At 41.3% G+C, this 288,358-nt stretch overlaps 6 protein-coding genes and 1 long non-coding RNA gene across 9 annotated transcripts in view; 5 read left to right on the forward strand and 2 right to left on the reverse strand.

The window, feature by feature from the left end:
• The first annotated feature begins 17,001 nt into the window (after nt 1-17,001).
• Nucleotides 17,002-65,096, forward strand: ZMYND8 (zinc finger MYND-type containing 8). 2 transcript variants are annotated; one of them, XM_030463017.1, is made up of 24 exons: nt 17,002-17,074; nt 26,412-26,482; nt 30,746-30,802; nt 32,502-32,650; nt 36,383-36,601; nt 37,122-37,229; nt 37,458-37,571; nt 39,225-39,317; nt 40,238-40,325; nt 40,587-40,642; nt 41,727-41,804; nt 42,119-42,234; nt 43,335-43,816; nt 45,993-46,133; nt 48,795-48,947; nt 49,803-50,306; nt 51,953-52,327; nt 54,350-54,540; nt 55,538-55,618; nt 56,528-56,606; nt 58,388-58,627; nt 58,785-58,942; nt 60,342-60,431; nt 63,569-65,096. In XM_030463017.1, the coding sequence occupies exons 1-24, from the start codon at nt 17,061-17,063 to the stop codon at nt 63,668-63,670; spliced, it is 3,759 nt and encodes a 1,252-aa protein (XP_030318877.1). In that variant the 5' UTR covers nt 17,002-17,060; the 3' UTR covers nt 63,671-65,096. The 2 variants fall into 2 exon arrangements, with proteins under 2 accessions (XP_030318877.1, XP_030318878.1); XM_030463018.1 differs by lacking the exons at nt 30,746-30,802; nt 37,122-37,229 and having other exon boundaries at nt 36,458-36,601; nt 59,229-65,096.
• Nucleotides 65,097-69,550: 4,454 nt separating this feature from the next.
• EYA2 (EYA transcriptional coactivator and phosphatase 2) lies at nt 69,551-149,732 on the reverse strand. Its single transcript, XM_030462992.1, has 17 exons — nt 149,669-149,732; nt 115,341-115,459; nt 113,480-113,524; nt 112,356-112,404; nt 111,622-111,764; nt 108,700-108,816; nt 97,305-97,372; nt 95,230-95,407; nt 93,475-93,599; nt 92,891-92,974; nt 82,788-82,877; nt 77,217-77,275; nt 76,569-76,729; nt 75,733-75,847; nt 74,990-75,111; nt 74,093-74,193; nt 69,551-70,048 (listed from the first exon to the last, which is right to left on the reverse strand). The coding sequence occupies exons 2-17, from the start codon at nt 115,447-115,449 to the stop codon at nt 69,968-69,970; spliced, it is 1,647 nt and encodes a 548-aa protein (XP_030318852.1). The 5' UTR covers nt 115,450-115,459; nt 149,669-149,732; the 3' UTR covers nt 69,551-69,967.
• A 75,179-nt stretch (nt 149,733-224,911) lies between these two features.
• Nucleotides 224,912-232,353, forward strand: LOC115599448. Its single transcript, XR_003988434.1, has 3 exons — nt 224,912-225,012; nt 229,741-230,062; nt 232,289-232,353. It is a non-coding gene; the product is annotated as an uncharacterized LOC115599448 (long non-coding RNA).
• Nucleotides 232,354-237,681: 5,328 nt separating this feature from the next.
• On the reverse strand, nt 237,682-244,196 carry SLC2A10 (solute carrier family 2 member 10). The gene is made up of 5 exons (XM_030463248.1): nt 244,127-244,196; nt 240,751-242,127; nt 239,358-239,480; nt 238,660-238,795; nt 237,682-238,076 (listed from the first exon to the last, which is right to left on the reverse strand). The coding sequence occupies exons 1-5, from the start codon at nt 244,128-244,130 to the stop codon at nt 237,980-237,982; spliced, it is 1,737 nt and encodes a 578-aa protein (XP_030319108.1). The 5' UTR covers nt 244,131-244,196; the 3' UTR covers nt 237,682-237,979.
• A 4,355-nt stretch (nt 244,197-248,551) lies between these two features.
• TP53RK (TP53 regulating kinase) lies at nt 248,552-250,093 on the forward strand. Its single transcript, XM_030463090.1, has 2 exons — nt 248,552-248,907; nt 249,478-250,093. Exons 1-2 carry the CDS (start codon nt 248,556-248,558, stop codon nt 249,954-249,956), a joined length of 831 nt encoding a protein of 276 aa, XP_030318950.1. The 5' UTR covers nt 248,552-248,555; the 3' UTR covers nt 249,957-250,093.
• A 6,043-nt stretch (nt 250,094-256,136) lies between these two features.
• Nucleotides 256,137-281,050, forward strand: SLC13A3 (solute carrier family 13 member 3). 2 transcript variants are annotated; one of them, XM_008497876.2, is made up of 14 exons: nt 256,137-256,247; nt 265,232-265,497; nt 265,855-266,018; nt 270,754-270,820; nt 271,494-271,503; nt 271,569-271,738; nt 272,468-272,593; nt 274,881-274,976; nt 276,678-276,782; nt 277,773-277,870; nt 279,119-279,231; nt 279,572-279,733; nt 280,124-280,261; nt 280,856-281,050. In XM_008497876.2, the coding sequence occupies exons 1-14, from the start codon at nt 256,137-256,139 to the stop codon at nt 281,039-281,041; spliced, it is 1,812 nt and encodes a 603-aa protein (XP_008496098.2). In that variant the 3' UTR covers nt 281,042-281,050. The 2 variants fall into 2 exon arrangements, with proteins under 2 accessions (XP_008496098.2, XP_008496097.2); XM_008497875.2 differs by lacking the exon at nt 271,494-271,503 and having other exon boundaries at nt 271,553-271,738.
• Nucleotides 281,051-287,457: 6,407 nt separating this feature from the next.
• OCSTAMP (osteoclast stimulatory transmembrane protein) overlaps nt 287,458-288,358 on the forward strand; it is a 3,221-nt gene continuing 2,320 nt past the window's right edge. Inside the window, exon 1 of the mRNA XM_030463249.1 lies at nt 287,458-287,501. Coding sequence (XP_030319109.1) covers nt 287,458-287,501 — 44 coding nt within the window. The remainder of the gene's footprint in view (nt 287,502-288,358) is intronic.

Here is a 288,358-nt window from a genome sequence, read left to right on the forward strand (position 1 = left end):
ACAAGCTCCACCTTAGATTTACTTTGCTTTTATACAAAAACTTCCCAATTATACATTCTTGAACCCAAATTTAACCAACTAGTAGAGACAGATCCCCTGTCATGTCATCAGAGCTGTTCATGATGTTACAGTACCTTAAGAGAAATGAGGTCCTGGTGAATTTCTTGAAACCATGAAGCCTGCTGTTTAACAATTCCACTCCTTCCATTCCAGGTGAGCCTTATCTGCAGTTTGTTCTCTTCCCCTATGAATGATAACAGAGCATTTATCAGGTAAAAACCCAAGCAGCTGTGCAAGGAGGAACAAGTTAATGAGAGGCAGTAACTTTGTAGTTCAATTGTGTTCAGGTTTTCTTATTTGGCCCAACTGCAAGTTATAAATAATTTTTTCCATTTAAGACCATAAGGTCTTTCAATTATACTTATATTGCATCTATTGACACCTTAGATTCCAGACCAATACAGAACTTCCAGTGCCAACAGAGGACAGTGTATCTTTTTTTTTCACTTTTAACCTTTGTTTTCTTTTATAGCAATTGTAAACAAGTAACTTCAAAGTTAGCTCTGACTTTATAGAATGATGGATACAGTGATAAAGTGTTTTCAGTTTTCATTGATATTACAAAAATTAATAAAACATCCCAATTTTTCATACTTTTCTTCAAAGCTGATCGTAGTAAATACAGATGTAGATAAAAATGTTAAGTGTTACAGTTCTATTTGCTCCACCTGCTGGTGCATATGCCTTTTAAAGCAGTCTTTAGAAGCCTAAGCATATTAAAAATTTGAATAAAGATGTCCACAAGAGACATACGTGACTTTAAGCTGAATTTATTTAAGGTACTAATTAAACCCGATATGATCCCAACATTTTTACAGTGGAAAATAGCCAATAGAAGCACAGAGTTGGGGAAACTTGAGAATTAATAGTTGATGACCTATGTCTCTCATCTTGTGATTAACATATCAGAACAAATTTTAAATGTGCCAGTTTTTTCTAGCCAGGAAACAGACAAACAAAATAAATTTAAATAGCATAAAAGGAGTTTTAAAAAGTAATTGCAGAGATGAGCTCAGAACAACCTAAGTCTTGTAAATATAAAAACTAAGAATTTGTTTAAAATATATCTAAGCAAGTACTCCTGTGAATTCATCATTTTCACCCTAGTTCTACTCCTCGTTCCCATTCAAAACATTATCTTGTGAGCAGTAGGGTGAGGAATGGGAGGGCTACGAATGGGAGCTTACGGTGCTAGGAATGAAAATTAGGCGAGAAAAGAGCAGCAACCTGACAGAGAAGGAAAAGTGAGAACGGGAGCTGGACACGCCAGCGCAGTAGAGAAGCACTTGGGGAGTATGTGAGCCGGGATAGGACAAAGCAAAAGTTGCTGCACTCAGAAAACAGCCCAGGAACGGAGTGGAGGGCGTCTTAGAGGAGGGTGTCACGGAGTTAGGCCTTGGGGAAGAGAAGAAACAGGGATATGACGCTACAGGGAAGGAGGGAAAGGGCAGATGGAGCCCTAGGGCTTGCAGCAGAGCTGCTCTGCAGTGACACTGAAGTGAACGCGAGGGATGCGCTGGGGACATCCAGAGCGGGAAGCCCAGAGAAACGCGGCTGCACCACAAAAGGCGAGCCGGCGACCACCGGCCTCCTCAGCCCCCCCCCTCAAACACACAGTACCTCAAAAGGAGACCCATCCCCAGGCACGATGCGATATCTGCACGGTTCTGAATTACTAACTCAGACTCAGCACCGCCGGGCTCTTGATTTTCCTACAGAGCCCCATGGGGGTGAGAGCACCCAAACATCGGCAGCCCCGCTGAGGGGAGCGGCACTCGCCCCTGACCCTCAAATCACCTCACACACCGTAAACGCCGCCGGCCCCAAAGACCCACCCCTTTGCAAGTTCTGACCAGTCACGCTCAAGAGCGCTTATGATTGGCAGTAGCGGCAACTAATCGTTAAGCGTCTAGTGAGGCGGGGCAGTTGGGCGGGAGATAGGGTCCGACATGAGTGACGGCGAGCTCTGCCAATCCGCTGTGGGAGTGGGTGGGACCGGGTTGGGCTCGTGCCGAAGGCGGGCTGGGCGCTGAGGGGGCGCGTGCGCCGCCTGGGGCTTGTGCGTGTCGAACCGGGTCTGAGTCAGTGGCTTTGCCTCGGTTCTGATCCGGGTTGTCTCTGAGGGAGGCTGTGCTCGTTTGAGGTGGCCGTCAGGTAGCTGTGTTCTCCTAAAGGCCTCCGAGGCACGTTGGTCGGTCCGCTACCCTCATGAGTTCCAGGACTGCGGCCCGCCTTGAGGGGGGGGGGGGGGAAGCGGCTCCTCATCCGCCCTCTCAGAGTTGGGTCGCGCTCCCTTACCTCAGGCTAGGCGAAAGGGGAGAAGCTGCTGAGAAATTCCCTTTTATTTTTTTCCCCTGTTAAAACTGAGAGAAAAGGGATTCCAGAGTGCTTTGAAGCCTTAAGAATGAGGACATTTGGCAATTTGCTGTCTTTATCCGAAAATCATGAGGAAAACCATACCAATTCATTAAAAAAAAAAAATAAAAAAATAAAAAAAACAGTGAAGGAAAGTGAGAGGGCCAGAGGGTGGCAGGGCAACTCAAAGAACAAGGGTTGGAAGAGAAATTAAAATTAAATTGTAAAATTATGTTCCACCTGGCAATCCGGTGTCTCCCCTGCTGTGCTGAGGGTGCCTCAGCTGAGTCCAATGAGGAGAGGATCTACCTGGGCCAATAGGACCCGAAATTCACTTCAGCTGTAGTTTTGCTACCTGTTGATTATTAAATTCTTAACTGTCACTGGAGCTATTTTTTAGTGTGTCTGAAGCTGCTTTGTGAAAGGTTCGTAGTTGTTGCATTTGGTTGTTGCTCGTATGCACTCTCCTACCCTTATTTTGAATATTGGACTACCACATTCAGAACCTGCTTCATATTTGAAATTAAGAATTGCTACAGAACACAGGTGCTCTCTGGGACTTCCACTTGGGAAGCAACTGCCATGCATGTTCATTTTTCTCATCTGAAAAGAGGAATTCAAAATACAAGCCTCTAGTAAGTTGCTTACAAATACCTTCATAATTGTTCGGCATAATTGCTGTTTTTCTTGTCTTTGCTAGAAAAAGTATTCTGTCTGAGAAGTAGCAGTGATCAAAACCAGTTTCATTTCTTTCTAGAAAGCAGCAGAGAAGGGAGTAAATAATGGTGAGCAGGAGCCTAGAAACAGAAATGTGAATGTAATTTTGTAACCCGGAATATCTGATACAACTTATATCATTCTTTTTGTACAATATCAGGGCGAGCAAGCTAGTTTAGTTTCTTGTTGACTGGAAATAGGGTTTTCCAGAAGATCCCTAGTGTAGTGCTTTAGGAATTTTTCTATATTTGTATGGCTTCTACATTTAAAATTTTGTAGATAACTTTACTTTCACCATAAGTTTCAGCTCATGTACTTGCCTTGGTTCCCGACTAGGAACACTGAGTTTTTATTTTGAAGCAGAACTAAAGAAATTGAGGAGCAGATAAATTCCACAGTTTGTTACTCACTTTATGTAGGTGAATGCTTTCTTTAGGACAAAGTAAGGTTAAATACCTTACTCATAACAAATCTAGTAATTACACTATCTTAAGAAAATGAATCTTGAGACAGATCTGGATTGTTCCATGAGGTAAAATGACACAATCAAATATGATAATTTATAGTAACATTAAACTAGTGTTCAAGTGCATGTTTCAAAAAATATGCAGTGCCTTCTGCTCTTCTATACACTTAAATTTTTGATATTGGCATATGCTGTGTGCTCAGAGGAGACCACTGTTGTCTAAACTGATTATTTTGATTGACAAAAGGCTTGAACCTATTTTTGCACTAAAGCATTGTGTTTAGGAAGCAAGGGGAAAATAAAAGATGTGCTACAGACTACAATTTTGCTTTTTAGAATCCTGTGGTCAGCTTCTGGTTTTCCTCCTCTGGCAGCTTATGACAGCATCATGTTAAGGTAGTGAAGTGTCCCCTTTTAATGACTGTATATGATATATTTTTTTTCATAAATCTCTAGTGTGCTGAACTTTGGAAGGTAACATCTCTTTTTTAAAGCAGCATTCATATGTGTAAAAAAGAGACCCTTGAAACCCCATATTTCTATCACTTATACTTCAGAATTGAAATTATTTGGAAATTGAGATAACTGTATGCACTTAAATAAGGACAACCCACTTATTTTTCTGGCCACCTACTTTCCTGCCCTTTTTATAATCCTATGTCTATGATGCTTAAGATTTTCTATGTTATTTAAACTCTAAATCCCAGGTTTGAAGACCCAAGTGTTTTTTCTCTTCAGTTCCACGTTTTCTATATTTTATATGGGTTAATTTCACATACAATATCACCCTATGCTTTAAGCAAAAAACCTTTTTTTATTTTCATCGTTTTTTCTCTTTTTCTGGAAAAAGGAGAAAAATTTGATTTGATCTGGAAAAATCAAACAAGCAAACAAAACAGCCTCCTCTTTTCATTTTAAGTATTTAGGAAAGAAGTTAAACAGAAAATGAGAAAGTTATGTCCCATCAGCCACTTAGGTTAAAAACAACCACATAGGATTTAATGTTTATTCTGCTATTAATTTTTGTTAATTTTATGTTCTACTATCTAGAAAGCAAAATGAAGTTAATGTGTTTTGCAGAGTTGTAGAAATCAACTGGATGACATGGAAGCAACTGACTCTTTTATTTTGTATTTCAGCTAAACAAGATGAGCTAATTATAGTATGAGTAAATTCAGAAAAGGAAGGAAATCCAGTCGTTGTCATGGGGTAAGTAAGCACAGCTTTAAAATCATAAGGCAAATCCATTCAGACTGGCTATGTCTCTTGCTTTTATGTGTTAAATGTTCATCCAAGCTTGGGATTCTCTATTGCTGGAGAAAACTCTTCCAGTTCCTGTCAATATTTCTGTCTATTTAACATGTCTATTGCCTGTTACCATTCACAGCTTAATGGACACAGGAAGGGCTTAGATACATTAATAATTCGCCTAGAAAATATTTTATTGTCATTGAAAAACTATAATTTCCATGCATTTAATAAACAGATGAATGTCCTGGGTGAAACTCTGGACTCACTGGAGATAACAGGGACTGGATTTAATCCTCGAGTTTTATCTATTAAGCTATTAAAGTGACACTTAAAAAGATGACCCTGTGATGCTAAGACTAATATTTCATTCATGCACTAACGTATTAAGTAGTATGTCAAGGAAAAACTAATGACTAGGAGTAATTGAATCTTTTAATAAACCTTTCTTTTATTATTATGATGTTTCTTATCTTTTATCGGGGTTGATAAAGTCCCTTAGCTTTTTTAGCATTCTAAGGCTTGTATCACCAAAGTCAATGTTTAAAAATGAATTGTGTCCTTAAATATAGCTTGTATAACCTAAACCCACAAAGAAAACATGGACAAATACAGAGGAATCTATGTTGCTTTCTTTTCTGTCCAAAACCAGATCTCTTGCCACTGTAACAATACCAAAGAGCAAGAATGAACTGTTTAAACTTAATATTTCTGGTTTGTTTCTTTCTTTTTTTCCTCACAAAATCTGTTATCAAATAATCTTCTCCCATCTTAATCTCTTACTCTGTCAAACAACTGGTGAGGTATTAATGTTGGGAAGAAATTTTTCCTAATTACAAAATAATGAGAGGTGCCTACAATATTTTAGTGTCTGGAATAATACAAGATATATTAGAATTGTAAGAGGAGAGACTATTGTATGTACTGCTAAGTGACTTTATTTTATTTCTCTGCAATTTAGTGATGTGTATATTTTAAATGTATTTGTGAAGTATGGTTCAAGATATATTCATTGTTACTTACATATTTTAGAATTTTGTAAGGAATTTTCTAATGGTTTTAGTTACAGAGAAATCATAGAATCATAGAATTGGCTGGATTGGAAGGGACCTCAGAGATCATCGAGTCCAACCCTTGAACCACCGTTGCAGTTGCTAGACCATGGCACTGAGTGCCACATCCAGTCTCTTTTTAAATATCTCCAGAGACGGAGAATCCACCACTTCAGTGGGCAGTCCATTCCAATGCCGGATCACTCTCTCCGTAAAGAAATTCTTTCTAATATCTAACCTAAACTTCCCCTGGCACAACTTAAGACCATGCCCTCTTGTCTTGTTGAAAGTCATTTGGCAAAAGAGATCAACCCTCCCCTGGCTACACCTTCCTTTCAGGTAGTTGTAGAGAGCGATGAGGTCTCCCCTGAGCCGCCTCTTAGGCTGAACAGCCCCAGCTCCCTCAGCCTCTCCTCATAGGGTCTGTGCTCGAGTCCCTTCACCAGCCTGGTTGCCCTCCTTTGGACCTGCTCCAGGACCTCGATATTCTTCCTGAACTGAGGGGCCCAGAACTGGACACAGTACTTGAGGTGTGGCCTCATCAGAGCTGAGTACAGGGGCAGAATCACTTCCTTGGACCTGCTGGCCACGCTGTTCTGGATACAGGCCAGGATGCCATTCGTCTTATAGAATCATAGATGTTCTGCATCTGCTTTATCTTTCTGCCTTATGCTAATAAGTTTACTCTGTTCTGAAAAAAATAGTGTTCTTTCCTGTTATATGATAACCATATGAAACTATTTTGCTAATGAGTTTAATGAGGCACCAATAAAGACATCTTTCTGCAAATAGCAGCCCCATTGGATGGGGCTTTGAGCAACCTGCTCTGGCAGAAGGTGTCACCACCTGTAGCAGGGGTGTTTGAACTTGATGATCTCTAAGGTCCCTTCCAACCCAAACTGTTCTATGATTCTGTGAATTATTCTGTTGACACTGGGTGTTTTTGGAGGTAACAGGACTAAATGAAGTCCTTTGACTTTATTTTAAAACTGAGCAGCTCTCTCATGCTGCTGCAGAATGGAGAGGTTTGCTTCCAAAGCACTGCACCTTCTTCCTAGAAAGGCTGATTGAAACTGTATACAGCTGTTTTTCTATGGGTTTAGCTGGGAAAGCAGTGTAATCATGCCATCCAGAGGAGGATGAATTCTACCTTTTGTTTACATATTCAGTGTTGGCAAGGTGAGGTAGTTCTCTCCCAACATCAGGGGAAAAAAAAGATATCTTAAAAACATGTCAAGAAGACCAACCAGAGGTAAAGAAAAATGTGTTTGTGACTACATATTATCCCACCTCTAAGTTCAAGGCACAATATGCATGGCATTTTCAGGCAAATTAGACCTCAAAGTCCATTAGGTTACTGCAGAGAACACTGATATTCTGAGCTAAGCCGTTATGTTCTCTCTTAATTAAACCTGTAAAACTGCAATAGTGTGATTGTTATACCACTTGAAAGAAATTATTTCTTTTCCATTTTCTAGGATATATGGGAATACATTCAGTTATAAAACATTCTGGTTGCAGCTGCTCACTTTTGTGCAAATAAAAATGTATCTCCAAAAGCTCAAATGCACCTACCTGATTTTTAGTTAGCTTTATAGCAAAACTGAATTTAAATCTGACAATCAGATGTATTAGAGCTCAAAAAATCACACATGCTTTGTGCAAGACAAATTCAGGATGTACATCACAGAACTTTAAAGATATTTGTTAATAATTTACAATTAAATTAGAGGTGTATTTTGAGGGCCCACAGGTCTTTTCTTCTGAAAGTGCTGTCATGACTCTGTTGAGCTCTTTTGAATGTGTTTCTTTTGGGGTTATGTGAGTGGGATTGCCTTATGCATTCTAGTAGAGGAGTCCCAGTTGCCCCAGTATTTTCTCTGCTGCTGCACTATACAAGAACTGGTTTGCTTCTAAGTTTTGTCTTTTTATCCATGTTTACTAAGATTTGTCTACATGGTACATGATCTATAACTGTATGGCAAAAATATGTCTGGACTGAGATTTAGCAATGACTTCAAATGCTTTGCATGGTACATGGTTTTCAACCTGCTCTTTGATTGCTTCTCTTGATGCTGCTGTGGTAGAGAGATACCAGTGCTCCCAGAGGAATAAGTCACCCTCAGGCTTTTTTATGGTTATCAGGCAGATCGGTGAAGTCTCTCTGCTAAAATCTTGACATGAAAATGAATACTGAATCCTATGACAAAAATTGTTCTTAATAGCATTTGCTAGAAGTTATTTGATTATTTGCTTATTTTCCATAAGTGAGCACTAGGGGATGCTGCACTTCTATCGAAGTTAGTGAACTATGAAGGGAAAAAAACCTGCCAAATCTGGGAAATTATTATTTTTATTCATTTCCACACAAATAATAAAGAAAACAGCTTTTGGTAATTTGATTTAATAGGGATATTTTATTGTATTTATTATTTATCTGGCCAAGTAGAATTAGATAACTTTTTAATTCTTTAGTAAAATACTAAATTTAATTTTCAAGTATTTATTCTATAGAAACAGCCAAATCAAGATCATGGTCTGATTTAAATAGATTACATGCAAAAGTATGTGAAGAAAAGGTCAGATATGCTACAGTTTTTGAGAGCTGATTCTAATCTTCAAAATTGTCCTAATACAGCAAATATGGAACAGCTTGAGGTCTGAAATTTGTTACAGGACAAGCCTGGTTGTTTCATGATAGAACTTGTTTTACCTTTAAATAATTTACATTGTTTCCAAGGGCTTTAAAAAAGCTATACAAACCAGAAAGATTTAAATGTTGGACAAACATGTAACTTTCATCATACTTTAACATGAAGAACAAAATAATGTATGAATGCATGTAAATTAATTTTTTAATTAAAAAAATAAAAAACAAGAAAACTAAGAACAAACAGGGATAACAACCTTGCCTTTCAAGTAAATTGCTATTTAGAAAATGCCTGCTACACCCTTTGCTTCACAAATATTTGCAAATAGAAGCAGTGTTGAAGAGAATTTTTGAATTATTATACATGAGTTATATATGACCAGGTTTTTATATTTTAAATTATAAAGCCTTTTTTTTTTTTTTTTTTCAAATTTTCTGCTGATAGCTCTGTCTTATAGAGCAATGCTGCTCAGTCTTTAAAAAAGGGGCACAGTATTGGTTTATCATACAGTCCTTCACTTCTTCTGGTTGTCAAATAAAAAAAGTCAAGAACATATTTTGGGTGAAAGCTGAAATGCCAGTAGTATTCTGTGCTCTCCGTCCAGCAAGATCTAAGTTTTTCTAAACTAATGCAAACACATGTAAATAAACACAAGTGTTTGCTACAAAAATATATGCATTTTGTGTTACAGGGTTTTGTTTATGGTTGCAATATAGATGTTCACAAAGAAAAGACCAAGTGGTAAAAGGTTCGTTTTGCTCACAGGAATGCGAAGAGTTAATCTTACCAGAAACACTGTACATATGTGAGAAGCCTTGAGAAGTCAAAACACAGAAAGTCCCGAGAAGTGGCCAATATTTGTGTGATATTCTTTTTGTGGCAGGGACTTTGGGGAAAAGCAGGATGTACAGACAACTTGAATTTATCTAACTGCTCCTAGTTGTTGAAAGCTGCAATCTCTCCCCCCTCCACTACTTGTTTAAGTAGTTTAACCCTAGCATTGCATCTGTTTTTCTACTGATTGAGCTAGCTGACCTGACCTGACTGACTGCAGAGCTGTACAAATAATAAATCCAGTGCAATGGAGAGAGGGGGAGTGTCTGGGAATGGGATTGGTAATAATGGTGCCCTTTTCAGTGGCAATACAGCTTTATATATAATTTAAATGTCTTGCTTAATTAAATTTTAAGGCCTTGTTTAGGAACTGAACATGAACTATATGTGCAGAGATATCTGGTTTGCAGTATAGACAGCATATTCTTCATCTTTCTGAATTAGTATTAATCTTTATGTCAGGTTTACAAACCTGGGATTACAATAGCAGTAAAGGAGTCGATAATTTGTATCCACTTTAGATTATGTTGGTGGGGTGAGTTGCAAGCACCTCTTTTGCCAAGCTTTACTTAGATAATGAAAATTATTTTGATTCATATTCAAAAATTAAACTTGTTTTTACTTTTGTGTTATGAGTATTTTTCTGTCATCATATAAAACTCAAGAAAAATGCACTGTCAATCAGAAATATAGCAATTTAGGATTTTTTTTTTCTGAATCATCCTTTTCCACGGTGTTAAAATACTCGCCCAGTTAGAGTATTCAAGACTGGATATTTTCCCAAAACTTTCTTACATTCCTTGAAAGAGCAAGCAGTTATTTGAATGCTCACAGGAGATTAAAAACGTGCACCTTGCAGGAGTGGAAGCTGAGTGATTTTAAGAGAAATACAACAGAGAGATTGAGAGAAAGACAGCAAAGCAAAAGTCATGGCAGCACTTTTATCCCCTGCCTGTGAATGGATGTTGCATAAAGTTGTTAAAGAAATATCTGTGGAATTCTTTCTCTTCTTCTGCAAAATGCCTTGGTATTTCCTGAATTGCTAATGATGCTCTGAAAGGCAGAGAAACATCACAGTTTGTTTCTGGTATGCATTGTAATGCCTGGAATGTTATCTTGCAACATATCTTTAACAGCTAGGATGAATGCAGGACTATTAGACAAGAAGTCAGAATGACGCTTTATAAACTGCGAATTAGCATTTGTGCTTGAGGAGTTCTTGGTCCTGTAGTAACAACAAAGAAAATTCCCCCACGTGTTTCCTCTGTTGCTCCTTATGTGGTTGAAATGCTGCACACAACTTCACCTTGAAATCCCCTAAGCTCTGACATCTGTCCTCTGTAGTGTCATATGAGGATATTGTGGCTTTTTTAAAAAAAAAAAAAAGTATTGAAATCAATTGAACAAAACAGCTGGCCAACTTGACTTTTTTTGTTTACCTACTTGACACACACTTGGATTTTATTATATTATTGGCAAGTAGAATAAATACAGCATGACTTCTGTGTTTTCAGAATTATATTTTTTGATGCAAGTATAGATTTCTTTACACTAAGCCTCTCTTTTGGAAATAACTTTACAGTGTCATTAGTTCAGGAGTGTTTTCATTTCTGGCACCCGACAAGAAGAGCTTAGTAAATATTGTCTGTAAACCCAACAGTGCAATAAAAATAGTAATCTGCAAAGGTGCTACAATGAATTCAACAGTTAATGTAGATGTTGGTTAATGTGAGTGAAATATGTGCTAATTATGGGCGTATCTTTCACCTGGCTTCAGAAGCCACAGCTGAAAATTGTTGCTGCTTCTCAGAGACAAGATTGTATGTCCAAGGTTTTCTTTCTTTCTGCCCTTTCATGAAGCTGAAGAGAGAAGGACAAGTCTACGTCATCACTTGGGCATGAAGAAAACAGATAATATTTCAGGTCTACTTAAAATATGGATGCTTGATCATTAAGTTAAAAAGAAAAAAAAAATTATTGGTAGTAATTGAGTAAATTATCTCAAGCTCTTCTGTCCTGCCCTCTCAGTCATTGGTATGACACCAGTGTTGTGAACTCTTCTGAACATGTGCCTGCTACAAGTGACTGAGCTGAGTGCTGTGACTGGAAGGAATGGTGAGGTTTTTAAGCTAACACATGATTTAAAAACAAAATCAAAACGAAAAAAAAAAAACAAACAAAAAAACCCCAAACAAAAACCCCTCAAAAAAATTATTGAAACTATGGGTTAAACCTTTGTGAAAGTGACTTTATTGCACATTGGTGGTGGGAAAATAGATTAAGTCTTTAGCTAAATGAGAAAAACCATAAAAATTAGATTCATACAGCAAATGAAACAGGAGATACGGAGGAGTAAGGTGTGAATATGCAGAACCTTAAAGCTGAAGCCAAACTGCACATTTGTGGAGGGGCAACAAACAGATTAAAAGTGAAATGAGTTAGTCTAAATTTGCAGTGGGTTGTGTTAAGATGCAAGCCTAGCAAAGTGGAAAAATTACTGTAATAACAGTATGTTTGTAGTTCCATTGCTTTACATATTAGCTGTGAGCTTTAGCTGCTGGAGTCTTTTGTGAGATAAGTAGCTCCTATTAAAAAACAAAGCAACAAAACCCCCAAAAAACCCAACCAACCAAAAAAAACATCAACCAAAACCCAAAACAAAATAACAAAGTCATTCATTTCATTACTCTTAGCCATGTGAGAAAATAAGGAGAGAAAATGAAACCATAATACTAGGACTAGAGTTTGGAAGTAACTAGATCTGGTCCTAAAAAGTTAATTGCAAACAGTAGTAACTTCCTGTTTTCTTGGGAGAGGACTTAGATGTCAGAGTAAGTGCTATGTGAAGGATTGTCTCTCTCCTGGGCAGTAGAATCCCTTGGTAAAACACAGACTTCTTTAAAGATTTTGCACCTATTTCTCGAGTAAAGTATCTACATAACCATAGTCACAGTCTCTGCATGTGCAGTGAGTTGGATTCATTACTGTGTTATCCCAAACCAGGCATGATAAATACACTTGCTACAGCTGCAGTGCAACTGCATGGTGGATATGGTTTTGGTCTGACATAAAATATATATGCTTATATCTCACAGCTGCTTGCCAGGTATCTGAAAAGATATTTATATGTATAGGAAGTAAATCATAAATGTTAGGCTTTTAATATAGAGCATATAATTTAGATATAAATTAATTAAAATTCTGTTTTATACAAGGTAGCCAACAGCCCAGTTCCCAGCTATTAAATCTTGAAAGTACTGGTTCAAACGGAGGATGACAGGAATAAAATATATGGGTTTATGCCTCAAGATGCTGTATGTAGGCTGCAGCATCTTTCAAAAAGCTACTACTGCTAAAGGAAAGGTCTCATGGATGCTGTTTTTTTTCTTTCTTTCTTTTTTTTCTTTCCTCCACGTTTTTTTGGCAGATTGAACGTGAATGGAGATTTCCTTTAGGATGAAATGTATGTGAGAGAGTTTCATAACATACTAAAAAAGCCTTTCAAGAGAAACTTTCATAATGCTCCAGACATTTCTTGTATATTGCAACCAAATCAGCTTTTTTAATCTGGAGACAATGAGTGACCATTGTGATCCAGAAAGAGTAATGTAAACCAAAAGTATTCATTTCTTGGAAGGACAAAATAATGCATGCGTCTGGCCATAAGCTTTTAGGCTTCTGGGCAAATCAGCTACCTACTTGGCATAAGCCTATTTTCCAGTGGTTTCAGATAATTTACAAAATTACCAACCTACTTAGGCAGGTCACGAATTTAAGCTTCCAGCCCACTTAAAAAAATTCCAAGACTGCCTTTATAGACATATACTGTTGGATTTTGTATCTGGATGGCAGCTTTACGTTCTGGTAACCAAGCAGTTACTGATACTTCCAGAGATTCAGGATAAAGAGGAAAAGGCAGAAAACTACTCTTAAAAGGAAAGAGTGAATTACAGTATTTCATGTTTTTGTTCTAGAAATTAAAGTTGTCAATTACTTGGAAATGCTGGACTAAGCTACAACCCCTAATACAACTTCTTTCATATGTTTTGGCTTCTTTTGCTTCTTTTGTTTTATCATCATCCTTTGGAAAGGCAGCATTCACACTTGCCTTTTGTGTATCTGTTCAAAGTGTTATTTTTAAATCTCCATCTTTTGTCTGTCACCCTCTGTTCCCTCTCTCAGTGATGATTCACTCCCTATTGGGGTACCTATCAAGTTCCTTTCGGTATACAGATAAATCTCTTTCTTACTGACACTTAATTTTGAGGCTTTTAGTATATAGTTATTAGTGTAGACACAACACTGTGGTGCTTGATGTGCCTGCTTTTGCAGATTCTGCACAGTGTGCAGGGTTCTTTTTTGTAAAGACTGTTAAATACAGCAGGTTGCACTTCTAACACTGTTTTCTTTTAATTTTATTTGGACTGAATTTGCGCTTCCCGTGTTTCCTTTGGTTTATCTCTTTAGCATTTTTATTTCCCTGCCACACAACCCTTAAAATCTCCAAAGCACTGAAAAGAACCAATACTAATCTCTGACCTCTTTTCAGCTTTAACAAAGCTTAAATTTAGCTTCCTCTCTCTTCTTTGTTTCCTTTAACTTTTTTTTTCCCACCCCCACCCCAAGTATTTATGACTCCTGTTTAAAAGAATTGGTCAAACTGCAGTAGGGCATGCAACCACTGTGACTTAAAATCTTCTGAATTTTCCAGATGAATCCGTGTCCTTGTATAAGACTTATGCCTCCTGTTGCAAAATATGTGTAACAATGAAATATATGTTTCAAGTTTTCCCTTTCTGATTCCTGCCACAAATCTTTTGCCTATTTTAGCAGAGTAGCCTACTGGATGAATGCCAATGTTATATTCTATCTGTGATATACTGTCTGCATATCTCTATACTTCTGACTGAAGTTTTGTAATTTTTTCTTTTGCATTTGGGCCGCCATTTCCTTTAATCAAGAGGACATTAGGCCTTTTCTAAGGCTGCTTCTGCTTCTATCTGTCTGCTGCATGCAGATTCTCCCTGGCTGGTCCAAGTTTGTCAGTTTGGCAGTGTTCCCAGTCACCATCAGCATTCCTGCATTCCCAGAGCTGAACGTTGGTTGGCACAAAGCACTGACAAATACAGTGTATTTAGTTTGCTCCCTTGCTATACTTCATAAGGATTAGAATTTTATAATGTTCTTTTTAATAGAATAATATGAGAGTAGAGAAGTCAAACAATGAGTATAAATGTTAACGACTGTCAATCCTTATACTTACTGCAAGGAGAATCAAAATTTGGATGTTTGTATGTTGGGGGATGACACCTCTGAATGGCACAGGCCAATTGAAAAGCAATTTATCTTGAATGGCTTGAACTGTGAAAACTGATGCAAGCATGCACTGCATTTCCAGTGTGTTCTTGCTGCTGTACTGGGCTGTACTATTCCCTTTATAGCTTTACTCTGTCTAGTTTCTGCTACATTCCTGAAACAACAAACTGCCAGTGTAATCCATGAGTCTTCCTGCTCCCTGCCCTGGTAAACGTTGCCAAAACGAAAAAGGGAAAATGCTTCCAGCAGTGGCTCCAGAATTACTTATGAGATGAGGATTTATACTCTAGGGTTTTAATCCGCTGTTGCAGCCTAAAATGCAAGAACACAAGAAATGTAAGCACAGTGCTAGGATGGGTTTGGCACTTTTCCTGTGACAGTGATATTTCAAGAAATAATCTGAATGCAGTATGGGGTAATACTGAGCAGGAGTATTAATTTTACTGAGTTGCATGGCTATGAGTCATGACGGCTCTCAAGCAGAGGTTTGCGTGGTAAGGCAGTTATATCATGCAAGGTGCTGGTTGGAGCTAGGGGAGGGCATTAGTTTGATTTGTGGCGATTGTTTCTGGGATCATTAGTACTTGAGTAAAGGTAGAGTGAAATGCATATTCTGTTTGCACCTGGCCTTGATTTGTGGGAGAGGGTTTTCTGTTTTTCGGTTTTAGATCTTGCATGCTGTATTGGAAGAATGTTTATTTTGCTTTGGCTATTTTAGCACATTAATGATTATTGTTTTAGTATTAAATTTTTCCCTCTACAACTCCATAGGTTTTGTTTGTTGTGGTATTTGTTGCTGGTTTTTTTTTTTTAATTTTAATAAATAATCCTTTGATAACATGGGGAATGCTTCAGAATCACCTTTTCATCTACATTTTTCATTATAATTTGTTAATGTCTAGAGAATTATAATGCTGAGCTGCATTCAGATGCGGTATTTTGAACACAAATGTAAGGGATTGTTGGGGCCTTTGTAAATATTTGATCTTTAAATCTTCATCTATAGTTAAGACTTTCTTCCTTCCTGGTACAGCGATAAATCCTCCCACTTTCCCTGCATTAGAGAAGAGAACTGAATCACATTTTTGAAGCAAATGCTTGGGAATTGGCCCAAGATCAAACTGGCTGCTTATGTGCCGTTTTCTCATTTTGTGTAATTTGCACAATTTTAGTAAAAGAGAAAAGATAAAGCAAAAACATCTGAAAAGCTACATTACTGTGTTTGGTTTTTGGTTTGCTGTTTTGTGTTGGGTTTTGTGGGATTTTTTTGTTTGTTTGTTTGTTTCGGGTTTTTTTGTGAAAGCAGACAGCTTGCCACGTAGAGAAATCTAGGTCTTTTTAGGGCCTGCATTGTATCTTAAAAAGTCCCAAGTCCGACAGGGTTAATAGACAGGAAACTGCAGCTGCGGCCGACTAATACGGAAGTCAGATTTTTGTGTAACAGACTGAGCAGGCCGAAAGGTGGGGGCGGAGGGGGGGGTGGGGATGGGGGGAAGGAGGGGGGGAACTGGAAAGTACAGTCTCCGGGGTGATACTGATATTTTTGGTTAAGCTCTGCAGCATTTGTATTAACAGGGAGGGCATGCACTGAGTGACAGCAACCCTCTATGATAATGCATTTTCAATTGTATAATAGTTTTTGTGAAAACGAGACACTAAGTTTTTCCTATTTAAGGCTTGGCTTCTCATAGGATCTAGAGAAATCACATTGTCAGTATATGGCTGCTGTGGTAGGTATATTTAAATTATGAATTAGGAGAATTCTCTCAGAATTTTCAGTTATTAATTTTAGTCCCCCTCTGTGCATGTTCACTTTCAGAATGTTTTGCTCTCTCTCCGTAGCCTTACTTTCTTCATGCAACAAATCACCGAGTACCAGTGAAATGAATTTAGAATTTAGCTGTTTGTGTATAAAGAACTGCTTTTGTGACCTGGGCTAACTCTTCCTCCTTCAGGCTTAAAATACCCAAATGCGTTCAGTATTGGCATGTTGAGACACATTTGCTGTGTCAGGCAGCTTGCGATCACTTCCCTCTGCTTGAAAATCTGTGTATTTTACACGGAGAGTGCACATTTCAGGTTTGTTTTCGAGTTTCTTTTGCTGAAACGGGCCTAGCTTAGCCTGTCTTCTCTGTGCACAGGATGGCTCCTGCTCGCCAGAGCTGCACAAAGATAATCGCTCAGGAAGTGTTTCAGCCAATCCCCTGAAGCTTTACATTCAGATTTACCGAAGTAACCAATCCGGGATTAGCTTTTATTAGGAAGACAGATCATCAAGCTGAAGTGCCAAGCCCTTTCTGCCTGAGTACTGAGAGCCTGTCCTCCATGTTTTATAAGTATTGACATAACACTGTGTTAACAATGCATCCACAGAGGTAAGCCTTACTTTTTACATTTTTTTTTCTCTAAGACCTATGAGTTGTGGGTTAAGAGTGTGGTTCTCTGTGATTTGTTGTGCAAAACTCACACCACAGCACTTTATTAAGTTGGAACTGTTTAAATTTGCTTTCTTGGGTCACATGGTTAGTAGCCATTAGCCACAGCTTTATTTTGCAGACTGGCAAAACCTTGGCATACCTAATTCTTCACAGGAGGATGGTGTTTTTAGTGTTTATCAAGATCCTGGTATTCCAAAGAAGCTTTCTGTCTCTGAGCAGTTTGCCAGCACTATTGTCTGTTGTGTCACATGCCTGCTGAAGAGAAAATGGAAGCTAGGGAGCAGATGCATTTAACTGCCCTACAGGGAGTCAAGCAGGGATAATGGCAGACAGAAGAACAGGCAAGTTTACCTTTCTAAACAGTGAATGGACCAGCGAAGATAAGTTATCTCTGAGAAAATATGGGATTTTTAAAAACCTAGACATCAGCAAAAAGTGCTAATGGCAGATTGTAGATATTGGGCCTAGGTGGTGGTGTGCTGTTGCATCATGTTTTTTATGCAGCTTATCTTAACTTAAAATTATTATTGAACCTTTTTTTCATTTTTCAGGGTAATTAATACAATGTGTTTCTCTTTCTGAGGGACAGTGTATGGTTAATATTTTGTTCTTCTAAAAGGGAGGTTTTATGCTGCAGATTTTGGAAATGGATTGCTGCTCAGTAAAATGCAGCAGTACATCTGTTTACAAATCTGATTCTTTGTGGGAAATGTTTTTAAACTGTTAGTTTTCTTGTTTTAAGTAGTTCAAATAAAATAATGTACCTTTTATCTGTGCCTTTTTGTTTCATACTCTATCATCCACAGTTCTGTGTTGTGCAGTCCAGAGGATATAAAATCATGTGTGGTTCATGACAGTAGTACATGTTGTTCGTTCTGGGGTTTTTCCGTTTTTCTTTTCTTTTTGTTTTTCTTTTCTTTTTTTCTTTTTTAAGTTAGTGGGTTTTATGGTGTTTTTTTAAAAAAACTTTTGGTTTAATGCTACGTAATTATTTCAAGAAATTCCTTTTTGATCAATTCCCAAATCTGCCAGCCTGTTGTATCTTCTTAAATGGAAAAATGAGATGAGTGCTTGAACTGTTGGTAAGTAAGCAGCATGCTACTCTCTGAACATTTTTAATAGTTTTCCAAACATTTTATTTTTACTGGGCTGGTTAGCCTAGTAGATGAAGTAATGCTAGTGGTTAGTCATTTAAAAAATCGGACTTGCTTAGCGTCCATTTTAAAGGGATTTGTACATGTAACTGTTCCAATTTGAATGCACTGTCTTTTTGATAATTTGCCTTAAAGTTTGAAGCTTTTACTTCCTGTTTACCTCATGCCGAGGGAAAGTATTATATGTGCTGTTTGTTTATAGCTCATTAATTGCCATATTTGCAGGCTAAAACGCATTTTCGTTCTTCCTTAGGCTTTTGAGGTGTGATGAAAGTGCTAGTACTCAGCAGTGAAGAGACCTTATGAAGTAAAGCAAATAATGCTTAATGAGCATATGTTTCTGATACTATACAAAGTCTCATCTCAGGCAAACTTGCTTGATATATTAATAATTTAGAACATTTTGTGCCCTTTTTAAAGATTTTAATTGTGGCTCTTGCATGCTTGTTTTAACAAGATGTTTTACAATGATCACTAGTATTGTTACATAAGCAGAGGAAGGATGCTCTTTTTTGCTTTTAATGTAATTTTTGCACTTGTTTTAACAATCCACACTCATTCATGATTGTAGGATCTAACTTGGAGCTAAATCATCTTTGCAAATGACTGCACAGAGGCACAGTTACATGCTAACTTTTATAGAAGGTTGCCATGTATTCGATAACATTCTGTAACAGCAATTTACCTCTGGTTACTTGTTTGCCAGTACGAGTATCTTTGAATATCTCTCTTTGCTTAAACAACTCTCCCCCCCTTTTCTCTTTCCCTCCCCCCTCTCCCCCTACTTCCCCTCCCCTCCGGATTAGATTATAAGAATGTCTAGTTAAATTTGCAACCTGAAACACTTCTGAGTTGTACCACCGAGTTGCATGCGATAACATTCTTGAATGCAATATTTAGTGCATTTTTCAGCTTACATGTAAGCGCTAACACAAGCAAAGAAGTTATTCTGGTTTTTGTCCTTCAGTTGCTAAAAACAGAAATTTCATTTAGACATAATTTTCCTAGCTGTAGTTTATAGACATCAGCAGTTTACTTTCATTCCTAAATAGTGCACAACATAATATTTGTTTAATATGAGGAAGCAGGAGTGATCTGCAATCAGAAAGCTTGTATTAAAATGGCTCCCACAGGTTTTGTTAAGCTAGATCTGTTTCAAATCTGCACCTCCAGACAGTCTGCTGACAGTGAAGCATATTTGTGTAAGCTGCCCTTGTGCATGTAATGAAACATAGCATCGTGAGTCTGTTAAAGTTCACTATTCTTAATCACTCAAATATAATTCTTTTATAGTTCACAAAAAATAAATGTCTGCATTGCAGCAAGATGTCTGAGGTAAGGTAGAGACAGCAGTGTTGTTTTACAGATCAGCCCAATCGCGCTGCTCCATGGAGTACTTGAGCCAATAGAAGCAGAGGGTAGGTTAAAGATTGACAATTGCTGTGGCAAGACTGAGAAAGGCCTTCTGGAAATTTCTACCATCTTTGTTCCATCTAAGCAAAGCAAATTCAGCCAAGCTGAAGAATTTCATATATTTTTGGTGCTTGTTGTCAACGTATGGTGCTATCACTTACTTTCATAGGTTGCATAATAAGAAGCAATCTGCTGGTTTTAATACTGTTCAGAACAGATGGGATATGGGGTTTTGTTTAAGTGATGGACACAGAGAAAAAGCACGTATTATTTCTACCCAAGATTTTACAGGGCTGGATCTTGTTAATATCACAATTAGACAGGACACGTATGAAGCAGTATAGCTGAGGTTTATTCACCTTGTAACAAATGGCTTTTATTCTAATGTAACTACTAGTTAATCATATAATTGGACATTTAAGTTTTCTGGATACTAAAGAGTAATTGGAGTTGCCCGGGATGAATATGATTGGCCATTACTATTTAGTACTAACAACCAGTTACTTTTGTAATTAGCTGGACAAAGAATGCAGTAGAGGAAAAACAAAGGAATGATCTGGATTATCAATTATGATATAAACAGCTTTTTAAAAGCTCTATGCCTCTTTCATTCTTTAAAAGCAAACTGGTGGAAGCTAAAGTGCTAGGTATTAATTTAAATAAATGACACTACTTAACATACTGAGAATGAAAAAAAAGCAGAGTACAATCCACTCCAGTTGTGACATTTCACCCCCCCTCCCCAGGCAGGAGTATTGAAATGGAGGGGAAAACCTACATTGCTACTAAGAAAGCAAGTAATAAATGGAACCTCATCCTCAAAAATCATAAATAGGCAGATTAAATTACAATTTTAGCAGTTTTATATCAGTGTCCACAAACTTTGATTGGGTCATCTTTCTGAGCTGTTTTCCATTTTGTGATATCATGTTTCCTTTTTTTTTTTTCTTTTTTTTTTTTTTTTTTTTTCCTTCCCTCTGTTTTTTTGCTTCTTTTCAAGAGTATTGGTCATGTGGATCTAGTATCTGAAAAGTGATAAAGATCATGGTCAGTTTTCCATAGTAATGGTGCCATTCTATAGCATAATTGGTTAAAGGGTGCTAAATCTCAGCAAAAGATCTCTTCCTTGTTCTTTGTGTGGGTTTCAGGATATTAATTTGAATCTTCTAAATATCTTGGAGGTTGATTGTAACCTTTGCCCATGTAGCATATATATAGTAGATAGCAATTTTCAAATTTTCTTATTTGTGGACCCCTAATATTTTTCCCACTGGCACAAGAATCCTGTTATAGTGATTTTAAGCCTGTTAGACTAGGTTTGATATACTTGGGTATTGTGTGCAAACCCCTTAGTAGTGGTACACTGGCTCTGAGGGTTCTGTAAACCAGTCACTGAAAACTGTTCTAGTACACTGTCAAGCTTGGCCCTTTAAATTGTATTTAGAAAGTACTTTAAATAAATTTCTTAATAAAAATGTATTGTACTCAGGGATTAAAGCCTAATTTAAAAATAGCTACATAGGAACTGAGTTTTATTTATTTGATAGAAGCTGTCATTCGTATGTTGTTAACCCTTTATTGCCAATTGCCATAGCATCTGTTTTTCAGTCTGAGATTAAACGCACACTATAGCAGGATGTTAACATCCCTAATTTAGCCAGTATAAACCTTTACTTTCAAAGGTGATTGTTCTTAAATTATGTGTTTACATGCAAGATATATAGCTATTGTACTTACCTTGCTTGGGCCTCAGCTCTATAGTTTATAGTCTTAAAGAAGACAGTATGATATCCCGCCTTTCTCTGATTTACTCTTTTGTGGAGCTATTTTGAATTCAGACTGAATAAGAACATTTTGAAAAGAGCCTAAATGGTCTTTAAATTAAATATTTATATTTACTTCGCTGGTTATCAGAGGTAGCTAGGTTAAACATTGCTGTTATGTAGATATCTGAGCAAGCTTTTTGCACATGTTAATTGCTCAATACAAATGGAGCATTTTTCAGGGAATTCTGCAGAAGGAAATGTAAAATATGAGGTGCTCAAACTGGAGAGTGAATCTAAAATTGAGTGATTTCCTTAGTAACCTGTGACTTCACAAAACTCCTATCTTGTGCTTTCTTAGTTAAACATTTGGATGTCAGGTGTCCTTTTGTCCTACTCTACCATTTCTGATATTTAGATGCTTGCTTGCTTCAAATATAGCACTGCTGTTTAAACAAGAGATACTGTTATTGAACAAACTGCTACCATTTTAGCTACAGTGCAGGAATGAGGCAGTGCAGTGCTGTGAGACGCCATTTTAAGAATCCTGCATAAATAGCATAGCTACCGATGAGTAAGAGACTGTTATAGGTGAGTGCTTATACAAAGCTGCTATTTATTCAGCAATGGCATGCAAATGTGTTTTTCAATTTTTTATTGAATGCAGTTTTTGGAAATCATTATTTAGAATTGCTACTCACAAATATGATATGAGAGGCAGGAATTTTAAGGGTGCAATTCAGTTTTAGTGCTTCTAATCTTAAATCAGAGGGTTTTGTTTTGCTTCCTATTAGTTAAAAGGAAAAAAGAATTCCATAAATATATAGTTCTTGATTTTAAATTTATGTCTGTTCCCTAATGTAGATACAGGTTCTGTATGTGGGCATTAGCTGTTTTGAGTGGTTTTCCCTATCTGTCAGTTTTTCTTGGTTAAATGTCAAGGTGCACTAGTTCATCTGCAACTTTTAATTGCTCTTTGTAGTTAATATGGGTTAGAGGAGCTTTAACTACTTCTCTATATGAACATTTTTCAGGTAAGTAGTATTACTGGTAGAGGAATGATTTATCCTGGACAGAAAAATCAGCATTGTATTTACTGGTTTGAAATTTGAAAAACTGCATGTCATGTATAAAAACCCACCTTCTCTTAGTTTAGAAGAGAACATATATTAAAATCAGGCGGCTAAGTTCTTTTTGGTTTTACCTGATTATCAATAAATCTTGTATGTTTGCAATCTTTTTTTTTTTTTTTCTTTCTGTCTTCAACTATTCCAAAAGGAATAACCCTTTCTCCCCTCATTCAGACATGTTTGTTTCATACAAATTAGATAACCATTTTAGAAAACGGGTCTTTTTGTGTGTGTATGAATTTTGTGACTATGAGCAGAGATGTTTTAAATGATTAATTGGTGTTCTTGTCGATTGACAGTGAAACTGGCAATTTCAATTGAGTTCTTAAAATATATTCCTCTGTGCTCAATCATTTCAATGAGGAAAGGAAAGTAGCTTTCAGAATACACAAGGTATTTATTGTATTCATCTAGTTACTTAATTGAGTATGTACCAGTGTGATTTCTGATCTGCAGCCTCAGAGCATCACATTGATAGTATGCATGCATGGTGGTAATGCATACTAGCTGAAATAACAGCCCTAGGACCTGCAAAAATGAATTCTTAAAATCAAGCTCTCTAGAACAGTTTACTTGATCACACAGTCATAGTTTCCATAGAACTAGATGTTTGTCTATAGTTATTTTGCTGCTGGTTTTATTTTTATTATGGATAATAAGGTACCAGTCCTTAGGAACCTGTTTTTCTTGAATTATTTAATTTGAAATCTTTTGCTAATTGAATTTTTGCATTTGAAAGTTTGTTCTTTATAAAACATTTCAGAATAATGCTTATATTTATGGAAGGTACAAAGGTGGAAATAGCTGTCAGCTTTAGAAAAGTTACTGTAAACTTGCTGTGAATTGCTAGCATGTATTCACAAACTTGTGTCTTAAAGATTACCACTGCAATCATCACTGCCACCAAACAATGTCATGTTTTGCAAGCTGCATAATACATTCTAGCAAATGAAACAATGGGAGATGCTTCTGAAGAGCTGTGAATTTTAAATATCTTATTGCTATGTCTAGTACTCTTATTTAACTGCCCTCCCTCAACATATTTTTTTCTTCAGAACAATCTCAGTGAATTTCTTGCATACTTAAATGTTTTTGCCCTTGAAAGACTGAGTGAAATTAATTATGGTAGAGAATATGGAGAGGCAATCTGTTTCTCTGAGGCTCAGTATTCATGGACAGTTACTGAATCTTGTTTTAGTTGTGGGTGACGCACAGTGTGTATAGGACATGTGCATCTCCAATGCTAAGAAAAAGGAAGCACCTTTGTGTCTACTGGTAATTTTTGACTGTACATTTATACTTCAAAACTTTGGGAAAATTGTCTTCAGCCATCTTTTATGTGATGTATCAGACACGTTAAGTCTGAACACTTTGTTCATCTTGGAAATGCTTATGAAGAATGTTTTTCTTGTCTGTATAGATCTATTGACAGAACACTGAAAAAGGTAATGGAGGAAATTGGCTGAATTTCCTAAATTTAACTCATTAGATGGAGAACTGAGGAAACCTCATATGCTATAATTAATATGTAGGAGTCCTGGCCTGTAATGTCTTGCAGTGCCAGGTTTGGGTCCACAGACACAGAGCACCTACAGTCAGCTCTTAACTTCCCCTACTACTTTGCTCAGACATATAGGAACAGTTCCTGCTGCTGTGTTGCTGTATTGATCTGTTACACCCATTTCTGCACTCTGCCTCTCTTAATACTGTGTGTAGCAACCACTGTGTCTTGTATTCTGTTCTGAGATAGTGATTTGAACAAAATGGCACCTGATAGACATGGGTGAGTCAGGAATGTGACAATTGCTTTAATGCAACTTAAATGTGAGCCACTGCTTAAAGGATATTACTCTTGGCCCTCCTCCCCCACATGTGGTACACTCCCATTTCCTCTTTCCTGCACATCCAGCTGCTCAGAGAGGTCACAGAACTGATACAGTTAAAATGACCAGCATTTCTGGAACATGAGGTTAAGGACTGGGGAAACCATTCCTTTTATTAGCAACTAGTGTGAAATGATTTTAAGACTTCAGCCTGAGTCTCGTAGACTTGTATGTCCTAGTCTGGGGCTGAAAGTGGATTTGTATTTTAAAACCAGGTGTATTATTATTACATATTTGCCTGGGTACATTATTCACCACATATTCGCACATGATGTTTTTTAAAAATGGGGTTTGTTATAGTTTGGTTATATTAAAATAGGATTTTATTAGGGGGGTACAAAAAAAAACTGTAGCATGGGAAGAGAACAATGAAACCACCCTATGAGCCTGTCCCTTCCCATTGCTTAGGAAAGTGAATGGACCAGAGGCAAGTGGTGCATGAAATGTTTTGGTGTCTGCAAACACACTGCCAGCTCCTCTTTGCTGGAGGCCCTCTGGGAAGGGGTGTAACAAATGTGCAGTTTAATTGATCTGCCCATGCATAGTAAATTCTTGAGCACTGTAGTATGGTCAGCTATGTTACGCATTTAATCTGCTCATACAAAATAAATCTGAGAAGCATTGTGCTACAGGCAACTGTGCTACACATTTACCATAATTCTGGTCGCATGGGTTCCTTTCCTTGCTACTGAAGTTACAACATAGTCTACAAAATGAGAGATTGGATGCTTTTAGAATAGTATTTCTCTTCAGTGTTTTATGATTTTAAAGAGTTTAATTTGTAAATTATTGCTGTATACAAATAACAAGTAAAAAATAATGATTTTTTAAGTTAATGGATCTTCACAGCTTTGGGTATTCCAAACACTAAGCTTGGTTGTTTTATATTTAAATTTTTTTCTGACATAACAGTTCTGTTTAGAAGTGTGAAAGTAATTGCAATCAAATCCCCTGGTAGCTAATAATTGATTAGAAGTATATTTGACAAATACTATACTAAAAATTTCAGCTGCTAAGTTTTACTTTTTTATACCACTACAAAACTCCTGCTAATATAAACTGTTTGTCAGGCTGAAGGGTTTCTCTGTAAATGTAACCAAGTCCTCGGTGTTGATTCCAAGCTCTGATCCTCCCTCTCAGGCAGATTTAGCCACAGTGGCTAAAGTAAGGAAAGCCATCCTCTTGCTCTATCTTGCTCTCTAGCTATCCTCTTGGCCTAGAGCTGGGGTGGCTGCCTAGAATCTCAGTCCACTACATAGTGTCAGTAGCTCACAGTCTGTTGTAACAGTGTTAACTGGTGTCAGCAACAACTTGCATTAACAGACTAGACAGTAAATTACAGAAGAAAAGATTTATATCCTGCTTGGCTGATGTGTGGTGCCAATAAATAATAAATCTTTTGGGTTTTGCTATATAGTCTGGTTTCAAAATACTTGAAATTGTTAAGTAATTTAAAAAAACCCTGCATTTTATCTCCTAATTTTGCAAGCTGTTCTGTGTTGCTAAATCTGTTATTTCAGCTAATCTTTTCACTGATGCTGGTGAGTGTTCAGATGTTAGCAGGCATCTGTCCACAGAGTTTCCAGAGGCCTTAAATTAGGACCTACATGGAACAGAATTCCTGTTTTCCTGTCACATACCATTTATACATACAGTGACATGATCTTCAGTACATGTTACAAGACTGTCATTAATATGAAAATGTTACCTTTGTAAGTGGTAACATGCACCATATGTGTATGTGTACCTGGATTGTTTCTCTGCATAGCTAATGGTCAGCCTATACTCTGGTAAACAGCAGACCTCTCATTTAACCAGAAATGTTGATATAGTTGTATTTGACAATGTTATGGTGAATTTCTATGCATGAGATTAGACACAGGGGTAATACAGTTTATTACTATTCTAATTCACCTCTTTGAATCTTGCAGCTTGGCTGAAGAGGAAATAAAGGCAGAGCAGGAGGTGGTGGAGGGGATGGATATCTCCACTCGATCCAAAGGTAAGAAGGAATATTTCATCTGTATTCTGCAGCACTCGTATTTGTAAACCATGATAATGAACCTTTGTAATCTGCTATGAAGCTGCTCTTGAATGATGACTCAAGACTCATGTTTTACAGAGTGACTATTTTATGCTAGAAAGGGTTTTAATTTTTGCTTGGCTTCCCAACCCAACCCATGAATGTGTAGTTTTTGTGTAGAAAGTTAAGGTGTCATAGGCATCATCTGCCAAGGTCTGGCCATATAATAAGCCTGCTAAAATTAATCTTTGCACTTCTACACTTTAGATTGAGACAACTTTCTCTTTTAGTTGAGTGCAGTGTTTCTGAAGCAGAGAAGTCTCAAATCAGAAATAAAAAACTAGTTTAAACTGATGTGATAGTGATATAATGTTTCCTCTTACACCATTAATCTTGTTCAGAATTTTACTTTGTGTTTCAGAAAGGATATAGATGAGGAAGTAGACCCTATATAGGCAAACCCGTAAGGGAAGCATACAGCTCTTCCTGGTTTGTTTGGGTTTTTTGATGACCTGAGAAGCCTGTGCAGATCAGTTAGTGGTATAGCTTAACTTCACACTTGTCCTGTATAAGCTGATAGGCTTCAAGATTGTAACCTAACTTACTCTGCTACAGTTTGTGCAGCTCATGTGAGACCATGTCTAAAGAAAATTGTAGGAAAATAAATGAAATTGCTTTAAAAACCATTTGCCTGATCCATGCCACTTCATGAACATTTTTTTGGTATACACAGTTTAATTGCTTTAAATCAATTCCAGTTTAGTTTAAGCTAAACTGAACCATGCATTGTTTAATCTGTAACAATAATGCAAACATAGCTTTTGAATTGGTTTATGTAAGGTGGTGGTTCCAAAGCAGACTTTGCTGGTCAAACTGCTTGGTGCAGCAGTTTTATCCACTTCCTCCCATACCTAAGTTGGCAGGAAACTAACTGAACCATAAGACAGTTTTCATGAACAGTTTTCAACTAGCTTAGTATGCTCAAATGCCTTGGTAGATTGCCAGAAATGGTGTGAGAGGGTGGGAATATACCATTTGAGTGCAGGAGGTATAGAGCTTTGTTATTAAGCATAATGGTGAGAATTCTGACTTTTACAGCTTTTGCATTGCTTCAGGTTTATGTTGAAGTCCTAGGAATTTTGCTCTTAGGAACTGCTCTCAGTGGTATAACATGATATAATGAATACAAATGCAAATTGGCTAGTGAAATGGAATTTCCAGAATATATTGTATATTTTCTAACTGTTTCATAATAATACATAATTTATTAACTTTCTTTGCAGTGATACTAAGTAGTTAATCATATAGAGATTCGATTCTCTAATGTGAAACGTAATTTGAGAATCCTCAAGTGATTAGTAGTGCAGCCTGAGGCTTTTATCTCTAGTGCTGAGCCCCTGTTACTTGGTAATTAATCAACAGGGAGTCTTCAGGACTACATTGAGGCAGCAAGTCCACCTACAGCCAGACTATAGATTATAAACAGGTTGAATCTCATTTATTGCATGTTTTTGGGAAGTGTTTGTCTTCCAAATTTCTTTAATAAGGAAAAAATCAATGTCATCTTGTGTAAAATTATAATGTAGTAGGAGTTCATCGGGATTTACACAACCATGGCCAACTTCTGTTATTTATTACATTAAGCAATTGGATTGGGTTAATTGCATCAGTTAAGTCTTCTGGAATGTAAACAGGGCTTTAGTGGCTGATTGCAACTGCATCGTATTTCAAAATTCTGGCATAAGATTAAAATGTCTTTGAGTTGAGTGTAAGTTCTAACAAATTTATCCCTTATTTTGTTATGTTTTGAAGATGGTTAAGCTTGATGTTATAGGTAATGGACTGACTCAAAAAAATCAAAACTATTAGCGACCATTCAGGATAATAAATATAACTGGGGTGCTTCACAGTCCTGGAATAAGTATGAATTATTAATTAAAGCCTGTTCTATCTAAGTGGACCGTATGCTGCTGCCAGTGGAGTTAGTGTTGGCCCTTTTTTTCCCCTCAGAATTGTTCGTTGATTTCAATCAGCACATTTTAAAGTACATGCACTCAGACCTTTAGAGGAGGAAATAAGAGGGAAGCAGTGGCCTAGGTGGAAGTCAGTTTTTTGGTAGCTTTCTTGTTCCTTCTAAAGGCAAAGGTGCAGATCTCTGTGGGGTAATGACAGCCTAAACTACCCTGGATGTTTCAGCCATCAAATAAATTCTTCATTAGACTGCTTCAGTGAAATTCTTGTTCTTTTGTTCTCTATGTATCATCTAACTAAATTCCTTAATCTGCTTCACCAAATGTTGGCAGAACTATTTGTGTAATAATAACAAGGATAACATGGGATTGGGAATTAATGTTAACTGAAGTAGCCTTGGGCTGGCTCTAAGTAACACTTCTGCCCAGTGTCTGACTTCTGTAGAACAACTGACTAAGTTTCTAATTGGAAACATTATTCATTTGCATATTTGACTCACTTACATCGAGGTATCACAAACCTACTTACAGATTTCATTTAGCTTAAGCAAACTTTTAAATTAAAAAAGACCTATGTGGAAAGGAAGGCTGAAGGAAGTATAGGATATCACTGGCTTTGGTACATTTTATGCTATGTTCTTACAGTAAGGCATGTTGATGTTACTTGTTTTCAGGAAGAATTACATTTGGGTATCATGGGAAAAGCAATTTCATTGAGATAAATGAGACTTTTCAACTAGCTGTCAAGGATCATTGCTATTGAATGCCAACAGTGCAGCCCTTTGCATTATATAAAACAGAAGATACAATTGTTGTCTATGCTTCATATGCTGCAGCAAGATAAGATCCCTCATACAGCATAATAACAGATTTTGTTTTTATAGTTCTTTTTCTAAGATAAACTGTATTAAATCACTGTAATAGTTTATGTGCTTAAAAACTGCATTGCCAGCATATAACATTGGACTTCTCAAATACTCATGAAGTGTGAAATTAAGTTGCTTTAGGGTTTAAATATGCTTTAGTCTGTCTTCTGGGAGCAGTAGTTAATAATCCTTTAGTCACATGATGACATACTGGAACAAAGATTTTAAACTTTAGGTGAAGCTCAGAGCTTGCTCTTCTCCAATGGATGGTTTTGCAAGAGCACTCACAGGTACTTAAGTAAACTTTGGCAACATTACTACAATAACCTACTGATGTAAAAACAGGTAACTTTTAATGAGAGTTTAAAAAGTTTTTTCAGAAGTCTATTTTTTCTCTTGCTCTGGAAGCATGTGATTTTAAAATAATAGAAGAAAACCAAATGACACATGTAAAAATCAAGAAGTAAGAGGAATAAGGTTGCTTGGCAAACTAATTCAATATTCCAATAAAGTGATCAATTAATTTATTATTTTATTTCAACGGCCTTCATTTAGTACACAGAACATGTAATTTCTTATTAAACTTAGTGCCGTGTAACTGCAAAAAATCTAAGTCTTTTCAGTTAGAAAAAGTGGGTGTGCAAATTGATGCCTATCTGAAAAGTTTTAGTTTGGCTTCTCAGTGTGTGGCAGTTTTGAACAAGCTGCAAGGATATGACAAACAGGCATGGTGAGATACTCTCCAAAGCGAGATGATTCTTGCTTATTAAACATCCTTTTAAAAATATTTGCTTGATATAAAAGAGATCACAAATTTTTGCTATTCCTTTTTTGAGCAGAAATATGGTTCCACCTCCTAAGTAACAGTTCTAGTCAACAAGCTATTGCATAGTTTAAATTTGATCTTTGTTATTCTTTTCTCTTGTATTTGTTTCACTTTGTTCAAGTAATAAATATGAAGTTAAACTGCATAGGTGAAGTGATCCAGGTTAAAAATTAACTTTGCTCCTGACAGGTTATTTTTAACAGGGATACATATCTTGATCTGGTTCACAGCTTAGCTACACAAGCTCTGCTAACACAGGTGGAAGAGCCAAAGAGGAAGAAGGGGCAGTGTGAACTAAAAGGCCACTGCACTTTCAGCTGCTGTTAAAAGAAAGTTACACAACATGCAATTTGAACACTTTTAATCTTAATTAGAATTGGAAACTGTACCTCAAGCAATTTAAGTAGGTTCTTATTTGAAATAAATAAAAAGACTGCTCATATTGTTAGGTCCCTCACAGATTGGTTAATTGGCAACATGTGTTCATAAATAAAGACATTAGCCTGTTCAGTAGTACAACTAAATCTGACAGAAATACCTATGCATTGCTGTTTTCCTTCCTATTTCTGATTTTTTCCAGTTACGTCTTACATTGTCCCGAGAAAATCTGTTCTTCTCAATAACTGGCCAGCTGGAGGTAAAAAAAAAAACCAAAAAACCCCCCCCCAAAAAGTATTTCAGATCAGTTTTTGTTTGTTGTCTGGGAGATAACACTTGCTTATTTGAAAATCCCTACTATGCCCAGAGTTGGACCACAGAAGAGAATTACACTTCTCTGAAGTTTTAGAAAGTGCTTAACCAAGCATAATTGTCTGTGTGATCTTTTGGTTTAATTGGTATTGAATCAAGCTGCCAAAAACTTGTCTGACAAAAAAACCCAAAACAACCCAACCTTTTAATGTAGCATTAATACCAAAGGCAGCATTTCTCCTTCTTGCTACTTGTTCCTCCCTTCCAGTGTAACCACCTCCTTGTATGCATTATAAGCACTTGTGTGTAGAGAATGAGATCATGGGGAAAAAATTACTTAGAAAAAGCTATTTTTTAAACAGGTTTTGTTCCTGAATTGTTTAGTGTTCAGCCACAAAACACTTGCACTAGCACATGTGTAAATATGTGGGGATTGAAAATATGGGAATGACTTTGGGGTGGGTTCAGATGTTTCTCTGTTATTGATAGCTTCTGACCCCTATGGATTTATCTAAAATTTGTTTTTCTTGTGTGAATTAAAAGCTTAAAGAAATGAACTATTTTAAACCAACTGCTGACCTTGACTAGCATTTTTTTCAAGATTGTTGCCTGTTACAACTGATGGCATATTTATTTATTTTGAAAAAATGTCAGTAAGTTCCTTGTAATAGAGCTGGCTGTTCCATAGTAATTAGGAAGCATTTAAATTTTGTTCTTAAAAAATGAAATTGCAAATGCTCTTTTCTTCCCCTAGAATATTTCTGAAGAGCAGTGATTTAGTTTTGGGTTTGTTTTTTTTTTTTTTTTTCTATTTTTTTTAAAGTGTGTTAACACTATTAAGGCTGTTAATGATTCTCTCTGAATATTCTAGTGAAAACAGAACTTCCATCAAGTGAAAAGCCATAGCACAATTGGAGGAGCACATGAGATACAGGCACATGGTCCCTCCTGCCAGCTTTGTTACTTGGGACAATAGCTCCAGGCATAGTTGAAATCTGTGACTTACTAACTGCTCTTGTTATTTGCTTTGAATGTGAGAGACACTGAAAAGTTATGTAATTTTCTACTTGTTCCCCTGTCTTGCTGTCAGAAGTTGCTGCTTGACTGGGAGTCTTGCCTTAATTTTATCTTTTTACAATCCAATTTAGCAGGAACTACAAATGATTAAGTATTTGGATTAGCATATTTTCTGGCTGTAGGACAATTTCATTTTTTCTATTGACATTTCAGTAAGTTTATATATGAGAAATTATTTTTCATCTTACTGTGTTTTAATTTCTTTTATGTTCCTACATTACATGAACAAAGCTGTCAGGAAGTGTTAATACTGTTTCTCTGCTTTTAAAGTGTGACATAAAATAGCATAACAGTTTACTAAATTACAGAAGATAACAGTTGATATATTGCAAAATATATTAAAATTTGAGTTGAATGGAAAAAATGCTGTTGGGGAAAAAAATTGATGTTAATCTAAATTACTATATTGAGAATTCAGTTTAGGGGCATTGCTTAGCAAGTCTGTGCTTCCAGTTTTGTCAGTGACAGGATGAAAGAGAATTGAGGAGTGTTAGTGGCAAAGCACAACCTTGTTTGAATGTTTTTCATTGATATGCACTCTTCAACCATACTGTTTGTATCTCTTATAGATCCTGGCTCTGCTGAACGTGCAGCACAAAAAAGGAAGTTTCCCAGCCCTCCACATTCCTCTAATGGCCACTCTCCACAAGATGCATCAACAAGTCCTATAAAAAAGAAAAAGAAACCTGGTCTATTGAACAGTAACAATAAAGAGCAGGTAAGAGAAGTTGTGATCTTGTTATTCTAGAATATAAAACAATGAAGGATGTAGAGACAGCTGAATAGGACCTCTCTCTTCAGAAAACTCTGGTTTTGTACTGTAAGAAGTAGACATGAACTTTTGAATGCAGTGGGTGTAGGAGTTGGCATTCTAAATTGGATTTGGGTGTTGGTTTTTTTTTTTACATCTGTGTGGCAGATAACACCTCTGTCCTGTTTTTTTATTTCATAAAGCTAATAAGATGTATAGCAAATAAATTCAATTTTGAACAAAATCATTTTAGTAGTAACAACAAGAATATCTGTTATTCATGAAAGCTATTAAAAGGAAATGTTTAGGAACATATTTTGTATTAAGATGTCAATGTCAGTGGAAATCTGTCCTATTGCCAGCTGTTAACAGAAGTCCAACTCCTTCCTAAGTACTCTGCAGATTTTCACCCATTCCTCGAAATTTCTGATCAGTGTACAATAAATTTTTATTAATGCATTTAAAAATACATGTGAAAACACAACTGCAGTTGTTGAACTTGACACGTTCCCCATAGGAAATCACCCTGTTTTCCAGGTATCTCAGACCTGGTATATTACAGGATAAAGTTGAATAGCTAATGAAGCAAAGCAACCAGACTTATTTTACTGTGTTTTATTACAAATTAGCAACACAATGTCTTCTGATTAATTTTTTTTAGCTTTTACAAGTTGTTTTGAATTTAAAACTGTATTGCATGTCAAATTTGAAATGGGCATTCCTGAAGATGCCTGTGTCTAAAATAGGTGTAGAACTCTGCATTATGTGGTAGCAAGAGTGGTTAAAGAGTCTTTTACTGCTGAACAGATGTGAGCTAAGCACACAGTTACTTGTTTTGCTCTCAGGTTAAATTTCAAGTATAGTCTAGCTGATAGCTGTAGTTGTGTTTGGCTGATAAATCCATTTTGAGGTATGACATCACTGGAAACCTCTGTCTTGATGTTCTACATTACAAAATGTTTTGTAATATTTGGGTGTTTCAAGAAACTGTTACTAAAGTTATAGATGTAAGAAACTGTATTACATGTTCTGGATACAGTTAAGAGATCTTCAGAATGGTGGCAACAAGTGTTTAAAGTACAGAAGACAAGCAAAGAATTATGGAACTGTAGGATGTAGCTAACACAGGTTTAAAATCACAAATCTCTGACACTTAATTGTTCAGTTATAATGTAACTGAAGTTGTCGGCTTGTTCATGGCTAGCTTCAATTTTAATGTAAACTGGATATAAATAGTGATATTTTTCTCCCTTAGACAGCACTTCAATACTGTTGTTTTTCTTCAGTTTTCTGTGTCATTCCACAGGTCTTAATAACTTTATTAAAGACTTCAAAACAGGCCAACATCTATTCTAATTTAAATTCATTAGTTGTGAAACAGTTGAGAAAACCTCATGACTATTAAAATTTAAACTCTTTAAAACATTTTTCTTTGATTAGACCAAGTGAAAAGGTCTTTTGATGCAATGGAATAATTCATTTGCAATCCTTTAATAATGAGTCTAGGTTATTTTTGAGTCTCAAACTCTTAAGCTTTGGTTCTTAAACTTGGCTTAGACAAAATTAGGGGAAAGATGTCTAAAAGATACAAATATCCTTGAATAGAAAATTAATTCCTCTCATGCTCTAGCAAAAATGGACTTCTGTTTGGTTTGGATTTTACAAGCTGATTTCCATGGAATAATTTCAGAGGTCTAAAGCAGTATCTTTGTTTCTTAGGAAGCTAATATGGATATGCTGCTTACACCCACTTCAGAGTCAGAATATGTATTAAATTCTTGTCTTTGGCAGTTAAGGATATGATCCACAGCAGGATCTCCATGCATACTGGATTGAGATTTTGGTCTCACAGCTGTGGTGCATACAGCTACAAAGAAAACATGTTTCTGCACTGTAAATTGCAACTTCCCTGGGTTTGCATATGCCTTTGTGTCTGCTTGAAAGATTACAGTAGTAATTAATTTGAAATGCAGTTAAAGCCTTATGCTGTCCCTCTTATTCCACAGGATCTGATAGAACCTTCTTCTAAAAGCCTTGTCATGTTGACACATAGAATCATAGAATACCAGTTTGGGAGGGACCTCAAAGGTCATCTGTTCCAAACTTGATGAGTAAATATAAACACAGAGGAAGTACACAGCGTAACACTTAGCCCATTTCCCTGGTGGGGAAAAAAGTACCACCAGCTGTATCATCTATAGAACAGAAAGTAGAAAGCACCAAGACTGATAGAAATTTGAGAGAAATTTTAGGTAGTGGAATGCTTTGGGAAAGTTTGTGTTTAACATCCTTTCTTTGTCTGAAATATTATACAGTGTTAGATAATGGCAGATGATATATCTTCCAGTGTATCTTTTGGGATAAAATGTCCTCTGTTGGCTTATCACTTCTGCATCATCTGATTTGAGCTTTAAGGACTGCAAATAATTAGACCTTGTCCTTTGCAACTTTAGAAAACATAGAAATATCATGATCCAAGCTGGTATGCTGGTGCTTTCTGGTGACATTAATATGTGCCCTCTGTGATTAATTTTTTACAGGATGCTGCAAAGGTATGGAACATGCATATGCTTGCAGTGTTCTATGAGTCACATGGGCATGTGACAGGAGTCTTAAGAACTTGCAGATGTGTAAATTATGTGAGGCACATGCAAAATTACCTGAGAACTAAACAAAAGGTTCTGCAGACTACAAACATTTGGTTACAAGTACTGTCATGAGCAAATGGTTTTACATCAAACAATTCACAGTAAAAAACTGCGTAAAACTGAATGCTGTTTCCTGTTGTGTCCTCCTCAGCAACCACTCCTATAATTATACTGCACAGAAAACTTCAGTTCCCTTGTCATTATTAAAGAGAATGTAGTTTTCCAATAAATGTTAGCATTTCTTCAAAGCTGATCTAAGAAGAATTCAGTTATCTGGGGACCCATTTTAGCCATTCCACCCTTTTAGCTTCTTGTATTTTGGCATCGACTGTGTCATCTTTGAGCTATCTGGGGCTCAAGTGGAAGACTAGTTCATGCAGCTTATGAAGTCAACACTGTTTTCCAGTGCAGGCAAACCAGTGGAGTTTGTGAGCCTAAAATTCTGGTACACATTTAAATGATGGATTAAATCTCCCAGTGTTCCTGCTCGGGTAGCAGAAGTGGTTCTTCAGGAAGTGAATTTGCTTATTTGTTATCCTACTCTGCAGTTTGCCTTATTAATCAAAATCTGTTCTGGCTTGCTTCATTGTGCAAAGTTGTGAACTGCTGCAATTTAGGACAGATTTGCATGGTGTTCAACTTCTTGTTTCAGGACTAACTTTATTAGTTGTCCCAGGTTTAGCCACCACTAAATATCTCAGTATTTAGTTTGCACAGCTGCATGGAATTCTGGATTTAGAGGACCTAATAGCTTCTATGGAACACTTTCTTGAAGATAAAAGTGTTTATGGACTTGGATTGCATGTCTTGCCCTTGATGCCCTCACTTAAGACAAAAAACAGTTTTCAGTCCTGAGTGTAAGCTGGCATTTGACACCTGAATAAGAAGTAAATCTCTTTGTGAATGATTCTGTGCAATGAATAAGATATTGTGCTTGCATATATGCTAATCAAACTCTGTAAACTGCTGTTTGCTTATGTTTTAGAAGTACTATTTGAAAAAATGCAAATTTGTTTTGAAACCAAACCTGTTTTTCTTGCCTACATTTCAGTCAGAACTAAGACATGGTCCGTTTTACTATATGAAGCAGCCACTCACCACAGACCCTGTTGATGTTGTACCACAGGATGGACGGAATGATTTCTATTGCTGGGTTTGTCATCGGGAAGGCCAAGTCCTCTGCTGTGAGCTCTGTCCTCGGGTTTATCATGCTAAGTGTCTGAAACTGACGGCGGAACCAGAGGGGGATTGGTTTTGCCCAGAATGTGAGGTTAGTTTGACATAAGGAGTGGATGTTTTTCTTGTTTGTGAGATATAAGCAGCTTTTTTTGCGTTCTGAAATGCTTTTGGTTTATGCCCACATTACCACTTGGTAAACATACCTGAAAAATTGTACTAAAGCCAAGGCATCCCTTGCTGCTTCACTTCTTTTTCTGTGTGTACACCTAAATTGTGTCTTACCTTGAGTCTTCAACTTCCTTTGTGTCTCCATCTCTAGATAAGGCACCATTTCAAAGAATGATTTCTTCATCAGCCACCCCTAGTTCTGAAAACATTCTGCAGTTCTGATTAGTTTAACTTGTGCTTCTTCAGTGCAGAAAAAAATAGCACTGTTGAGTCTACCTAAACAAGTGGGTACTTTATTTTTTTTCTGCAGAGCTGAGGAAGATTGTAGTCATTCCTCTCCAGTGATTCCTGGGGAGAGAATACTTAGCATCAAAGTATCCTTAATGAAAGTATATTAGTTAATCACATGTTTTTCTTTGATCACTTATTGTATTACACTCCAGGTGACTACCTTACTCGTTCAGGTTGCTGTGAACCCACAATGCATTTGGGAATTTTATGTATTCACACAGTCACTTTCCATGATCTTGAAGATGACAGATAATTTTCTGGTATTTTCCCTTTTGCTTGTTTGGTTTTGGTTTGTTTCCTTTTGCTATCATACCCAGGAAAAAATCTGATTGAAACAAGCATCTGAAGTATTTACACGGCATCATCAGAAATGTTTTGTTTTGTATAGGATAGTTACTATCTTCCATTTGAACGTTAGAATGTTTTAGTGGAGAAGAATTTACCTAGAAATGTTTGCTGACAAAATATTTTTTAATCTGAAATTCTAGAAAATCACAGTCGCAGAATGCATAGAAACACAGAGTAAAGCTATGACAATGCTCACCATTGAACAGCTATCATATTTACTGAAGTTTGCACTACAAAAAATGAAACAGCCAGGGGTAAGTAATTTTTTTTTTTTTTAAATAATGCTTGGATCATATGTTTGTCACAATCCTGAGTTTTGCTGTCTCTTGTGGATTATGAACCTAGTTTATTTTATGTGACAGCTTCTGTGCTGTCTGCCACCTGTCTAGTACAGATATGAGTTTAAGCTGAAAGCACTGTTTCGGAGTGCATTCAAAACATAGTTTCTTAATGTAACTTTCAGTAGGTGTAATGAAAATATAATGTGGTTTACCAGTGGGACATGGTGGCTTCTCACTCACTGAATGTGGACAATGCTGTCTCTGAGATACCATGGAAAGGAGAAGACATTGATTTCTTACCCCTGTAAATTATATAGGCAGGAACCTTAGGGATGGACAGTTACCTGGTTACCTGATTGATTAAGCCTGTTGAAAACATATGCTTTTTCTGTTGGTAGAAATTGTTCTTGCTACAAAATTTAGTTGTATCCTTCTAAAAAGCTGAAGAAATTTTCCTCAGTGTGGTGAAAACTGTGCCATTAGCTGCTATAATAGGAATTTTTATAATGGAGGTAAAATTGGTTTTCCTCCAACTTGTACCTATCTCCACATTTCTGTCTTTAACTCACTTCTCAAAATCCCCATGCATGAAAGCATCAGCTGTTATAGACATTCTTGCTTTCAGCAGTTCTGGCCATTTGTTCTTCACCATGCAATCATTGTCTAGTTTTCATGTGTGGAGAAAACCTGTTAATCAGAATATGTTGTGATGAATTACTGATGGTTGTCTTGACTCCTGTTGCCTTCTTGTTCCTACACCTAAGTTAGAGGAGTGGGGAAAGTGTCTCTATGCCTCTATTGTTATACTAAAATATGTTGGGGAAATCAGATGTGCAGAATCATGGTCTGCAACTCTCTGTCATAAGTATTTTATCAGAACAATAGTGGCAGTATTTAGAAAGGTTACTCTTAAATACTGACAGATTTTGGCCTTGGAACTTTATTACTCTGGAGTAGTAAATAATATCCTATTAGAGCCATTAGAAGCTTTAAGTGATGTTTTTCAGAAGCAAAGTGTCAGTGTTTGTTTATATGGAATTCACAAAGTGTTTTGAAAATGTGGTTAGAAAACAAATATTTAATAAATGCTGTTGAGATGTTTTGCCCTTCAGGCATTTTCCTAATAGCTGCATGGTTTGGTACCTGAGCACTTCAATTGGATGTACTGGAAGAATTGCAGTCCCTCTGCATTAGCAGATGTGGAGTCCCACTGATAAAAGTTTGAATATGCATTATCAAGCCACCTCTGTCTTTAAAGTTACAATTTTAGTGAGAGTCTCAAAAAAGTATTTGTGAGCCTAGTGAATCAGAAATTTGGTGTCTTTATTCAAACACTCAAAATGTGTCGAGCCTAATCTGATACTCCTCATAAGGAAACCCTGCTGTATATAGCAGCATACTTTTTAAACCCCCTAACTTTTGTAATTCATTGCTTCCAACTTACAAAAAATCAGTTAAATGAGACTTTTTGGTTCCACTTGTTCTGCCAATGCTTTGTTACTTTGCAAAATTTTATCTTTAAGGAATTTTCTCTGTCATTGCAGTTGGAAATAGCATCATCGTTGTTGATGAAACTGCTCAGTATTAACAGGCACTGGGATTTTTTTTTTTTCCCCCCCCTAACAGACAGAGCCATTTCAAAAGCCAGTCTCACTGGATCAACACCCAGATTATGCAGAATATATCTTTCATCCAATGGACCTTTGTACATTAGAGAAGGTTTGTATGAAGCTAAGGGAGGAAGATTCCTCAAGTTAGATTGCTATCATTAAGATTTCTGGTACTTCATGGGAAGAGGAAAGATGTTACTTAAAATTATTTTGTGTGTGTGTGTGTGTGTGGTTTTTTTTCTTATTATAAATGCCAGTTCAGTTACAGCATAAAACCAATGATATTCCAGCTGATCAAGTCCATTGTTTTGTCTTAGCCAGTAACAAGTGCTCAGGAAAAACAGTATGAAAAAGACATAACTTTCTCCTGTATAAATTCATGTGATTTTAGGAATGATCCTGTGGCAAGCCATAATTAACCAGAATTTGCATTTGATCATTATGTTTGCAAGCTGTTAAAAGGTCCATTAATTTGGGACCACTCGAGTGTATATCCAGGGGTCACTCCAGACTCATTTTACTGATCATTCAACAAATACTGTAATCTACAGTGAACCTGAGGCATGGAAAAAAAAAGAAATAGTCAGGGAGTGGATAATGGAACATTAATTCTCAGTTCAATAATAATTTAAGAGTGTCAAATAATGAAGAAGTTCTCCATTTACATGACTCATGCATCTTCTAAAGATTAAAAAATAAAAAATGCTGTTAGGTGGTAGTATGTCAGTAGAGGAAAAGAAGTTTTCTGAAGTGACATTGAATGGAACACTCAGGAAATGAACGGGGTTTTTTTGAATACTGAAGATGCTGATCTAAATAATTAATTATTTAGAGCTGATTTAGACCATACATTTCAGGGCAGTCAGAAGACACTCTGAATTTGACAGGCTTTTAAGTCTTTAGAATGGCAAGTGTTACAGTAAATCAGATTTATTAATTGTATGAATGATGGAAAACACTGTTCAGGAAGAAGCTGTTGTTTTCTACTAATTTCTATGTCCTGATACAGTCTTCATTTTTTCTTTTCAGAATGTTAAGAAGAAAATGTATGGTTGCACTGAAGCATTTTTGGCTGATGCCAAATGGATTTTGCACAACTGCATTATTTACAATGGGGGTGAGCATTAATATATACTTATGTCCTAAAATGAAACCTTGAAACAGGGAAAAGTTGTAGAACAACTGTAGACCTCTAGCTGGCAATTGTTGAACATATCTTCCTGTTAATGACCATAGTGTCCAAACACAACAGATTTATTTTTGTTAACACCTGTTTTCTTCAGTCTGTAATGTTAACTTTTAAATCTAAAACTTGTTGTTTTTGTAATAATTGTAATACAACAACTCTAATGGTTAAAGTATTGTATTTTTTCCTCAGGAAATCACAAATTGACACAAACAGCAAAAGTCATCATTAAAATCTGTGAGCATGAGGTATGAGTGCCCCAAGTCACTTAATTATTCTGTTCTATTTCATATATTTGTGAGTCAAATAATGTGTTTTTAAAATGTGTTTATTGCATAATTATAATTTTTGTAGGGTTTCTTATGTTTAGATGTGGGTATCCATGGCCTACAGAATGATTTTTAGCAAGGACATTGCTAATGTTTCTTCAACTAGGATATTCACTATCTATAATTAAGACTTGGGTGGGGATGGGACAGGGAGGGAAAGAAGGCAGTGGACATAAGGATTCTGCACAATAATACCTATCTTCTGAATGAATATTTGGAGCTGGAAAAAGAGACACATTGTTTGATGCATAGGTGCATTTTCGTGGTGGTTCTTTTACTGTAGCAATATGAAATTACTCTGAATAAATGTAAAAATGACTGCATGCATTCTTAACTGATCATTTGCACTGATTTTATTTCAGTGGCAATTAATACAAAAATTTGCTGGTTTAAATGCAATATATTTGAATAGTATTTCATTGATATAAATTATCTGATGATCTGACCCCTGATATTTATGGGTCCATCCCTGGGCTGATTCAGTGATATCCACAATTCACATAGAGTCTGAGAATTTTTCATTTCTTAGTACAACAAAACACTTGTGTAACCTGAGACTGATACTTGAACTAGTTTATATAATCTGACCATAGGGAATCAAATATTTTAGTTCTATTTCTGCGTAAATCATGAAATTAGAAGTGCAGTTGAGGTTATATTTTTGCCACTGAAAGAAATTACAGTAAATAATTATCACTGGAATAAATACATTATCAAACAAAGGATGTTATTTTTTCCTGACTGGAGTAAATGACAGCAGTATACAATCTGGAGAGGGATGTAAAAATGTGAGTGATTTATTAACTGGAATGCATACATTACAGTGGTAAAAAAAGGCAGGTATTTGTCAAAACAGTCTTGATTTTACAGCAAGTAAATGTTGATTTATGACCATAAATTTGTGGGGAAATTATGCTAGCAAACTACAAAGGCTGGTATAAGACTTATCACGCTTTGGACTCTAATGAAGCTCTCCAATAACTATTTACTTTTTTCTTTTCAGATGAATGAAATTGAAGTATGTCCGGAATGTTATTTAGCTGCTTGCCAAAAAAGAGATAATTGGTTTTGTGAGCCTTGTGTAAGTTAAGGATCTTGGTAATCTAGTAATACATTAAACAAGCATTTCTCATTTGACTGTTGCTCGTTATTCTCCCCATTGTTTTAAACCATGTGGTGGTCACTAAGATTGCATGCTTTCACAAAAGAACTGGTTCAGTCAGAAATAATTGTAATGTGTGCCAGCAACAAGTTCACAACTTTTCTGTCCTCCAGTATAAGGTATCTGCTCCAGGGTTATCTACGCTTGCTGAGGAAAAAAAATCTTGTTGTTTATCAGATTTGAAGGAAATACTACATATATTTTCTTACTGTGTATTTTGCCTCTTCCTCTAGAGCAATCCCCATCCTTTGGTCTGGGCTAAACTCAAAGGCTTTCCATTCTGGCCTGCTAAAGCACTGAGGGATAAAGATGGGCAAGTTGATGCCCGTTTCTTTGGCCAACATGACAGGTGGGAATTCAACCTAAGGATATCTTTTAGCTGTATTTACAAAATTCTTGTACTTTTGTGCTTTTAGAGTTTTTGGATCTTGTCTTTAGAGTCTTGATCATAATAATCTGTACAAACTGTAGCATATAGTATTTTAATTTCTTAAATTGTCTGTAGAATGCAAGTCATGTTTATAAGATTAAAACATGTAATCTCAGTGAGTGTGCAAGTTAATTCCTTTTGCTTTGCAGAGAACTGTAGTTCTTAAGGGTGGAAGAGGCCAATAAAATTGTTAATGTTGTCCAAATGCTATGGGAATATGTAGCTTTGTACAGTACATTTATACAGCTATATATATATAATGTACATTTATACAGCTGTAGATTTTTTTAAAATAGAACATATAATCTGAGGTGAAAATGCCAGTTTTGCTCTAAGGGAAGTTGTTTTCTGTACTTGAGAACTCTGCTTAGAGAAGGCCAGGATCAATATAAGTTGATTGGTAATAAACTGGGAATATAAATCTATACAGTTAGAAAAAGATGTACTCTAAAAGAAAACCTGTACAGGACTATGAAATAATTAAGTTCCTAGCATTTTAATATTTTGCAGGACACAATTTTAGAGTATGCCTCATTTAATGCTAATTTAGAGCTATCCAATACTTGCTCATAGAACTTTTCCTGGCATTAAAGGGTTTGATCACCCTGATATGGGGTGTGAAATAGCATATTAAGTTTTTAAGAAAGTGTTTTCCAATCTTTTTTTACCTGACCTGCTTTTTATGTGTTTCTGCTAACTGTGGCAGATAGAGTGGCTGTTTAGTAATGCTCATCTTACAGGTACATAGACTATTCTATCATATTTGACTGGTGTTATTCATGTTTTTATGTGTTACTGGCTAGAGTGAAATAAGCTAGTGATCATCTAAGACATGCAATTTACATAACCTAGGCACTGAACTATTAAAAGAAGAAGACGGAGATGGTCTTTTGGAATTCTCTGAGGTTTATATCTCTCTGATCAGCCTAAAATAAATCAGTGTGTATGCAAAAGTTGCTAATCAATCCACAGTGTAAAATGTAGTTACATTATTTCTTATGTTCCTCTTTTATATATAGGGCCTGGGTTCCAATAAATAATTGCTACCTCATGTCTAAAGAAATTCCTTTTTCTGTGAAAAAGACTAAAAGCATCTTCAATAGTGCAATGCAAGAAATGGAGGTTTATGTTGATAACATTCGTAGAAAATTCGGAGTATTTAATTATGCACCTTTCCGGACACCATATACTCCCAACAATCAGTACCAAATGTTACTGGACCCTGCAAACCCAACTGCTGGAACTGCAAAGACAGACAAACAAGAGAAAATCAAACTGAACTTTGACATGACAGCATCACCCAAGATTCTAATGAGCAAGTCTATGCTGAGCAGTAGTACTGGTCGTAGGATTTCGTTGACAGATATGCCACGGTCACCAATGAGTACAAACTCATCAGTTCACACTGGATCTGATGTCGAACAGGACGCAGAGAAAAAAGCAACTTCCAGTCATTTTAGTGCCAGTGAAGAATCCATGGATTTTATTGAGAAAAATACAGGTAAAGAAAAAAGGGGGAGTGGGAGAGGCATGGGTGCAGTACAGGAGTTTGTATTTGTTTAATGAAGTAGCTTTATTCCATGTACTTTTTAAAGACAGACTGTGTTATGACTTGTTTTATTGTAGAAAAAAAGATGGGTTTAACTTTCAGTATAGCAGATAAGTAGTAACAGTCCAATCTGTTGCATAGAGAAGGAATCTTGAAAAGTGATGAAAACCCTTCAGTTTAAGTGGCAGGAAATAGCTGTAACTATCAAAGTTAATGGAGAGTAGAAACTTTTTTTTTTTTTTAATTATCATGATTAGGAAATATTCTATTTAAAATTTAATAGCTCTCTTTCAAGGCGGTGAGTTGAATTTACAAGTGTTTCCAATTGAATAGCTAAAATATGATAAAACTGCAATTTCACAAGCAGGGGCAATAAAGAGAAAAAGGAGTGCAGAATATGGAATGTGGGCTTCTCAGGCTTAGAATGTAGCCCAAGTCCAAATGCTGGCTAATATTGTGGCACTCAGGCAAACCATTTTAGTAGTTTTTCATCCGTAAAGAAAGTTCATCCCTATCTGAAAAAAAAATATGCAGTATATTAAGTACCATGAGTGTTTGAAGACTTTGTTTTTGTGAAAGGATGTGTTTTGTGTAGAAAAATAAATCAATAAATCACATTGCAGTTTTTAGAGAAAATGTTGTCATTTATTTATATACTGTAATGGTACTCTTTCTACCCAGTAAAGGCTAGGATGTGAAGCTATATCTGAGTACAAAAATGTCTTGTGATATGATCCTGTCCATCTTAAAGTGATGACAAAGCAACTCTATGAGTTTAAATATATAAAAATACTAGTTTTCAGTAAAACAAAATGTCAAAATCAATAATGAATTTTATACATAAATAATTGTGTATATGTATGTACAGCTTTTATACATAAGGTGTAGCTAACAGGTAGACAACTGCTTTGTGTATTAAAATACAATGTTTTTATTATACCATGTTATTTTTTCTATATAGTAGTGGAGATATTAATGGAAAGTCACAGTAAAGCTATTTTGTCAGGCAAAGATAAAAGAAGATGACAGACTATGTCCTCTTACTCTGGTTGCTTGATTATCATGGCAATTTTGTGAAAGTTTTCTATCTTTTCTTCCTCTGTCTTAAGGCACTGAAATGCTGAATTGGACATAACAGCTGTTAAACTAGAATATTCACTTTCCCAACTGGCATTTCTTCCTGTAAATTGTTACAAATGTGAACTTTTGTAATATTTACTTTATGTATAAACTTAGCTGTCCCATTACTGGAATCTTGTGTTTCAATTCAAAGGTAAATGAAACCACTTTGCTGTGAAAAAGTATTCATGTAGCATGACTGCATTATCCTTACACAAGGCTATTTTTATTTGGGTGCTTCTGTTGTGTATTTTGATTGATGTGTGTGGAAAATAACTTAAAAAGTTACTGAAAGAGCAGATACTGCTGCCAGTTAGGGATCTGAAAATATATAGACAATCCTGGATGTGCTGCAGAAGCGTCCAGTAGTGAGTTTAGTATGGCATTTTCAGAGCATTAAGTAGATTTAATAGAGAGAAATTAGTCTGTCAAAATAGAGTCCTTTCTTCCCTAGACTGTTTGGGTCTTTCCATAAGTATGTTTCTGAGATACTATTTAATGGAGATTTCTGAGGCTCAGAGCGTCGGATTTTGCTTAAACCAGAATTAGAATTCTGGTGCCTTATTGTAGACTTTTGGTCACTGATCTCCAGCTGTACTGATGAAATTTACTAAATTTAATTCTCTGTTAGTGGTAGCTAGAAAATATTGTAAATGGATTTTCTGTGTTTACGTGGATTAAAATGGTTAGCAATTCAGTCAAAATTTGTTAACTAATTTGGTAAAATAACCAGATCCTGTAAGCTAGAAACTTTGTCACTGCAAACAGTGGTTTTGAGGGTAGGCACACATTTGGCCCAACTATATGGCTGTGATAAAATTATTTTTATTATAGTTTATTTTTTATCATTAGTAAATAGTTTTAACTTACAGCAGAGGTATAACAACGTGGAAATTAAACAAAAATCCTTTCCCTGCTTGTGTAGACTTGTTCACTGTTTTCTCCCAGTGAATATGGCTTTATTGTGATTATTTTTAAATCTGTCTTTACTAATTTTTTACTTTTTCAGCTTCTCCAGCACCAACAAGAACAGGTCAAGCAGGGAGCTTATCAGGCAGCCCCAAACCTTTCTCTCCTCAAGCATCAACACCTATTTCTGCTAAGCAAGAAAGAACTTCCACTCCAGGAAGCATTCTGAATCTTAATCTTGGTTAGTCTTGACCTTTTGAAATCTAATAATGTTACAGCTTAATAAATTAGTGTTGTCAGTGCAATATAATATGAACTAACTTGCTTATATGGCTTTAAATGAATGTAGGGCTTTAAATGAGGCATGTGTGAAGTTACTGTTTCATCCAATGTGGTTTTCTTTTTTTTATTATTATATAAATGAAAATTCCTGTTACTGTTTCTTCTTGTTACTGAAAGGAATTTTTTTTTCTGTACTGTACAAACATATGTTTCTAAACAGTAGGCAAGTTTCTAAAGGTTTTAATTACATAAACATTGTTGCTCTTCACCCTCAGTCTCTCAGTTCAATTGCTTGCAAGGTTTTCTTATGGTCGGTAGGATTTAGGATGTGCTAGGGCTTCTTTCTTGCTGACTTCATATCACCTCCTCATTGACCATCCCTCTCTAGGGAGATAGATGGATGAAAGGAATTAGCAGATGTCTTGAAACTCCCTAGAAGTAATTTTTGGGATTCTGGAATTTTGAAAGATGGAGTAGGTAAGTACTAAGTTGGTGAAATAGTTCTGAAACGGATATAAATCCGTTTCCTCAGTCGTGCTTTGTTCCTGTGAGTATTCAAGATTCAGTTCTCCCTACTTTTTTTACCTCCACTTGACATACTTGAAGAAACAGGATTCTGTCCCTTGGTGGCAAAAACTCAGGAAGGCTTGAACTCAACTAGTGAATTAATGCTTTCAGTGAGTTATGTATGTTCTCATTCTGGATACAACTAGATTAACTATGTGTGTTAATCTATCCATGTGGATATAAACGTATAGTTAATGTCTTCTTTTGCATTGCAGCTCTTATCTGAGGTGACAATGTATTTGGTAAAACATTAGGAAAAATGTAGTGCTGCAGTAGTTTGAGTCACAGATGGGTGACATCAGCCAGAGCATTGAGTATTTTGAATAAATAATATGAGCTGGAAAAATCCAATGCTATGGTCTGTGAGCAATACTATAAAAGATCAGCCGGTATGCTTTCAAGTAGAATATATGTGGGTTTTTTCCCCCCCACTTTAGAATTGTTTCCTTTGCTAAATGTACTCTTTTAAGTGCTAGGAATGGAAATGGCAATCCTTCTCAGTTAAAACTGTTGGATGCCAGACAGATTCACCTTTGAATCCTGTGGTTTTCAGATACAACTTACTATGTCTGACTGTTACACATAATGGGAACAAGATTTCTCTCTGAAACAAAAACTAAAGGGAAAGTTTAGTTAACATTTATGTACCTGAACAGAGTAGTAGATGGATGCTGTGATCATCTCTGATTCAGCAGTAAGGAAGGAAAACTAATGAAAATGAGTCATCTGTTGCTGCTGCTAGGCAGACTGAAATAGAAAAATAGAAAAATGGAGGCGTGAATGACTAAGTTATACACAGATTACTTGGAAAAAAATAGGTTTTTCAATTAGTATAGGATGTGTCCTTGTATACCAGGCAGAAAAGGTAGAACAAGGCTGAACCAGTAAGGACTGAAAATTACCAGAGCTGTAATGAGAAAAAAACAAAGACTTTGGAGATGAACACTTGAAGATTTCTCTGCAGTCAGCCTGTCTGCCCTTTGGCTCTGTTTTCTTTTTACTAATGCTTTGGCATTAATGAGACAAATCAGAAATCCGATCTTCTCAGTGAGGCCTCCTTGTAGGTTAGATACAGAATTTGGATTGGGAGACTGCTTTTATATATCAAGATGTAGAGTCCCCTGGGGAAGTAATATAGTGTCTTCATCTTCCTCCATTCTCTATTTTTCCTTGTTTGAATCCTGCCATGTACTTCACCAAGGCTATGAAGGCCTTGAATCAGTTAATTGCTCTGAAACTGAACTTTACACAAAGCACAAATGCACATTGTGCCAGTGTTGCTGTTTGCCCCCTCCGTAGTGTCTGGCCTTTTCCAGCATATGGTAATGGCTCTTTTGATCCTGCCATGAGCCAGATCAAGGACCTAGACTGGTAAAATCTAATTCTTCTCTTCATTCCTTCCCCTTTCTTCATGTCCTCTTCCTTTACCACCAGTGAAACAACAAACTCCAAACTGGTTTAGTGCCCTGAGCACCAATGGAGTGTCACCACTGTAGGCAAAGAGCAAAGGGTAGGACTGTGGAACAGAAATAAATAACCTCTGAATTTGAAAAATTGAAATGAAAATGTGAAACTTAGTTTCTAAGACAGTTTTAGCTTTAGCACAGTAGTGCTACAGACTGATGTGGATGTTTCAGAGTGAAAATTCTCTACGTATACAGGATATTTCACTGACATTTATGAAAAAAAAATTATTTTAGATTTACTCTAAATCCACAGTTATTTTATTCTTATTACTTCTGAGTTTTAAACAGTAACTACAAGGAGCATTATTTCTACTTAATTCTCTCTGTAAAAAATTTTACTACAGGTAGTAAATACCAGAGGTAACAGATAAAATGTCTGCTTGATGGACATGTTTTGCATGTGAAATATGTAGTATCAGAGGAGGAATCCATTGTTTATTGTGAAGTCATTTTAGAATTATCATTTAGCCCATAATTAGAAAATAAATATGTTTCAGATGCATTGTTACTGCATTGTTACTCAGCAAAATTTGTCTTATGACCTCATTTTGAAAAGTATTTTTCTTAGTTCCTTTTTCTTTTTCTAGATCGTAGCAAAGCTGAGATGGATCTGAAAGAGCTGAGTGAGTCCGTCCAGCAGCAGACCACTCCTGTGCAGCTCATTTCACCAAAACGACAGATACGGAGTCGGTTCCAGCTTAATCTTGACAAGACCATAGAGAGTTGTAAAGCACAACTTGGTAAGTGTATCTTAAGTGTGTTGTAAGAATACACTGGACATCTGAAGGATACACTTGAGGAAATATTGGAGTTTAAAGGTTTTTGAATACTAAAACCTTAAATATTTTATGCATTAAATAAGAGTAGAATATATTTGAACTCTTTGAAACAAGCAGAATGCACTGAACTAGTTTAATTTTAAATAGTCAGATCTGGTGCTTCAAATTTTTCTCTAAAAGCCTTAATATTTTAATCTGTTTTTTGTACCATTCTGGTGTAGACTATGACAGAATTCCAGTCTTACAATTTTCTGTGAATTGAAAAATTTAAGACCTTATATCAGTCACACAAATTGATACATCCACTTACACAGGAGCTGGATGACATGAGAAACAATAGTGTTGTCCAGCATTTAATTAAAGATTTTCTAGGCAGTAAAAAAAATAAATCAGAGATTCTCTTTGCAAAATTTAAACAGTCTAAAACTGATTCATGCATGCAAGTAACCTTAATCAGTGAATAGTGTTATAGATTTTAAAGTGGTTTCTTGTGGATAAAAAGTTCTCTTTATTTGCCAGCACTGGTCCTCAGTTGAATTTGCAGGTAGTGGGACCAAAAAAAAAATGAAAGAAGGGCTATTGAATGAAATAAAAATGTGAATTAGAATATGTGGAAGGTAACTGTTATCCACGCGAGTACTGAGATAGGGCACCAAGGGAAGGGTTTATAGCTTAAGGACTTGCTGTTAATATAATGGTTTGTGTACACTATTCCAGTATACAGAGTATGGTCTGTTTTGGTTTTGGTTTTTTTTTTTTTGGTAATGTCAGTCAGTTGGATATCAGCATGAAATGTACTTTCCTTCCCACAACTAGGAATAAATGAAATATCTGAAGCTGTTTATACTGCAGTAGAACACAGTGACTCTGAAGATTCTGAAAAATCTGACACCAGTGACAGTGAATATAGTGATGAGGATCAGAAATCAAAGAATGATCAAGAAGATGGAGAAGACAAGGAAGGTACAAGAAGTGACAAAGAATCATTGAGCTTGAAAAAAAAACCTAAGCCCCCAGCACAGAATGAAGACAAAGAGGAACTTAAAAGCACAAGTCCAGAAGTGGAGAAAATAGATGACTCGGTAAAAGAAAAAGCAATTGCAGACACTGAAAAAGAATTTTCTGAAAAGGGAAAAGGTTTACAGCATCCTGTAAAAGAGAAATTGAAAGGTAAAGATGAAACAGACTCTCCAACCGTGCACCTAGGACTGGACTCTGATTCTGAGAGTGAGCTTGTCATTGATCTAGGAGATGATCATTGCAGCCGTGAAGGAAGGAAAACTAAGAAAGAATCTAAAGAACCTCCTCCTAAACAAGATGGTAGGATGAAATAATCTTTTTTTTGTTTTGTTTTGTTTTGTTTTTGGTTTTTTTTTGTGTCCTGTACTATAGGCCTTTAAGTATATTTTACAAGTCATTGCTTTTGAATTTGAATCTAAAAATGGAATTTAATGGGTGCTGTTGTAATATAAAAATATATAAACTAAAAGAGAATTGAAATTTTGGGAAGGTTTATAGTGGGGTGAGTCTTGCTTTATTTACAATTTTATTAAACAAAGCAGCTCTCACAGTTCGAGTAGGAGGAACTAAAAAAGACTTTCACACTCTTGAGGGGCGGCACACAAAGGGGTCTGTTCCCTCCCATTTCCTGCCCATCCTCTGTAAAAGTCATGCGGCCCGGCAGCCCCTCCTCTCTTTCTGTTGCTACTCCCTTGGCTGCTGTTCCCCTGCGCTCCTTTACCGCAGCTCGCCACGTGCTCTGCAGAGTCCGCATCCATCGAGTGCCGGGGAGAGCCGGGGAATCCCCTCCTGGGTCGGCCCTTGGGGAAGGGGCCCTCAGGCACGTATCTCTGCCAGTGTCGAGATCGGGTTGTGTATATATTTGTATTCATTTGTATTTTTGTTCTTTATCCTGTGTGTTAGTGCCTTTCCCCTGTTCTAGAAAATCTGTTTCCTTTTTTTTTTTGTTAATTTTCTGACTGGAGTCTCTGACCCTTATTCCCCTCTTATGTTCTCTTTTGTAGGGTGGAGGGGTGGATAATAGAAAATAATTCTGTCCTCTGGTTTTTGGTCAGCCCAAACTGTTAAACTGTGACAAGAGCTTCATGAAATGCAAAACCACTGACATATATTGAGTGGCCTAAATCGGTGATGGTTGAAAGAAAAAGCAGTCCCAAAATTTTACTTTGATATAGAGGCAAAAGAACAATACATAAACTGAGTGAAAATAAAAGTAGATTTATGTATTCATATATGTAGACCTATATGAGTATATTCTAGACATATTGTATGTCCTATCTGTAATTTTAAGGTCCTTTATTTGTAACTACCAGATATTAAAATTCCTTTTTCCATAAGAGAGACTTGATTCATGCAAAATGAAGGTCTTTGCCCCCTTTCCAGAAGGCCACCAATGCAGCAGCCCTCCCCTTCAGTTCCTAAATTGATCTGATATATGGGACAGTCAATGATAACCTCTGTAAAGTTTTAGAGTAAGCATATATATCTTAAATATAGTTCACCTTTCCTTAGGAAGTTCTTAGTGTGTTTTTCCTTCAGTTATTGCTCAGTCTTGTTCGTTTTGAATATACTTTTTTTCCTGAAATTAACGGAGATGACAGGAGTAACTGGTGACCAGAAACATCTTCAGAAATGCTGACCTCTCAGACATCTTCTGAAGGAGGGCTAGGCTGGTTTTCTGGGGTCTGGCTTTTGTTTTGTTTTGCTTAATGGCTATTATTTCTGAATTGCTACTAACTTCAGCTACACTGAACTGGTTTTACTTGTAGAATATCAAAATAACTTCATTTGTAGAATAGCAAAATGAGCTTACTTCTAGAATATGATACCTTTGAGGAAAATAATTCAACGTAGACTGGAAGGTGCATACAAATCTTCTAAAAATTAGATTAAAAATCTGAGTCAGATATGCTGGTGAAAAGCTGATACTACATTTTGTTGTTTAGTTGTAGGTAAAACACCACCTTCCTCCAGTGCAAGCACCCAACCTCTACCAGAAACTCCAGTACTTACCCGCTCTGCAGCCCAGACTCCACCAGCTGGTGTGACAGCAACTACCAGTGCTTCTTCTACTGTTAGTGCTCCATCTGCAGCCACTGGAAGTCCTGTGAAAAAGCAGAGGCCTCTGCTACCTAAGGAAACTGCCCCTGCTGTGCAGCGTGTAGTGTGGAATTCTTCAAATAAGTTTCAGACATCTTCTCAGAAATGGCACATGCAGAAGGTGCAGAGACAGCAGCAACAGCAGCAGAGTCAGCAGTCTCAGTCACAGCAACCTCAGTCCTCTCAAGGGACAAGATACCAGACAAGACAAGCAGTTAAAGGTACTCGCTTTCTAACTCACTGTGCCTGTGATGCCATAATTCCCCAGTAGTGATCTCAGTGCTCCAAGGCTGCCTAACCAGGAATTCTTCCATATAAACCAAATCTCAAAGTGTGGTTCTACTCTGATAAGTGACTTTTAAAAATACAGCAACTTACTCACCATACCTGCTCTTTCTGGTGTGTATTTAGAGTCATGCCTCCTTATTTTAATGAAAAAAGTTTGTGTGTGTATCTGTATAAATATTTTTGCCATTCTTAGCCATCACAGATTTGGGAGAGTGAACTGAGTATTTTCTGGATTGTATGATAAAACCATTAACTATTCCACTTGGATGATTACCACTGTCACCTCAGTATCTGCAAACTGGATCCAGTTTTATCTGACAAGAAGCTGATCCGTATGTTTTTTTTCATAGAGTATAATTTGACAAAAATGAAATTACCCAGGCTACGTTTGTCTTTGAAATGCCTGTTGCTTAATTCTTGACAAGACTTTGATGTTACTTTACTGAGCAAACAGCCACAGCATTTCAGATTGTTTTCAGAACTGTTCACAGCTTACTGTCCCTTCGCTTGTTTTACTGGTAGAAGGCACACTGTAACAAAAGCCCATGCTTCTGTTACTTCACCTCACAGAACAGCAACTTTATGTAAATCTAGCTTAATTTGTTATTTCAAGTTAATAAACTGAACTGTTTACTGGTGTGCCTGATTAGATTTCTCCATTCTGCTACCACTGCAGGCAAGCCAGTGATTTCACGTAGCAGAGAGGTTTAGGTAATGGGGCACATTTCTTGGGTCCAAAACTGCTAAGTGTTGAAGAAGCAGTATCTTTTTACTTGCAGACTGCACAAATTTAATACAGAAATAGTCAGTGAGAAAAATAAATGTGAAACTTGGTGAGGTCTTATTTTTAACAGAGTCATACTAAGAGCTTAATAATGTGGGCTGAACTTTAAATGTTCAGCCCATGAGTTTTTTTTAACAATATTTTTACTATTGAGCACGTCATAGCAATGTTCCATCTTAAATATTAAAATCTATAAATCTATACATTTACTAGATTTTGATACAGATTTCTTACATGCTGAATTGGCATAAACAAAAATACAGTATCCAGAGATAAACTGAATAATTTCTATTTCAATAATTCCTGTTTCAAGGAGATTGGCAATAATGGCGTCCTTTGTAATATGAAATGTTAAAAGTAGATTTTAAAGTATTGTCCTTAAAAAAAAAAAAGGATTGTGGTGGTTGTTTTTTAATATTTAAGGGAGAATAGTCATTAGGGATGAAAAGGGTGTGGGGGTCTTTGGGTTTTGATTTGTACTCATTTTTTAATTACCCTGTTTAATACACTGTTTAAGATTATTCGAACTGGATAATTGACTGGAGATGAGAACTATCCTTATTTATGAAAAACTTAATTCAGTGTTGCATTCCTTGCTCTGCAGCCAACCAAAGGCTGATATAGATATGTGGATATTAAACATGTTGCAACACTAATAATAATTAGTGGCATTAACAATAAAAGAATGGCAATAACATCAGGAAGTATTACTAAAAGTAGGCTTCTTCAACTTTGTTTTTGAAGCAAAAAGAAAAGGATTTTCAGTATATTTCAAAATTATGGCAAATGAAAATGTCAAAGTCTAACATATGTTCATGTGTGTGGTATTAGTTGGGAGTTTTCCAAATTCAGAGGTTATTGGGAATGAACTCTTTGGAAGTCAAATGGAAAAGTCCCAAAATGGGAGTAATAAAGATCTGAGGGAAACTTTTGCCAGTCTAAAATAGTAAGTTGGAAAGATATATTTGCTTCATTACCTTTAAGCCTTACAATTGGGTACAAGTTCAGTGGCTGGGTGCTGTATAATTAATAGTATAAATGGCAGCATTGTATAAATAATGTATTTGAAAAAGTTAGATGCAGACATTTAAGTTAGACATTAAAGCTAGAAGTTTGCCTTTTTATTGCCCTGTTTATGTGATTTGTCTGATGTATGTTCTGTCTTCTTTAGCTGTGCAGCAAAAAGAGATCACCCAGAGCACCTCCACATCCACTATCACCTTGGTCACAAGTACTCAGCCTATTTCTATGGTTACCAGCTCTGGATCCACAAGTACACTTTCTTCTTCAGTTAATACAGACTTGCCAATTGCAACAGCCTCAGCTGATGTGGCTGCTGATATTGCTAAATACACTAGCAAAGTAAGTTCTTGAGCCAAGGTTGTCTCAATTTTATTTTGAACTGAACTTTCACATTTTTGGCATTTGGATTCTGGAAATAACTTTATTTTCAGGTTGACCTATGTTGCTGATTCATTCTGTTTACTATGTAGGAACAAGTAGATTTTGATCGAAGAGCTGGCTAATGCTACCTTCCCAAGCCAGAATGTATATATACAGTATATATGCAGGCTTCAGATGCTCAGACACTTTAGACCCTTTTCTTCTTACTTATACAGGGTTTTTTTGTTTTGGATCATTTTCTGCGTGTTCTCCTAAAAGTGTGTAGGTTTCCCCTTGTATTGTATTTACATTAAAATTAATATTTTGTCACCTTTGTCTAGTAATACATACAGAAAAATGTCTGGTTTTAAAACAGTCTAGCTTCATCAAGTAACTTGTTAAGAGTATGTATTCATGTGTTTCATGTGCTAAAACAGAAAAGTTGTTATATATACTGGTATAATGTTATAAATACTGGTGTAACAGTGACAGTGAGGGATGGGAAATTAGCTCTTCATATACTCTCTTAGATCTTGAAATTGAAAAATCAAGGGGAATACTATATAAAGAAATCAATTTGAGGACCCAGGCATTAAAAGCACCAGAATTAAACTTAACTGTCAACTTTCAGGGCTCTCACTCAACCACATGGTCTCAGTGAGGTTATCAGTCTTCAGCAATTTCACTAAATGTCGTTATTGTTTGTTCAAAAGTTATATCAGTGGCAATTTCTTGGAGGAGTAGAAGGTAAAGCAGTTCACCAGTTCAGAACACTTTAAAAATCAGAGTCCTGATCAAAAGTGTTGTATTTTACCTTCTAATTAGTCCTCTAAAAGTAGGTCCAGATAAATACATAGAAAGATTGTGGCATTGTTGATAATAATGTAAATTCTGATTAGAGTGGTTGAAAGGAATTGAAAGTGGGTATCTGTTAAAAATATGTATCAAAGCATTTTTTTCCAATTTTATCTTTCAGATGATGGATGCCATCAAAGGAACAATGACTGAAATATATAATGATCTTTCAAAAAATACTACTGGAAGTACAATAGCTGAGGTTAGTGCAAGAGTTGCAAAGTAGTATTTTTATAAACAAAAATATCACATAACTTTACCTAAGAAATATTATAAATTGAGACTGTTTACAGAACCTAATTTCTGTCCTGTTTTAGAAGTAAAGATTAGAGTGGTAGGGAAAAACAGAGAAGAAATCTCAAATGGCCTCGATAGGATGAGCAGCAAGAACATTAAGCCAACAAGCCCAGATCCTTAAAGCTTCTGTTGAGTATTTAATTTTCTGTTGGTTTGTTTAAAATCAGAAATGAGGGAGGCTTTGTATTTTAATAAAATGGTGTACATTGCTTTTATTTGTCTCTATTACTTAGCATTGTTTGAGTGTTTTCTTTAAAATTGGAAAAAGCACACTCAGCAGTGTAAACTAAGTACCAGTGTGAATAAAGCTCAGGAGTTAAGTGTGATTTTTCTTTTCCTTGTTTTAACTAAAACAAGGGAGTCATCATTTCTGAGCAGTGATATTTGTATTTTCAATCTATACTGAATTAAAAACTTCTTTCCTGAATCTCATATAGTTAAAAAAAAAAAAATCATGGTAATAAAAGCAAGTAAAATTGAGGAATAAGCTTTTTTTTATTCCAGTCAGGGAAATTAAAAACTTGATCAATTTTTAAGGAAGCAAGAGCAGGTTTAGTAGAAATGGTTTTTTTGTTTTTTTTTTTCAAGAAGTCACATACTTTTTATGGTAGGAGGATCTAGCAAAGGAATATTTAGGCTACTTCAGACTTTGGAGTAGGGCTTACTATGGTCTTGTCCTCATGGAATTATAAGGGAGCCTTGATGTAAGTAATGATTAGGCCCTTTGCTTTGGATATGGTTTTTTGTACAATAATTATGCATTATGCAGTGCACCCTGTTTATTATTACTAATGATAAAATTTTTAACATTTAGATTCGGCGTTTGAGGATTGAGATAGAAAAACTTCAGTGGTTACATCAACAGGAGCTCTCTGAAATGAAGCATAACCTAGGTATGAAAATGGCAGACTAACACAATGTGTCAGTCTAAATGCTTGCAGTTTGTGGTGTGTATTACTGTCATAGCACAAATTGTGAAGTGAAGGATACAACAGTGTATATAAAGTACTGTGCTGATTTAATTAACAGGTTTTGAGTATGTACTCCAAGTTACTTCTGTCTGTGCATAGCAAACAACAGGTGTTCAGCCCTCTGAGACAAATTCAGGCTAAAGAGAGCTTTTGATAGGAAAGAATAACTATTTTATGCATCACTGGATAATCCCTCTTCATGTGATATTTTATGCTGATTGCTTCATAGAATCATAGAATTGGCTGGGTTGGAAGGGACCTCAGAGATCATCAAGTCCAACCCTTGAACCACCGTTGCGGTTGCTAGACCATGGCACTGAGGTTCTGTTACTACAGCCACTGGGGTGACTGCTTCCTCTGGTATCCCTTTGGAGATTGTAGCTGACATTTTGGTTCAGATCAGATGTTGGTGTATATTTTTATTTAAACTGAATATTCAGCCTCCACTTAATCATAATGCCAGTCTGGCAGTGAAATAAACAGATAACAGAACATTCCTCGTAGGAGGGGAATGGTCATCTCTACATTCACTCAACCAAATGAAACTATGGTTAAAATGTGATTCCTCTCAAATTATTCTTATTTAATGCACTGACTGTGGGAAAGAAATTGCAATCCAGTGATCAAGCTGCATGGAGTCCAAATAGCCTTAGGACTGTGTAATATTGTCCTTATCCACTTTTTGACTCTTTTTGCAGAATGTATCTGGAATTGGAAGTAAATTAAGGGCTCAATAACGCCATATTTAGACTCTTTGGTTTGTTAGTAATATTATGCTCTTTCCAATGAGAGTAGTTTTCCTACTGCTTCACAGTCAAGTTACAGCAGTCTTCAGAATTACATGGGTTTGGCAACAAATTACCTGCAGTTCCCTGACCTTAACCTCGAGGTGTGGTCAGAAATAGAAGGAAAATTCCTTAGGCCTTTTGTCACCAGTCTTAACCTACTGATTTAAATACACACTTTTAATAGTGTTTTAAAAGTATGTCAACTTTCAGAAGACTCACAATATTCATCCTGAGTCAAAATGGCTGGAACTGAAATACTTTGTATTAGCCTACTTTCCTGAAAATTCTGTCAAGCTCACATTCACTGGTTAGTCACTCATAGTGACTGAGGTATCAAGTCACATCTGTTTCATACCAGGTGGCTCCTGGCAATCCTGAAGTAAGGCTCAAATTTACAGATTTATTCAGGTACCACTGAGTTTTTCCAAGTTTGTCAATGTTACTCTTGGAAATTTCACTTCTTTTCTTTGTAAAGAAACCAAGATGCAATGAACAATTGATTCACTGTTATTAATGGGAAAAGAGAAGAAAGTTTTATTTTCTGACCATTGGAGGCAGAACAAAATGTTGGGTTTGTAAAGACAACGTGTAATAGCAGCAGCCACATACAGCCTTCTGGTGTTTATGCTGCATGTTGTGCACTTGGATTCTAATCCTTTGTGGGACATCTTGAACTAAAGCACTAAAAGGAATGTAATGATTAAGGGTAAAAAATCATAGTGCTAGAATGAGACAAGAAGATGGAAAGCTTTCATTTGTTGACTGGATATAAAACTGAGGTACCTAAACTCAGGGAATATTTTCATTCTTAGTTTTACTTTCATCTTGTCTTTAAACTCATGAAAATTCTTGTTTTGCACCTAGCTGTTGGGGGGTGCAGAATACAAAACTCATCTTCCTTTGCATTTTGAGTAGAACTGACAATGGCTGAAATGCGTCAGAGTCTAGAACAAGAACGAGATCGTTTGATTGCTGAGGTGAAGAAACAGCTGGAATTAGAAAAGCAGCAAGCAGTGGATGAAACTAAAAAGAAGCAGTGGTGTGCTAACTGCAAGAAAGAGGCCATTTTTTATTGCTGTTGGAATACTAGCTATTGTGACTATCCCTGCCAACAAGCTCACTGGCCTGAGCATATGAAATCTTGCACACAGTCAGGTAATCTTGTGTTGGGCTGCTTGAGGGGGCTTGGGGTGGGTTCAGTATGCAAGTGACTCTGTTCATCCTTTGCATGGATGCAGACAGGCCTGTGAAGAATGACTGATGTTTGGTACACAGAAGTAGCACCTACTTTGTCATTTTTCCTTTATTTTAGCTACTGCAACACAGCAAGAAACAGATACAGAAATTAGCACAGAAACATTAAATAAATCATCCCAGCCCAGTTCAAGTGTGCAGCCTACACCCACAGAAACAGCCAGCACCCCTAAGGAAAAAGAAGGTTCAGCTGATAAAAGCAAAGAGAGTGTTACAGTGAGTATCACTTTAACAACAATAATATGTAAGATTTCTCTGAAACCTACCCCTAAAGGCTTCCCTGAATCAGCCAGGAGTTTATTTGCATATTTCAAAGAGTGTGATTTGGGGAGTGAGACAGGGAGTTGTGTGGGTTTGGTTTTTTTCCTTCATCTTGGCAAAAAAATCTTCTGTGCTCTGGGAACACCCTTTCCCCTTCACTCATTCCCAATAAAACCTTGTGTTGCCTTGACTCATCCTTCCAGCCAAAGGGGACTGGACCTCTTTCTCTCTCTCTCTCCAGGACCCATCAGTGTAGCCTCTGGTCTGGATCTTTCGATACAAGTTGCCTTCTGATAAGCAATACTGACTGCAGCACTTCCAAGCCCTTCTTGCCTGGGGGTTCAGAGGCCAAGCTCAAGACCTGCATTCAAATCAACTTCCTTATCACAACAGACTGCCACTAGGGTACCACAATGTTCCATAACACTGATACAACACTTCACCTGGATCTACAGTTAACGGAGCAATGTGCAGTTACGAATTCCTCTGTAGCATCTACTCTGATAGTATTCAGTAGGCAAGGATGAGCAAATGCTCTAATAAAAGGGACTTAACATTGCATATATAGAATATGTTTATAGAGAAGATTCTGCTTATAGGTAGGGCTTGACTATTAGCAATTTCAGCATCGTTTTTCTTCTGCCCTTTACGAGATTTATTAAATGAAAAATTTTATGGGGGGGGGGCTTATCCTTCAAACCCTTACACATGATCCCCACATTGGTAGGAGCCTTGTTGTATTTTAAAATATTAAAAGCAAACTAATTTTGTAGTATTGTGATTCCAGCATGATGTCTCATTGAGATAGTCCTATAGAATTTGGAAGCATAGTAACTAGAGAGCTGTGTTCATTTCTTGACACTTTTGCTACTGTCTGGTGTTAGATCTCTGGGCTTGATATGTCAACTAAGGAAACTTGGGAAACAGATTTGAAGAGGGGAAAAAGGATGTGCTGTTCTACCTGAATGCTTTAGGGAACTTATTTAAACTCTGGCTCAGTCGATGTTCACATGCATTATTTGTGGCAGCACAACCTTTGTATTATGGGGGAAATAAGGGAGGGGAGAAAAATCAATTATCTAAAACTTTTGCCAGGGAATACTCCAGTTACACAAATCTGGAATTCCTTTCATATAGATGTCCTACTTGAAACATCATGCTGTATACATTGATCATGTTCATAATGGAAATTGTTTTATTTACAAAGAAATAACCTGTGAATTCATTAAGATGCAAATTTTTAACACAAGCAAAACATCCAACTTAAATTTCATATTATTATATTGGTAACAACTAGGTGGAATTTATAGAAAAGCTGAGACTTCTACTGAGGTTGCCTGTGCTGTCTCTGCAGATAGCAACAGGTGAGGCAAGCAACCAGCCTATAAAACTGGTCCAGGTACCGCAGACCACCACCTATATTCCAACAACTCAGCCCACAATTGTAAGTACAAAATCACAATTTAAAGTCTGCAGTAGTACTGTTCCTGGCATTAAAATTGCTCAGTATTTCTGGGGGGTTGTCTCCATCTGCTGTTCTGTTGAGATATGAATTCACTGGTATAGTCTCAACTTGCAGTGCAAAATGTCTTGTTTTGCTATGCAACATTCCACCCTTTCATGTCATCATTCATTATTACAAGGATTCAGAAATTGTCATGAAGTATAGCAGAGGCACTGAGGACAGTCAGATTTCCATTTTTCATTATTATGTTAAGTACTTGTCCATTTCCTGTATATACTTGACCACAATGTCAATGTAAATATATAGAATTCATTTTAAATATCTTTTAAATATCTTTTTGTCTATGGTATCCTAAAGAGATTTAATTAATTCTGAGCTATACTTGATATTCTCGTGACATCTCAGTAACTATGAAAGAAAATATGCATTCATCAGTAGCTTATCTCCCATGCAGTCTTGCACATTCATGTTATGAAATCATGAGAAATAGCATTGCAATCAGACCTGTTTTTTCCATCAAAGACTTGATCAAGGACACTTGCATTCCCTGGTGTCAGTCACAGGTTATAGGACAGAAGTGAGTTCAATTTTTGTATTTTATGCACCACTGTATCCCATTCTTTCAACGGACTCTGTTCTGCAGTGCTCACTTCAGAGTCACCATGGCATCTGAGCTGACGTTCTTCTTGCTAAAAGGAAATAATGCTGATGCTGCACTGGTCACTGAGCAGCACACTCTGCCACAGTGCTGGGTTCAACAGAGAAGCCCATGCATGGAGAACTGGTTTATTTTCTGACTGGTTAGAGGGTTGATAATGGCTGTGTACCAATTTAACAGTGTTGTGGGGCTGAACTCTGTCTTTCTCTCTCCTTATGCACACACATTTGACCCCCAGCCTCAGCTGCAGGATACACGTGTGTGTGTCTATGAATGCACACACACACACACACACACACACAGAGTATGTCACAGCCATTATATTCCACACAGATGTTACTGCTCTTGGTGGGGATCATGACTTTTCACATTCCTAGTGGCATTTTAATGCAACTCATTTTGTCTCAACTGAGAGCACTGTGCACCTTTGCAGCACTGGTCCTAAATTGCTTGGACTGAATTACCATAACAAGGTTTTTTATAGGTTTTAAAATCAACTAGCAAGCATCAAAGACGTTAGGCTCTTCTGTGAATAGCTGAGAGGTTGTAAGATCTTAAGGTGGTTTTGTGTAATATTCAGAAAGATGGTGGTTACTTTCATCGGTTTTCTGTAACACAAAGTGTTTTGAGTTATGTAAAGCATAATTGGAATGTCTGAAAGGTTTCAACCTTTATTTGTGCATGCTTAAAACTTTGTACACATTTGCATTAGTCTTGCACAGCTACAAACACCTCTGTATTCTAATGACTGCACGTGCAATTTGAATAATTTTAAACCTTAGTGCATGTTTAATATGTATGCAAAATGTACATATGTGTAAAACTGGCAGAGGTGGAAAATTTACCTCTCAGGGAATGATCTTAACACATTTAAGGAGTCTTGCACATTCCATATCCCAATCGCTGGAAGAACTGAAACTTAATTTTTTTGTTTGTGTGTGTATATTTAAAAGGCAACTCTGGCAACCTAAATTTCCCCACCTGTAGTACTACCTGAGGCTTACAGAATGGCTTTCTTAGGGTTCAATTGTGGACTTCGTTTCCCACTCTGAATTTCTTCCTCTGAACAACTTAGTGTATCTTTTGGATACAATTTCCACTGAACTCTTTATGCACATCTGAAATCATTGCAGGATGGCACCAACCATGAATTTATTTAGCAAGTTGGTTCCATGTTTGTTTTTTTATTCTTTCTGCAGTTAAAAAAATGTGAAAATATCAGTTCCTGGTCTTTGCATTCCAGGGAATGGAATAAGTAGGCTCCTGGAAGGCATAGACTTTGTTGCAAAGAAACTGATATACACTCTAGGCTGTAATCCATCTCAGTAGGGGTACTCACCATCCATACTGAACACCATTAAGACACTAATGTGATTTCTTAGAACAGTGTGGGGAAACATTGGGCTTCAGTGAACTTGTATCTCTTCTTCCATGTTCTCTTTGGAATGGCACTGTCCCACCGGTGGGAAGGTCTGTGCATCCCTTTCAGATTCCTCAAAATCTCTTCCAATTTCTTCCACAAAATACTGAGAACTGAAATGGATGCATTTGTTTGATCACCAGTTATGCATCACTGGAACTGTATGAAAACATACTTGCAGTTTGTATGGCACAGACACTTCAAGACTTTCTCACATTTTTTGAGAAAGCTTAAGAGACAGACTTAAGATTCAATAAATCATTTTCCAGATCTTCCAGAATGATGTGACCATGACCAGATTGTTTAACATTCTTGTGCCTTTGTCTCTGCATCTGTAGAATCAATTACCACCTATAGAGATGTCCTGAAACTTCATTTGTCAAGATTTATAAATCATGATCTGTATGATGGAAGTGAAAAGTTTATTCTATATTAATATTTTTACAGGGTGTATAAGGCAGTTCCCAGTAATGCTTATGTTTTTGTTACTGATTGGTGCAAAAGCTAACTTAATTTTTTGTTCAAGTAGTTGTTCTTTGTTCTCTTCTGTGTAGACTGAATGCATGGGAGAGTTCTTTTCTGGGGAAAAAGATTTAAGTAATGTGTAACAAGACTATACTTAAAAACAAGGGTATTTTTGTACTCCAGTTTGATTTGTCAAAACTTTCAAGTGACAAAGGATTTTCTTAGTCCTTTTTCTTCTTCCCATGTATTAGTTTGGGGAAAATACATAACTGGAAGTAGTAACTCTGAAAACTTTATTCTCCAAGCACAGACAGAGTGTGTATAGTACCTACAGGACCACCTATCCCTGTAATTATATAGCAGTAATAATAATTTTAAAACCCTCTTGGCTATAGGAAAGTAAAGCACTACTTTCTGCCCTGGAATGAGGTAATACTGCAGTAATAAAGGTATTAATTCTTGTACAAAATTGGAACTTGTTCTGGGTTTTCCCTGGAAAATAAATCTATTTCTGTGGTCATGTTTATGTGACCTTTAACATAACAATATGTTTCTCTTGGTTTTAATCCACAGACCATTCCTGTGGTGGTAAGTCCTTCTGCTGGGACAGTGGCAATGAGAACTGGAGTTCAGTATGTTCAGACCACAATGCCAGTCCAAGTACGAAGAGTCTAACTGCTAACAAGAAGTCCATACAATTGTTGGAATAAAAATATCCAATAGAAATGTGAAAAATACACACAGTTCTTTGCATTAACCTCAAAGGTTCAGACTTAAGCTTTGTATATGTGTACAAAGCATTAACTACACTACATTAATGTAAAGCATTAGCGCTGGCTTAGAAAAGCTGAGGAGAGGTAAGATCCATATTAAATCTATGCTTCTTTTGTAAATAGTGTACAATTTGTGGATGTCATTAGAGTACCATCTCCTTTTTATATTTGTATTAACTTATAAAGAGTGTTTGAAATTGGAAAAGGAAGGTTTAAAACAGCCTTACCACAAGCTAACACTGAAAGCTGGTCTTGGGAAACTGCAGTAACGTATCAGATAAAATCTAAGAATCTGAACAACTTGATTTGCATTTGGATTGAAAAAAATTCTGCACTTTGAAACTCTTGTAGAATTTCTTTGAGCAACCAAGTGATGAAGGGTATCTTTTTTCCATTTAATTGTATTAGGCAAGCAAATTATGACATTTCCAATCTGCAGACCTGAAATGCCTAAGATTTATATTATTTTTTTTTCCACAATGACCAGACTGTTAACATTTACATTGTTTACAGGTTAAAATTAAGTTAGAACTTCATTCAGTCTAATATCAAAAAAGTTTGAAAGTGTAATACCAGCTGGTTGTAGCATGGTTTCTGATCAGTGGTATCAAAGATTGAGAAAAGTAAAGTTTGTTCCTATGCTTCACAGTTTTGTTTTCTTAAAAAATCCTCCAAAAGGACTTTGAACAAGTAGGTATGGAAAAAAAACATGGATCAGGAAACATGAGCAAAGGACTTTTGATGCTGGGCCAGAGCATGTATTATTTATATGATGGAGTTTATGTTTTTATGTAAGCATGAAACAGTACAGTATGAGAGAAAGTAACCCCTGAAAATGCTGTCTGTTACACTTATACTGTAGTACCATTTTGTATGTTGTGTAAAACGAAAGCATTGAACAAAGCAAAGGTGATGTATGTATATGAGAAAATTAATTGTATGATATCATTCCAGTACATTCTGTTGTACATTTCAGTCATGTTGATTTCTCCCATTGTTTATAAAAATGCGGTTTGTACAGTCTCCAGCTAGTACCCATATTAGAGGGATAAGAATATTAGGAAAAAAAAAAGCAAGAACAGAATATTCGTGAATTGCAGTTGTGTCAAAAATAGCCTAGCTGGCCTTATTTGTGGAGCATAATTGCTTTTAGCATATGGAAGTATTTTTTCACATTTTCTTTGTATAAAATTTGTATTAAACTTAAATATCTTTTTTGACAATTGTGTTTCTTTGTGACTAAAACAGGTGACACACACAATATGCTTTGGGTTTCTCCAGTTTTCCAAGGAACTTCACAATTTTTTAATTAAACTGTTTTAGAAAAATGTTCTGTGTTCCTGGATTTCCAGTTCTGCTTCAGCCTGGATGAATGTTCATTTCTGCTTAGTCTCAAAACAATGAAATTTCTGTTTTCCTTCCTCTTTTAAAAACTCATTGTTACAAAGCACCATCCTCAGGTACTGCTACGATTGCCTGATCTGTTCAGTTGTGCTAAATGCTGAGAATTTGGTTTTGTGTCCCTAGTGTTCACTGGGTGTCAAGGCTGCAACTCCAGGGTTGTGGCACAGCCCTGACAAGCTGCAGTTTTGTGGGGCAGCTGCCTGGGGGGGAAGGAGGTGTTGGGCATTTGGGGTCTGTGGGGCTGGGCAGCCAGGAGAGCTGCAGAAAAAACTCCTGGGAGGAGCCAGGTGAAACAGTGCAATTATAACATGGTTTTTCTACCCCCAAGGATGCCGTGTAGTTTTGCAAGTATTTTCTTTGCTGTTTCTCTGGTTACTTGACCAAATGCTGTGTTCTGTTGTTGAACTTGAACTGGTGAAAGGTGGGCAAGGCCCAAGTGTGATTTCAGTCAAAACTCTTTTCAGAAAAGGTCCAGATCTGGTTTAACAGGTTTTTGACTAGAAATGTGAAGACCCAAGCAGATGCTTTCTTTTGGTGTGTGTTATATCAATGGTTTTTTTTTGTGTGTATATTTACTTTGCTACAACTTGCTAGAAGTGCCAGTGAGAGCTGATGGGTGGAGAGACCTCAGGGATAAGGTTTATGAAGGGCAAAAAGAAAGTTGACTGAAAAGTCCTTCATCTGAAGTGTGGAGAGGGGAAAGTAGGGGGTGGGAGAAGAATGTGTGGTGTGGATCAGTCCCTGCAAAACTCAAGAGTTGGGCTTTTGCAAAGGAATGTGTTATGTGAAGTGTTGCAAAGCACACTGTACAGGCATCCCAGGATGAGCATCCTGGTCATCAGGCAAAGCATTCTGAGCTGGGAAATGTACCTGAGCTTTAAACCAGGCCAAAGCCCAGGAAGAACTGAAATATGATAATCTGAGCAAAAAAAGGAGAGGCAATAGCAACTCCATTGAATTCCTCTTTGAAGCAGTGCTTGTAGGGCTAAGAGGTCACAGGTACAGCAACCTTGGCCAGAGAGGCTGTTTCTGATCCTTGTCTGCTGGAGGATTTCTTCCACTCTTATTTCCTGCTGACAGTACAGATCATGAACCTGTCCTGCTCTCTGAATGACCTTTGTTGTGGGTGCACATTTTCCAGTGTGTTGCTTCTTTTGCTACTTCTCATTTTAAGTGTTCAGTATGTTCCCTGTTCTCAGGACTTCCCATTCCTCTTAGCTCATTTTTCCAAAAACATAGATGAAACTTGGGATATGGTAAAGAATCTTCAGGTTTTGTTCTACTCCCATTTTACATTTTGAAATCTATAGTATGTTTTAAATCAAATTTTGTCTTTTAAATGTCTTTTAAAATCAAATATTATCTTCTCATTTAGAATCCTGGCGTGCAAGAAAGCCTTATGGTGAAAAGTAGAAGAGAAAGGATACTGTGAATTCTTATGATGAATTTTTGCACAGGACCTTGCAATTCTGTTGAGAATTATTAGATATGAAGTTCTGGTCAAGCTGCAGCTAATTAAAACTTCAGGGATAAAACCTGATGAACCCTACAGTCTGTTACTTAAGAACAACTGCAGTAAGTGGAGAATGTCCTTACCTGACAGAAAAGAGATGATGGAGAAACATCAGAAAAAAAGGTAACACAGAAATGTTAAACACTGAGGAAAAGTGGGAGGAATTGCTCTGGCACTCAGATCCCACTTCCTGGGGTGCCAGGCCACAGCACACATGCATTTTAAACCCTGTATTTTTTGGAAATCAAATATGAATATCTGGGGCCCACGTGGTGGCAAAGCCTCTTTACAAAAGATTATGAAACCTGTTAAGATTATGTCCTAGAGAGGATCTGACCATGAAATGATGGGAACATTAGCAACCAGTAACTAGTAGTTTATAAAAGCTGATTTCTTTTACTCTGCAGCACTATTGTCACGTGAGTTATCTGTAAGGAAATGGTAGAGCAAAAGATACTTTGGGAAATGTGATGAATGTCACATCAGTGGGCATCTGGTATTGGCTTCTTTTTCATTTTTGGAGAAGTATTTTTGTCCTTGAAGTGCTAAAAGAAGCTGTGATAGCAGCTACTGCACCCTTCTGCTTACAGTCCCATTTAAAACTTCAACCCCTGTTACCACACTATATGTCTTCTTCACATCTCCCTTTCTATTTAAGATACAAAATGTATTAAGAGGTTCAGGCATGTACTAACATACTAAACATTTTTTGACAGAACAGATTCGGACATCTGCTGTACATTTGAACCATGGTACTAATGTGGCTTGCTTGGTTTGTTCACCTCAGATTCAGCTACACTGCAACTTACTTGGTGACCTTGCCACATCATTGTCCTCCAGTCTGGTCAGTGGTGCAACTAAGCAAGGATGTACAAATAGATAAAAACACAGGTGAGAGAGCTGAGCAAGGGCTGTAGGTGTTTGTGCCTGTGTGCTTCTGTATGCTCATGAGTAAAGAGTTATCAATGCCCTCTTCTAGCCATCACAGATTCCTTTAATAGCAAATCCTGATACTCTTGCTGTAGTGAGAGGGGAAAAGGGGCCACAGTGGCTGTCACTGCCTGACTGACAAACAAGTGCTCCTAATGCTGGTCTACAAGACCCTCCTCAGCTCTGTCACCTGTGGGTTAGCAAAAGTTATTGGCTGAGAGGAACATGGAGAAATCTCTTATAGACATGGTACATGGAACACAGGCACTAACAGAACAGGCCCAAAGCTCTCCCAAGAACTTTAGAGACAGAAACAAGAGAGCTGCAGAATCTTTTGGGTAGACTCAGAAAGCAAAATCTTCTAAGAGGCTTTAGGAAAAAAAAAAATCAGTATTTATATAATTGATTCAGTTAAGGCAGGTGTTAAATCTGGAATTTCAAGGAAGAGCAATTAGCTATTGACAGGGTGTTAAAAGCTAAAGTTGTGCTTTCCTAGGAGTCTGCCATTCCTGGCATGTGTGCTTTCAAAGGTTTTATTTACAGGTGTGCTTATCTTGCAAGCATCTGCCAGTTCTCCACTGAGTTTGATTCCTTGAGTTGTGACAGAACTTCCTATTTGTGCAAGTCTCAGAGCTAGAAAACCTTGAGGGAAAAATTCTGCCACACTTGCTTCTGAGGAGGCCCCGAGACAAGCAAAACCTCTGCTGAAAACATCACATTTTATTTTGTGTTGTACTCACCCCAGAGAGCACCTCTTTTGTCTCCAAAGCACGTACTGAAAGGATGTTTGACAAGTACAGCAAGCATGTTTTACAGCTGCTGCACGGCTGCTACCTCTTGAGCCAAAGACTCAGATCAGGTTATTTTGAGATCAGATTTTCTGTCCAAGTCCAGCAGAAAATCCTCTCTCAGCTCTAGCAATGAATCTGTTTCCCAGGGTGAATGTTTTTAGATGTTAACAATGTCATTCAGGCTTGTGGAGCTCAGGTCACACTTCTAACTCGTGCTGCCTTTACTTGTTTGAGCTTGATTCACACATCATAGGCAAGGGAATTGTGTTACTTGCTGCATGTCTCTCTCTTAACACCTTGTTCCAGTGAGGCTCTGATCCTTCTGAGGTTATTTGGTGCCACAGCAAGAATGAGCAGTTTTGAAAATGAATTAGGGATTCATCCAAGCCCAGATAATTGAATTATTTTGACAGCAAGAATTAACAGCCCAGCTCAGCAGAAGTCCTAAAACTGAAGCTTACTTGTAGATGCATTTATTTACATAAAAATAAATATGAACAGCTGCAGTATTTTCTTGCCTTTTATCTTCCTCTGGAGGACAAGTTAGATTTGCTGAATGCCCATGTTCTCTCCCAGCAGACACAGTCACTGACAGTCTTCAGTCTTGGCCTCACCACCAGACAGAATAACTGGTTACAGACTCATTTTTGCACCCCAGGGCTCTGTTCAAAGTCCTTCTAGTCCAACCTCACCTTGAAACAGGGACCTTGAATTCTGCATAAACCTCTAGATTTCCAAGAGTGGCTGGAGAGAAGAGAAGGCAGGTAATCTATTCCCCAAAATGTAAACACGTTTTTATTTAATGCCTTTCACTCATCACAAGGTACTTTTTCCCCACCCCCAGCCCCCAAAACCAAGATGGCAGCATAAGGCACCGTGTAGACACATGCACAGTCCACATACCATCTATGCAAGATTTAAGAACACAGCTATAGTTCTTCCCAACAGTACCATGTGTCCATATTATTAATGTACACAATATGATTTTCCCCAGAGCTTGTTCTGAAGAAATGAACAATTAATTTAGAACAGTAAGACTTCCCCACCCACCCATCCCAACAATCCAGATTAAAAACACAGGTACAGAGCTTAATAGCAGAGTAATGAGATTAGTTCATAAATTAAAAAAATACAAAAAAAAAAAAAAAAATCAACAGTTTCACTCTTATTTTCAGAAGGTCCCATGTGATGTGATGTACTGTGCAGAGACTCCTTACTATGTCTTCTTCCCCTTTCAAAAGCAAGAAACCTGACAAGTAGATTGTTTGCCACTGATGACAAAAAGGCAGTAACAGCTCTATGCATCCGTCCCAGCCATGAATAGCTGCAGGATCCCCAATGAGTTATCTGAAGGCTTTTCCTCTGTCCAAAGGAAGAAGGACTTGATACAATGTTCTTTGGCTGCAAGTTCTTAAAGGCTTCCACTGAAAGGGGTCTCCTTCAAAAAAAAGAAAAACTGCAGTTGCTGTGGGATTTTTTTACTAAGAAAATGTTGAGGAGTAGGTGGAACCGATGTAAAAGTTTGAGTGAAGCCCTCACAGTGCTAAGATGTTGGGGTCTGCTACAAATATTCAAGTTCCAAGGCGTGCCGAAGAGCTTCCAGGTCAGCGTGACAAGAGATTCTCCAGAAGGGCATGTTGTGCTAGAGTGAAACCAAAAGAGGGCATTTTTTGGTTTTTATTTAATACTGTGATCAAAACAACGTTCTCAGCGTGCACCCTGAGGAACAGAGCTTTGGGCTTGGGCCACCGCGATGTCACAGTGTCAGAGGTAAGGAGGCTGATCTTAGGAAGGAAGGGTGTGGGGGCTTTCTGTTTGCTGATACTTTGCTTCTATGCAGAGAGGAAGACAGATCCTCCATGATTTGGGAGTGCTCTGTTTCAGAGGTGGCATAGGATGTGGGCTGGCTTTCTGAATGTACTGGCCTCTGAACTATACTTTACTTTTTTTCATGGATTGCTTAGGAATGTTTCCAGAATTGCATTTTTTCCAGAAACACTTTTCTTGCCACTTAGTGATGTTGCCCTACTGTAACAAGTTATACAAGAATCTCAGACTCTCTGGAAAGCATCATAATCCTGTCCTGCAACACCAATTTCAAAGTTGTCTTACCTACTGCTATGAATGCTGTTGCCAGTGCTTCACATGCAAGTAAACAACATATGTATAAAGGAGCTATTAAAATTTACAAAATTGTAAACAGAAGAAAATAATACCACACACAGTCAAAATGCTTTTTAACAATTCCCTTCCAATTAACTAATGCAGCAGGTCATACTGCATTTTCTGGAATTGTAGGAACTGGAGTCATTGCTCAGATCAGGTATACATTTAATGTAACACTGCTGCCTCAAAGAAAGGCTTGTATGACAGCTTGTCCTCAAGAAACTTCCCTAATTCCCATTTTTAAGAAACTCTCTTACAGTCTTCTCATGCCTTCCAGCTCTTCAATTCATATTTACTGTGATAAATCTAAAGTCAGGTATACAAATGTACAAGTCCTAAGCAGTGAGTTTTGGCAAAGATGTCTAAAGTCAACTGTGACCTACAGGTCATCTTGACTCATCTCTTCAAAACTGTGAATATCCTATAGGGCTACCAGACTTGCATCTGAAACAGGATGAAGTACCAACTTCTTTTAAAGTGATGTGAAGCAAATGCAGTTCAAATGTGCAGGGGACCTGAGATGGCAACTGTAATCTGGTAAAGTACAAACAGTGCTCTGAAAGCATCACTGTAGTAACAGTTCTGCAATCATCAGCAATAGCTACAATGCCTGTGGGGGATTGCAAAGAGATAACCTTAAAATAATTAGAACTTGCTATTAGACGTGAGATACAGCTTTTTGTGGTATGTTCTGGTGACCCTGGAGTTTAAACTGGATTTGTTATTTATTGAAAACAGATAAAGCAGTTTTATTCTGATCAGAGACACAGCTCATTTCTGCACCTAAGATGTTATAAAAATATTTCAGGTTTTGATTTTCTTAGCTTCCTCTCAAAATTCTGGTCTCTGTACAGTCAGCCATATGTATTGCAGTAACAAACATACAGAACGCCTGAAGTGACAGAGCTTGCTCCCTTCCAATGTGTTAATAAAATTTCTGAGGATTTTATCACTGTAAATTATTCAACCATGAACATACTGCTTCTGTTTAAGAAGTACAGACAAAGCTTTAGATAACATATACTTCCTCGACAGATGATTCTGATGAAGGGAGGTGTTCCTCTTTCAAGTGTACCTACCTGTGTTAAAAAAAAAAAAACAACTTCTGACTTTCCAGATGTTTATTTTACAGAGTGTCTGTTTACACTCCTCTGATGTTTAAATACAGCTCAAGCTTCCCTCTGGTATGTTGCCTATCAGTAAACAAATGTTTCCTTCAAGCTATTTATCAGTGTGTGTAGAGACAGCAAGCAAACACAGACCTCTGAGGTGACTAGAATCCATTGGTCTGCAGTTTCACTTTAAGGGGAAAAGTTATTTCCTTCTCCCTCCCCCTCCCCTGGCTGTTATTAATCCCCTTCCATTAAATTATCTAGTTTTCTTTCTTAAATGAGAAGAAAACTTGGCCTCCCTACCACTCCTGTTGTTCAGCATTTACAGAACTATCACTCATCAGACAGGTGAAGAAAAATGACCCACTAAAATGGAGATATTATCAGTGCTGTCGGCAAAACAGTGAAAGGCTCCCTGCCTGCCCCCCTCCCCTTTTTTTTTTTTTTTTCTTTTCTTTTGTATAAAGCTCAGGTGTGTAGGAGCCTTGACTAATGATTGTCATCAATCAAAGGAGGCGACAGCCCAGTAAAGAATGTGCTCTACTAATGGGAGAACTGCTTAGGCCAGGAGACACAACCAAGAGGGCTCTTGAAATCCTGTCTATAAAAGACTGTTGAACCTTCCCACCTCTTCATACAGCCAGGGAGCCCTTGCAGCCTTTGATGCAGTCATGTTCACTGACCCACTGCCTTTGAAGTATGGCACTGGGCAGTCAAAAGCAGGAGGCTGTTATCACTTCATTCCCACTCATGCATTTTGGACTCTTCTCTGACAACTCCTTAACCCTTCCTTAACTACAGGACCTGCATATTTGGCTAGTTTTCCCCTATGGAGATGTGTATGTTGCAGTTTCCATTGGCATGGTGAAATACATTACTAAATGAAGGTTTCTGCTGCTTTGATGAGGACTTGAGATACAATTCTGGGAACAGAACACATGCCAATCACATTATTTGCTGGGATCCCTTTGTTCTTGGACTTCTGCACCAAACCATCTCAAATATCCTTACAAAGTCTTTTCACAATCTTTATTCAGAAAGAGATGTCAGGTGCTCCAGCATGAGGCTCAGCTGTATAGATGAGTTCCTGTGATACAGTATTTTGTACTTCACCTACATTACAACAGTTATCTGTGTGCTTATTAAAAATTAACCAGTTTGCTGAAGATGGGATTCATGCAGTCAGTTCCTGCATCCCAAGTCATGTGCAATGCTTTGAAAGCAAAGCCAGCTCAGCTGATTTTCTGCAGTCACAGCAAGGAGCACAAGACCCAGGATGTGCAAAAGCATCTTGCAAATAATGTGTGCCCTGAACAAGTTGTATTTCTGTCCCTGTAAAGCTAAATAAAGGGAGAATCCAGGCAAGTTTCTGCTCTAAAGATTAGGAAATAAAAACTTTTAGCTGTTGAATTCTCATGTTGTACAATTTACTTGAGGTAACTGACTGCTTTCCTTTTAGGTCTTCAGTTGTTCTTCATGTTCCTACCACTCCTGACTTCTCTAATACACCAGTATCTCTTGTATGCAGCAGAAGGTATCCCTTGGTGGATCTCTTAAATCTTCCCTCATCCCTGACTAAATCACTGGAAGCAGAAGTTGGGCTTTGCTCTTCTCATATTTTGCTGCTATCTCTTCCAGGGTCTTTCCTCTTACAGTAACCCAGAACCAAAGAAGATTCAACTGGTCCCTGAAACTCCAGTTCTCATTTCCCAGTGACTGAACTGTGTGCACCAATGACTGGAGGACTAATTGGATGCACAGGTTAGTCCACTTAATTACAGTGGTACCTATGCCAGTGGGCCCCATCAATGCAGTGAGCATTTAACCTTACCAAGGGCTTTTGCAGTTTCTGTTCTACTTTGTATTCAGTACACCTTCCCAACATCATTTTGCTTGTGAAATTAATCACATTGTTCCATAAATCATTCATAAAGGCAGCAACAGAATGCCAGTCCTTTGGGATTCACTGTAATGACATCACACCCTGTACTCTCCATCAGTCATAAACACATGTATGTCTCGATGCATAATCTAATGAGTAATTCAAAACTAATTCCAATAATTTGAAATTTGCAAAAGCAACGTGTAGATCAGAAATTCACCCTGCTTGTTCATCTGAGATAACACAGTGGAGTTTTCCTTTCATGTGTTTAAATCTATCTTTATTAAGCAAAAATGATTCCTGGAACATGTGACACAGTGACGACCTGAAAAGTTGCAGTAGCTGCCAAAGTGGGGGGATTTACAGTAGGAAATTTTTCACAAGGTTTTTGAGTATTTTGGGTATTAAGAAATGAGACCAGTGTAAACTATTTCAAGTGGAGGGAGCTTCATTAAGTGTTTAAGTAAAGAAAGGGCCACTGAAATGAAACCTTGGAAGAGTTCAGCATGGCATTCAGAAACTGTACCTTTTTTGCTCCCTGTTCCTCTTCAACACCATCTCCTATTACAATGTACACGGCTTTCCTTCCAAACCTTTGCATTATTCTTTCAAAACAGCTCTCTTTCCCTAAGCAACACAAGAAAAGACATATTTTTCATTAATCTTGATACATACAGCAAGTGGGGCTGGCATTCAGGCACTGGAAGTGGAACCTAACTGAACTTGTGGCTTTGAAATTAGAACATAACCTAATTTTCATCTGTGATGGATTCACTCCATCTCATGACAGCTCCTACCATTTCCCTTATCAACCAATGACTTCCAAATCCTGTCAGTTTTCCACAAGCTTTGTGACTTTGATGCACTGCTTAGGCTGGCAATTGCTGGACTGATGTGATACTCGTGGTAATCAGTTTTCAAGCCACCTTGTGTTCATTCAGGTTGCAGTGAAAACATGAAAATACAAAAATTAGAGATTCAAATGCTTAGACCACAAAGGGCAGAACACACACCAAAAAAGCCTCAAACCAACTCTACCAGTGTGTATTACTCACACAGCTTCATAAAGCTCATTTAGTGACTCTGCAAGGATAGCAGGATCCAAACAGTGTTTCTGTATATAAGAGGTCCAACTAGACTGTCCTCTTCCTGGCTGGGTGAACATCCCACATGCCGTGGATGCTCCACAGGGTGGGTATTTTTCAAGCTCACTCCCCCATGGAGACACTTGGGAAGAGTAGGATTATTTTCTTTTTCCCTGTTCTAGTTTAAGTATGGGCAGTGAGGATGAGAATTAGAGATGTGTAAATGTGGAGCTAAAAATAAAGCTCACACATTGCTTGCTGCAATCAGGTTGGAGGATATGCCTTAGGGACAAAACTTCCATCTGTCTGTGGTGGGGCCTAGGTTAGTTTGCTCTTACCTGTTTTTGTTGCACTGTAAATGTTTTCAATGGGGAAGACAGTGCCCAGTCCATAGAGAAGCACTTTAGCAAGAGCTGGTATAAGCTGAGTTGTGGTGACCAATACATTCACACAGTTAGGCCTAGAAAACAGAAGTTAGCAGAAGTGGCAGTTTGTGTTTGTCTCTTTTACTCTAGACTGCAAGAAGACAGGAAGGAAACCTTCCTTGCAACTGGAAGTTCCCCAGCCCCTGGGAGCTTATGCAGCTAGAGGCAGGTAATGTGAGTACTGGTAACATCTCTGTCACCTCAGTAGAATGAACAGAACCCACAGAACAAATGAGCAGCAGTGATGCAGCCTTTCTGCACGCATGCCAGGGTCTATATTGTGGGTATTCAAACACCCTTTAGCAATCTTCACACTGGGTTCTTTGAGCGAACATATTCAGGGACAGAAGGGCCCTTTTCTCTCTTTCCTACTCTTGTAAATCTGAATACATGAAAAGTGTGCCACAGAAGAGGTAGCCAAGGAAAGGCAAGAAAGAAGACTCCTTTTTTTTTTTTTTTCCCCTCACTCAGTTCATCATCTCAGGCTCACCCCAACCCTTGACAAGATAAGTCTGGCAAACATGTGCAGACTGGCCTCCCACAGGTTTGGCCAGCAAAGTCCTACAAATGTGTCTCGATTTGTTAGAGGGGGAAGAAAAGGGAAGCAAAGGAGATCCTGGATCAAGCCTGTAGGCAATTCTTTGAGCCATTCTTACCGGGAATGTATCAAATTCAGTGCCTTCAGAGCATGTGTGAGCCAGAGATCAGTCAGCGCTTCAAGTTCTGCTCTTAACTGCAGCCAGGTTTCCCTCTTAGGAGCTCCTATTAAACCTGTAAGCAGGGAAAACATCTTTGCAGAAGCACAGAAAGGGACTTGCACAGCTTTGTATGAAGAATGCCAAGGGGCTCCTGTGTTCTGAAACCTTGTCCACTGCCCTTCTCTTGCTGCCATCTTACTCCAAGGCTCTGCCTCAAGGTTTGTGAGGCCTGACCGCAGCACACCCTGCAGCTCAGCTTCCTTCCTCTGAAAAAAAATATTCTGAGTTTTGCTTCTTCCTCTTTTCTCTCAGAGACCTGGCACTGATGTTATAGAAAAGAAGCAGTGCTGCCTATTGCAAGAAGTGTCTGGAACTAGTTTAAGTGAATGTACCCAGAGCATCCTGATACCTGGTGGTGGTTTTTGGGGGACTTAAAAACAAGTAATTATGATACAAGACTGCCTTCAGACAGAGAACAGCCATGTGTTCTGTGGGAAAAAAAGGTATCTAGTTTTGAACTGTTTGCTTCTGGACAAGCATTTTGGAAAACTGGAGAAGGTTGTTTTCCTGCCAAAGAAATGATAAAATAAAGCCCCTTACTCAGACCTGAGTCATTCTCCAACCACCAGATTACGTATTTTAGTTTTTCTCCTACAATTTTGGTACAGAACCTTATTTAAGGATGACTGCTGGAACACTCACTCACTATACCTCCTCCATAGCATGTTCCTAGCAGGGTCAGAAGTATTTGGGAAGATGAAATGCACACTTCTTGTTTGGCTGTAGACACTTACCCCCTACGTTGTTTTTGTAGGTGTTGTACATCTCTTTCACCCGCCGGTAGCGAAATGCTAATTTCCTCATCCAGTCAACTCCCCCATGAACACCTGAGCCCAGACACAGATTTGCACTGGCAGTTGAACTGTGAAAGCCATCTGCTGAGAAGTTATATGTGCTGGGAAAGTGAGGAGGGAAGGGTCAGTATCATTACAGTCTGTACAGTACCAAATAATAGTGTTTGGTGCAGTTTTGGTACATGTTTGTACCAGTGACAAGGCTCTGGCACAGCAGGTCCACAATCCTCACTGCTAAGCCAAAGCATTACAGATTGGGCAGTGGGAAACCTTTCAATATGGTTTTGAAGTGGTTTGGCCACACCTGTGCCAGCTGGCTGGCCAAGTCATATCAGAAACCAGTTTGACTGGTGTGCAACCTGATTTTAGATACATTTCCCAGAATGGTTCCAAACTCAGTAGAGTCAGGGCTTGACAGTAGGCCCAGGAATATTAATATGAGAAAGGGGACTCTGTGCTTAATAAATGCAGACAGCATGGAGCCAGGGAGAGGAGAGGGCCCATGGCTGAGAAGTTTATTTCACATCACTGACCAGGACACAGCTGGGTACTACCTGACCTGCAGCTTCCAGCCTGGAGATCCCATACCTTAGATCTTGGCCATTATCATCTGATGATACATCATCTATGTGGATCTGGTCACAGTCCTGAGAAATGCAAGAAAAAAAAATACAGCAGTAAGTAAATGCTTTCAAAAATTTTGAAAGACTGCAATGAAAAACTACTTCAAGAGTTATATTAAGGAGATAAAATCTTACAGTATTGATAATATTGTCTGGCTTAGTCTGTCCAGTTAATTTTTAGAAACAGGTATCACATAGCACTGACACAAAATATGAATAGACAGAGAGTGTGTGTGATCTGCTGTTATCTAAGGGAAGAACAGCTTTTGAATTATAAAGTAACTGAAACCCCTTTCTCTGCAGACAGGAGGCTGAGAGATGCTTGTGTTTCAGCCAGGAAAACTGTTTTTAAACTTGGTGTGCATGATAAGGCAGAGATTTGGCAGCCACTCATGCCATGAGAATACTGCTTTGGACAGGAGGTGTATGCCCACATATTTTAAGGAGAGATGATCTGTTCCAAAGAAACTTCCAGAGATGCCTCTCCTGGTGGTGTTTTCCCAGTTTGTTTTGAGAGGGCTGAGCTTCCTTTGATGTGCAGGGAAGCTGGGTTGCAGTGCTGAAAGCAAGCACCCCTTCACAGCCCCAGCCACAGAGTTAAGGGAAAATGTGTGTCAGTAATGAGGAAATCTGCACACAGGAAATTTAAACAGAATATATACCTGGAACTCAGCCCACGTGAAGTATGTACTCTAGATCTTATCTTCCAAAATTCTTTATTGTTTGAGTGGTGGAGGCCCTGCCTCAAAAATTTGAGAAATGTTATTTCTTTTATTTCTTTCCTAGTCTAAGATTAGAAAGAGAAAAATCAGGAAGCTTCTCCCAGCACCTTACATCTCCTGTCTCCATATCCCTTGCGGGAAGAACAAACCAGAAAACCTTCAGGCAGATGAATGCTATCTTCTGTTGATTTTTCAGTAGAGGTAGAAGTACTTGGTACAAGAGGACTCACAAGTCAGAACAACTGCAGCTAATCAATGTACAGTTATTTTTCACTTCAGTATTCTGTTAACCACAAAATTTGTCTTACCTTCCTTACAGAATTATGAATTTTGTGAATTATTTGAAACTATCTCCTTTAAAGAAATAGAAAAAAAAATCTCCAAACAAGTAATCAAACTTGCTGTCACTGGCAAAATGTCACAGATAGTTCTTGCCCATAACCACGAGAATTTCTGCAGCAGTTAGATAATTCTCAAAATACACAATTTTTTATCTTGTTCTTGTCTCATCAGTCCTGTTATCAACCTATCACTGGGCTGTGTATTTCTGCATATAATTGGAGCCAAGTGGCTGAACAGCAGAACTCTGCTGGCTCCTCTCTCTCCTCCACCCCCATCATTTTTTAAGCCCTGTTGCAACAGCAGTTGTGAGCCATGAGGGATAATATTGATGCAGCCCACTCCAGTTCAGTTGTACGATGCAGGCCATTAAGTCAGGGGAAAGGTATTTGTGGAGGGATCTGTTTTTCTCATTTGTGAATGAATTGTTCTGTACACTGAAGTGTGACAACAGTAGCTATCACATTTCTAACTTAATAAAACTACCATGACACTTGGTGAGACGCTACCTCATAGTCCGCCGGCTGAGCCTATCATGTTACTGGGTGAAACACAGGGAAGCTGCTTAAAGCAAGAATGTGGACCATGTTTTACTACTTGGTTACAAGACTGATTTTTCATTCTTGCAGAATTTCCTTGAAATCTCTGAGTCAATCAAGGCAGGATATTCAGGCTGCTGAAAAAGAAAGGTCCAGATTGTTCAAATGGAAGTCTGCAATGGGGCTATATCCCAGTTTTCACATCTGCTGACTTTTTAGAATGATACTCCAGGATCTCTGAGGCACAAACATGTGGCACAAACAGCCCAAAACTGAGTCAAACATGTAAGACCTCAGTCAACCTTCACAGCTCTAGGAACTGAACTGCTTGTACTGCTGCAGTATCTCGAGGTCAGTCTGTACTACACAACCTGCCTCCAGGTGGGACCAGACCCTTGTACCTATAGGTAAAGGAGCTTGAGCTAACACAGCTTTGAAATGGTACTGCAGGCTTGGAGAAAACCTCTGTTGCCTCCTTGTGAAATACAAGCTGTTTCTGAGGATGATGCCTGGAGAAGCTCATTCAGTTATAACTTATGCTCCCTCTGAATACTCTCAAGGTGTCTCATGGACATATGAAACCAACTTGTGAATGCACAGGTTGTCTCTGTGTATCAGGACTGTGTTAGAGATTTTTAAATATCTCATAGATTCATGGATCAGTCACACTTGCATCCATCCTTAGGGCAGGGGGTGTTTTTAACAGCTCCCAGAACACAAAACCTCCAGGGATGGCTCTGAAAGGCAGTAACTTGTAAACACACTAATCCTCTTGTTTGTTAATTCCTCATCCCCCTGTCAGTCCTCCTGTCTTTAATACCTGTTTTCCAGAGTGCCAGACAATAATATCTCCAAAGGGACTGGGGGTGGAAGGTACTATTCTTTAGCCAGCATTAAGCCATGAACAAAAGATATTTAGGATAAAAAGAAAAACCCCAGAAAACTCAGAGTTCATCTTTTAACTTCACAGTGAAATTGCACCTTGGGCAACTCCTTTTCTCCACGGTTTTCCAAAAGGGGAAGAGAGTGATAATACCTCCTTTCAAGCAAATATTTGCTGACATATTCTGCAGTGTGATCAGAGCCCTTTGTACACACCACCTTCTGTGGCCAATACTTGCAGCCTGGAGGGATTTAATCTGTCCATACTGTTGTACCTGCAAGCAGCAATGAGCACTGTAGCTGATAGGCTCCTAATTGCTACATGAGTGGATGAATTAGACAAATGCATCCAGGAACCAGTTACCTGAATCCCTTCTGAGTAAACCCTGAAGACACAAACAGCCCTGACTAATGACAGAGGCTCTGAATATTTTATTTTTCTTTTTTTACAGAAAAAAAAGGAGTATCCCAGTTCAGACTCCTCATTCAGCCTTTGAAGCCATTTTTTTTGCTACAATGTGAAGCCACTTCCTCACCAGACTAAGAAGAATCACACAAATGCTGTTAAGGGCTGTGCACACCTTACTGTATCTATGGACAGTATTTCCATCATTCCATCATGTCCTCATCAGTCACTTTCTGGGAGTTCTTCAAAAAGTCTGTACATGCTGACACCACCTTCTACTCTGCACAGCACTGCAAACTGCAGCCAGCAAAACAAACCATTCCCACGTGCTAAAGCAAGGTAGTAACTCACTTCCTTGTCCAGCCTGCCCCTCAGGTGAGTTTGGGTGACATTTCCTCCACTTGTCCCTCCACTGCCTCCACCTGCTGGGACCAAGGCTCAGCCGTGGTTTGATTGATTGAGACTGCTGAGCCCCCCAAAATGCCAAAACTTGGCTATGGACTTGTGCCAGAGAAATGTTTTGTTATGTTTAGCATTATCTAGTAAAAGTATTCTTGCTTTGGGTCTCAAATGGGACAACTACCTTACAGCTTTCTCAGCTGCAGCTTCTTTCACCTTGCCCCACCACAGACAATGGTCAGAAATGGTTTCAACTCTGTGTGTCTTCAGTTTATTTTGTCTTGTACAGGCTAGTCTTATACCACATGATGGTGCTAATGTATATGGCAATGTTTGTGGGTCTAGATTTCAATCAGCTCCTGTGCTTGTTCTTTATCAATTTCTTTTTTTTTTAAGATTATAATTCACTGCATTTTTAAAGCCTGACACTTGCTCATATGTGATCTCTAAGTATCATCTTGTGAATACTCAAACCTGATTTTCATTTATCATCCTAAATGAAGGAGTAGAGAGTTAACAAACAGAGATGGATGACTATGTTGTCCCAGAATGAAATGGCTTTTTTTCATAAGGTGAAATTTTGTAAAGAACATTTACTTCTCTTGAATTCTCCTTTATCCATAATTTTTTTCATTGAAAAGGCTTAGCTAAAACCAAACAGCTGGTTTGGTTTTAGTTTGAAAGAAACTTTGGTTTGTTTCACTTATCAAGCATGTGTGAAAGATAAGAAGTAGAAAATGCTCTTCTTTTTTCAGACATCATTGCTTCAAATGCTTAGTGCTGGACCTAAGATAAAATTGTCTCACAATGTTGAAGAAGAACTTGAGAGGACATGTGAAACAAAACTGATATAAGGACTTTATTTCCAGCAGCCAAGCTGTAACTGTGCAGGATTTGACTGAGACAAGAAAATTTGCTGCTTCATTTCATGTTCTAGAGTGGTAAGTGAAGCAAGGAGAAAACTTATTTTAAAATTATTTGCCAATGTATATTATTGCAAAGGTCTAGTTAGGCAGAGGGTTTCTGGAGGGTGGCTTTGTGCAGGACATGGAGCTTGGTTGCACCACATGTTGAGATCTGATGGGTGGAAAGTGTTGGTTGCACATTAAGTATTATTAATACTAATATAATACCCTGACTTCCAAACAACAGTTTTTTATTTTTTTCCCCTGAAGAGAAGGATTTTATTCACTTTACACTTTCTGTACCCTATCACCAACCCCTACTTTAAAAAAAGCTGAAAGAAGAAAAATCTCTCAGTTCAGGTGCTTCCCACCACTTGGCTTTGAAAGGAAATTAAAATTCTCAGCAAGTGAAACCTCAGACTGCAAGGAGGCAGGAAAGGATGTACCTCCTGTAATGCAGAGGACCACAGTGCAATTAAGCACTGAAGGAACCAGAGGTTCTCATGGAACTCATCAGGCACAGAAAAATTTCTCTCATTTCATTTGGCACAGAAACAAACGATTCACTTGAAAAAGGAAAAAGACCATAGGAGTGTGCCCAGGGATGCCCATTTTTTTCCTTCCAAACATCTCCAAGCACTATGCTGACCCCAAGGTGCCCGCAGCACGTGCCCCATCTCACTCCCTTTGTATGTGGCTCATTCAGACTATTTCTACCAATTGCAAATGCAAACAAATTTTCACCACTTGCAGTTTCTCAGCTGGTGGCAGAATTCTGCTAGCATCACTTAGCTTGAATTTTACCAAATATTCAAAAGGTTTTTTGCTCTGTATAAAGTACAGTCAGATCTAACCATGCTACAAAGAGGACAGATTCTTTCCTTTGGTTTTTTTAGTAGAAACTTGCCAAGTTTCATCCTGCAGCATGCCTGAGCTTGAGCAAATCTGCTTTGTCTGTGTGTGCAACAGAGCTTCTTCAAGAACAGAGACCATTTTTAAAACCTCTGCATTGGCTCACAGTTAACTGTTACCTGCCCCATAGGAGCTATGCTAATTCAGTGTAATAAAATTATTCAATAGCAAAATTGCAGAATAAGCAGCAATGTCCTCGTTATTAGATTTAGTAAATCTGCCAAAAGCCATCATCATTACTGTGAATTTAGAAAAAAAACTTCTTAACAGAACAAAGATGTCGAAGGGACACTGTGAAGCATGCATCCAATAAGCCACCTAAGGCCCATTTCTTTGGGGTCAAAAATTGAAGTTTCTTCACCAGAAAACCAAGTTTGTAGACCAGTGAATGATTGGAGAGAGAGATGTTAAATAAAATAAGTAGCTACATACCTCCAGGTCATTAAAGAACAGATGTGTATCTGCAAGGTTGAAGATCATTTCTTCCATCATAAGACCTATCCGCACAGACGTCGTGGTGTCCTGTTAGAGGAAAATCCAGGTTTTTTTGTGTTCACTTTGATTTTCTTCTCTTTTGGGGGGTGGGAGATCTTAGAGCAAACATAGGATCTACACATTCCTGTTTCTGAAGGTAATCAAGGTCTGTTCTATGCAAGATGTCTTATGCCTGGCCTTAACCGATAATATCCTATGCACTTCAGATGATATAACAACAACCTTTAAGCATATGAGACTATATAAGAACTGCTTCAATAGTGTAGGCTACTGCAGTAGGCTAAAGGATGCTTGCAGAGCCAGATCTGTAGCCATAAGGGCAGTTACACCCAAATAAATACTTTGATTAAAAAAAAAAGAAAAAAAAAAAAGAAAAAAAAGATAAATGCTGGATGGGTTCATCTGTCATTCTGGCTTAGTGTTAGAAATAGCAACGTGCACCCAATGCTCTGGGCTGGCTGACTGATGGTTTGCTCATCGTGCTATTGCCTTGTACCAGCAGCCTCTGCTTGGTCAGGTGTGGGGCTGACTTGGTCCTTCCTCAGCAGGGTCTCAAGCTCCTTCCTACAGGGGAAGGACATGAAGCAGCAGCTCTGGATGCCTGCAGCATTTTTAAGCCACTTTTTTAATGATTAAGAGAATGTAAAAGTGCACTTCCCAGCAGCTCTGAAACAGCTTCTACACATTTTTAAGTGTAGACCGAGACACCACAGCTGCCTGTGAGAGGGTTGTCACTTCATTTCCTCACCAAGTCAGGAAGTACAGGCTTAAATCAGCCCAAGGTGACAAGCTCTGGTCTGACTTGGCTTGACCATAGAAGCCACCTGCAGACAGTCCTGCCTGGCAGCAGTGCCTGACTCTTTAAGCTGGGCCATTTCCCTTTCTCCTGATTTGGAAGGCTACTTAAACAGCTGAATGTGTGTGCACAGCACATATATTTGGTTCCCCAAGCTGTCCCTTAGATGGGGGATGGCAGCTGCAGGACTCCTACAGCTCTTGGCCTGCTGCTTCAAAGCTGCCTAATGAGCACTGGGCACAGCCTCTGCCAGTCTGTGACTGAAACACAATCAAGTGACCTGCTGCACCCAGCCTGGTGCACTGCAGTATTAAATGAGTCTAAGTCACTTTTTCATGTCTCTTACAGATAAAGCCACCCTCCTCTCTCCCCCCTCCAAACAACTGACCTTGTTCTTAAACCTACAGCATAACCAGAAATGCACTGATGAAAACACGGTTGCCAGCAGAACATTTACTTGTTCATTACATACTTCAAAAACAAAAGCAAAAGTAATCAGTGGTTAATTTGATAAACACTCAGCTCAAAAGCATTGTGCCTGTTCAAACTAAACAACAACAGATAACTCGGAAAAAAAATCATCATTCCCAGAACAGGCTATTATTTGCAATTCATCCTCATTAGGACAGGGATCTCTCATCCTTGTGTTTATGTGGGTGTTTTTCCTTCACCAGAGTTACAAACCATACTAAACCAGGGCAGATTCACATGTAGTCTTTGCTCTAATTTACTGCAGATTTCTGTGGAGTCCTGTTATTCATGACAGGACAGTAATGAATTAGCTGAGGAGCTGTAACAGGGAGCACAATGTTTGGAGGATGAGTACATTTCAGTCAACCTTTGTGGCAGATGCTGCTGACATGAATGGTGTATTACACACTAACCTAATTATTATGCATTCTTGGTGTCATTCTCTTTAACGAGAGCAGAATGGCTGTGGTTTCAGCCATGTGTGTGACTCAGAAGCATTGTGCCCATCTAAAGAAAAGCTCTGTCACTCATGTTTAAACATGCTTGTTGCTGTTCCAGAAAAAAGGGCACTTTCTTCTCTGGGCAAAAAATTCAACTTCAATGGATTTTCCTGGAACATGTCTCTGATTTTAAGCTCCAATGCTGCTCCCCTGACAAGGCACAGAGACACAGGCATAATCAGGGCATCTGACTGTGGCCACATGTGAACAGCTCTGAATCAAATTTTACTACCCAGGTGTACTTACATGGGGGAACTGTTTTTAAGAAAATATGCTGCTAGGAAGAAATTATTTTGTAAAATAGTTTTTAATGAAGCAATTAATTTTTATACATTTCAAGGATCATTAGCCTTTAAAACTCTTTCAGGAAATCTCATTGGTTGGTAGCTGTCATTTATCCTCTAACTTTTGTCTTTAGCTTTACTGGTATTAATCACTAATGGGAAGTAGGAAACATTTCCACAGTGTATGAAATTACCTTCTCTTAAACTAAACAATATGGAAATTAAACTGTAGATGAGAGGAAAAAAAAAATCTTTCTCTTGAGATAGAGAATATGATGGAATGAAAATAAAACAGAAAAATGTACTTTACCACACAGAGGGGAAGTCATTTAGGGAAATTATTTGGCATTACTGCCTTCACAGTATGGACATTTCCTCTATAGCAAGGCATGCTTCCAAGTCTTAAAGAGGCTGATAAAGTTAAAAGGCAAATCAGCACTCCCAGTACCATGTAGGTGTCTAGAGGCACTAGGCCAGGGTTCCACTGACAGTTATTTATTTGCCTTACTGTAGCATCTAGAGGCACTGTTGCTAGACTTGAACCCCACTGTGCTAGAGGTTGAACCCACAGAGAGGACACAGTCTAAAACCTCAATCCTGAGTCCTAGCAGAGGAAAACATGGCAATGGAAGCCTGTAGAACGTGCTGCTGAGGAAGACAAACCCGTCCACTCACCAAAGGGAAAATTTCATTTTGGGTCTCAATGGCATAAGCTGACACATTTGCTCTAACTGTTGAATTTAGGTTGGCTAGATGCAGGCTGATCCTAATATTTAAACTAGTTCCATACATTTGAATTGAATTGCATTTTTAAATTAAAATTTGAGTTCAATTATGTCCTCCAAGTTAATAACACTGCCTAAAATTAATTCTTGCTTCTCTTCTTGTTTTGTCCCTGCATTTTGAATAATAGGATGACAGAAGATAGCTAAAAGGAGTTTGCTGAACAGCCTTCCATCTGTCTTTGCTCAAAGAACATTTCCACAGAAACTGGAGGTGAGCAAAGAACAAATATTTCCATATTACAGCAGTGGGTTAAAGTGGAAAGCTAAGTATGCTCGCTCCATGTGAAACTGATTAGTCTTTATTTTAGCAAAGCAAAGGGAGTGCAGAATGTATAGGCATATCCAAATCAGCTTTAAGCTACTAAGTGTGGGTACAGATAGCTGAAAGTACATTGCAGGATGTATTATCTAGACCCTTTTTCAGGAGCTAACCTGCACAGCAGCCTGCATTGCCCTGTCTTCACTATTAAAGGTCCTGGTACCACCTCCACAACAGCTGCATTGATTGCAGCCACACTTCAAACTGCACCAGCAGCATCCTCCCAAATGGCTCAGTACAAAAACCTCCTCACCACTGCTCTCCTGAAACTCAGACTGATTTTCATAAACTGCTTATATTTGCCCTAGAGTGTACATTAAAAAGACATGTATTTGTTAATACCTGAAGCTACTCCTAATCCAGTTGGCTGGATGTCCACAGCCAGCTCTCCCCTCTTGTACACTGTAGTTTTGAAAGGAAGAGAGGAACAGACTTATCTCTGGCAATCTCTCAAGTGCAAGTCACTCTTGCCTCTGAACCTGGCTCCAAAAGCCCATTGCAAGCCTCTGCCTTACAGGTACCCTGTTCAGACTTGCAGGCCATTAGCAAAGGGGCAAAGCCGGCTCCTTTGAGACAGATAACAAATCAGCTTGTTGTCTGACTCTGCTTCTATTTAGCAATGTGTCAATTAACCTGACATTCAAAATGTTAGGACAAAGTCATTCTGAGCATGGATCTTGGATTCAGACCTCCTCCTGCTTAAAAAAAAAACACAACAAAACCAAACAAAAAGCCCCTAGTATTTAATCAGTCTCTTTAAATCCCTGCCAAATACCTGTTTATGCTGTGAGCAAATAATTACTTTTCTACAAGGAACAAAGTATTAATTAAGAGTATTCATCAGACTCCTATTCTATAGGATTTATTTGCCACAGGTGTCAGCCAGAGGTGAGAGAGGGATTAGTATACAATCAAGGGCTTTCTAAGTTAAGTCTTCTCCTTGTGGTTAGCTGTTAATAACAAAGTTGTCACCAAAAGAAAGAATTTAATAGTTTTAATTGGGTTTAATTACTTGGAAACTCCTGAAAAATGGGACAGCTTGGCTGTAGTATAAAAATTACAGTAATAATAATAATAATAATTTAAAAAGCAGATACAAATCTCTGGACCACATGTTTGAACAAAAAGAATCTGTGAGAATAATCATTCTTTGGTTGTAATATTTATACCATAATCAGAATTTGAGACATGAACAAGGTTTATTAACCTTGAAAACTGACCATGTGCATCAGTTCTAGTTCAAGTAAGTCTGCATCTTTTTGGAAAAGGAGAACACATTTAGCTCTTTCACTATACCTAAGTAGCTTAGCTTGCACTTTTATCTTTTTAATAGATGCAGGCTACAGCTAGACCTAGCTTCTCAAAGCTTTTTAAGTAAGAAAATGTGTATTTGTGAGAAAAGTGGTTTTAAGTAACCAAAGTAGCTCAGGAGCCTGCAACCCAGTGAATTTATGGAAGACTTTACACCTCAGATTTTTTTTAAAATTATTGTCCTTTTCCAAATAGAATCACCCATCTTTTTAGGCTTTAAGCTTTCTTTCCCCCCAAATGAAGACATCTTGTTTTACCTAAACATTGATCCATCCAGGTTTATTTGACAATCTACCAAACTCAGATGGATAGCATCTACAGTCACCATCAGGTGACCTTACAAAAAGTCCACCCTAGACCTAGAGCACATACAATTTAATCTCGTTTCTTCAGATACCTTTTCATATTCACCCTTATTGTGATTTGAGAGGTACTTCTAAGGTCTTGCTTATTATTTACTGAAGAACTTTCTTTTTACTCACATGTATCTGTTCAGAAATGCTTGGGAACCACATCCTGGAAATCACTCCAATAAAAAAAGGGCACAGTGCTCACTTAAATTCTTACACTGAAGAGCACACAGGGGTTGAAAAGATTCTCCTCTCTCTCTGAATGAACTATTCTTAGAAACAAGCAGCAATGACTACATTAATTTATTCAGTGTCTGAAATGGATTCCAGTCCTGTGGGAGTACTGTACTTAAATACAGGTTAAAAGCTGGGCCATGATTCCTGAGAACAAATGGAAATTATTTTTACTTAGCAATACAAAGGGTTCATCATTAAAAAATCTACAACTAATTTCTTTTTACTATACACACATAAATGTCAAAAGAAGGTGTGGAATTTAACCCAATATGTCTTCATTCCCTTCCCTTCAACACAGGAAATTCACTATATTTCTGTATGTATATCCTTGATAGCTCTGTGAAAAATACAAACTATTTGAAAGCTTGGTGGCAACACATCACAGTGTGATGCAGCACAACTGCTTATTTTGCACATGCAACTTCCCAGTGTGAGTTATGTCCCTTTGGTTTTTAAACTTACTTTCACCTCAAAATCAAGTCATGATTCTGTGACACTGGAAAGCAGGTGCCCTTTACTCACGCTTGTTTTACAGTCCAGCATTGTTTCTGATATGGATGCTATGTAAAAAATAATCCTTTAATAGTTCCAAATGCCACGTGCACTTTGCTTAGAAACCTCTCTGTTCACCTAAGCTGTGCTACAAGAGGTTACATCTACACAAGCTGAGAGCATCTCCTCTACCCACCATCTAAGCTGTTGAGGAGCTGCTTTTCCTATTTCTGCTGCTGCTTCTCATCAGCCAGTAAGATGATAAACACAGATGTTTGCACCCGAAATACACATTTGAAATAATGAAATGGCTGGAATTATTTACTCCCTTCTCTCCAATAATGAAGTAATAATTGATATAGCAGCATGTCTAAAGTAACAGACTTTTTTATTACCTGCAGTGATTGAATGCTTTTTTAATTTAACTTAAAAAGGCATTAAATACAAGGTTTAGCCTCCAGTGGGTAAAAAAAATCTCCAACTTCCTCAGAAAATCCTTTCCAAATTGTATTCATCTTGACTTAATCCATGATCTACCGAGTGAATTAGGCTCTATTTGTTTTGAAAATCTATTTTATGGAGTTCCAAGGACTGTGTTTTCCTTAGGAAGGGCTTATTCTGCCTTTCTGATGAGGATGCCTGCTAGCAGCCCTCAGCATAGGCCTCTGCAGGTTTTTAACGTCCCAAGGTGCCCCACACATATAACTAACAAAATGTAAATAAACACAGCTGAGCCAGTAAGAAATTGGAAGGTTTTCTCATTAAAGAAATAAAATAAACAGATGTCCTTAAGCACTTTGGCTCATGTTTGTCAAAGGAATGGAAAACTCTCAGATGTTTGAACAGCAGTAGTGATATAAGGCCACATCTCAAGCGAGAGAAGAAAAAAAGGGAGGCTGTGGCACTTAGAGTTAACAAATAGTCCTCAAGGGAAGGCACTTTTGATTTGAACCTTAGCAACTTCTACAAATAGTTTTTAACAGCTGAGCAATAAAATGGGGTTTTATTCCTTCTCAGTTTGTAAAGTAGTAAAGGACAGATTCAGCCATTAGAAGCATGAATCACCATCAGATTTGATTAAATCCCTGTGGTGTTTCAATAAGGTCCTGGATTTCGGGTCCTACAAGAGAATGAAGCAGGGGAAGGCACAAGCTACTTCAAGCATTCAATGAAAGCAGGAAGAGCAAATAAACAAACAAATGGTATCCCTTGGATTGTACAAATATCTTGTGTAGAGCCAAGCAAGAACTTTTCAATGACTTTGGTTTGTAATTGGAAATTATAATTTGTTTCAAGGAAAACTTTTTGTAAGAACATACAGCTGCTAGTGAAACTTTTGAGGAAGAAGGTTTCTTAGATCCACATCATAATTCCTGGTGAGAACAAGACAGTACTGTTCACAGACAGCCAGCACACAGCAGCTATAACATTTCCTTGAAATGCTAGAAAATCATGTTTATATCCTGCCTCAAGTGGGCCAAGAAGCAATTTTAGCTACTCTGTCCAAATGGTCTTCAGGCTTTCTGTCACTGGAGGACTCATTTCCTTTTAGTCCTTCGCATACCTGTGCCACTGCAAGTCCTACATCAGAGAGGCACAGACTGCAAACCTGAGTGCATGCCCTGTCTCTATCTCGTGATACCTACCCGCTTACAACTTGGATAAATCTTGTGTTGCTAATTCTGAAATGCATAAGCAAAGGAAATATGGCTCTCATGAAAAAAAGCCTCTACATCAATCCAGCAGCTGTGAGGAAACCTACAAGTCCCCAATGAAACTGCCAGAGTGGCCACTTGAGGCACAGTAACCACATAGCCCAGGCTCACAGGGACACAGCACAGACAGGCAGCCTGAACACCTTTCAGCTAAGGTTAACTGAAATCTAGAGCATGACTCTGCATGATTGTGATTTAAAACTCTGACATAATGTGCATTATTATTCTTGCAGTACATTTTTCTTAATTTGAGCCAATCGCTGAATCTATCTATGGTTGATGTTCCTCCTATCTCCAGAAAAATCACCTCAGAAAGAGGTATTCTTCTTTAGCTTGATCAACTCTATAGGCTAATTCTTTAAGGGGCTGCACAGCAGCTCTACCAGTGCAACAGACTTAGGATACTAATGTTGGTCAGGGGAATGGCCAAGGTCATGTAAACAGCCATTTTTTCTGGAGGAAGACATAGAGAACCAAGACTTTCATGTGTGAAATTTAATTCAAAGCACATGCATGTCTAATTACAGGTACATGAATCTTCTATGATCAACTATGGACAAAAATAAGAACTGTAGGCCTGGATATTTAATTTATTTTGAGATTAACACTTCCTACACTATTCAAGTAAGAGATTCTGAACCTTTATTAGCCTATGGCTCACTGCTTCACTTGTACTGGATAGTTCAGCTCACTTAAATATTTTTGAATTGTATTACTATTTAATGGCTCCCAGGACAGCCTGAGTGTGCTGTATTTCCCTCTTGGTTTAAGGTCTGTTCCAAAGCCCACCAAAGCCCCTGCTTGTCTTTGGATCAAGCTGTTAGTCCATAATACTTTCATAATACAACCATTTTCCTTATAGGGAAGCCCTGAGGAATTTAATACTGATGAATCAAATGAAGAACTAAGAAAAAAAATCCTTCCAGAGAAGTTTCTCAAAAGAGCTCGTTGTAACTTAATAGGAAAGATGATTCATTCATTAAAAAAAAAATAAATCCTGTTTTTATCATTCTTTACATTTGTATAAAGGAAAAAGCCAACAGAATCTTGTCGCTTTGTACCCTTTAAAGCCTTCCAAAACAGACAGTCCCTCCAGTTACCTCTTCCTGTTTTCCTCTCTCCCTAGTTCCTTTTGCAGGCTGCTGTTCATCAGTGCTGTGTCTTGGCCTAACTCTTCTCTCATGGACAGTGGGCACAGCTTGGCTACTGGTAAGTGCTTTTGATAAACCCCTTATGGCTCCACTCCCTTGCCCCACTTCAATTTCACACCAGGTGCTCTGGAGATGACAGTTTCTGCCTTTGTGGCAGCCCATCAGGAAGATCTCACAGGGACTGCTGTGGCTCAGCTTTGCACGTCCCTGAGTCCACCTCATTCCTCAGCCCACCACCACCTGCCCCCATGTGCAGTAGATCCCAACCCCACAGCCTCTAAACTTGGCAGGAGGCAGCAGGTGAAGGCATTTGCTTCAGAGGTTTTATGCAGGACAAAGTCAGCCCATTAAGGGAATTCTCCATATGCACACTGCAGCCCCTACCCAATGCTAAGCATGAGCACATAGCAGATCTACACAGTTTATGTTTCCTGATCCTGCCTAATTCTTTCTATTTTTTGCAGTACATTTGAGCTTACACATGTATACCCCAGACTGCCTCCTTCATTACGTTCCCTGGGAAAAGTAACCAGTTCAATTACCTTGTACAACATGGGGCTGAATAAATCCCTGCTTGGAAACACGTGCTTGGTTTTGAGAGGGTGCTGCTAGAAGTGTTAGCAGCATTCCAAGTGCTGCAGTAGACTTCCACACCACAAACACCATTTTATATCCTTTACAACTGTGCACATCTAATAGCAAACAATAAATCTATCTTACTAATTACACATTCAGCTTGTTATAACCATCGTAAAACAAGTACAGCTGGTAAAGCCATGAAATGATGTCAAATCATATTTCTGCTTTCTAGAGAGAAGCAGGGATATTTTCCAGTCTCATGATGAAGGTGACTGTTCAAAGCCATATGTGGAAACAGCTGCCAACTAGGTCATCCACCTTTAATTAGGTAATGATATTGTCTTTTTTCCTACCCCTTTAAAAGAGTCTGACATTCTGTAATTCAAAGTGACTTAAGTGTTTATCATAAAAACAGCCTTAGGAAGAAATTGAAGCACATGGTATTAAATCCAAGAGCTAGGGTTTTCTCCTTAGCAGCCACCTTTGATCTGTTCAGCCACAGAGTTACCAAAAAAAATGGAAATTGCCTGCATCTCAAAGGGGTATCCATATTTTTATGGATATCTTAAGATATGGTTCCTAAAACCCCTTAAAAATGTGAGCTTCAGCAGCCATGTGGGAAAGAAGAGCCAGTATTCTTCACAGCAAACCAGACTGACCAACACAAAATCTCAAATATTGTCTGAGATCCATAAGAAAACACTGGTCTAACAAAAAATGTGTTACCTCATTGAGGCTAGAGTTAATGCTGCCTGGCTACTTGGTAGGCTTTTTCTTGCAGAAGACAGACACTGAAAGAACATCCTGGTGCCCTATATAGCAGCAGCTGAACAACCTAAGTTTTCAAAAAACAAAGGGCTACTTGCAACATGGAAGGGAGGTAAATTAAATTTTCACATGTTAGAGGGAAATACCACAGGACATATTTATACAAATATGTCTGAATAAAATCAGCAGCATCTGCTCAAAAAGCTGTCTCATTAGCTGCCCCCACAGTTCCCGATGCAATTTGGCTGGACAAGCAGTAATGTTAAAAAAATTAAATTTTACCTTCCCATATCTGGATGCAAAGGTTCCCGTGAGTAAGGAGTGAAAAATAATTATCGTTTCATCCAAATCCCACACAAACACACGCTGTGATGACAGACGGGGTGGAGAAAAGAAATACAGTTACATATTAAGACATTGCAAAAATTTGTTCAGTCAGAAAATACATCCTGTTGGACTAGAGCTTTTTAAGATCTCAGACTCATTTGGGGCACTGACAGTAGGTGATTTGTGAAAGTGGGCAAAATCAAACATCAGAAATTTTGGAACTATGTGTGTGCTGGTCATCCTGAGTCTCCTCATGACCACCACAAAAATCCCCCATTGCATTTCAAATCAGGGAAACTAAACAGCAGACTTATAAAAAGCCCAAAGGAAAAAAAGAAGTATATATGAAGGACAGTTTGAGATGCTGATTATACAGAAACCAAGCAACTATTTTGACTACTTATGTCTGTAGGCTCCACTTATATTACTGATTTCATTCTGACTCTTACAACTTACCAGTCTGATGGTGAGATTTGCTAACAGATGTAACTATTTATCTTCACTGGATTTACAAAGGCAATATAAATTAAAGTTATTACCTCAATCTCACTGTCAGCAGTAGGGGAAGGATCGTTGCTTCTTTTTGACCGGGCTCGTACCTTGCCATCCGACCCTCTGTGATGTCTGTCTGTTTCTACATCTTTTGCTGGTGTTGAATATTCCCCTATTAGCAAAAAAAAAAAATCCACTGTAAACTTAAATTTTGCACTGTATCATTACAATTAAAGCATGGAGCCTTTTAATGGAGAGCACCAAAAACATTGTGGAAACACCATCAGAAAATTGTACCCATCTCATGTCAAGAGCTGATGTTGTTAGTTAACTATTTGTTAAATTAAATTGCTAAATTAATTTTCAAGTCCTAAGATTTTTTACAATTTCAAAAATCACCAAGACTGCATATATAACATTTTAAAATGAACACATCACTTCAAAAACTTTATCACATTTTTCACTGAAAAACATAGCTTTTTGAACTTTACTTCCCCCCTGCTTTTCAAGAGATAAATTTAGAAAGGCAATGGAAAAGGAAACCAAGACCAATTCAACTTCTGAAAAAGAGATGTTTTTTCTTTAAGCACTTTGATGAATGATCATGATTAAAAATACTTTCAACATCAACTTTCATTTAGAAATAGTGTATAGCCATATTCCATTTCACAGAGGACAGTAATTATTTAGGAATAACTGAGAAGAGACAGTCAAAAGTGAACTTCCTTGCATACAGTATCTGTTTTGATTGGCTTGAATTTCATAAACTTGTCCAGATTTCACTTACCTTCCATTACAAATCTGTTTCAACCCTATTTTTCTTTTCACCTTGCTAAGTTGTGGCCTCTCCACCTTCCTAGAATAAGCATATTCTTCTTCAGAGAAGCATAGTTTGCACCTCACAAGCCTTTTGAAATCACCCTTTCTCAAAAAGCCTGAGATAAAATCTAAGGAACAGAAAATCCTCCAACTGCTCTTAGAGTAATCCATTACCACTTATTTTAAAACCAATATTAGTTTATTTTTCTTTAAGAGCAAGCACAGATGTTCAGATGTGCTTTGTAAGTCAGGAGACCTACAATGGGTGTATTCTGTGATCATCCACAAATTATCTGGTATTCTTGCACGCCAGTGAAAACTTTAGCAGGGAAGTGATATCTGATGATTGTACTTGCACATTAGAGATTCATAATCTGTCAGTAATTCTGTAAACCATCTAAACTTTGAGACTTTAAAAATTAGGGCCACAAAGAGAGGCCACAAATTTTGAAGTCTGTGTGGGATTCTACTTGAACTTTCAACTTACACAGTTTGTCTTGATTTTTTGAAGAGGGACTTTCTCTTGACATCCTTATTTATGAATGCATTTATCACATGTTGTTGTAAGAGATGAATATAAACCTTGATAAAGACATGGGCTAAAAAGGCATCAGACAGTCAGGATACTCTGGGACTTTCAGCCACAGAGTGTAGTTGTTCATCTTGAACTCATTGCTGCCCATGGTAGCCCTCAGAACTGATCTGGGTTTTGTGTGTAATTATTTTACCTTACTGTACTGTCTTTAGAGGAGATCAAATCTTGTATCCTCATGAAAATGACACAGGATGGTTTTATAGAGACTAAATATTCTAATCTCTTTCCAAAAGCCTGTGTTGCATCGTGTAAGCAGAACCATTAAGTGGTAGGAAAATTGATTTATCCATGTAAATACATGTATGTTTAAAAATTCCAACAAGATTATGGTGTTTATGGCTACAGGTGACTGAGACTGCCAAACTGAAAACACAAGAGATGCACCTACCAGACAGTGATTCTGTGCTCTGACTGGTGATATTGTGAGAAGACTCCTGCAGAGAGTAAGTGGAGGTTGGGATGGCTGAGGGGCTGATGCTGTTTGCAGACACATATGGAGAGTTGTAGGAGGAGCTGTAATATTGTGAGTACTGGCTTTGAGGAAAGCTTGGATATGATGAATATTCCTGTGAGGAAAAAAGAAACATCTAACTTCCATGTATCTGGTTTGGTCTTACAAATGAGCAAGGCACCAGAAAGGCAGTGCTATGTACACATGCAGCAAGTCATGGCTCAGGAATATTTCTCTAAACAACTGTGTTTCAATCAATTAGGAAATAACATTTCTTCTTCTCCAGAATATACTATTTCATTACAATCAACAACTATATGAACAAGAGGTTTGAAATCAGGAGAGTTCTGCTTTTTGTATAGGATTTTAACTGTCAACACTGACACATTATATATTGCAGAGTTCAACAATTTTATATAGGAGTGAAGTAGGGCAGCTTTGTAAAAAGGGCTCTGATGGAATACATAGTCTCTCTCTAAACAACAAAATACCTAAGAGAATGAATGATTGGGTGAGAGAAGGAGAAAAACAGGCTGAATTTTCCCCTGATCAGCAACATTTTCTGATCAGCTGTTAGAATAGGTCACAAAAATGAAGAAATGCAGAAATGTTCACAGAGATGATCTAACTATCTCAGCAATAACTAAATGCCTGAGTGATCTTCCCTACCTACAGACAAAAGAACAAAAAATACAAGGTGGAAATAACCTTGGGAACTTGAGGTATCACAAAACCCTGTGTCTGTCTTGATTTTAAGTCTCCCAAGCAAACTTCATACCGTTATTGTTGTATGTTTTGGTTTTGATTTTTTTTTTCTGAGAAGCAGGACAGTGGAACAGATTAGAAAAATTTTCTCTGGACAATTAGCATAGAAGGTTTAATTTGTTTCTTCTCATTTTAATTGCAGCTCCTGCTCTTTTCCACCTATTTCTTTTTTTTCAGATAGAGAACTTTACTCATGCTCTGGGGACTGCCTTTCAGCAAAAGGTTTTTATTTAATCAGAAATGCTAAATACCCTCTGGTATAAATAGAATTTAATAATAAATAGTCTTTAGAAAGATAAAAAACCACTTTCCTCCTTAGCTTATATCTTTATCTGTGACACAGATATTTCATTAACATTCAGTCACCAGGGAGCTCTCAAGAACAAAGACTTGAGTTGTCATTACAAAAAAGTGGAAAAAAAATGAGATAATTTAATTGTTTTATCTTAATGAGTATCACAAAATAATGAAAATGTCTCTATTATTCTCCCTCTTTTTAGGTAACCTCCATACTTCAGTCAAACACACTACTATCAGCAAATGTTTTTAGCCAAAACTGAAGTAATAAAGAAATTGCCCACTGTTGTCATTAAAACTTCAGGTCCACCTTACAAGTTAGGAATGGAGATAATTAGCCAACCAAAACACATTTTCTGGGATTCTGTACTCATTTATTTGGTCCAATCAAGAAGAGCCATTTGCTACTGAAAAATATCTGTCTAATGTATATATGCCTGCTGTTTATTTATACACACACGTTTATCATGGTATCTGAAGCATGAAGCCCACAGACAGGTGTATCCTCAAAGTAGGAAGCACACAGGCAGCTCAGATGGCTCAATATTCACCAGAGCCTGCCAACACCTCTTTCAAATTGTTCCTATTTATTACATAGTGCCAAGCCAGCAGATGACAGGATCCTGTCTGCAGAGGATGGAAAACATATCTGAAAGTTGCAGGATGGCAGAGGAATGATGAAACTCTTGGCCCTCGTACAGCAGAGACTGCCAGGGCATCCTCCTCTTTCAAGGACTGCACTCTGTGCAAGCATGTGTATTGATACACACATCTTAAAATTAATCAAGATACTCAGATATCAGGGAAACAGGCTACAGCCAGTGGAGCAAAACACATGATAGTACCTTCCTTAAATATATGTAAGCACTAGAATAAACTCTCTGACCTACCAGTCTTCCAGGTGCTTAAAGTAAATGGCAAAGCTGCCGGCAACAACGGCTGAACCATACCTGATGCACAGCACTGAATCCTGCAGAATTTGTCAGGCCATTGGCTCCTTGGTAAATCCCTGTTGTGCCTAGGGGAAAGAATATCAGAGTAATAAAACCCATCAGCAATCACAGTAACAGGACATATTAATACAAATAGTTTCAGGCTGGAAGTAAAGTACTGGTTCACTAGGAAAAAAGTGTATCACAGATCTTGACAAATACAGACTGTAAAGACTTAAGGCTGATACTGAGGTCTGCTTATTCAAAGGCAACCACTACATAAACTAAAACAAACACTTATGGAGCTGGAAAACAAGAAGTCAACTCAAATTTAAAACTTACTTATTTTTTCAATAAATAATGGAAGAATACTTTTTATCACCTTCTCCTGTAGGAAAACCCCTCAGATTATCTACAGAGCCTCAAACACACACATTCATGCATAGGTATGCCCTGGAATCTTTTCTAATGAACCAGGTACCTGTGAATTTTTAGAGAGACTTTGAAAATTTATTCTCTGGTTTTGAGCAAAAGTCTGACTGGTGGAGAAGTAAAGGTTCAGAAAAGACAGAGAGTCCTCCTTTGCCTCCCACCAGGGAAGTGGTAGGAGAGCTACAAGCTTCCTGGATCCTACACCTCTGGTAAGTTCTAGCTTTGATTTAACTCCAGTCTATGCTGGTTTCTATTTCAACATTTTCCATTTCACATGGGTGGGAACTTCCACTTCAAACTGCCTTTTGAAGAGAAACTATACTAAAATTTTTCCAGTATTTTTCAACAGTGCTTGTTCCAAGAGCTTGCTGCTCATATACAGGAGGCAAAAGCTGGACTCTCATGTGCCATCCTAATGAAAGGTGATGGGCTCCAAAGAGCATTCAGATCCACTACTTTCACAGAGAAAGAGGTATGATTTTGTTGCTGGGTGGCAGCAGTGGGCTCTTGTCTGAGCTTCATTTTGTGACCTCAGGGTGGCTTCAGACTGAGCCCTACTCAGGCACTTTTTTTCTTATCAGCCTTTTTTCTTACCTAGTTTCTTACCATGTCAATGACATTGAGTAGTGCTGCTTTAAGCATATGGCTCTCTATGTGTCTTCATGGGGCAACCTTTATCCAAAGATCCACTTGCTTGTTTTTATTTTAAGACACCAGATTAGCTAGGGAATGGACAGCTGAACAAACTCCACTTTGCCAAGTGCAGCTACAAAGCACATGCACTGAGAAATAAATCTCAGACCAGAAAGAAATAAGGAGGACTCTGCCCTCCAGAACTATTTTGCTGCCACATATAATCTTTAAAAAGTAAAAGGCAGAGAGGGGGGAAAAGAAGGTGCAGATGACTGTCAGGTCTCTGGACGCCAGTGTCTCCCCAAGCCCCCTTCATTTGCTGTCTGGGGAGCTGAGCCAGAGCAGGTGGGTTCAGGTGATGCTTCCTCCATGGATTTATCCATCAGAGGTGGATCTCTGAGTGGATCAGTATTCAATCCCTCCTCCTCCCCACAATCTATACAGGAGACTACCCAGAGCAGTGTCGTCAGGATGACAGTGCTTTCAGATATTGGCAGTTCTCCACCTCCTGCCCACTCCAGGCTTTGTGTTTCTGCAGAGTTTTTCAAAAAGTCACAAGTATGCAGCTGGAGGAATATATTCCTGTGGTAACTCTGCATTTCTCACCACTGTGAAGGGGAGTAACAGAGCCCCAGTGCTTACAGGCAAAAACAACTTTCACAGAACACAAAACAGCTCTTGTTTTGTGCTCAAAACAATACAGGGGGGAATTTTTTATCTTCCTAAACTGTCATTTAGAAACAATCCATCATCCTTTATTAAAGATGTCAAGAGGGGGATGAGTTACCTCGAGGGACTCATGCTTTATGTGTAAATTGTGATGAGAACATGTTTATTGCTGTGCTACCTGCACATGATACCATAGCTTCCTGTTTTCCAAACAATCAGAGAGAATTATAAAAAGGAGAGATCTGTACTAACGGAGTGAATTTACTCTGAACTTTGTACCACCTGTGCAAAGTGAGTGTTTCTGTACACACACACTGGGTGGGTATGTGAGCACGCAGAAGAGGGTAGGAACTAGGGGCAAGAAGATGGGGAACCCTCCTCCACAGCTTGCCACACTGGGACTAGACACTGTGGTGGATTTTACACTGTGGGTTTTGTAGAATGTATTGCTGTCATTTAGTTGAGCTACCCATGTCCCAGTTCAGGTACCCCCACAGCCTGCTGTAGTCTTGCTCCCTCTACCTTGGAATTTTTTTCCTGACCTCTGAAGACAGTGCACTGTCTCAAACTGCAACTTATTTTATATTTGCAGTACTGTAGATGTGCAAGCAAGTGCTTTGTTTCCATTTATCTTGGTAGCTCAATGTCAAGTAATCTCAAACTCCTACTTGCAAATCAGAAACAAGCCCAGGATCTCTGCCTTTGGATCTTCTCCATATGGAATATGGTTCACATCTGTGTTCAATCAAACCAGTTGCTAAATGTCACAATGCCCTCATTCACAGGTAGCTTAAGGAACAGTTAGCTGGTAATAAAACAATCTGGACTCCAGAGAAGGATAGTTCTTCACATGTATGGTACTGTAAATGTTCCTGTAAAGTATGTATATCACAAACACATTTGCATGAAGGCACCCCATAAAAGGAGTGCATATGCCATACACATTCAGTGCCACCACTTTTCCTTGACAAGTAGGCAGGGCCCTTCTTGATACAAGTGTCCAAGGGCAACAGATATAGAGAAACTCTCTGTGAGCTGATTGATGGTATATTCCTGCTCTCATACAGCTGGATTTCATTTGGTGTTTTACTCTCATTCCCTTTTTATTCCAAGTAATTTAAAATTGATGTCATGGTCAATGATAATTTCAATATTGTGCGATCTGTACTTTTGCTCCTGCAAAAACTTTCATGTCAGCTTTTCCTTCCTCTCAGTTTCTCCCTTTCTGTCTTTCAGACACTGCAATAACAGGCTGCATTTCTTCCCCTCCTTTCCAGGTAAGAGCAAGTAAAGAAAAAAAGGGAATATTCATGGTTATACTGAGTATCTTCTGAGCTAAGCTCTGGCATTGCTAAACACCAATCCTTTCGGTGTAGGAATACACAGTACAACACAGGAACATTGGTGTCTTGCAGAGCTGAGATTACAGAGACAGGACCAGTTTGTGGTATGCTTCAGCACCTCAATATCACAGCAAGCTCAGAAAATTATGTTTGTGTCCTTGTACTTCAGAGATCAGAGGGGCCCTAGCATCAGGAATGTGTTCTCCAAGTCTCCTGTGCTGCTCAAAAGAGAATAAACTGTTGTATTTAAAAGAAAATATGTTTTTTACTTCTAACATTCAATGGAATCCTCAACAATCAGAGGAGATAGCCAGGTTCAACACAGGCAGAGAGCAGGGCATTAATCACAGCTCTCTATCCAGACAGCAGTAATTTTAGGTCCATAAATATCAGATGGAGCACTAGACTGAGATGAGGGCGTTCAGAGGATGGCTACTACAGGCACTTCTGGATATGCTTGAAATAGAAAAATGATCTAACTTGTAGATGAATCGCACAGCAGTTCCAGGGAGAGTTCTCCCTAAGGATTATTTAACAAAATCATCGAATCTTTTTGGTTGGAAAAGGCCTTTAAGATCATCAAGTCCAACCATTAACCTAAGACTGCCAAGATTTGATCACTTAGCACTAATAAAACGAATGCCTAAAGGGTTCAGCTGAATTACATAGTATTTCACAAGCTTGCATATAATGGCTTGTGTATTCTTACATCAGCAAGCTGTTTTCCTACAGGAAACAATGTTGACTGTGAGTGATGCAAGGAAGGGCCTTAGTCTAACTCCCAGCAGTGTGCATTACTCTGTCCTACAAAGAACATCTGGCTGAAGACTTGGATGGTCATTCAGAAAGGTTCTTAGCTGTGCTTTAGCCCTCTGACAAGCTAATGTTTCCTGCAGTAAATATTGCCCTCTTCAAGCTGCTACTTTTTCAGTGAGAGGTTAAGCACTCATCAAAATTACCTCCCACCAGCTATACTCCAGTGCCTTGTAAGGTTCCAAATCCTACAACATCTGCCTGCATTTACTGGGCAAGAAAACTCATAAAATGTTGCATGGCTGTCAGCTGTGGAGGTATTTCAAGACTATCTGACCTGTTAAAGGAGAAGAAAAACTCAACCCATATGTACTTTGCAGCATATTGCTCAACTGTTTGCCATTAGACATAATGAACCTTTCCCCAGAAATGGTCTTGTATTTCTGTCTGGTAGGGCTCAGACAGTATAGAGAACACACTATATTAACCTAGATAAAAAGCATGATTCTACAATGTTGTAACACTTGACATCAGCACTATCTATTAAAGGACATTGCTCCCAGAAGCACATGAACACCTCCTGCAGATAATACTTCCCAACATGCAACCCATTTACAAGATTTCCATTTCTCTCCCACTACAACCCCCTTCAGTCCTGCTGGCCTGACCAGGTGGTTTGAGGGCACTCTAAATAGTGATATAAACCACATTTTACAGTACAACTTTTCTGACTCAAAGCTCTACCCCTGCTGCCTGCTTCTGGGAGTACTCAATCCACAGAGCCTCAAAAGAGCTTTAACAAGTGATGACCAGAGCAGTTCCAAGGGCCTGGCTTTTACCACTCTTTTGAGCCTGGTCACCCATATAGCTCAATCCAGCTCAACAATGTGTTGAAAGTGCCAGGATTTGAATCATGGGAAAGCAGTTAAATTTTATTGTATTTTGAGGAAGTGTTCCTTTTAACCACTCCTATCAATTGATGTTGTAGCTGTAGAAATCTGGATTACCTTCAAAAAGAAATCACAAGGAAATACTTTGGGCCAAAAATTTAACACCCTTATAACAACAATATAGACTATTTCTGTGCAATCCCTCAGTGAAAAAAAGAAATCCAGTAAAATTGACTTTATCTGGATGACTCCATAGTCAACAAAGATTAAAGATTCCTCTAGCTACAGTTTCACCCTCAACACAATCCTCCACTGGCAGATAACAAGACATGATAAAGGATTTACCTCCTCCTGTACTGTTTAGTGGCTACAAGATTCCAGTTACCAGGTCAGAAAAAAAAAAAAATTGCAATTAGTCCTATAACATCTGCTGTCCTGCAACTGGGGATAAAAATCTGGCCTGTAAGCACAGCTGCATGTTTAGAAATCCCCTTCCCCTTGAGCAAGGTGAAACTCTAAACACCAGTGGAAAAGAGGCATGCTGAGCTGGGCAGCATTTCTCCACCCTGACCCAGCACTTACTCATGGGAACTCTACTGAACACCAGAGGCAGGCATTGCCCCAAAGCTTTTTCAGCACCTCTATGCTTCAGAACTGCAGTGCTCCCAGGGGAAAAAAACCAAACAAACTGTGGCCAACAGTTGATGCTTAGAAAAAAGGATAAGAAACAGGAAAAAAGCAGAGTGATTTTTGCCCTAGTGTTTCCTCGTCAGCTTCAATAAATCTGCCAGCTACAGACTTTCTAAGCCATGTTTATAACCTTTTTATCTCTAATAGCTATCAATGGTCTCTTCTTCAGACAGTGCAGGTATTCTTGTAGTGCTAGAGGTCACAGTATTGCAGTGCATAAGTTTCAATGTTTAAACCCTGATCTTATAAATAGAAAGTGCATCCAAATTACATATAAAAAGCCCTCATGCAACAGCATTATCCAACCCCAGCACAGCAGAGCCTGTGCTAACTGAAGCAGGGTCAGACCCTCTTTGTCCAAAAACATCATCACAGTCTTTGACTGTATGACTGCATTCTATTTTTTTCCACCAGAGCATTATCTCAACTCAGTGCCTGTGAGATATGCCAGAAAGCAGTACCAATGTTGTACCAGCATCATGAATCTGATGTTTTCTAACTTTCAAGTGCTTGAAATATGTGGGTGTAATGTTTCCTGATGTAGATTTTTATATGTAATTTTACACTAGCTCTTCTATTGCCTTCTGGATATTTTCAAGGAACATTATTAGGTATACTGAATCAATTATTCAGTCAAGTTTCTATAACATTTTAGCATATTCTGTGCCAACTGCACTATAAGTTGAATAATCAAGGACACACATGATTTCCTGAGTTATTACCCTCCTATCCTTTTTTTATTACATCTTACAAAACTGGTGAAAATATAATCCACAACCAGAATTCTCTGTGACATCCAAACACCTCTATAACTGTTTTCTATGCTGATTTTGCTCATCAACCCATGTTTTGGGTATTCTACCTGACCTCTAGAAGAGGAGATGGTCCCAAGATGGACAAGCAATAGGTTAGGGAACTGTCACTCCTTTCTTCTATATTGGCTCCCACCTTCTCATCATACCTCACACAAACTCTGCTTTCTTTATCCATTGACAATAAACCCCTGATGAACCCAGACAGAGCAGAAGTTACAGATTATTTGTCAGCCCATTTCTCTCTTGCAAACACACATTTGCTCTCCTAGCTTCAAGACCATCCACCCTGGTGCTTACTCTTTCCTATAGCACATCCTGTTCCCAACTCTGTCCTTGTTTAATAATGACCAGGGAATGAGTTCTGAAGGGAATCTTGAAAAAAGCAGTAAATGGGAGAAGTTAGAGCACAGCTTTCTCCTTGGGTAGCAGTAGCACAGATCCTTGCAGCTTACAGTGAATCACTGTCAACACCTTTGCCTCTCCCCTTGACTTTCCTCTCCTGTAAGAGGGCTCATTTTAAAACAAAGTAAATGTAGCATGGTCAGCCCTTAGTGTTTAAAAATCTTTGAAAAGGAGACTGTGCTGTTATTCTGAGGAACCTTGTATTTACACTGTAAAAAGTGAGGTCTGACCCCTCCTGAAGAGAGGCCTCTCCCTCCTGAACTCACCACAGAGTGGAGCACAGCTTGGCTGCCACAGTTTGAGACTGCAACTAATGCAAACCAGCTGTGAAGCAGAAGCTTTTGAAAGAGACTGCTCATTTTCTACTGAGGTTTTAATTTTATGAATCTAAGGCATCTGAATGACAATTTGCTGAGAACACACTCTTGCTCTCCTTTATTTTCTGGGACTTCAGATGGATTTGCTATCTGTGTGCCAAAGCATGATCTACATTTCTCAAGTGTAGATTGAAATTTCCCCTTCTCTCACATTTCATCACTAAGTACTTAAAGAATCAAACTTAAAATTAAACATGCCACTTCCTTTGCAAAATTCATGCATGCAGAGCTAAATATGCCAAACAGGTATTTATAGGCTCCTATGAAATATGTAAAACAAAAACTGGCACACAATTGCAAGAAACTCAGGCATCTCTCAGAAAAAAGAAATGTTTCCAGCATATAAAGACATTGACTAACATTTAGATTTCACATGGTCTCAAGCCAGGAGAACAATTCATAAGCAATTCATTCCACAACCATAAGCAAGATGTATAATTAGTCCGTTTCAAATCAACATTGCACAAAAGAAATAATGTTTTCTAATAATTCATTATTTGACAGCTGATCAGAACAGACTCTACAAAGGAAACAAATGCTCAGCAGTAGCAAAGAATTTCACTGCATAGGTCTTTGGCCCCAAATTTATGTCTGTCTCAATACTGCTTTGCAGTTCCTTGGCAAAGGAAAGCTATTCCTGTCACATAACTTAATTTTCCTTTGTAATGTATAAACTATTTCATGGGTAGATATATTAAAAAGAAAAAAAAAATTGGTTAAATCTCTTCCTGCCCAACGACAGTATCTGCAGTGGTCTTTGGCCACAGCTTTAACTGTTGTGCAACTTCATAGTTTGTTTCATACCAGCTGTCATTTTAGCAATAATATCCAAAGAGCAAGGCATTGTCTCAGAATTAATGACAAGCTGAGAAGAGATGGCCTGATATGCAATGAAGGGGTAACACATGCTCAGGCAACCACAGGAAAGGCTCTCCAAGCTGGCTGCTATTGCTCTCTCTGTATAGCTGATGCTTTTCTATGTTGGCTCATGTGCTGGCACAGTTTTCTCTTTGTATTTCACATTGCTTATTAAATTCTAAGTTTCTTATATTCCAAAGATTTCTCCCCTCTCCTCAGCAACAAGAGGCAGTTTCCTCAACTGCCAGTTTAGAGGGTGATAACTTTAGGGCAAAATTTGAATATAATTTATTACTTATGTTCAATTTCTGTTACTGAATAACAGTTTCACCAACAGTCTGAGCAAATCACTGAACTGCTAAACTGTCAAAAAAAGCAAATTTAGAAAAATTTGTGCTGAAAACCACAACATAATTCTAGTATCTAGCCTACGATGTTGTTTGGACATTTGGTGCTGTAATAATACACTTAGGTGAAGACTGATTAAGAAACACTGAAGACGTGGAAAAGATACTTCTTTAATCAGCATTAAAAATTTAACACCTTAGAGACTGAAATCTGACATCAGCTGTTGCCTCCTCTTCTGATTTATGAGTCTACCTATGAGTGGTATCCCCAGATTGGTCACTCTGTTACATGTAATTAAAATCATTATTTCAATCTATAGCACCTTTGTGATATAATTTTATGCAATTTTTATGAGCTATGGAACTTGACAATCTTATCTTTTACATTTATGTATGTGTGTGACATACTGTGTTAGCTATCTGGATTCTAAACCCTTACACATCTAATTTATTTTCATACCAGGGAAGCACGAAAATAGATTTCCCCTTCTGGCTGGCTGTAAAAGAGGGGTTTTTTTCTTTACATTCTTAGTAACCAAAGAATGTTCTACCCTCATTCCTGCTTTTTAGTGGATTCTGGTTTTGCTCAAGAACCAGGATACAGTTGATAACTGGAATTAAAGATGAAAAGCTGAATGGTACCTCATTATATCTGCATTGTCTGTGTTTGTAATGAAAATGACCAGACTTATGAGAGTGAAATTTGGCTTCCAAAGTACCAAGTTACTGACAGCAGCCAGCAGGGAGGTGAGGCTGCAACCCAGCACGTGTATCCCAGCCAGAGGTAGTGCTGGTACCAAAGAAACATGAGAGCATACAAACCAGCACCAATTATGCTGGGACTTACTGAAGGAGAATATTTGTCCTGGAGCCCTGTGAGACAAAGCATTTGTCAGTCAAGAGGTCATTTATTCCGTGGTGAGTGATATAACACACCTACAATGTGTGTGTTAGATCCATGTAACTCATAGAGGGGGCAGTGAGGGGGAATCACATGGCCTGTACAACATGCTCAAGATTCAGTCCAGCCACCCATGCCTGACTTTACTACGTTGCCCTGAGAGCTTGTTCCCAAAGGAGGCAACCAATACAAAAGTTATTTCACTGATGTACTTGAGCTGTTACTATCTTATAATACTTGCAGAGCTTAGCATAAGAAAATATTCTTTTCCTCACACTTCAGAATACAAAACTGAGCAGCACATGTTTTAGAGATAGCTCTCCTTGCTGATCCCCTGTAAATTACCTTCCTCAAGGTCTTTCTTTCAACGTGATGCAATAAACATTTTGTCCCTGAAGTGGGTGTCACTCTTAAAAGTCTCCCTAACATTTGATTTTATAGAAATATGTTTTTCATTGTTTTTTTTTTTCAGCTGGTTCAGCCCATCACCTAGAGTCCCTTTCTGTGTCGGCAAGGAGATGAAGCACTCACCTCCCCACCCACAAATGCTGTGGCATGGGAAACACTGAGCACACATTCCTCAGTAGCACTCAGCACAGGAAGGCTTCTGGCTTCTCACCCAAACCTTTCACTACCACTCAGCAAGGTAAATAAACTGCATGGTTGGGGGGGCTTCAGGCTGTTCCTCTCATGAGCAAGGAGAAGGGTGGAATTATTTGTTTACATCAGGAAGACACATTTACCCCTGCTCCCTTTTCCTTGGAGTAAGCACCTGCCACATGCAGATACTATTCCTCTCTGTGTTTTTTTGCATTAAAGGCTTGGTGTGTTGTCTGAAATTATCTTCCTGGCATAAAAACCTGAAAAGAAGTGATTTCACCTAATACCACAGTATCACCCTAGGGAGCATTATTTGAAAGCGCTTTGGGCACATTCCTGCTTATACACATGCATGAAGTTCCTCCCAGACTGTTTTGGTCTGTGTCACTGTTATTTTCATGTGTAACATTTTCAAGTGCTGATGCACAAAATTTGCTTGTCTAAACCTCCTGATTGAACAAAGTGGCCATCTTAAAAACCTCAATCCAAAGTGAGTCAAGATTCTGCCTTCTCAAACAGCTCAAATTCTTCTAAGCTAACACAAAGCACATGTGGAAGCTGCATTCTAGGGAAACAAAAACCAACAGAAACCTAGAGAGGAATACAGTGATCTTCCAAGGCAGCAAAAGAAAATGCCAATATTTATCAATAGTGGTGTTACAGCCATCAGTATCTAACCATATAACAGTCAGGAGGCAGCATTGCTGCTATTACTCAGGGAGAGCACAGACCTGGCATTTAAGCCTGTTAATGAAACTGTGACACTCCAGCACTAACAACTTTACATTTCTTGGCAATTCAGATTTAAACCCTTTCGTTACTTTCTTGGAGCTGGCAAGTCAGCATTAAATCTCCTGAAAGCTGGTGCTTCATACAGCTTCTAAAATGGAATTACCAGGAAAGAACTTTAATTTTTAGAAATAAAAGTTTATTTTGACCTTCCTGGTTGTACAATAAAACTAAGTGTTATAAAGCTACAAACACAAGGCATTCTCTTTGAAGCTTTAAGGGAATTGAACCGATGATTTTATACCAATTATTATTCTGACAACAATAAAAGTTATTCTAAACTTACTAAATCATAGCTCAGCAACATTGAGGGGGAAAAAAAGCTACTTTCAGCTCTCCTCTCCTGAACCTTACCTCAGTAGTACCTATGTAATGAATGATGTTGGTACTTCAGGAGTTACAATGGAAGGATATATTGTAGCAGTTACTAGTTACGTTTTAACAGAGAAAAATGCCTTTTAGTACCAAGGTACCATCCTAAAAAAATACTGAATATGCAGCAGTTTAACCAGAGTTCAGGTCAGCACAGGGCAGTAGCATAATACTGACGTTACTTCCCACATGAAGTGTAAAACCACCTTTGTTTTGCCTCCACTCAGAACACAGGAATGCACACTAAAATAACAATCCCACGTATGCAGTCACAAAATTAATTTTAAAAAAAAATGCAAAGCTTATATTGATCACATGTGAAGTTTTGCTAGGGTATCCTAGTGTTAAATCGAGTAAATCAGCCAGAAATTAATTCCTTGATGAATAAAACAGATCTATGAAGACTTACCTGCTTCCCTATCCTGACTGCCTATATCTAAGCTTTTTCTTATAATTGCAAAAGAAGAATAATTGATCTAATAGTGTGGGTACAGGATTCTGAGTGTTCATGGCACACTCTGCCAGGCCCAGGCTGTACTCACCATGCATCTGGTAGGTGTAGGGTGCTTGTCCAGCAGTTGGGGCACTGAAGCTGGATCCATAGCTAAGAAACCCACTCTGTCCTGGGGAATGGCTCAGGCTGTCCTCTGTTTTGATGCCTTTGGGACATATTGTGGGAATCAAGAGCAGAACATGAGTGTTTGTCATATAAAGGTGTAAAAACCCACGAATGTATGAATTTACAATTTTTCAGCTAGATTTTTAACCTAATGAACTTCTTTGCCCCTAAACTTCCTTTCATTTTTCTAAAAATTACCTGCATTACCCAAAGAGTTCTCTTAAATAATAAAAGTAACTTCATCACATATTATTTGAGGCAGCTGCATCTTGTATTCACACCCAAATAAACTTTTTTCTAAGATGGGGAAAAAAAACCATGAATTATATTGTTTTCAGAAACAATTTCTGAACAAATAGGTTTTTTTTAGAATTAAATGGACTCATTGACTCATGAACTTTCTGAGTGGCTGTCAGATGCAGGCAATGATTAACAAAGCAACAGTATCTTCAGTGAAATAACCTCAAGGCTTTTGTTCTCAACAGTTATCTTTTACTTGCATTGTATTTTCAGCTTTGATAGCAAAATATTTATTGGCAAGTCATACAGGAGGGTTATCACCTATCCAATTAGATGTAGCACACAGTTCAGGAACAATAGGTAAGCCCTGAAGCCACAAAAATCTTCTCATTAGTAAAATCAGCAATTAAAATGCCACTTTGCAGGGGGAACAGAAATAACTGAATTAAAAATTGCATGATTAAACTTTCCCTAGAAGTGAAGAGAGTTTATATTTTATTCTGAGATTGTACAGCTGTATTATTAAAATAAACAGCTGAAAGGTGCCTCTTATTATGAACCCTTTGGCCTTGATCCTTCCCTCCTTTGCATGCCTATTTACACAAAACAAAAAATAGTCATTGGACACACCCTGAGTGCTGGGACTAAACAAAGACCCTGTTGATGTTCTGGCCTCATTTATACACTTCCCAGGCTGTTGTCATCTTTTAGCACTTGCAGGCAATCTTGCCAAAAGACAAGTCAAGTTCATGTGCCTTTCACCAAACCTGGTGTTTTCTAGTTTAATGACTCTTCAAAGCAAGAAGTCTGCATATGCTCAGGTTGAGAATAAATTCTCCCATATAATGTTTTCTCTAATAAAAATAACATCTTTTAGCTTTAGGTGAGAATAGCTGCAATGCAATTTGAGCACAAATTAGCAACAAGATGACAATGCTGCATTGTGCACAGCAGGAAGTTTATTTAGACAATAAATAAACGTGTTGGTGCAAGGGTCCTGCTCCATTACTGCTAGGGAAGAGAAGGAATTTGCAAGTGTGCACAGAGAAGCCGTTTTCATAACATCCCAAGTTTTTCAATTACAGCAGCACTCCACATACAAGCACTCAAGCTACCCCAGCTACAATTAATCTTCTGCCAATGGGCCTTTTTGGAAGTCTAAAAATTGTTATAAGACAGCAAAATAACTTAGCACCAAATTAATTTCCACACAAAGTTCTGTTTTGTCTAGAATCTGGCTGAGTTTTATTTTTATGCCTAAAAACAATACTGCTTCATTGTTCTTGGTTGTCAGCCAGGTGGAGTTTTTCACATGCTATGTTGAGTATCTTACAGAGGGGTATATGGGCTGGGGAAGGGGAAATCACTATTCAAGGATGCTAAGAGGTCATCTGCAGGATTTATAAGCAGCATATGGGCCTGACACATGTATGCCCTAAAGACTCTAGGCAGTAGCAAATGGCTCCACTTTCACCTGCTCTAGTAGGACAACTGTTGAGAGTTTGCCTTGGAAATCAGCCAGCTGATGCAAACACACAAGTAGCTCCAGGAAAGGGTCTCAAAATATTCTTCTCATCATCTTGGTAGAGCTTTTGCTCAGCCAAGCCCATTTCCCTGGTCTTTCAGACCACTGCATTGAACTTCCCTTTAGTAAAACCCTTGTCAAAGGCTGTATGAAATCTTTATGTTGGGAAGGGTTACTCTATTTGCCAAGCAAAAAGAGGTGGTTAAGAGCACAAGAGAAAACAGGAGCAGAAACAGAACTACAAGGTTGCAAGACTCAATGCTCACAGCTTGGAGTAAGGAGCCCAAAGCTTTCTGTTGAAGAGCTATACCTAAGCAAAAGCATCCTCTTTGGTCTTAAGGAGTGTAAAGAACTTCCTACCTTCCTCAAGACCTAGGTATTTCCATGCAGAACTTGAGGACACTCTTAACACTTGGTTTACCAGGCATTCCTCTGTCAGGAGTGCTGGTTTAGGCAGGACCCTGCCTGAACATCCCAGCTGCTTCTGCCAAGCAGTCACCCTGCAGCTGCTGGTGAGGCTGTACAGGAAATGAGGGAACAAAACTGACTGGGGTGAGAAACATTTACTGCACCTACAACTAACAACTGTCCATTTATACGTGAACAGGCTTCCAAACCATCATTTCACCCATGCCTTACCCAGCTGTGTCTTTATATATAAAAAGTTTTTCCTAAAAGGAGCTTGAATCCTTGAAATTCCAGGGAGAATCAAGAAAGGAAAGCGTTGTTTACCTAAATACCATCTTTACTGCAAGAGACTTTGTCTTGGCAGTAAGTCATGGGAACACCCATTAGCTACTACTCCTAAGTGGCACATCCTACAAAACCTGAGTTTCTCATATCCTGCTACTGACTGGTTCCAAACTTACCTACTTAGTAAGATCATAACTTGGCATATCAAGAACTGATAGACAGTTCAAAGTAATCATAACATTTTTAAACAAGTCAGATTTCTTCTAAGCCTGAGAACGCTGCCAATATAGAAATGACCTTTCATTCTAAAGCTTGAGACTTCAAACATATTTTTCCAGGAGAAAGAGGAAGTTGTCCTCAAAGGTAACAGGATGTCAGAGTACTCACTGTAGGAGGGTATGCCATAGGGCTGCCCTGGAGGAGGGTAGGCAGTGTAGGCAGCAGCCTGCTGGATTCCTGCACTGTACTGAGTCTGTCCATATGTTGCCATTGTTGGGAAAGATGGGACTGTCACTATGTGGGGATAATGTCTATTCAGGAAAAGAAAACAGAAGGTCTAAGGTTACTTTACATGATCTTCTAGAGCATATCTAGAACACTTCAGACATTTTGATAAAATAACATCTGAAGTATGGCGAATATTCTGGGAAATCAGAGTAGGCTGGGGCAAAAGTTTGTTTCACTCTACAGCTCCTCATATAAGCTGTTCAGATTAAGCTATGTAAATAGAAGACACAAAGACTTTAAGACTGTGCAAAGTAGGTACAAGTTAAAGCAAATTAAATCAACATTGATATCAATGTTTCATTTTGAGTTTGCCGAGCAGGCAAGTGGCATGGGAAACCTCTGACTGACAATGTGCTCCTCTGTGGTCACTCATGAACACAACAATATTGGTTGGTTTGGGTTCCCAGGGTTATGAAAGTGCTCAGTACCCCAAACCTCCTTTCACTCCCTATCTAACAAGATTAAGAACCAGTTATTTCATTGGGCTAGAGACATGCAGGGGAACAGGTGGATGGGCTTAAGGCAAATGCTTTTTAAGGTGACAGAAGTCTGCACAAAATGGCTGTTGAACATAACAGGGTTTTTAAATTACAGGACTTGGCATGAGCACTCACTTTGTGGAGTACAGATGGAGAGGACACTGCGGTGCTGCTTTACTGCTGCCTGGAAAACAAAATTAAAGTCTTAGATTTTCATCAAATTCTGTTCTGTGGCCAAGCTGATACCACTGTTTTTACCACTGCTCGTTTGAGAAAAAAAATATTCAGGAATCGGAAGACTTTGCTTTTAGTGAATCTCCACAAACTGAAGTAGGTAAGAAAGTTATTCTCCACTTACAAACAACTACAGATTTAGTTTTTAAGTGTGATGCTGATTGATTGAACTACCAATTTCATCTTCTCATGGGACTGGTTCAATTACATACCTGGACTTCAGTGGTCTGACTCTTATGCTAAGTAATGCAACTCCTATGATGACTGAAATGATTTAAGCTGCACTTTTTCTCTCACTGCACTTTTTTCTCTTTTGATTTTTCTGGTACTCTTCTAGACTATGACCCACTTTCCCTAATGTCCATTAAATATATTTTAAAAAATTAAAAATACAACACTGTCAATCTCTATACTCTTGAATTTTTGAGTTAACTATAACATACCTTAGTAACCTGCCAGAAATCAAAATAAACCAGTAGAAAATGTATCACAGGTTATATGTGCAGCATCCCCTCTGATGCAGCAAACAGCTGTGTATTGCAACACTACTGAAGAAAACCACACCACAGTCTTTATTCAGAGATAAATTTAGCAAACAAAATCTAAATAAAAATCTGCAAGTTGTACCAAAAACATCATACCTAAATGTCACCAGGAGTGCTATGCACATTGCCTCCATAATGCCATCCAAATCTTGCTTCCCAGTTTGTGGTTGTAGCTCTGAGATGTCATTACAGTACTGTAAATGCTGGGACATCTTTACAGTCATATATAACATTAGGCACAAAAAATTCAGCCTCTCTTAGGAAATTAAAACCCACCAGCAACACTGCTCTAGTTCCTCTACCTACAAATTATGGGTAACACCAACCTGTTTCTCAAGCAACAGGCAGGGAGGTTTAGTTTAGAAAAAAAATAAAAATTAAAATTGACAAAGGATTGTGTTGTACAAATGTACATACTCATTTACAAAGATATACAGATACAGAAAAAAGGATTGGTTTTAAATCCAAAGCTGGGCTTACCTGAATCACCTTCAAAATCACTATGAAAAATTTGATTTGACTTACCTGAAACAAAACAGTTTAGAAAATTAGATTTCTACATTGTGTAAACAATAACCGTGTAATTTCTGTCACATTGTCATTACCAAACAGAACTACATTGAAGAAATTTACTTTTTTAGTTTTCATTAATTTAATTCACAATGCCTTTTATATTTGAAAAACAGTAGGGCAGCTTGAACATAGGCTTAATTTCTTTTCTATTTGAAAAATATTACCTCTTCAAATCTTGTATTTTTCAAAGAGGTAAGTAGTAAATATCCCAGTTAAGAATGTCAAGTGGGGATTTACTGGTTGTGAATATGCATTATACTGTTGTCATTGCCAAAAAAAGGCCAGTTAAAGCTACATGTTTCTACCCTAAAGTTCAGAAATACAAGTAAAATGTGCATTCAAAAATCATATTGATATAATTGCATGTCTCAAGATAAGCACCCATGAAAATATCAGGCCAGACATCTATGTGGACACCTACATAAGCATTGTGACTAGAATTGGTATAAAGAAAATTATATGCTTAAAACAGAGCACACATTTGTGTGCATTTATTGCATTAAAAGCTCTGGCAGTCTGAGACTTGACAAACACATAAGTATTTTCCTGTTCTTCATATTACAAGAAGTATTTTCAAAGGAAAGGGAATAATCTTAGTAGCAGAAGGGATCAAAATAATCATAATATTTCTGTAAGAAAGATACCAACACGAGCTGTCCCTAGCAAATTGATGTCCAACAGTACAAGTGCTGTGTTGGCTTTTACTTCTATAGCATAATAACATGTAGTTCCTGCACTAAGAAGTTTACAAAATTATGTATTTAAAAATCATTTCTAACTAATCTTTTCTGCAAACACATACATTTAAAAGGCTGTTTCCTTTAGACTGTTATCCCTTCAACTGCTTTTGTAAACAGGCAGTCACAGTGTACCTGATTTAATCACGCAATTTCTAATGCCTCTGCAAACATGCAAGCAAAACATCTCTTTGGCTTCTGAGAGCCTCTAAGGGAAGGGTTAAACATTCTACTAAAACCTAATATCCAGTGCCTTTTGCTAACTCCTCTCCAACAGGAAGGCTGACAGATCCTGACCACAGCAAACAATAGCTGGGATTGTACTAGCAAGAACTAGTTCAGCTGCATCACTTGCCAATAATTTTTTTAGCAGATTTAACATTCTTCTGTTTCCTTCACTTGAACAGTATGATGGAGGGGGAAGGAGCAGAAGAAGAGCAGATACATTTCCATCAGTCTTAACCACCAAAAGAATTTGTCCTTGGTACCTGCTAAATGGGAAATTTCAGACCAGAGGTGAGCAGGGCTAACCATTTGGAGATGATAGCAACAATCTCAGAGTGATCCAAACGGGCATGGGACTGCCTTGGCAACAAGTTTTCTGGCTGCACAATATGGTGCTTGGCCTGGGAGCCCCACACTCACCACAACAGCAGCAGCAGCACTGCTACTGAAGCACAGGGCTCACATTCATGCCATCACTGGGGCTCTAGTGGGGTCCTAACAAAAACTACCAGTTCTATATAAAGTATGTTTTATACCTGCAATTATTCCAGTGGAGCACTATATATCTATATCCATCTACATAAAACATTTCAATTCCATTTGCATTCAAACCAGTGCTGAACTAAATGATTCAGCCACAAGTGGAGCATCTCCAAAAAATACTAAAAGATCTCTGTTGCTCATTGTGCTGCAGAACTGTCAGAAGCAGAGGCCTTACATGGGGTCATCTCCCATTGGTTACATATACATATATACAAACACATCATGTTAAAGCCAGGAAACAGCAAGCAAAAGATGCAACCTACCTTCTATGTCATCTGGAGCCGTGGCATAAATGTTGGAAAGGTTAAGCTTCAGTCTGTCAGGGCACTCTCTATTTACAGTCAGGCTGGGTGGTATCACTAGATCTAGCATTTCCTTATACCTGAAGGAAAACAAAGGAAAAATATAATTTATTCATTAATTATGCATGCTCACTAATGATTCATTTTTTTCCCTAAGAGTATAAATATTAAAGTTGATTACCTAAACCCAGGCTTCATATAAATTCTACATAATAACATCCACTAAAGTTTTCATCAAAGGGAAATGCTGAATTAAAATTAAGTACTTGATCCCTTGGAGATTACACCCATCTGATTAACGATTTCCCTTCCTCCTGGATTTTGACATAGGAAAACTAAAGTTCCTTATCTCTTCTATGCCATCAGAGTGAGAATGTACACACCTGTGTACAGTGAGGCTCCAAAACAGACTATAAAGGGCTTAAAATTGAGGTTGAGGGCAGTTACCAGCTTTATTTAGTCTTACAAGATAATGAGGTTCACACAAGTGATAGGATCACTTCTCCAGGAGACATCTAAACCAGGCATCTAACTACATTGTCCTGACCATTAGGTGGCAGTGATACAAGGACCGTCCCCTTAACACAAGTAACCACCTGATTTAACAAAAAACTTCAAATTAACAATATACAGGAGACGAGTATCCAAAGAAAAACAATTGTTTTTGTGCACACACAGCTTACTACCTTAACAAAAGCTTAGAAACTATGCATTACACAAGCAGTTCAGAAAAGAGAATGGCTAAATCAGTATTTCAGACCCCATGCACAACACAAAATCAGAGTGGTTTGGGCTAGATTTGCTTAACCTAACTGGTGCAGCCCACCTGCTGAAGAGAAAGGGTTAGGAAACCTTCTGTGGTGATTACTTCTCAGTGGGGAAGAACGAGGTCTCTCCTACAATCAACTATGGCTCCTAAGGTTCTCTTAAAAGCAACAGGCTAGGCAGGGGCTCTTTTCCCAGAGGAATTACTTCATTCAAATTAAGTGGCACCAAACTAAAACCCTTAAAAGGCAGGGTTCAGTTTTATACCAGGTTTTCCTTTCCGCTGTAGGCAATATCCAAAATTTTCCCCCCTTGTTTCCTTAATGCCACACCTGAACTGAGGAAAAGCACTGCTGTCCCAGATCCTGTCAATCTGGGGTATTCTACATTGTTTCTCAGATAACACATGCCCTTCAGCACAATCCAAAACCCCATCATTCATGACACTGCCCAGATTGTTGCCAAGTGAATGGGAGCAGATGTTTAAAGGGAAATGATCTTTTATAATGATTAATGCACTTTAATTACATAATTGTTCAGAGATTTCATTAGCTACTCTCTGACTGATGATTTTTCTGTTGTTTTTTTTCTCTTCGCTTTTGTATTCACAGTCACATAACACTTCCTTGTATTTGTTCTATTACTTTTTCCTGGGGTTTTTTTTTTCAGCTTCCTTTTTTCTTTGGAGTATGTATTAGTTGCACGTACAAACAGGTAACTTTTCACAGAAATGCCTGGCTGGTTGTGCATGTCACGCATGTGTTTGTGATGTTAGTGGCTTTTGCACGCACCATTTGCCAATTTGGTCATTTGTGAAGAAGTGTATAAGCAAGAAATACATGAGTTTCTGAAATTCCAGTTTTAACAATACAATCTGCAGAAAATCTTCAGAGAAATAATGGAACCAGGATGGTGTTTAATGCAGTAAATGACATGCTGGAGCACAACTGATGAAAATGTCAGGTCTTAGCTTGCTTTTTAGTACAAAAACATTTTCTGGCCTAAGTAAGGTACAGCGAATCAGTAATAAAGTTCTCTGAACATGAGCTTTTATTAAAACCAGTGATGGCAGCATCTAGCATGTTGGGCTGACAGACATCTGGAAGAGCTTTTGGCTTCTATAATTAAGAAGAACGTTGCGTCAATTTGGTGCTGAGCTTTTTCATTAGAGTCCCCTACTCAAACCCCAATAATTTGCCCTGCAAGTTGGCCCACTAAATCTCTGCCAAGAACAGAAATGTTTCTCTTTACTAATGTTCAGGAAGGAAAAAAGAAAAATCAAAGTATTTTTGGCTAGGAGTGCCAAATTAAACATTTTAAGGTTTCATATTTTTGATTGGGGTGTTGTGGTAACCTACAAAACCCCATTTTCTTTTACAATGATATTTTGAAGGCAGCGATTCCAGAATCCAACTCAAAACATTCAAACGTGCTGAAGATCAAACTACTGAGCAGTCCCATCACTCTCCTGTGAAATACTCAAAGATAGGCATTAATGCAATATCAAAGCAGGACCAAGTGTGCAGACTGAGTCAGCAAGGTGCTCTGGATACTGACGGTGATGAGAACTTGATGGATAATATTTTGAAAGGATGAAACAGGAAACCACCGTGGCATTGTGGGCAGATGCAACCACACCACAGTTCTGCTCAGCACAGCTGAAAGGCCAGAAGGCACCAGCAAGAGATGAAGGAGACTCCTTCCAAAGCTGCTCAGGCATAATTTAAAGCATCTCCCAGGCTGCTCTAACTTGCTTTTAACATCCTCCCCACAACACACTAAAGGCATTTCCATCTTCACTATGGAGGCAGTGGACTTGGTCCTGGTAGTCTGCATATTTCACTCCTCTCATTTCTGGGGTGAGAAGACAGTGTTCTGGCTCCAGTGCACAAAGGCATCAAGTGGAACAAATCTACAAAAGAGCACTTCCAGGGCATTTTTAGTAAATAAGACACTTAGGTAGTGAGTAGTACCAAGGTAAACTCAATGGCCAAGGGATGAAGAGATTTCAGAGGGAACATATGCACGGAAAAGCATTTGCCCCATAATGAGAGCAGTCTGCAGGAGACTGTTTAAGCAACAGGAGGTTGATGGTGAAGTTCAGAAAGGATATACCAGGAGTAAAAGTCAGTATGGGGGAAAAAAGCTGGCATGGTTGCAGAAAAAATAAGGGGAATGAGCTCCGCATCTGCCATCAGTGGAAGAATTGATGAGTTTGAAGCCTCACAGAATGAAGCAGGTGGGAAATCAAAAACAGAACTCCTGCCCTTGAGAAAAACCTGCCAGAGTCTACAATGGGAGAGACAGAATACTTTAAGGGAGTAAAAAACTGCAAGGCAAGTTTGTCCACGAAGGGAGAGGCAAATCTAGAAATTATTCTCCCTTCAAGAACTCCATGCAATGATCTTCTCAAGAATTCTTACTTATCTGGCTAGAGGCCAAATACAAGCTTAAACCACTAGGTCTTCCTAAACATATGCATATGCCAACACAGAGCCCTAGGCAGGAGTGGTACAAGCCAAATCATCTGCTTTTAGCTTTGCTGGGAAGGGGAGGAGTAGTGAGAGAGAATGCAGCCAAATTGTAAAGAGTAACATTTCTGTCTTGCTTCCATGTCTTTATCTGCTTTTAATTACTTAATAAATTGCCTTTACCTTTATTCTTCTCAAAAAAAATGGAGCAGATTAATAAGCAATTCTGCAACTTTATGACTCCAGGTGTGCTCTAAATAAAAAAGGCAACAATCTGATCCCCCAGTTCATTTCAGAAGTGAGTTACTAAAAGGTAACTGCAAAAAAAGTGTGAAGGTGGTTTTCTCAATCTCTGATTCAAACAAAACCCCAATCCTAAAATGTTTGTCTTTCCTTCAATCCTAAAAAAGGCAAGATTTGTTGCAATTTTTTTTTCACATGGGTACAATTTTCAAAAGCACCTGCTATATCTCATTAATTTTCATTGGGCATTAAGAGTTCTACTGCTTTAACTATTTGGGAAGCGTGGCAGCTTAACCAGCTTTACTGGGATTAACTGGCTGCAAAATTACATCACCCTCCATCCTCCCATTTTACTCCACTATTGGAAAAGAAAAGGAATCATTCATAAGCAGGGAAAATGCTATTATCTTGCATCTGCCTTCCATGTGGCATAATAATAGGGAATCTCCCATTCTGAAAATTTCGGCTGCTCCTATCCACACATTTCAAAAGCAGAGAAAAGTAATTTCATTTCCTCTGTCAGTACATTCTTCCTCACACTGTCAGGACATTTTCTCTCCATCTATAATACATCCTTTGTTCCTTCCATTTCAGGAATTAAAAAATGCTTCAGCAGGTGAGAACCACAGCATTATTTTCTCTCTTATAGCTCATTCACAAGTACATCTGATAGATGTATGCAGAAATGGCCTGAACAGGCATAAAATTAAACCTGAGCTGGCATAAATGCTCATGCACAAAACTCTCAGTGCAGCCACGATGACAAGATATCCTTTCAAGGTGACCTGCAGGGAACTGTGCCTCAGGCTGTTTATATTCCTGAAAGCTGCCTTTCCCTGATGTAATTGGACAATAAAAGCAGCAGTTCTTGTCTGGATTTATCATTGCCCAGCCTGTTCCAGACACAAAAATAAGAGGACTCATAGATGTATGGCTTGTAGCACAGCTTCTGGGGGTGGTTGTACAAAGTTGCATCATTCTCCAGCACATCATATCTCATATCTCTAAGCAAACCAACAGGAAGAAGTCCAGTACTGGAATAGCTGGCCATAGGGCTATGTTAAAAAAACCACTATCACTCTAACAAAATAAAAGATACTCATACAGTACTTCACTTTAAACAAACAGAAAAACCCCAACACAAAACCAAAGAAGAGCACAAGCACCCAAGTAAGACCTGGATCACAGATAGGTTTGCTAATTAGTAGTCAAAGGGAAAACTTTTCACAAAGAGAAACAGCCCTGCCTTTTCCCTACTAATTCCATGTACATCTAAAATTATTAATTTCACATAAGAAAGTAAATTGTTTTGGGTTTATATTAAGATTTTCAGATTCCTGTTTATTTTTTAAATGCTTTAATTCTAAACAATTATAAGAAAAATAACAGCTTTAAAATCCTTCCCCATGTTTTGTTTAAGTGAGACAGTGTTTTTGACTTTCCCTGGAAGTTTTCTGTCTTGTTTAAACCCATAGACCAGACAGTAAAAAACAGATGAAGAATTCTGTCCCATTAATTTTTGGAGCCAACTTCAGGAAATCCTGCCTGAAGATTTTTGGAGTGTTTGGGACTGGCAAAAATAATTTCTTGCCTTGTTTCCCTGGAAGTTCTCTATTTCCAAAAGTACTGACTTGCTTCACCAGCCTTCATCACCCGCTACTCTTCACTGCCTTTCAATGATTTTTTTTTCTTCTAACTACACCATTTCTTTCTTGCCTCATATCTGTTGATTTAAAAGGGCAGGTTGCCTTAATATAAATAAATGTTCTTCCTACTCATAACAAGGATTCACCACTTTATTCTCCAGGTGCTCTTTCCCTGATTCCCACGTCCAAGCACAGCAATACTGAGAAGAAAGACGGGGGCCAGGCTGGCTTGTGACCCCCTGCACTTCCTGCAATTAACTCGGGAAGAGATTGGAGGAAGATAGACCAGAAGAAGCATCAGCATTTTCTGGCTGAGTGGTCTAAGGTAAAAGGGATTCAGTGCACATTAAAACAAACAAGCCCAGCTACCTTCACTGTTTGGTATGAAGGCACAGTCTGAAAGACAGACTGAAAATTCGGAGTGAGCTAATGATGGGGCTCCTGTCACAGCCTTGCAATCTGGCAGCCCAACCAGGAAACACAATGTACAATTGCTTTGAGTCACTGGATTTTTTAAAAATTATGTTCAACCCCAGCCTTTCACTTAGAATAAGTCAAAATTAGAAAGATTAATATTTCAGAGTGTCTGCTTTTGTCTATTGAGCATGTTTGCTAAATAGAACAACATTAGCATAAGATCTTACTTGCCAAAACCCAAAATTACTCAACTGTCTTACTTACTGTGGACACTCAAGTACCACACAGATTAAGTTGCTAAGGAAACAATATGTAGTGTAGTGTAGTGTACTGTAGGCTTTTAGCCTACTACCATTTGAAAAATACAGCTGCATGTGTATACATATGTATATATGCATACACACAAACATAAATGTATAATCTCTTTTAGTTACCACCTTTTCTTTGATGTTTACAAACCTTTAAAATCCATTACTTCTCTTTCTGTTCAGATCCCCCAAGCACAGCAGGACTGAATGTGACTGCAGAAAACCACTCTGTCAGTTCCACTGCAGAATCATGGTCCATAACACAAAACAATTGCCTCTAAAGGTTGGGCTTCACAAACCAGGTACTCTACAATCCAGCTCATGAGAGTTATTTGTCACTCCAAAGAACTATGCTCTTTATCCTTTCTCTTTAGAATCACAAGGGCTAAAAACTCACTAAAATACAATTTAAGAAAAACAGCAAGATTTGGAATGAGGAAAAAACCAGCTGATAGCTCTGATATTGATGTGGAAATCATCTGGTTTCTGTTACAAGGCTGTGCAAGACTGTGTTTTGTCTTGTGGACTACTTGTTATCTTTAATTCAACTCACTGATTTAATCTAGCTTTGAAAGTTATAGGAAAAGGAGCTCTAAGAAGCTAAGTCATTCACAATTCTAGAATAGCCTCCACAGAGAAAATAAAAACCAAAACAACAACAAAAAACCCCAAGGAAAACAAATAAAAAACTCCTTCCACAAGTTCTGCAGTTCTCAGAATCAGCTGAGTTGTGGGGTTTGTGGGATGGAACCACAGAAAGGATGGATGATGGATGCAGGCAGAAGCATGCTCCCCAACTCCTTGCAAGGCAGCATCAAAGCAGTTACTCTGCTGCTACTGCAGGAGTTATCTATGTGCAATTGCAGAAAAACTATAGATTTAACTGCACTAAAAGCAGCATAATTCTGACAAAGAGTGGGGAAAAAACTTTCTAACATACCTTTTCACTGAGATAAATATATATCTTGCAGGGCTTTTAGCTGGCACATGGCTAATTCATAGGGAGAAGCAAAACAAAAGGGAAACCTGAATAGGTCGCAGCCAGAATAGCAACTTCTGTCAAATCTGTAATAATATATAAGAATGTTTTCAACAATGCTGGTCATTAAGTGAGAGAAATGTTGAAGTCTTCATACTTGTTTCTGACAAAGTCAAATTTTTCCATCCAGGAAGCTGCCTCTTGAAAGATGGCCATGAAAGATTGTTTCCATTGCCCACAGCCCTCCTCTGAGCACACTTCCTCACCTCCCTGCTAATGGGTCACATCCACATTTGCCACCATGGGACTGAGGTGGGTACCTTTATGTTGTTTATTCTCCATTGGGCTTTTTGTTTGTTTGTTTTTGTTGTTGGTTTGTTGGCTTTTTTCTTGGTTCCCCCCTTGGTTTTCTGCTTCATACATGCCACAGCAAGGAAGGAGCAGCATCTACATTTGGACATGAAACTTTGGTCTTATCATCAGAAAATTTGTTCTCAGGAGTGAATGTTGGTGTGCATGTTTGCAGAGCTGGGACCTTATTTTGCAAAACATTTCTCTTAATATAACATAAAGCAATTACACCAGCCAAATTAAGCAGTATGAAACTACTTCAGCTCTACCAAAGCAAGATGGAGACATTAAAGCCTTAAACAACATCAAATATTCAAATGCAGCAAGTAATAACTACCGTAAAGCTATATCAAATGCAGCAGTACAAGACAGAAGCCATCACAAGGGCTCAGGAGAGAAAACATTGTGCAAACAGCACACAAAACCCATCACCAGACAGGGCTGGAGCAGCAGAGAGCAGTTATGACTGCTGACTAAACATAGATCTATGTTATAGGGCAACATTCTCTATCACCACAAACACAACCTGTTTTGAGCCATCTGTCCCACTCAGGAGCCTTTAACTTGTTTCAGTTTGAGCTAAACATTAGTAGCAACTTTATTTTTCCTTCTGCTACTCCAAAGTTAAGGGAAGGCAAGGAGGAGCTGGATAATTTAATACCAAGAGAAACAAAGATGGTTTCATGCAAAGAAAAGTTGGCCATTAGCTGGAACAAGTGCTAAAGGGAAACATTTTCCATGAGGTTTAATGCCGGACAGCTTCACCTTGGGGAGAGGAGTGCTGGCTGCAGGGATTGATGGCAGCTGTCTCCCTGCTGATGGATGGCTTCACATTTTGTGGATTTAAATCTGCATGGTTACCCATAAACATTTATACCAGGCAGATCCTATAGAGTAACTCCTCATTCAAAGGGTAGCAATGCATCATTCATGAAGTTTCCACAGAAAAATGAATTGTGCATGAAAAAAAACTGGCATGTGAATACCAGGGGCTGGCAGCTGCCTTTACAAACAGCAACACTTGTGCAGTAGAAAGGTGCCACAAGGGTGGGTCTGGCACCAGCTGGGGAGAAGTGTGTGTAGTTGTTGAAGGAGACAACTGAGATAACTGCAGTTCTAGTTTTGCTCCCAACCTCCATCACTTAACTAACAGATTAGGCAAGTTTCTCAGGACTACATTAGGGCCCCTGTAAAACTGGGAAATACTGCCAATTAAGCTCTTTTTAGGGATGGAAAGTGCTCTGAAAACTTCAGGTGAAATGTTACACCATTGCAGGACCAATATCTGTGCTCATGAATAATGGCAATCCTGAACATGAGACAGCCAAGAAGGAGGCAAGGCACGAGAGCTGTCCTTCAGGGCATGTTCCCTCACTCATTTTTGGTCCAAAAGCTCTCCATTCCCAGACTATGAGAATTTCTTCACCCTTTTGATTTACTTCTTAAACCTGTCAGAGTCCTGCAATGGCTCCAACAACCCAGTGAGAAAGGTAAGGCTGCCCCTTTATAACAGGTCTGTGTCAGCACCTCCATTCTCAGCCTGTAAAGGACTGGCATTCAGGGAATAATAATTCAAAAAGAGCTATGGGAAAAGAAGTATGAAATGTAAGTTAGTAAAAGGACCTTGGATGTGAGAGGAAAGTCTAGCATAACAGAATAAGTGAGGCTGGAGTGAGAATGATGTACCCCCTCCCTGGGTACATCCCCAGGTCAGACTTTCTCTGACCAGAGAAAACAGCAAAGAGGAAGGGCTGTTGTACATGTAGAAGGTTGAAAGCATCTTTCGTTGACTGGAACTCCCTTCTCTCTCCCCTCCCATCCCCAGTGAAGGAAGGGAAGACTGTCTGTCTGCAGGAATAAACCGCAAGAAGATCATTCACAAGGATTCAGATGCCACAAATACCTCCTGGTTTATATCTTTAGTACACTGTTTCATCTAGTTAGAAAGTATCTTGATGAGGGAAAACAAAATGTCAGCCTCATCATCCTAAATGTAATCGATGCCCTAAATACCAGTAGGAAACACAACAAAGTTTGTGGTCTCTCTAAAACTGAAGACACTTGCTTAAGAAACTGAAAGTATAATTTAATTTAACAATGTGTCTGAAAACTCTGCACTGCTTTGGCTTGGTCTCATACTCTGGGCTTCATGCAGTCTTCTGAGCATCCCTCAGTTCCTCAGATTAAAAATTAAATTAAAATAAAATCTTTGTTATAGTTACTTAATACATGAGAGAGAACTACAACAACAACAACAATCTAACACCACCCCCCCCCAAAAAAAGGTTGACTTTCCTAGTGGCTTTTCTTTGACTGACAGATATTTGGGTTAGAGTTTTCAAGGTAGAGGGAAGGAGGAGGTTCTTTTTCATTCTGGATTTTCCTTGCTGTGATTTGAGTTAAAGCATCACTAAATTAGTTGGGAACCACAATTGCTGATTGAACATGACTCTGAAGGCAGTGGCATGCAAGCCCTGCTACCTGGTTTGAGGGCAGTTTGCCTGCCAAGGTGATGGATTCACACTGAAGCTCAACACTGTGCTGGTGGGAAGGACTTTCTTGTCCCACTTCTGCACTTCTTAATATCAAAGTCAAGAGGCTCTCACGAGGGAAAGGCACCCTTCAACCTTCCTGCTGTGCCCTCCTTATTGATAAAATAGGAAGTGTGGTGATAAGCCTATGAAATTTCTGAATTAAACTCCTCTATTAGTGCTAAGTGTATTTATGAAAATACAGATTCAAAGTTTGACCATTCTGTGGTTCAGCAGAGAATTTCTGCTTGGATCATCTTCAGACACGTTGAGCCAAACTAGTTGAGTCTAATAACATAAAAAAAGCTACTTCCCTCCTTTTGATCCCACTTGACACACTCTTCTTTGTAAACGCTGTAGGCAAAACTTGAACAAGCACTAATGCAGTTGCTATGAATGCAGGTGCTTGTTCACTGCCACTTAACCCTGAAGCTGCTTTCCAAGTGCACAGACTCAGCATAAAGCTGTTATGCTCCTGAATTATGAAATCCAACTGGACTCTGATATACTTTCCCTGACTTGATTTCAAGTAAGTCAGGTTACCAATCTGGGTTTACTAAATATTGTAGTTAAATAAATCAAATTTATAAATTTCTAACATTCACTTAGTCACAATCCTTTCTCTTAGTTTGAAAAGAGCCAAGGGTGGTCTTGGAAGAAAGGCTATCACTCAGCTAAACTTCAAGAAGTTATCGTTTCCCTCTTCTTGTTCACTGATACAATTAAAAACATCTTTTACTCCTCTTTTGACTCTCAATAAAATAAAAATCAAACATCATTTTTATAGTTACTGATATCAAATAATTTATCTGAAGAAGGAAATGTTTTCCAGAGGTTACAGCCAGGAAGCCAAAGGTTTTCATTCCCGGCTCTGATACTAATTCACTGGCCATACATAGAACATCCCCTTTGGGGTGTTGGGAAAAAACAAAAAAGACAACTAATCAAAAGCAATGCTTGAGTAATAACTGCACTTCAATTTGTTACTTGTGCCAATTAATAGTGTAGAAACAGCCAAGGAAAAAAGGTATTTACTCAGAGCAAATGTTCACATAGTGTTTTCCTTGATGTTTATTCCATTGATATATTTTTTTCTGTAGATATCTGAAAGTCAGGCTAAAATAACAACATAAAAATAACAAGTGGGATAGTTTGATTTACTTTGTGGGTTGGGATAGGCTAAAGTCTGATTTCCCAGCAGTCTAGGTGTGACAACAGGTTGAAGCTTTTTCTTTAAGCCCAGGTGAAAGCTAGACCGGGACCAAGATCCCAAAGCTGTTAGCATCAGATTTATTTTCAAGACAGAGGGAAGGAATTTTTACAGACATGATCAGGGGATATTCTAAAACAAAGAAGAGTGTGAAGATTACAGAGATCCTGCCAGCCAGTCACTGATATAGCATAGGGCAGCATGGAAGTGAAAATATCAAATGACAAATGCAGCAGCCCTATGTCATTCACACAAACATCCTTGTTTTCCTTTGCAAAGTCTGATCTGATAAAGAAAAACACTTCCTGAAAGTGCCATTTTATGGCATTAAATAGGACTCAGATGACTTACTGAAGCACAGAGGGACAATGGCATTTGGACTGCAGGAGTTTTGTTTTCTGACATGTTTTTCCCCCTTGTGACTATTGCATTTGAATAACTGGAGTTTTTAAAATCCCTTTTCCTCCTTTCACCATGATGTAATACAACTGTTGCACAAGACCAACACTGTAGAGCTACTGCTGCTGGAGCCAAATTTGGCACCAAGTGAGATTAGGGTTGGCACCAAACACCATGATCTTTAAAATAAATTTGGCAGACATGCTGAAAAGGTTTGCCATTGCTGCCATAAACAGCATGCAGAGCAGTAAATGGAAAAGTGCTGAAACAGACTGTGGTTTTGTTACTGGAACAAAAATGCTGATTAGCTAAGCACTTAATCTGGCACCTACTTATATATGAAAACTAAATTTTACAGCCGCACGTCAAAAGTAAGGGCAGTAGCAGGGACAGAAGTGTAACATAACAGTGCCTTTTATATGTCCATCATACCAAACTGAGACTACAAAACCCACCAGTTAGCTACCTGTTACCCAGGCGAATCTCGATGCACAACTGCAAGCTCCACTAGATTATTCAAAGAAAAATACTTGATCTGTACAAAAACACATCTGTCTCAACAGATTTCTCTTTCCAGTACTTTTCAGTTATGCTTTCCTGAGACAGAATTTGCTCCTACTCAGTAATGCTGGAGCAGTGCTCTGGAAAGATATCCATATGTGTATTTTTCTTTTTTAAATGGAGATGGCATGGAGAAGAGAACTGCAAGTTTTTTTCACTGTATCCCTCTCTCTTCTCTATATAAGGTCTGATGATTTGTGATGTGGGTATCTTCAACCGGACAGATGCCAACAACTTTTTTTTTCTCAAATCCCCAAAATCAAAATGAAATAAAAGGGATCTGATTACTACGACCTAACTTTTTCCTCTGATGTCTTAAATTCTTTTAAAAAACTGTCAAATCTGAAAACTGAGGACAACTTTAAATGACCACAAACCATGGTATCTTTTACTGGAATATGTTTACAGCTTCAGTGACAAAACTAGCATCTTAGTGTCCGATTTGTTTCACTAAAGAGTAGTTTCCTCCTATCATATCACATACCACTTACCCCTGGGATCACTGGTCCAACTCTCAAGGAGCTGCTCTGCAATGCAGCTCATCACCTCTGAGGCTGCCTGTCAACAGCAATCGTTCAAGCACAAAGCCAAATCAGAGGATTGCTGTAAACACAAGAGTGCTGGGATTCAGAACAACACCAGAGATGAGGACTTCATTTTGCCTTGAGCAAGGCAGCTCAAGAACATTTTTTGCAGGTACAGAAAATGGTAGCTTTTAGAGTTCATTCAAATAATCTAAGAAATGAGTTCTATCATCTGTAGAGATTAGGAAATCCAGCTGCAAGCAAAAGCCAACTTTATTTCGTCAGATATTTGAGAACAAGCTTACACGTTCCATTAAGAAGGTGACTGCCTTAGACTTAAAACTCAGATTTAATCTGCAATATCCCTAGCTTAAAGGCAAATTTTTCTCATGAGCATGGGACTTCAAAAGCCCTCACCCTTTCAGAGGCCAGAAGAGTAGCATGACAGCCTGGTTCAACATCTTGTGCATTTCCTGACACTGGATTAACTTCAGCTCATTGTCTTCAGCACAGTTTCTCTCTGACACTTTTATGGAATGATTCCTACAACAGACAAAAGATTCAAAATAATTTCCTCCCTCCAGCTACTACAGGATGGCACAGACAGGACCAATTCATTCATTAGCAGCTTGCAAAGGTGCTCTTGCTGATCCCACTGCATCAATGAGCTTCTTAAAAAAAACAACCACTAACCAACCCAAAATATCTGAATGCATTGCTTGGCTTCTAAAGGAAATATAGCAGCTCACCTCTTTTCCCTCTTCCTAGAAAAGTAGTCCTGGTAGTGCTAGTAAAGAACAATGAAAAAGGAGAGCTTGTCTAATTTCTTGGGTTTTTTTACTAGTGGACATATAGGTGTAAATAGCCAGAGTACTACACTGATTTCCCTGAACTGTCACTTAGAGAGCCACCTTAAAATACTGACACCAATCTAACTAGAGTTATGAAAAAAAGTACTTTTTTCTCAAGTGAGATTGTCAGAAACCTGCTTGCCTCTATCTCTCTTAAGCAGGGATTACTGCATTTTTCCATGTCTGAACATGCTGAGCTCAAAACCATGAAGATAATGTGCTGCACTCAGGTAAGCCAGCACAAGGGTGTGAGAGAGAAAACTACAAAGCAACCCTATACCTGCAAAAAATGTCACAAAACTTGCATACTTCTGACTTTTCCTAGCTACAATCTTTCTCTGCTTTTCTCCCAATGCAGAGTATACACTGCCTGCAGCTGTCAATACAGAAGTCTCACATTCCTGTTTTCTCCTAGACTACATCTTTCTCCCTTACTTCACCCAATTTAAACAAGGCTAAATTCTCCCTTTATTTCACATTTGGCTGCATAACTCTTCTATCCCAGTCATTCTACTCCAGTTGGTCTGTTTCTACCCTTAAGCAATAGGTGCTAGGTATGTCGTGCATCTTGTGTTAGCACATGTCCTGCCATGGTTCCCATTAAGCAGAACCAATCTGCTAACCCCTGGACAGCTGCTGGTTTTACAGGCTGTCATCACAAAGACAGCCTGTGTGCCTGCTGGTGGGATTTTAATTCTTTAGGAGTCCAGCAACTGAACCCGTTCAGTTCAGCTGCAAATTTAAGAATGGAATTGAAATGCCACAATTGAGAGAATCAGCTTTGCTTAGATTAGCTTCTCTTCAAAAACTAGCATTGGGGCTTATTTAACATCTTAAAATCCTGCATCTTTCACTTCTAGCATAGTTCCTGAAGGTTAGTAAGGTGCATTTTCAGCAGCACATATTGCAGATTAATAGGTGCAAAGATCCCAAACTCCAAGCTTTCATGAGAGAGGACAGCCTGTACCTGAAATTCTCCCTCCAAAACTAGTCTAAGAACTTAGTATGCATACTTAGTATGCATATGTCAATAGAATGGAAGGTGAGACACAAAAAAAATCATGAAGGAAACATAACAAAATCGTAAGAATGTGTGACATAAAAAACAAAAAAGCTCTTGGGACACTGGCCTCAAAAAAGCCTTTCAAAATGTTATGGAGTACTACTTAAATGCACAGTCTCTGTTCCTTTCTGTGTACTGGAGAAAACAAAAACAAAAACCCAAAGCAAAAACCACAAAAACATTCAGTACCATTTGAAATAAACAAAACAAGTTTCTACTAGAATTACACTCCGTCTATTTCCCTCTATCATGGGATTATCCACAAGAACTCAAGTTTCTGTCTTGCTGAGGAAAAGGTTAACAACACCTAATCAAAAAAGGCAGCTACTTCTCATATCACATACCACTTTGCCAGTAAATATATGAACAAATACTTTGAAAAAGCACATACACACACCTTAAACAAAAATCCAAGTTTTAAAAGCAGTAGCCTGACACTTGAGAGCTGTAAGAGTTAAGGTTTTACTCAAAGCTAAGCATACATTTTTCCATACAAGAAAATGAATCATGGATATTTTAAAGGGCACTTTATCAAGCACAATATAGCATATCTTCCACTCAGTTCTATAAAATGTGTCTAATGCTGTACAAAGCATTAAAAAGCATTTAAATTTGGAACTTGCTGGCATCCACTGGCACAGTAAAAGAATTGAGAGAAATAATCCAGCAGCTGTCTTGAAACACAGCAGATTTATACCGTGGGTTTAGTCATTAACTCTAGTTATGTGATATACCAGAAAACAAAAGGAGTAGTTGTGGTCCCTGGACTAATGTAATATATGGCAACACCTGAAATACACCCGCATGATTCCAGGTGCTGAAGTTAGTTGCATTGTCTCTTAGTAGAAGCATTCTATTTTGGTTAACACAAAAGTCTAGACAAAAAAAGAGAAATACCCAGAAATGGTTTGTTGGTTTTCTGCATTACTGTAGCACAGAATTTGCACACAACTCCCAGCAACTGGCATGATTTAATAGATTAACACTATTTTTTTTTTCAATTAATGTATTTATTTATTAAAGAGAAGAGGAGACAACATTAAAGAAGGAATGGTATAAATATTATCCCTAGCTGTATGGAAATTTAAACCTAAGTATATATTCAAGAGTGCAGTACATGAGAAATACTACTAATTGGCTCTAGATTTTGAAATTGAAGCTCACTGAATTCAAGGGAAAAACAGAGTTACATCAATACCACACGAGTCTAAAAATAGCTGTGTTTAAAAGATTTTCTAGGAAGGCTAGAGAAGTTACCCTCAGTTATACCAAACCTTTGGGTTCATGCCAAGAAAAGCTCTATTGTTTCTAACAGGAGTACTCAGGTGGGCAAAACTTTAGGTTTAGTTCTCCCTCCAAAATGGTGTTTTCTTGTGACCTCTAAAAGAATACTGCAACTCCCAGCATCTTTTTTCTTCCTTGCATTGAGCAGCCTGAGGAGCATTCCCACTTTAAGGCTGGAGAATGGAAGAGAATGGAAGAGATGGTACAAACTTGGAAGGCAGTAAACAAACTTTTGTGAATGATTCCTGTGAGGACAGAAACTGACAATGTCAGAACCAGAAATTGCTCCTTCCTCATATTCTGCCAATAGCATAAGTCAAGCTTCTAAGAAGCTTTTCACTGTGATTTTTAAAACATATTTTTAAAAAATGCTATCAAGGACAACACTGAGGTAATGTGAAAGCTGAGCCTGGCTTCTCCTCTCTACCTCCTATCCTCCAGGCCACTCTCTGCAGTTTATTTGGCAGAAAGGCACTACACAGTGTCTCTCATCCAGCACTGCAACAGGAGTGTTCCTGAATATGATTAATTTGCTAATTACACAAACCTCCAAACAGCACGTTTGTACAGATGATGATTTATGAAATGTCAGAGATCATTCTCTCACCAGTGATAAGCTCTTTCAATCTGGTGGTTTTGTATGAAATCCCTTGCAATTCCGAAGACCATTCCTGTCCCTGCATCGCCCCCAGACAGCGTAGAGGCAGAGAGCTGCAGCAAGGATTTCTTTAATGAATTGCAGGTTATGTATACACACAAATAATAGAGGGTCAGATTATAAATTCTTGCATACTTTCATATGCAAAAAGCCCAGAGTTTGCTTTGGAACACAGACAAGCCTCACTAGGCAAATGCTCTGCTTGGTTTGCTCTCCTCCCAGGATGCAAGTGCACACCAGCAATTGCAAAACTAGGGAACATGTTTCTTTTCTCAACTGTTCATAATATTGCCCTTGGCACCCCAGTGGCCCAAGATACATGAGTAGAGATTCCAAAAATAGTCTCAGAAACATCAGTAGTTTTTCACATTTCTTGGGCAGATACTCCTTATGCTGTAGAATGAACACGAAATCCATAGCAGAAGCTCCATGGGTTATCCTAGTCCCAGCATCCTCTTGATCAGAAAACACTTCATATCAAACTGACCTCAGTTAAGATTTGATGACTTTGATCAATGATACACAGCATATTTTTTTCTTCTTCAAGCAACATTTGCAGTCTGGTTGTGGTTCCCTTGTGTTTATTCAAACGTATGCAACCCATCACTTCTTTTTACCTATGTGGAATAATCACAGCCAGCTGAAAATATTTAAGATGTGAGACCTTCACTATGACCAGTCAAGAATCTTATGGCTGCTTCTTCTGTTCTGACAAGTTAGCCCTTGCTTACCAAAACCAGTTTAAACTGTAATAGCAGGAATTCATGGGACAGTTTTGGAACTTTTCATTATTCATATAGATTGGCATTACCTATTAATTCCCACAAAACTGCAGTTTGTTTTTTAAGTTAATGTAATTTTGGTTGCATTTAATAGCCAGAAGAAAGAGACAACTTCACTTGTTTAAATGTACTTCTGTGCTCAGACAAGCCTCAGAGGCTTGGTAGTTTCAACTCTACAGTTCTGTCCACAAGCTGGTAAAGCCATTATTGCCACAGAAACCTCACAGGAGCAATAAACCCACCCCCCCTAAAACAAAAACAACCTATCTTCCTCTGAAGGCAAAAAGTCTTACTGAAAAATATGCATGCAATCAAGCTACAATCAGCTCTTAATGCTAACAGCAATGTATGATGCCACAGATCACCTGCAAGTTAGGCCACTAATGTTTAGGTTTTAAACAAACCAAACATTTCTTTCAACTCCAAATGACCTCCACACATATACTTTGCTTCCACTGAAATGAACTGCAACTTCAGTCACAGAAGTAAAGCTCTAGGACCAACACTGCTGCACTCCTAGAAGCAGAAATGTTTGAGCAAAGGTGAGGAGGTCAGACAAGGGCAAAGTCCAAAGTAATTTTAAGTGGTTCAACCAAGTAGGGAAGGCAAATGGGAAATCATTTTAATTTATTACAGTCATCCCTAGTGAATAAAAGGACAACATTTTTCTTCAGCAGCCTGATTACAACGCAGTAAATCCCTCTCTGTACATAAAAGACATACAAACAGTATAGATCAAATGTCAAAAAAGAGTTTGGACTATATGATGTATACAGAAGAAAATATTAACATTAAGAACAGTTTTAAATATTCAATCATTCTAATTTTTAAGTATTTCCAACATTTATTATCTATCTAGGAACAGACATGTACATAATTCTGCCATCCCCATCTACAAAGCCAAAAAGCAATGACCTCTGTGAAAATATTTTTGGACCTTCCCTTCCCCCCCAAAAAACAAATACAAACCACAAAAAAACTAAGAAACATGTTCTTGAACATAGAAACATGTAATCTTTATCTTTTCCCCTACACCAGTTTTTTACTTTTGCTGGCAACAAAAATTTATGCTGCTTCAAGTAGTGGCTCCAATCTCTACTTTATAGACCCTGGGCAGCAGTGAACAAGTAAACAAAGCACAGCTCAAGGTGACAGGGCACTTCAACAGCATAAACATCTTCAATTATACCAGAAAAGGATTTTCTCCAATTGCTGACAGGGCTTTTGTTCGTTGTATCAATTCCTTTTTTCCTGAACAATTGCCAGTTCTGATAGACCCATAGGCCTGCACACAACAAACAATTTTTTCACTTCACTGGTCTAAGATGAGATTGGAAAATATTTACAACAGTGAAAGCTGCAGCTTCTCAGCCCAAGGTTCTTCCTTTAAAAAAAATTGTTTTAGTCAGAAGAAGAATTTCTAGACTTATAAATAGAGCATTTCAGCCATTAGGAATCACTGAGTTTTCCCAAAGCTGTCTAATTCAGGGACAAAAAACACTATTTTGTTGACTTTATATCAAAATAATTAACTGGTCATAACAATTTGTATCTTGTGTCCAGGGTGGTTTTCCACATATTTTCTCTGGTCATAATAAATAAATACCCTGAAACTAGAAGCACTTCAGTTATACCTAAATAGAGAGTGGGGTTGGGATCTCTGCCTGCTGCTGTAACACAGCAGCCACCAAATACTGGCTGAACCACAAAACACCTTTTTGTAACTTCAGTAGGACTTGAAGGGCAGTTTTGCCAGCTGAAACTCTTGAGAAGCTTTCTTGTATTGGGCTGGGCTTGTGATGAGGAACATCAAACACTTCCACTGCTGGCACCTCTACTGAGTAATGCATTCTTGCTTCATCAGTCATATCAACCCCTCTCAACTTCACTGTCTTCATACAATACCAGTAGTTACATCCTCAACCAGGTTATGGAAAGATGAGTGCTGGCTTCAATGAACTCTTCTATACAAAATTGTATGCCACAGGCATTTTTTTAAGATGCTGAATTTTTAACTTTCAATCCATTTATCACCAATAAAGAACTTTATAGCAGTTAAAACAGGTTAGTACTGACTCTTGGACAAAGCAGGCCCTAGTGTTTGTGTTCCGTCTGCCCACACCACTTCCTGTCATTTCTACTGACTAAAATGTTCTTTTCTGTGGTTTTGCAAAGTGTCCCTCCCTGCTGTGGACTATACAACAGTTGGGTTTCATCTCATATATGGCTCTTTTGAGCTCATGGGGAGCAACGGGAAGGAGTGAGAACAACGGGGGGTGGGACCCAAAGCTAAATAAATCAATGTTTCTTTGATCCTTTGGGATCAGGATGCTGTAAAAACACATGGTTATTAGAACTGTGAATTTATTGGTAAAGGAGTTGGCTACTGGTACTGTATTTCAGCATGAACTTACATTATGGTACTTAGTACAAAGCATTCATTCTGTTTGTGGCTATGGAATTAATCTCTTCCATGTGCAGAGAGGCTGTGTGATAATTTCACCAAGATTCCTGTTGGTAGTCCGGGTGAGCACTCATCAGCTGCAGAGCTTTCAACAGTACACAAGCAACAGTTCCAAGAGCAAATGATGTAACTAACATAGCTCTGAATGCTACCAACCAGGTCTAGAGTGGTCTGCTCATTACAGGATTTTCATCCAAATGGGTTGTCAAAAACCTGAAACTAAAAGGTGAGTTTCTCCCAAAACACTTCAAATGCTTAACTTTGGACAGGATTCAATAACTAATGGGCTTTGAATGAAATTGTATGTTTCTAATATCTTGCATTTGCCTCAATAATAAGAAAAGGTCTGATCCTGATTATCAAAAACGAAAAAGTAATTTGAAATGTTTATGTGGATGGCAGCTTTATATGCAGGATAGAAATGCTCCAACTGCCATTTCGATCCAGCTGGAACAAAGTTTTCATTTTTCTTTTTTTGTAAAATTTCATTTATTATGAGTACTATGTCTTAGTAAGGCAGCTGTTGGCAGCAAGCTGTGAAATTAAAGTTGAGCTGGCTAGCACTAAGAGCCAAGATATAATATGCTTTTGTCAGAGAAGTTTTTCTTATATATATGTGATCTACATTCAGTAATTAAAATAGCTAGTCAGTCAGTCCTACCAACCCCACTTGACAGGAGAGTTAATGCTACTTTAAAATACAGTTTCCAAATTGTAGAAATTGCAACCAAAGAATTGGGATTGCTGTAGCTCATTTCGGTGAGGTCTTTAAGTAGCCAATGCACCAATGACTACAGAAGCCCAGAAATTAAGGATTCCTGATTCTCATCATGTCCTATGAATATGATGCTAAATTTTGGGCAAGTCACTTGACAAGGTGCCAAATGGGAATGAAATCAGGATCATTGTTACTGTTATCCCCTGAGGATGTTAGACACAGCCTGTGCATGATGGAAATCATCCTGGGCTCCCTGTATCTGGGGCAAGTGCTCAATACACAACCATGACTTGCCTCAAGCTTCTTTGACTGTCTTAAAAGAAAGCAGCAATACATCATTGCTGAACCTCCTCTGGAATGGGCTTAAGATGCACTTTTCCAAAATAACTACTCAAAAGTGCCCTTGGGAACCAGGTGAAGAAGGATCAGGACAGGACTTTGCACATGCTGTTGGAAGTCCATGCCAGGTAAGAGTTGGAATTTTACATAATAAATGCATAAATAAAAGAGGAAACATGAAAAAATGCCTAAACTAAAACAAGAAGCTGATTAATCCTCAACAATGTCTACTACACCTTGTAAATTTACTTCTTTCTCAAGTTCTTGCCTGGAAGTTCATTTATCAAGGGTAATAGCAAAACTGTATCATCATCTAGCTCAGGATTTAACTAGCTTCAAACGATTATAAAAATTTTAAAACTTTACTTCTGACTAAAAATACAACCTTGTCCTCTCCCCAGCCTAGACAAACTCCTGCAGCTGCTTAAGTTTAATTTTTTTTTCTAGATTTTGTCTCAACTGGATCAGCAAGTTGATCCAGTTTGTGGCGTGTCTGATAGCACCAACACAAAGGAGACAAAACCCTGTAGCTAGGCGGAGGAGGCCACTTCTTTCTATGTTAACACAGCTCTCAGCAGCATACCTGCAATCTATGGACACATTTGCTCACAGGGAGACTGTAGCCAGTAAGACCCTACTCCACTGAGTAGGTGACAGCTATCTGTACTTCCCCGTGAACACTGGATTACAATTAAATACTCCAATACAGTTGAAATTGCCACTGCTTTTACAATTTTAATGTTAACTGACAAACATTAATTTAACATGTCTTTCAGGACTATGGCTCCCTATTTATTATGTCCATAAAGGATGAGAGCTGGTGGCTATCACTCTGCAAGTATTGCTTTGAAATACAAACTCACATATTCACAGCAGTATAAAAATACAAAGATGGCAAGAAAATGGAATGAAAATAAAACTCATATGAATAATGTATATAAATCATTAAACATGAAAATTGACTTTACACTCACCTTCAGCATTGTAAGTTAACATTCAGCAGAACAAATTCGAGCAGTGTATTTTGGACATTTACAATCTGGGAGAAATATTTCTTTCAAACTCATGTCAGGATAACACAGCTTCCTTTCCAAGGACTGATTATTTCAGGTCTTCCAAGCTGAAGTGAAAAATGCTTAAGACTGAACACAAGCCTTGGTTGACAGCACTTAAATGAGCCTGGAAATCTTCACATTTACAGTACTGGGAACTGCTGCGTAATTTCTAGTCTAAGACTTCAGGGTAAAGCATATCTACATTCAGTCAACTTGCAAGTTAAATTAGTCAGATTTTGGCAACTAAACCCTGGCTTCCCCTTTTGCATATAAATTCTCCAACTTCTAAGCACTTCAGTGTTCACTGTCAGGAGATCATCTGAAAAATGCTTCCACAAGTCACATCCCAGATATTTCTTTTCTAACATTTGATTTGTGGATTGCAATCCAAACTGCACTTCCAAAGGTCACAAGGGTATATCAACCATTTGAGGCACTATAAAAATAACCTTTACACAACTCAGACCTTGATTTTCAGTGACTCTGAAAAAAGCCCAGTATTCACTAACCTCTAAGAAGATATGCCAAGAATAATTACAGATTTTTAAGTTCCAGTGACCACAAGATTGCAGGTTCTGTACTATTTCTTCTGGTGATGGTATCTGCATTAACACAGCATGCATTTGAAGAAGGACAGAGACCATCATGTTGGCACAAAAAACCCACATAAAAATTAAGGGGACATTAATAGTAGGTCTGCTGGGGGAGGCAGCACCTCACTAGATTAGGTTTCAGACCAAGTTCTGCATGATATTCAGCAAACGAGAATTAGCTGCAAGCAGGACAACACAGTTCTGGTGGGTTTTGTTTACTGTATATTTAAAAGATTGCTGAATTATTAATCAAAGACTGGCAGTTTCTTACTAGAGTGGCAGGCGTTATTTTGGGGCAAGACTCAGGCATGTCAGGTTAATCATAAAAAAGGCTTACATAAAGCTCTCTCCTGAACTGACTGACATTCAAGTAACTTCTCTAAATTGTTTTCCAGGACAAAAGCATAAATATAAGGTTCTCTTGAGAAGAAGAAAGCAACCTAACAAAATACATTTGACAACAGAGCATGTGGTACATAAATGTGTGTGGTAACACTGGCACCCTGCAGTCATCTTGCCAAATCTTTTGCAAGATCCCTCTCCAGGTAAAACCACTTTCTCTGAGAACCTTTGCCCTCCTCAGCCAGATTCTGCCCTGCACACTCCAGGCTCTTCCTAGGCACAGAGCCACCATCTCACCTGTTTCTATACTCTTGATATGAATGTTAAAAGAACACAAGCAAAAAAACCCCAAAGGTATGAAAAGATTTGGCTGCTGGATAGATAGGGAGGATATGTCCCCTATGGTAAACTTTCCTGTCTTCAGAGCAGTTACAAAATCTCTAGCAACTTAAAACAAATTAAATAAAAAAAAAAAAACCAAACCAAAACAAAAAACCAACAAACTCACAAGATGACAGATCTAAAATATATAAAGTCCTGAACTAGGCAAAAATGTGTCTTTAGTTCAGGAAGCCACTTAGAAGATGACAACCAATTTCCACAGACAGCACATTACTAGAGAAGTGTGATTAAATTATTTTTTAAAAAATAAAATATCCTTAAACATAAGTAAAGCACAAGTTCAGTTTTCCTTACAGGATCACAAATGCCCAAACAGCCATTTGACATCAACTTAGAGACTTTTGAAGAGGTGGATCTCATTTTAGCTTTCAGCAACTGCTCCTCAGTATCAGACTTGCCTCTTACCTCAGATGAGATGCTGGATATGCAAGGATGACCTTCTGTGTCACCAGATGCTCTCTTTTCCTCTGGTAAAATGCTCTAAAAATGGCAGCAGTTCCCGACAGATGGGATGTACGATTGCTCCAGCTCCAAGATGAATTAGAAAAGTGCTGCTTGTGTCATACTGTATCAGGTGTCTGTGGGCAGGCACCGGCAGGAGGGTGCGGGAGCCTCTGTGAGGAGAGGTGAGGGGCTGTCCTGTGCCAGTGCCAGCCAGTCCCAGCCGGCTCCTCTAGTGACCCACAGCACGACTCAGATGAGCCCATCACAGAAGCCAGTGACACCTCTGTGAAAACTCATTTCAGAAAGTGTGAAACCCGGAATGACGGAAAGAAACCCTTGAGAGAAACAGCCCTGTGAGGGCTGCACCGAGGGCTGAGAGAAAAGGCGGGAAAGGAGGCGCTGCAGGCACCAGAGCGGAGCCCCCTGCAGCCCCTGGAGAGAGAGGGACGGAGCTGCTTCCCCTGACAGACACTGCAGCCCACAGAGAGCCCCACAGCTGAGTTCGGGAGAAGTATGAGGAGGAAGAAGTGGTATAAAGGAAATGTTAGATATTGACTGCAATCCCCCATTCCCTAATGCCATCCTGGTTGGGGAAGTGGAGGAATTGGGAATTAAAGGAGGAAAGTTGAGCCTGGGAAAACGAATGGGCAGGTATGTTCTTCCCTTTGTTTTTCACCATCAAATCCTGTTTTATTGTCAATACATAAACTTTCCCCCAGCCAAGACAGTTTTGCCTGTGGTCGTAATTGGTGAAAAGCAATCTCTCTGTCTTTATCTTGACCCAAGAGCTTATTTTCTCCCCTTGACCTGCTGAAGATGGGGAGCAAGACAGAAGCTGGTTGGGTGCCTGGCCACCAGCCACCACACATACAAAAATGTTTCTTATTCACCTCAGACTGAAGAATACTTTAAAACTGAAAGAAGCATAGCAAACCCACATCATTTATTTCCAATAATGTGCTTCTAACTGAACGTTTCTTCTTTTTTTCCCAACTACCTGTAGAATGGCTGAGATTAAATCTTTCTATTGCAAGAAAACAGAGAACTGCGTTAATACAGACTAGAGTCTGCAGGACATGCCAGGGCTTCCCCTGCTGCATAAACTTTTACCACAAAATTGTCATGCATGTGGTTTTTAACATGTACATTGGTGCAGTACTAACTCCTCCTTCCCAAACCTCTTAACATTGCTGCAGGCCTGCTATCAAAACATCACTTCTGTCATAGATACCTACTCCTAACATGCTTCCTGAATGACTTTTTGGGTTCCACTAAAAAGCAGAGGAAGAAAACCAGAAAGCCCTCAAGAAGCTACATTGCTGCAGGAACACAGAATAGTTAATACCTGCTCCATCCAACAGCATCCATCCCTGCAGTGGAAACCAGACCAGTGGAAGCCATACCTGTGATTCTTGCACCAGTGAAATGGTCAAGTCTGCTTACAGATATTCTTCTGCTACAGGACAACTCCACTGCCATTGCCAGTTGCCTGCTTTCAATTTCTGAAGCTGGTTGTAAGCAGATGTCTTCTACCCAACATGCATGTTCACTTATTGTGTCTTACTTGAACATGACATGAGCGCTGAATTAGCTTCTTAGGGGAGGGAAACCAAAATCCTCATTCCACTCTCTCCTGGTATTGTGATGGCTCTTGCCATCCCTCCTTTTACAGAGCTGTTGTGAAACTGCAGTACTGAAAGGGCGGAAGCAGATCTACACTTTTGTTATTGCAGCAAAAGATGAAACCTGATGACACTATGCAAGTGCCTGGGCACTGGAATAGTTATTGGTTGGGAAAAATGCCTTGTCAAGACCATTGCTGTGGCAGAGACTGTGATCTTTGTTAGACTTGAGCTGCTAGTAGCTGGAGATATTCTCTACCAGCATTTTCATCTGAGCTATAAGTTGTGGAGCCAATTCTTTTAACATTGTGATAAAGTATAAAAGCCACCAGTAACCAGAGTGTAACTTTTTAAACAATACAGTTCCATCTCAAACAATTACCAGGATGCAGTATGTGCAGTTTTGAAGAGAACTAAGCATCAGCCTGGGTATTACTGCATGTCAGAGCTCCTCCTCTGGAGTGATATCAAATGACTTTCCTCCTGGAAGATGTCCTAATGAATTCCACTGAAGCCTGCAGGTAAAATCTTTCTCCAACCATTTCTCCTTATTGATAGCTTTAGAGCCTTCCTTCACACTGCTTCAGCTGCTTTCCAGACTTTTTTTTTGCCCTTTTTTAAGTCTGCAACAGGAAGTTGCACTCAGTTTTTTTATTGTACTTCTCCTAAAACTGACATTTTTGTATTGTAATGAAGGAACCCATGGGTATTAGTGACAAATTAGTCACCAGCTAAAGAATATTTTCTTTTCTACACCAGGTGGAAGATATCAAAATCTCTAGAGGAATTTTGCCTGCTCTGATACAGTAAGTCATCATGTAATTTTATTTTAAAGTGACATAATTTTACTACCTTTAAAACTTTACCATAAACAAGGAACCCCCTTAACTGTGTTAAGATAAAAATAGTGTCATTAACTTGATTGGTGATCATAAAGAACATGCATTTAATTCTATTTTGTAAATTAATATAATTTTATTTTTACATTTAAAATGTTATTTTAAAATAAGGAATATAAATGATTAATATGATTAAAATCAGTTTATAATTAATGCTAAATACTACACAAGTGGCTTACAGCTTATGATTAAATAGCTTTACATACAAGTATGTACTTTTAATCATCAATTACGTCAAGTTTCCATGTTATAATAGGCCCATTAAAGTAACCCAGACAGTCAAAGAGTTCATTTTACAACTGAAAGAAACACTGGGACCAAGACAGATCTTTAAGAGTCCTCTCCCATTATCAGACAGGGAAGCAGGAGGGTGTTAAGCCATAAATACAGTACATGGAGTCTACATGCAATTGTTTCTTCCTCTATTTGCCAAGGGGAAAATGAGGAGCAGTAGATCAATTAGAAAGCAGAAATGTAAAACCAAAGTGTTAAACATGACTAGATACTTAAGATCCCACCGTGTTGCTTAGAAGCTTAGTGCATCACTCCCTCACTTCTCTCGGGGGAGTTCCCACTCCAATAATTACTTTCGGTCTGCTCACAAAGTTCAAGTTCAAAACAATACTCATTTTCCACTTCCTGTCCTAAACCAAGACACAATGCTTCTGTGCACCATTAAGCAACCATCCCACTCCACCACAGATACAGCTAAACCACTGCTGAGATTGAATAATCCTGATTTGTGGCAGGGAGCACCCGAGGAAGGAGAAGCACTGAAAAGAAAGCACCATGCCCCAGCTTCAATGCATCTGACTTCTGGCACCAGCATCCTTTATTACTTTCAATTCCATTTCTATTCCAAATCAAGCATTTGTCTTAACCCCCCACCCCTACTTTGCAGGGGGGCATACATAAGTGGTGTTTCACAACTAATCTAGCCCAGAAGTTTTGCTGCATCTTGAATATTTCACAGAGGACTCAGCTAGCTTCCCAAGTCCCTCTCCCCATTTGTCTATCTTCCCCAAATTATATTAATCTGCTGTAGTGAACAGGAAGGAGCGGTGCCAAACAAACAAAATTGAATCACACCTAATAGGCAGAATATGCCTTCTTTCAAACCACAACTTAACATTTTCAGGTGCAGAGATACTGAAGAGGGCAAAGTCATTTTAAGGAAAGGCTGCAAAAGCCTGTCAAAGTTTTCATTCAGGAGATATTTTACATTGCCTTGTACAGGGTTACACACATTTACAGCATTGCTGAATGATTACGTATTTTAGGTCAGTAACCTAAGATTGCTTCTTATTCAGTTCAGAGAAAACTGAATTTTTTAAAAGACAAGATTCCTCTACAGTACATATCTACACAACAGGCTAACAAGGCTAAACAGAACAAGGATCCTATTATTTTTACTTCAATAAATAAAAAGGTGATTGGTGTTTGCCTTAATTTCCTACTGCACACATAACTCCATGAACACAAATTATTAGGTCAGGAGCTGTTACACCAGGTACTACACTGCAAAGGCCTTTCAGTGCAGGAGGTTCCATGCAGTGTTACTGTAGGGGCTGTACTGGCTTCCCAACCAGTTTGGATTTGTCAGCTTTTGCCAACTTCTGCTGAAGACCTTTGCCAAGTTACAAATAAAGCCTATGAGTGTGGCCAGCACCAAGACAAGAAATTCTCACTCATGTTTTCAAGGCTCGGATACTGAAGAAGTCAATTGGACTTGCACTGATTGCTGTTTACTCACAGGTAAACACAAGGAAGGAGAAAATTTACCTCTTTTGCTACAAGCATCAATGCAGACTTACTCCTAACTTTTCTATCCCAGTGGAGAGGAACAGTGTCAGTGCAGCACTTACAAAACCCCAGGCTTTTATGAAAATAAAAATAAATTTACCCTATTAAAAAAATCAAAAATTTGGACACAGTCAACATAGCATTCATATGTTTTACTTATAAAAGTGTCATGTTTCATTAAAAAATGGTGCTTTTTATTTTGCTAAAGGGTGGAAAAAAAATCTTTCAAATAAAAAGCATCACTCAATTCTAAACAAGATTGAGTTTTTTCAGCCACAGAAATGGGAAAAAACCCCCTCAATTTACAGAGCAATACTTAAGTTTACTAATCTGAAGTTGACACAACTGGAGAACATACTGCCAGCGTATACTGGAAGTATTTTGTACATAATCAGATCATCAATTAGTTACAATTAAACTCTAAAGATGGCAATTTAGCATAGAAGAGTGGGTACAAAGTTATTTCAGAGAAGCTGTAGGACAATTACCTGGCAAAAGGCTAAATCAAACTTGTAATCAAAAGAAGTAATTTTCAGGAGAGGCAAAATTTGCCTTTACGGCAGCTGATGAGCCTCTCTGCATGGTGCACAAACCAAGCTGTAAATAACTGGGGCCCCCAGACTGCTTTGCTTACTCAACCTATTTAAAAAACAAAAAAATTTCAGATGCCTGCCCCACTTTCCCCTCACTGTTTCTTGTGGGTGCTTGAGTAATCCTAGAGGCATTTCCAGTTTTTAAGGCATTTGCTGAGTTTAAGAAATTTTCCCCACGTTCCCTTGTCTGTGTTGGGAAGTACCAGGCTTTTCTACTCCAGTTGAGTTTCTCTGTGAAGCTTGCCCTTTCCAGCATACACCAACGCAGCAATACTTTGTGGGTTAACTAGTTACTATCTGGGCAGACTAGCAATAAACTATTCTTTTTATTTGGGATTTCTATTTATTTATTTATTTACCTGGGTTGTTTTCCTTCTCAAAAGCAGGATGGTCAGTGAGAATTTCTGCACCACAGGCTCATATGCCTGGAGTTAGGCACCAAACAGCATAAAATTACCAATTTTTTTAAACTTTTTTACACATCTAAGGAAAGGCAATTAAATATGGACCTTCTTTAATTACCGCAATCCAGAAAAGTAGGAGGCTTCTGCCAGGAAGGGGCAGCAGATGGAAAACTTGTCTACAAAGTAACTTGGCTCTGGCCATCCCTACAGTCTGTAGCACTGGTTTACTTAAAAACAGTCGCAAAGAAGTCTTTTATTGTTGAAATAATTCAAGACTTCAATTTCCCTGAATTATTAAGTGGTGTTGCAGCAAAAGCAAGTTGAGGTTCTACCATACATCAATTTCCTCTCCAAAAAGCAGAGGGGAGATGAATGACACCAGCATTTCATGTAGCACTCATGCAAAGACACAGACGTGAAGAAATCTCAGGTCCGTAACCAAATACTTTAAACCTTCATTTCCTTAAGAGGAAACCAGCTGGGAATAAGTTTGAAATGGGCTATCATCAAGGAAGTTTCTAACATCTGAAAAACAAACTTCAATCAATTTCTACCAGTCTCTGTCCATCAATAACAAACCCTTCACCTGCTTTTCAAATTGCCAAGGCCCAAATCACATCCAGGCTCTTCGGGCCTCAATCCCATTTTCACTCTTTGTATTTAAACCTGGCAGCAGCAACAAAAAGAAAAAACAAACCCCAGCAGTCTTTCAAATAACAAAATCCCACACCCCAACGAAACACGCACTCTGCTTCTTAAAAAAAAATGTCAGTCAACAAATAGGCACAAATTTCACAATGGCTGAGGTCATTCCCTTTAAGTCATTAGGGTTTGTGGGTGAGTTTTCCTGGTGGTTTTAGCATTGGTTTCTGTGATTGCAGTTATGCTTATTTATGCATTTAAGGCATATGATCTAATACACTTAGGTTTAACTACTTCATTCTTTTGACATTCTTTCCAAATTATAAAAAGGATTCTTGGTGTTTTCACTGACTTGGTAAAGAAACAAAATTGCTGTCCACATAATTCTTAAAAATACAGAATAGCGTAAGTACTTGTTGAAAATAATTCTAACAAAAAGAACACCAAACAACCCTGTACCAGACAACCCCCCCACCAGTATAACACCTAACACTTTTCTTCTCTCTCTGCCCTTCTGGGGGAACCTACTATTTTTTAGAAATAGCTGTTTTGCTTTTTAAAAATAATATTCAGGCTTTCAGCATACTTCAGTTACAAATTATAATCAACACAGAAATTTGGTTGTTTTTTTTAAAAAATCCCTTCTATTTTTACTGTTTAGCTTTTAAAAAAACTGCTAAAACCAGCTAAAATAGAAATTGTGTGTATAAGCACGTGTGCACATTTGTCTCTCAGTACTGTGAGCAGTGCATGGCTTTGCAGGAGACAGAAGGGCCCATCCCTGCTCCATCCCCTGTAGACAGAGCTGCCACCTCTCCTTGTAGCTCTCTGTTCAGCATCTCTGTACAGCTGTTTTGAGGCTGACTGTGGCCCAGCCGCACTGACTGTGACAAAACATTACTCACTGATACACAAAATGCTCTAAACTTCCTAAGCCACCAGACCCCCATCTCCCCAGTCTATAAAATACCACGATTTACAGCCATGGTCTTGTTTTGTGGGCATCTCAGCACCGTCCTGGGCTCCCCTCTCCCCTGCTGCTCCTTCCCATTCCAAGCTCCTTTTTCTAATCGAACCCCAACTAAAACAATCCTCCACAAATTACAACAAACCTTCTCTAAAATTCCCCATAAACCTTACCACAACCCTGCAGCAGACTTCTGGCATTCCACAGAGCCTCTGTACAAAAACGGGAGGGAAAATACCTTAACACAGCACTAATGAAGTATTTCCTGAAGACAGCAGAGGTGACAAACAGAATGAGACCAAAGCTAAGATGCCATCTCGACTTCAGGCAAACAACCTCTTTTGACCTCTGGAAGCTCCCACACACTATTAAACAAAAAGTATTCTCCCCATGTTAATGAACCATGTACAATCCAACAGATAACGCTGATGTTAAATAAACATGTTTGTATATGACTTCTAATGCCAAGACTTAAGGAACTGCAGACAAACAATTTCAAATGGGAAGGATATGCCCATGTAATCTTTCTCCTCTCATTTTACACACCTTTGAAAGAATTCAAATACATAATTAAAGGCCAAGGAGAAAGAACAAGTGAAAAGAGGTTTGACTATTTTTAATTAAATATTCTCTCTGTGACACACTCAGTGGGATCCTCTATCTGTGCAGTGACCACTATTTTAGATCAAATTTCTTTCTCACACCTCCTGCAGCTGTGAATCAAAAGCAGCTCAACAGCTTGCTGGAGAACTGGATCTGATTTTGTATGCTGTGATCAGAAAATATTTTGCAAGATGACTACATAGTCCTAAATCCTTACTGCTTTCTCCTGCTTCAATACTCTGGTAGCTCCAAATCTACCTGGAAACTGCAACACCTCCAGGCCCCAAATGGCCCAACTGAGATGAGCAATTATTTGCATCCTAATTGAGGGGCTTATCCTCACCTGATTAAAACAAGATGTTTGTTAAACATCATTACTTGAGTTAAGATCTGCAAATAAAGATGAAGCATTGTTTGCAGAATTAGACTGCCATGAAGAATTGTTTTCTGAGGAGACCTCTTAAACAATCCCGACCAGGATGGTCAGTAGAAAAGGGATGGAAAGAGATTTGCCGTTGTTCTACTTCTTCATAGCAAAGTGAATATTATGCTAGGAGGTTTGAGTAGTTATATTCTTTTTTTTTTTTTAATTAAAAAAAGAGTAGATACACACTTCAAAAAAAATTTTAATTATACTTTTTACAAAAAAGAGGAATGTCTCCAAAGTATGGCTTTACTTATTGTATATGCCATTGTTTATAGCTTGAACATATATTTTTTTTCCCTTCTTGGTATAACTTTTTCTGTCCCGTGTAGTAGAATGTTGTGAAATTTAATGAAAACAATTGTTAAAAGATTGTTAGTACACCATGTACTAATCAAGTTTATATTGCTACTGCTGAGAATAATACACATGCATACGATAACTCTCCATTGGAAACAGCACTAAAATATTTCCCTACTTGATCTCCCAAATGAGACCCCCCCAAACCTCATGGGATATAGTTAAAATCTTTCTTTTAAAACTACAGTATTCCATGATTTATGAAAAGGATTTGAATTTGCAACTTCATTTAACAGTTCGTCCCTAATAAAAAGTTACTCCAGTCAGGCAAAAATAACTAAAAAATATTTTCTCAGCATTCTAAGAACTTAGGCTAGTTTTCACACAATTTTAAAAGCATTTTTCACTGCACAAGTAATCTTAATAATTTCCACAGATTAAGTCTAACAACCTGTGAATTTATTAGAAAAGGAATTTACTGCAAGGAATAATTAGTCTTCGGCACTGTTCTTGCTTGTTCTCCAGTTGAAGACACCTTAAAACCATCTGGTTACTGCAAAATTTGGCACAGCAGAAACAAATCTTACTGACTAGAATTATAGCTGATTCCAGAATAGCTGTTTTACTACTACACATAACAAATAACAGTTGGGAAGACAGCAGAAAATTACTAACTTCTTTAATTGTTTTCTTTGTCAGCAGTGTGTACATATACACACTGACATACAAATACAGCCACGCTGACTTCAGAAGGATGCCTTTTAGGCTTAAAATTAACCATGCAACTAATTTTTTCAGGATTAATAGTTAAATTATTACATTTTAAGAAAACTTTAGCACATTAACCAGCTAAGCACAATATGAACTGCTACACATGATTATTTAAGCAATATTCTGGGCTCCAGTTCTTCATATGAATACCTGAGTTTAAATCCTTTGTATAATCAAGGCGTATCTGCATGCATTGTGTTGCTTAATATGTGTTGCTTACTGTTGGAGGGGGAATTATCAACAACATTTTTATTCCTCCTAATGAAGCTTTTCTAATGAAATTTAAGACTGCCAGGGTTGAGAGATATTTGAAATGGGAGCCCATTTCAAACATTTCAACCAAATAATGGTGATAAGATTAGTGAGTCATGGGAATCAAGTCTCTATGTAGTTTTTTAAAAGAAAATGAGATGAGGAGAGCAGGCTAAACAAAGCAAAGCAAAACAAATCGATGAGCCTAAAACCAAAAGAGTGCACTGCTTGTTAGTTAGCCAAATGTTTTGTCCTGTTGGTAGGGGAATAGAAGCACAAAAATTGTCTGGACAGTCTGACTCAGTAACTTCACAAGTTAAAAAAACAATAATCTTAATGTGAGATGTGAAATTAAGAGATGAAATTAGAAGAATTGAATCAAGTTATCAACTGCTATGCCATTTCAAGGGAATTTTCAACATATGCTTTAAAAGTTTCTGGAATGTTTCCAAAGCTGCAAACACTGATTATTTTCAAGGCATTTGTACAGTACATCAGACGACACATGATGCCTTAAATTTCTAAGTAGAAATAAAAATTCAGCATTGTTTAAGATTAGAAATAGTTTATTCATGTCAAAAAGGACAGAGAAACGATTTCTCCTATATGTAGCAACATGGAACAAAACAATGTAACACTAAACGGATGAAAGGATCTAAGAAACATTAGTTTACACTTAGAATAACTTGTTTTAATACATCCTGTATTTTGGGGACCAAATGCACACAGATATAGAGATGCAGAAAAACTTAAGACAGGCTTTCTCAACATACTGGGGGGAAACTACCCTACAGAAGAAATTCTCAGTAAACTAGTAAAGTCCATAAGAAAAATTAAACAAGAAACCATTCTTGCCATTGCCTTTAACATCGCTAAGGGATGGATGTGAGAATATGATATCGTGCAGAACAAAATTCCTAATAAATTTCACGTAGACCAGTAAACTATTAGTTAACCATATGTATTTTAACAATTGCAATTTTATACAACAGAATATATAATTATTTGAAATGTCTGAAAAACAGTAGTCGTATACCATAAATAATTTCCTTTAGAGGCCATTCACTGGGCTCAAGCATTATATAACACTCAAGAAGTTTACTTAAACTGCATAAATCACACTATAAGTTTTCCTCATGTAAGCAACCGCGAAAAAAAACATCAACTCATTTTATTTAAACGCACGTTTCAGATTTTAAAATAATTACTAAGACGAAGCCAACTTTTAGAGGAAAGCCAAACACTGCGCTGCACGCATATGAACTACCTCGGGTAATTCTTGGTCAAAACTCCGCAAGGACTTTAACTCTCTTCACTGCGCTCACAGCCGCTCCGCACCCGCGGAGAACAGCTGACCGGGCTCCCCAGGCGCCGCCTTCACCCGACGGGTTCGGGGCGATCGCATCTCCCCGCGGCAGCGCCCTGCGCCGTGCCCCCCCCGCCCTGCTGCGCGCCGCTCCGCGCACCGCGTGTTACGCGCCGGGGGTTTCACACTTGGGGACTGGCCGCGGGCCAAGCCCCATTCCGAGGCTCGCTGCCGACGGTCCCCTCCGCGGGCGCGGGAAACGGTGCGCGGGGAGAAGCGGCCGTACCCCCTGCCCGTACTCACCGTAGGTGCAGCGCGGAGCCGCAGCGCTGCGGAGTGTGCGCGCCCGCTGCGGGCGCAGTGAGCATGTGCGAGGCAGGCGCGCATGCCCGCGGAAGGGAGCGGAGCGGGGCGGCGGCTCCGCACCCCGCGGTGCGCCCCAGGCGCGCCCGCCTCCCTCCCTCCCTCCCCCTCCCCGCTGCGCCGCCCGCGGGACGCGGAGCGATGCGGAGCCGTGCGCCGCACCGGTCCACCCACCCCGCAGCTCGGAGATTTTTAATGGGTTCGTCTGACCTGTTGCTTCCCCGGTAGCGAGGCCGGAACCCCCGGCCCCTCCGCCCCCCACGGCAGCCTGTCACCGGGACCGCCGGCCCCTACCAGCACTTACCGCAGGCGTGGGGCCGTGGCGTGTCGCAGCCTGCACCCCCGGAGGTGTCCCCGCGGCGGAGGAGGAGCCTCCAGCCGCTCCCGCACGCCGCGGAGCCCGTCCGGAGCGCGGGGACGCCCTGGCAGCCCCTCTGCTATTGTCACAAACGTGCCCCGTGCGACCCGCCGGCGGTCTCTGGGTTGGAGGGAGAGCTGTCCCCGCCGCTTCCCCCGCCTTCTCCAACAGAAGCCGGTCAGTATTCCTACTGATGGCAGGTACTCTCCTGCTTTTTTTTTTTTTTTTTTTTTTTTGCTTTCGGAGCTACAGTTTTGTCTTTGTTGGTGCTACCAATGTACATTTAGATGTAAGTTTTACAGGATATTCGTGGTTTATAACTTGGACACTTGAATACCACTTTGTCAGTAGGCTCTGCTTCTGTGAAAAGAATTATTCTCACTACAGTCCTTGCGTTACTGATCTCTAGTGACAATTTTAGAATACCAATTTGAAAAGAAGGGCTTTTGTGGATGCCTATTTTTCTTATGCACAGTGTGCCACAGAGCCGTAGCTCCTGCAGACCTGCAGAAATAACTTCACTGGGGCGAGCCATCCCTCTACACTCAGGAACACAGAGCATCGCACAGCTCCTGGCTCCCCAGAGGCTGAAAGCCCCCCCTCCCTGTCTCCCAGGGTGATCTTGCTATGATCTCCTCAAGGGAACCAGAATGGATTTATGGCCGGATAGAGGTGCTGCCCCATCTTCCATGTCAGCACGAAATCAGAAGCAATCTGCACCTCAAGAAGGGCTTCTGCTCCTCCCTGGTAACAGGCACCTAGATCAGGTGCATCATCTGCTTCTCCATATGTCCAAGAGAGGGGCAACAGGAACCTTCAGAGGACTCACACCAGGGAGATGGGGATGGGGCCTCCCACCACATGCACCCTCCACGTGTCCTTGTGCTGTACACCATGCACACAGCCCCTGACAATCTTGTCCCCCAACACGGCACAGGTACCACACAGCTGCCCCTTCCCACTGGCATACCTGCTCACTGGGAATGCAGTCTGGTCACAGCAGCATTGGGGTGTCCCGTTTCCACACCCCACTCTTCCTCTCTGTTCCCCCCCTTCTCACCAGCCTGAGGCAGACTGCAGCTCTCCAGCTCTGTCTCTCCAGCACTGGGGAGGCATCAGAGGAGACCTGCAAGTTCTCACCTCGACGGCTTTTATTACCCCTAGTCCTTTCCTCAGGAAGGGGATATCCCATGAACCGCAAGTAGAAAAGCCAAAGGAGCACAAAGGGTGTTGAGTTCAGGGTTTGAACAATCTGCAGCCCACTCATGGATTTAACTCAAAATTTTGACAATGGAACAAAAACATCATTGCAATGAGACAGCTGTTTTTACTATCAAAATCTCTCAGATCAGTTCGACTGCAAAGTGTGTTCCTACAATCCAAAGGAGACAAAGCTCCCAGCATCAGTTTGGAGCTGGCAGGCTTCCTAGCATGAGCTACCTCCTGCCGGCCTAAAAAAACCCAAAGCTCTTTCAGTTGTTATTACCCATCAGTTCTCAGCACTAGCCCCCTGATTTCCCCATGGATTATCTGCAGTTCTGAGTTTACACCACTCTCACGTTAAACTCAGAGAGATTACTGGTTTGGGGGACTTCCTTGCTGCCTTTTTTGCATGCAATTGTGGTTCTGGTAAAGAGTCTCAGAAGTACAAGACAACCTTAAGACCTGTCTTGAATTTTATTTTTTTCACTTCCCCCCCTGCCCTGCCCCCAAAGAACCTGATTGCCACATTAGCTTCTTTTGAAGCTGGTCTTAACAGGTAGGTTCATAAATACTAATCATCTAAAAATGCTTTGCATGCAAAATTCACTTGACCCCTGATTTCACAACATATTTGAATATATGCTTAGTTTTATGCATGTGAATAGTCCTACAACAATCAATACAATTATTTACTTAAGTTCTTAAAGCCAGGCAGGTATTTAAGAATTAGTATTGTTTGTGGTAATGCCACAGCAAGCCAGTCAGAGACCAGGACCTCATTGTTTATATAGCACCCTGCACACAAAAAGACACTCCTTGTCCCTTTCAATGTAAGTAATTTTTGTAACTTGTGAATTGGTGCCAGAAACACCTTTCTTGAGCTGGGGAGTAAACATTATTTGTCTACTCTAATATCCTTTCTATTTACTAAAAACATTGTATGCAATATTTAGAAAAGTAGATAAGGACACAGTGGGAAAAGGGTGCAAAGAGGAGGATAAAGGATATTTTTCAACTTGGAATTTTAAGTATTTTCATCATTGTTACTATCCAGCAAAATACCTGTAGATCTTAAAAGGAGGTTAGAAAGGGAAGGGAACAAAATGGTTTCTGCCCCTTAGATGAGACCATGGGTGGGGTGCACAGGTCATACAGTTGCATGTAATAACAGGCTGCAAGACAAGAGAAAGTAGGAGCAAGTTCCTAGTAGCAGGCTCTATAAAAGTGTGCATTTCATTAAGATGGGTCATTGTCAGCCATGTAATGCCAGGGATTTCTCATAGCAGTAGTATTTTTTTGGTTAAAGACCAAGGCAGTTTTAGAAGGGGGTTTGCTGGACTTCTTACCCTGTGCTTATTCCCATATACTGTAAAGTTAAAGAATAAATGAAAACTGAGAAAGCTTCCTGTAGTCACCAAATGGAAATGCTTCCTGTTACCTGTCTGGAAGGCAGTGTCCTGAACAGATTAAGGAGCTAATGGTCCTCTCTGGGCACCCCGGGTGACCTGAGCAGCCAACCCATACCCTATCCCTAGGGCATCTGGGGAATACCTTTGTCAGAGCCTGGGATCTGGAGAGCTTACCCCATAGCTCAGGAGAGCCCACACCTACATCTCAGCCTCTTAAATCATCTCAGCTAGATCCCAAAATTTAGTTACTATGGAAAGTGTGTTTCCTTGGAGGAAATATTTCCAGTTTCTGCTGTCCACCTCATTATCAAAATGAATGGAGTTACACCAGCACAAACATCCAGTTCCATTTTTTAAAAACAAAAAATGAGCTAATATTTAGCTTTAGCATCCTCTAACAATTGGATGTATTTCCACTCTCTGGTACAAACCAAGGTGAGAAACCCTCAAAAAGGGTATAAAGGATTAATCAGGGTACTGAATATGGTTAACTCGTAAGCATAGAAACAACCCAAATCAAACTGGATGTCATGAAATCATTTTACAAAGTGTAAAATTTTAAAAGCAATCTATTTTGGGCTCTTACTAATTGTTCTCTGGCCCTTGGGTTCATGTTTCTAATTTCTCATTGCAACCACAATGCTGAGTAACTTGTCTTCTAAAATTAAAACTGAGAATCTCATATTTTCATGTTTTCAGATGATGCCAAAGCTCAAACATTGTTAAAAAAACAACAAAACCCAAAACACCCAACCCTCACATTTTAGAAGACTTATGACAAAATTACGAAAGTTTGCAACCATAATATTTCCTAACAAATTATTTTGTGGACTGCAGTGAAATTTCATTCTCCAGGCTAATGGTTGCTTCCTCTCTAGTAAATGCCCAGAATTGCTGCTGCTCTTGTTGTTTGAACATCATTAATTTATTCAGTACTTTAAAGACAGAGGAGAGGTACTCTGTCCTCAAGTAATTAGAGGACATAACACAAGCTACAGATTATTTTGATGTTCTTTATCCTACAGCAAAACAGAATTACTTTTTAAAAAGAGCTATTTTATGTTTTAGTGTTCAGTCCTGGAAGGTACTAAGGATCTGATTCTGGGAGGACTTTAAACATATATTTAATGTTAATACTGCCAGCCTAGCCTTGGTGCATTTACCATGGGACCAACTATTTAACAATGCTGTCTAAGAGGACTTCACAGTGCTGTAGTTAGTTGCACTTCTGATGCCAAAAGGTTCAGCACCTAGTAGGATGGATTCTTCCAGGGATGACAAGAGCTGTGTCAGGATCCCAGTGCTAGCACCTCACGTTTAGCATTAGAAGCAGAGTGATCAATTATTAAGATTATTCTTATTTCTAAGCAATGCTTGTTTGCAGTGCTGCATGCCACAACGTCAAACAAACTGTTGGTTCTTTAGGACTAATGATAAAGCAGTATGTGTTGTTTAGCTTGCTTCATCAAAATTCAGAACATTTGTAACTGATAAACAAAGTGCATGTTAGCTATTAAAGCTCAAAATTAGGCAGGCAGTAAAAAGTAATCTGAGAGGAGGACTGTAGCTACTGATACTATTGAAGCTGGTCTTAAAACATATGGTTTCCAATCGTTGACACAATGCACAAAAATAAAACCCTGCAACTGAGGAGTGCCTGGTCTTTTCACCACTAAATGATCAAATATGCCCGTTTGTTTTTTAGTTTTATGTCCCCTTCCTCTATCTGGTTTTTAAAAGTAGAAGGTTGGTATTTGGTATTAACTGAAGATTTGGCCCTCTGTACTGGCTACAGACGGGCTTCATTAATCAATTTCCACTACTGGCTTGAAATGAAAAAAAAAAAGTAATTTTTTAGCTTTTTTTTTTTTTTTTAAATCCTTCCCCTATTTTGCTTGGAATTTCTCCTATAGAAACAAACAAAAAAAATCCCTATAGTCTATATCCTCCCTTTCCTTGTGCTTTAGCTGCAAAGTGATTTGTACTATGAAGACAATGAAATTCCATAAATAATACGTCCATGGAGAAAAAAATTATTTTTTTGCAGAGTGGGATACTGCTGCTGTTTACTGCAGACAGCCATCTCCATTGCAGGATACAACCAATATCACCTGTGGGCACAAGCACAATTTCATAACAGTTAATTTGCACAGAAATGTATTCTAATGGAAAATAAGTTTTGTGATAATTTTGATTTTTTTTTTTTCCCCAGGAGTTAAAAGAGTTATTTGAATAACTTAATGTGAGAGCAAAAATTGTGTGGTGTGTTGCTTTCTTAGCTTGGATGGAGCATTCATGCAAACACACCCTTCCTACCCTTCCTGCTGACTCACTTCAGTACATGCAGGTATGAAACCTGTCCTGAACACGGGAAATGGCCATGGCTCTGCTAGTGGAAGGAATGATGTTGTGCAGGAGATACTTGAAAACCTGACCTGCAACAGAGCTAGAGATAGATTTTAAAGTAAAGGAAAAACTGAATGTTATTTCAATTACCAGTAATAAAAAAGGGTAGGAAGAATTTGGAGCAGAACTAGAAAATGTCCACTTATCAATTCTAATTAATATGTGGATTAAGAAAGCTTGTATTAATTTTTGCTAAAACAACAGTGTATTTGAAATTAGGGTGACTTATTGTCCAAAATGAAGACACATTGTCCACTCATGTGGCTGTGAAAGAAAACAGAAAGTATTTTTGCATTTGTTTTATTACGTATTGCAAGCTTATTTTCTTTTTTTACACTTAAAGTGAAGCATTTTGTAGATATCATCTTCCTCCTGCAGGAAGACTTAGGAATTCCACAGACTGGCAAACGAGGGCATAAGTTACAACTCTTGGCTCTGTTTCTTTATGACTAGAGCAGCATGCATGAGGCAAAATATAGTTCAGAATATCACTGAGGTTACTTCTGACCCATTTAATGTCACACCTGCCTCCAGGCAGACATCGGAGTAAGCCAAAAAAAGCTGAATTCAGGCTGGCTCTGTATTAGATGCTGGTTACCTTTTGATGCAAGAGCATCAAAGTCCCTCAGCTGCTGCTGTGACTGGCAGTTCAGCACTGCTGGTACAGAGTGGCTGATTATTCTTCCAAAAATCTTCCATTTAATTTATCTTGTAGAACTGGCAAATATTTGGGAACTCCATTCACACATGAATCAAAAGCCAGCCTTCCTCCCACTTTACATCAGATTCTGACTGCAAGCAGGATTTTCATTTTAGGAATCTGAATGCAAGTACTCTGGTAGTTTTTTCTAATTTGCCCATGGGAATAAAGTCTCATTATTATGTACATTAAAATTGATAAGCAAAGACAAATACCTCAGTGCATTATTTTAAACTTGGAAAATATTTACTTAAATTCTATCTACTTTTGTTCAAGAAATCTCATCTGGTTTTCCAAACTGTACTCTTGCTTTAGTGAGCTTTTCTTTGTCACATTTTACTTGATGGAAAAAGTGGGGACAAAATCAGTTGTACATTCAATGTAATTTAACTACACCATAGAAACAGCCTTTCAAACCTTTCATCGAGCTGATTTACGAGCGGAACTAAGGTTTGCTTAGTACAACATTTTCACAGTAAGGGTTACATTCCCACAAAAGGGAATGCTGTCAGGTAGAATGACCATGAGTCAATTCTGCCAAACTAATTGCTCTGTTCAGATGAGTCAATCTGGCTGCCTGAAAACTTTGATTAGAAAATTTCTCATAGTATTTGAAAAATTGCTTCACAACGTGGCTGTTAAATAATGTAAAACCAACTGAAAATACAATAGGTGCATAAGAGCATTTTGCTATTTTCCCATCATTAGTATTCACTGAACTTTTAAATTTGTTTTACAAACTAATGAAAGGGCAGAATGTTATAGACTGGAAAACTGTAAATTACTAAAGGAGATATACTTCCAGGGTTCAATTTATGCTACATTTAATGAATGCATCTGATTACAAGCTCTAACAATACACACCAAAGAATAAATGCTTTTTCCTAACTGCCTTGCAAATACAGTGAAATTCAAGAAACTCAGGTCTAGTCAGGTAGTGCTAGGAAATCCCATATAATCTAGTCTCATTTTTGTCAAGAAGAAACATAATAATTCCCTTTCTGTTTAATATAACAGGCAGATCATTTGCATTTTGCTAATCCATATCATAGGCCAGAGTAAGACACATACCCTATCTGTGAGGCTGAGGCCTCCATTCACCCTTTTGATAACTCACTGGCCACCCTTCAGCAGCATAAAACAAGTAAATCAATATGATTTATAGTTTTGGGAGCAATTCTCTGCAGATCAATTTACCTAGGATAATTCTTTTAAAAACTGACTCTGGTAAAATGTTTCCTTTTCGTTCTGTGCTCGAGATAATTAGACTAAAATGTTCCCTTATGGTCCAAAAATGTGTCTACCCACAATCTAATTTTTACTTTGTTTTTTTTTGTTTAAGCCTATACACACCTTCTACTCTGTGCAGTGGTGCAGCAAGTGCTCAGGCAGGAGCAGAGTGAGGAGATGGGCACATATCTGCTCTACAGTGACCCAGGAGATCCACTCCTCTGCTATGCTATAATCAGAATAACTTGGGGCTTTCAAAAAGAAGTGATTCTAAATTGTGGGAGGTAGCATGATAAGATCTCCATCTGGCTTGCAGCAATTTGAGTGCTTCTACTGCCTTGTTTATACCATTTGAAATATCTAATGAATACAATATGCTGTCCCCGAAATAATACTGCATATAAGGCCTGTAAATTGAGAGTAAAAAGGTTTCATAAGAGAACCTAGCACATTATCTCTCTGTAAACATTAACTGGGTGTTCCATATAATGCTCTTTTGAGCTTCTACTACACCCAACAAACAGATGGGGAAGTACAGGCAACAGGGATGCCAAAGCAGCAGTGAAGATCCAATCCAGTGGTCAACCTTTCACTTGAAGTTTATGTTTTTCATTGAGCAGCAAATGCCAATAGATTCCTAAGGAGCTGGGATCTGGGAGCTGAGTGACCCCAGCAGAGTCAGTGGTGGATGCTGGGAGCAGGGCCCACTGAGAGCACCAGGCACAGGGAACAACAAACCATACATGGAGCCATGCAAGGAGCCCAGTCAAGTACAAAAGCAGAAGGGGCCAAAGATAAAAACAGAGATGTTTTTATCACCTACAGCCCAGGACTAAGGGCCACCCAGGAGTCACAGCTGGAGATGTTTGTGTCTCCATCCCAGAGTAGAGGTGTGGGCAGGGGCCCCAGGTAAAGCTGGTCAGGGCAATTGAGGCTTCTTGGTGCACTTGGGACAATGGCAATTTCTGGAAAGAGGTGAGATCCAAATTAATTAGGTTGTTTCCTTGGTACAGGGCATGAGCAAACAAGTCAGAGTAAATGAGGAGCCAACTGACACTGTGAATTCAACTGGCTTGAGTCCAGTTCTTCAGAAGGTGGTTGTGCAACTGCAGCCTCAGTGCTGATCCAGGGAACAGGCCTGTGGCAGCTGGAGATGGGCTTGGTGTAAAGTGCCACAGTGACCTCTGTGATTGTACACTGCAGGTACTTGGTGTCTGTGTGTCACCAGCATTTTACTGTCCTTCACTGGATTTTATTATTTAGGTGAATCTACCAGCTCTTGACATATATCAGACTGGCTCCAAGGGTTGTGCTTATGGCTGGAGCTATACCCAAAAGGGGGAGAAATATGGGAAGGCTCAGGTGGGATAAGTTGTCCCATTAAGCTTTTTGAACCTCTTTCTGCTGCACACAGTCTCTGAGAAGACCCAACACTTGAGTATTTCTACAAAACAAGTTGAGGTTCCTTTATGGCAAACTCCTGCACTAAATGAGATGGATCACATTGTGTGGTGTCTCCATTGCTCTCCCAGGACATATGTTTATAGAGAGTGTTATATATTTATATACATTTACAGTCACTTCTTTATTTTGCCTTTACGAAGTGATGGAAAATAACATCTTAGTATGGGAGAAAATTCTTTTCCATCAGGCTTCAGGAGCCTCTCTTCATTCATTTCAAATGCTGCCCATTTTAACATTTAACTTCCAAAGGCCCTGTATGCCAGTACAATGCAGATCAGAAATATTGAGTGCATTACAAGTAGCAGGTTACACTTCAAAACACTTGGTTCAGAGTGTTCAAGACCATTAATCATTTTTAGTATTCTAAAGGACTGAAAGGTCTTAGAAACTTTGCCTAGGAAGCAGTATGGATTCTGAACAGCTGCACTGTGATTCCTGCTCACATCAGGTTTTGGACAGACCATTGATTTTCAGTAAATGTTCTTGGCAGCCAGGAAGTGGTGAAGCTGACAAACTTTCTCTCGCAAACTTTATTTTTTTTTATTTCTGAAATGAAAAACATGCTGGCTATTTTGATTTAGATCATCAGTATGGCCCTGATTTGCCACTACATCACACTGTCATAAAACTGGAGTATTGGGAATTTAGTTGCAGACCAGACAAAATCAAAATCACAGCAGGGAGTGTATATATAGTAGTTTTGCAAGGGTTTTTTTGAGGCTGTGTTAACAGGCACTTTATATGTAAACTTTTGCATATGTTTTTTCTTTGTTGTTATGACAGTTGTCAATAAGGAAGATACTCAACATCATTGCCTGTATGTGAACTCAGATTTTCAGAACAGAATGGCCTGAAAAACATTGCACTTAGAGAAGTATGCCCACAACCTAACAAAGAAAAGTACTGTCATTACCCGTGCAATTGTATGTACACTAACATTACATTTAATCTTTGCATATATTTTTGCATACTTAGTTCTGAAAACAAAGATACCAGTCACTGTATGGCTGGTGACACAATACTTTATCATGGGTCTCCCTCTTAGAAGTTGCAATTTATTACTTGCAAACTGGCAAAATACAGCCTGCATTGCTCCCAAACCTGTGCAACTGATTAGGAAGACAGGCATATAGAATGAGCTTACATTTTTAGGAGAAGATGGGGCTGTAGTTTGGACTTGAATGTTGGATTTAAATGCATAGAAAAATCTCAAGTCTATAAAAAAAATCAGTCCGTATCTGGAAGTGGCATTCTAATGAAATATTTTCAAGAAAGAAAGGGGGAAATAAGCACCACTTAGATCCCCTAGACAAAGTGTTTTTCTGTCTATTTTTTGTTTTCCAGGCACTTCATAAGCCATATTCTTTTTTCTCTTTTTTTTTTTTTCCTTTTTTTTTTCCTTAGAGAGGGAGAAAGTTAAGAAATTGGAAACCCTTCTGCCTTTCCAGTAGAGATGGAAAACAAAAATATTCATTTGCTAAAACCTGCAACGATGTTCTGAACAGATACAGTATAAAGCAACAATATTTTGATATTTTCATTTGTACCATTTAGAATGGAAATAGAAATATTTCTGGGAAACAGAAAAGTGGCAGTCTTTTTGATTGGATTTTTCTTGAAGAAGGTTCTTATGAAGAGTACTTAAAAAAAATAAGTAGGATGACTATAGGTCAGTTAGTGTGAAGTACTGCAATCAGAGAAACACAAACATTTTCTGTATTTGACATTTGCAGTCCTGCTGAAATCTTCATGTGTCAAATAAAGGGGGGAAGGATATTTAAGTGCATTCATAGAATATTCAATACACAAAAATCTGGGGATTTTCTTTCTTTATTTTCTTTTTTTTTTTTTTTTTTTTTTTTTTTTTTCCTTTTTTTTTCTTTTTTGTTTTTTTTGTGTGTGATAAATTGTTTCTAGTATTTATTGCTTTTATAGGTTCAAACCCCACCCTTGCTGAATGAAACAAATAAGAAGTATGAAACCTTGTACCTTTTAAAATTTTGTGATTCTTAAATTAATATCACTATTTAGATAGAGGAGACCCACACTTGTGATTTAGTGCACACATGGCTGGCACAGCTGCAGAAGGCTATGAGACAGTGAGCCCACTCTGTCTTATTTATAGAGACCCACAGGTTTTTCATCTCTCATTGGTATTTTTATGTTGGTAGCACTGAAGATCCATTTCCCTGCACACTGATATGAGAAAATAGTGGCTGTCCTGGAAAGGTGAGGATTGTGATAGCAGACAGACAGAAGGTGGGGAGGGGGGGAAGAGAAGTGCTGCCTCATCCTCTCTGCTCTGCTCCAGGTTCCCAAGAGGAAAGCTGGGATACAGAGCCCTGCCAATTTCAAGCAGGGTTAAAACAGTCATGCTTTGGGATTGCATAGAAAAACTATTTGCTGCACAGTGCCACTTAGAAAGTAAACTTGAATCTTGACAATTTTCCACCAAAGCATGTCCAACTTCCCAATCTGCTTTCTTTTGTTGCTTTTGGGATGAACTTGACTTTCATTTCATAGAGCCTTCTCCTTTGTTTTCAAAGGCTTTTTCTGCCAAGCAAAGTAACTTTATTTCTCAAGCAGAGTCCTCTGAAGGCAGTGAAGCATGTTGAATACAGAAGAGTAATTTGTTCCCTCAGGCTGTATATGTCTTGTATTAAAAATTACAAGATGAGAGACTACGACTGTGCTGGGAGCACACACAGGATTTGTTGTATGGTGAGAAGAAAACAGGTTATGGCTAATCTTGTTTATTCGTTGCAGATAAGAGAGGCACTGCCCTTTCAGCTTTTTTGTTTTCTTGGGTTGGGATCAAATCCCCATCTGTCTGTCAATGTGAACAATTGTGTCTGAATCAAGAGTACTTTGATTAAAAATGATATGGTTGGAAACACCCTCTTTACTGAGAAGAAATGAATAAGGGAATGGCCCTCATGTGTGAGCTTCTGGAGAGAGACTGTCTGCTCAGCTTGCAGGCCAGTCAAAATATGCTTTCTGGCAGAGAAATTAATAAACAGACCAGCTTCAATAGATGGAGATTTAAGGGCAAGAGACTAATGTTGTTCTAAAATTCTTTTGGGTTGGAACTTAAATCCAATTTTAATGAGGTCATAGTAGAAAATTAATTTATTTTCTATCTTTTAAACAATATCTTCTTTGTTAAACAAGAAGACTGGAGAGTTATATGTGGGTGTAGGTTTTGTTGTATTTTGTTTGTTTGCTTGTTTTGTTTTGTTTTTTTAAATCTTAATTGGTCTATGCTTTAAAATGTGTACAATCTCTGGCCCCTTTCACTTCCTGAAGACAATCATGTGACAACATGAAGTAGACCACATGGATGTATTAATCTTATATCCCTGAGTGTTGTGGAGAACTGAGAAACCTCCACACTTTGGCTTTCTTCTGTACAGGATGTCAAGAATGATATGAAAAGAGTGGTTTTGTTGTGAAAATACAAAACTGCTGAGTAACAGCAACATGAGTATACAGGGACCTGTTATGGAGTAGTCTCCATAGGAAGTGGTGGAAACTCCATCATTCAAAACATCAAACTTTGATGACTTTGAGAGTCTCTCATACTGGGTGTTTTTCTTACATCTCCAGCTTCTGGAATTCATTAATTTGTCAGCATTTCCATGTACCTTACATAAGCAAGCACACAGGCAGGGTGGTAGCTTTCCTACTGGTGCAGAAGAGCTTAGATGTGAAATTCTGAAAGATTCAAATATTAAGAAATAGAAAGAAATAACAGTTCTTGAATTTGCAGATCTGGCAGATCTTTGTGTTTTGAAGCTGCAAGTTTGCCCACGCCTCAGCAAATAAAAGCAGTGGCCTCTAGAGTGTCCATAATAAAGAAATGGTGGTAAGAGGTAGTGTGGGCATCCTGGGATACCAATATCCCTTAAACATTCCCTGCTCATCCCTTGCCTGTGGCTCTTTGAAAATGATGGATGTGGGGCAGTGAGGAAGTACAATGTGAGTGCCTGAGGAGTACAGAGTGGATCTGGGCTTTGAGTCTGTCATGGCCAGGGTGTGACTCTCACCGTATTTCTTAGTCACTTGTTTTATGAACAAAACAAGTTTTCCAGGTGAAATGTGGAAGTCATCCTCATCAAAATAAGTTTTTTTTTTAAACAACACAGACTTGGTATCATACCCTTGAAAGAGGAGAGAACTGTCCAGTGAGAGTCATAGGTGACCCAGGGGAAAATGGAAACAGGAGGCTCTTGAAGCAGATGTTGTTTGATGGCTTCTTACTGGGAGCAGGCAGGTAACACTTTATCACATATATGAGGCTCATCTCAATTTTGGAAGGAAATAAATTGAAGGCATTCAGGTAAAAATGGAAGCAGTGGTATAATAGTGAATAAATTACTGTGGTCAGGAAATAGTCTCATTGTTCATCAGTTTCAGATAAACTTCAGTGTGTCTTGTTACTGCAGACCCTGCCATCACTGATAACTTCCAGCAAAGGCAGAAACACAGTGTAGTGCAGCTCTGTTACTACAAGTGCTTTTCAAGTGGCTGCAGAGATGCCTGGAGCCTGTTTACACACATCCTTTTGCAAAATCCACCCAGGATTTTGTGCCAGCGACCACGTGTCTGGGGCACCATTAACTATCTGATGGCTCTGCAAGGCACCACGTTTGCACTGAAGGGGAAGGGTGGACCCTGCCAGAACGTTTCATGTGAATTAAAATGCACTTACAGGTAGATTTCTAAAATTTCTCTTCCCAGAGAGTCAGAGCTAGTCCTGCTGGGGTATGAAGCAGTGATCATCAACCATGTTTCAAACTTGCTGCTTATCTCCATAGACCTTCACATCACAGCAGATGTCTGCACTAAATGGAAAAAGGGTACTCTTTACATGCAGACACAGTTTAATGTCTTTGCCAAAGTTTTTTCACCTCCTCTGCTACCCTGAGCCATCACCTGCTAGTGCTTGTGGCGTGCAAATTGGCGAGTTTTCTTTATGAGTTGCACATAAAATCCACACCTCTGGTCATGCATGAGAAACTGCTGAAAGAGCCTGATACAGCCCTGAACGTGTTCCGTGTTTTATGGACAGGACCTTAGGGTTGTTTGCTTTTCAGAACTGCACCATGTGTTGTGCCTGACCCTGCTGGCACTCACAGATACTAAATGACACACTCTTGGCAGGGGACCCAGCTGGCTAATTATGCATGCAGTTTACCTACATACTTGCTTTAAAAGGAGCCCAATTAAATGATCCAAGGGGTCAGAAGAAAAATGAAGGCATTACTAGAGGAGTGAAAGCTTTTCTACCTCCTGAGGCAAAATCAACTATTTCCACAGTGTTCAGGAAAAAAACAAAACAAAACAGATGTTTTCCCTTTAAAAAGGAGCATACTTTGCCTTTTATTGGTGTTAATCATCATCACCCTTGACATTCAATTTTGTGATTACAAAAAGAGGGATTCTCATGCTATTTGAGTATTATTTTAATGCTGATCCTTTTCTTGTGCAATATCTGTCAACTTCCATGGGGTTATTTTTACAGAAGTGCTAGTTTAGATGAGTTTACAAAATTAGTCTGTCTCCTAGCTAAACAGTCATTTCCAAACCAAAGTTATCTGCCTAACAAAAGAACAGAAAACCCAAGGAAACTTATTACAACTTTTGACAACTGTGAGGGACCTTCCTGGGTTTTTAGAAGACCCACCAAGGGGCTTCACCTGGGCTGCTGCCAGGAGCACAATGCTGCAAGCAGTGCCAGTGCCCTAATTCACTGCAAATACCCAAGCACAAGCTGTGGTCCCATTTGTCACCAGGCAGTGCAGAAGCGGTGTGGGGAAGATTCCAACCTTAAAGTATTTGCCTTCTCGGTTTTGTTCTGCAGTGGTGATGAGTTTTCTCTGGAGGTGTGCCCAGGCATTTTGGGGAATATACCTCTTGCAAAATAGGACATGAACTTGAGTTTCCTTAATTAAATCTCACGGCATGCATGCTTCAAATATTGCCCAGCAAATGCCTTCTGTATTTGACAGTGTGAATCCAAAGATAGCTCACACTGCTGCTGTCTGGGCAAACTCTTTTTCCTTCTGGTGCTTATAAAATAGCTGGAAAAACTTCTTGGGGGAGAAAACTTCTGGTAACTCTGAAGTGAGCTGAATTCCCCAAGTCATTACACTTGGTTAGTGTCTTTCACAACACTGCTAGGTAATGGTATGCATAACCCCAAAAAGCAGAAACAGAAAGACAGGAAATTATGGCTGAAGTAGTGTTTTTCTTAGGGCGTTTCTGCTCACTGTTGGAGCAGCCAGTGCCAGGTATTGTGAAACACAGTGAGAAGCCCCTTTTCAGCCGAGTTGCTGTTTAAAATTCAGCCAGATTATAGTGAGATATGAAAATCTCCAGAAGAGGTATCCTGTAAAGGCAGGAAGCTGCTTCAGGAGGTGTCACTTGCCTCTCTGGGAGTCTCATGTACACCCAGGTCATAGTCCTCGTGAACCTGACAGCTCCAGCATCACAGAAATGTTTCCTCATTGGTGTAAGAAAAGTCAGTTGATTCTTAAAAGAATCATGATGTGCTCTTTGAGCTTTTAAGGGTTTATGTTGTCCTCATAACTGTGCTTTTCAAAATTATATTTTATTGAAAAAAATGTATTTTATATCTTTCAAATGAAATGTTATCTCTTTATCTAGTCATATACCATCAGGACTGTTGCTTTCAAGATAACTTCATATGCAGCAACACTTGGAAAAAGCTCTGCATATTGCAGTGAGTGCTTCTCTGGTTATCCCTGGCTGTGTCATGGGTTTCCTTACAAAAGGTTCAATGTGCATGGCAATTCACAAAAACATGAGTCTAATTGACAAGCCTCATTACTGCAACTGTCCTGGGTCGGGACTCCCTGAAGCTCTGCTGAGCCCCTTGCTGGTGCTGGTAACTGATGCACCCAGGGCACTGTTCAAAACAGCTTGAAGTCAGGTTGAACCACCTGCCATCAGTTTTCCTGAGGGATATAAAGCACAGTTAGAGCAATATTTGCTGAAAGCCCTGTTAAAGACTTGATGAGTTACTGATCTTTCACTCTTCCCAATCCTCCTTCTTCCTCACAGCCTCTCCCCACCTGCAACTTTGGAGTCTGGGCAAATGGCCAGCCAGAGCTCTGCTTTCTGCAGGTTACTGGGCAGGAAGAAGCCATTGCTTTGGAGAACAAGGAGTAAGAAAGGAGGAGCAGCAGGAGCCCTTAGACTTTTACATGGGGTGAAAAATTCAAATGCAGTTTTTTGGGCAGCCACATGAAAGGATCAGAAGCAAGGACAGCAAATTGCTCCTGAGTACACATTGACAAACACAAGCTTGCAGCCTTAAAAGCTCTCCAACTACAAGTGGCTTCTTCCAAATTTTAACAGAGAAATGGTGGGGTCTTATTGTACCATTTGGCTCCCGTTTTTGAAGATTTTGATGTAGCATCCAAATCTTTTTATTACAAAGCAGATGAGTTTTGTGTGGCCTAAGGAGCTGTGCAGACAAATACCTGGCATACGTTCCATAAGGAACAGATCAAGCCTTGCTCACGCGTGTTGTTCATTTACACCTTGCATCACACACAGCCCAGTGCCTTCATCTCAGCTTCGTACTAAATCTAGACAATGAGCCTGATTCACTGCTGCATTCTTTCATTTTTACCCCAGGATAATTCCATTTAAATCAGACTACAGACTGGACTAACCCGATGGTTTTTGTGCCAAAGAAATCAACACTACAAGCCTTTGAGCTTCCTGACCTGCTGTTTTGCTTTAGCCTTTACTTTGGGGTTTTTTATCCTACTTGGGGATCTTGATGGGTTCATATTTGTTGGAGGCTCCTCTGTTGTCTCAAGAGAGCCAGTTAGGTGCTAGAATTAAATACTGAATGACAGATTTTTCATAGCATGGGAAGACCAAAACAAAACAGCTGTCTGCATAAACCTGAAGAAGCAGGAACTAGACTGCTCTTTCAAAATAAACCTGGCATTGGAGATGATGACTGAGATAAAGTTATAGCCAAAAATGGTGAATATTTAGGATGCTCAAAAATATTCTTATGTTAGCAGTTTGCAAATGTGGGAACAATATATTCAAACTTTATTTTCTTTAGAGTGTTCTTTGGCTTAAAGTGAAGTTCAACATTCAAAACGACCATGTAATAATGGAACTGTTTCAGTTGATCTGCTGTTTTTCTGTGTTCAATCAGATCCACTAGTGCCAAAAATAAGTTTTTACTGATGTTTACTTCTGTTCTGAAAGAACCAAGACAATGGAGAATCAGCAAACTGAGGATTCAGTTATACAAACCCTAGTTCATTAAATTCACCTGTTTGAACTTATTAAGGCAGTGGAGTATTATGCTAAGATTCTAATTTGACCTACAAATGATGTAAGATGAAGGTACAGGGCTGAAAAACCTCACATATACACATAGTTTAACAGTCTTTGTGCAGACAGAGTTTTGGCTGTTTGCACACTGGGGACGTTAACTCCATATTGCAGAAGATCTTCAAATGCACATCTCTGATACTGCATTTCTCAGGACCTTCCAAAATGTTTCCCAGTTCTTATGTGTGAGAGTGTCTACTCTGGTTATCACAGAGTACAGTCAGGCCCATGTTAAATCCAGAGGTTAAGCTTAGCTTAAACTGGCTTAATCAGCTGTTAAGCATCTGTTCCTGTCTTTGGTCAGTTTACAGGGCAACACAGGAATGGGACACAGGTATACAAATCTTTCAGCAGGGAGGTACTTGATTTTGAGGCTATGACAGATTGTGAAACCAGATTAGTTTCACATAATATCCAGTCTTCCTAATTCTATGAGTGAGTTTATCAGGGAAGCTTGAAAAGCTGGAAAGCTGCTTGACAGGATCTTTGAAGCAGAGCTGAAGTCCAAGGTTTTCCTCAATGCCATAGCTGGTGGCTGTTTGTCTCTGTATTTCACAGGTATCTCTACTTTCTGTCCTGTATGTGACCCAGTTATGATGTAACTTAAGAGAAAAGTGTCATGGATACTATATGCTGTCTAGTAACACCTACATGCATTTCTATTGAAATCATTAAACTATGCACAGAACTTTGTAATATTACATTTCACAAAATATGTTGAAACTGTTAATTCAAGTGCTCAAAAACTATAATAGTCAAGAATGAATATTGTAATATTCATGCAGCCTTTTGGTTTTTTCCTGTGCTTGAGTCAGCTAAATCATAATTGCATTATTCTGTGCTGCTTCATCCACTGGATGCTCACTGACTGTTCAGGATTTTTATATTCCCTTTTACTATGCAGTCCTGGGTGGTTCGTACTGCACATTATTAGAACGCTGCCATAATATGAATAATAATTTACTTGTGTACATTTCTGTGGTGGTATCACCATCATATCTGAATGCTTCTCAAAACCAATTACTTTACCTTTGCATCATTTGCAGTGATCATTTGCACTTTACCTTTGCTGCAACAGTCAGTCATATTACTAGACCCCTTCTACACCTGAGTAGAGAAGAGAGCTCCTCAGCTTCCATGGGACTCTGATGAGAATTTGCCATCTAGCATGTTTGAGCTGCATTAATTAGTTAGGCACAGGCAAAGGTGTAGTTACACCAGAACCTGCAAAAAATCAAGACACGATGCTGATTCCCACAACACCAAATGTCAAGAATGTCTCAGTGAAATGTGTGTGATACTGTTATTTTTACAGAATATCTAAGCTTCAGAGATATCACCCAGCTGTGCCAGGATCTAAACAGCAACACTTTGAGCTGCCTAATGTGATGAAAACCTTACACAGACCCTCTGCTCCTCCTCCTGCTTTGCTTCATTGTATAGTGGCCTTGTGACCAGAAGATCCTTAATTAGCTCTTGAACATGTCCTGTAGCAGCAGGTGGAATTTATTCCCATCATTCTTTTGTGTGTTCCTTTTTCCCTAAGCACAAAAGGAAATGTAGTGCTGTCTTGAGGAAGCCCCCAGCTGGTATTACTTGTGGATGATGCCCCATCTATTTGTGCTGCTGCTGAAAACATGCAGGTCAGTGCTGACAAACACAGCTTGTACTCTGCTTTCTGCAGTCCTGGTCTCACTTTCTGGGTGAAATCTCTTAGCTCTGTTCTGGCTGGAGTTTATCACTGCTTGGGTGGCAGCCAGTTACACAGCACATCTGTGCAGTCCTGGGGCTGCCTGTGTTGCAGCAGTGTTGCTATTATATCATGTCCAAACTATTTGTGAATGGGAACGAGGGTGATACTTTCAGCAATGGAATGAATACCTTTTCTGAAGCTACATGAAGCCGAAGCTTTTCTGAAATGAGACTTTTAAATGTCCAAAGGCTATTTAAGAATTCCAGTATAAAAATTACTTTATATATGTGCATGAGTCTCTTACTATTAGAGGGATTTCTGACTTTTCAAATAATTTTATCACTATAGTGCAGCAGGCAAGTTGCGTATAAATTAACTGCAATCAATTATAAAAATTAAAACTTTAAAAGGCCTGTTAGATCATCTTTTCTTGCCACTCTCTAAATGTTGCATATAACCTTTTCTCCTATGTGATGTCTTACTACCACTCACAAGAGCATTAGAATGCTGATCAAGCATTAGCTTTAATCAGAGATATTCAATCCTGCTCTGAAAATGTCTGGATGACAGAGGAGCCAAGATCCTGGCAAATATATATGCTTTACTTGTAGAAGCATCATTACTTGTAGATTTTACACAGCAATGGAGGAGGAATTATAGGAAAATTATGTTATACCAGGTAAAGTTTAATAGACCTAAGCAAATTGGATTTATAGCTGCCAAAATGAGCTACACACCTCAGTTAAGCAATTTAGCTTCTGCTTTCTGGCAACTCAGATCACTGGGGTTTTATTAAAGATTATTTTATATTTTTTTTTTTCCCCCTCTTTTGCCTTTGTGACCTTGCATGGATAGTACGGATTTTGAGAGATTTGAGACTTGTGAGGCTGGAAGTGGAGGCAGTATTTTGTCAGCTTTCCCTGCAAGCCTCAGACTTACCATTCTAAGCGAGACGTTTCTCAGGCACCTACAACTTGGCCAATAGAAAAGGGACTGCATTATTTGTAACTGAACTGCTACGGATATAATAATGTCTGCAGTAAATTAAATGAGAAGGAAGGACACCTGTGTTACCCCTTGCTCACTACAGAGCAGTATTTGGAGGTGAGCACAGGCATGGGGGAACATTTACGATGCTGGAACAAAGACAGGGTTGACCCCTGACATCATTTAAAGCTACTTGATGCCAAGGACTTCCTCACTTTTTACAGATATTGAAACAAATAAGTCATGGAAATGATGACTGACCCCAGCCATATGGGAGCAGAGAGATTAGTTGCTAATATGGAAAGTTACCTGGCCAGTGTTGAGATCAGTCTTGAGGGAAGGGGGAGATGAGAGTGAGGGCTGCTGAAATCATGAGGTAATGTGGCTGCTGGTGGGGAGGACCTGGAGCTTGGAATGGCTGGAAGAGAAGAGGAAAAGATTTTTTTTCTTTGCTTTCTTTTTCTTTTTTTTCTTTCTGAAGCCAAATGTGTATCTCATAATGTGGCTGACTGACAGAGCTGGGTTTTCTCGGGCATGCTTGATATTCTGGGAATAAAAAGCACGAGGAAGTTACTGTGAAGTGCATAGGAGGAAAGGCAGCAAATCAAGGACCAGCACAAGGCTGGAAAACCTCTGCTCAGTTCTTAGCAAGAAGAATTAGCTGGGGAACAACAAAAAGCAAGCTCAGGAGCTTGTTTGCAGGAGAGTTAGAAGAACTGGAGCAGCATGATGCAGGGACACGTCTGCTGCCAGCAGCACTGCTCAGAGGCTCTTCTGGGAGAGACTGAGTTAAAAAGCAACATCAAACTAATTAGAAATGGAAAGTGTACAAATTCTAATTAAAAAAATATTTGTAGGAACTTGATTGCATGGCTTAATTGGGTGATATCTTTCTTTATTTAAATACCCATCCCAATGAGGCCCAACAGGAAAACTTCCCTCTCCACGCTCGCAGTGCTCAGGGAGATGGTGAGGGTCTCACTAAAGATTATTTTGGTCTGCAATTTCCACTTTTTCTAAGAGTAAGATTTAAACCCTCGCTAAAACTGCTTAAATCTGTTTCAAAGCTGAGGTGTACAGAACTTAATAAACAACAAAAGGAGGACAGGTTTTAAACCAAACTATGAATGTTTTGTTGTAAAGAGTCGGCCAGAATGTATCTGAAATATGTAGACTTTAAAGTTAGCAAATGACCATTGACATGAAGTGTCTTAGAAAAGGCTGAAATAGTTGCTTGAAGGAACAAAGTTTTAGAGATTTTAAAGATGTGGAAAGACAACAAAAATTGAGAGAAATAAAAAATCAGAAGTAAGGCTGAAGTCAGTATTTTACCTTTCTCATTTGGGATAGTCATGATGTAAACCTGCTGAGCCTGACCTCAGAAGAATATTCAGCATGAGATGTTTCTTGAGGAAAGTGAGAGGAGGAAATGTGCAGACACTGGTGAAGGGCTGTGGTGTGCAGACTCAAATCCAGGAAATGAGGAATTAGCATGGAGCCATTCACATGAAAGATCAGAAAACATCTTGTATGGGATAATATACTGCAACAGGTCATTCCTACACTTGTTATGAATTATTTTAAGACATAAAGAGACATGTCTACATTTCTGTCTGTCTGTCTACCCATAGTGGAACTTCGGGTGAAATGAGATACCAGGGTTTTATAGTCAGATTAAATGGAAGTTGAATTTCCTCTCTGAAATATAAATAAAATTATTATTTTTTATTAGAATGAATCTTTACCTTGGAATTATTTGAAAGCCACTGTATGGGTCACTATGCAGCAAACTATTTAGGTCCCATAAATTAGATCCATAGAGGAAACTGATAAAGGACAAATGTGGAACTATGATATCAAACCTCTTCCTCTCATTTTTTTCTTGTTTGTTTGCTATTCTGTCCTGATAACTCATATGCTCTTGTATCATTTTCTTTCTGAACACTTGACTTACACAATTAGTATATAATGTATGCATTATGTTAGCTTAATTTGTTTGTAGTTATGGAAATCTGTTGCCTTGAGAGCTGCCTTCTGCTTCCATTCTTGTCTCTGACTTTGGTGGCTGAAATTTCTTTCAGTGTCATAAAATTAGGGTTGTAAAATTCATATTGTAACTTTAATAGCCACATCTGTTTTAAAGATGTTTGTTTTAAGAACTCAATGCGAATTTAATGACAAGGCAATAAAAGTAAAGTTGAAGGAAATTATCACAGATTTGAAAAGCTGTAAGATATGTTTCTGCACTTTTGTGGGCCATCAAATTACAAAGAAACAACCCAGTTGCTTTTATTGTAGCAGTTCTGCTCTTAAAGCATTTCATAGTTTAATCTATTAGCAAGAATTAACATTTCATTTACATGAGTATTAATAATGACAATTATACCCAGGTGTAAGATATTGTCAATATCCAGACACCCACAACATGTTGGGGCAAAAAATTGATTCTCTACAGTGCTGCCACTGTGTTTGACAGTGATAAGTGATAAATTATCAACACATTTTGTGTGCCACCAAATAAACCTACAGAATCAAGAATGTAGAAAAATTACTTTTGCCTTCAATATCTTACACTATGGTGTAAATCCTGTTGATGTGGCTGTTCATCACTATTCAGACCCCATCTGTATAGCAGGGTGACAGAAGTACTGAGGGTGGAAGGGATCTCTGGAGATTGTTTAGTCCCAGCCCCCTGCTTGAAACAGGATCAGCCGGCACAGCTTGCTCAAGGCCATGTCCAGACAGGTTTGAGTACTTCCACAGCTTTCCTCTCTGGGAAACTTGGCCCAGTGTCTGACCACTCTCACCATAAAAAATGTTTGTAATACATTTAAGTAGAGTTATTTTTGTTTGATTTTGTGAACATTGCCTCTTGTCCTGCCACTGGATGCCACTGAGCCATCTTCTCATCTGCCTCCCATCAGATATTTGTACACATTAATAAGGTACCCCAAGAGGGTTCTGTTCTCCAGGCTGAACAGTCCAAGCTCGAAGCCTCTCTTCTATTGTCAGATATTCCAGTGCCTTAATCATCTTTCCTGCCCTTTGCTGGAGTCACTTCAGTTTGTCCATGTCTCCACTGTACTGGGGAGCCAGAAACTTTTCATAACAGCCCATTAAATATTACAAACTTAATCTGATGTTCAGTACCTCTGACACTAGATCTCCTGCCTTTTTTACCTCACCTTCTAGCCCTTTTGTGTCTGATCTGTCTCTGCTGATAAATGGAGGCCAAATGGAAAGCTGTAAAAATCTATCTTACAAATCCCTTAACATTGCACGTACTGCTTATCAAATCAGAGCCACACAAACATTTATGTAAATCAGTTATGAGCAAGCAGCCAGGATTCAGAATTGCTTTCAGTATCACTTTCATACCTAAAACCTCTCTAGGCAGACCTGGTTAACCCAGTCAATATGTTACAAGCTGACTCGGTGCCATTTTTTATATATGTTTGCAAAACTCTGTGTGGTGGAGGAAAGGAAGGGGGTTTAAAGATGAAATTCAATGAGTAGGAGCATTTCAGCAACCTCTCCTGCCAAATGCAATCACTACTGTGTCCTGACTCTCTGTGTCTGGTTGTGGCTCAGTTGTTATGGCGGTTGGTTTGGAGAATTGTCAGTCTTCTCTAGTATTTAATAAAGCCATTATAAAGAACTCTTTCTTAGATAAAAATTTTGCAGAGAAACACAGGCTCTATCTCAATGACAACTATTTCATAGAAAGTGATTTGCTCAGTATTTTCATGCAAGTTGCTACTCTTGCCACTTGGAGCTAATACCAGTGCAGTAGTTAAAAAGTTTGTTGAAAACAGGTCCACTCAAGACAGATTTTAGATGGCTTCGTACAGTGGATCAAAGGTAAGGAAAATAGTACCACTGCAGGTGTAATATGTAATTGGATTCTTAGAGGGGCAACACTGAGCTCAAAGGCATTTCTGTTACACCAGTAAGTGATACAGTAATTTACCATAATACAGGTTTAGCATGCTCAGAGCTCTGTTGTTTTCTTGCAGTATCATTCTAAGACTACCATCTTCAATTCATAGGTCTCAAGTTGTGCCACGGGAGGTTTAGGTTGGATATTAGAAAGAATTTCTTTACAGAGAAAGAGATCAGACATTGGAATGGGCTGCCCAGGGAAGTAGTGGATTCTCCATCCCTGGAGATATTTAAAAAGAGACTGGATGTGGCACTCAGTGCCATGGGCTGGGAACTGCAGTGGTAGTGGATCAAGGGTTGGACTTGATGATCTCAGAGGTCCCTTCCAACCCAGGCAATTCTATGATTCTATGATAGAAATGCCATGGAGCAAATGCATAAGGAATGTGTATTTCACCAGTGCTTTCCAATTGCTCAGCATAACATATGTATAGACAGGATATGGCTTTCCATTGGCAAAGTGACATACACTAGTGCAATTTGTCTGTTTTGTCTGCAAAATTCCATGGACTAAGTTAAAAGCATCTGCTGCAAATTTGATCCTGGTAGCTCTGCTTGGATATCTAAAGGTGCTAATAACCTGCCAAATTTTATGAAGCCTAACACTGCACAGTTTAACAAACTCAGTCCTAAGTCTTGAGCTGATAAAAAAGCTTTCAAAATTAATTTCAAAATTGATTTTTGATATGATAGACTTGACTTCTTTAGGATAATTTATCTCAGCTATGTAAGTTCATTGATGATGCACAAAACAGGTAATTACTTTTAATGCAAGAGTGCACCCAATTTGTCAGCTGTGTGCATGGATTTGCATTTTGCATGTGCAATGATAAGAATATCCACACAGGAACTTCACATACTCACAGTTTACTTTCTCTATATAGAGAGACTCTCTATATAACAGAAATATACAATAGAAGATATTATCCCAATACAACAACAATCATAGTCTTTATTTTCTATGAAACCAGAGTAAAAGTTACACAAAAGATGGTCAGCTTATTTCCAGGAGAAAAATGTAGGAAAATGAACTAAATATTCAGTCAGAGAATTGCAGAAGGAAAAGGAAAGCAAATTAATTTGTTCCATTTTCACCAGTGGCAGTAGGTTTCATGCAATACTGATCAGAGAAAAATTTAGATCTAAAAACATAGTTGGTTTCTTACTTCTCTTTTCTGTCACTTCCACTGAAGAAGCAGACTTAGAATAAGTCTTTGTGTGGTTAATGCTATTGCCAATTGCCCAGATGGGACTCTGAGAGACCATTAAGTGTCTATTGATTGTAACGAGCTTGCCTGTGACAGATGAAGTTGGCTCTGGTAATTTTTGTTGTTGTTGTTGTTGTTTTGTCACCCTGTCTGGTGCTGTCAGCTGAGGTCTTTATGCTCTTGCTGACCATGACTTTCCTGCTCTGATCCTCATACCTTTTTCCAGCTTTCTAGATTACTTTTTGTTATTCAGGTAGCCAAGCATGTTGGATGGCTGGTGCTGCTCTGAATGACTATTTACCTCCTGAGCATCTCTGCTGTGTACTTGCTGGTATTTGATGTTGCTGGGGTTCAACTGTGGAGAACATTGGATGTGTTGAAAATACTGTTTTATAGGAGTGCTGGCTGCCTGGGGCTCTGCACCTCTGTGTACCCATAGCACCTTCACATGGTCCCTTTTTTCTTAGGTAAACTACAGCACTCAGTGTTTTTGTCAAGAGTCATTAACACTTTTTTGGATGAAGGTGTGCCAGTCCAGTTTGATAGTTAGCTAACACGAATTTGAAACTGATTAGTGAATCATCCATGGTTTGCTTGAAAAGTGTGTTGTGTTTTACCTAAGGAAGGGTAAAAGGTCTGCTCAGCCCCTCTCTAGTTGGAAAACTAAATCTTTGGGCAGTGTTTAGTACATTGTCCAACAGCTAAACAAATTGCTAAACAAAAGAGTGTAAAAAAAAAAAAAGAGTGTAAAAAAATAAAAGCTTTCTATAAATGAGAGGAAGAAGGAGCTGGCCAAATGTATGGTTTCAAGAGCATAGGAGGTGACAGGACTGTGTAGAGAAACACTGTGTAGGAAGAACAGATGCAGGGGGAAATTGAAGAGAAAATAATCCTCTGGAAGTTAGAACCAAGGCAGTGACAACACTATCAGAAGTAGAGAAGGAATTCTAGAGCTATAAAATGAGTAAAAATAGGTGTCATAATGGAGGTGGCAACTTCCCAGTTGCCCCCGTGCCTCCTTTGGGCAGCTCTATGGACTTCCTGCCTCTGCCACTGGTTGTGATGGGACTTTGTGCAAGTGAAGAGAGGGCTGGAGCACACATGAAACAAAGCTGCCTGGTCTGCAATGTGAAAATTGTGGCACCTGCAGGAAGTGCTGCTCTGTAATGACAGCTCGATGAAATCACCATAACTGGCAAATGTGCTGTGCTGATCACTCATGCTCTGACCATTGTCAGTCGACTGACTGGCATCAGATTTTGTTGCTTTCCTCTATCCACTGTTGTTACTTTTCCTTTTGGTCTGAACAAATCCTAGTTTGATGATCCTGAACATACCTTGTATAAATCTCATCTTTTTCTTGCAATTTCCTCCGGAGAGACAACTGCCTGCCACACAGCCCCCTTGTTTTCACTGCATTTAAAAATTGTTGTAACACATTGAGATGTGAGATCAGGTTTCCTCTTGGTTCGGGGGCCTGCACAGGCTCTCGTGAGATGCCTCATTGATTCAGAGCTCTTACAGTGACCTGCTGGACTCTGTGTAATATAAGGTCTGTCTGTGTTGAGGAAATGTCCCATCTGCATGCGCTGTCCTGCGAATGGCTCATCCTTGCCAAGGCCAATGCCAGCAGCTCAGCCTGACAAGCTGCTGCTTGAGGGTCTCTCTATATGATGCTGTCTCTGGAGCTGTACAAGGAGTAGGCATAAATAGAATTGGGTGGGTCTATGCAGAGTGCAGGGAGCACATGTTAATCTTTAGCAGCCAAAAGGCAGAAAGAACTGGAAGCAGACCTGTGGTTCTACATATGTTCAAATTTTGCTTCTAATTCAAGGACATCCTTATCTTCCCAGTGGCATTAACCTAGGGCTGAGTGTGGCCTCACATGCTTGTTGAAGGAGAGTCCAGGATCTTCCTTCAAGTGCTGGGCTGGAAATATGCTATGTAAAAATAATGGCAAATGTTCAGCAAGACTCCAGAGTGGTTGGGCGAGCCCCTCTTTTGGCCAGTGCCAGATACCAATAGTGCCCTAAGGCTGCTCAGGGACCCAGTGCAAGGTGTGGGCTCTGCCTTCTGCAGTGAGCCATCCCACTGACCCCCTTCCTAAATGCAGCTGCTGGGATACCCAGGTTTAGATGCAAACAGAAGCTGTGTGCACGCCTCTTCTGCAGCCCCCAAGGGAGGGAGCACATTCACCATCTGCCTGGCACAGGTGTGGGTCCCTGTGCAACTCCCCACACAACCTGGCAGAGCTCAGACACTGCCTCGATTGTGCTGCTGGGCTGCCCCACACGGGTGCACAGCTGTGGGGACACAGCCATCTGCCCCAGCAGAGCCACTGTGGCGGGGGACAGTCAGGCCTTAGGCTTAAGCAGCAGCCATTCAAGAGCTGACATCAGCTAATTTATGAGAAACTGCTTCTAGCAGGTGCTAACCTGTCTGAACCATGGATAATAGGATAGTTGCTATTGGGACTCAAACCAAAGAGCCATAAAAACCTGAATATCTGTATGCACTTTGCTAGAGAGCACAGCTGTTGTGCTGTCACCATTTCTCCCCATCGAAGACACACCAATTCCTCCTGAATTCTGGCCAACTGAATGCTAGGAATTCGATCCATACCATCACAGATCAGCAATTGCTACTTCAGTATGATTCAGTTCTTTGTGTGTGTGTGTGCATGTTTGTCTGGCTGCTGCATTGCCACATGCTCTTGACACCTACTGCAAATCTGTTCTTTGCTTACCACCTCTTATCTTACCATTTCTATTTCTCTGCTAGGCTTAAAACAAGGAGTGAGTACTTTTTCCCCTTCATTCTCACTTTATATGTCACTAATAGGACTTTTCAAAATTTTGTCACCTTCCATAACAGCCTCAGGAACACTACTGTAGGGACATCTCTAGTAGCTGAATGCAGAATGTTGTATTCTTTAGTTTGTCCAGTTGAGTAATTGCTTGGAGTAGCTTTGTGGACTTGGAGAACTGCTACTTGGAAGGAAGAGAAAAGCCAGCTGGGGAGTCAAAATATTTCTGGAGTGACTTACAGAAGAATCAGGTTAAAATCTACAGGTCAGGGTTTGATTTGAGATCATAAATTAGGTGCTTGGAAAGAATTTTTTCAGATTATTCCAGTATGCCACACATACAAACATTGTTTATTGAATCACCATTTTTGACCATTGAAATAAAATGTCACTCCTGCTTTTTGCATTTCATAGGTTTTAGCTGCAAGATATGGTTGAAGAAAGGGTGAGAATCAAATCTATTAATCTCTCTTGTTGTCTCTCATTCTGGAGAACACATTCCCAGAGGTGACACTCTTTGCTAATGCTATAGGGCTGGATCAAGCAGCTCAGTTCTCACCTTGGAAATGATCAGTGTGCAGCAGGGAGCTGAGCCTGGAGCAGAGCTCATTTGGGCAGCAGTGAACTCAGCTCGTCAGTCTGGCAGCTTTCACTAGCACCAAATTTGCTTTAAGGCTAAAAAAAATGAAGCCAGAATGTGGCTGAGAGTGAACATATGTTGGAAGTTCATCTTAGGTAATACAATAAGCTCTTCAAGAGTGGATTCTCTTTCTTCTCAATGTAAATAAATACTCGTGATAGCCCCAGACATATTAATTTTCTTGCAATTCTCCCCTTTCCTTATTGGAGGTGGTGTCCTGCGTGTTATTGATGTGGGCTCATTTGTGAGACTGTGCTCTTGTCCATATGTGCAAGTCACTTAATAAGATGAGAAGCAATGTGTAAAATAACAAGAGTGTTGATGTAAAGTTCTCAAATGGCCAGCACTGGGATTAATAGTTAATGGCCTATTGACACAGAATATTTATTGATGAGAAACATGGGGTTCCAGTAACACCAATACAGGCTTGTTTTGGAAGCCTGCATCCTTAAAAAAAAAGAACCAAAACAAATTATAATTTAATTAGTAAAATGTGTGTTATTGGTGTCTGTTATAATTTCTCGTACTATGGTTGTGAGGAAGTGTTCTCTGTGAAAGAAACAATTTGAGGTAAGGAAAGACCCTCTAAAATCACAGATTTTTTGAAAGGCCTTGTGAAATTGTTACAGCTAAGAATTCTTTTAGCTTGATAACCTAATTAGGAGGAAAATAAAATTTCATGCTTTAGGGTATAAATTTATATAAAAAAAAAGCTTTCCCACGCACAGCTGTTTAGTTAAGTATTTAAAATGCAAATCCATGTACATGTGAGTGAGTGTGATTTTCCAGTCCTTGGAAACACTTCTAGAGGGGGAGCAGCCAAGTGGACCAACACCATCCCCACTCTGTGTCATCAGGAAAGGGAGCAGCCCGGGTCTAACAGAGGCAGTGGTCAGGTGGAGGAGCACCAGGCTGTTGTTGTTTGGAGGAGAAGGGATTCCTAGAAACCTCCTGACTGGTTTGGATCTGGTCATTGGGAACATGTGACCCAGTGCCTGTGCTGTGGGTCTGTTTTGAAATAGACCACAAGATACTATGATAAACCAGTGGTCCCAAGTTTGGGTATGGACTAAGTGTGACTTTGCTCAGGAAAAGAAACCAAAATACCCTGTGTGTCTACAGGGCAGCATCAGTTCAACATCAGATCTGCTTTGCTCCTGCCAGTGTCACAGTGCTGAGCTGTGCTCCTGGTACCTGTGTGTGGAGCCAGTGGCTTCCCCTGCTCTAGACCTCTCAGCTCTCCAGGATTTCCAAGGATACCAGGTGGGTTAGAAACAACTGAACCTGACTGTCTACTCCCAAAGTGGAGTCTAAACTAATTATGTCTTCACGGTAATTGAGCAGACTTAATGAACCAAGCTGGAGCAAATGGATGAAGTTTTAGAATAACACTTCCAAGGTCAACAATTCATTGAGGAAACTGTTCCTCTAGACTCAGCTTTTAATAACAAAGTACTTCACACAAATCTTCTGCTCCCAGGATAAGTAGTCAGTGGAGTCACTGACTCCAGAACTACCTCGGTGTAACTGAGAGAGCTTGGTCTGTGTAAAGGATTAGTGCTCCATGGGCTGCAGAAGGCTGACAGCCAATGGGATGGGAAACCTCCATGAAAAGCCAGTTCTTGCCCCAAATTCCTCTGTGGGTGACAGTCAGGACTCCAGCAATCTGTAGTTGGTAGTCCCTTTCAGTTGATCACTTCAGTTGATACAAACTTGTTATCTTTACAGCTCATGTATAATATTTCCTGACTGATTTCTACAGGTTATATGTGCTACTGTTTTACGGAGATCAAAAATTCAGAAGACTGTGGAGTAAGATAAACTCTTTCACTGTAGCTACAAGAGTTTGCTGGCACACACACAGGGCAGGAATGTCAGCAGTGGTACAAACCCCAGTGGGTGTAGAAGCAAATACAACTTCGGGTGTGCAAGTGGTGACAGAAAGCTGCCTACACACAGACAGATTTTATAAACCTACAAACATCTGTACATACACCTACATGACAATCTGTAGAAATCTGTGGTAAATCCACATTCTTGCTGAGGGGCAGAAAGGCAGGTACCCATGCCCTGATGTGCACAGATGTCCCCTGTCATTTTCAACCAGTGAACACGTGCACACACACATCTACTGGTGGGCACTGGGCAAAACAGGAATCACTGAACCCACCTCTGCATCAGGGCAAGTGAACTAAAACCTCAAGCAGCAAGGTTGGGGCTTTAAATGAAGTGAGTGAGAAATGAGAAAAGAAAGATTGAAACTGCCTGGTGCTGTGATACATAATTGATGAGACTCCAAGTAGGGCCTCGGTGTCTCATAAATTATTAAACACTGACTCATTAGGGAAAGATTTCATTATAGGATAATTTAATTAAACGACAGGCAAAAAGAGGAAAGAGCTTTAAGGGACTGAGTTTTTCCACTGTGACACCAATGATTTAAAGAGAGAAGAACCAAGAAATTAATCTGGGGGTGGGAAAGTTGTTTACTGTGCATGAGAGGACTGATCCTCAGTTTCCTTGATGCTTACATTTTCATTTACCTGTTTCAAAGTAGATGTGGCCTTTTGTTATTCTGATTTAAAGGCACTTTGCAGATACTTGTGTCTGGTTTAAAAGACTGCCTTCATTGCAGGGCAGCTGAAAACTGGCCCTGGCAATGCTGTCCCAGCTGGCAACAGAAATGAGATCGGTGGTTGTGGTCCCTGGAGGCTGCAGGGCTGGAGCTGCAGCCAAGGTCAGGCTTCACTCCCAGGGGCTCTGGTAGGTCCAGGACTGGGGTGACCCCAATCATTCTCTCACCAGCCCCTACCCCTCTGTCATCAGGACAGAAATCTGTAAAAAGAGCCACTTCTTTCTTCTCTTTTCCTAGAGAGTGTTTTCTCACCCAGATGAGTTATTGCCCCATCTCAGTTAGGACAGGACTCTGGAAGGGGCATCTGGGAGGCAGGGGACAGGGTGGTCAAGTCAGAGAGAACTACAGGACAGCAGCCATATCTCAGCAAACCAGTGGGATTTCCTTCTACATCTCTTCTGGTGAAGGCTGGTGAGCCTTCACCCCCTCTTTCCCCTCCTGTGAGCCTCTTTCCCCTCCCATTTTTGCTTAAACGATGTCTGAAACAAACATATCTACAGACTTGTTGGGTTATTTGATTGCTTTGCTCAGAGCTGGGAGTGGGACAGTTGCCCAGCTGCTGTCTCTGTACAAGAGGTTTTCAAGATGGAACAGACAAGGTCAGGTGCATCCAAACTGATAAATAAAACAAAAGCTTGCAAAATGACAAGCATAGCAGAAGCAGAAAATCCTCATTTCCAAGCAGCTACATTCAGTATCTGTTTTACTTTGGAAGGACTCTTGCAGCTGTCTAACATTTGCTCAAGCCCTCAATTTTGGACCTCATTTCAATTCCTTTAAGCTTTCCTAAAAACAGAACATATCTGCAATGTGGGCTAAATTAAGGCTGAAGTGTTGCAAAAAGCTGTGAGGTTACTGCAAAACCAACAACACTTCATTTAAAAAAAATTGTATGTGTGCAATGCAAAGATAAAGAAGACATGAAAATTCTATCTAAATGAAGGAATCTGTTAATCACTTCATAGGGAATGCAAGAAGAGGGAAGGAATGATGAACACAGAGGTGGTGAAGGTACACTGGGCTGTGTTAGTAAATGTACACCCAGCAGGTTGGAGAAAATGGTGATTTCCCCCCCTTGCTCCTCAGCTGTGTGACTCCTCCTGCAGTGAAATGCTGGTTCTGGGCTCCCCAGTGTAAGATCCAAGTAACCTGGAGAGAATCCAGTGAAGGGCCACTAAGATACTGAGGAGGCTGGGGCAAGCAGCTGGGTGAGAGCTGAGAATGGCTAATAAAGATCTTATTTGCTTCTAATTGCCAGGCTCTTCATAAGGATTGTAACAAGAAATGTTATTCTTCCAAGAGCTCTGGCTACCAGATTGTACTAGAACAGTCATCTAGATGTCATTCTTAAGTGCACAGTAAGTAAGAAAAATACTTTTGTCTTTTATCATGAGAGGGTAGTTCTTCATAAGTATAAAATTGTACTTAACTGCAGGCGTTTGCCAGCAGATTACTCACACAGCCCCTCCCTATAGATGCTGATCTTATGGGGTACTTTTTTACTAGTTGTGACAGAAAAACAGCAAATAGCTGAGATTTTGTGCTGGAATTCAACCCTGTGGTGAATGTGGTCAGAAATTTGGGAAGTCCCCCAGAAATGCCAACATTTTTATTATCGTTTAGAAAAAAGAGAGCCAAGGGGAAAAAAAAAAAAAAGCCTCTGTCTGACAGGCAGGAGAAATCTGACAACATCTGCCTCTTTTAAATCACCTATAATAGCCTGGGAGAAAGGAAACCAGTCCAAAAAAGGACTTATATGTGCTGTGAGAAAAGATTATTCTGTCTGAGACCAACTGTGTCAGCTTTGGTTCAGAGACTCATTAGATCCTGGCACAAAGCTGTAAATATGCATGAAAGAAAAGACCTTTCCTAAGTCTTTTCTGTAGAGAAAGCCAAACACAGGCTGTTTCAACTAAAAAAATGCAAAAGATGATAGAATGTATGAATTCTTGGCTGTCTGGCTGAGCCTTATCAGGCTAACATGGAAGCTGCTGCTCTGCTAAGATGGAGAGACTCTAGAGAACTTGTGACAGCCAGAGAGTCATCAGATGTAATTGCTGGTTGAGCAGGATACATGAAGTTCTGCACTCATACCTGGACCTGTTGCACTGTTCAGAACTAAGGAACCTATTCTGGTAAGCTGCTTTAAATGGTAGCCTAATAAATGCAACTGGGGTGTTTATTTTCAACAGATAAGCAACTAAAAAACAATTAAGCAAAAAAGCCAGTGGAACAGATAAAGCAGATCACAAAATTGACAGCAATTAACACATTCCAAGTTGCACTCTTGACCTGTCTTGCAGCAGCCTAATGCATGCTTTTTGCTTCTGTTGCATGTGGGTGGTTGGCACAGGAATAGTCTCCTTAGTCTCTGAAGAGGTCAAGCTTTAGAATTATATTTTCTATCCAAGATCTCTCTGAATTAATTAAAAATCACCTTTCTGCAAAAAAATCTTTGGCAGTGTGTGAATTAGACAAACATCTCCCCCTTCTCTTATAAAAGGTTTCACTTGGAACATTTCTTTCTGCTGCGCACAAAATGTCTCTGATAAGAATGCAGATAGATGCTGTGGTCACATCTTCCTTCCTCTGGCTGACAATGAGCATCAACTATTTCATTTCAGAGAGGATAGCACACGTTCACATTCCTACTGATGTGAGATACAGAAGGGATACTTTTCTGATTACTCAGCTTACTCTCAAGGTCAATTTTGGACAGTCAATGAAGCTGAAGAAACTGTCTTGATAATGCAAATTAATATTTCTGCATGACTGCCCAAATGCACTGCTTGCTCTGCTCTAACAATGCAGTAACAGAGCTATAAAGAGCTTCTAAAATCTTCTGGTTTTATGCTGTGAATTTTGAACTGCCAAATATTTAGAAGTTTGGCTTGGTTTGCACAGATGCTCAGAAGATGATGCTCTCTTTGGTCTGCAGAGGGAGCAGATAATTTTCTAAGGAAAAAGTGTTCCTGGGGAGAGTATAAGGAAAATTTGAACTCATATGTGGATTGCTGGTCAGCTGATGGATCCACCTTTTCCTCTGGGATGAGAAAGAAAAGAAATATGAAATGAGTAAAGTGGGAAAGAGGTGAGGAGAAATACTTCCCCCATGTTACTCAGGTCTTGCATATATTCACTTTTCACTGTACATGCATATGAACAAGTTTTTTCTCTCCTTTATCCCCAAACAAGTCTGGAGTGACTCTTCAAATTCACAGGAACCTTCTTGCCTCCAGACAAATCCCTCCTTGGTTTTTTGACCTTCTCTTCACCTGAAGCCATCCTCTCAAGGCTTTGCATCACAGGACAGTTATGTCTTTAGCTACCACTTCTGCAGCTCTAGTTACTTCTAGTTACCACTTCTGCAGCTCTAGGGGAGCTAATATTCATCCTGGCACTTTTTCCTAGGGTTCATCACTGCAGTGATCTTGGCATTACAGTTTGCAGACTACATTTTTCCTGGCCATGCTGATGATGAGGCATTACTGCTGCAGATCTGGAGTAGCAGTAGATTACTGGCAGTAACCTCTGGAGCCAGGCTGGCAGGAGCACTGTGCTCACACGAGGTCCTGCCAAGAGAGGTGGCAAAGCTCCCAGGGCCACTGACCCTTCCTGCCCTGAACCAGGACTTGCATAAAGAAGGTGATTTGGGAACCCTATTTCCTGATAAAACTCTCCTTCTGCTAGCAGGAGTGTTAGGATATTTCTTGATCCTTAATGGAAAAGCAGTAGAAAAAAGATGGAATAAATGTAACTGTTGTCCCAAAAACAGTGACATATATTAACTGGCAGCATAATGGAGCAGGTCATTGAAGAGCTTTAGTTATCTACGCCTCTTATCTATTCCTGTCACTCCCACAGTTTCATTTGGTGATCTTTAGAAGCCATGTAACCTCCTGCCTCAATTTGTCCAGATACAAAATGTAGAAGTCTCCCAGGTGTGCTATGAAACATTCTGGTTGTCTCAAGCATGCCATGGAATGAAAGACTATCCCTTGCACCCATGCCATCTTTTGAGTCACAGGTCTCAAACTGATTTTCAGGAATTACACAGCCCCAAATTCTGGAAGTCAGGTAAACGAGATTGATTCAAACGGTGCAAGGATGGGGCAGACAGACAGAAAGACGGACATCTGTCTCAGCAGTGCCATCATCTGATATAAGTACTGGGGGCATGTTACTGAGATCAGGACAGCCTATGGGAGGGAAGGGTGCTGGGCTGCTGGCATCTGCTTGGAGAACAGCCCAGAGCCTTGTCCTCAGCCTGAGCAGCCTCGTTAGCAAAGCTTTATTAACTGCAGTGGGACACATCCACACTGAGCTGTGGAGGTGCTTGTTACTAATGTTCTTTCCCAGTTCCAGCTGCCCTACACTGGAGTTTGATAAATAGTTTCTGCAAACTCTTCAGAAACTTTTTGTATAGAAGTTGTGGTGGCAGTGTTGTCTTTAACATTATTCTTCTTCTTTGTTATCATAATGATTGTTTTGAAAGATTTAACTTGCTGTTTTTCAAAGAGATTTTCTACCTGATATGTAGAAATCCACCCCGAGGGGGAGGAAGAACCCTCTCCAGTGAAAGGCTCCCAGTTACAGCCCAGAGCAGAGACAAGCCCTGCTTTTATTTTGCTAGCCTACCTTCTTTCCAGCCTGATGACTCAAAAGGATTTTAAACCTCTCTCTCTCCATCTCAGAGGTAAAACATTGGGCTTGTTCTCTTGCTATGACCTCCAGGAAGTTTGCCACATTCCTGAAGTAAGATTTGACCCCAGGTTCCTTTTTCTGATGTTTTTGGATTAAGGCAGACTTGGTACTCACGTGGGCTGTGATACAGTGAGCATTCCCCAACTGTGAGAGTTTGTCATGGGTCAGCACAAGTAAAAGTCTGTTCGGCAGAAGGTCACAGTGCTGCAGCACAGCTTCCTGCAGATTATTACTGAAATGTGTTAAAGCAAGAGGAGGGGAGCGTGTCCCAGGAGGTTGAAAGCCTGTGGGTGCCACAGATCAGCCCTGATGTGCTGTGGTACTCAAGTAGACTCAGAAATGCATTAAGAAGTGGTTTGTGAACAGAGAATCTGTTGGTGCCTCACCCAATCCTCAACTCGCCCTTGTCCCACGCTGTATTTCTATGACACAAGCTGATGTTTCCAGAGCTGTTGGAGCCAATTAGACACATCTTCCATGACTCACCTCAGTTGTTCTCAAAATGCCAACCAGAGCTTCCTTGCTAACTGAAACCAGACAGAGCTGGAAGTCTGGAATAAATGCAGCCTGGAGTGCAGCAGGAGGCACTGCTGGCTCAGGGAGGGAAGATCGGAGATCTGAGAGCTCATCTCTTTTGAGATGAACCAGGTACATGGTGTGTGAGACCCCAAGGAATGGATTTGTGGCACTGTTACAAGAGTCAGTAAGCTTAGATCTGTAGCTCCTAAAGCTTCCTAGGGGGATGCTTGATTCTGTATAGATATGTGTATATCTAATGTCATAGCACTGAAAACTTCATAGAATCCTGCACTGTGTCTGGCATTAGCTGTGATTTGTATATGTTATTGCTGAATGTGGGCTACCTATGGGTACTTTTTTCTTCTTCTTTTCCCTTTTTATGGTTGATTAAGAAGGCTGCAGGAGTATTCTGGGTTTAACAAAAAACAGTTGCAGGAACAGGCCTTTATATCATGATGGTCAGACTAGGGAATAGATTTGTTTATCTTTTTTATTAAGAGTACTTGGAGCGCTTACAACTTGCCTGAGCAGTGAGGAGTGCTGAATCTTTATTAAAGAAATTCTTTGTCTATCACAGGAATGACTCCTGGTTTAAAATTACAAAATTTAAAAGTTTAAAATTCTGAGTAAAAATCTAATTCATGATCTGGCTTCATTCCCCCTTCAGTGTTGTCTCTTCTTCCTGAACCCTCCTAGCACCTCTCATCCTGAAAGCACCTCCAAAGTAGATACAGCAGTGTTAGTGACTACCAAGTTATATAGATATACTCTGGTCAGCACTGGATTGCAGAAGGTGTAGCACTTCAAGAGTTCATTTATTAGAGTGCTTCCAGAGTAGTTGCTGCAGATGGAAAATACTGACTCTCTAGCACAGATATGACAGCCTAATCTTGCCCCTGAGCAAGATCAAAAGCTTTGAACAGAGACTAAAGAGATGAGAACTGAGTTACCTTTCTTGCTGAGGCTGTAGGCAGGTCTTAAAGTAGGTGAAGTACAAGCTCTATACTTGATATCTGGAAGGATCTGTGCATTTAAAAGCAGGATTTGTGCCTTTCCAGGAGCCCTTCTTTTGCATGCATCATGGTGGCATCACCAGTAGCTCTGGCTCACTGTGTCATAACCATTGCAAAGCGCTTTTTTGGGAGTTTCTTCAGAGTCTTCTTTTTTTTTTTTATAATAATTTTCCAGGCTAGGCAGTATTTCATATGAAAAAAAAAAAAACAGCAAAAGAAGCAGTGGAAACAGTGGAGCAGAGTGAGAAGAAAGCGTTAAAGCTCCAGAGACCTTTCAGTTACTTTTAACTGTCCTAAGAGACATTAAAAATAACTATCATGAGGCCAGTTTTTTACCCTTCATTAGGTATTCCAGTCCAGCTGTATTTATTGATATTGATTCTCCAGCTGAGCAAAACTTCACTATTGAAGCACTTGAGAAAGGCAGTGAAAGACTAAATGCAGACTGGCCGTTGGTAGGCAGAGTACAGACCATAGCCAAGAAAGCTGCATTTCTGGCTCTAAATAATATTTTCCAAACCCCTCTATACTCAGAGAATTGCCAGATCCCCATTTAACGTCTTAAATTATTGTATGTAACACCTGAAATCAAATGTAGACATGACTTTGTCTTTTAGCAGGGAGTCAGGTTTAAAATTATGGCACCTAAGAGCCCAAGGGAAATTTTCTAGGTGCTAAATTTGGCTCCCGAGCTGCCATTTCCCAGCACAGTAGAATAGTTCACCCCAATCCAAGAGGTCACAGCAAAGCATGAATGAAGGTGTTAATGTAAAGCCCCAAATCCACGAACTTCTTGATTTATGGGGTTGACTTTGCTTTCTATGAAAGAAGACCAAGATTCACTAGAAATGAGGATGGCTTTGTCATGTCACAAGGCTTAGATTTGCCATGTGCTCCTGCCACTGGTTGTTGGGGATGCTCCAGACAAGCTGTGTTTTGTGGTGGTTCATGAAGCTTCCATGGCTTGTGGTATTGGCAGGACTGAAGGGGCTCTATCAGGCAGGGAGCTAGGAAAAGAGGTATTAATGAGACTGTGAATATGTATATATGCAAATAGGGGCACACGGGCCTCTATGTAGCAAAAACAAATGGTGTAGAATCCTGTCACTGTTGATCTCCAGGACTAAGTGCTCCTGTTCTCAGCCCCCTCCTTGGCTGCAGAAGACCAGGAGGCTTGTTTGCAGCTAGGGCATGCTAGGTGTACCTGCAGTTATTGGATTCTCCAGCTTGTGAAAAAGCTCAGGAATGAACTTACTGAAAGGTAGAGTCATTGCAGGGGAAGGAAGGGAGAGTTAATGTCACAGATCCTCTTCTACTTCCCACATTAGCAGCACTTGTGTGCTGGATGCTTTATGTGACAGGATGGGAAGAAGTTGTACCAAGGGCTCTCTCCATCATTCCTATTAAAACCTTTGTAGTCTTTACACCTGGGGTATTTTACCTACTGAAAGGCTCTGCTGATACTGGAATAAGAAAGAGAAGCAGGAAAACACAGAAGAGATCAACAAGATTTGTAAGCATGACTGTGATGAGTCCTACTGCATCTCCCCAGATGGCACCATGGTGCTGTGGAGTTGCTGTAATTGTGCAAACTCCTGAGGCTCTGACCTCAGCAATGATAAAAAAAATGGTATGAAGAGTTTTCCTCTGATAAATCCTCCTCTGCCCTTGGTATTTGTGAGCTACAGTAGGTGACCACAGTGTGAAGGTAAACCTTGCATTGACATGGAGAGTGATGAATAGTTTCTAGCCTGAAATCCAATCTCTGAAATTGATTGCACCATCACAGTAAATCCATTACTGGAGCAACCCGTTTTACCAATACCACACTTCAATAATTTATTTTAGAATAAAAGGCTTTTAAAAGTATCAGATTAAATTAAGACCACTTCTTTGATATCTGTAACTACTGGAAGCTCTGCTTCAAATGGAAATGTCATAGATACTTCCTGAAAGCAAAATTATATTTAATATAGATAACAGGCTAGAGAATAGGGTAGGGCTAAGGGGAAAGGGAGGAATCACATTAAATATGTGCACCTCCCTGTTGGGAATGGCCAATTCTGTTGTCTTCATGTAGGCATTTAAAAATGTGTGGAATAGTAGTTATTGGGAACTGAAAAAGGTAGAAATGAGACAATACACTTCCTTTACAGGTAACTTCTTTCTTCTTTTGACCATGTTCAGAAGTAATTCTCTTCTAGCTGATGAAATGATGATTTGTAGAGCTTTGTGCTTTTTCCTATAGTCCTTGGCTGCAAACCCTACTGGAAAATAAATTCACAGACTGCTCAAAACAGGCTCTTGCTTTGGATGGGACTGTCCTTTTTAAACAACTGGTCTCCAGCTATGACATGACACATGAATCAAACGTTGTGTTTGTGACCATGGCTATTCCCCTGTGCTATGGATGTGCTCTGTACTGCAGTCCTGCTCCAGGCAGGGCAGCAGTGACCTGCTGTAAAGCAGCCAAGGCTGGATTTAGGGCAGTTGGAGGTTTCCATGTTCACTTTGTGATGCTCTGAGAGATGGGATCTGGGTTTAGGAAGCTGAAAGGTGGGAAAATGCAAAGCAGGGGTATAGCCCCATATATTAATAAATATGTAACATTTTATCTTCCATCTTCTGCCTTGTTTACAATACAAATAAAAGGAACTGCCCTTGGTGTGACATTCCTAGCATTTTTACATCAGCTTTACCCTGGAAAAGCTTAATCCTGGTTTAATGGTCTTTTAATAGAAGTGGTCAGTAGTTTGGTAAATGTTTAAGTGACAGGTTGACAGACGTGGAGTGAATGCTCTAATCCTGGCTGCAGGCCAAATGGCTACCAAGATGGTTTTTCTTTAAACCTGAGAGCAGGGCATTTATTTCCAACTCAGCCTCAGGTGGCTTAGGCAGCAAAGTTTGTTCTGCATGTTTACAGGAGGAAAATGGCTGTCGCACTGGGTTATCAAGAAGTACCTTTGGGTGGTGTGAAGCATTTCTAGCCCAAACCTTTGACAGACAATTTCCTTTTCTGCTGCAGCATGCAATAAAGTTATTACAGGTGGGTCTGAATGCTCTGTAGAAAGATTGTCTTACTCTTAAATCCTATAGACTTTCTCTGTAAGTGGTTCTGTAATATAGAATCATATAAACATTTAGGTTGGGAAAGACCTTTAAAACCATCAAGCCCAGCTGTAACCCTAACACCTCCAAGTCCACTACTATACCACGTTTCTAAGTGCCAGGTTTATGCTATCAAGAATTCCAGAAGCAAAGTAATAGATGGAATTATTCTCAGAATAAGCAGGTACTTAGAAGTGTTGTATATAACTGTCTCTATTCACTGGGCACCTTGGATGAATTTCTCACGAAATCAAACATGGGTTTTAAACTGAGGTTTTGTGATAAATCTGGATCATAGAGCTGATGCCCTTGCACTCCAGATGTGTTTGCCTCCTTGAACCATGCTGCCTCCTCAGCCAGCTCCATCCCCAGCTCTGGCAGTGCACATCTGGTGCCTGTCCAAATGCCACCCTCCTTGGTTGTGCCAGTGCAGGACAAGCACAGCACAGCTTTGTTTGCTAAGGACCAAAGTGCAATGAGTTAAAAGAGATTGATGCCTGAGGCCTCCTGTGAATCCAGTGCAGTCCTAGGATGAGAGAGCAACATGCTGGGGTATTATAAGCCTCAGTTATGTCATAATTTTCTTTAATGCATTTCTTATGTCAGTAGTTCTCTGAGGATGACTGAAACAATTTATTTTATGCTTCAGACCATATTTCTTTTAGTCCAATCTGTTAAGCAGTAAGCTTGAATTTAATGGGAACAGTCTTTCTTCGTTTACAAAGGAGGGGTTTAACAGATTCATTACTTGCTACCAGCTTACATGGGAAGTAGTGAGTTAGTATGAACAGGCAGCTTGAATGTATTTCAAGTAGTAAAAAAAAAACTTTATATTTTTAAAATTTAAACACCATACTTTTAGCTATGCTTTATTTTCCCCTTCATTTTGGAATTAACTCTAAGATTTTTGTTATATGTTCAGTGTGTGTTTGAATAAATGTCTGTATATAAAGTATATGCAGTTTGGAATGACCCACTCACAGAGGGACAGATTAGAAAAAAAGTCTCCCCCCGTGATTGACAGTTGAACTCAGACCCTGGGGATTATGGGGGATCAATGAGGATTATCTCATTTACTTTCATTAACCCTTGAGTTTACTTTGCCAGTTTTCTTCCACATGCCACTCAACTGAATGTTAACAGTTTCTTTTAACAGTCAACTTTGCTGCCAAAGTCAAAGGCTGGCTTTTAAAGATCTGTTTTAGTGCTCTAAAGTGGTTAGTGATAGAGAGATATTTAATGTTAAATGTCAGTAAGAATTTATGCTCTGCACTGCTATTAAAAACCTGCTTCAGAATTTATCCATTTTATCAAGTTAGCTCAGTTCAATGGAAACAGAAAGTAGGCTCCTATGGGGGGTTTCCTATCATCCCACATTTTCTTTGTAAGAATTTTGGGGATTAAAATGAACAGAAAATTTAATTCCCTTCCCCTGTGGAAGGGAATACCTATCTACTTCTATTTGGTGCCTTCACAGATTACACATTATTAAAAAATTCCTGTTGGTGTTCAAGGTACACATCTAATTCCTGCTGGTAAGAGACATTGGTCTGAGACCTTTGGGAGGTGAAGTTAAAAAATGGGTAGAGGACATGGTCCATGGAGAACCCTGCTTTGGCCTTGGCCTTTTTGTGCAGTGGCTGCCAGGTGTTGTTTTGTACTGGTCAGATGGTACAACATTTTATTTATATTGATCTATATCCAGCATCCACAGGAGAGAAATCCCCTGTTGTATCACCACTGCCAAAGCCAGGTCAACTTCTGGCAGTTTTAAAGGCATGGAATGAGAAGTTTGGTGAAGGATCTGGTTTTGCATCCAGAGCCCTGCTAGCAGGGAATAGTCTTTCACTCAGAGCTGAAGTAGGAAGATTTATCAAAATTTTTCTGATTCCAAATGTATGGTGTATGAATAACCTCCTGCTTCATTTTCAACCCTTCTCTCCCAAGGCGAAGAATGAAATAAAGATGATACATGAAATATTAAACCTTCCAGTATCTTGGAAGAAATGAGTTTCCTTACTGATGGCTGTGCAGCACAGTTGCCCATGTGTTTGCATCTTACACGTGTAATTCTAATAACAACACATGGAGAGAAAGCTATTTAATCCCACTTATGTTCCCATGTGACTTTTCTAGGGGAATGACCAGTTTTTAAGTATGTGGAACTAAATGCAGAGGGAATGTATATATCCACAGAGGCTGAGCTCAGCCCAGAATCTCCTGGATTAGAGGCTGGATATAATTTTCATTGTTCATGCTTTGCACAACTGTCTACTGTATTTCAAATCCTCTGTTATCCACTTGCAGATCATGAGTGAAAGGTATGTCTGGATGTGTCCAGACAGATGCTCCACTGTACACTGCACCACTGAAAAAATGGGATTGACAGATGAGGGTCATGTTATAATCTTTTTTTGTTTTTTTACAAGCACTACAAAATCAGTTATAAATAAGCAGAAGCCCAACATTTGCTTTGGTGTGCAAATTTACGTAGTTTTAAAATATTCTTATAAAGTACAAACAACAAGTCAATGATGCTATGGGAAATGTGTATTAAAATTCATGTTAGTAAGTTTTTTGATAAAAATAGAGTTAATTAAAATAATGCTGTTGACTAATCTAAAATGGTAAGGAATATGAATCATACGTTTTTAAACAAAACATTGACTAACATTTCACAAAACCTCCTTCTAGGTGCTCAGGATATGATTGACCCCCAAGACTGACTTATGAAAAGCAATTCTTATGTCATGGGAGCTACTGAAGCCAATGAGACACCTTGAAGTTAAACAATGTAAGTAAATGTGTGCAGATTCATGGCACTGGGAACTATTCTGCTAAAACAAAGACCTTCCAGGCATAGATGTTGCTTTGTAGTATTATGCAGAGTTGTTTCTAAAATATGAATATATCATTTGATCCTGAAATATATATATATATATATATGTATATATATATAAACAAAGAAAAAACATTGGAAAATCCTTGTTAGCCACTGTGTTACTTCTACCAATGTAGAGTCATGAAGGCAGATGTGGAACTTAGGCTGCACCAGACTAATTATGTTTTTAAAATCAAGTTACTATTTCCAAACTCATCAATTTTATTTCTTTAACTATATTAGAAAGCCATTGCTTTTTTTGGTGTTTTCTTTGATATTTCAAACACTTCCAGCTGGAATTTGCCATTACCTTTATCTAAGAATTTAGCTGCAATCTGCTAGGGCACGTCCTTCACTTAAACAAATAAACCCAGAAGTCTTTGGGAATGAAGGAACACCAAATGTCAAAGGCAGCCTCATGCTCTTGAGAAAGTTTCTGTGAGATGCCTTAAGGTGCCTAAAATAGGAGTGTGTCCTGCCAGCAGAGGACCTAATGAGTGCAGGTGCCTGTGACTCCCATGTAGTTAAGAAATTAAGAAACACAACAAAACCAAACCATTTTCTGCCTTAGCAACTCATCCCAAGTGCAAGAAGGAGAGATTTCCTTCAGGTTACACAGTTACTAACTCTCCAGTCAACCAATTAGTGCCAGACAAAGCAGTGACATCTGGATTTGGTTAGTGGAGCATTAGCTGTTCATTGGGATGTTTTGACTGGACTCTTCAATGGGATTTATTGTACTTTATAGTTGTTTATTTTCCAACCAGAGTCAGCCTTTAAGTCAAGATTGCTGCTTCAGCCCCTTCAGAGCAAAAAGAAACACAAAGAAAGAATCTTCTCTGACTGCTTAGGTAGAGAAGGTTTCTCAGCAATTACACACAGGCTTTAAACACTTCAGGGCAGACAAAATCAACAGAGAGCTCCCCACTTGCTGGTGGGCAGAGTGGGGTGGCAAGGTGTGAGGCATGGTGGCAAAGAGCAGCTATGTCTGAGAATATCTCTGGCACACCTTGCTTTAAAAAAAAAATAAATGTTATTTGTCTAAAGCTGAATACAAATGCAGGATTGGGATTTCCTGCATTTTAGCTTCATCTAGCAGAAAGAAGAGGAGCAAGTGCTTGGTGCTGCACTCACACCTTGCTGACCTAGAGGTCATGCACCTCTGAGAGCTGAATATCTGCAAACTGGCTGTGTCTTGTCTGCTGAGGTGGCTTCCAAGGAAATGTACCCTGCTAGTGAGAAGATGTTTTCATTGTGGGATTATCTTTTTGGGGTTGTAGTGAATTTTAATAGGACACTTTGCTTGCTAAGGCCACTGACCATCCAGCATCTGCAAACTGCAAGTTGTGATTACAAACAGCCCATATTTGCTTAACCTCAAGGGAAAAGGCTTCCTTTAAGTCTTCACCTCTGCCTGGTTACATGCTAGGGTGCTGGTCATAACAGGGTACAAAGCTGTTGTGCAGAAATGCAGCCAAAACTGTGGGAGTACTTCTCAAGAGTATGTGTCTGGACAGTGGGCTGATTACTTCCAATGCCTTAAAGCCTGCATTTCACTGACACTTTTAGCTACCTAATTTCAGAGCAGTTTGGGGAAAAATGTTCCTACACAGGCTCCAAGCCCAACTAGAAGGTGGGAAGAGATTCTGCAAATCCTGGGCCTGGGAAGCAACTTTCATGTGGAGCTCTCTGTTCCTCCTCCTTGCTCCCTGCACCATCACACCAAAATGTTGGTGGCATTTGGCTCCTCTGGCCCATTGGGTGAGCTCTCATGTTCTCCTGAGAATGTTAGTGGCAGGCCAAGGCCCACCCAGCCAGCCAGGTTTAGGGGCCCAAGCACAGGAGGCTTTCCTGACAAGGAAATTGTTTTCTCTGACACACACATGGTATTCCTCAGAATCCCAGCCCAGTACCTCATTGCCTGGCCATAAAATAGCTATGTGCAACTGAGGAGAGATCACAAAGTGTCTTCCAGCCTACACAAACAGCCCCAAGTCTGGTGTTTCCCAAGAAGACATGGGTGTGCAGGTGAGGTGTCCCACGCTGCTAATGGATTGAGCAGCAGGTCCTCCATAAAACTCCCACCCACTCTCCATGGCCAGCCTGCAGACCTCCACTTGTGCTTCCTCTCTTTAAGCAAACCCCAGGAGCTGTGTCAGTCTCGTTCAGCACCATTTGGCAGACCTTCAGCCTCATTCATTAAACCTTTGGCCAAAAAACGTGCAGTTGCAGACTCACCATGACTACCTCTTTTATTATCCAGCTCTACATAATCTGTAATTTTTTTAATATTATCTGGACTGGATTCCAGCAAAAGTGCATGCTTCTATGCTGACCACATTTGAGTTCCTAATCCTCACTGTACAGAAACTAGGACTGCTTGCACCTTCCCCACCCCCCCCCTTTTTTTTTTTTCCTTTATCAGTATTTCCTTTGGGTCCACATTGAGCTACTTTAGTGATATTCAGTCAAGATTAAATATTTTGCACTTAACATCATTTCTGCTATGTTTATTTTCCTGTTTATCCTAAGCAGAAGCGTAATTGACATAGGAATACATCCTCAAATTTTATTTCAGCAGCAGCCTGGCTGGCCTTTTTCTTACTGTGTTGTGAAATGAAAATTACTTTGAGCTCACAAATGGAAAAAACCCACCTCCATTTGAGGGCAGGTATTAAGACTTGACACATTACCAAATATGTCAAAAAAATGACAAAGGGCCGAGAGTCCTGGGGGCATCACATTGGCATTCAAAATTGGGTAATAGATAGGACGTTTGTTTTTCACTCACCACTTTGCTGGTAATTGTTGGTTTTATACCACAAATTTGATCATACGGAGCACACAGAATTTGACCTCTCCTTCCCTTACCTCCAACCATTTGCACATGCTGTTCCAGTGCGTTGGCATTTGGGACTGATGCTAAGAGAGACCACATGGAGTGTTTCAGATTATAGGCAAGGGAGGTGATCTTAATTCATTCTGATGTGCTCGTGCTTTCTATGTGTGTCTGTAATGTCATCGAGAGCTTCTGAGGGAAACTGCTAACCTTGCAGCCTGTCGTTTTTAATGGAGGGAATAACAAGTAAAATCACCTAATTCACTATGAATGTGAAGTGGCAAATTAAAAATGCTTGTGTCATCACATTTGTCTGGAGGTATTTCCTGACCAAACAAAGGCCCAACTAATAAAGTATATTCCAGATTTTCACTAAATAATGTGGGTTGTTACATAATAAAGTCTCCATTCTCCTGGCCCCTCTAGAATCCATGGGGAAACCTCTGTAGCTCGACTGTTAGGAGAGGCAGAAAGTATCTGGGCTTATTAGACCTTCATGCATGGAGGAGGTGTGCATACAGTGCAAATTTTATAGATTTGTCTTGGCCAGACTTTTGCTATTGCTGAGTCGTGCTGATGGCTGCCAAGGTTTGGAAATCAGTACAGTGCATACTACAAGGAAAAGTTTTGTCCCCTGGATTTCTTCCCCAAAAATGTATAACCTGAAAGTCTTTATATTTTAACTAAATATTTAAATGCTCTGTTATTCAGACAAATGAGAACATGATCTTGGGCCTGAGCTGTGGAATTAATGTCAATACACTGGAATACTTTAACTGACCTAATATGTGTTGGTTGGGATTATGCCAATCATCAGGTATGTTTGCACATATAAGAAAATTCTTTCTTTCATCAGAGTGACTTGGAAATCTGCTATTCAGGCTACCAGAGGCTTTAGTTTTGAGCCTCTGGTGAGCAGGGAAGGTGACTTGTGGAGATCTAGTTCCTTCTCAGTTGGACTTTGAAAAAAGATGTGTGGGATTTCCTTTATGTCTTCCATGCTAATTACAATCGGATTAAACCCCATAAAGGTTATTATGCTCATTGTATCATTAATTTTCATACTGTTTTTTTCATAAAAGGCTCAGATTCTATAATTTAGGCTAAACCATCCCATGGGTTTTTTTCAAGCCACATACATGTGCTATCACAATGTGGGGGCTTGGCCAAATGGAGGACCAATTTACTGTAAGTTAAAATAGATCTTTGCTCTCAGCATGACCATCCTAGCAATTGCAAAAGCATCTTCTTCAAAACTGAACTCAATCCACAGTGAAAATAATTACTTTTGAGAATAGGATGTAGGCTCTGCAACCACAGAAGTATTTTATAAAAATGCTGCCCCAGAAGGGTTTTTACTTTTTGGTCATTTTTGCCTCACTTCTGGAGAAGACAGTCAGCAATCAATTTCTGTTGAAATATTTAAGGAAAAAGGTGTCAGCAAACACTAAGGTGCCTTCATTTATTTTGGTTGAAGTAACATACATGTCAGCTGCAGGCTTCAGGCATCTGAGCTTGCAGGTAACATGAAGACTGAAGAGAGAAGCCAAGCTGCCCCCATGGCAGCAAGGTGCCTGGATCCTTCTGCTGAGGTTCAGCATGGTCTGGTAACACCGCAAAAATTGCAGGAGATAAGGGTGTTAAGGAATTACTATCTCACTGCTTATCTCCATGGCATTTTAAAGCTTTGATTTGGAAGGAGGTTTCCCATGTAGATGCTGAAGGTGTCAGACCTCCCTGCTTTGCCAAGGTACCACCTTTAACTGGGACAGGATGGCTGCAGGAACCACTGTCTGAACACGGGGGGTTTTAAGAGGAAGATCAGGAGGTTGGGGGGGAAAAAAAGAAAGCAGCAAAATGAGATGGTAAAATGGTAAAAGACACAGAAGTTCTTACTAAAAGATGAGCTGCAGTATCTCTGTGTGTCACCAGGGACTTGGGGCCACGGGGAAGTTCATTCCAGGGCGCTCCGCGCAGTGTGAGAGCTACTGCTAATGTCAGCTTCACAGTCGCTGGAGTTTATCCATTGCCATCTGTCTTTATTTTGCACATCCTGCTCAGGGAGACGCCACAAATCAACATGAGTTGGTGCGTCAGCCCCACTCCTCCAGCCGGGCTGGGCTGGGTGTGGGGCTGGCAGAGCCCCGCAAACCCCTCCGAGAGAGGCGGAGGGCAGGAGCGGGGGCTGCCTAAAGAGGTCGGAGCTGCATTGTTTGCTCAGTATCAGCTCTGCCGCTCTAAAGGTCACAGCGAATTGAGAATAGGAGCCCCAGTGAGTCAAGATAGTTAGGCAGAATATCTGGCTCTTCTTGCCCTTTTTCTGGTTTTTTTCCTGTGGTCTGGTGCTGGGCTCCACGCTGTGAACTTCAGTAAGCTGCTGCAGGTATGGTGCCAGCATCTTCTTGGAGCAGCTGATAACAAGACCCATTCCCATCAGCCTGCTTGAAAAAAATTCTCTTTCAAGTGGGTGATCTCTGATAGCCAAGGAAGTGTGGCATAAAACTTTCCCTTTGAAAATCAGCTTCTGTGCAAAATGCTGCCAGCATAAAGCCTCTTAGTCAGCCACTCTCCCTGTGTACATTAATTTTACTGTTCTGCAATGTTGCTTTTCTTAAGATAATAAAATAGAAATATTCAACAAGAAAAGGCAAACCAGTGTAAGGAAGGCAGTAGATGTAACTAGGACAAGCAGATGTGATAGTGAACAAAATGAATGCCATCTTCTCTGTATGGTTTGATGATGCTCGATGGCTCTTCACAGACTTAAGACAAATGATTTTTGGAAGTTCTCACTTGTGTTTCTTGCCTTCAGCCCCTTTCCAGTAGTTGTTCTGGGCTGATTTTATCATCATTTCAGTGTATTTTTCCAATTTGTTGTAACAGTTATCTGGGCAAGGGTCATAAAGATTCATGTTCTAATAGCCAGGAGGACTGACTGGTGGGGTTGAGCTTGAATCTCTCGATGGTCATGGTGGGGAAATGCTGAAAATGAGTTTCCTGATAGTGAAACCCTTGCTGTGAACCTACATGATGTGCACACATCTACACAGCCCCTTCAGGGGTCTCAGTTCCCAAGCTGGGCTGCTGTCTTTTCTCTAGAGCATTAATTTCATGAAACAAAACTCGGGGAACAAACCCAATTGCTGCATGCCAGCCCTTGTCCCCTGTTGCAGAATAACAAAAAGACCCCCCCCAAACTTAAAAGAATTCTTGTCCTGCTTCCTGGTTTCCTCTTTTATAGGCAGTAGGGTGGGAAAAAAGTGCTCTTTCTTGTGTTGAAAACAACACGGAAAGACTAAACTGCAGCCAGGTCCCAACAGGGAAGAGGAAACATGATGTTGAGCTCCTGGCTTCAGTGAAATGGCAAATTCCAGCCTGGAAGCTGGGGATGCCAGGCCGGACTTGGGAAAACGCCGAACCGTGAACAATCTGTGACCACAGAGCCAGTGAGTACCCAGGGCCCCCATTACACAGGAATGTTCTGTTGGCAGGGGAAACTGCTGGGCCAGCCATGTGGCACTGTGGGGAGCTGGTCCATGGGCTACCCTGGACACCAGCACATGGTGGCTTGAAATGAAGTCTGTGCTGTGCCACTGCTAACCTGTGGTGCCTGGTGTGATGGGGTGCTCACGGGGAGCACCTCCAGGTCTGTGTTTCAGTAACCCTGTCTTAATGCATACAAAATTAAGAGATAAAGCAATTGTTTTAGCAAACTTGGAAATGTGAGTGGCTTAATAAATGTCTCTTTTACTTCACTCCCAGATGTCTACTAAGCCTTGTAAAATGGTTTCCTGAGTAGCCTGGATAATGATTATGGAATTTTGCATTATCACAAATCTGACAATTGCCAGCTTGTGTTTCATTATTTCTTTTCTTTCTTGAGCCTTCTCACCTTCTTTCTTCCCAGGAGAGCTGAGTCTAGACAGTGAGCTGGGAACACGGGAGAAAGTGAGGCATAACAAGTACCTTCCTAATACAGCTGCTCCACCCTGTAGTCCAAGTTTTGCACATGAGCTTTATTCACAATTATTTCTAATTAGCTGTCACAAGCTGAAGCCTTATAGACAGAGAATGTAGGAGAGTCTTTTTGCCTGCATAGGAACAAAAGTATCCCTTTTGTCTTTGCAATCAATATTGCTTCATTTGAACAGGTCTTTGGGCTGCTGCTCATCTCCTGAATTGGAAGAGAGGAGTCCCACACAGAGCTTGTGTGAGCCCTCCTGACCCTCAGCATTTCTTACATCCTTAGGCTCATTTTTTTTCCCTTACATTTTGCATAAGTAGAATGAGAGCACTTCCAGACAAAACTCCCAAATATTTGATTTACAAGAAGTGAAAGGCTCAATGAACCACTTGGGCCATCTCCTGAGGATGAAGCAGAGCTGTTCCCCAGGGTGTACTCCCTGGATTTGTCTGGATGTGTACATACATGCATTGGCACCAAGCATCAAGAGAAACATAAGTATGTAATGATTGGGTCACATTTTCTGCTCTTAATGAAAATTGTTCAGCTGCAGAAAAGCAGCCAGCATTAACCTATGTGTGGGATTCAGCACTGCTGTAAGTGTGTGAGCTTTTTCTTCCCACAAAATTGCAAACCAGGAGAAGTCGTCACTGAAGTTAAAAAGCTTCTAAATATGCCTAGACATGGTAATGCCATCAAAATAATACAGCCAGCAAAACAGCCTCCAGTTTGAAGTGATGCTGTTCAAATACTGTGAGAGTACAACCAGTTCAAAGTAATATTTCTAACCCAGATTAAATTGCACTCTTCTCAGGAGCACATGGGAGACTCCTGCCGCTGACATCTCTGTGTTCTATGGCACAGGGCAGGACCATATCAACTGATCTTCCCCTGAATCTTTTGCAGAGCCTACAGCAGTTTTCCTGGAGGGTGCTTTCTAGCTGTCTAGCCACATGAAGCACTGCAGCAAGGGTGGTTTTTTCAGTAAGGACTTGAATGAACTGATAAAACAACCAGCAAAAATTTCAAACAGCCATGGGTCCAAGGAACACTTTCCTTCTTAAAAGCTTCCCTGTCTGAATAGCAAGGACCTTTTCCACCTGGATCAGTAACATGAAGGACCTTGCAAAGGGGCTTATAAGAGTTTTCTCTCTCCATCTCCAGTTTCAGCACCTTGGGGATATCACCAGCCTCCAGCACTGGCCTCTTGCAGCAGCAACATGTGAACTCCGGAAGCTCTGCTCCAGGTCTCAGATAGGGAAGCTGAGTACTCAAGTCAACACTTCACATTTATTGATGTCTTGCACAAATATTTATGGGGCCATTTCCTCCCCCACTGGCAGGCAGAGAGCCAGCAAGCCTGCTAATTTATGGCATGGTATTTATTGACAGAAATGTGTAATTGTTTTATATTTAAGGAGAAAACTGTGGGTGCTGCAGCATGGGGAAGGGTTGCATTAGCTGAGCTCAGGGTGAGAAAGGGACCCTGAGGAAACTTTTGCAGCAATGTCCTAGTACAGCAAATCAAAGACACTGTGAGATGTGCCAGTGCTGTGACCCCTGGGAGCACTCAGGTCCCATGGTGCTGGGTTCTGATGTCGTTCTGCTTCATTGTCCTTCCTCCAGCAAACTTCACTGATGCTTAGAGGAGTCTGAGGGACAATATCAGGATCTAGCTGGTATGCCTGGGAAACTCCAATCCCCAATGGCATGAACATATGCAATATCTCCTGGACCTATTATCCATGTTATTTGACAGAAATACCAATACTGAATTTCTCACATTTTGTATTCCCAGCCAAGATCTCTCCCTATGGTGAAAAATTATGGCTTTCAGCTCTGGAAATAGATATTTAAAAACCAGAGAGACTGCATACTTGTAGTCCCTCAGCTCTGAAGCAGTGCTGTCTCCTGTTACAGCCCATGTGCCTGTGACCAGCCTCCTCTCTGCTCAAGTCAGGGTGGCATCAAGCACAGGCTCAGCTCTACCTGGAGTCCCACAGCCCTCAGTCTCCCTATAGATCCATGAGTGAATCAGATAAAAAAAATATTGCTAGACTGTTTCAATATCAATATGTGTAAACTAGAGGAAGCAAGAAGACTTTGCCAGACAGATGACACAAGCACTCTGAGGTTTCCTTCTCTCTTTGACCCTGAGGTGAGGGAATGGGTTTTTTGAACACAGTGTAGCTGTGTTTTTTCCTTGGCAAAGCTCCCTCATGATCCTGATCACCAGCACAGGCTGGGAAGTGGAGCAGGGCTGTGGGCAAGTGAAGAGCCTGGTTACTTTGCCAAGCTCCAGCAAGGCAAATCCCAGCAGATTTGCACCAGGAAGGAGCCAGCCCAGCATCAAGGTGTGGATAGAAGGATGCCAAGGTGATAAAAAGCCACCTTGATCCATCCTGCCCTTTCCCCTTCAATGACAGATGTCCCTAAAACCCATCACAGAGACTTATCTAAGTGCTGACCCTTCATGTGTGCCTAGTCACACAGAAGAGAAAAGTCACCAAATTTGTATGTCCCATAATTCTATTATAAAAAATGCAATAAAGTAAAAGCAACCTTGCAACGCTTTGGTGCTGGCATATAAAAAATAAAATAAAAAAGCACAGACATTAATTTAAAACAGAAACAATATTACAGTAACTCTGTATATAGTAAGAGTTTCAATTTTAATTTTAGTTCATTATCTTTTTCCTTATTAAGAAAGGTAAATCTGTTTTGTGTTTTCATTATTTCATTAGCTCAGGAAACCTCATCAGTAACCATGAAAGCTGACAGCATAAATAGCACAATTTTCATATGTGAGATGGAATAATTTGCTTAACCACCTATTCAGCAGAGGCTGCAGCTAACAATTAGAGAAAGCAGTGTGATTCAAAAATAAGTTACAATTGATTGTGTTTCAGTGGAAATGAAGTTTGGAATGTGCTAATTGGATTTCACGTACACATTTGAGCCACAGTAAGTTGACATGAGACTTGGAACACCTCGTGAAAGAAGACTCTTCTTAGGAAATGTACAAAAAATTGTTTAATATAATATTTAAAACACAATTAAAGCAACATGCTAATGACAACCTCACTTCTTAGAACTGACTAGTGACATCTGCTTCTAGGATTTAATCCCAGAAGGAAAATTTAAGAAACTTTCTGCAGGATGAGACATTGTGTGCCCTGGAAGTGCTTATGAGCAGATTCACTTCAGAGTGAGTGCTTTAGAACACTGGCAATGTAAGTACTTTTTTAGCCAAAATGTCCCAGTCCAACAGTGATACTTTGTGCCTAATTAATGATTAATGCCAAGAGACAGAGTAATCCCTGACAGTCCATACAGTGAACTATACAGTAGAATCACTTCTTTTTCACCCTCCAAAGAACCATGGAGGCAGGGAAGAAGATGTCAAGAGGCCAGTCAGACATTTCATCTGCATTTTTGAAAGCTCTGTGAAAGACAACATTTCTTTGCAGGAACACAGAACTGCACTGGTTGGTGTACTTCTTCCCTGTCTTTTCATCAATGATGACCCATGTTCACATCCACACATGGATTTAGAGGATGCTGCAGCCACTTGTCAGCTGGGAGCATGTGTGAGTTAAAGCCTTCTCCATGCCTCCCAGCTCTCCCCAGCAGGTGTGAGCCCTTAGAGGCAGGCAGCTCCACTTCCTCCAGAGGTCTGTCATCTGTTTGATTTTTTAAGCTTTTGCAAAATATCTTTCATTATATTCTCTTTAATGTGTAATTATGGTGAGAAAAGTGATATGGCACAGCCAGCTCCTGGATCTGGAGGTGATCGACTCTTTATGAGTTGGCCAGAGGTGATCTGTTCAAGCTGTCGCAGTATTAGGTAAGAGCTATAAACCAGCAGTTCTTTCTCAGGAGATTAGCAGAGCTTCAGGACAGAGCTCTCTGTTATCCTTCTTACTGTCTAGTGATTTTTCTTCTGCTGGAAACATGTCTGTACAGCAGTAAGAGCAGTACTGGCAGTGTAAAGGAGGCAGTTAACCATACAAGTGCTGGGACTGGTCTAGCCAGCACAAGAGGGAGCTTAGTGGAGGCTAATTTATCCTGGGTTTCAGTTTATTCATCACCCCTGCTGAGCACAATGCTGGTGATGGCCAGCCCGTTGCAGAAACCTGAGCTGGCTCACTGGATGGGAGTGGATGTCCCTGCACCATCCCTCCCACCATCTGGTGTGTAGACACCACCTCCTCCTGCCCCAGACCATGTCAGCTAATCTCTCCCGACAGTACACCTTTACATCTGAATTGCTTCCAACTCCTTCCCTGTTCCCAAGGTATCTGCCAGAAGGATCAAGAGTGAAATAATTGATGGTAACAGGTTACTGTGCTCCTGGTCATGGCTCCAGTTGTGCATCTACTCCCTCTGGCCAGGCCTCTGTGTGCATCCCCCCAGCTTTTATTGCCTTGTACTGCTTTTTTTCCCCTTCTTGAAGGGTGCACTTTTGTTCTATTCACTTATAGGGCAGGGCCTGGACTAAGGACCCCAAATTTTTACTTTTCTTTATGATTACATTTGCTGCTGGTGGGTTTTCCCTCTCACTGCCTAGAACCAAGAGTCACAGAAGCTTCCTTGAAACCAGCAGTCTCCCACAGCTGCAGCTCTTTTCTTATCCTGAACTTGTCACTTAACAGCTCTGAAATGTTTGCTGAGATGTGGCATGACCTGCCAATTCTTAGCTTCAGCAAAAGTCTGTATTAAACTTATATGCATATATCACTACTCATCCTAAATTACTGGGCTGCTCCTTATAACACTTGTGAGCAGTCTTAGAGTTAGCACTTTGATGAAGAAGGCAGGGAAGCCAAACTTCATATTCCCTACAGGTGAGGAAAGACATGGGTACATTGGTTGCCCTATGGGTGTGGTTCCATGATGCAGATCTGGTTTAAAAGGTTTATGACCTTCCTGCTAGCCTTTTGCCTCTCTCCATCCCTCATACTTCTCAGCTTGATGTGCTTTATGCAACTGTCCCTAGGGGAACAAGGTTGCACCAAATCAAAAGAGCAACATCAGAAGAGCAGTTTAATATCATGTCAAACTGAATCTGAGAAGTGATATTTCATTGTCTTTTTGAAAGAAGCCTTAAGACTGAAGAGGCTCTGCACTTCATCTGTGGTCAAAGCTGGTAAGTCATTCAGGCAGCTTCCAATTGGCTGTATCTGTATTTCCATGTATCAAAGGAAAAGGTGTTTTAGCTACCTTTTCCACTACACCATGTTCTGTTTTGAATTCACCCGGAAAACACAATTCCTTGTCAGAGCAGAGGGTTTGTCAGTTTTTGTTTGTGATTTTTACACTGATCAGCTTCTACAAATAGTTCCATTTTGACTGAAAGTGCTTTTAGACTTATCAGACCTGCACAGGTAGGATTGCATGCTCTGTGCAGCAGAGGTATGTGAACTGCTAATCTCTAGGCAGTGAATCCTCTGTGCACTAATTCTTCTTCATCAGTGGAGGCTATTGAGGGAAAAAAAAGAAGATGATGTTTGGTACTAATAGCTATATGTGCACTATAGAAACCCATCTGCTAACCAGAGGACCACCCACAGATCATTGTTTTGGACACTTAAACTGTAATTTTCTTTTATGGATGTCCTGCAGTCCTGACTCCACCAGGATTCTGGTCTCTGGCACATACATATGTATTGAGCACACTGACAGAAACCTAATGACTTACATGGCTCAGCCATTAATAAAATATTTGAGAGGTTTTTAAAGAAGTCCTGAATTGTTTAGGGAAACCTCTTTGGATTGCCTTTTCCAGGCATGCATTATTTATTGTGCTGGTACCACAAAGGGGTGGGGAAGGCACATACCCTGAGGAGGGAAGAAAAAGTTCCCTGTTGTGTGTACTCATAACAAAGTGCAAGGGCCTGGTTCTGACCTTACTTATCTTGATCTAAATCATGAACAGTGTGGCCATGGACACGTATTCTCTTTATGCTTATGTGGTGCTAGCACAGAAGTTGGCTGCTTTTTGCTGCTTTCTTACTACAAGAAGTTTCCACCTTGCAAGCCACAGAACACTGTCCCAGTGCCCTGCTTCTGGCAGTAAGATGACCTGGCTGGGTGCTGTGGGCTGCTGCTTCCTTCAATAGCCCCCCAGTGCCAACTTTACCCCAGAGATGCACAGAGAAGGAAGCCAGAATCATTTGTCTGTGAAACACACCTTCGTTTTGCCACGCTAGGTGTGGAGTTTCATTTCAAATAGGAGACTTTGGGCTCAAGCCTCCAAAACAGCTTTGAAAATCTGTCTGTACTCAAAAATATTCATAGTGTAGTAAATAATTTGGTGCCCCCATCAATGAATGATCCCATCTGTGTGCAGCCAGTTCAGACAGCTTTCTCCCTTGCATCTTCTTTTCTGTCTTACTAAATCAGTGTTTGCTTGCAGGCACTGGTTCTTCATCACCATGATCTGGGGAGCCATTTGGACCTTTTTCCAAGTGTGAAATGGGCTGGCTGGGTGTAGTCACATTCTGGGAGAGGCAGCTTGGCATCAGGAAGGGCAAGGACAGACTTGAAGGAATCAAGTCCTCTCTAGTTCATCCTTGATTTGCTGAGAAATAAATGTCTCTCCACCTTTCACTTAGACCATAGAGACCTGCAAGACCGTTATGTTAGGGGTGGTCTGTGATTATAGATCTCTGCTGCAAGCAGAGGTGTGTTTTAACACATTTTTATTATTGTTTATTCTTACTAAGGTTTCTGTGAATGGTGTTTGAATGGTGTCTAGCAGACTGGCAATCTGGATATGAAATGACAGTGCAGAGAAAGGACAAATTCCAGTCCTTATTCTTTTCTGCCTGAAACAAGTGGAGTTGTTTCTTACTGGTATTATGCCCACTCAGACCAGGCGGGCATTCAGTTCTCACTGGCAAGCGGTTCTTTGGGAGAGAGATGGCCATTTCAGTCATAAGCTCATTAGTGCTACTGGTCTGTTAAAATGCAATATTGCAGGGCTCTTAGGCTGCACAGAGGTGGGGATGGGGACAGAGAGGGAAATGGAGCCAAGCTGTGGGACAGGTGTGTCCCCAAACACACCAAGTCCCGTGACAGGAGAGAGAGTATGAAATGAAGCTGCTGCCTGGGACAGAGATGTCAGCAGTGTGGTGCCCTGCTCCATGACAGCTCTTCTAAGCATGGGTGGGTGACCAGCTGGTCACCAGCTGCGGTGCCACCCATGTCCCAGCACAGGATGCAGCAGTGGCAGCAAAGCATAAATATGAGCAAGCTTGCTCAGGTGGCTAAGGCAGAGGCCATGGCCAAGGGAAAGAGCTTTGTGCTCAGAGTGTGAGCCTGGCCAGGTCTGCATGCTGGAGGGGTGAACAGTGCACAGCAGGAATGTGTGCAAGGTAGTATTGCTCTCCCAAAACCACCTTCTGGGGCCAGAAATTGAATTTCAGTCTCGGAAGCACTGTTGAGGCTATAAACTGGCTGCTTGCTTCATTTCACTGCTTTCTGGCTGCCTGGCTTAGAAAGTGACATTATTTCTGCATTAGATTTATATTAAGGGAGCTGCAAGGAACTTCAGTCGTGGAGCCTACCTCATTTCTTCTGCCTTTCTGATCCAGGGACTGGATTTTAGCAGGACAGACAGAAACATTAGCAATACTTTGCAGTTTATGAGGTGAATTTGAGCTTGTAGGAAATCCCATCATTCTTCCAGCACGTGCATTCATTAGAATTAAGGGCAGTTATACAGATGTTGGGATGGAGGAGGTCACCTCATAATGTCTGTCACAGGGCATCCTTTTTCAGTGGGTGTAGCTCTAACTCGGCAGAAAGCTGAGGGGTTAATTAGACTGAGACACTAAAGAGTCATGGAGATTAAAGGACATTTGACTTCATATTTTTCACATGGTATTTTGTTTAAAAAATGTCATTGCTAAGTATTTTAGGGCCCTGTTTTGTCACTACATTATTTTTATTCTATGCCAGTGGCACTTCATTGATTTCTGGATGTGAGGCTAGATGGTTCAATACACCATGGATAATTCTGAGGTTGGCTTTGAAACGAAATCTGGGATTCAGCTCATTTGTCCTCTTGGGGAGTTTCCAGACTGTGGTCACACTGTGTGTGTTCGTGTATGCAGAGAATGAAAATTCTGCCAGTTGGAGGTTTCTTCCTGGACTGGTGACAAGTATCACTGCAGAGCCAAGGGTCCCGTGGCTCATCTAATGTCAGGTGCCTTCAGGATTAGCCAGGCCAGATGTGGGTTGTTAGGAAAAATGACTATTTTCATTAATATTACTTTTTAAATTGTTTTGTGGAAAAGAACTGGTTTTGGCATCTTCAGTAGAAAACACATAAAAATAAGAAAAATGACTTTGAAATTATGGTTTTGGTTCTGATTTTGATTGGTTTTCTATCCTTTCTTTCCTGCTAAGTTATTCCTCTACTAGTGCATGGTTTTGCACTGAAGAGGTGAGTGAAGGCAGTGGAAAAGTTGGAGCATTCATCACACTCAGAGTAAAAGCTGCAGATCTTTGAAATCTGGGGGGAGGGGGTTAAAAGAAAATTTAAAGTTAACGAAAAAACATTAGGAAAATAGCTTTCTCAGAAAGAAAAGTTTAGAAAATTGCCATCCAGACCAGCTGGAAGTAAATGTTTGGAAAGTGGACAATATATGGGGTATGCTGAATTGATATTTCCAAATTATCCTTAAGTGTTATGTAGAGAACTGTGTATAACCAGTAGTGAAGAGTCCTCCTGTGGAGAAGCTTGAGCAGGTAGAGATATGAGCATGGCTTTGGGCTGCTCTTTCCTTTGACTGCCTCCAGCCCAAGGGATGGGGTGTGTTCTACATCCTGGGGTGTGCAGTGCTTTTCAAACAGGCACAGTTTTGGGCTGCTCCTGGCTGCTCAAAACCCCCCAGCACTGCACAGCAAGGAATCACAGTGGTTTTATTCTCATGCACTGCAAAGACCTGAAATGGATAGGAGAGGCAGGAAAGCAAAGACATATTTTATTATTTTTACTCTCTGCTTTGTGATGCGTGCAAGAGCAGCCCGTGAAGATCATCAGTTTAAATCCAGAGGGTGTTATTCAATGGCCCAAATATTCTATAGCTTAGGGTAAAGGGACATTGCAGCTGCTCCTGGGACACTAGAAGTTCCCAGGCCAGGACCAGCAAAGGGGAAAGGAAAATAAACTTCGCAGTTTCAAATGTATACTTTGTGGGTATGAACCACATGCATGCCACATGTCCATGCACTGTATCTCAGTGTATGTATTTATGGAGCTCAGGTGCTTGCATTTAGTAGATCTCTGGATGCTTGTGCACAGGGGATGAGTGTACAGGTGCTGCACACATGCTGCTGTCCTGGGTTTGTGGATTTGTTTATGAGCTTATGACTGTATGCACTGTAAGTACATGGTGTAAGTATATGGTTCTCTTTGAGGCTGGGGTGGATGGATGGGAAAAGCCAATCTGTATGGCTGGGAGGAAATGAAAAAAAATTGCGAAGAATTCTGATAATTCCTCAGTTGTGCCTTTGTTCTGCCTTCAGCTTCTGAATTTGGCTTGAGAAATTTTTCCTTCTTTACATGCTATGAGGAATTGATGTAGTAGCTTAGCCATGTATACTTGCAGAGCTTAGGCAAAGATAAAATGTTCTTCCTCCTTGGTTCTCCCTGGTTTTTATTTGGTATCATTTTAAAGAAGTAAAAGATTTGACATTTTTTGGCAAGCAAAAATTCTGACCTTTCCCTGTGTTTCCTCTGGAGAGCCACTGAGACAACCACCACTACAGGGACAATAGCAATATAAAGTCTGATTTGTAGCTTCTACATGGCCTTACTGCTCTTCACATCTTTAAAGCCTAGGAACAGATCTACATATATCTTGTATCACTGTGTCAAAGTGCAAGCTTATGAACTGTGTTTCCTCCCCCTAGATAGCATGAACCCCTGTCTGAAGCTATCTAATCAGAAGATTAAAGATAAAGGTTCTGAATTAAATTCAAAATGTCAATATGTAACTTTGTAACAAATGAAACATTTTTCAATTACTGGTAATATGAAGCAAAGTAGTGGGAAATAGAAATGGCAATCTTTTTAGGTAACCTGAAGGCCATTTCCAAGAGGCACTGTGCATTAACTAAGCAGTGAAAATTTTTACATCACTATTTTCCCCTGTGCCCATAATAGCATAAAATAAAATGATTTTAGATAAGATTTCATTCAGTGAATCAATTGCAAAACCACACAGAGCCTTACTGGGCATTCAGTCCTCAATCTAATGGAAATTTTTACGAGGATGTCAATGCTAAGTTGATTCCTATAGCGGAAAGCACATACAAAGGATCCAATTACAGATGGAAACCTTTTGCTTTCTAAGAGATTTTATTAACCCCTAAAGCACTGAATATGCAAAAGGTTACTGAAAAGTTTGCCAATGAATTGGACAATGGTTTACACATTATTGTTTCCTCTCCCATCAGCTCTTTTTTCCTTCTGTGAATAGAAAATAATACTCTGCACTTGTGGTAATTAAGTCATACTGAAGCATGCAGTGGATGTATCAGATCCAAGAGGAAAGTCACAAGCTGATTACATTAACTGTAGGAATTATCCACCTCACAGATTTTAGCCTAAAAAATATATCATGCCATGAAAAATGGTCAGCATAGAAGAAAGTCCTTGTTAGACCTTCTGACAAGGGCTCCTCAATGGCTGGGGAATCTGTAATGCAGAAATGGGGCCAGCAGCAGAAAGGAGGGGGAAAGAAGAGTAATAGCATCACTTGGGCCAAAACTCCTTTGGGCTCTCTCAACAGTGTGTTGGTACTCTGAGCTCAGAGTTGCACAGTGGTTTGGTGGCAGACTGGGCAGCATTCACTGGTTCAGATTCTCCCCTCCATGGTGTCTGATCTGCAGTAAAGCTTTACACTAATTTTTTAAAGCAATATGTTTCCAGCTAGGATGTGCTGATCTGGAATTCTACTGTTACAAGCCTATAGGCAGCTTTTCTTAATTTATGTTAAAATGTTTAATATTTCACTGACAGCATGGAAGCATTTTGCATGCTGAAATCTCAAAAGTGTGACTCCTGCCTGCTCTGAGCAGCAAATGAAGCTCAGGAGCTAAATTTCCAGGTAGAAGCTTGTGAGTGAGAATGTTTGGAGGAGCATGAGTGTAGCCTTGTATCAGGTGCTGAGTCTGCAGTGTGTGCTTGCTGAATTCCTGCTGGTGATGGTCATTTGGTAGAAGAAGATGAATTTTTACATTTGCTTTTGAGCACTTTCTGCTTGTGTGCTTCTGCTGGCTCTTTTTCCTGCTTCATTTCACCTCCTCCTACCAGTGCCCTGCAATGCTTTCTCCCACAACTGTGTGCACCATGTGCATATATATGAGCCACTGTCACTAACCATGTATTTTACCCCCTGATGCAAAAGCAAAAGGGTACAGCTGGTTATATGAGTCAACTCCATCCTGTTCTCACTTGTGGTCAGGTTTAACTTAATTTCATTGCAGTAGCTCCCAACTCATGGAGGAGAAAAGCAGAAAAAAGCATTGGCAGAAGTGTTTATGAACTGAAGTCCTAACTGAAACCCTAGAGATGGAAGTCTAACCACAAGCTTCAGATCTGGATCCAGATCTCAAATGCCCCGAAGTTTCAATGAGCTGGGATCCAGGCTTTTGTCCTGGGCCCATAAGAGCCCAGTGAAAACTTAAGCATGGTGTTTGTTCAACACCCCTGATAGCACTTAGTCACTGCTCTGCTGGGACTGCAGACACAAAACCAAGCACACCATGCCCTGGGCAGCTTGGCTGAGCTCCAGCTTGGGGGGAAGTTTCATCCATCCCCCCAGAAGAGAAGAGAAGGAATGAGGGCCTGAGCCAGGGTGCTGGGTGAGCCCCGGCGAGCTTGCATAGGGGATTTCTGGCTTCTTTTTTTTAAATGCAAGAAGAATATAGGGTCAAAGCTCTTTTAATCTCCACTGATTTTGTTTGTGTTTAAGCTGTGGACATTTGAGACATGTGGGAATGTCAAAAATGCCTTGTGCAAGCCAAACTTTCTCACTTATCCCTTGCATATTTGGAAAGACTTTTATCTTTGTCCCCCAAGTCCAGCCTTGGTCTCAGATGATGGGTGGTGAAATCAGTTCCTATTTATCTTTGCAGGCTGAGCTCTGTAGATAAGTGTTGGTACTAAGGGATCTGTCTAGTTATTTGTCCAAGACAGGGAACCTCTAAGGACAGAAGCTTTATACGTTTATATTGCTGTAGTAGGAGTGAAAGGGAAGGAATGTGTTGCTCAGACCCTGTTTGCCCTAGGCTGTGGGATGCTGGAAAACACCATGGTTTTTTCCCTGAAGGAAGATGGATCAGTCTCCCACCATTGTGTTTTGGCTTCCCAAACCAATAGGCACCCCAAGAGTTTCTTAATAACATATTTTTGTCTAAAAATAGGCTAACCCAGAATGTACTTCTAGGGTTTGCTTTGGACCCAGCACCCACAGCTCTAGAGAAGATGGGAGGTTCATGGGGGAGCTGATTTGCTTCTGTGGGGACTTGTCTAAATCTAATTTCCTAGCCCTATGTTTCTTCCCCTTACCTATCTGAATACTGCATTTCAGGTCAGCTTTATTCCTGTGATCAAAATAACTGTAAAACAACCTTTCATTGTTGCATGTATCTACAAACTTGCTCTTTCTGTTCAAAGAGAATCGATGGTGTTTTATCTTGAGCCACTCATTCAGCTTTATTTGACCCAAATACATGGCCCAGTTTTGCAGTTTTAAGCTTGAACAGTTCAAAATGTGCTGCCTTTCCTTGAGTGTACCAGCAGCATCAAAGTCTCTGTCAACACTCAATAAATAAGATAGCACACAGGCTGTAACTTTTAATGATAAATACTGCCAGTATCCTGTGATATGCTTTTTTGGGGGGGAGTGATGAAGCATATTGCCATTGTATGCAAGGAGAGAATATCCTGCAACTAAGGACAGCTATATTTAGAAAATGGACAACTGCAGCAGGCAATGGGGAGTGCTGAGGTGGCTGTAACTGATACCCCAAAATAGAGGTCAGTAATTTGACCTTTCTGCTTGGCAGCCAAGCAGCTGAGCCTTGTTGTTGCATTTTTGGACAAATTATAAGAGCAGAATAGCTGCTGCTTGTTCTAATCGAGTTGATGCAAATTACCAAAAATAGTATTTACAAAAAATATGGTAAGTTTATCACATGCTAGGCAGATGACAGAGATTCTGCTGAAGGGGCAGCTGTATTTTTTCCCACAACATGAAACTCAGCACAAATGTAAAAAAAACTTTATTGTGGGTAAACACCAAAAGTAGATATTTCCAAGAAAATATTGTCTTTCAAATGTTCTTCGAATATTCATTTTAATACCATGTAATAATCTATCTTAAGGAAAATGTGTTTTATGAAGGTGAACTGCTATGGTATTTCTGACCAGCTTTAAACAGAGAGATTGGACAAATTTGTGAGAAATAGCTTTTCAAGAAGCAATCTGGGTGGTAAAAATAATTAATAACAGGAAACATCCTTCTAACATGGTCCAGTTCCAAAAGTTCTCCAAGTGATTGGAAGGGTCCTTGAGCTGACAGTAGTAAAATATCCTTAGCAAAGCTTCTGCCTGAGGATGACCTGAAGCTGCAGAGCCCAGGGACTGCCAGAGCCACAGCTTCTGCCAGCAAAGCCAGGCTGGGAGAGGTCACCCAGTGCTTGTGCCCTGTACAATCTACTTGTTGTTGGGGTGACATGGTTGTTCATCCAGTGTGTTTGCTGTGGAAATAATATGAAATAGTATTATTGAGCTTTTGTATGTGTCCAGGTAACTCCACTGCTGCTTTTTCCAAGATGTAATTTTGAGAGTATTGAAGACTTTTTTTTTTTTTTTTTGAGAGCAAGGGGTCCTTACACTTAGCTGTTCCATCCCACACCATTCCCAGCCTTTAACTAACATGATTCAGCTACACAGAGATATTAAAGGCATCACCACTTAATCAAGTTTTTAAAAAAATAAAGGTGACAGGTGTGCAAGGATCACATACAGATTCTCAGAAGAAATAACTTCTCTGCTTCCATCACATGCCTCATACATTGACTTTTCACATGCACATTGCTGCTGGGTTTTACTGGCCTTGGCTCTCCTGTGCTTTAAATGGACTTTGGCTTTAATTTCTTACTGTCCTCCTTGTGCTGCAGCTCATGCCACTTCCCTGTCATTAATTGCTTCATTCATGAGCCCTACATGAGTGTCACTTTGTTGAGCTGCCAAGGTATGTAGGATATAACGCATCTAGCTTGTTTTCTTTTCCTACCCTCCTGGCCCAGAGCCAAAGAAATGCCTTCACCTCATCACCTGCAGCTCTCCCTTCTAATATCTCTCATTTTAAATTAAATCTCACATTTTATTTCTCAGGCATGGCAAGAATTTTACAGCACTAGCACTTTAAAGAGGTAGCCCTGACCATGCTAGGCAAGGATATGTCTCTCCAGATGTCTGTGATCTCTTTGCTGCCTTTCTGGTGCATGTGCATGGCTGGACAAGCTGATTCCCTATGGATTTTTGAGGGGCAAATACTGGATAGGAGATTTGCAGTGAACTGAAGAGTAGATTGGTGGTGGCTGAGTTGTGTTCATAGATTTTTAAAGCAGAGATCCAGGACTGGGATAGATTGAACTTGGGTTTGGAAAGTTTTTCTGTACCATGCTGGGCAGATATATGATTGGATTCTCTTCTTGTTTATGTATTTTTCTTGGCCCCTGCAACTGTGTCTGCTTTGTGATTAAAAAGTATTTAATTAACATACAAAAATAAAATTAAAAAGTGTAATAGTTATTGTAAAAATAAAACTGTACCAAACCACTCAGGCAAACAGCACCCTGGGGAGTTGGTAAGCTTGGAAAAGCTGGAAAAATACAACTACAACTGTAACAACTTCTCCCAAGAGGGGTACAACAAGCTAGAAAAATAAAACCCACCATCTACTGCAGCCAACAACCACCCTGAGGGCACCATGGCAAAGAAAATAAAACACACACCCAAAGCCAAAGCAAGAAAAGTGCTTTTCCCCATACTTGCTTCCAAGACTGGGAGTGTGACCAGCCAGCAAAGCCAACTGGGTTTTTCCTGAGGTTGAATTGTGAGGTGATGCAGAGGTGGAGTGATTGACTTTTGAGCCACAAAGCAGGTGCCACTTGAGAGCCAGGTGCTTCTGTCAATGCTGTGTTGTCCCTGGTTATCAGTCATTTTTTTTCTTGGTTCCTTTTGCTTTCAGGTACAATGTAGCTGAGCCCTTTGCTGCAGCACTGAGGAGCACTGCTGGACAGCCCCTGCAAGCAGCAGAGATACAGAGCCCCCCAACTTTTGCAGTATTGTAAGTAAGAGTATTGTAAAAAAGAGTATTGTAAGAGGTGTGTGACACTGGGAGGCAGCTTGAACACTTGCAGTGTTGAACCCACTCTGCAAAGAGGGGCAGCATCTCCCCCAGGAACCTGAGGGCCATCCAGGTCAGGGGCCCTCTAAAACCAGAGATCATAACCCTTGCACACCAGCAGCTCTTCCCTCACTGTGTTCTTGTATTTTTATTGGTTTTACTTCCAAATACTAAGTTCTTGCTTTTCTGTCCTGGTAGTAGGTGGGATTTAAATGCTTGAAGGGAATTAGCAAGTGAATATGAGAAACAGAGAAGGGCTTAAAATGGGAAACCCAGGTCATGGAGATGGGCTTTGCAATTAGTCCTGCATGCTGTGAGGATGGTGATTGTCATTATCTCTGAAAGACCCCGTCTTATCTTGAGCCCTTTGAAAGTGTTTTCCCTCTTGGGCCTCCCCATCCTGGATGTTTCTGCGTGCCAAAGGCTCCTGGTCATCCCAAGGGAACACCAATCTGGGGCAAGAGACCTCCCTGGTGCTTTAAGAAGGTGGGTGATGGACAGGGCTGCCCCAGAGGAGCTGGGGGATCTGAGCAGCAGCATGTGGAGTGGAAGGGACATGGGGGGATTTGGGAGGATACTTTGAACGTGGGACATGATGAGCTGGAGTCCACCAGGCAGATGGGTAGGGGACCCTGTCTGTGGGCAGAGCAAGCTTCAAAGCACTCTCTGCCTAGAAATGCTTCTGTCATATTATTTCTTCTGGCTCTTTGTGTTGCCTGAAGCCTCACTAATGCACCAATGCATCTTTCTTAACTGAGTGATTTAAACCTCTCCAAGGCCTGAATGCATAAACTCTTCAAAATTGCTCTAGCCATGTTTTTATTCCCTTTAAAAAACAAGTGTAAATTCCTCACGGCCAGCCACTTTTTATGGATCCCTTCTGTGCTTTTGTGAATTGCAAGGTCCTTGCGCCCCAGCCACAAATATCAGGTTTGCAGCAACTGAATTATTTTCATGATTAAAGAGGTTAAGGGCTTTTTTTCATAGAAATCTGTCTTGGTTGCCATTGTCCTGAGCTCTGTTTTCTTTCACAGAAAACGAGATAGAAATCCGTGCCAAAGCAAAAGGTTCATTTCAAAACCACAGTAGAATTGTGACTATAATGGCACAGAATTAAGGTTTATTTTTTTCTGCTTCCTGTCTCCTGTGCTCAGAAACTCACCTTAATGTGAACAATGAGACAATTCCTCTCCTCCTGCCACGGCAATTAATGTGACTTTCCCCTACAAAAAGGGACATCAACTGTTTATGCCCAACCCTCTTCTCTCCACCATGTGCACTGGAAACATATTGTATTTTGCATGTTCTTTCTCCACAGCCTCTGGACAGACCTTGTGCTATTAGTTTATTTTGCAAACATTTCTGCAGACTGGAATGGTATTATTGAAAGGCTCAAGGAGGCACCTGCATGATAGCTGAGTAACACAAGTTGGGATGGGTGAATCAGCCTTGTTAAAATAAGAACCATCCCAGACTGCTGACCAAAGTGAATCAGTTGTTTGCTGGGATAAAACCACTTGGTGGTTAATGTCATCCCTGTCAGTATTTATTCCTGCAGCCTCAGGTATTTTCTGGTGCTGGTCCAGGCTGGAAGCTGATGTGCCAGGTATTGGAGAGTTCGTATAGGAATAGCCAAAGCCCTGTTGTCTTCTGGGGCTTGATGTCACCCTGCAGGGACTGAGCTGGTTCTGAGCAGCTTTGGAAAAGCATCCTTTAGACAAGGCTGCATCCTTTCCGGACAGGTGCTAAATTTGGCCTTCTTACTACTACTAGAAAACAGAGATTTATGAGCCAACTCCATGATATATTGCATTTGATCCTACTCCTGATGGCTTGCAAGGTCTTGGACCTTGAATTGTTTCTGATCCTTTGGCCCAGTGATGCTGTGTTGGCATGAATCCAGGGCAGAATTTAGCAAGTGCTGCAGCTCAGGCCAGAAAAACTTTTAAGTACTGACAAATGTGATCTTCCTTTGCTCTCCTTACCCTAGATTTGCCTTCATATATTTTTCTGTCACTGAAATCCCTCATTATTCCCAGTTCAAGCTGTTCACGAACCTTGCTGAATTTCTGCAGCCTTTTTTTTCTTTCTTCAGGCAGAAACTTTGGTCTGGCCTTATAATTACAGTATTATTAATGTATTTTTATCATTGTTAATTATTTTTACATGCTGAAATTGATTCAGTATGCTTGGAGCTGCCATGCTGGAACATGCCTTGATTCTCTTCCAAGCTGGAGCCCTTGTGCACCAAATGTGGAGTTCCAATGGTTTTAAATCACTATAAACCTCACTGAGTGATTTAAGTTATTGGAGCATATTCAAGTTTTTATAAGCCCTCGAATGTGAACCCTGCTCAGATTCTGGGTATGTACAGTGCAGCAGGATCTAAAATGGTTTGAGTGCTCGACATACTTTCTAAGCCCCTGACTGCCTGGGGAATAATCAGGCTTGTCGGGCAGTGTACTCTGCAGGGACTTTGTATGATGGGAACCCTCACATTTTAAAGATGCTTCTAATTCCTTTAAATTGAAACATTCCTACTTCATTTAAGGGACTTTGGGTAGAGCTTTCTGTGTGGCTCGGAGGATCAGCAGTATGATGAAGTGTGTTTCATCTTGGGGTGGGTGGACTGAGTCCTGCACAAGGTCAGTCTCAAGGAAAGCTGTCAGCACTCTATCTCTGGTGACAGCCCAGCAGAGCTGTGACTTGTGCCAGGACCCCAGGTGTCTGGTGAGCAGAGGTCAGAACCCTTGCCTGATATCCAGATCAGGTCCTAAGTCCAGATGGTGTCCATCCTGATCCTTGTTTAGCTATGTCTGTGCACCAGAACAAGCAGCCTCTTCTATTCAGGCATATTTTCTATTCCAGAGGGCAGCAAGGACATCAGGGACTGGCAGCTGCATGTGTTTAAACTCCTTTTCATTTTAAAAGGTGCCAGGTCAGGAAAAAGTTGCAAGAATGTAGGTGAGAGGATGGCCATGCAGTGGAGGGAGAGAGCATGGCAGAAGGGCTCCCTCTCACCCAGGCTCTCATCAGTACTGCTCAGCAGTACTTACACACCAGGGTAGACTTTCCTGGGATCCTGTCATGGGGCCACTACATGCAGAGTCCTGATATACCTGATGCAACTTGAATCCTACCTGAAGCTGTGTCTGATTTTTGGTGTCCCACCCCCTGCAGAAGCTACAGGTTGCAGGTTAAGGGACACTTGGCTGCAGTTCCAGCAGGCACAAAAGCAAGTGAAAATGCAAAATCTGAAAGCTAGAAGATGGTCTGGGAGTAGAGGTAAGGCTGCAGAGTGATGCCAGTCACAGCAGTACTGAGAGGCTGACTTCAAGGCTGGATGGACTGGAGATATCAGAGAACTCACAGTTCTGTGGAACAGTTACTCCTTTTCCATTTCAGTTTTTACATAACGTCTCCCCTGTAATTCCTTGACCTTGGAATCAAAGAGCAAGCTCATTTATATTTGCAAGTGCAGCTGCTGAACACATTGCTGTAGTTTGGAGCTTTGCCTTGATGAATTGTTTAATTTGGTTTGATATCATTAGGTGTGTATTGTGTGTATGTGAACCTGTGCAGTAAAACATCTGAGGCTTGTACCCGTAAGACCAATTCCTGCTGCTCCTACTCAGTAAATAATGACAGCCTGGAGACCTGTGAGTGCTGAGGAGCTCAGAAAATTCAGATGCTTTTGGTTATGTGCCTGTATGGATTTAATAGTCTCAGCTTATTAAAAAAAGTAGGTTTTTAATCCTAATGAAGTAAACTCTGCCCTAAGTTACTAAAATGCTAACCCAAGGTAACTTTAAGTAAAAGGGAAAACCTGAGTTTACCCACTTATCAGTGAGAGCAGGTTTAGGCCCATTATATTGCTCAAATCACATTTTAAGAGTAAGAGATAGTTTTATTGGTCATCTTAACAACAGGGCAACCCCCAAACTACCGTGCATTCAAGGAACAGGTTCTTTCACTTTAAACAACATATAATTCTCCTTAAAACCTCTTTTATTAAAAAGTTTTAAGAGTAATATTAAATATATAAACAGCCGTGTTAATTAGATTACATAGTTAATGTACATTGGAACTATGACTTATTGCAGAGTTACTGACCATGAAAGCACATTTTGATCATTCCAGTCTGTAATCCCCACTTAATCCATTCCCAGTCTGTCAATCAGTGGAATACAATCAGGATATTTATGATCACATCAGACCAGAGATCTGGAATAATTTAGCAACTTTGCAGAGCTGAATCCAGAAAAGAAGGGGGAAAAATGTTTCCACTGGCAAAATGAACCATTGCCAGGAAAAACATTATTGTTGACTTGGCCCATGTAATTGAATTTTCTACTCAGAAGTAATTTACAAACCAGCAACTAGGAGAAATTATCAATACTGGGGACTCTTATAACAACAAAGCAGAGGAGTTTTACCTGGCACAGCTCCTTTTTTTTAAATTGTGCTTTTTTTTTTTTAACATGGTGCTGTGTTATTTGGGTTTTTTTCCTCTCCTAGTTTTTGCCACCACAAAATAATTCAAATCAGTAGAAGAGCAGGAAAAAGCATCACTTTCTTGGCCCCCCTCCCTCCTGACATCCTCTGCAGCCCCTGTCCCAGTGATTCCCAGCAGGAACCAGGGCTCTGTGGACAGGGGAGACCTGAACATTGCTGGGACACCCAATCCCCTGCTCAGGGAACTCTGCACAATTTTTAAACAGCTGATTCACATCGCTATTTCTTTAAGGGATGTGCAATTTGGCAGCAAAAATACAATACACTAGTGAAGGTTTTGTATAGGTCTGTGATACCTCTTGTAACCTGAGACACATGGGGACATCTTTTGGGGACTGGAATGCGGGTTATTGCAATACCCTCCAGATTTGAAAATTGTTTGCATGGAAAGACATGGAGAAGCAGAAACCAGGTCTATCAGAAAGAAGGGAGGAGACCCTGGAAAACCAAATGATGAACTAGCTTTGCTGGGCTCTTGATGTAGACTCCTCCAAGGCATATTTTTCTCAGTTGCTACTGTATCATCCCAGTCCTTAAACAATCTCCATAACATTTTCAGTATAAGAACTGGACAAACCTTTCTTAAGGTTTTTTTGGTTTGGGGTTTTTTGTTGGTTTTGTGTGTGTTTGTTTTGTTCAATTTTGTTTTTTATATTATTACTAAAGAGAGAAATATGAAATAGAAAACAGTAGGATAATCAGTAGTCCCTATAGTTCACCAGGATCTCTCTGATAGAGATTCAGTCAACACAGTCTCCCTACTCTGATAGAAATGAAGTCCTTGGAATGGAGCATTGTCATGGGATTAGTCTTCTGCTTGTAAAAGAAATGCCTTAGCAGTTAGTTAGCAGCATGATGCCATTATCTTGTTGACAGTGCTCTGTGTCATTGATACTGTCTCTGATGCAGCTTCTGTTAAACAACAATTTGTTTTCATTAAGCTTTCATTCCAGCTCCCCCTTTTATAAGACTCTTTCCTTCATTTTCTTTAGGTGCTAGAGCACCTAAAAAAAGTACTGGACCCTTTGGTGCCCATAGTGCAACATGGCTGCTTGCTTGAGAACTTGGAGTATGTCATTTGTAGTTTGTTTCTATCAGAGTAATGTGGTAGTTGTATATATGCCACTTTCCCAGGAATGTAAATGCTTCGTTAGTTCTGTCCCTGTCCTGAAAAATCAAATATGGCACAAATAAAGTGCAGTAAATGGCTTCATGGAAAGCAGATGTGAGTAGAAGCCTGGACTCCCACTAAAGCTTTAGGGGACTTCAAAGACTGAAAGAAAGAGCTGAACAAAATATTCAACTGTGCCAAATTTTCACTGTTCTTGATGAAAGAGCAAAAGTGAGGAAAAAAACCCCTGAAAATCTGGCTCCTTGTTTTAATTTTCTACTAGCCTAGGGCAAGACTTTTAGGAGGAATAAATTACAAGCAAAGAGGGAGACAGACTGAATGGAGCAACTGCTGAACAAAGGGCATTCTTGGAAGGGTCTGGTTTTAGAGAACCTAGAAGTTGTCAGCTCAGTTATCAGGAGGCTGTTTCCCTCCCCACTTGTGAGGCCACTGCTTTTGAGCTGCCTGCATGCAAATGCTGTCACTGCACAGTGGCAGTGAAGGCTTGGGAAGTGTCCTTTGCAGAAGTGTTTTGTAAGGACAGCCAAGCAGAGAATGCTTTGAAAATTTGGCATCTGATGTGAATGCGACATAAATGTTTGCAAACTTTAAAGCTGTTTTCCAGAGCAAGCCATTTGGGGTGGACTTGGAAATGGTGTAGAATATAGGTGATGGTATTAAAGAGACTAAAACACGCTGACTCTAAACACTAGGATAATTAATTCCTTTTGTTTGGGGTATCATGTACTACATAAGGATAAAAACCCCACATGCATAGAACAATTGGAATTGGAGACTTTTTATTTTTCCTCAGATGCTGTGTGGGAGTAAAGGCTATGACTTAAAAAGACCCTGTCAGAATATGGAGAAATATAAGAAAGCAACTAAGCCATGTTGCTTGTGGCAGTTTTATAAAATGATGCTTCATCTGTTAAAGATCTCTTCCATCTCAAATCCCATCGACAGTGCTGCATGGGCTCCATCTCTGGTGAAGATTTGGCTGGGACAACCTTGCTGGTGGGAGCTGTGAAACTTGGTCTTCTCCACTATGAAGCATCTCCATTGGAGGTGCAATTTATGTTGGTCAGCTCTCTGTTTCTCTACACTTGGGAGTAAGCTGCTGAAGGCTCTTTAGGTAGCCGAGGAAGCATGATCTGAGCTATGCTAACGGAGGCAAATACTGTTCTTTCTAGTTTTCCTGCTGTCTCATATTTCCTTCTCCAGCTCCTGAAAGGGAAATACCTTTTAAGTAGTATCAATCCACTCTTGGTTGCACAATTCAAAGCTTAAATCATACAGATGTTTATTGTGACTACACATGACAATGAGCTAATGGTTTGCAGAAAACATTTTGCAGATGGACACATAGTTGTAAATTAGCTGCAGGACTTCAAGGCACATTTACCAATTACAATTGTGTTGCTCGATCTGAAAATAATTACGTTTGCTTGAGTTCGGGCCAGGCTGCCTAAAGATTCTCCACTCTGTAAGGAGCTGCTGGTGACCTTGCCTATTTAGGTGTTACTATTTTTTTCTTGTTTTTATTTTTTTAATTTTGATGTTGTCTTTTTAGTGATCATGTAGCATGGGAAAAGGAAAATAGGGCAGCTGAAGCAAATGAGCACTGGTAAAGAAGAAGAAAAACCTGGTACTTACTAACAGCTTGGCTGATTTACCACTCATTTTTCTGCAGTAGCCCAAATACCAGCCTGTATTTGTTTGCCGCTGCCTGCTGAAGCCCTCGACCTCAGCCTGCCCTTCTCTCCCCCCCCTGTGCTGACAGTAAGTGAAGAAATGCTAAATTCATTCATCTGCCCGAGATCCCTTTGAAGTCCCCCACTAAAAGCTCTATTGTTTTATTAGCTGTTAATGTGGCACGGGGGAATTTGCCAGTGCAGAGCAGAGCTGGGGTGCGGGGGGAGCCCTTCCTGGTAATTTGTCACTCTTTAGAAGTATGACACGTTCTGCTCTCTGAACACGCTGGCAAGTTGGGAGTGCTCAGGGCCAGGGGCTGGAGCTGCTGGGTGCAGGGAGCTCCCACCGCCGACGGGCAAGAGTCGAGGGGCTGTGAGGGGTCAGGACAGGCTGAGGTCACACACCTTGGCTCTCTGCTGGATGCTAGGCAGGCCAAGGTCAGTGCTAAATTAAGGATTATGGGGTCCTGCAAAGAGCCAACAGTGCTGGCTACAGGCTGGATACTGACTGTAAAGGGTTTGCTTGTCTGAGCAGGTTCTCAGAGGAGAGATGGCTGTGGATGCCCAGATCAGGGGGTACATTGACTTTTCCCTTCCCTGGATTAAGATGGTTTGGTAATGAAGGCTGAAATGCAGCTAACCTAAATGCCTTTTGTCTTCCTGCTGTGATACAGAGCTGCTGAAGCTGTGAGGTGCTGCCAGGCCCATGGGGACTCTGCCAGCTCCAGTGGTGCTCAGTGTTGACACCTTGGGCCTAGAAGACTGGCTAGTGGCTCTCAGAGGTGATCCCATGTCAGAGCATCAACACGGCTTCCTAAGTACAAGTATGGAACATTGCTAAACTGCAAGGTGAGGTTTGTAATTTTACACATGCACCCTGTACAGGCAACTGGTCACTGAGCCACACGCAGGTAACTGATGAAGCACCCATTGCTTTCTCTTTTTGGCTTTCAGCTCTGTGTATCACCCCTCCCTCCTGAGGCAGAGGGAGCTGCAGGAACTTGCTGGTTCGTAATTGTCTGGGCACACGAACGCCTTGCAGCTGCAAGCTGGCTCCTGTGTGTGATTTGAAAGCTGGGCACGGTGTGCTTGCGTGCTAAGGAAATGAAGTAGATGCTGCCTTGGGCTGTTTATTGCTCAGCCCTGTTGGCAGGTACAAAAGATCTCCCCAGAAGCCATCCATCACTGGAGCTGCTGCTCCCCCCAAGCACAATGCGGCTGGTGGCAGGAGCAGTGTCCTGGTAAACACAAACAGGAAGGCGAGCGCAGCCCCGGCCCGGGCTGCCTGCGGGCAGCTTCTTGTTTGCTTTGCTTTGCTCTGATTGCTTCTCTCTGACTCAGCTTGATCAGTCCATCACCAGAGCCTTTCTTTCCATCCGTTCTTCCCAGTGCCTTCTGTGAGACTAAAACTAAGTCAATAGAAATGCAAAACTTCTGTCTTATTTCCTCAGTCTGATGAATCTTGAGAACCCTGCTGGGGTAGCTTGGCGTTTGCATAACTGCTTAACGACACTGCAAAGTGTAGCTTATGTGATGAAGGGTGCTCATTAATGTCATGTTTTCTTGAGATGTAAAACCGCTGCTGTTTGTTCCTGCAAACGGGAAACTGAGTCTCCCAACATTTTCCCATGGCAGAGAGGTGAGGGGTCAGGAGGAGCTTACTCACCAACACCCGTGGGTGGGAGGGTGCAGTTGATTTGATCTGCTGTGCGCTCAGCTCTGGGCTTAAGCACAGGCAGGGCAGCACCAGAGCAGAGAGGACAGGAGCCACGACAATAAGGGGATCAGCATTAATTTTTGGTAGGGTCATTTAAAAATTAATGCCTTACAAGAGCACTACACGGTGGTAGAATGTAGCTCCCACTGTAAGATCCTTCTTGAGCAGATCACCCACAAGCCTTTTTTGTCTTCTGCATAAAACTGTGCTGGAGCCATCAGGTTTGTAATGTATATCTATGCTGAAGGTTTTTTAAGGTTTATTGTCACTGACTGCAGTCTCACTGAGAGGTAGGCTTGCAAAACAGTTATTATAAAACTAAATGCAAGGTGCACATCAAGCTGCTCTTAAGGAGTTTTAAAAACAATGATCTTTACAGGCTTTCTCCTAAAATTGCTAGTGGGTTTGATAATCTTATTTAAATCTTTGCAATGACCTTGGTCCAATGTAAGAATTTATAAACAGCAAAACCCAGAATAATAACTAAATAATAGTTATTCAACTATTTATGATGCGGGAGAGTTTCTCTTATGTAAAAAATTGGTGATACCAATTAATCACCAAGGTAGGTCTGTAACTGCATTACCAACTCTTCCCTGTGCTCACAGATGCTGCACATGCAGGCTGGGTACCTGGAGCAGGGAAGGAAAGCACCTGATGATCACCTACAACTGCTGTGACCCCCTCTGCAAATCCCAGCCCCTTCAGAGCAGGTACACACTGGTGGTAAAGGATGCTCATTGCTGTCACTTATTTAATAATTAATGGTTTCTGAGCTGCCATGGGGCACCCCACAATGCTTCAGGGCACCTCTGGGTTTGCAAAGAACATCTGGGATGTGCTGGTTTACACCAAGAAGAAAATCCACCTGCTACTGATCAAATTCAGTGTTTCCACAACCCCAGATGGTTAGATGGGAACTAGAGGTGCAGCACGCTCCCACAGTCCCTCACTGGTTAATTAGGGAAGCTTTAGGATGACAGTTTTCCCCTCGAAGGCAAAAAGTGCCAGTCACCTTTGGAAAGGGACAAATCCCTGTGGGCAGTGCACATGGGCAGTGCATGCAGCTTTTGGGTGGCCAGGCTGGGTTTCAGGTTTTTTTATCAGAGTAAATATGGGTGCTCTGTCTCCCCAGCAGTGGGTGCTACCACCTGGTAGCCCCAGCTCAGCCACTGCAGAACCCTTGATCCACAATCTGCAGCATTTCTGCTGCAGTGCAATAGATGGCTGCCTCACCACTTGCTTTCCAGAAATTTGAGAGAGATTTGAACTCTGTCCCAAATTTCACCACTCTAATGCTTGGAAAATGCATTCAAAGGAGGTGTTTACTCAGAACACTGCAGAAATGCTTCTTTCATCACGTTCCTATTAACCTTAGAATGCTTTTAAGCACTTTCTCTTCCATGAGAATGAAACAGGAATATTTCCAGTTGCTCAGATTTTTTTTATTTCAACTCATGGGATTTGGTCAAACCCAAGATATCAAACAGTCCAAACCTGACTGGTCTTTTGTCTTGTGAAAATGCTCACTGTCCTATAGTTTTGTGAATTTGGAGCCCTAGTTCTGAATATAAATAGGAAAAGTGGGGATTTTTGGAAGCTCAACAGCACTTCTTGTGCCAGCACAGTGCATGGTGTCTCACTCTGCATTTCAAAGGTAGGTTTCTGCTTACCATGTTCCTTCAAAACATGGCAAGTGAGACATTTTTAGAAAGCAGTTTGGTACTTTAGCCATCTGGCTTCCAGTGTCAAAATGATGTTGTGTCCCCTGTGACTTGTGCCTCCAGAGCCAGGTAAATGCCATCACAGGGTCCTGGCTCTCTCTTAGAAAACAACCAGACTGTGTGCACTGGGCTTGTATCTCCTTTTTTTCTGTCTTTAATCTTATAGCTGCTGTTTGGGAGTTGTGAAGTAAATCAAAGGTGAGGCCAAGGGGGAGGCTGGGTATTTCCTGTGTGTCACTCAAGCTGTAATTACACCAGAAGGGTCCCTGTACTGTTTCTCTGTAGACCTTGGCATTGGCCTGCGTGTTAAAGCAGAAGCAAAGGCTGGAACAAATTCCTGTGGTTGTAGGGAATGCAAAGAGGCAGATTTTAGAGGGATGGTAAAAGCATGATTCCCAGACTGGTGTTTACATGTGTTTCTCTCGAGTTAGTTTTAGCCTTTAGAAATGGAGGTAAGGAGCAAAGGAGTTCATATTATCTAATTGTTGGCACCAAACTGGGCTGCCTGCAGAAGAGCCCATGCTCCCTCTGTTGTCACACAGGAGAGAGGAGCTTCTTTCCCAAGTGTTTTGCATTGGTGCTGTAGCCAGATTGCTCTGGAGGGGACTGACAGACAGGACCTGTGGGCAGTGGCCTTCAGTGTCAAGTCCCAAGGGGTTGTCAGGGGTTCATACTAACAAAATTCTTCTCTGTTCCAATGGGAGGTTTAACACATGAGACAAGCAGTGACGTTTCCATCCTTGAGCTGTGAAGTTGTTGCAGTTGCAATCATCCATGTTTCCAGATAGGTAAAATTCCAGAGAAACGATGATGGATTTGACACATCTCAAATGATGACAGCAGAGGTGCTGACTCCCCCTTTAATTCCTTCCCTTAACAGACAGGATCCCTGAACCTGGCCTGCTTCACCAACGTGTGCAGCTCTTATTTCTCTTTCACTGTGTGTCTGGTTGGCTTTGCCTTCCTCCCCCAACTCATAACTCCCAGCTCCTTTCCTGCGGGAAAGATTAGGAAGGATAGGAAGTCGTCTGTGCAAAAAAGCATCCCTGGCCAAAGTAAATAGAAGTCACAAGATTAGGCTTCATCAGAACTTTAAGCCTGGCCCAAGCTAAACAAATGAGCTGTCATGCTTTGGTAAAAGCTACAGTGTGAGTGCACTGGCATGACTGCAAAAATGGTAAAGCAGCTAATAGGTTTTGCAATATGGAAGCTTTAAGTTTGTTTTAAATGCTGCATTCTTCACAGTCAAGACTCACAGAACTTCAATTGCCATTAATTTTGTGTGTTGGCCTCACTTGCTGCTATGCAAACACACTTCCCAAAGCCCAGGGCAGCAGCAGAACAGCTCTATGGGCCTGGGCAGCCTCTGCTTCACAGAGGAACAACGTGGGGTGGTAAGGAAAACCTTGTTACAGCTTAAGCCCTGGGTTTCTTGGTTGTTGACACTCTGAGACTGTTCTAATATCTAACTTTTTGATGTCCAAATATCTACATAAAAACACAAACAGAGCCATGTTGAAGGACACCATTTTCCAGGCCTAGTCCATTATGGAGCTGTTCACAAAAAGGGTTAATTGGGTAAATGGGTACAAAAAGGGTAAATGGCTGCAGTCTCTCAGGCTTCCCTGTAAAGGGTAAGAGGGTAATTTGCACCAAGAGAGGGCAGCATTGTTTTTTTTCTTGCAATGAGCAGACTTCATGGACATGGGACTTGGGCCATGTCCCCTAGCTCTGGCACTGCCCTGTTGTGTCTCCCTGGACGTGTCATTCCCCCTGAGGATTTTGGTTCTCATGCCTGCACAGTGGGGACAGCAGTGACGAGACAGCTGCTGTAGTGGGACAAGTATTGGTGCTGTAAAGCAGACAGAGATCTGCAGTGCTTTGATATTTTCAATAGTTACTGATCTGTTTTAAGGAAAATAAAAACCAAACAACCCAGCCCAACCAACTAGCATTATAAGTCTTTATGGAACAAAAGGCTTTTAATATTGTTTTAATGTACCTGACAAAGCTTCAGAGGTAAGGCCAACCTCTTATAAGTGTGCAAGAGTCAAGACAATTTAAAAACCAAAATATTTCTCCCAGTGGAGACCTTGCAGCTTATCAGGTAACTGCAGGCTGTATTTTTGCCATTTTTAACTGGGCATTAAAAGTCTTTTTGACACTTGCTTTATTCCCCTACAATAGACCCTAACAGCCCCTCTGAGACTTTCTACAGCCTGATGTGTAAAATGTAATGGGGATTGGTTTAAAGAGTGGAATTTGACCTGAGAGAGATGTGAGTATTTGGGGACTACTTAGTCCTCAGTAGCACTTGGGGGCTCTTTAGTTTGTGGGGCACTTTATTACTCATTAGTGCTTGGGGATGCTACACTGCACTCGTTAACATCCTGTCCAGTGGCTTTCTCTGCTCACTGCTGTGCTGTGATGGAGCATATAGACCCTTTCTCCCCCTCCTCCTTTTCCTCCTGTTTGTGGAAGGAGCAGCAAGGCCTGGAGCTGCTCCAGGAGATCAAGGTGTCCCTGAAAGTGTTTGTCAGCAGAAAAGGGCTGGGGAGTCCTGTTGGCCACAAACATGACACCCATGAGTGCAAGGGGGCCTCTGGTGGTCACACAACCATAAATATATGGACAGGGGACCAAAGTGTGCTTCCAGAGAAGCTGTTCATACTGGTGGGACTCTAGCAGAACTACAGCACAAAGTGACTTAACAATGCAGGGAAAGAGAGATCTTGGTTTCAGTCTTGTGCTTCTGCTTCTCCTTATACTTGTGGGAAAATCAGGAGCAAAGAGCAAGCTGGATGCTTAAGCCAAGGCCCTCTGCTCTCTGCCACTGTTTGTGGCCCTGTGAGAGCCCAGCCCTACAGCAACCACTGGCTAATGCAGGGGGGATGCTGTGCTGCTGGCAGTTGCTTCACTCTTTTCTGTTTCTGTGAAACAAGCCTGGGTGAAACTGCCAAAAGTCCTGCCCTGCCCCTTCCTTGCTTTACAGTACTGGCCAGTTGTGGAGATATGGCCATTCATCTTGCGTGGCCACAGCTGTCCTCCCAGACAGGGCTGTGTGGTGAAGGGAACGTGATGAGCTCAGGGATGCTGGTAGTCTTTCTCACTTTTACTTTTCCTCTTAGATTAAATTATTCCCAGACGTGTGAACTTGGCAAACAAAGATCAAGTTTTCTCCACAAGGCAAGGTTTACCCCAGGCCTGGAATAGTGCCTGAGCTTCCCAGCGGTCAGGAAAAAGCTTGCAGGGAGCAGATGAGAGATTCCTTTTGTATTTTCCACCCATCAGGAAAAGCTGCATCTGAAAAAATAGCTGAACTGGAAAATAAAATTAGACAAGTCTGAACAAATATGAAAACCATCCCTGACCTGGTATTGGAAAAGAGTCTCAAATGCTAGAAAAGAGAGAAGCAGAAAGGGAATGGATGAGTTTTGGCCTCAGTTGGGAGTATGGAAGGAATTATTTCATTCTCTTTCCCCATCTATTTGTTCTCTATATGGCACTCTGTGTGGTTAATCCTCTGTCTTTGTCATAAATATATGTGGCAGAGACAAGTTTTTTTTCAGAGGTCCCAACCAAACCATCTGTTTTGCATCTGTGGTTTTGCATATGTAAATATTATTATTAATAGTAGCAAAAGCAATCATAATGGCAGCAGGAATAGAAACACTATTAATAGTCATAGTAGTGAAATTTCTATTTGTGTTGCTGCAGGAGGTCACATCATGCTCCAGGACTCAGCTGTGAGCTTGAGTGAGAACAAAAGGATGGTTGTTACCCCCAGGAGCTGCCTATGAGCACAGATACAGCCATGGGTGTGGTGCCAGGATTGTCAGGATGGAACTGTGGAGCCTGAGCATGATGATTTCTCCCAGACCCTGACAGAGGACTTTTCCAAGGGGAAATGGCTGCTGACAATTGCCAGCTCCTTGCAGCTTCTGCCGCTGTGGCGAGGAGAAAATGATTCCCAGTGGAGTGAGCTTAGCTCAGAAGCTCAAAAGTACCTGGAGACAACTGGAAAGTCTCCACAGTAAAGGTAATTATGCAATTTCTGCTTATCCAGAAACTAAATTTGTCCTGGTAGGTCTGGAAGCAGAGCAGAGGTCCCTGCATTGCCCAGTACTGCACCTGAGGTCTCACTCCCAGCCCAGCCCAAGGTGTCTTGTCTCCATATGGACAACAGGCTGGTCTGGGTGGATGACCTGTCATAGCAAGTCATTCTGCAAACCATTAGAATCATAGAATCATAGAATCCTAGGGGTTAGAAGGGACCTCGAAAGATCATCTAGTCCAACCCCCCCTGCCAGAGCAGGGCCACCTAGAGTACATCGTGCATGAACGTGTCCAAGCAGGTTTTGAATGTCTCCAGTGAGGGAGACTCCACGACCCCCCTGGGCAGCCTGTTCCAGGGCTCTGTCACCCTTACAGTAAAAAAATTTTTTCGAATATTCAACTTGAACCTCCTGTGCTCCAATTTACATCCATTACCCCTTGTCCTATCACTGGTCATCACTGAGAAAAGCCTAACTCCATCTCCCTGACACTCACTCCTTACATATTTGAAAACATTGATGAGGTCACCCCTCAGTCTCCTTTTCTCCAAACTAAAGAGACCCAGCTCCCTCAGCCTTTCCTCATAAGGGAGATGTTCCACTCCCTTAATCATCTTAGTAGCTCTGCTCTGGACTCTTTCAAGCACTTCCCTGTCCTTCTTGAACTGAGGGGACCAGGACTGGACACAATACTCCAGGTGCGGCCTCACCAATGCAGAATAGAGGGGGAGGAGAACCTCTCTTGACCTACTAACCACACCCTTTCTAATGCACCCCAGGATGCCATTGGCCTTCTTGGCCACAAGGGCACATTGCTGGCTCATGGTCATCCTCTTGTCTACCAGGACCCCCAGGTCTCTTTCACCTACACTGCTCTCCAGCAGGTCAGCCCCCAACCTATACTGGGACACTGTGTTGTTCTTCCCCAAATGCAAAACTCTACACTTCCCCTTGTTGAACTTCATCATGTTTCTCTCTGCCCAACTCTCCAGCCTGTCTAAGTCTCTCTGAATGGCAGCACAGCCTTCTGGTGTGTCAGCCACTCCTCCCAGCTTAGTGTCATCAGCAAACTTGCTGAGGGTACACTCTATACCCTCATCCAAGTCGTTGATGAAGATACTGAACAACACTGGTCCCAGTACCGACCCCTGAGGGACTCCACTAGTCACACACCTCCAACCAGATTCTGCCCCATTGACTACAACTCTCTGACTCCTTCCTTTCAACCAGTTCCTGATCCACCTCACTACCTGATCACCAAACCCATACTTGGTCAACTTATCTACAAGGATGCTGTGAGAGACGGTGTCAAATGCTTTACTGAAATCAAGATAAACCACATCTACCGCTCTTCCATCATCTATCCACCTAGTAATTTCCTCATAGAAGGCTATGAGGTTAGTCAAACATGATTTACCCTTGATAAAACCATGCTGACTGCTCTTGATGACCCCCATGTCCTTGATATGCCTGGAGATAGTGACAAGAACAAGTTGTTCCATCACCTTTCCAGGGATGGAGGTGAGGCTGACCAGTCTATAAATTTCTGATCCTGCCTTACTTCTATGATTTAAAAGCAACAGCAATTCTCCTTCTACTAATTCAATATTCAGGGGAAAGACCTCAGAGCTGAGGGGAGCTGAGACCAGAGGCAGAAGCAGTAGCAAGAAGGCCAGGCAGAGCAGAAAGAACATAGACACCAAAAATGGGGAGCTTGAAGGTGTTTGTGCAGGAAAGAGGACTTCAAAGAGGATGGAAGAGATGCACAGAAAGGAGGAAGCCCCCACTGGATTGTAGTCTATCCACGCAGCATCTGGAGACACATGAGCTGACAAAGCACATCTCAACACAACCTTCTCTTTCCAGGTTCCCTGTGGGGTTGAGCTGTTATCCTTGTTCCTATACGAGGAATGTTTTGGCTCTGTTTTTTTTTGTATTTTTTGGTTTTTTTGTTTGGCTCTGGTTGTTTTGCTGGATCTGTAGTGCATTAAAGAGCCCATCTTCTGGTTTGTATTTTTTCCAGTTATCATATTTCATGGATCCTGGCTCCTTTCATCCAGCCCTGTATTGCCCCAAGCAGAGACTAAGCGGGATCCAGTCCTTGGGCTTACTGCCTTCATGGGCATGAGAGGGACATGGACCCCATCCCACACTTCTGCTGCATTGTGGGAGGATTTTCTGCAGGGACTGACATCTTCCTCTGTTTTCAGTCTGCCAGCTACATCATGGTACCATGGCTGGAGCTTGAAGACTTTGGTGATAGCACATGCTGCCCTTCAAACTTCACCTGCATGCAGTCTTGTTGCTGAAGTCAGTCTAGATCAGCAGTAACAAGCCAAGGTTTGTACTTATTTCTTACACTTTTGAAATTTTGACCATGGCACACCAAAAAAGGGCATGTTAAAGGGGTGGCAGGCAGGGGCTTGTCAAAGCTTTTTAAAAGTCTGCACTGATAGGGTGCTATAACTTAAAAGCTGCTGCAGTTCCATGTTGGGTGCCCCTGACCCTGCCACCTCTCAGCCCATCTCTGTGGAGGTCTGCAGACCCTGGGGTAGATAAAATGGTTCTCTAGCTCTCTTGGAAATCTTTGCAGGCAGGCATTTAAAACACAAGAAAAAATTATAATCAGATAAAAAGGGGGTAAAAATCTAGTTCATGTCCCTCTCTAGCTGAGACATAGTACAGATGCCAGGGCAGTGGCTCTTGCAATTCTGTCTTTTACAACAGGGAGGAGATGGGGACCCACATGAGCACCAGGAGGGGCACAGGGCTGCCACAGGGTGCAGAGGGGGTGTGGGGCTGCTGTGACAGGGACCCTGTGGGGAAGGGGCAGCAGAGTTCCCCAAACTGGGCACCCAGCCCCCTCTGAGGAGCACTTTGTGAGCTAGGTTAGCTCCTCACTCTGCTCCCTATTCTCTAAGAGCTCAAAAACAGCTGTAGCAGGGTAAGGATCATCTGTGAACTTGAGATGTGCATTGCCCCGCTTGCTGTATCCCAGTCTTCCTTCCAACAACAAAGTCTTTCCTGGGCAAAAACACAACTTTGAGCAAATTCAAGCTTTGAGTTTCTCCAAGATTAGGTTATGGTGGTGTCACAGGTGCCTTCAGATCTGGTAGCTGCTCAAAAGTGCCATTCTTCTTCTTCTGTTGACCAGGCCTGAGAGCAGGTTTCCATTTGAGCAGGCTGTTTGATTTGACCCCCAGGGTCAATCCCTGCTCCACAATTTTGTGCAAGTCGTTGAAAACAACAGTCTTCACTGCCACTGAGGACTCTGCCTGTGTATGCTGGTGGAAGGGGTCACACAGCCCAGAGCAGCTCTGTTCAATCCCATGCAATCCCCCCTGTCCTGGCCCACACCCACCTCCTCTGGGACACAGCCTCCCAGCTCATATCCCCCTGAGGACTCTCCCCTTCCACTTTTCCAAGAGAGGCTCAGCTAATCTTTTCCTGCCCACTTAGAGGAGCAAGTGCTGTCTGTGGGTGGGCTGGGGCTGGCGGGGTTCTCCCTCGACCGGCAGCGATTATCCAGCAGCTCCTCGGGGGTAGGGAGAGGGCCAGGGAAGCCACTGCCTAATCCGTCCCCGAGCTGGATGGGTGCCTGGATCATTTCAGCGCCGCTCAGCACGCTCAGAGGCTGCGCACGCTCTGAGTGCAACCCTCCTCCTCCTCCTCCTCCTCCTCCTCGGAAAGCTCATGGCACAGGCATCTGTCACCGAAACCTGTCTGCATGAAAGGCTGTCTGCACAACCAGGGGAAAAAAGAAAGGCATGACAGCACAATTAGTGAGAGCAAATGAAAGGCTGTTTGAAGAGGAGGAGGGAGGAAAGGGGAGAGCTGCATAAATCCCTGGTGGGGTTTTGGGCTTGACATCAAAACCCCTTAACAGTGTATTACTTCAGCCCCCAATGTGGACAGATGTTGAGCTGTGGCTCAAAGGAAGTCAGAAATCTTTCCTTAGAAAAAATTTGGCTAGGAAACTAAAGAAAATATTGTGAAAGAAAAGGAAATAAAAGCCCACTAAAGAAGATTTATCACTGCCTCAAGCATTTCTGTATCCTCTGGTCTTATGAGGTCTCAGCCTCAGGGGAGAGAAAAAGAGAAACAGCCTGTTGCTACACTAATGGGTCACAAAATTAGAGTGGGGACACATTTGTCCAGATAGATGATGATGGAGGGAGCCCATCTGAGGACTCCTTTAAGCCATGCTAACCCCCGACAGCTTCCAACAGCCTCTGGCACCAGCCTGCAGCTTTCCCTGGACACGTGCATCTCTGCTGCCCTTTTTGCCCCCTTGCTCAGTTTTGCAAGGTTCTTCTGGAACCCTTTATCATTTCCAAAACATTTTATTTACCGAAAGAGCTTAGCATCAGCCATAAACCTGGAGATTTTGCTGTCCATTCCCTTCCCAATGCCATAAATTAAGATGTTGAATGAAACCAGACCTAGCAGATTCTTCGGCAAACCCATCGCTGCATCTGATTTGCCCTCAAAAACTGCCTGTTAAACCCTGCACTTAGCTACCTGCAAGGTAGGAATATCTTTTAACTAGGTTTCAGTCCATAAGGGGACCATTATTTCAACTCCACAGTAATGTAATTTTTTAAAAATTATTTTGCCATGATTTTTAGAAAATATCCATCGGTTCTTTCTGTTGGTTTCTCCTTATCCAGGTGCATACTGGTATTTTCCTGGAGTCCCAGTATGTTGGCAAGGAAGGCTTTCTCTCTTCTGTAGTTTTGTCTGCTGGCTCTTTCCTACCTGCCTGCCTGCCCCTGTGCTTGCTGCTGGTGCAGACCTAACCACCCCAGTGGGGACAAAGGTGACACCCACCCCTGCAGCTCCCAGGGTCCCCTTCCAGAGGAAGGTTTGTAGCTGGGAGCTACACTAGCAACCTGCACATTCTCTGTCACATTGCTATAGTTCCTCTGACTTTGGAGCTTCAAAGAATATCTCCCAAACACCTCCAGCAGAGGAGACCAATGCACAGTTGTGCCTGTGTGAGCAATGGTTCCCTAGCTGGCTTCTTTCTTCTGGTCTATTTAAAGAAACTTTTTTAAAAAGTTCTTCGCAAGGAGATCTTTGTGCTCTTTTTTAGATCTTTTAATTTTCTGTCTACACTTTGCTTGCTATGTTTTATGGGTTTTCCTTTTCTCCTCATGTGGGAAACCTTTCTGCTTCTAAAATGCTGACCTTCTCCCTGTGATACCTCCTTAACCTTAGCAATGACTCAAGCAGGGTGTTTTTTAGGACTTCTTAGTTCTTTTTGAGTTCTGGCACATGTTATACTTGGGCTTTAACAGAGCATTTTTTTAATCGCCTCCAGACTGCCTGCAGGCTCCTTGCTCTCTGTCTGTTCCTTTTGGTTTTGTTGTTATTGACTAATCACCTTCTTTTTTCATAGTTCCCTTTCTTGAAATTATAGAGCCACACACTGGATTTATTTGGTGTGCTCTCTCCCACTACAGCATTAAATTGGTTGTTTTGTGGTCACTAGCAGAGAACAGCTCTCCCACAAACACCTTGTGAAGCAGGTCCTGTGCAGTGCTCCCCACCTAACCCAGAGCAGCAGCCCTTGTTCCTGCTTCCAGGAGACTCATTACTGTATCCAAACCCACTTTGTTTTCTTCCTGATGGATCACTGGGCTGACTGGTTTCTCTAATCTCATTTTTTGTTTCCTGATCATTACCTTTAAGCTGATTAAGGCTCAGTAACACAGTCCTGGCTCCACATTTTTCCTTTTGGAACCAGGGATTTTACTCATCTCAAGAAATGTGGGTACTGAGGTTATAGGTGATAGGAGAGCCTGGCATTACCATAGTTTTTTAAGTTTCTAGTATAAGGGCAGAAGCACCTCTAAGATTTGCCCTTGCTAGGTTGCTTAATAATGATCCAGTGTGTCTGCCAGTATAACACATGGTCAAACTTGCCTGATTTACTGCAACTGCATCATTTGTTTCTCTGCTGCTCTTTCCCATGGATGCTGGCCACATCCTCCTGACACGGAGTACAAATCCCAATTTCTACATGCACTGATGTTCCTTCAACTTCTCATTTAAACAATTTAAACAACTATGGTTGTTTTTTTTTCACGGGCAGCCTCCGTTCTCTGCGGGATGGGGGTCCCCCAGCTAAAGGTGCTATGTCCAAGGGCTGAGGTGGGCTGACATTTGGGTCTGTCCGTCTATCTGTCTGTGTCCTTAGGCTGCCACACCGGGCTGGACCCGTCGCTCGGTCGGAGCTGAGGTGGCTGTGGCGGTGCCGGGGTGTCCCCTGGCGGCGGGCCCGGCGCGGTGCAACTCCGGCGGGAGAGGGGCGGCAGCGGGGACCCGACCCCCTCTTGTCCGTCTCCCCCTAACCCCGGGACACGGGGCTGGGGACCAGGTTCCTCCTGGGGCGGGCGGCAAAAAGTCACAGCCCGGGAAGAAAAACTGTTCCTGAGCTCTGCTACCCTTTCGCGGTGCCTCCATCCCCAACCAAAGCAATCCCCCCCTTCATCCCCATCCCCTTGGACAGGAATCAGCTGGTGAACGCACGATCTGGCCACCCACGTCCACACTCTGCAGCCGTAAACCTGGAGGCCGACTTTAATTCCTAGGGTATTCCTATGTTGCTTTTTCCCAGAAAATCAGTTACCTCTGATACAGCTCAGTATTTGTGGGCTTTTTTTTTTTTTTTTTTTTTTTTTTTTCCAGAAGAGAGCATTTGGCTTCTGTTTTACAGGTGCCCTCCTGTCCCTTGAGGTGACAGCATCTGCTGTGCACTACAGACTTCAGAAACACAAAATTCCAGCTGCAGCAGAGGTGGCAGGGAGGCTGAGGTGGGTGAGGAAGGTCACAAGTGTCCCCATCACTCAGTAGGACTGAAAAGCACTCCCACAGCAGACACCAAACAGCCATGGACAGCCAAAGTCAGCTCATTTTCCAGTGTTTTGTGGGCTTCTCTTTGAGATAGGGGTTTGAGTGACATGTTCTTTGTATTTGTCCCTGTGGTGCTAACCAAGTGGCTCAGTGTGGCAGTCACTGGTCTGCAGAGTTACCTTTCCAGTGGAAAAGCTCAGGCTTTGAGATTTAGCTCATACAGAGGTGCAAAAGGGGCAAGGTTGGCTGTTCAGCAGGATGCTAGCTCCTCTCTCACAAAGTTTGGAGGGTGAGTATGGTGTTAGGTGGTTATTTTATAGTTTATGTGTGTCAGGAGGAGGGGTGAAATAATCAACATACGATTTTAAGTCGTAGAAAGCTTGCAGAAGGTACTAGAATACCGCATGCATTTTTGTGCATGCAAACCCTGGTCACAAAGGCAAAGCAGCTCCTGTGTACAAAAGCAAGCAACCAAACATTTAGCACAGGCCTAGGGTGAAGGGGCAGGTGAGCTGCTGGGCCTGGACATGATGGGAAACAGAAGCCCGTGAGGAAGCAGTCATTCTTCCTCCCCTGAGACAGGGCATTTATCCCCATTAGCTCCCTTCCCAGACTTCAGGCTCCTACAGAGATGTTACAAAGGGTGACAATATTAATGCATGCTGCTGAGTGCTTGACACATTCCTCCTGCACTACTGCTCCTCTGTAAAGCATCAAGTGTTTCAAAGAACTAGAAAACTAGATGGAAAGCACTGTCAGAAAAAGTCGTGCTTTAATTCTCACATATAAAAACATTAATCTCTTAAATGACAGGAGATACAACACATGGAAACAGATTTCAAAGGAAGGACATATTTCCCTGCCTGGGACCTATGATCCTCCAAGGACCCAAAGGACAACCATTGTCATGTCCCAAGATCTAAGGCACTGTGGTGAGAACCATCTCTCAGGGGAGGTCATGAGTTAAAGCCAAGGAAAAGAACTGTCTGGATGGCACAGCCTGTTCCTCTCCTCAGGATGATGCTGTCGCCATGTCATAGGTTTCATGTGCTGTTGATGTGCTCCACTCTCTGATACTGGGCATGTGTGCAGCTTGCTCCTCTTCCATGTCGCTGCTTAAACACATTTCCTCCCCATACCCTGTGGGGCAATGGAGAGGTCAGCTGCACCAACTGCTGCTCACAGGAAACAGGACCTACACAGGGGTTTGCCTTTATCTAGGGCAGTTACCCTTCCTTGGCCACTTCCTGTGGAGTGTGGGCTCCCTCCCCTTGGCATCATGGCCTTGTGACTGTACAACCTCCTTCTGCTCCAGTGCTGGTTCACTCTGCCACCTCCTTCACAGCCAGAATTGCATCAACACCCCTGCCCCAGAGAAGGATCCGTCCTGAGTCCTAAGGACCTCACTGTCCTGACCTGCCTCTGCCATGCTCTAGTCCTGTGCTCCTCCCCTCACCCATAAGCCCTGATTTTTAGCTCTTTTTCTCCCTTGTGTCACTAATGCTCTCCAGCAGCACAATTACAACACCCAGCATAGTGACATGGTGCTGGACAACACTGCAGCTCTCACACCCCATCCCATAAGCCTGCACAAACCTGAGAGAACCTCAGCAGCACTGACCAGACTTAACAACAGCCCTGAGCTGCCTAGTACTATAGACCTCCCAATGCTGGTGGGAAGCACCCAAAACCACCACTCACACTGGTACAATGGCACACATACCTTTTCCTGGAGAACTGCTGGTCTATCTCCTCTAAGGACTGTCCTTTTGTTTCAGGAACAAAGAGGTAAATGAATACAACAGCCATCACCCCCATCAGTCCATAGAGAAGAAACATCCAAGAGAAACCAATGGCATCTGCAGAGAGATTCAATAGCATGAAAGGTCTGTTGGAGGTAGGTCACATTGTGGGGCACAAAGGAAACTGGTTGATACTGTGGTCACTGGTGCCTGACAGGGGCATTTTATTTTGAGGAACCCTCAGAAGGGCAGGGGAGCTCCTTATCTGCAAGGGCTGGCCTGGATCAGCAAAGGAGAAGTAGCTTTGCCAGGAGCACCACACAGGGAAGGAGAAGGCAGCGAAGCTTCAGGGCCCAGCAGTGGCCACTGAGTCTCTCAACAGAGAGCTCTGCTAGCAAGAAAGACTGTAAAGCTATCAGCATGAAAGCTGTAGACTCCATAGTTCCCTGATACTGCAGCACCATGCTACATGTGCTGAATTTGTATGAAACAGGCAGTGGAGGGGCTCAGACCAATGTTGCTGGTGCCTGTTTTTTCTGTTCTTGGAGGCATTGGGGTCACACCCACCTCAGTGTCAAGTCCCCAGGGTTCAAAATGCAACTTAATCTCTGAACAGCTTGTGGTGCCACCTTCCCTGACCAGCTGTGGGAGTCTGGAGGGCTATAGGACAACCACTTACCAATAAGGTCCAGAAATGAGAGGCTGATCAGTAAATTAGCAGCCCAGTTAAAGCTGTTGCAGAAGGCAAAGGCTCTTCCTCTTATCCCAGCAGGGTAGATCTCACTGAGGACCAGCCAGGTCACTGCATGGATTAGAGAGATCAGAAAGACATTTGTAGGGGTTAAGCAATTTATTTGGGAAATAGGCAAGGAAAATATCAGCAGGGGTTTTAAAACTCCAGCTTCACCCAGTGCCAGCTGCTGCTGGTGTCAAGCATTCATTGATCTCAGTGTCAGGTCACAGCAGAATGCTTCAAAACTCACATGTTCAGCACTTCATGGAAGAAGGAAATGCCAGTGAGCAGGTAGAGGGAGCAAAGAAGCAAGCAGGGGTATTGGTCATTCCATTCAGGGATGGCATACCTGCTGTCAGGACATGCTCTTCATAGAGAAGTAAGAAAGGGGTAGGATTAGGGACATGATGTTGTACCTGGGCTAGAATCAGAAGTAAAACAAGGTACATCTTAAAACACTCTCCTATCCCAGGGTTATTTTGCTTGACACGTTTTACAGGGTCATTGTCAAACCCATGAGATTTGCTTTCTTATGTTTTTTCTTCAGTTAGGCACCATTTTCTTCCATCAAGGCATTTATAGAATCATAGAATGCACTGGGTTGAAAGGGGCCTTTAAAGGTCATTTAGTCCAACCCCCCTGCAGTGAGCTGGAACATCTTTAACTAGATCAGGTTGCTCAGAGCTCCATCAAGCCTGACCTTGAATGGCTTCAGTGATGGGGCCTCCACCACCCCTCTGCACAACCTGTTCCAGTTTTTCATCACCCTCATAGTAAAGAACTTCCAAATCTTTAATCTAAATCTACCCTGCTCTAGTTTAAGACCATTTAAATAACAAATGCCAGTAAACAGAGTTCATCTGGAAGCAAGAACGAATCTTTATTCTCACCAGACAAATAACTAATGATTTTAGCAACAGACCAACTGATACTGAGAAACTTTCAATGATATTCTGCCACTGACATTTTTCATCACACAGCAGACGCCCCTCAGTCCTCAGGCCCTCTACCTCCTCACAGTGTGCTAGGAAGATTAGATAGTGCTTGTGGTTAGGTTGTGCTCTGATTTTGAAATAAGCATGACAGAAAAAAACCCCAACACTCTACAAGAGTAGTGGTAGCATGAAAGAGAAAGTTATTCTAGTGCAGTACTAGCCCTACAGCTGAGGGAGCTGCAATGCTAGAAACTGCTTCAGTGGGCAGAGGGGGTGTATTTTCAGTTCTCAGACCCTGGGCTACTTTGAAAGCAGATGCATAATGAACATTACAAGCAGACTGTAAGATCAGCCCTAGCTTTAGTCTCTGGGTTGGCAGAAGGATATGTAAACACCATACTTACTTGGTCCAAATCCAATTGAGAAGGCACTCACGAAAGCCATCAAGCTCAGCAGTGTAATCCAATTTAAAACCTGATGTTCTGTCCAGGGAGCACCACTGAAAGGAGGGCCTGGGCTTTCTACTCTCTCTTTTTCAGTCTGAGCTACCAAGCCCCTTTTATGAGTAAGGGAAGAATTGGGAACAAATTCTCTGCTTTGAGTATTGACAAAAACTTCTGTAAGTCTCCTCATGGCAGCAAAACCAGGGCCTGCCTGACTTCTTTCAGCCTGCAGTACCGGTGGGATGGGTGACACAGCAGACTGGGAGGATAAGGGCATCAGGGGATGCTGGGTGAGGCTGTAGGATGCATTGGGGTCTGCAGCTGCCTTGCAGTCCCTGGCCATAGCCAGAGGAGCAATGCAGCTAGTGAGGCCAATGGTGGTGACAGAGATGGCCATCACCATGCAGCCAGCCATGAGCAGCACTCTTCTGCCAGCCTTGTCTGCAAAGGCCATCGCGATGAGGGTGGCCACCACCTTTATTGCCCCCAGCCCAACAGAGGCCAGGATTGCTGAAGAATTGCTCTGGAACCCAACTGAGTGAAAGATTTTGGAGGCATAGCCCAGCACATTGGGCTGCCCAGTGAACTGCTGGAAGAGCACCAGTCCCAGGCCCACCAGAGTCCGCCTTCTCATGTTGTCTCTCGTCCTAAAAAGGTCAAGAAATGAGTAATGTTTCTCCTTATAGTGCTCTCGCTTTGCTGTCTCTCTGTCCTCAGTGTTCTGCAACTGAATGAGGCCCTTCTGGCAGTCTGAGTCCCATGAGCTTAATTTAACAGGGTTCACTGGGAGAAAGAGGATGCTGAGGAACTGCATGGCCGTCGGGGCAATGGCCAGCCCAAACATGTACCTCCACCCCTCATCCACATCTGCAAAGATGTAATTCAGTGCATAGGACAGCAGGATGCCTACGGTGATGCCCGCTTCATAGAGAGACACCAGCAGCCCTCGCTGGTGAGCAGCCACCATTTCCGAGACGTAAATGCAGCAGGCCATGGATGAGACAGAGATGGCAAAGCCCACAGTCATACGCCCAATAACCAGCCCAACAAATGACCTTGCCAACGTGACAATAAGGCTGCCACACAACAGGACCAGGTTGCTGGCCAGGATTGCTTTCCTCCTGCCATGGCTGTCAATGAGGATCCCCCCAAGCAGCGAGGCGAGGAGAGCTCCGATCAGGACAGCGCTCACCAGAACTTCTTGCTTGAAGCAGCTGAGGTGAAAGTCCATCTGCAACTGGAGCAGTGCACCAGAGATAATCCCCAGCTCGTACCCAAATATCAGCCCACCCAGGAGAGAGACTGTTGCAGACAAGAGGAGGACCAGTAGTCCACGACCTGCAAAACAAGCGAACAACGCTGGGTTCAGCTTTCTAGTGGTAGCAGGTAAGCTATCAGCATGCCAAAGCTGGAAAAAGCTCTTCCAGGACACCCAAAGCTTTCCATCTACAAAGCCATGATGCTGAATTTTCCCAAAAGGCACTAGGTCATGTGTAGAGGCACTTGCAGATATTCACACAACCTACCAGTTCTGCATGCACTTCCACTAACTGCAGGGGCACTCATTTGGGTACAGAGCTGTAAAAAAGGGACTTTGATAACAAAGCTGAGACTTGTATTTAAGTGGAGGATGAGTTAATCTTGTCTTCTCAGCATGACTTTGTGGAAGTGGCCCTGATTTCTTTGTCTCTCCTTCTTTAGCACACAGCATCCAGGATCCTTGAGCCAGGCACAACAGTCTAAGGCTGACCCAGGACTACAGGACAAAAAGCTGTACAGGACAAGAGCTAAAAAGCTCACTGTTGCCTGCCCCAAATACAAGAAGCAATTCTTTGACCTTGCCCTTCCCACCTAGCTGAGCATGCAAGGTTAGTAAGTATGTAAATTTAGCTAAAACAAGAAAAAAAAACAACACCAAAGAAAAGAAACCACCCCACCCCAAACAACCCTAAAAACCCAAGGTGCTTGCTGCACACTCTTCTTACCCAGGGGAAAGTATGAAAGGGTGACCACGTTGTGAGCCATTGGTCATGTTAGTGCAGGGGGAACTGCACATGGTGTGAGAGCCAGTGCTGGTGTAGGGACCTCTGGGAACAGCAGTGACAGTGAGCTCCCCCTTTTACAATTTTGAAGGCACAGGTAAAGTGCATTACTGTAGAAGTCTGTGCTAGTTTCTGGTGTTTAATACTATCTGTATTCTCGTACTGACTTTGTTTAATTAGAAATACTCACAGTTTTGGTAGACAGTATATGGAAAAAATGTGGACACAACCACCAGACCATGGAAAACTTTCCTCACCCAGCCTCACCTGTTTTTTTCCCCTCACAAGCTGTGTTTAATAGGAAGTGTCTCTATTTGGCCTTTAATTGCAGCTAGCAATGAAGATCATTTCTCAGTGATGGCTATATTTTATTTTTATATTTTTATTTATTCTGCAACCCTCTGTGTTTCATTTGTGTTACTTATGCCATAACAGCTACATACCAGTCCCTCCCACTGTGCCCTGTGTGGCTACCTGCACTGCTTTTATCAGTCCCTGTGCATGTGTTTTGCAGATAATCAGGAAAAATATTTGCTCAACAAAAAGCTTTGCATAAAGTGGGCATGCCATTACTTTCAAGCCACAAACTCAATTAGACACAGACCCTGTACGTACCACAGCTGATTCCATCAGATTTCTCTGTATTTCTTGGTAGCTTAATTAGCAAAAATTGTTTGTGAACTTTGACTGAAATCCAGCTTTGCATGTAGACTATTTTGATGTAGCTGGGGAACTGGAGATCTTCCCATGAGGACAGAAAGTTTGTTGGTTCTCCTAAGGAGCTGTGCCAGGCAATTCCCTGCCTGTGGCAAACCCTGGGCAGAGGGCTGTGCTCCCCTGGCCAGTAACCCCTGCTGCTGACCTGGCTGAGCCTGAGCTTACTTTGGAACCGCTGCAGTCCCTCCTTGCCCCCGCCAACGCCCCAGCCTCCTGCGGGCTACCCCTGCGCTGAGCTCCTGGGATGGCCCCATTGGGGGAAAACACTCCGCTTTTTATGTTCGCTGAGTTTGCTGCTGGAAGTGCTAAAAAATATAGGAGGCTAGAAAGAGGGAGACGCACTCGCAGACTTCAGGAGAAGTTCAAAACTTTTGTTTGTTTAGGGTTTTTCTGCAGAACTTTTTCCTGGGACTGGAGGCGCTCCTCCCCATCCCGGCCGCCCCTTCCCGAACGGGGCTCCCACCCCCCTCCCGCCAGCCTGGGGGTGGCAGCCCGCACTCCCAGCCCTCTCCACTCGCTTCTCCCAGTTCAGCCCAGCCCAGCTGGGCCCGGCCCGACCCGACCCGACTCGCACTCACCCATGGCGCAGCGGGGCTGAGCCCCCGGCGCTCCGCGGGGCGGGACGATCGGGGTCCGGCGGCCGGAGCGGGGCCGCGCAATGCCACGTCGCTCCCGCCCTGCCTTCCAACCGGGCAGCCTGGGGCTTGTAGTCACCCTGCCCGCCCCTCGGGGAGCCGGGGGGGGGTCCAGGATAGGATGTGCTGGTCGGGGGGCGGGTACCGCCCCGGGGAGCCAAAGGGCCGGGGAGAAGGAGCGTGGCTGTGGGGTGATGGATGGGTCCGGCGGGACGCGCTCCCGTTACCCGCACCGCACCCCGTTCTGGGCGTGTGAGCGCTCCGGACAGCCCGGGTTTGCACACCCAGGGTGACTGGGGACGTGTGACCGGGGATCTGTTGTTAACTGGTCTGGAAATGAGGATGTGGCTATCAGGGTACAGCACTGTCCCCAGTCTGACTCGCTTGAGCCGGGAAATCTCTGCTCGCTGTGTGCAGACCCTCTCCAATGCAGGGCTCCACTCCTCTAGACTAGAAATCCTCTAGAGAGCCCCCCAAAAGACTGACAGTTTATTATAGTTTTGAAGTAGTCAAGGAAAGCCTGCTAGGAAAGAAGTGACCATTTCAAAGCTAAAAAAAAAGCTTCACTGAGTCTGCATTCTTACCTTTCGCTTCTGTGGTAAAGAAAGGATCAGTCTCTCGAGCTTATCTCCTTTCCCCTGCACAGTGCTCCATTAGGCAATGGATTTCAGTATTCAGCTTTCCTGGCAATTAACATTATTTTTCTGCTGAGTGGAATGGAAACGTTTGGGCCGGCTACTACACAGAACATTCTGACTGGGACTTGCTCTTGGATGCAGGATGTTTTTTGGAGTTTGAGGGTAAGTTCACGCACCTCAGCCCAGTTTGTGAAACAAGGATTTTAAAAACCTCAATATGCCTACAAGTGCTTTCAAAGCTCTTTAAAACAATACATTCTTCTTTGGTGCTGCTCATGCAAACTGCAGTTGCTGGGCAGGTTACACCATGGTGAACTACGTGCAAGGTTCTGAATTTGCTGTAACACGGGTGTTGGGGAACACACACACTCAGCATTCATCTGTCTGCTCCCCTGCCATTTTCTGCAGGCTTCCTGTTCTCTGGCAGGGCAATAAACATTAGCACAGACAGCAAGGAGGCAAGGACCTGAGGAGTATAGGCAGAGCATTATGGTATGTTTACAAAAGGTGGTCAAATATGACACCAGTATGCACAGAAATGCAGTCACAGTGTCGATGCTGTACTGGCCAGGGCTTACGGTCTTCTTTCAAAAAAAAAAAAAAAAAAAAAAAAAAGTGAAAACCTGTACATCATAATGAACAGGAGGCATAACTTGGCAAAAAATCTTCCTTTGTGGTTTCCAAAGTGCATCTTTCTTATCATACATTTGTAGTTAATAGGTATTCTGGGCCCATTGAAGCTTTGTGTCTAAGCTCTGCATGAGGAGGTCTGCAGGAGCTGGATCTACCAGGACTGGCTCATGCTTCATGCCTTCTGGCATGCTTCTAGTCTTCTAGCTCCCTCCTGCGATGCTCTCCTCCTCTTCTCCAGAATGTGTGTCTTGGCAGTGCCATTTCCCCATCTGATCCTTATCTTGCTCTTGGCTGCTGGACTTGTGGGGTGGGAGGGTGATGTTCCTGCTTCGGCTCCGAACAACACATCTCCAGGGCTGAGCCTCAGGAATGTGCTTCCTGAAGAGCTCAGCGTTTGAAACCGCAGCCAGTGTTTGGTAACACATCGCGGCTGTGATTGCTTGAAAATGTTTCTCTCTGCCTGTGGGCTGGAGCAGCTAAAAGGGGCTTTCAAATCACAAATTAAAATATTAATACAATAGGAGAAGTCTTTCCTGGAAAAAAGGAAGCCACAGTGCTCAGTAGTGCTCATCACACGTAAGACTATATTTTCTCTAATTATGATTGACCCTTAGGAAGGATTTCAGGGGACTAAACTGACCAAACTCAATTCAGTTAGTGATGAAAAATGTACTACATGGGAAGGGAGCAGTGTTACAGCTGGCTGGGGTGAAGCCAGCTCACCAGGCACCTGTATTTGTTGAGTCCTCCTTTCCAGCTCAGAGGGTTTCTCCTTCCAGTGCCGGGCTGCACATGGTTGCTGTTATCCTGGCTCTGGGGGCTTCCCTGGCAATCTCAGTCAGTACTGGTGGTCACCCATGGGTCCTGTTTCCTGCCTGCCTGTGGCAACCCAGGGTGCTCTCCTGGGTCTCCAGGTCCTTCTGTTGGGCAGTCAGTCCCTATCACCTGCCCTGCCTGTAGCATCCTATTGCTGGGGGTATTGGCCCAGAGCTGCAATTCTGAGCTGTGCTTTCACACACAAGAGGGTTTATCCCTGTGCCCACATTCTGCAGGTTGAAAACACAACATGAGAGGCAACAAGTGCCTTATCTGGGCATGAGGAACCCCCTGAGTTCTGATGTAGCCTAAATTCAGCCCTTTTCCAGTCTGTCCAGCTTTAAGGATGGCAGTCTCCATCCTTAAATAATCCAAGGGGTGAGAGGAGGGCTGCCTTTAGCCTGCCTGATGCCAAAGGATTGGTGGGACACTGGGGAGGAACACATGGGATCTGCCTTGGTTTCCATTAGTTTGGTTTGCTGCACTGCAGCTTCTAACTCAATTACATTGTTTGTAAAAGGAGAGTTTATGAATGCTTGTCACCAGGAGAACAAAGTTACATAATTAAACCATTAACCAGAGAGTCTGTGGCTTCAGTGCAATTCTCTGGGTGATTCAGTATTCCAATAAAAATACTGGGTGATACCATAAATATTGTAAATGGCTCTAGATGGTTTCCAAGGGCTATGTCAACTGTTTATTGCATTAAAAGACAAAAGAGTAAGTGAAATAACAAGGAGGATAAAAATTAAATAAATAAAATAACTGGAAAAATAAAGCAAAAATATTTTCCTTTGTATTTTGAAAGCTCTGGAGGATGTCCTTGGACAGCATGAGAAAAAAACTTTATATTTGCCAGAATAATGAACCAAGAGCATCTGTGTGCACTTGCTCATAGGTTCCTTATGTGTGTCTGTGGGTTCTGTGCACTGATGCCTAGATAAAATCTACACACGGAGGGGAAAACCTCCTTGGTTATATGATGATTTGTGGCATTTCCAAATTCCAGCCATGGAGCCCAGGAATACATCCCTTCCCTAGCCCAGCTGTGGGGCTCCTGCAGCCTTGTCACATCAGGGCAGCCAAAGGAGGATGCCACAAGTGGGCAGAATTGCAGGGTGGGTTGTCTGTATCATGGAACACTTGGGAAGGTTGTTTAAAAGTTGTTACTGAAGCAAGATAAATATTTTCCAGGCGTGATCCCACCATGCAATGACAAGTAAGCTGTATGGAATGTGTTAATAAAATATAAATGTTCTGAAAAGGAAACAAATGTTCTGGATAAGAAAACAAGGATAAAATGGACTTGTGGCACCTCCAAAGGCAACAATTGAAAACATTTACATGGACTGGGCTGAAGCCTCTTGTACCTTCTGAGAGACATAAATTGCAGTATGTGCAGATCACCCAGCTGAGTAGCAGATTTTCAGTGTGCCATAAAAACCCTAATACCCAAGATTTGTGAGATTTGTCCATCTTTTACTAATGTGGAGATTGTGGGGCTTGGCTGCTCAAGGAAGGGGGAGTCACGGGTCTCACTGTTTGAGTGGCCTGTGCCAGCACCTGAGGAAGAAGCTTTGGTGGTGCCCAGCTGGGGACCCGAGGTCACACCGTGCATGGTTGCAGGGCAGTGATCCCCTGTAGCCTGTGGGTGATCCCCTTCTCCTCCCCAAACACTAAATGGGGCAGCTGCAAGGGATCTGCATGGGCTCCAGAGAAGACTTGGCACATGAAGTGGCAAAAGCCAGTGCTGGAGTCCTGGTGGAGATGGTGGTGGAGTCCCAGGGCTGATGCCCTGGCAGGTGCCTCCAAAGTGGTGCTGGGACCACCTTAAGGTGTACCACAAGACCCCACATGCCATGCTGGGAAAGTGCACATCCAGCAGCTCGCTCACAGGCCCTGGGGCAGCTGTGGGTCTCACTCTTGCACTGGCAGGAACGCAGGAAGGCTGCAGGAGGTTGGGGCTCAAGTCCTGCAGCCACTTAAGTGTCCCCAGCACGGCAGGCAACGACAGCCCAACTTAGGAGGAGCGCACAAACCGGGATTTTGGAAGAGGCAGCGCCGCGAAAACCAAAAGCAAAAGGTCGGGGACATGGACTGCGGTATAGCGAGGGCGGAGGGCGCGGTACAGGCGGGGCCAGGGTAGGTGGAGCTCGGGGATTCGGCATATTCCGGCAAGAGCGGCCGAAGATGGCCGAAGCTTGGCGAAGAATGACGAAGATTGCCGAGGGGGGGGTAAGTGGGACGCGGCACGCTCATGCGCAGTGTAGCGCTGGGGCCCGGTGATGGCGGCGGCCGAGGCACAGGCGAGCGCCGTGTGCTCAGGCATGGCCGGGGCCGGGCTGGCGGCAGTCGGTGACGGGACTGCGGGCCCTGATATGGCCGGGGCTGGGGCGGCGGCCGAGGCCGAGGCTTCGGGCCCTGCGGTGGCTGAGGCGCCGCCGCCGCCGCTCCCGGGGCTGCAGCTGCTGCAGCAGGGCGCCGAGGCGCTCGTGTACCGGGGGCTCTTCCTCGGCCGTCCGGCGGTGGCCAAACTCCGCATCCCGAAGCGGTACCGACACCCGGCGCTGGAGGAGCGGCTGAGCCGGCGGCGGACGGCGCAGGAGGCGCGGTCGCTGCTGCGGTGCCGGCGGGCAGGTGGGCCCCGGGGGCGGTGGGGCCGGGGCGGGCCGGGCCAGCGTCAGGCGGAGATGCCCTGACTGGACGGACAGCCCTGGGCACCGGGTGTCTCGGTGCTTACCGGCACCCCCGGCTCTCCACGTCCCTCAGAGCTAATGACAGATCCGTGACCGCCTTCTGCCTAATTCTGAGGGATGCGGGGGGTTTCTTCTCATCACGCGGTGACCTGCTCTGCTTGTTCCTGCTCAGCCTGTCAGTTCCTGGACAGTTCCCAGGCTGTCCTCGGCCAGGAAGCCTCTGTGTGCCCTTTTCCCGGGAGTTTCACTGCAGGATCTGAGCCTCTTAACAAGGGTTCACTGATCTTCTGCCCAAGTTCGAGCTGCCAGCTAGATTTGAGGCTGGAGACGGGTGCAGCATGGGTTGGAAACCGGAGGGAATTCCCAGATGTGGGTTATCAGTGGCCAGGGATGATCTTGACTGACGCTTCTGTTGTGTATTGGTTGTTTATTTTTGTTAAGATGAAGTTGGGAAATACTGTTAACAGCTTGCATTTCATTTTTTTCTGCCTTTTTTTTTTTTTTTAAACAGGGATTCCAGCTCCAGTGGTCTACTTTGTGGATTATGTCACCAACTCTGTCTATCTTGAAGATATTGCAGACTCAGTTACTGTTCAGGATCATATTAATTCTGTACAACGGAATGGAAATGATACCAGTAGCCTCCTTGTTTTAGGAGAGAAGATGGGTGAGCTTTTGGCAAAAATGCATGATGAAGATCTTATACATGGAGATCTTACAACTTCCAATATACTTATGCGACCACCTATGGAGAAGTTGGACTTGGTGCTGATAGACTTTGGACTCAGTTTTGTTTCAGGTCTTCCAGAAGATAAAGGAGTTGATTTGTATGTTCTGGAAAAAGCTTTCCTTAGCACTCATCCAGATACTGAAATGATGTTTAAAGCTCTGCTAAAGAGCTATGCAGCTGCATCTAAAAAGTCAGGTCCTGTGATAAAGAAGCTGGATGAAGTGCGACTGAGAGGAAGGAAGAGATCCATGGTCGGGTAGAAGGGAGTAGGCACTGGGGTTTGGAAGCATTAGTGCTTAGGTTCTGAAAATATGGCTATTTATATTTCTGGTTGGTTGTATTTCAGAGATCACTATTTTGATAACTGTGTCTTCAAATAAAGTAATTTGGATGAGTTTGTGTCCAAACTAAAGTAATTGCAAGATGGGAGCACAGACAAGAGAAAAACAACTGAAGATCATATAATTTCACACACTTAAATATTTCTTCTAGAAAGTAATGTCATTCCACTCGCCCTCCTTCTGTGCTTAGAATTATACCAAGTAATCTTCCTCAGCCTGTGGACTGTGGATTTGTGGGAGGTAAGAGATAACTTGGACACGAGTCCACAAACACATTCCTACCTCTAGGGGAGAAGTGGCTTATGGGGGGCACGACTCTGCTGAGCCGGGGAAGGGCCCTTTTCCTTTGCTTAAAGCAAAACCAACTTGTGCAACCCAAGGAGGGATCGGGACGATCGGGCAGCCGGGGTGCGGGGGGTGAGGTGAGCATCAGCCCGGGGCTGCGCTGCGGAGCGAACAGCCAAGGAGCGGGTTGACGCGTGTGTTGTAGCGGTGGCGCCGCGGCATCGCTCCCGTTTTCGAACCTCGCGGTACTGAGTTCGCGGTCGCGGTAGCGGGTTTGTGGTAGCGCAAGCGTCCTAGCGCTGCGGGCTGCCCGTGCCCGGGGCGCATTCACCACTTGCCAGATGAGCCGCCCAGACGAGTGCCCGGGCCTCGAGCGGTGGGGCCGCGGGTTCCACCGGTCCCGGCCACAGCTTTGGGCGCGGGGAACTCCGCAGAGCTGTTTTTGCTTTCGCTTTTTTGTTGCTTGGGTGTCCCAGCAGTGCTCGCCCCGCTCGGAGCCACGCAGGAGGAGCTGCGTTTCCCCGGGGCGCTGGGAGCGGCTGCTTCGTGCTCTTCTGCCTGCTCGGAGGGTGAATGCAACAGCCCAAGCAGCTCACGGTCACTTAAAATGGTGCCCCACAGGTGGTCCTGGGTGGCCTGCAGGATGCTGGAGTGGGGCCTCGTGGCGTGGTGGGAGCAGGTGGATGTGAGATAATGAGTCCCCTAACGAGGCTTGATCTGAGCCCAGAAACCCAGACCCTCTGAGGCCAACCTCCCCGCCTGCCATCTCCATCTGTACAAACACTGCTTTTACTGCCTCCTGGTGATGCTGGGATTAAATTATGTTTTTAAAGCCCTTTGAAGAAGTCTGTTTCTAACTATCATTATGTTTATTAAAATGCAGCTCTCCCCATGGGACCGTGGAGTAGAAACAAAGCTGATCAACTGCAAGTTTTTTATGGCTGGCTCTGTACTCTGAGATGAAGCCCCGCAGTGGAGCTGGGGTCAGCAGCCTGCAGTGAGGACAGCCCCCTCAGGATGCTGGTGCGTGGGACTGGCCTTCTAGCAGGGCCTCTGCTGAAATCTGCTCTGTGATGAAGCTTCAAAGCAGAACATTACTGGTAACAAAAAGCAAAATGTTTTGCTGTTTCACTGTGGGATAAAACTCCTTGTTATGTAAGTGTCACTTTTTGCACATCTGCCTTGCGGCTTGTTGATATTTCCTCTTGATCATCCTGGTGTATCTACATGGATTGCTGCAGTGAATGCTGAGCTATTGCTGTTTGAGGGTGGAAAAATCACAGCAGGTGCATATCCTGCAAAGAGGACACGTTAGACCTGCAAAGTATCTACTCCACATCCCCAGCTCTATCCCTGGTTGTGCCTGTGGCAGCAGCTCCTCAGATGATTTCCTGGCAGAGGGAGTTTCCAGTCTTGGTCTGACTGAGGGTAGTTTGGTGGGCTGCTCTGTTAGCTACCACTGCATCTGCATAGTCACAAGCAAACCTGAATTTTTATTGTTGTTGATACAATTTGCTGTTGCATTATTCATACTCAGGCTTTATGCCCAGTCCGCTTGCATTCTCATAAGGAAAGTGGACTCCTCTTTTCTTTTTCTGTTTGTTTGTGTTTTACCTGAATAGTTTATCTGCTGCAACTACAGTTTCAAACCAGTGATACTCTGTTCCAGAGTTTGGTCAGGCCAGCGGTCAGTCCCATGGTCTCCAGGGACCAGGTTTGGACCTTGAGGACAGTCACAGCTCTGTGTGACACTGAGAGAAGTGATGATGTCCTGCCCTGGCTTACCCAGAGAGCCTGTTCTTACCAGCCCCAAAGCCTGTGTTTGCCTTCATCCCCCCCAAAACCCCTTCTGACTGCCTCCTTTGGGCACAGATAGGGTGGGGATGTGAGAGCTGATTGCCTATGTGGCACCCAGCCACTGGGGGTCTCTCTGCCACCATTGCTAACCCCAGAAAAATCGTTACATTTACGAAAAATGTTCTTTTAACAGAAAATATTTGTAACTGTGTGCTGGATGGACAATTACTCGCTCTGGTTCTTTCTAGCTTTTGAATCTTCCTGCTATGAAGAATGAATTGTTTTCTCAGGGCTCTAGGCTTGCCAGGAGCAGGTTCATTTCCAGGGGTCTCCTGGCATGTGCCTGATCTTGCTCCACACCTGGGTATCACCCAAATTGTCCCAAACACAAGAGTGTTTTCACAGCAGATAAGCTGTGAAAGGAGGAGTAAAAGGAAAGAGGGAAAGACAAATTAATTGGAAATAGAGGTGTTTCATGAGCAGCATTGGATTTCCAAGGGAGTTGCTGTTTATTGATGGAGTTTCCTTTTTTGTTTATTTTGGTGTCTGATCATCACCAGCGATTTCTCTGGTGGGAGTGGGGAGCCAGCCTACAAGCTCAGGGTTACCAGCTAGACTTTAGTTTGCAGTAATAATGACAAGTTCTGTTTTGCTGACTGATGCCACAAGTGCCAAACTGAAATAAGGTGATTTTTGCAGATAGATGCAAGTTGGAGACCTAAAGGGGTATTAGGAGAGAAAAACAAACATGAAAGAAAACACATACAAGTATGACATGAAACAGGAATGAAAATACAGTTGCATAATCTGGCTATGCTGTTACTGTGACTTTTGGATAGTGGCTGCTCTGGGCAAGCAGTTACTGTGTGTATGTGTAAAAACTCTGCATACAAACTATACAGTGGTTTTTTCTTGAGTGAACTTTTTTTAGTCTAGGCCTTGATGTCTGCAGGAAATTGATATTTTCCACTGGTGCAAGATGCAAAACACTGATAACCTTCTGCAACCCTCCTCTCCCATCAGTGCTGATTGGAAACTAAGTTAGTGCAATAAAAGCATAAAAGCTCATTTGTAACCCAGAGTTCACTATGTGAGGGTCACTGCAGATAAATAAAGCTTCTCCCTGGACCAAGCACAAGCTGTGTCTCACAGCAGATCTTTTGGGCATTACATAGCACCTCTTTCTTTTGCACTTAGCAAAAGTGTGTACGTAACAGAGAGTAACTGGCCAGGAGTGGAGAGAGGTCTGATCCCAGTGGTGACCATGAAGCAGAGGGAGGGCACAGGGGAGGCAGCTACTGGCACTGGAAGCAGAGGTGATAGAGATGGAATTTACAAAGAAACAGATTAATTAAACCTTAATTCCCAGCCAAGTGGAAGATTGAGTGAACCAGCATGTAGCCACTGCACAATATATTCAGCTGGGAAGTGCTGAAGGCTGAGCCCAGCATCTGCCTCACAGAGCTGAGAGGGGCTGGGTGGGATTGAGGAAGGGGCTGGGTGGGATTGAGGAAGGGGTTGTCTTGGGCAGGGACATGACTCATGTCTCAGAGGGGAAATGTGGTCCTGTTCTTCTTATCCTCCACAGTGGCAGAATTCCCTGTCTTCCTAAGAGAAAGACCAGATTGTGACATTGATGGCTTATTAGTCTTTTGAAGTTTTATTTTTTTTTTAACTTACAAGGTTTGTTTTGAGAGAAAAGGCTTTGTAGAGCTGCTTTGGTCCAACATGTGACACACTCTTACACACGTGCACCCAGTCTCTGGCTGATGGGTCCACTGGGTGAGCTGAACCTTCTCTAAGCACTTGCATTGCTTTGATGGCCTGAATTTTTCTTCCAGGTCTTCAGCCACCCATCTGCCCATCATGCAGTGATAAAGAAGCTGAGTGACCTGACTGATAAAGAAGCTTATGCTGCAACAGCATTCATACCACAGGGGCAACGAGGCAGCACGGGCATCTCCAACTCAGTTTTTTAAATTATTATTTTCATCATGATAAGTTTTTTTTCACACTGTTGGGCACCTAAAGAAATGAAAGGCAAAAATCCCCACAACTTTCTCTCAGTCAGCTCCCTGCTTTCTTTTGGGCCCCAAGAGAAGGGGCATTTGCCAGCGGGGCTGGGCAGCCACGGGGCCGGGCGCCAGGCGGATGCCGGATCCTCGGAATCTCGCTCTGCCAGCAGCCCCCGGCAGTGCCTGGCAAAAGCTTTTGTGTCCCTTCTGCTGTTTGAAAAGAGTCGCGGTGGTGATGCCATCACCCTTCAGCCCCTGCTTGGGATGGCTGTGAGGATTAACTGGTTTGTTACTGTTTGTGCAAAATTGTGTATGTGAGGTTGAGAAGAGGGAAGGGAACAGAGAAGGTGGAAGCGGAGCAGTTCAGATGGGGGTACAGTCCTGTCTCTGATATTGATTGCATCAGATTGCACACTCTTCCTCTCTAATTGTTGTTCCCTCTGTGCCAGCAATTTATGATTTTTATAAGATGGAGAGAGCTTTCCTCAGTGGGGTCTGTTTTTTTATCTGATGCATTTGACTCCAACTTCTTTGATGCTCAAAGAGCGACCTGCCTGGAGGTAGTAATTCTCCAGAGAACTGATTAATTGTGAAAAGGGAAAGGTTTCTCTGCTTTACATTAATTTTAGAAATCTTTCATATCTATAGGGTCAACTCATCCAGATTTTGAATGTTTTTAAAGCAATTAATGGATGCTGGGGAAGTAGTGAGTCAGGGGGTTATTTTGCTTTACCTTTTTTCTGCTCACTGCTCAGTTTCATTTATCTTCCAATTGCGAGAACCCAGGCAACGCAAAAAAGCCAAGAGAAAATCCATCTCCCTTGGCTTTGATCTCTTGCTCAACTTGATCATGCATCAGCTCTGCCTCTGTGATGTGGTGCCTCTTGCATGGTGTCCCCACAGGCTGATGGGGACCAGAAATCTCTGCAGTGCTCACTGAGACTTACCTTGCTCCAGGGGAGGGGATCCTTTCCACCCCACGTGCTCTTCTATTTTCTTTTTGATGTCTGGGATGTAGAGCAGAGCTGGTGGGAAAATCTGCCTTTAGAATTAGAACTGGGCTGCTTTTGTATTTTATTTTCGCCTCATGATTGAAGCATCCTCAGTGACATAGGTTCTGGCCTGGCTGTGTTCAGGCAGTGAGGTTATAGTCATATGCTACTCACTTGCTGGGGCTCACAGTTGTGTGAGCCAAGGCTTTGCCTCCTGCTTTTCTGGAATTTCCCATGGCTCATTCTGGCTTCGCACCACTGGCCTTTTGTTTTGTTGTGTTCACTTATTTTTAATGGAGAAAAGAAAAAGGAAAAAAAAAAAAAGAAAAAGAAAAGAAAAGTGTTTCAAATGGTTTGCAAACAACTTGTCAAACTTCTGAGTCACTGCTTAAATGGAATTGTCAAAAAGCAACCACAGCTCCCTGTTTTTCTCCTGCTTTTGGGTTTTTAATGATGTGCATTTGAGTGCTGTTTCTGTCCATGGAGGGGAAATGTTTGAAAGCAAAACCAGATGTTTAACCTGCTGCATTTGGGTAGGTTTTTTTCTCTAGCAATCACCTGTACTCAGTTTATTTACAGTTACCTGCACTGAGCCCGAGTGATTAGCACAACCAGACGCTGGTTTACAGCCTGCAGACAGCCAAACCGAGCGACCTCTTGTCCTGCCAGGGTTTTCGAACCAGCTTCAAAACGCCTCCGCTGCCGAACCCGTCCGGCTGCAAGCAGCGGGTGGCCGAAACACAGGGGGAATGGAAGGGAGAGATACGGAGTGACACGATCACAGGACTCGGGAGGGCGGAGCAGGGGATGGCAGAGGCGGTATTGGGAGGGGAAGGGCGGTATAGAAGGGCGGAGCGGTATAGCGGGGCGGGGTCGGTGTTTCAGGCCCCACCCGGCGGGCGGGGCTCCGCGTTCCGTCCCGCGGGATAAAGCGGGGCGGCGGGAACGGGTGCGGGTCCGGCCGGTCGGGTCGGTTCCGTTCCGTTCTGGGGAGGGGGTGTGTGTGTGTGATGGCGGTGCTAGGGGCGCTGGTGAAGAAGGTCTGGAGCATCCGGCGGTTCGTGGTGCTGCTGTGCGCGCCGCTGGCGCTGGTGCCCGTGCTGCTGAGCCTGCCCCCCAAGGTACCCACTCGGGGAGGGGTGCGTGGATGGAGACCACCGGCTGTGGAGCCTGGATGGGTGCCCCAGCTGGGGCTGGCACCCAGGGGACAGTGTGGGGACGCTCCTGCACGGGGCAGGAGACAGCGACTGGGGTGCACTGAGCAGCGACAAGGGTGGGGGGGCTGCAACCAGGGACACAGATTCGGGGGAACGCCACCTAAAATACAGCAGCTGGGACTGTGGACCATGAGCGCACACTGGGGACACTGCTTTGGGCATGGAGCGAGGATGTGGGTCCGCGTTACCGGCTGGTGGCACGACCTGTGCGGCACAGCCCCGGGGAGATGGAGCCGGGGCAGAACCTCGGTGCCAAATCCCACTTTGCTGATCGCCTCTTGCCTCAGCCCCAGCAGTATTTGGCCCTCACGAGGGTCTCCCCTGCTACCTGCCAGGGTTTCCCCATGGAGCAAGGGGTCCCCCAAAGCCTGCAGTCTGCCCCAAGTCCTCATCCATCTGCAGCCACCTCAGAAGGGAAACGGAGGGAGCAAACACGGGTTGGTTTATAGGGGGAAGAAGGGATGGATGGCGTGAACTGTGTTTATGTTTCTCATACAGATATCAGGAGGTGTGAGGAACCTGTGACTCAAAATGAGCTTGAGCTAAGTGGCACTAACTTCTTGCTGATACCTAACTGCTATATGGTAGTTTTTATCAGTAGCTCTCACAGGAGACCTGGGGAAAATGAGGCAAAGCAGGGCCATGGCCAGCATCATCCAGTGAGATATTTGCAGAGCTGGGGTGGGGGGCAAGCACCCTGGGCTTGGCTGGGCTCTGAGGTTGCCTGGCACCGCTGTCCCATCCCCTTTTCTGGAGGAGTTACACCGTGCAGTGGTGTGGGCAGGGAGAGAGGGATGCTGCAGAGCTGGAGGGGCCATACAACAGCGTTTGGGATGTGGGGCTGGGAAGTGCAGGGGATCCACCAGTGCCATCTGCACCTCTGTGGAGGGATCTCAGGACCTTTGGTGCTGTATCTGAAAAGCATTTGTGTTGCTCTGGAGGTGTGAACAAACTGACCTTCTGGTAAGGTTTGGGTTTTGGTATGTGTGTTAGGCTGTATGGTAAGCAATCTGTAGCAAGATATTGGAGACTGGAGGATTTTTTGCAGCTGTCCCATGTGTGGAGCTCTCATGCAGCAGGAGGTCTGAGCCTTGGGTGGAAATCCATGGGGGAGTGAAGTCATGGGGAAATTTTGTGCCATTGACTTTGGTATGGGCAGGGTTTCACTCTTACCTTCTGACTCAGATCAATTTGAGAATGACTTTGTTCACGTGAGAAAATAAATGCTATTCACACTTCATGATTATGGAATGATGCAGATGCTGTAAATACATGAAGGTGCAATTTACTTTTGCTTGTGTAGTGCTTGTCAGGTGGAACTTTTATCTTCAAGTAGGTGGAGCTTTTATCTTCAAGTTAGCAGAATATATCTTCCCAGTAGTTAGAAAATGGAATGTCCACAGCTTTATTTAGTGACACCATGTGTTAAAAGAGAAAATCCTTTGGATTTAATCTTGGTTTTTATTTTGCAATACTGGGTGATTTCTTAGGAGGAATATACTTCTTTCCCTGGAATATAATTCTTTCCCCGGAAAAGCAGAAAATATGTTGCACAACAGATAGATAATTCTTTTGCAGATTTGTAAGTAGGTCATAATGTTGGCACATTCATTTATTGCAGCTGAACAAGTGACTTCAATTATATTTAATAGTATCTTGTTTGGCTTGTAAAATCATGAGATACTGTTAGAGGGTGAGGAAACACACTATATGCTCAGTACAAGCCTGGGCCTGAACCATGCTGTGCTTAATTGTGAGGATACATCAGGGACAACAAACCTGCTGCTGTGCTGCAAGAAAGCCTTTGGCCCAGGTGCTTTATGTACTGGTAGAAGTGTACAGTGTTACACAGGCTTGTATGGATTTAGTTGTTCAGGAAAGCAGTTCCTTCATATATATGGAAGAAAATAAAAGTGTCTGTGTAAGGTTTGCTGTTCACACCCACTGCACCCTTGCAGTTTGCTGTCCTGTGCTCCTGGGTGTGACCCTCCAAGGAGCTCACCCACAGTCCAGTCTGATCCATGCTGTTGTGTTAAGGAAAAAATAGGAAAATGGAAGCATTTGCAGCTGATAGGGTGCAAGAGCCACAGGGCAGCTGTGGGTGGGCAAGGAGAGGCCCTGGCAGAGCTTATGGACCTCCTTGCCTTAGCGAGCTGGTTGGTCTCCATGGGTGCTAAATGCATTACTGGTGGTGGCAGTGAGGGTGCCAGTACCTGTGCTGGTTATTGTCATGTCCGTGCCTGGTCCTTGCATGGCTTGCAGCATTTCAAACAAGCCCAACTGCAACCTCACTGAGTTCTCCCCGAGTCTGACATACAGGGGTGAACCTGTAGCTCTGAGTGCCTTGGGAGATTGTATCTGTTCATGTGCAGGGGTCAGTGATTCACCAAGGGTTTCAACACAAAGTTGTCTCTCACTCAATTCAGCAAGAAAGGAAACTTGGTGTTGCATCAACAGGGGATTAAGTCCTGAAGGCTGGAGCTTGCTCGAACTGCCCTCCGCAGCCTGTACTGTGGGGGCTGCAGGAAGGGAAGGGGGCAGGGGGCAGGGTGTGCTTCTAACCACAGTGTGAAAACACTGAGGGGGTACCAGCAAGGGCTGAGCAGGTGAGGGATCTGTGTGTGTTGGAGTCTGGAAGTCATTCTGGCGTGTGATGGAAAGCGAGTGCCCTCAGCTGCACTGCTGGGGGTCGGGTGGTTTATCCTAACACAGGACTGGAGCCCAGCCTGGGCTGCCTGCTCACAAGAGCTGCCTGGGGTGTTCAGCAAAGCTCTGGCTCAGAAGGAGTTGAATCAGCTGCTGCTGGTGTTACTGGCAGGATGCCCCAGGCAAGACACCCCCAGGAAGCAGGCTGGGACAGGAGGGGCTCCTGGTTGTGGTGCAGTCATTGTAGCAACCATGATGCTACTGAGAACTTTCACATGAGGAGCATGGGAGGGTTGGATGGGCTGGAGAGCTCAAGTTCCTGCTGGGATGATCAGTGTGCTGCCTCACATGGTGTTACTGCAGCTGGTAGGAGATAAGCAGTGGGGCTCAGCTCTTGCTAGTCTTATGATGAGGTTCTTCTGATAAGGTGTCTTACAGGCACATCTGCAGTACTTTCCTGCTCTGAGGATGCTAAAATCTGTTCCCATTTCATGTAATTGTTTATCCTCTACCCCCTGGGACGTTCAGCAATTTTAATCTCCCAAGGGACTGGAGCCACCTGAGCTCTGGTTTCAAGGGCAGCATTTCACTTGGGTGTGTATACCAAATCATGATCTAAAGTTGATATAGTGCCCCAAATAGGATGTGGGTTCTTGGATTTGTGTATACTTCTGAGTGATGCCCCATGGCCTGGGGGCAATGGGTTTCCAAGTGAAACCTCCACCTGGGTGCCATCTCCCTGGAGACAAAATCCTTTGAGAAAAAATCATCCATCAAGTCTGGCCTTGCTTATTGCTGATAAACTCCAACATCCATACCTGCAAGCTGCTATTAAAGCCCTGGTCAGCTGTCACCCTGCAGGGGTTCTTCTCCAATTCTCTGTGTGTGTCCCTTCCGAGGGACAATGTCAGCCTGGCACTGGGGTTGAAATTAAATCAGTATCTTTTGTTCTTACTTGATGCCCTTTGTAAGTTGCAGTCATGGAGATGGAGACTTGCATGAGTTGTTTGGTTTGGTTGGTGTTTTGTTTTTTTTTTTTCTGCAATCTCCTTTCTCTGAAATAGAGAAATGAAATTTCTGTTCTGTGGGTGGGTTTGCTGAGACCTCAGGCTGTGCATCCCAACCTGGAACAGTGGCCTGTGTCTGTCACATAAAACAGGACAAGGAAATGCTCCCCAGGAACCAGTTTTCTGTTCATGGTCTGTGTCACCTCTCTCTCTGGTTGCTGCTAAATGGCTGAATATTTACACCCCATGAGCAGAAGTGTGTGCAACCCCCCTGCTCAGGGGCTGTGAATGATTGCAAAGAGCTAAGGAGGGGCTGAAGGAACTGTTCTGCTGGAAGGGGCATGGGGGGCACTTTTAATGAGCTGTGCAAAGAGCTTGTTCCAACAGCTTCTAATGAACTCAATGTCTACAGCCTCTTGGCTTGGTAACAGCTGAGGCAGCCAAATCTGCTAAAAGGAGCTCTGAGCAGGCAAACAGGGCCCAATGCCTTCAGAAAACACACTTGACTTCCTCAGTGGCCATAGAGCAATTTTAGATTAACTGGGACATAATGAGTCCTCCTGATTAGAAGAAGCAGACTATAAGAACTTCCAGAAGGAAAATGGCATTGCCTGCATCCAGGAGCAAAGAACATGAACAAAGGTGGTGTGGGGAAAGGAGGTGATGCCAATGTAGGGGAGTGGGGTGCTGGGCCAGGTGTGGAGTGTCCTGGGGGGTGGAGAGGAGCTGGATCCTGGGCTGGAGAGCACAGCAGGAATGAAGAGGTAGAGTCAGGGGAGCAGCCTGGCAGGTGAAATAAGTGTTTGTAGCCTTATTATGTGTTTCATGCCCAAAGTCACTCTCTGTGACTTGGTATGTGCTTGGTGACTGAGAAAGGCCACCTGCACAAAGCTGGAAGCAATGGTCAGTTTAAAAGAGCTGAGAAGAAGAACTTCAGTGGGGAAAGAGGGATGACAACTGGAAGGAGGGTGACTACGTTTTTGCCATGTACACTGTGAGCTTCAGTTTGGAGGGAGGGCAAGCCTGGCTGAGCAGACTGGGCACAGAGCAAGTGTGAAAGCAGAAATACTTGGGGGAAAAGGGATGTTGACAAAAGTAAATATTAATTGAAAGCTCAGAAACATAAAAACATGGAAAGGGATGTTGAATTGAGGAAGATGTCCTCAGGCAGGGTATTGAAGGTGTTGAGTGGTGTTTCAAGTGTGTGTTTTACTTTCACAGTCCATGAATGTTTGAAGATGTAGAATCTATTGTTGCTTCTACAAGAAGGAGTGAGCCTCCAGTCTATGAGCCAGGGAAGATTTTCTCTAAGATGCTGATTTTGCTTTTGTCATTAGCTTTCTACATGATCTTGGTCGGTTCACCCCCTTTCTCTGAGCTTCAGCTGTCCCATTTGTAAAAGAGAACATGATTTTATGTTTCTGTCAATTCCAAATTAGTTCAAGAAATTTACCTAGAAGTGTTTAATAAATAATAATAAGCTTTATGGCTTTTTTAGCATAACTCCAGAGCAAAATATCTTCCCTGAAGCTCTTACAGCTGCAAAGGGAGAACAGTTTGTGAGTGAGACACTAAAAGCCACCGGGACGATTTTGTCCTGAATAGTTCTGAGTGTCACAGATGGATGTTCCTTTGTGATGGTAGTGGGAGAAAAGGGCTTGAAAAGCTCCAGGCCCATCCAAAATATCTGTTGTTGTTGGGACTGGCGTTCTGGAGGGGCCTTACTGCCTGTCTGGCACTCATTTTCCTGGTCATAGGGTGGAAGGGTGATGGAGGGAGCCTTCCTGGGGATGATGAGGCTGTTATGACCACGTGATGTGCAAAGGTTGATGGAATAAAACCAGAGCTTGGCAGTGTCGAGGTTGGGCTTCTTTGAGCACTGGTTCTGTCTGGTGGGGTGGCTGTGGGCACTGGGCTGGTACAAGGTCCAGATGAGGCTCCTGCTGTGTCCCATTTCAGATTGGTGGTGGGGACTGGTGGCTCCTGTGTGCCCGTGGCTCAGTGCTATGCCTGGGTGAGCCAGTTCACCTGATCTGACCCACCTTGCCTGTCAGCACCTCCTTTCCATGGGGTACCTCATCTGCCCTTCCAGGAGACCTCCTGCTTTCTCCAGCTCTCCTGCCCACAGGAGACTAATCCAGTGACTTGGCTTCCTCTGCCGTAGCTCAGCAGGTCCCCAACATGGAAAATTCCTGGTGCTTTCAGTGCAGTGAAAACAGAATCTGTGTCTGGAAGGGCAGAGGTCATTCCCCAAGGCTCTTGAGCAATAGCAAGCAGAGCTGCCATAGTCCAGAGCCACTGAGCACTTCCCTGGAAATGATTACATGGTTATAAAATTAACCCAATCACAAGACTCCCTTGGTTGATACATGCTACCATTTTTCCTCCTGAACTTTGATAGACTTCTTTTGAAACAGAGAAAAACAAAGCAGCAGGGAGGTGAGAGCAGTCAAAGGCAGCTGGCAGAGCAGAGGGGTCGAAGGATAAAGCTGAGGGAGGTGATGGTGCCACAGGCAGCTCTGTGGGCAGTGTGGCTCTCTCCCTAGAAGACTCTTCTTCTGACATTAGTAGCATTTGTTGTTTGCATACTCATCAATCTTGCTGGGCACTGGGAGCATTAATTAACATTTGCAAGATAACTTGTAAACAAACCTTTCAATTTTATTTAGAGTTTTGTTCAATTTTACTATTGGTTGTAATATTTTTTTTATTCTGGGGTGTGCTTGCTCCAGAGCTAAATTATTCTGAAGTGGTCTTGTTCCTTTTTTGTTCAATGATTGTCCTATCCTAAGTGGAAAAATGTTTAATATAGGTCCAGTTTTTCTTCTTTTGAGGTAGAATAATTTGTATAATCAATGCTACAGCTTTTTTTAAAAAGTGGTTTGCTTTTACACATATGTATATAGATCCATATATGTTTTACAATTTTGGGAAAACCCTCCCTATAGTCTCTTTCTGTCTTGTTTCAGTTTGCCCCTTGGCTTTTGATCTTGCAATGAAGATTTGTTGTTGGATTTATATTGTGCTTCACTGTGATGTTTTCTAGAACATTTCCCATTTGTCAGAGGAGAAATATCCCTTATTTATAATTAGTTTTTAAAATTGTTCTTCACCTGTTTCCTCGAGTCAATTAGAGCCTTCACTGATATGCTCATATACCAAGGGACTGTTAAATATTTTCAGTTGCTCTACCCCTATGAGAAGCAAAGTGTCTCTGTTGTGAAGATTACTTTGATGCAACTTTCCACGCAGAAAACTGAAAGAATACTTTGTCAGTGGAAGAAAAAAATTATACAACCTTTAGAGATCAAACAGAAAGGGTTTAATGAGAGCAAAGCTATTTTCTGTATAAAAAGAGTCAAAGAAAAAGAAAAATTACCACTTGCATTTTAAAACATAATTATTTTTGCTGAAATTACCACTGCCAGGTTTGTTGCTCTGGTCTGGTGGAATTGAAGCCCTGGGGAGCAGGTGGGAGCTGCCAAGTGCCAGTGCTGAGCCCTGGGAATGTCGGGGATTTCTGCACAGTCTTGGGTGGCATTTTACCAGCACCTCAAATTAGGGCTGCAGATGGGCTTTGCATCCAGATCTTGGGAACCTCATGTGAAGCAGGGGCTTCTCTGTGATTAATGAGTTAAAAAATAGAAGCAAACTCCTCTTAGCTCTGTGATACTCGTGTGTCCACGTGTGCTGAAGCTCTGGAGCTTTTCTAGCACAGCTGCTTTTGAAATGCAGAGCTTGAGTGCTAAAGGCAAACCAGAAATTCTGTCATTCCTGCCACTTTTCCAACACTCAGTGAAGGTGTATTAAACAATAAATCTGTATGGGTTTCAGTTCACTCATTTCTTGCACCCAGTCAGGGTGGGTTCTGCTCTTTGGCTTTCTCCATAACTGTGTTGATTTTTATCCTGAAGTTTGTGGATGTGTTACTGATCTGGTGTCTGCTGTGGGAGCTTGGCAACCACCACATTCAGCTAAGGCCTGGAGTGGGTTTTTTGCAGTTGACCAGGCCAGTTGTGGGTTTGCTGTCCCAGCTCTGGTCCCTGGCTTCATGCTCAGCTGCTGCAGCTGAGGCCCCAGGACCCCAGGAGGCATCTCCACTCCCTTCCCAGCCCACGCTCTTCCTGACCCCATCGTGGCAGGGAGCAGAGCCTGCAGCTTCCTCCCAAAAGCCCCAGCAAGCCCATTACTGGGCACAGGAAAAGAAGGTCCAAGTGGAGGGACAGAGGTGCCTTTCAGTGACAATTCAACCTGTTCTATAAACTGGAAAAGAGTGGTAAAATAAATACTCTGTGGCTTCCAAATGACTCTCAGCTGTTATTTATAGCTCTGCGGGCGCTCTGCCCCGTGGCTGCTGACAATGTCCCCGTTCAGCCCATCCTGACCAAGCTCAGCTCTGTGCTGAGCTCCCCCCTTCCCTCTCCCAGGGTTCTTCCATCCTGGGCTTGGAGCTGTTCTCCTGACTTCTTTCCATGACTCGTTATTCCGGCTGTGGCTGTCGTGACAAATGGCTTTGGTCTCGTTTGTACTCCTGAGTGGGTGAATGAATTCATGGTGGGGGGGCACTGGGTTCTGCCAGCCCTGGACAAGGCTGGGGTGATGTTCCTGCCCTCAGGAAGCAGCATGACACCAGGGGGCTTGATTTATGGATTTCCGTAGGCACTGGGATGGGTTGCCATGGAATGGTTTCTCACAGGTCCCTTGGGATATGCTGATCCAAGAAAAGATCTCTATGTACCTCCTATTGCAAATGTGGGGACTTGATACATCTATTTCTCAAAGCTCTTTTTCCATAGCCATGCAAAGCAGAGTTTGTGGAATCTGGAGAGGAAGCATGAAGATTAAGTGTAAGAGGGCCAAGATATTGGGACACCTCCGGATGTTGGCAGCAGTGCCTGTGGAGGTTGGGCACCCTAATTCAGCATGATGGGATAGTTCCCACTCTCCAGAGCTTCCTCTGTTGGTGCCCCAGTGTACTGTCACCCTGCAGCACATCGGAAACTCAGGCAGTTGAGGAAGTCTTGGATTTTGCTGTGGTCTCAGAGGATCAGTGTTAAGTCCCAAATCCCCCCACAGTGTTGCAGGGAGGATGTTGCGCTTGGTGGGATTTATTTAGGAAAAATTCTGTATCCTGGAAGGAGTAACTTGTGCATTTTGCTTGTCTAAGAGCCTTCAAGTGAAAAGATGTCTCTGTAATGCCATGTGTCTCACTTTTCCTCTCCCTTCCCTTTGCAGGAAGGAAGATGTCTCTACGTGATCCTGCTGATGGCCCTGTACTGGTGCACGGAGGCGCTGCCCTTGGCCGTGACTGCTCTGTTGCCCATCATCCTCTTTCCCTTCCTGGGGATCCTCCCATCTAGCAAAGTTTGCCCACAGTATTTTTTAGACACCAATTTCCTCTTCCTCAGTGGTTTAATCATGGCCTCAGCCATTGAGGAATGGAATTTGCACCGCAGGATTGCTCTCCGGGTCCTGATGTTGGTGGGAGTCCAGCCAGCCAGGTGACTACAGGAGCAGGGGGATCTCCATGGGGAACGTGAGCTACAGGTGCTTGGGCAGCAGCTCTGGGCTGTGCTGCCAGTGTCTCCCATACCAGGGGATGTCCACATCCCCCTTTTCCCCAGCTTCCTGAGTTTATTCAGCTGTTTGCCTTTGCTCAGAGGCCAGCAGAGCACGCGGAGAATCATTTGGCTCAGCCCTGTGTTTGTGCTCCGTCCACTTACAGGATAAGCACAGAACTCCCTTTTTCTTGTTAATTTTGTTATCCCTGCACATGAGCTTTTCTTCCTATAGCTATAATATATCGGAGGACTTGCCAAACTGAAGAAATTCAGCTTTTCCTTTTTTCTCTCTTCCAGATTAATTTTAGGAATGATGTTGACAACGTCGTTCCTGTCCATGTGGTTAAGTAATACTGCCTCCACTGCTATGATGCTTCCAATTGCAAATGCAATTTTAAAAAGCCTCTTTGGGGACAAAGACACTACTAAGGATATGAAAAGGGAAAATGAAGAAAACCAAGGTAATTGAGACAGGGCAGTAGCATGAGCCAGACGAGGTCTTCCCTCCTGCCTTCAAATATGCCCCATTTTATTAACTTCCCTGGCACAAGTGTCAGGATTCTTAGCCACAGCTGGATTTCAGTGCTGGTCCTGTTTAATACACATTTTATTACTGTGGTGGAAGAAGTCTGGGCATAAAACTCCCTTTGGGCATAAAACCCCCTTTTATCCTGCCCCTTCCTCACGTCGTGCAGGAGGCAATGCTTATGAATTACCTGGAAAAACCAAGACGTGGGGGTGTCAGAAAGCTGCTGCTGGCCCAAGTTAAAGGCCAGCTCTGTGGGCATGGAGGTGATGGGGCTTGTAGGGGTGCCTTGGGATGGGGAGAGCCAGGGAGGGCTGTCAGCAGTAAGGCTGGAGCAGAGGAGTGCTCAGTGCTGGTGCTTAGTGCAGGGACAGGCAAGGGACCTGTAGGGAATGGGTGGGACAACAGCAGTGTACAGGGTACTGAGGCCTCATGGACAGGGGGGTTCTCCTCTTGTTTTCCTGTTTGTTCACCCATGAAACTGGAGTCTGAGCTGGAGGAGAAAGGGGAGACTGGCAGGGTAAACACCCAGTTCACAAGTGTTTGGTGATTTCCTGGCTTGATGCTTGGTGTTGTTCCTGAGCAGGTTGGGGGTCAGGGGTAAGCAGGTAGATAAGGGAAGTCTTCACAAGTCATTTACCAGGAGTTTTGGCTTCTGGCAGGCAGTGATGAGAAAAAAAAAAAAAAAAAGTCATGAAGGCCCCCTGGCAGGGCCCCCCTCTTACTGATAGTTGGAGCAGTAGGCACGGCTTCCATTTCTTGCACTAATATTAGTGATTCTTCTGCCCCTGTATTTAAAAACAATGGTTTTTTGGTTCTTACTGAGTCTAAAGGCAGAAAAATGGGCCTCCAGAAGATGACTCAAATGTGTGAATATTCTAATAAAGCTATAATTAATAATTCATCATTAATGTTTAGCAATCATGAGATATTTGCACTCTGGGTTGCTTTATCACATCTGCTTTATGAATTTTTGACTGTTCTCATCTATTAAAATCTATGCCACTGACCTTCTTGCTATGATTTCTTACTCTGCAGAAGCATTGTGTTTTGTCAGTCTGCTTTTAACCTTCCTGACCCCATCCTCTGAAATGATTTGACCATGTAGTTTTGCCTGTAAATACAGTAGAGTTTGGGAACACATAAAATCAAGACCCTTGCTGTCTTAGCTATTGGCAAGCACAAAATTAACATCTTTGGCTCACAATGCTTACAGTGGTGCTAGAGGGAAGGTAGAGGCATACAAGTAGGAGCATGAATAAAGTGATGCTTTATAAATACCATTTGATGGTGTGATTATGCATTTTTCTTTTGAGGTAGAGCTTTATAAAAGTAAAAACACAAGTGAAGGAGGAGTCGTCTGTCAAATATCCAACAGCAAACTACAGGTTTTCTTGTAGACTTTTTATTTGAACTTCAGTGTCCTAAGGTACACTCGTCCTGTTCTGTAATCTCACTGAATGGATGAGGAAAGCTGAGTTTCTTGACGGAAGCCCTAAATCTGAAGTCAGTGAAAAGCAATGAATCCGATGTTACAGGTAGGAGCTTTGAGGGAAAGGTGATCTTTGTGTAGGGGTTCCTGTCTGAAACCCGGCTGGATGTAAGGAATGTGCATTTGGAAAAAAAAAAAAATTAATTTTTTATAATGTAACTGATTATATTCTAAACTGAACAGGCAGATTTATTTGTGAAGGGGGCTGTGTGTTGAAGCAAGCTGTTACAGTGGCATATGATTAGGCCAGCTTGCAAATTGCAGATCTGCTTGGGGATGCTTTGATAACACTGTGGTCCAAGAGACTGAAAAATACTTGGGTGTCTCAAAAAACCCAAACCCAAAAAAAATCTAAAGGTTATGTAGCATGTAAAAGCATTTAATTTTCCAAAGAAGTTTCAACAAGTGTTTGAAACCAGGTTTGTTGGAGGGATTTGCTCAGTGCAGAATTAAAGTGATGTCTGATCAGTGGCCACTTTTTTGCTGATGAGAGGTCCTCAAGGTTGCAATTGCTTATGTCCCTGCCCAACCAGGGAGGCAGCATGTTACAGGTCAATAAATACTTGCATGGTTGTGTTACTGGTAGCTGAAATTTGGTGTCATATTTTGTTAATTTTTTTCCTGCTACTGATGCCAGAATGCAGTTAGAGGAGCTTTGGTGGCTGCACTGGTAGCTGGTTCTGGCAAGGCTCTAAACTGAACACACCAACAGGCTTTTTTTCAAGTTCCAGAATTTTCTTCCCGGAGTGGGTTGTAGATTCCCTACAGTTCTGTCTGACATCTCCAGTGATAGGTGTGTGACAAGCTGGGAACCACTGTGCTAGTGAGCCTGTGACCATCTCTCTTGCTCTCTGCCCACTAACCCATCATTGGCAATATTTCATTTTTCTGAGCAGCTTCAGCAACTCCAGGTAAAAATCATGAGGAGGTATTTCCATCCTTTTTTTTTTTTTTTTTTCCCTGCACAGAGAATGTCTTCTGCAAATTCAAGATACCCTGCAGCCAGTACTTGAGGAATTTTGTTGGGCTGCATACTTGGAAATTATGTCTCTAAAGGGGCAGGTGGGAAATGTGCATTTTTGAACACAGCTGCCTGGTTTGGCTGCCTTACCCCAGCCTGTACTGGCAGGTTATGGCCCCAGCACTGCTACTGGCACCCAGGGGTTGGAAATATTCCTGCTTGGGCTTTTTCTGTTTTTTAGAAACCATAAAAACGTCACTAAAGCCAAACTTTTATGGGACAAAACTTTCTGCCTCTAAGGTATATGAGGTGTTTGGGTGAAAAGGCCATTGAATCCTTCTCATACTGCTCTATGTGTAGAGCTGTGTCCGGCCTATGTGGTCTTTGGCCTCTTCTGACTTAGGGACTGGTAATGATTTTTCACCTACTTTGTACAAGTTTCATAGGAAGAGCTTTCTCTGCAGCAGCTTTGGCTTGCCTTTACACAGCTTTTTCCTTTGCTGCCTTTTGCAGACCTCCCTTGTGAGGTAACTTACAGCTGGTCCTGGCAAGTTGGGAAGGGAGCTCAGGCTTAGCAGGGGAAAAAGATTGAAAAATATTAAGAGTTGGAATGAAATGTGTCTCTTTGCAGAGCCAGCACTAGGCTAGAGGGGGACAGCAGTGGGCGAAATTGGGCCAAATGTGTTGGGGGATCAACAGTTAGCCATGGGTTAATGTTTGTCCATCTCATTACACCCTTCCATGGCATCATTGCTGGGATGAAAGCTCAGCATGTGTGTGTCCAAGCCAATTAACTCCAATTCAGTAAATTAGCCATGTGTAAACCATGACTTTGCAAATCTCCTTGGTTCATTGAGCTGGAATGAGCTCTGTGTCTTCAGTGCACATGTGAGTGAGTCCAAAGACTTTGACCACTGGCCTCTGTGCACTGCGTTTGGTCTCCAGGGCATGAACAGGTAGGAGAAGATCATGGATAGGACTGGAGAGGGATCATGGATAGGACTGGAGAGGGGTGCAAGGACATTTGGGGGTTGATGGGATGTGGGCTCTGCACACAGTGGTCTGCAGAGGCCAGGAAGATGTAAGGACACAGACCTCTAGACCCCAAAATCATACAAAGATCCCTGGGAAAGGCAGCAGAGCCAGTGGTGATTGGTAAGGGCCACTTGGGCTGAAGGTGGTTGAAGTTTACAAATTCTCCAGTCCTGAGGAGGACTGGAAAACAGGGTACAATGGCACAACCCTACTGTCAACCTCAGGAGGTTAAGCCACGAGCCAGAACTACAAATGCCACAAGCCTGGTAAAAAAAAAAAAAAAAAAAAAAAAAAAAAAAAAAAAAAGTGATTATATTGTATTTCTGTCCTTTGATTTCTGGTTTCTTCCTTACGTACATATGTGGTAGAGTGGTGTGCACCTCCCAGTTTACTGCCAAAGTCACCACACTGGTTGTTCTGGATAAAATTGACCCAATTCCCAAGTGCTCCTGTGTCCTGCTTGCATTCCCTGTTTATTGATAAAAGGAGGCAGAGCCCCTGTGAAATATGCAGGAGGGCCCCTGGGAACTGGGTATGCAAGAGTGTCCTCCTACCCTCTGGGGTGGCCCTAAACTTTTGCTGGGGAATGGTCTTTCAGCCTGCAGGGTCTGTCATTTATGGAGGGAATGATGGGCTTGGGAATGGGCCTTCCCAATAGGGTGCATTTCAGAGGACCTGGTATGATGTCTAACCCCCAAAAGCACCCTACTCTCATCTTTAAAGTGTGAATTACAGCTCTACGGTGATTTTGCATTACGTGTCTGCAGGGGGTAAAATTCTCCCCTCTTGGTGACAGAGCTCCATGGCAAGGAGTGCTCCTGCTGCATCTTGGGGAATGTGCCTTAACAGATACATCAGGCCCAAGAGTTTGTCTTCCAGAGAATGAGATACGGTTACCCCCAAGGCCCCCAAACTCATCCCAAACCCCTGACTTCAAGGGGCAACCTGAAACTCCTGCTCACACGAGTGGATCCCAGAGTCCAACCCGTGGCAGTAGTGAAAGGACCAAGTAGAGTGGTTGCTTGGTCATCCCCATCAGATGCTTCCAACCCCATGGCAGGAGCTTGTCCTTTGTTTGGACCAGCCCTCCTCTGTCAATGGCACTTGTTTCCTCTGTTTGGTTCAAGGAGGATTTTTCTAGATACTTTGAACTGTTTTAAAGTCCTAATCTTTCTTTTTCAGCATCTTTACAGCAGAATAAACTTTACACTGTACCAACTGAGATGCAGTTTCTGGCAAGTACTGAGGAGTAAGTTAACTATAAAGTTTGTATTAGAGAGTTGAGAAAGAGAATTATCCCCTGAACTAGACCAAGCTTTAGGAATTTGAAATTCAATCACTGAAATGCTTGATTATACCAAATGTCCCAATCACTAGCAGCCTGATGATAGAAACCCTCCTCTGTGTGTCCAGCATCCCTCTGCATGTCCCAATCATTGCAGAGATTGTCCAGCCACCCTGAACTGGCAGCCAGAGGTGCCTTCTGCTGGGAAGTTGTCCCTTGGTTTTCTCAGGAACATCAAACATGTGAAACCAGTGGCATAAAACTCACCAGGATTTACACACTGGTGATGATCCTGCTTTGATACCACCGATAGGAATGAAGCATCTTTTCAGGAGCAGATGTTTCCTTCTTCTCGGTGCTATCATTTTATTTTTTATTTTATTTTATTTTATTTTAGCAGTCCTGTGGACTTTATGCCAAACATTACAAGTTGCTGAGGGGCTGGGCAAGGCATGTGCACCCTCAGCTCCTATGTGTGGGTGCTGAGGATGCTCTGCCCTCTGCAAAGCTGCTGGTCCCAGGTGGCAGTTTGCTGGGCAGACCCCTCAGCTGCACTGAGCTGCTTAGGTGTCCTTGAGGAGAGTGTTAGCTTGGATTGCTAAAAACTGGGAGTTTTCCTTCTGTCAAGGCTCTGAAGTGGTTGCGCTGTATTTAAACCAGGGCTTTCACCGGATTCTCTTTTGGACTATTTTAAAGCAAAGATCTGTCAGAGGAGAAGGAGATTTCCAGTGATGCTCTCTCCGACATAAAGGAGGAAGAGGAATATAAAAGAAATATATGGAAAGGTTTCCTCATCTCAATCCCATACGCTGCCAGCATCGGGGGTACAGCAACGCTGACGGGAACGGCACCAAACCTCATCCTTCTGGGACAGCTGAAGAGGTATGGGAGGCTGTCCTGGAGAGCCCTGTAAATCCTGGAAAAGAGAGACATGCCCTCCATCCCTGTAGGAAATTCCCTATTGTGCTGGGAACTGGTTTGGAAAATTCATGACCTTTGAGAAAGTTTTGGGAAACTTGGTGAGCAGATGAAAATACAGAGTGGTTGCCTCCTTCTTAGCTATAAAAAACAGGTTCCCAGTGTAGCCAGTTAGGCTGCCAGCCAAACCAACGGGCTTCACCTTGCTGATGCTCTTAATCACACTGAATTTAATGGGACATGACTACCTATTTACATTTAATCTGGTAACTGTTTTGATTAAATGGGCCCACAGGTGTTTCTTTGCTGGCCTCTGTCACCATGCTCAGTCTCTCTCAGGCAGGGTCATCCCAGGGAGGCTCCTGTTCACATCTCCAGCAGAGTTTAATCCTGGGTGCTCAGGAGTGTCACTGGATGAAGGCATCAGCCATCTGGAGAGGTTTTCTGATCTTCCCATGAATGCTTCCAGAGCTGGGCTGGGCAAGCTGTGGGTGGCAGGGTGGCCTGAGCGGGTGTCCCAGCACAACACTCTCCAAATCTCTTAGTGCCAGTGTTAATGCACACAGCAGAATAATTTTTAAATGCACACTGGCAAGTTTGTGGGGTATTTTTCTGCTGACCTCAGGTATTTGTTTACCCTTAAATTAAAGGATTGTTTCCTTTGCATTAACTTGATTTTTCCCGTTTGCTTAGTTATTTTCCAGAATGTGATGTGGTGAACTTTGGTTCTTGGTTTATGTTTGCATTTCCTTTAATGCTGATTTTTCTTCTCCTGGGATGGCTGTGGATCTCCATCCTGTATGGAGGAATCAACCTGAGGTATGTTTATAGTCACTACACATGTATGTTGCCTCTCATGCTAAACCTCCTGCTATCACCCAGGATCCTCTCATGGACAGTGAGGGGTTTCATGACTAACTTCAGGATGCTCATGCTATGACAAGTCATCTGTTTTTAAGAAGCTGAGATGCAACAGGAGGGGTTTAAAGCTGTAACTAGATATACTTTGTCTAACTGACATACATATCTGTACAGAATAAGTATTATATATTAATTCAGTTAAACATACAACCTTTAAAGGTTGGTTTACTGCCTGCTCTGAGCCTGTGGAGGTCAGTGGCAGATTTTCAGTGATGGAGAGGAAAGCAGGAGCAAACTTTGAAGACCAGAGTGAAATCTTGCTTCCCTTAGAACTAGTAGCAAAAATTTCCCAGAACACAGAAGAACTGGGATGTGCTCCTGGGACAGAATCTTGGGTTTGGAGCAGATTACTTCACCACAGGGCTTAAATTTACAACAACGTGTTAATCTGTAACTGAGAGTAACATGTTTTTCCTGTAAATCTTTGCTGAATACATGCAACCCCTGGGGTACACTACTTAAAATGATTGCAGCATTGCTGTGCCGGTTCCTCTGGAGCTTTTTTCCCCCTTACAGGCTCTCATACGTAATAGTAACAAACTCACAGTCTTGCTTCCTCCAGGGAAAAAATCTTTAATTGTTATTTTGATTTTAAAACACAAATAGAGGAGGGGAGTGGGGCGGGTGGGAAGAGAACAAGTGTCCAAATATTTACATTGTCTCTGATACAGAGACAAAAAAAAAAATCAATGGGAAAGTTTCAATCCAGAAAGTGTTGAATGCTGGTCCTTCAGTTGCTGGTGGGGCTTCAGGGATGCTCTGCTGGCTCAGAGCTGCTCAGACCTGACTGGAGTTGGTGTGATCTGGAGCCTGAATCCCTGAGTCCCACAGGGAGGGTTGGGACATGGCCCTGAGCAAGCAGGTGAGGGAAGAGGTACCTGTGCTGCCCAAAGGCCCTGGTGACAGCCAGAGTTGCTCTGGTGCTTGGAGAACGTGAGGCTTTGTGTTGTGTTTGGCTGGGCTCCCAGCTCAGAGCTGCACTGGGACAGCTGGGACAGCACAGATCCCAGTGGTCCCCAGAGGAGAGAGGTGCCTGGGCTGAGACTGCAAAGCTGCATGAGTACAAGTGTGTGTCTGCAGGAGCTTGGGGGATGTTTTGGCTGCAGCAACCCAGGGAGAGGCTGAATCCATAGCACAGGGCAGGCACGGGGACATCACTGCAGGAGCAGCTCAGCTTTGCTTGAATCCAAAAGGCATGAAAAGGCTTAGGTGTAGGCTGGCTGAGCTGATGCTGCCCTCAATAACACTCCCTCTAAAAACCAAGAAGGGCTGAGTATATCTCTGTGAGGTTCAGGAGTCTCTGAATGGTCAACCATTCATCCATGCAGAAGATCCATCCATGAGATCCCATTGGAGCTGTGAGGGAAGATAGGAAGCACGGGCACTGTGGGGCTGGGGGAGCTGTAGAAAGTGGGGGTTTTAAGTTTAACCAGGCATGGTTAGCAACTGGATTCAATGGCATGAGATGTGATAGGAGATGAGGTGTCAGACATGAATATATATTTTTTATATATATATTTATATTTATATTTCTATATATAAAGCACCTATCACCATATTGATAAACATTCTTTGGAACCACTCTGTGCATCATTTGTGGGCACATACTGCAAAGGAGCAAACAGGGTGTGAGGTCAGTGTGGCTGGGCTAAGAGGCTTAGCTAGGAGCACATTAACATTCCCAGCCAGTTAGAAATTCCTCACATTTTTGTTGATCCTCAGCAGCATCCTGGGATCACCCAGGAAATTGCAAGTGACTTCAGAAGTGGAGGGGCAGATTAATTTTCCCTGTCTTGCTCTTCCTAGTTATTGTGTCCAAGTAGTTATGGGCTAGAGATGAGGACATCCTGCAATGTTGGGTCTTCGGCCATCACAGCCCATGCTGGAGGAAACTGCTCAGAATATAAATAGGAAAACTTCCTAACTTCTGCAGGGTCTCCTTTGCATGAATGCAGAGAGAGAGGATATATGAAATAAATCCTGTGTCTGCACCAGCATCCTTCATCATCAGTCTTCATGATCTGGAGCTGATGCAAAGGGAGCCACCAGAGATGTGCAACTTTGAGCCTTGCAGAGCAGGCAGGGAGGAGGGCAGTGTGTGTGTCTGTGCTGCAGGAGTCAATGCAGTGTTTGCTGTGTCACCTGTGTTAGTGGCATGTGAAGATTTAACTGTGTTTCTTCACAGGGCCTGGAGAAGAAAAAAGTCAAACATAAGAATGGATGCAGAAGCCCGAGCCAGAGAAGTGATCCAAGAGGACTATCAGAAACTGGGGCCAACAAAGTGAGTCATCAGGCTGGGACTGAAATGAAAAAGAAATCAAGTGGGACAGAAATGTCCTGTCTTAAGAGTGAAGAGCTGGGGGAAATGGAGGGTTTTTTAGAAGATGAAATAGACGTTTGCACATGCTTCAGCCTTTCCACTTTCACTAAGAGGAGTAATTGCAAATAGCAGCTTGTTCAAATCTTCTCAAGAACAAAGTTTGTATTACAGGGTAAATTCATGCTGAGTTATTTAATTACTGTTTGTAATTTTTCTGCTCCAGGGACAAAGCCAATCCTATGTGTGCTATGTACTAACCAACACAGTCTTAATTTTGAAGACTTGTGCATAGCTGTTGTGTGAAGCAGGAAGCATTTGCTGAGAAGGCTGAGGGATCATATGATAGATAGGAGTGATATGGGCTGTGGATATACTTGGAGAAAGCTTAATAGCTACTCAAAGAAAATATATTTAAAGAAGTCAGATCCATGTCATGGAGTATGTGATTCTTTCTGGATAACTCCTTCAACTGTATTAGCTGAGTGAATAAAGAACAAGATTACTTTAGCTTCTTATTGTAGTTTCTCAAAGAACTTGTCTTCTGGGAAAAGCTTGATGCAAGTTGTGATGATGGGGACCATGTTTTGGAGAAAGGAACCAGCAGAAAGAAAGATGAGTTTTAGACTTTAGAGAAAGATAAAGGGGGGAGCAGGAAAAGTTTAGTGAATCAAACCCTAGGTGTGTCCAAGCCACTGATATTCTGAGCTAGCAGGGATAGAGAAGGTTTCTGAAACTGTATCTCTTAACCTTATGAGGTCTGTGTTTCTCTTTCTGTAAAATAATACTTTCATACTCAGTTCTGTGAAGACTGTGATGTTTGTGTCATGCTATCAACACTGTAATTATTGCTGTTGTGTAGAAAATGGAGTGGTTCTTCAAAGACAATTGTCTGTGCCTGTGCTGTAAATGAAAGAAATTGGTTTATTTGTTCCACTCAGTACATTACCAAGCAGCCTGCAAAATATCCCTGAAAGAATCAAAGTCCCGCTTTGAGCTCTAGGAGTGAGGAAGCCCATTAAGCTGTGCTTTACCAATTTGATTAGCAGCCCCATAACTTAAAATCAATGCAAGTGGCCTCTTCCCAAGGTTTTAAATGCCCTTCCTTGTGCTCAGACAGGTTTTATACAGTGTTTTGAGGCATTGTCTTGGTTAAATGTTGGGTCAAGCCTGATACTTCACGGATGATATTGTCATTTACCCAGCAGCTTCTCATGTGCCTGAGGGGTACTGTTTAGGTTTTGACCTCTAAGTTTGTTCCTGCTGTCTTATACATGATTTGAATTTCAGTTGTCCTTTTACATTGCTTGAGCTGGAGTGCAGCCATCCCTGGCTGACCCTGCCTTAGGGACATCCCTGAGGGCAGCTGGAATGGCTATGAAATGCTGCTTGGCCTGAGCCAGAGGGTCAACCTTGTATACATCTGTTGTGACATCTGCTCTGGACATTTCCTTGTTTCTCCTTAACGTCTTCCAACAAGAGAGAATTTCTGGCAAATACCAATATTTGCAAATAGATTTACAATCTATTCCAGTGGTTCATTGTAGCTATTTTTAGAAAACCAGCCTAACTTCTCACTCAGGCTGCTGCAAGCTGACTTCAATACTAGTCCTAACTTGGATTCGCCTCTTTATAACATTTTAACTCCATTTCTTTCTGGTTTAGGTTTGCAGAACAGGCAATTTTCTTCCTCTTCTGCATGTTTGCCATCATGCTTTTCTCTCGGGATCCCAAATTCATTCCAGGCTGGGCAAGCTTGTTTCCACCAGGGTAAGATTTTATTCTCATTCCACTGTCACATTTTTCAAAAGTATTTCCAAGTTGTTGAGATTTCTGGCTTTCTGATTGCTCAGGTTTCCTATAAAAAATTGAACAAAACTTTGAGTAGCAGAGACAACTTGATTGTTTCTGTCTCCTGAAGGAGGCACACATGAAGCCTGGTGGGAAGTTGGCATGGGTCTATCTGAGGGCATCCCTAGGGTTTTAATGTTGGGAAAGCTGTTTACAGGTACATTTACAGTGAAATAGTGAATTCTTTCACTGGAGGTCTGGAAACTGAAGAGAGATGGCAGGACCCAGCCCTGTGTGCTGTCCTGCCTGTTTGGCAGTTTTGCCTGCACTGTGACATCTGTATCTTGGCAAGACAAATGGATACAGCAGTTGAGGAATGCTAAATCTCAGAGAAGGTGTTTTTTTTTTTTTTTTTACAGAAGAGATCTCCATAGTGGTTTTTTTGTTTGTTTGTTTTAAATAAAGCCCCATCTTAATAAATTATTCCTTAATACAACAAAGTAGTTATGGGCTTTTTCCTCATCAATTAATAGCTCCTTACAGTCAAAGGCAGGCTTAAGCTCTTTACTGGATGGAGCTTGTCTTACACCTTAGACTTTGAGCATTTTCCCAAGAGCCTGTATAAAGAAGGTGATTTGGGCTCTGCCTCTCTTCCTCTCTGCAATGACCTGGGGAAATTTATCCTCACAACCCCTTGTGGACTGACCACAACTCAGTCCACAATCAGAGGATCAGAGTGGTGGGGATTAGCTCCTGGTTTTCACATTTGTAGGGCAGATTTTCTGGGGGGTTCACTGCCACTGTAGAGCTGTAGCTCGACAGGGAATTAAATGAAAAGAACTTTGAACAATGAGGGTTGTTCAAACCTGACAGAAATTTGTAATCTTCTTTGCCAAATCCCCGTTCTCATAAAGTTTGTAATTCTACAGGTTTGTGCTTCTTACCACTGTTTCTGCTGCTTTTGGACAGGTTTATCTCAGATGCAGTGACAGGAATCACCATTGTGATTATTCTGTTCTTCTTCCCTTCACAAAAACCTTCCTTCAGGTGGTGGTTTGACTTAAAAGGTGAGTAGGAGGTCCCTCTGGGCAGGGACTCTGCCCTTGCCTGTGATCTGGCAGGGCAGGCACACAGCAAGAGCCAAAAACATCTTCCCTTGGAGCAGGACCAGCCCAAGGCAGCTGTGCTGGCCATCTGGAGCAGTGTGGGTTGAAGGTACAATGTGACCCTACGGAGGTTATTTTTATGCAGTTCCTGAAGGGGTTACTGCCCTGCTGCTGATGGCACGAAGGACTCAGTCACTGATGTAGCTGTCAGGGATGATGCCATGGGGGTTGAAGTGAACTGAAATAGGTGTTGATTTACTGTAGCTGACCTGACTGTGAAAGAGGTTTGGTTGTTACTCCCAAACAGCTCCTGTCCCTCAGAGGGTGCACAAACCTCTGAGGGGGCAGAGCTGACTGAGTTAACCATACTCAGAAGTAGGAGCCCTCCCTCAGTTTCAAGAATGATTTAAAATCTACTTTCCTAAACTCCATCCAATTTTGGTACGAGGAGACTTTTGAGGTTTTGGGTCTGTCCTCTTGAGAGCAATGAGATCCAAATTTTAAATCATAAGCCACTTGGAATAAGAGGTTGTCTGAATGTGGAGGTGCAGCTGCTCGTGGCTCTTTGTTCAGCACCACCTGGGGCTGTGAGAACAAAATATCAGCTGCTTTGTGTCATGCACATTTGTTGTGTTGTCCACATGCAGGAAGATGTTTAGTTAGGCCTCTTCCTCCTCTGGATTAAATATGTGTGCCCTTGTTCAACAGAAAATTACAGCCCCATTAGTGTGTTCTTCCATATGACAGAGCTCACTTCATCATGTATTACGAGATGGCCTTTAGGGCAGATGAGCTCTTTGCTATAAAACTCTCTGGCTGTTGAACAGCAAGTGGAAAATTAAGAACATCTTCATCATTCAAATGTTAGAAAATTTCCTCCTTCCACAGACTCCTATCTGTTAAGACAATGTTTCTGTCTGTTATGGAGGGAGAATTAATTTGATATTAAATGTTCCCTCAAGAAAGCCTCAAGGAAAACTTTAAGTGCTAGAATTTCTTTTCTTTTCTTTTGATTTTTAAGCTCTGACATTAAGTTAAATGATCTGTTAATTGTCTAGCTTAAGAGAATCCTTATATATCTTTTATTAGGAACCCATGGTTAGTGAGCTTCAGCACTGATGTCAGGCTCATGATATCATTCTGTCTGATGGTGACTGACCTGCTCCTCTTTGGGTGGGTGTTTGACACAGGGGTTTTCTCTTCATCTAGCACCAAACACTGAGACACAGCCTTTGCTGACTTGGAAGAAAGCCCAAGAGACTGTGCCCTGGAACATCATCTTGCTGCTTGGAGGAGGCTTTGCCATGGCCAAGGGCTGTGAGGTGAGGCCCACTGCAGATGCCACATTGTAGTGATCCCGTCTCACAGGGCTGGATATTATCAGGGTGTCACTTGGGGTTCTTGTCTGGTTTTGGGAAATAGGCATTTGTGGTGTAACTTGAAGGATGTGTTTCTCAACTCTAGGTGATGACAATGCAGAGCAGATAACAAAGGAGGTGAAGGGTTCTTACAACTCCTTTCAAACTGCTTGCTGTTAAATACCCTGAGGACATTGCACGCAGGTGCTTGTGTGGCTTGGTGCAGGTCTAGGAGAGGCTCAGTTCACCTGGAGGGACACAGGACTCTCCTTTCCAGCTTGTTTGCTCCTCTCCCCTTCTGCAGGAGTCGGGTTTGTCTGTCTGGATAGGAGGCCGTCTGCAACCCTTGGAGGGGGTACCACCTCCTGTGGCTGTCATCCTCATCACAGTGGTCATCGCCTTATTCACGGAGTTTGCCAGCAACACAGCCACAATCATCATCTTTCTGCCTGTCCTGGCAGAGCTGGTAAAGTAGCCCCGTGGCAAGAGCAGCTGCTCCTTTGCTCCCCTCCTCTCCCTGCCCCTGGGATGGGCAGGTCTGTGTTGTGTCTGTGCTGGAACAGGCACTCTGCAGTCTCACTGTACAGCACTTTAAAATCCTTGGGAGAAGCAAAGCCAATGTAGCATAAGGGTTGGACTTGATGATCTCTGAGGTCCCTTCCAACCCAGCCAATTCTATGATTCTATGATAACATGGACACTGAAGGATAATACCCCTTCAGATGGTGGCCATATCTTTATCACAGTGCATGGGATGGGGCTCTGCATGGTGTACTAGCCAGTTGCATTCTTTGGTATATCTGCCTAACACTCCAAATCCCCAAGGTACAATTTCTGTTTCTTTCTGTTTTTCAAGGCCATTCGTCTGAAAGTAAATCCCCTCTATTTAATGATACCAGGAACTATAGGATGCTCCTATGCCTTCATGCTGCCAGTCTCAACACCTCCAAACTCTATTGCATTTTCTTCTGGACACTTGATGGTCAAGGATATGGTAAGTTCATCTGGACACAGAAAATGCTTGAAAACAATCAGCCTGAGTTTTCAGTGTTTAAAAAAGGAATTTTCTGGGTTGTTACTAGTTCAACATGTTCTAAAGTAAAAAGACAAAAATATGATGCTGTTCTGAGGAGTGTTTGAAGGCACAGGGATATGGAAAGAGCCTGTATGACACCTGGCCCTATGAAATTTAGAGCAACCATGGCTTCAAATGGTGACAAATCTAGTACTGAACATGCTCAGCGTCTCCCAGACCCTGCTTCTGTTCTTGCCAGCATTAACAACTCAGCTTTCACAGGTTTCTGGGTGCAAGAAAAGAAATAAAACTTATAAGTAAACTTTAGCTTAGTCCCAGTTCCTGTTCACATTCCTGAGGCTAAACAGATGTTAATATTTTTGATGGATCAAAGCTTGGTGAACATCTGCAGAATGGCCTTTATGGCTTAAGAAAGCTCACTTAAGATGTTACTAGTAATGATGGCAATTAAACCTTCCATTTTTGTAATATTTATATTCAAGTAGCTTCATGCTTCACATGCTGTAGCTGTCCAGTCTAAACTCAATAGCTGTCTTTGTATTTCTTTTGTAGGCAAGAACTGGGTTGCTCATGAATCTTATGGGAGTTCTACTTCTTAGCTTGGCTATGAACACATGGGCCAAGAGCATCTTCCAGCTGGGGACCTTCCCTGCATGGGCCAACATCCATGCAGAAAATACCACCTCACTCTTGACAGATGTAGAAAATGTCACTTTAAGTGCACTAAATAAAATATGAACAAAGCCACCCCCGAGGAAGGACTCACTCACTTAGGACTGGATTGGGCACTGGAATCATCAGAGTATGCACAGGAGGCAAGCCGTGTGGCTGCTCATACTGTATGAGACCCTCTGGTTTAATTTTATTTTTAGAAATACTGGCCAGTTTTAAAACATCTGTTTGTTATTTTCTTGGAAGATCTTTCTCCACCTTCCACAGGTACCAGTCAGACTCTCCCAGAGTCCAATCTGTCCTAGGTGGTTGTTAACTGGACAACCCCGTAAGCGCCGAGCATCTTTGGGCAGGTGCCTTTCCCCCCAGAAAAGCTAGAGAGCTTTGCTGCTCCAGCTTCTGATACCCTACCTTGTTTTGGAGAGTAGCCCTGGGAAAAGGGTGGAGACAACTGGATTATTTACTTGCAACCCAATATGAGTGAGTGTGTCAGAATCTGGCCCGGGGGAAGGCGGCGCGGCGGGTGCTTCTTGCGGGATGTGAAGGATGGGGCCTTGTTGCCATCTCATGAGTAATTCTCTCATGGAGGATGAAGGCTGTGTCTTCAGGTTTGTGTGTGAAGGGGTCATTCAGGAGATGTGTTGGTAGAACTTGGTGCACTGCTCCACGCTTTGGAAACAGGAAGGCAACAGTTTCCAAACACATTTGATGTTTTGAAAACCTGGGATGGTGATTGCTGCCTGGTTCCCTGCACTGAGTACACAGATGGGGCTTGGGACCAAATTAATTTCTGATGTAACTTTGGACATTGGTGGTATTTCACAGTTGGTGAATGTGGCTGGTCTGAGGTTTGTGAGACTGACTCACTCATGAGCAACCAGCTGAGTCACAGGTCAGTAGACAAGTTGCATTGAAATATTATTGACGTTTCTGAAAAATAGGCTTAGATTCTTAACTTTTTTTTTTTTTTTTTTAAAGTCTGATTGCTTGGGTACTTTCAATGAAAGCATTGCAAATTGTCTGTGATTTTAATCACCCTTTTATCCATTTTTTTTAAAAAAGGATTTTATTTTCTGTAAGAATCTAAAATATTTAATTTAAAAGATCAGTCATTGAAATAGATGATTGAATGCTAAAGGATCTGATTCTTGGTTTAGGAAAGGTGAATGACTGGATCCCTGTGCTGGGACAGCATCTCTGATAAGATATGATGCCAGGTGGAGCTGGCAAGGCAATGTGACCCAGGGTCACCTGTCCCTGCCCCTGTGCTGCTGATAAGCCCCTGGGAAGGTGGTAGCTGTCAGGGTGATGCTCGATGGCCATGGCTGCCCTGGGGCCATGTGGTTGTTGTGGTTGAGTCCAACCAAAACTGCCCAAACCAATTGAATGTGGAATGTTGATCAGTCAAGTTAAAAAAAAAAATCCTTAATGTTCAATGAAATCCTTAATGATTGTGGAAAATGCACAATAAAGCACATTTGTTAGCATGTCTCATCATCCTGTTTGCTCTGTAGGTGGAGAGGAGAAAAGCAAAACCCAAGCCACCCCTCCTCTAGCCTCACCCTCCAGGCAGTGGTTTCCCAGCAGGAGGACAGGGAAGTTTCCCTCTCAGACAGAGCCAAAATAGAGCCCTGTTAAGCAGGTGAGGAACAGAACCATGAAGGCTCCAGCCCAGTGTCTCAGAGCTGCTGAGCTAAAGATGTGCAGCCCAGCAACCACCTTTGCTGAGGATATCCCATGCCACTGTCATGCTTCCCCAGGACTGCTGGCTGCAGGCTGGGTTTGGGCTCCATCCTTCTGCATGGATGCTCCTTGCCATGCTTTAGCAAAGATGGGATGAATGGGAAGGGAAAAATCATTCCCTGCAGTTCCCTTTCCCAGCAGGCTGCCTGTGACTGATGCGGCATCGCTGTCCCACAGCCAGGGAACAGGCTGTGCTGGCATGGCTGAGTGCCCCAGGAAATGAGCCCTGCTGTCCTGCTGTCCTGCTGTCCTGCTGTCCTGCTGTCCTGCTGTCCTGCCATGGCTAGGGCTACTCCTGCAGGGGATCAGCGTTGGTCATGGAACAGAGCTGCCTCTGTCTCTGCAGCCCGGAGGACAGGCAGCAAGGGGCTTTGGATCATCTATTTCCAGGGCTTGAAGGGTAACATCCAGTCCAACTTCATTGCAAAGAGCTGCAGATTTACTTATGGTCTCAGCTCTGGCTCATCCTACTTGAATCCAGGAGGAAGGTTTCACTTGTTTGGACATAAAAGCAGAACTGAGATCACAAGGGGGGGTGGGTGGGTGTAGAAATCTCTAAAACTCACTCCCAGCATCCTGGAGCGTCAAAGAGCAGAAGGTGTTGCACAAATGCAGCCAGGGAAGGTTTGGTATCTCTGTGTGGACATGGGAGACTGAGGCAGAGAGGGGACCAGTGACTTGCACAAGGCCACACACCTGGGAAAGGTGGGAGGAGCACCCTTAAACCTCTACTTTAGTCAAAGACCTGGCTTCTGCCAGCTCTATTAGCAGCCTCTGTTTCCCAGGGTTCTGGTTTAAGGCATCTGGACAACAGCATTACCTAATTCTGCTTTTTCATACCCAGGCATCTGAGACAGCAAGGCTAGCCTGGCAAACTTGATTTTAATTTTTTTTTTTTTTTAACAGATTTTAAGATTTAGTATTCCTGGGGTTCAAGGGTGAACTGGCTTGCATGAGTAATTTCTAAATCCATTTGCTGCTGCTAGTACTAAAATTTACTAAAATCAGCTTTTTATGGTAAATCAACCCTGTTATTGTTGAAAGGGTCTGTGATGTGAGTAGAGATATGAAAATTCCCAGGAAAGGGCACTACAAATATTGTATTAACCTTCTGTAACTTTAACTGTTGTTTTAAAGGAACTCTGCCTGCCTATGCACCGTTTCTCTGGGAATGCAAAAAACCAACAACGGTCACCAAAGCCATTCACATTTGCAGCCTGCTTGTGAATTTTAATTAACAGGAAATGCCATTCATGCATTGAAATTCAACATCCAGAATATCTCTGCTTTACTCCTTTGATGTTCCCCGTCCAATTCAGGACCAAGATCCACATGTTCTCCTGAGACGCTTGGAGGAAAATCATCCTGGTTTATTTACAGTAGGAAAACGTTTTTGTGTTGTAGCTTTTATCCCAGAAGCATTCAAGTTGCTTTCCAAGCTGCTCACACAGAGGAGCTGCTACACGGAGCTTTCCAGGGGTGAGTGATTCTGGGGCTGTGCTCAGCCTGTTTGCACCATGCAGTGATGCTGGAAGTTCAGAAGAGAAAGGGAAAAATTCCTGAAGCAAACCAAAAGTTGGAATGATAGGAAAAATTCAGCTACTGATTGTGAGGTAGCCTGGGATCCCCTATTGCATTTGGCAGTCACTGAAAAGATGTTGCTGGGATTTTCCTATATTTCTATAGTGGAAATCCAGGAAGATGTGATCTGGCTCTTTATGACCATAAGTTGTTCATTTGCATGTGATTTTAACAAGGAAAAAAGTCACCACTAATGGGTTCATCTTTCCCACACTCAATTTTTTGAACGGGCAGAATAACGTGATATAGAGGTGCTGATGGTACTGCCATGGAGAAACATCTTCAGCCTTAAATCATCTTATTTTTAGCCCTCAGTTCATCATCTTCACCCAGTCATTTTCTTAAGCTGTGTAGTTCCTGTACCTCCTGCTCTCGCTGTGACAGAGCTGCCTCCTTGCCCTGCACGCCCTCCCGTCACTGTCACCACCACGGGCTCACCCTGTCACTACAGGAGGAACTTTTAGGTCACTTGGCCAGAAGCTCCTGTTAGGGCTGAGACCTCCTGAGACCTGGTCTGGCAGCCTACAAAGCCCACATGGATTTAAAATCTCTGCCCGTGGGGGGTGGAAGCTCAGTCCCTCCCCCTAATCCAGAAGGAAATCCAGGCTGCCCTTCCAAGCTGCGATGCAAGCAAAACCCCTCTGCTGTTTTACAGCTCCAGCCAGATTGTTGCTCGTTGTTGTGTTTAAAAAGGCTGAATCAGGTATGAAAGAGAAAAAAATGTCAGAGCTTGAGTTCCATAGGAGTTTGATAAGAAAGCAAAGCCCCGTGACACCACCCGGGAGCTGGGCCACAAGGTCCCCGGTGACAAGGTGAGAAAAGGCACTTTGGAGCATCCCGAAGGGACACAGCATCCGCTTCCCAGCTTCCCGTGCCTCCTGCACTGTCGTGAAACTCTCCCACCCGTGGGCTCCTTGAGTTTCTGAGCTGAAAGGAGCACGGACCTCCAGGACCTTTAGCAGGATGTCACCACAAGGTGTCACAGTCGCCTCGCTGAGCTGCGCTGTCTCGCCCGGCTCCCCCCTCTCTTCTCTGTGTCAGGCACACACAGCTCATCCACTTTTTAAAATTTTGTTTGTTTGATTGTTTGTTTTGTTTGTTTCTGACAAAGCGAGCTTGTTCACTGTGTCCCGGGGAAAGCCGGGCATTGATGGTTCCAGCTCAGTTAGAGGTCATCAGTTTGGGGAATAAAAAAGAAGATATCCTACATTTAGAATAGTCCAGCCTGCAGAGATGAATTTTGAGTTGAGCTATAGAAAAAATCTAGTGGTTTGCATCCAACCACTTCTTGTTACTGCCTGGACTCAGTGGTCAAGCCCCACAGACTTCAGCTCCCCTTTGCCCAGTGATGCAGGAGGCTCAGAGAACACTCATTGCTCTGTTGTGGACTTGAGAGTCTTTTATTTCTTTATTGGTAACTATTTTTGTGGCCCAGAAAGCTATTTGTCTAGCCTGGGTGAGGTGCTGGGGGCTGATGAAGTCAGTCAGCTCACAAATACAGTGAGAAAGAAGTTTATGCTCAGAACTGCAGCTGAGGAGAATCTGATGAGTTTTTCAGAACACAGCTATGGGCCTCTTGGGGTGGCCCTTTGTAGTCTGCAAGTGGATTTCAGGACCTAATTCAGGGCCTGGGCAAGCAATTGCTGTGGATGGTTCAAACAAATGGCACTTTCTCTCCTGCCCGCCTGGCTGGTGCCACAACCCGGCTGGAGCCAGGCAGAGTTCCTCACTCCCCAGCACCAGGGGGGATGCTTTGCTCTACCAACCATGTGGGAAAAAGGAAAACTCCATCCACAAAGCCAGGTTGTTGAGTGGAGGAGGAAGGACCTTGTGTGGTGCCTGCAGGAAGGGATTTCCTCTGCTGGCTTCTGCTCATCAGTGCTGATGCTCCAGGGCCAGCTGCTGCCATGGGGTCGGGCTGTGTCCCCCAGCAGGTGCTGCTCTGTCCCAGGGGGTGGCCGGGACAGGACTGACCTCCAGCCCTTTGCCCTCTCCACCCCTGAGGAGCATGAGAAGCTCCTGGGCTCCAGTGGTTCCCACCCAGCAGGAGAGCTGAGCCCAGCTTGATGTGGGAGAAGAGGTCCCTATAAGGACTGGGCTGGATGAACTCTGTCACTTTTGCCCATACGTGGTGGCTTAGTGTGAGAGCATCTGGTAAAGGGGTGGGTTTTGGGGGGTGCCAGGGAAGGGTCCTATACCCAGGAGCTCAGTGCAAGGGGGAGGGTAGTGGTCATACACATTTCTTGTGTGCCAGCTGGTCAGAGGAGGGGAGATTCTTCTTTAGAAATGTGAGGAGCAAACACAACAGTCTGGTCCTTGGCTCCTGGGCGAGGGGTTTGGTGGCTGGAGCTCTGTGCCCTGAACATTTTGGAGGTCAGGAAAGTTTGTCCCACTGGGGGACTTCATCTCCTGGCCTGTACGTCTTGGAACTTCTCCTGCCTGTGTGGTAGGGTTTTCTTTGCAGGTTATAATGAATTGGGAAAGGTTCAGGTTTGAAGCTTCATCTTCCTCTGCTAGGACTATGAGATGAGTCCTTAAACGGTTTGTGAGCCCAGCACAGGAGTTCATGATTTCAGCAGGGAGCAGCAGCCTGCCAGATGAGATGAACAATTACCTGCACATGGTTTGCTGGATCCTATCATGGCCCTTGTGCCATGACTAATTCTGAAAGAGGAAAAGCTCCCCTTCTCTCTGAGAGAAATCCCAATCTTCTGTTCACTGATGGGCAGTGAGAGGAGAAGTCAGCTGGGGTGAGACAGCTGATTTCCCAGCAAGGGTTGGTGACACCCCATGCTCCATGTGATGCTTGTTCCATCTTCATCAGTCCATATGGCATTGACTCATTTTTTTTTCAGCTATGTGTCATGAAGTTAAGTCTTCTCTGACATAACAGTAAGATCAGAAGTCTAAAGCCCAAGCAGTGCTGTGTGTCCCAGCTCTGTCCTCCAGTAGGGTTATTTCCTGGGCTTCAAACACCAGGTTTGCCCACTCACTTCAGGAACTGCTAGCATTGATAATCTGAATTGCCTTAAAACATTTTTTTCCTTTCTTTCCTTTTTTTTTTTTTTTTTTTTTTTTTAGAGTGTTGTCTCCTTCTATCCTGAAGCTCCCAGGACCTGCAGCCAGGATCCTCTCTCAGAGCAAGAAGGGACTGGAATATGGAGAGGTTTCGAGCAAGAGTGGGACACCTCTCTGCCACTGGGTATGTAGATGCTCTAATACCTGTCCTCTCCTCTGTTTTGACAGCTGTAGAATGATCTTTTTCCACTGAAAAACCTCCTTTGGTAATCAAAATCCTCCCTCAAAAGCTAACTGAGGTTGCTGTTGGGTGGGGGAAGACAGGGATTGCCTGGCTGGGTATAACACTGGGGGGAGGCTCCTTCTCCCCACCAGGTTTTCTGGTCTCTGGAGGGTCACTCCAGATGTGAGGCCTGAGAATTTATATTTCTTCCCAAACATTTGTTCTCGTTAGATATTTAAAGAGCTTTATGGATAATACATCCTGTCTGCAGTGGCCAAATGCTTGTCCCTGAGGATTTCCTCTGGCACTGGAGCTTCAGTGTTGAACCTGTTTTTTCTGATCAATTCTGTATATGTCACTCTTAAACCTGCATATTTTTTGTTTGGTCTCCTCTTAAAAGGCACTGAGAGCAGAGACTGCCACTCAGCTGTCTCTTATCCATCAAATACCTTGTGATTACAGAGCTGGTCTAATGATTTCTACAGCAGCCAGGAGCCTTCTTCAGCAGCCTCTAAATAACCTCTAAAGCACTGCTAAAGAGTTGACCCCTCTGAATGACTTCATTATTATTTTTGGAGCATAATATAATGTTTTCCTGTGCTTGCGTAAGAAAAAGAGCAGCCTCATTGTACTTGGCATTTCAAGAAATAGCTTGAACTTCACTATCCTGTGTGCTTCCAGGGAAGATCTCAGTCCCAGCTACTCAGGTTAGCAAAGGGTGAGACCAGAGGCACTCAGAGCAGGGCATCATGAAGACTCATGAATGATCATCTTGAGAAATCCACTTAATCAGTGCCTTTCTGTGCTTTCTTTGCTAA

The sequence above is a fragment of the Calypte anna genome, chromosome 20 (genome assembly GCF_003957555.1).
Source record: "Calypte anna isolate BGI_N300 chromosome 20, bCalAnn1_v1.p, whole genome shotgun sequence".
NCBI lineage: Eukaryota > Metazoa > Chordata > Aves > Apodiformes > Trochilidae > Calypte > Calypte anna.

What these genes read in the sequence shown, in the direction of transcription:
- ZMYND8 (XM_030463017.1), top strand. An exon ending in TTTTATTGAGAAAAATACAG is followed by an intron (nt 43,817 to 45,992) that starts GTAAAGAAAAAA and finishes TTACTTTTTCAG; the next exon opens with CTTCTCCAGCACCAACAAGA. An exon ending in GAGTTGTAAAGCACAACTTG is followed by an intron (nt 48,948 to 49,802) that starts GTAAGTGTATCT and finishes TCCCACAACTAG; the next exon opens with GAATAAATGAAATATCTGAA.
- SLC2A10 (XM_030463248.1), bottom strand. An exon ending in CTCAATTGGATTTGGACCAA is followed by an intron (nt 239,481 to 240,750) that starts GTAAGTATGGTG and finishes TAATCCATGCAG; the next exon opens with TGACCTGGCTGGTCCTCAGT. An exon ending in CAGCAGTTCTCCAGGAAAAG is followed by an intron (nt 238,077 to 238,659) that starts GTATGTGTGCCA and finishes ATTGCCCCACAG; the next exon opens with GGTATGGGGAGGAAATGTGT.
- EYA2 (XM_030462992.1), bottom strand. Translation starts at nt 115,449, where the DNA reads ATGCTAGATCTAGTGATACCACCCAGCCTGACTGTAAATAGAGAGTGC. An exon ending in TGATTTTGAAGGTGATTCAG is followed by an intron (nt 112,405 to 113,479) that starts GTAAGCCCAGCT and finishes TTTGTTTTCCAG; the next exon opens with GCAGCAGTAAAGCAGCACCG. An exon ending in CTGAATTTGATACATTCCCG is followed by an intron (nt 75,112 to 75,732) that starts GTAAGAATGGCT and finishes TCTGTTTTCTAG; the next exon opens with GCCTAACTGTGTGAATGTAT.
- SLC13A3 (XM_008497875.2), top strand. Translation starts at nt 256,137, where the DNA reads ATGGCGGTGCTAGGGGCGCTGGTGAAGAAGGTCTGGAGCATCCGGCGG. An exon ending in TTTCTGGCAAGTACTGAGGA is followed by an intron (nt 270,821 to 271,552) that starts GTAAGTTAACTA and finishes ACTATTTTAAAG; the next exon opens with CAAAGATCTGTCAGAGGAGA. An exon ending in CTTCTGGGACAGCTGAAGAG is followed by an intron (nt 271,739 to 272,467) that starts GTATGGGAGGCT and finishes CCGTTTGCTTAG; the next exon opens with TTATTTTCCAGAATGTGATG.
- TP53RK (XM_030463090.1), top strand. Translation starts at nt 248,556, where the DNA reads ATGGCGGCGGCCGAGGCACAGGCGAGCGCCGTGTGCTCAGGCATGGCC. An exon ending in GCTGCGGTGCCGGCGGGCAG is followed by an intron (nt 248,908 to 249,477) that starts GTGGGCCCCGGG and finishes TTTTTTAAACAG; the next exon opens with GGATTCCAGCTCCAGTGGTC.